This window comes from Heterodontus francisci, chromosome X, assembly GCF_036365525.1.
Source record: "Heterodontus francisci isolate sHetFra1 chromosome X, sHetFra1.hap1, whole genome shotgun sequence".
NCBI classification, from domain to species: domain Eukaryota; kingdom Metazoa; phylum Chordata; class Chondrichthyes; order Heterodontiformes; family Heterodontidae; genus Heterodontus; species Heterodontus francisci.
Window position 1 is genome coordinate 13,494,884 of NC_090421.1, and position 288,358 is coordinate 13,783,241.

General features: G+C 43.4%; 1 protein-coding gene across 11 annotated transcripts; it reads left to right on the plus strand.

Moving 5' to 3' along the window:
* The first annotated feature begins 12,087 nt into the window (after nt 1-12,087).
* Nucleotides 12,088-238,898, plus strand: LOC137358555 (R3H domain-containing protein 2). Of its 11 annotated transcripts, none has more exons than XM_068024522.1 (28): nt 12,088-12,354; nt 95,052-95,262; nt 109,029-109,238; nt 111,329-111,370; nt 119,743-119,832; nt 123,487-123,619; nt 130,722-130,800; nt 147,782-147,841; nt 149,574-149,714; nt 153,390-153,498; nt 155,187-155,282; nt 156,497-156,528; nt 156,713-156,766; nt 162,181-162,407; nt 166,175-166,329; nt 175,620-175,721; nt 187,506-187,736; nt 189,016-189,082; nt 189,223-189,329; nt 197,675-197,798; nt 199,631-199,788; nt 203,945-204,096; nt 208,097-208,197; nt 211,922-212,091; nt 217,707-217,842; nt 220,107-220,207; nt 226,571-226,655; nt 238,199-238,898. In XM_068024522.1, exons 3-28 carry the CDS (start codon nt 109,074-109,076, stop codon nt 238,537-238,539), a joined length of 3,258 nt encoding a protein of 1,085 aa, XP_067880623.1. In that variant the 5' UTR covers nt 12,088-12,354; nt 95,052-95,262; nt 109,029-109,073; the 3' UTR covers nt 238,540-238,898. The 11 variants fall into 11 exon arrangements, with proteins under 11 accessions (XP_067880623.1, XP_067880625.1, XP_067880627.1 ...); XM_068024524.1 differs by having other exon boundaries at nt 226,571-226,646; XM_068024523.1 differs by lacking the exon at nt 12,088-12,354 and adding an exon at nt 86,138-86,424.
* The last annotated feature ends 49,460 nt before the right edge of the window (nt 238,899-288,358 follow it).

Genomic DNA, 288,358 nt, shown 5'->3' on the forward strand with positions numbered 1-288,358 from the left:
TCAATGATGGTAGGAAATAGGAAGCCATCATGGCTGGGCGTCAACAGTTACCAGCATTGGAGGCAGCTATGACAATTGGTATGGTAACCAAGTCTCAGACGTCAACTAAGCCTTGTGGCAAACGTGGTCTGATTCACCCAATTGGCAGTTGTCCGGCGTACCAGGACCAGTGCAAAGCTTGTGGCATGCGAGGATATTGGGCAAGGCAGTGCAGAAGACCGAGTTCAGATACTGCACACAGGAATGTTGGCAGATCACATGCAGAGAGAACGTCTACAAGACAGGATGGCAAACGCAACAAAACTAATACCAACACACAACAAAAGCCCAAGCAGGTACATCAGGTCAGCAGAGAGACAGATTGTCAGGAGGACATGGATGCAGAGTGCACTTGTGCGAACAGTGAGCAAGCATTTCACATAGTGAATCTGGATCAGCATGTCAATGCTATCACGCAATCTGAGGCATTCACCACGATTGGGGTTATATGTCTGGAGACGAGTGGCAAGCATAAACTCGACACCAGAGTAAGTACAAATATTCGCCCATCTGTATACTGAAGGGCATGTACTTAAAGAAATGGGAATTTATGATACGGTCCATCATGGCTAGGCTGACTGCCTACAATGGTTCTCCAATCAAGTGCATTGGAACAAAAACCTTAGAGTGCAGCTATGGGAACTTTGAATGGCTACCACAAATCTTTTATATTGTAGACACAACTCGACCAGCTGTCGCAGAACTTCCAGTGTGCTGAGTTCTACAAATTGTCACAATGCACCGAAGATGGTAGAAAATATCCAGGTCGAGTGTATCAGGTCGGTCCATGTAAAGGACGACACAAAGGCTGGGAGTCTCGACATGAAGAGGCGATATAATCGGGAGTCTCTCCTCAGGCTTCAGTTCATTGCAGCAAGTACCCGGAGGCCTGAGGGATTGCCGGTGACTGGTAATGTCGCCAGCCATCAGTTTTCTAAGCTTTCCAAACAAGCGAAGATGAAGACATCGTCTGAAAGGCAAGCAGGACCAGAATTTTCTTGATTGTGAGTAGGACAGAAGTTCAGAGTCCTCAATCATGGGTTAAGAACTTGGTATCCTGCAGAGGTTACTAGGATATGTGACCAGCTCAGATCGTACAAGGTCCAGGCACACAATGGTGTGATTCTCAGATGAAACCGAAGTCATCTCAGAGAGCTTACGACAATACTACATGTGACAACCCTGTAGCAATGCGGACACGTTCAAAGACAAAGTCTGAAGATGAATGTACAGAGGTTACGAGCACAGAGGAAGAACATGCTAAGCAGAGTCCTGAGTCACCAGGGTCTCAGACGAGTCATCAAGATGAGTTCAGGTCTGGGAAGCAGTTTATGATAACAAGATCGGACCGAAAAAGCAAACCTCCTTTACATTTAGGAGCATGTTAAACTTACTCACTCATAAATAGCATTTTGTTTTAATCATGTATAGTTAGTTCGACAGTATAGTTAGTACAACATCATTGTATGTTGTACATATGTTTTTATCTTTGGAAAAAAAGGGTATGTTGTGGGATGTCCTTAAGAGTGGACCACCTTAAGAAGCTGTAAGTGAAGGTCACCGGAGGAAGCGATGTCGCATCACACATGACCAGGGAGTTGTGGGTGTAGCCCGACAGAGTGAGATGCGTTTCCATGTGGTTCGTGCAGTGACTGTATATATTGTTATGGACAGATGGGGAAATGGTGTGGGCGACTTCCACTTTTCACCTCCCAACTGACTGTAGACAGTATATCTAAAAAAAAATGCTGTTTAGCCCCTGAGCATTTTGTTTGCCAAATAAACAGACAGTGACAATTTTTCTCATAGGTTTAAAAAAGGAAGATTAAATTTTTATTTAAACAGTGTTACGACTGTGGTGTGAGGAGTGCACTGTCTTTCTTTAGCTCCACTTCTCCACAGGTCGCAACATATATTTAAATGTTTACTCAGTTACCGATACGACCAATTACATACTCTTATTTTTAGAATAAAATCCACCAACCAGATTTCTTTAATAAACAACATAATTATTAATCTATCATAAAACAGGACTTCGTCAATAAAGATACAAAGCTTTAACACACAGTTTGAAATATGACAGCAAATCTATATATTCTCTGCTAAATACCCAACACACACACACACACACACACACACACACACACACACACACACACACACACACACACACACACACACACACACACATCGGTTAAAGGAAAATTAGAGATGCTTTGGCCAAAGTACTTGCTAATTCTTGAAGAAAAAGGATAAGATATTTATGTTCCAGATGGCATACAGTCTGGCATCCATGCACGCGTAGACGGGTCACTGGGATCTTTTCAGAAGCAGTTTGTTCAGGGGATGTCGAGAGGAGGTCTTCCAGAAGCTTCTTTGGAGAGATCGTGCTTCAGTTTCTCTATTTCTTACACTTGATTCTCAGAGCTTCTCAAAGAGGTGGAGAAAAGATGAACTGGTCTTCTCTTTTAGCAGGCTAACCTACAACTGACATTCAAAACAGTCCACGCTCCAAACAGAAAGTCAAAACCTCCTGACCAAGACATGTGGCTTCTCTGTAAACATCTCCAATAGCCAGCAAGGCTTCTGATGTTCATTTAGTACTTCTTGACTCTTTCAATAATTGTTTTAAAAAAAATCCAGTGTCCTTTCAGTGACACTTAAAAAAAAAATACATTCATGGAATCTCTTCAGTCTTTCACATGAATCCATCTCTACAATCTTCAACCACGAAAATAGAAACACTTTCATAACAACAGAAAAACCTGAATGGTTTGCAAACTTCATCTATTCACGCATTCACACACAGATGCACACATAGGGATAGATAGACAGAAGGAAAAGGGTAAGATGCAATTAGTCCCAAGTGGTGTAAGAGAAACCTGTTAAATCTCCCTGGGAAGAAAGCCTTTTCAAAGGTGCAGGCCTGGATGTTTGCAGTCTTGCACTTGCTGAGGTGTTGTAGATTTCTAGTGGTTAAAATTCCAGTCCGGAGATGGTGATGGAAATTCGTGGTTTACTTTCGCAGATGGGGAGTTTAAAAAAAAGTCACCTTTTCAGTTCTCTGCTGGTGTTTTATTTGGCTGATCTCCTGTTCTCTCCCAAAGGTTACCTTTTAAGGTAAAAACCCTCAAGTTTGAGTCTCGGTCAGGTCAATCGTGAATGGTGGTAGACAATTAAACAATTAACGGGGGAGCAGGCACCACAAACATCCCAATCCTCAATGATGGAGGAGGCGAGCACATCAGTGCAAAAGATAAGGCTGAAGCATTTGCAATCCCTTCAGCCAGGAGTGGCGAGTGGATGATCCATATTGGCCCCTCCTGAGGTCCCCAGCATCACAGGGGCCGATCTTCAGACCATTCGATTCACTCCACGTGATAAGGCACTGGATACTGCAGAGGTTAAGGGCCCTGACAACATCCCGGCTGTAATGCCAAAGAGTTGTGCTCTAGAACTAGCTGCCCTCCTAGCCAAGCTGTTCCAGTACAGTTATAGCACTGGCACCTACTTGACAATGTGGAAAATTGTCCAGGTATGTCCTGTCCACAAAAAGCAGGACAAATCCAATCCGGCTAATTACTGCCCCATTAGTCTACTCTCAATCATCAGAAAAGTGATGAAAGGTGTCATTGACAGTACTATGAAGTGGCACTTACTCAGCAAAAACCTGCTCACCAGTGCTCAGTTTGGGTTCTCCCAGGGCCACTCAGCTTGACCTCATTCCAGTCTTTGTGCAAAAATGGATAAATGAGCTAAATTCCAGAGGCGAGGTGAGAGTGACTGCCCTTGACATCAAGGCAGCATTTGACCGAGTGTGACATCAAGGAGGCCTAGCAATGTTGAAGTCAATGGGAAGCGGGGGAAAACGCTCCACGGGTTGGAATCATACCTAGCACAAAGGACGATGATTCCTGTTGTTGGAGGCCAATCATCTCAGCCCCAGGACATCACTGCAGGAGTTCCCTCAGGGGAGTGTCCTAGGCCCAACCGTCTTCAGCTGATTCATTAATGACCTTCCCTTCATCGTAAGGTTAGAATGTGGATCTTCACTGGTGATTGCACAGTGTTCAGTTCTCTTCACAACTCCCCAGATACTGGAGCAGTCCGTGTCCATATGCAGCAAGACCTGGACAACATTCAGGCTTCAGCTGATAAATAGCAAGTAACATTCATGCCACACAAGTGCCAGGCAATGACCATCTCCAACAAGAGAGAATTCAACCATCTCCCCTTGATATTCAATGGTGTTACCATTGCTGAAGCCCCCAGCATCAACATCCTGAGGGTTACGATTGACCAGAAACTGAACTGGACCAGCTACATAAGTACTGTGGCTACAAGAGCAGGTCAGAGGCTGGGAATTCTGCAGTGAGTAACTCACCTCCTGACTCCACAAAGCCTGTCCACCATCTATAAGGCACAAGTCAGGTGTGTGATGGAATGCTCTCCACTTGCCTGGATGAGTGCAGCTCCAACAATACTCAAGAGGCTTGACACCATCCACGACAAAGCAGCCCACTTGAGTGGCACCCCATCCACCACCTGAAACATTCACTCGCTCCACCACCAGCACACCATGACAGCAGTGTGTACTATATACAAGATGCACTGCAGCAACTCACCAAGGCTCCTTTGACAGTACCTTCCAAATCCATGACCTCTACCACCTAGAAGAACAAGGGTAGCTGGCACATGGGAACACCACCACCTGCAAGTTCCCCTCCAAGTCACACACCATCCTGACTTGGAAATATATCGTCATTCCTTCACTGTCGCTGGGTCAAAATCCTGGAACTCCCTCCTTAACAGCATTGTAGGTGTTCCTACAGCACGTGGACTGCAGTGGTTCAAGAAGGTGGTTCACCACCACCTTCTCAAAGGCAATTAGGGATGGGCAATAAATGCTGGACTTGCCAGCATCGCCCACATCCCAGGAACAAATAGTAAAAAAAATCCACACCATTACTGAGATCGCCTACTTCCAAATCCATAACATTGCCTGATTCTGTCTTTGCCTCAGCTCATCTGCTGCTGAAACCCTCATCCATGCCCTTGTCACCTCTAGACTTGACTATTCCAACCCCTCCTGGTTGGCCTCCCCTGTTCTAACCTCTGTAAACTTGAGATTATCCAAAAATCTGCTGCCCGCATCCTAACTTACACCAAGTCCCATTCACCCATCACCTTGTGCTCACTAACCTACATTGGCTCCCGGTCAAGTAACACCTCGACTTTAAAATTCTGATCATTGTTTTCGGATCTTTCCTTGGCCTCACTCCCTCCCCATCTATGTAATCTCCTCCAGCCCCACAACCCTTTGAGATAGCTGTGCTCTTCTAATTCTGGCCTCTTGAACATCCCCGATTTTAATTGCTCCACCATTGGTGGCTGTGCCTTCAGCTGCCTGGGCCTAAGCTCTGAAATACCCTCCATAAACCTCTTCGCCTCTCTATCACTCTCCCCTCCTTTAAAACGCTCCTATAAAAGAAGTTGTGTGAAGATTAGGAGCAAATTGAACAGGCCTCTATGTTTGATAAACACAATGCTGCTCCTGCATTTACATATTTGACTCTTGCCCAACTTTGGAGCAGATGACATTGGTTCCAACTCCATTCATGGTGTTTGTCTGGCGGCCCTAAAGCCAAATGGTTTCGAGGCTGGTTGAAATGCCAATAGCAGATATGCACTGGCGAGTAGGGGGGGGGGGGAAATCTTTAAATGGAGATCCAGCAAGCTTTAAAATTCAAGGCTGTACAAAGAATGAGAGGAATTATTTAACATTGAGAGTACTTTCCCCGATAGTTTCCTTTTCCTTCAATATTGTAGTTTTCTATTACTGTAACAGATTTTTTCATTTTCAGGATATGGTTGTTGCTAGCAATGCCAGCATTTATTGCCCATCCCTCAGATACAATTGAGTGGCTTGCTAGGCAGTTAGGAATCAACCACATTAATGTTGGACTGGCGTCACATATAGGACAGATTGGGTAAGGACAACAGATTTCCTTCCCTAAAAGATGTTAATGAACCAGTTGAGCTTTTACAATTGACAGCTTCATGGTCACTTTTACTGGTATCAGCTTTTAATATCCAGAGTGTGTGCCTGTGTGTGTTCATGCGTTTGTCTGTGTGCATGTGTCTGTCTGACAGTGTGCGTGTGTGTGTGCACATGCATGCATGTGTCTGTGTCTGCATGTGTGTGTCTCTGCGTGCATGTCCCTGCCTGTCTGCGCATGTGCATGTGTCTGTGTGCGCATGTCTGTGTCTCTGCGTGCGTGTTTATGTGTGTCTGTGTGTGTGTGTGTGCACATTAAATCACTCAATTGCAGAAAAGCAGAACCAGCTAACCAGAGAGGATGATTCACTGTTGTGCAACTACTTCCTGTGTACAGAATTTTTAAGCTCTTTTTATAATATCACAGATTTAAATAGAAAGTATACAATTACTGTTGCTAATGTTGCTAAACAGACTTGCAAGGACTAAACATAAGCTCAGAAATTGCGAAGCTCTGCTGTCTGCAAGAGGTCTCTGTATACACTCCACAAGCATCAGGCGCAAAATCAGGGCTGCAATATTGTAGCCCTTTCTCTAATCTGTGCAGATGTCTAGAAAACTTGGTGCTTCACATTTTCTGCCTTAAACCTGAATCCTGAACTAAGAGATTCTGTATCAAGCAGAACTCAGCGAGGGCAGTACTACTGTAATGTTGAACTCTGCTATGTCATGTCAAGTTGAACCCAGCCACTGCTGTGCTGTGGTGACTCTGAAATCAAGTGATCGTTGCTACTTGTGATAATGACTTTGATAAACCAGATTACCTTTGCATGTGCAGAATTAGGAAAGTAAAGCATTGTTATTGATACAAATGTGAATTGCCATTCATTTTATGGTCTTTAGTAAGCCAATTGTTAAAGTGTTTTTCACCAAATTTACTCAGACTGTAGCAGAATAGTTTCTTAATGTTATCCAGGTTGATTTAATGTTGGGTAGCTTGAAGTGAACTAAATACAATATCATATATGAGTGTATGTATTACCGCAAACTACTCCTGGTTTATCCTGGAGAGCAAAGTCAACCCTCAGCTTCTTGTCTCCACTCTCGACTGTCTCCTCTTGACTGTCTCCTTACACACCTCACCCCTAGCCACTGCAGCTTCACTTCCAACAAGTAAGAAGACTTCTTTGTAATTAAGATTGAGGCCAACCGTTCTGCTGCTTCCCCCTTCCCCATGCCCACCTAACCAAACCCACACCCCGCCTGACTCCCCTGCCCTAACCCTGATCTTGCATCTTCCTTTATTTTCTCTCCTACCTTCCCTCATGCTCTCTCCAAGCTCACCATGTCTATGGGACCCACCTTCTGATCTCAACCCCATTCCCACAAAACTGCTGGCCGCCCAACTTCACTTTCTGACACCCATTGTAAATGGGTCCCTCTCCTCAGGTACTGTCGGTCTCCTTTTTAAAACTGCCGACATTACTCCCTTCACAAAAACCTATCCGCCGTCCTTGTGAACAACCCTCCCATCTCCAACCTTTCTTTCCTCTCTAAAGTCCCTGAACATGTTGTCACCTCCCAAATCCATGCCCAATCTTTCCCTCAACTTCATGTCTGAAACTCTCCAATCAGGTTTCCATGCCTGGCACAGCATTGACATGTCCCTAATCAAAGTCAGAAATGACATCCTCTGTGACTGTGGTGCACTGTCTCTCCTCACACTTCTTTAAAGGCATTTATGTAGTGCCTTTAACGTAATAAAATGTCCTAAGCTCCTTCACAGGAGTGTTAACAAACAAAATATCCCACCGAGCTGCATAAGGCAGTTATTAGTAATAAGTTATTAGTAGAGATGAGAGGAATGCCTCTCAAGGCAGCACTTGACTGAGTGTAGCATCTAATAAATTAAACCTAGTAAAACTGAAGTCACTGGAAATCAATGGGAAAACTCTCCACTGGTTGGAGTCATACCTAGCACAAAGGAAGATGGCTGTGGTTGTTGTAGGCAAATCATCTCAGCCCTTGGACATCGCTGGAAGAGTTCCTCAGGGCAATGTCCTAGGACCACCCATCTTTCGCTGCTTCATTAATTACCTCCTTTCCATTGTAAAGTTAACAGTGGGGATATTTGCTGACGATTGCACAGTATTCAGTACCATTCACAACTCCCCAGATACTGAAGCAGTCCGTGCCCTCATGCAGCAAGATCTGGACAACATTCAGACTTGGGCTGGTAAGTATCAAGTAACATTTGCGCCACACAAGTGCCAGACAATGACCATCTCCAACAAGGGAGAGTCTGACCACCTCATCTTGACATCAATGACATTACCATTGTTGAATCCCCCACCATTAACATCCTGGGGATCACCATTGACTAGAAACTTAATTGGACCAGCCATGTAAATACTGTGGCTACAAGAGCAGGTCAGAGGCTGGGAATTCTGCTGACTCCTCCTGACTCCCCAAAGCCTGTCCACCATCTACAAGGCACAAGTCAGGAGTGTGATGGAATAATCTCCACTTGCCTGGATGTGTGCAGCTCCAACAACACTCAGGAAGTTCGACACCATCCAAGACAAAGCAGCCCGCTTGATTGGCACCCTATCCACCACCTTCAACATTCACTCTCTTCACCACCGACGCACAATGGCAGCAGTGTGTACCATCTACAAGATGCGCTGCAGCAACTCGCCAAGGCCCCTTCGACAGAACTTTCCAAACCCGTGACCTTTACCACCAAGAAGAACAAGGTCAACACACGCATGGGAACACCACCACCTGCAAGTTCCCCTCCAAATCCCACACCATCCTGATTTGGGACTATATTGCCGTTCCTTCAATGTTGCTGGGTCAGAATCCTGGAACTCCCTTCCTAACAACACCAGATGAACTGCCGCGGTTTAAGAAGGTGGCTCACCACTACCTTCTCAAGAGCAATTGGGGATGGGCAATAAATGCTGGCCTTGCCAGCGATGCTCACATCCCATGAAGAAATTTTTAAAAATTAGGACAGATGAACCAAAAGCTTGGGCAACGAGGTATGTTTTAAGGAGTGTCATGAAGGGACAGAGAGGTAGAGAGGCAGAAGGAAGTTCAGAGCTTAGGACACGGGTCAACAACCTCTTTCTCATGTATATGTTGTCCCTTCACAACAGCATCTGAAGATATAGGCTGGAATTTTATGCCCCCCTGCTACCCACCCCAGGAGTGGGCTGGAAGTGGTGGGGGAGGGGGTGGGGTGAATAAGATTGCGTAGGAGGCCGGGGGGGGGGGGGGGGGGGGTGGGGGGGAGGGGTGCCGTTCCCATCGCCTACCCACCCCTGCTACCATTTTACAAGCAGAGGGGGAGGTTGAAAATGGCCCACTCACCCCAGGCCAATTGAGGCCCTTAAGTGGCCAGTTACATGCCATTTAAGGGTGTCCACCTGCTGCCGCTGGTATTTTACCAGTAACAGCCAGGAACTTCAGCACTTGAGGAGGCTGCCTGATAATACCAAGTAGCCACTTTGCGGATCCCGGGGGCGGGGGGAGCCCTCCTGATTGGGAACCCTGTGTCCCACAGAAAGCGACCCCCCCCCCCAGCAGCGCAAGCCACCCCAAATGGAGCACCTCCACCCGTCCTCCTGAACGACTCCCACCCCCCTTGGCAGGGCCCAACCGATTGTCCCCACTCATCTTTATGGAGGCAGATGTCTATTGTCCTCTTCTGGCTTGGTGCAGTCCCAGCAGTGGCCACCGCTCCCGGTGGCGCTGCTGGGACTGAGGAGCTATTGGTCTACTGATTGGGCGGCAGCTCTTGGAGCAGGGACTTCCTGCCTCAGAGGGCTGGAAGTCCCGCCCAAGGCCAATTAATGGCCTGGACCACGCAAATTGCAGTGTTGCTTTCGGCCTGGCAGAGGCGGGCACATTCCCGACTTTTAAGCTGGTGGGCGGGGCCTACGCCACCACATAAAATTCCGGCCATGGGGTCAGCTTCCGTGTGAATGCTGATAACACCCAGTTTAACCTCTCCAAAGCCTCTCCCGAACCATATTCTTCTTCTGTGTTATCAGACTCAGTCTTGGATGAACTGCTTTTCCTCCAATTAAATTTTGGGAAGATGGAAGCCATTGTCTTCGGACTCACCACAAAGTCCATCCCCTCCTCGGCTACTGTCTCAGGTTGAACCAAACTATTTGCAACTTTAGTGCCCAGCTTGACCTTGAGCTGAGCTTCCAAACCCATATGCTCGACATCGCTCAGACTGCCTATTTACACCACTGTAACATCGCTTTTCTCCACCCTTGCCTCAGTTCATCTGCTTCTGAAACCCACATCCATGCACTTGTCACTTCCAAACTCAACTAGTCCAATGCTTTTCTAACTGGCCTTCCACCCTCTGTAAACTTCGGCTCATCCAGAACTCTGCTGCCCGTATCCTATCCCGCATCAAGACCCACTCATCCATCACTCCTATCTTTATTGACCTACGTTGGCTGCTGGTCCTCCAAAGTTTGCAATTTAAAATTCTCATCCTCATGTTCAAATCGCTCCACAATCGCTGTAACTTCCTCCTACTTTAAATTTTCTGTTCCTCTGACTCTGGGCTCTTGTGTATCTCCTGCTCTCTTCATCCTACTATTGCAGCCATAACCTACAACTGCTGTCCGTATCCTAACTCACATCATGTCCCGTTCATCCAAAACCACTGTGCGCACTGACCTACATCGCCTTCTAGTCCAGCACACCAGAATTTTAAAATTCTTATCTTTGTGTTCAAGTCACTGTGGCTCCTCATCTCTGTAACCTCCAGCCCTACAACCCTCCAAGATCTCCATGTTCCTCCAATTCTGGCCTCTCATGCATCTGTGATTTTCTTTGCTCCACCATTGGCAGCTGTGTCTTCAGCTGCCTACAGCTGGAATCTCCTCCCTAAAGCTCTCCACCTCTGTCTCCTCCTTTAAGACTCTCTTCAAAATTTTTGACCATTGTTTTTGGTCACTCAATCCACTATCTCGTTCTTTGGCTCCATACCCATTTTTATCTGATTACACTTTTGTGGAGCTCCTTGGGACATGAAACATCTATATAAATGCACGTTGCTGTTTTATGCGCAGGGGATGTAAATTTCATTGCAGTCAATAGAATGAAATATCAGGCGCTGTGCATAATGGGTGACTGATCCTATACCACCCATTTTGTACCACTGCCTGAGATGAATTTTTAGTGCACAATGTCCAGGCCTTTGGATGTACAATTACTTTATGGGTGATGGAGGTGCTGGAGGTGCTTGTGTAGAAAGAAAGACTTGCATTTATATAGCGTCTTTCACGACCAGCAAACTTCTCAAAGTGCTTTACGGCCAATTAAGTACTTTTTGAAATAAAAACAAGAAATGCTGGAAATATTCAGCAGGTCTGGCAGCATCTGTGGAGAGAGAAGCAGAGTTAACATTTCGGGCCACAACGAAGTACTTTTTGAAGTGTATTAACTGTTGTAATGCAGGAAATGTGGCAGCCAATTTGCACACAGCAAACTCCCACAAACAGCAATGTGATAATAACCAGATAATCTGTTTTTGTGATGCTGATTGAGAGATAAATATGGGTGAGGACACCAGGGAGAACTCCCCTGCTCGTCTTCAAAATAGTGCCACGGAATCTTTTACATCCACCCGAGCTGGTACATGGGGCCTCGGTTTAACGTCTCATCAAGAAGACAGCACCTCTGACAGTGCAGCACTCCCTCAGTACTTCACTGAAGTGTCAGCCTTGATTTTTGTGCTCAAGCCCTGGGGTGGGACTTGAACCCAGAACCTTGTAACTCAGAGACAGGAGAACTACCCACTGAGTCACAGCTGACACAAAAATATGCCCCTCACAAGTCAGTGCTTTAAAAAAAAAAGGAGGGAAAAGAATCGAGTGGCGGAGAAGGAATCATGATGTCAAACACCTACTCTGTCTCTGGAAAGCATCCTCCAGAGCAGCGTTGGGCCCCAGGGTCGCTACGCACAAACCAGTGACGTCACAAGCACAGAGCACCTGTTGACGTCACTGAGTGGGCAGGCAGGCGTGACGCAGCACGCAGGCGCCGGAGCCGGCGAGATTATTTTCTTTCTTTTCTCTTTTTATTTCTTCGCAGTTTGGTTTCTTTCTCCCTTCCTTAGTTGTGTTCTCTCCCCTTCCCCCCCCTCCTCCTCCCTCTCCACCCCCTCCCTCTCTCACTCCTCGACAGGACAGCCTTTGGTTGCTTTTTTGGGGACTCGGTAACGGACGGTTTGTGTTGCGAGCGCCGAGTTTCTGAGGCGTCGGCCTGAAGCCGAGTGTGAGGCGGTAAGTGCGGGGCCAGTGTGTGCGAGGCCTTCACTGGCGGGCGGGGGTTGAGGGCAGGAGGCGGGGACAGTGCAACGGCGGATAGTGGTTGGGGATGGTGGTGGGAGGGGGTGAAGGGGCCCTGGGGAAGATGCTAAAGCCGCTGGAGGCATGTTCCTCGTTAACCAGTCAAGTGAAGTTTTAGTGCCGTGTAGATCCATGAGGTCTTGGAGGTCACATTTTTAAGGGTTTACATTATTCCACGTGGTCGTTTTATGCTAGAGACAGGAATAATCTGAGTGTATTTGAGAGACGCCCAACGAAGATCTCAGTATGTGATCTCCACTTTTCATTGATGTCTTTGAACACCAGCACTTTGCCAAGGTTCAGCTTGAGCTCTGGCTGGGGAGGGGGTGGACATTGAGGTGCTCAATGTAGTTAAGCCTGTTTGCCACACTTGCAGATGGCACATACATTTGTGCAGGTAACAAACTGGTCAACATCCTGGACCGACTTTGGATCACACTGTCCCAGAAGGCTGATGATTCCTGTCTAAAGCCTGGCCCCTCTCCTGTCTGTTGGGATATCAATTCCTTAGATGATATGAAGCCTGCGATCTAGCTTTTCCTTTCCTAGGAATGATAGAGATTGATTGGTTAACAACTCCATTATCATTGTATCCTGCCACGATGTTAGAAGGTAAACTCGATGTTTCTTGGTTGTTTTTCCATCTAGCAATTTCTACATGTCTATAAATGGATGCGTGTCCTTGCCCAAGCAACATGTGAAATGGCCAGTGATCGCTCTCTGGAGTTCCATAGTTCTTAAGAGCCAATGTATGCAAACAGGGCCTGAGGTATGGCTCTGGTCATTGAGAAAAGGTTGCATTTATATCCTCAGGGCTTTCAGAAGCTCTTGACAGCTAATGAAGTAGTTTTGAAGTATAGTCAACGCAATGTAGAAAAATGTAGCAACCAATTTGCATAGAGCAAGACCCCACAAACAGCAATGAGGTAAATGATCAAATACTCTGTTTTAGTGATGGATGAAGGTTAAATGTTGGTCAGAACACTGGATGAATAACATCATAAGGGATTGTCTTGGAGTGTCCATTCCAGGCACTTGAAAGAATGATAGGACCCATTTTTTGTCGATAATGTTTCAGTAGATTTAGATTTTGAGTACTTTGCATCGGTATTCACCGAGGAGAGGGACATGACGGATGGTGAGGTTAGGGACAGATGTTTGATTACTCTAGGTCAAGTCGGCATAAGGAGGGAGGAAGTGTTGGGTATTCTAAAAGGCATTAAGGTGGACAAGTCCCCAGGTCCGGATGGGATCTATCCCAGGTTACTGTGGGAAGCGAGAGAGGAAATAGTTGGGGCCTTAACAGATATCTTTGCAACATCCTTAAACACGGGTCCCAGAGGACTGGAGAATTGCTAATATTGTCCCCTTGCTTAAGAAGGGTAGCAGGGAAAATCCAGGTAATTGTAGACCGGTGAGCCTGACGTCAGTGGTAGGGAAGCTGCTGGAGAAGATACTGAGGGATAGGATCTATTCCCATCTGGAAGAAAATGGGCTTATCAGTGATAGGCAACATGGTTTTGTGCAGGGAAGGTCATGTCTTACCAACTTAATAGAATTCTTTGAGGAAGTGACAAAGTTGATTGATGAGGGAAGGGCTGTAGATGTCATATACATGGACTTCAGTAAGGCGTTTGATAAGGTTCCCCATGGTAGGCTGTTGGAGAAAGTGAAGGCGCATGGGGTCCAAGGTGTACTAGCTAGATGGATAAAGAACTGGCTGGGCAACAGGAGACAGAGAGTAGCAGTGGAAGGGAGTTTCTCAAAATGGAGACGTGTGACCAGTGGTGTTCCACAGGGATCCGTGCTGGGACCACTGTTGTTTGTGATATACATAAATGATTTGGAGGAAAGTATAGGTGGTCTGATTAGCAAGTTTGCAGACGACACTAAGATTGGTGGAGTAGCAGATACTGAAGGGGGCTGTCAGAGAATACAGCAGAATATAGATAGACTGGAGAGTTGGGCAGAGAAATGGCAGATGGAGTTCAATCAGGGCAAATGCGAGGTGATGCATTTTGGAAGATCCAATTCAAGAGTGAACTATACAGTAAATGGAAAAGTCCTGGGGAAAATTGATGTACAGAGAGATTTGGATGTTCAGGTCCATTGTTCCCTGAAGGTGGCAACGCAGGTCAATAGAGTGGTCAAGAAGGCATACGGCATGCTTTCCTTCATCGGACGGGGTATTGAGTACAAGAGTTGGCAGGTCACATTACAGTTGTATAGGACTTTGGTTCGGCCACATTTGGAATACTGCGTGCAGTTCTGGTCGCCACATTACCAAAAGGATGTGGATGCTTTGGAGAGGGTGCAGAGGAGGTTCACCAGGATGTTGCCTGGTATGGAGGGCGCTAGCTATGAAGAGAGGTTGAGTAGATTAGGATTATTTTCATTAGAAAGACAGAGGTTGAGGGGGGACCTGATTGAGGTGTACAAAATCATGAGAGGTATAGACAGGGTGGATTGCAAGAAGCTTTTTCCCAGAGTGGGGGATTCAATTACAAGGGGACACGAGTTCAAAGTGAAAGGGGAAAAGTTTAGGGGGGATATGCGTGGAAAGTTCTTTACGCAGAGGGTGGTGGGTGCATGGAACGCATTACTAGCGGAGGTGGTAGACGCGGGCACGATAGCGTCTTTTAAGATGTATCTAGACAGATACATGAATGGGCAGGAAGTAAAGAGATACAGACCCTTAGAAAATAGGCGACAGGTTTAGATAGAGGATTTGGATCGGCGTAGGCTTGGAGGGCCGAAGGGCCTGTTCCTGTGCTGTAATTTTCTTTGTTCTTTGATTTGGCATGCTAAATCGCCATCTCAAATGTGAGTGCCTCAAAGCAAAATGGCTTTGCTGCACTCAAAGGTACTGATTCCCTTGTGGTTTTAGTGGCTGAAAGCTTTAACCTTTCCACTGTTCTTCAGGACCACATTTGTGAAGGGGCAGTGGAGGCTTTGGTCTTTCACGTCCTGCTTCAGTGACAACAAATGGCCCATTCAGCTCAAGCTTGTGGCGTACAAGCCATATAACATATAAATAGTTCTTTAAGGTTCAGATCTCCTGACTGTGACCAAATGGGTTTCCTTTGATCATGTGTACTGGTTTCAAGGTCAAATGGTGAAGTGGATTTATGCAAGAGGAGAGATGGTTGCGGGGATGTTGGGCTACGGCCAACACTGACTGAGTATTTTGGAGAGACAGTAGGTCTCGTGGCAGGCATGCACCTTTGCCAAAGTCCCTTTCCTAAACTGCAGGATCAAGCATTTGTTGACAAGGTTCCTAATGCATGGCATTGGACTTGATGTTGAGGGCATCACGGCAGCTGGCATGTCTGCATAGGTCCTTCCACCATTCACAAGTCATTCATCAATTAGCTGATGAGAAATCTGAGGGTTAGGGTAAGAACTACTGAGAGGTGGGTTATGTCTGAATGTGCTTCTATGTCCAGGGCTTGAAGTCTCTCTTAATTGGTCAGCAGGACATGTAGTAGCTGCTGAAGTTTCCCACCTCTAATTTATGGAATCATAGAGTGATGGCATATGGTGTGCGCCCATGCTATGGCCAGGATATTTTTTTAATCATCTGTTCTTGAGATGTGGGAAATACTGGCAACACTGCATTTAATGCCCATCTCTAGTTGTGCTGAGAAGGTGGTGGACTTTCTTGAACTGCTGCATCTTTGTGATGGTGATGCCTGCCTGTTTCCTGGTGAGTTGTGTTACTCAGAAGGAGCTGTCTGCCCATCAAGGTCTGAAACCTACACATGCTGCCTCATGACAAACTTGTCGTATTTTGGGGATGGGTGGTTGGAGAAAGAGTTAATCTTGTCTTTCTGGGGTCAATTTGATTTCAAGATAGCACACTTAATGCTGGAAGATTTGAACATCGTCAGAACCCTCCGCTGGCTGGAGTCATACCTAGCGCAAAGAAAGATGGTTGTGGTTGTTGGAGGTCAATCATCTGAGCTGCAGGACATCACTGCAGGAGTTCCTCAGAGTAGTGTCCTGGGCCCAGCCATCTTCAGCTGCTTCATCAATGACCTTCCTTCAATCATAAGGTCAGAAGTGGGGATGTTCGCTGATGATTGCACAATGTTCAGCACCATTCGTGACTCCTCAGATACTGAAGCAGTCCGTGTAGAAATGCAGCAAGACCTGGACAATATCCAGGCTTGGGCTGATAAGTGGTTAGTAACATTCGCGCCACACAAGTGCCAGGCAATGACCATTTCCAACAAGAGAGAATCTAACCATCTCCCCTTGTTATTCAACGGCATTACCATTGCTGAATCCCCCACTATCAACATCCTAGGAGCTACCATTGACCAGAAACTGAAATGCAGTAGCCATGTAATACCATGGCTACAAGAGCAGGTCAGAGGCTAGGAATCCTGTGGCGAGTAACTCACCTCCTGACTCCCCAAAGCCTGTCCACCATCTACAAGGCACAAGTCAGGAGTGTGATGGAATACTCTCCTCTTGCCTGGATGGGTGCACCTCCAACAATACTCAAGAAGCTCCACACCATCCAGGACAAAGCAGCCCGCTTGATTGGCACCCCATCTACAAACATTCACTCCCTCCACCACCGCCGCACAGTGGCAGCAGTGTGTACCATCTACAAGATGCACTGTAGCAATGCACCAAGGCTCCTTAGACAGCACCTTCCAAACCCGCGACCTCTACTAACTAGAAGGACAAGGACAGCAAATGCATGGGATTCCTTCAGGAATCTGAGTGGAAGTTCCCAATTTTTCTTCTGCTAAATTGGTCCAATGTTTACATTTGATCTAGTCATCAGAACTTGATTTTTCTTATCAGTCTTTCATTTGATTGTTACTTTTTGCCTTATTTTACACCCATGCAGTTTCGGCTGACTAGTCTGTGAAATGACAATTACAATCTAGAATCGTAGCTTCATTTTCCTTTAGAATTAGACAAAACCATGTACAGTGCAACTGAAGGTGGGTGAGTGACTCACAAGTAATTTCAAATAGCTAGCAGTAAGAGTTCTGTGTGAAAGGAATTTAGGTTGCTTCCACCCACTTTCCAGTGGGCACGAGTCCTACAGCACTTCATTGCCCATCAAATTGGCAGTTCTTTCCAATTCACAAGGATCACTCGTGCGGGAAATGCCAAATTCACCTTACTGCAGTAGCGGTGCTCTTTTGACGCTGTGGTTAAAGCAAAAAGGATCAGAGTAAAATTAGCTTTACTCTGTACCTACCTTGTGCTTTACATGTCCTGGGAGTGTTTGGTGGGACAGTGTAGAGGGAGCGTTACTCTGTATCTAACCCTGTTTTTTTTTGGGACAGTGTAAAGGGAGCTTTACTTTGTATCTAACCCTGTTTTTTTTCTTTTTTTCTAGTGTAGAGGGAGCTTTACTCTGTATCTAACCCCGTGCTGTTACCTGCCTGGGAGTGTTTGATGGGGACAGTGTAGAGGGAGCTTTGCTCTCTATCTAACCTGTGCTGGGAGTGTTTGATGGGTGTGCAAAATGGAAAATGATTCATTTCCTACCACTGAAATCCTGTAATTTGAGTACAAAAATGTATCAAAAATGCAAGCATTTACAGGCATACAATCTTTGTGTATGTACTCAGCAGGTGGCGGGGAATGATCTTGGAGCTTGAGTGTTCTGTGATCCAGTGCTTCTACAAAATGTCATTGGGGGAAAAAAAACGCTATTGTTGTATCAAATTGGTGATGCTGTGCAATGCTGGCCCAAGTGTTTTTGGCTTAAAAAAAAAGACTTGCATTTATATAGCGCCTTTCATGACCAGCGAACTTCTCAAAGTGCTTTACAGTCAATGAAGTACTTTTTGAAGTGTGCTAACTGTTGTAATGTCGGAAATGCGGTAGCCAATTTGCACACAGTAAACTCCCACAAACAGCAATCTGATAATGACCAGATAATCTGTTATGATATTGATTGAAGGATAAATATTGGTCAGGACATCGGAGATAACTCCCTTTCTCCTCTTGGAAATCGTGCCATGGGATCTTTTACATTCACCTGAGCTAGCAGATGGGGCCTTGGTTTAACGTCTCATCCAAAAGACAGTACCTCTAACAGTGCAGCATTTCCTCAGTACTTGAGTGTCAGCCTTGATTTTTGTGCTCAAGCCCTGGAGTGGGACTTGAACCCAGAACCTTGTGACTTTGAGGCGCGAGTGCTACTCACTGAACCACAGCTGACACAAAATTAGTGATGTTGGAGAAATCAGGTCTGGCTGTGAGGGGATGGGCAGTACTTTGTTTGAGTCCTGGCTCCCAAGTTTGAATCCTAGATGAGAAGTCCTTCAAAGCATATGCCCCTGCCTTTTTTGTGCCTGGTTGGAAAAGCTGAGCTAACGACAAAGGATGGACTGTATGATTGATTTGTTCTGCTAATGAAGATGAAGTGCTCATTTCAAATCCTGCATTAAAGAAAGTCTCCTTCAGTAAAAGGGCACTGAATTCTGTCCAGTAAATGATATACCTAGAGTCCTGCAGTTTAACGTTATTTGAAGCCCTCAGTTAAGTTTCAGCCATGTGATCACTGTCAGGTATACGTCCTTATTATGTTTAGTTGAGATTGGTATCACGAGGCCCTACCAAATTATTGGTCAAATTTAACATATTTCACGGTCACAGTATTTTAAGAAACGTGAATTTCACGATTTTGCATTTTTAAATAGTAAATTTCATGGTGTCGCAAGAAACAATGATCTATTTAAAACAAAAATGACAAAGGAGGTTTCTGGCTTCAAATGGCATTTATTGTGTCCTCAAAAACTATTGTAAAAAAGCTGAATATTAACAGGTCACATTCTTTGCTCACTGAAGTCAATGGTTGAATGTGAGCATGGAGCAACCTGTAACTGTTTCTTCATTCCTGTCTCTGCTCTATGAACGCCTGCCCGTGTTTCGACAGAGCTGTTTCCGCGTCCACAGAGTTTGTTGGAATAGCCTTGCAAAGTGGGGAATTCTGCATTCCACAGAGTTCCAAAACTGCAGCATAGGCAAAATACAATCTGCTTTTGCAATGCTTTTATACGTAGGAATCTCCAGCTTACAGTTCTTGTTAAAGCCAAGAATCGCATCAAACAAGATCAGATCCGCCATCAACAGGTGCATTTGCGCAGGGGCAAAGATGCGCACAGCTTTCAGGAACACCCCAAAAGGTTGTTGAAACCTCGGTGCCGCTTTTTCTTCACTGCTTGACTCTTCCCCGTAGCAGTAATATTGTTTGAGCTTCGTTGCCATGCAAGAAAACACCCGTTGAGCACAGGCATTTAATTGTGTTATCAGAGTGTTGTTCGTTTGACTTCAGCCCAGAACCGTGCATCCATTACTTTATTGTAAGCTTTGTGCATTGTGACATGTTGAGATTCAAACCAAGTGATTAAATCCATCAGTCGTGCAGCATTCTCGGAAACAAACTGAACCTCTTCATGAAGCTGAGTATAATTTAGAAAAGTTACAGTGTCTGTTAATGCCTGTGTTTTTGGTGTCAGTGTGAGCTCTTCTGAGACTAAGTCTGAGTAGTATTTCAAGTGCGCTACATGGTACTGCTCAAAACCAAGAATTCTAATGTATTATTACTGACTCTGGAGGAAGGGCAATGTTTTGTTCCCTAATTTCAGCTGCATTTGCAATGTGTTGCCTGTATCAAAGCTTGCGGCTAGGGCATGTTTGAAGATTTTATGTATGTAGCTGACCAGCATGTTGACTTTACCAAACTCGCTTTTCCACAGGTCACTAACAAGAAATTATATGTGCATTACATGTAATATGGACAGCATTAGACATTACACTTTGGAGCACAGATTTGAAAGATTTTGACATGTACGTTGCATTGTTACTAATGAAAGCAGACTTTGGTGAAATTTGCACCATATTTTGAAATTGTTTTGATTATCACTTGGGAAACTGTGGTGTAATTAACAATTTCTAAGTGGACACAGTCTGCGAGCACTGTTGTTAGCTTTCCTTACTCTGAGTCTTTGGCCTCACCAGACACAAAATCAAACAAAACATGTGGCACATAGTTGTCTTGTTCATCGGCAGACTCGTCACAAATAATTGCAAAAGACTCTCCTGCATTATTCTGAGATTTCATCTCCTCACAATGTGTAGCAAAAACCTTTGGTAAGTAGTCCTGTTGTCGTTTATTTGCACTTGGCAAGCAACCACCATTTTGCACATTACGTTGAATGAATATCTGCAGCTTTGGGTGATCAAGTTTTTCCGATGGTACGTTGGCTCTTGCAAAAATCATCCACAATTTCCATTGTAACCAACTGATGATTTTCTGAGCTCTGTCAGCTTCTTATAAAGAGATGAAATGGTTGCTTGTTTTTTTTCTCTGCGCATTCGTTTTTCAGCAGTGCAGTGTCGGGTGCTCTCTTCCGCGACAGCTTTCGGTCTCTGTGTTGCTGAACCGTTGCCCGCCATATGTGATTGTACAAAACATTGCAGCTTGTACAAAACAGTATTCCGCCATCAGTATGTAGAGCTTGGTTGCAGTAATGATTGTGGCCTTTTTTGATTTGCTCATTCTGGCATTCTCACTTGTCTGCTAGTACTTGTGACTGCTCCTCTCAAAACTGCCCTCAGTCATCTACTAATCAGCGACTTGAGCTTTGTGTCAATCAGTAAAACGCTCAAAGTTTGCAACTACTGTGCAGTAAATGACGCTATGACTCTGATTCGCTCATCATGCATTGAAAGGTGGCTACAAGATTGGAAATGTAGAGAGACGTTATCTTTATTTGGAAAGATTTTGGATTGTGATCCTGCGAGTAGAGTGACGATCTTGTCAAAATTCATCTGTTTCCGACACTCTCTGAAGGAATTCCATTTCAGTGTGTCGGATACCTTTGCTGTATCAAGGGGAAGCATTAACAAATAGGAACATGGGTATTGTGAGGTGAAAAAGACCAAGGTCCATCTATTTCACTTTCTACTGTCCTGGTGGTCACATGATACAACAATAATGTAGTTCTTGACTAATCACAGCAATCAGTCTTTACAATAGTGTACAACACATCCAAACATGAGGTGAGGAAAACCCTCAATGCTGGAGACCTTTGGGAGCCATAGGTCCATAATCACCTGTTCCCCTCAAGTATGCTACCCTTGCCATATGTCATGTTTCAAATTACTCATCATACAAATGGAAAATATTCGTTTCATGGGATGTGGGCGTCGCTGGCAAGGCCAGCATTTATTGCCCATCCCTAATTGCCCTTGAGAAAGTGGTGGTGAGCTGCCTTCCACAGATGTAACCAGCTTAATTAGGTGAACTAATTTAGTGATGATTTGTACAAGGAACTTTCCAAGACCTTGGCTGGAGTTTTGGTGTCACAATTCAAGAGAAGTTGGTTCAGAAAAGGCATGCTGAATGTAGTCTTTGTCCTTTTTTATGGACAAGGCTGGCTCATGCCATGTGTCTGGATTGGATGCCATGTCTCTTGTGCTGCAAATTCCATTTAGACGGAACTGTGCCAATCTAACAGGCTGTTGTTTTACAAGTTGTTGGGAAAATCATCAAAATTGGGGGCCTGTAAGGAATTGCTACTCTTGACATCTTGTCTGTGCTGAAATTGGGGAAGCTAACCAAGATCTATTCTTATCCTTCATTCTTCACAGGGCAATGAGTCCAGGTAACTATGCATATAGTTCATAGAAACAGCTGACTCTGCCTTGTACAGAGCAGAATAAAACTGTTTAAAGATGCCATTGACTTCTACAGCCTTCTTCACAAATAAACCATCCTGATGATGTACCATCAAAATATCTCTACCAGTTTTCTGCTTGCACAAAGCATATGCAAGTAACTTGTCTAATTTATGACCATGTTTGCAATACCAAGCATTGATGAATTAGATGAGGTATGCAGTCTGGTGTTTAATTTGACTCTAATCTGCATGAGAGCTTCACTGACCTATGTAATGTTATGATTCTTATGAACTGTCTCAGATTAACCATTACGTGATGTCACCTCCAAGATTTGATGTCTCCCAAAATAAAATTGGGAATATGCTTGGGAGTGTAACTAGTTTCTAAGAAATCTTAGTAATCAGTGGAAATGAGCAAAAAGATTTGACCTCCTTTAAGAAATATATGCCAATAATTATTATTCTCTCAGATATAAGTAAACGAGGATTATAGGAACATGATCAAACAGCACAAATGATGCTGAGAACATAGCCACTGAAAGTGTTCGTGTACCAAACATGGTGAATTGGATCAGACTCTAATTTGCTTCCAGTGTGCATAATGGTTTACTTGACCATCTGATACAATTTGGGTCTTCTCCCAACACACTCTCCATGTTCACGGCAAATTGCAGGTTAGAGGCAAAGCCACAATGCCTATGAGCTAAAACTTACCACTTAAAGTATGCAGTGAACAGAAGTAGTGCTCCCCAAGAATAACAATTATCCCTGTACTGTTGGGTTTTGCATCAGAAGTCATAAGATGTCCACAGTTTGTGCTGATCCCTGCAATAAGTGGAAAAACACCACACTGTCAGACCATATAGCTCAGGCGTTATTTAACTGTCTTCTGATGGTTATTGTACAGAACACACTTGCCTCCACAGAGTTCTATCTCACTATCGTGATGTAGAAAATAGAGTTAAGCTGAGCAAGCTGAATAACCTAGATCTGCTCAGATAAAGCCCTCACCACCAATCTAGGCCAGCTTCTTTGAAGGACTCTCCCCACACCCCGTTGTGTTACAGGTGTTAATCCTGAGGTGTCAGCTGTTATAGATTGTGACTCTGACTCCTTTTTAAGACAAACTTGCATATCTTATAAATTCTTGAGCCTGACGCATTTGGCCAAACAATTTGGATTTGATGACTATCTGTTTACTGTCGATGATAAAGGAACGATTGGCCTCCTTTGAACATCATGGAGAATTCAGCATGTGTGTATTCTTTACACACGGGCACCAATACAAAGGAGATTGTTTGAGTTCGAGTAAAGAAGTTACATTTAAAATAAGTTTGCCTAACTGAAAGTCCATATGAAAAGATACAATGCAGAAATATATTATGATGCAGGATTGAGCCTGAGTTTGTTGCATCTTCCTTGCAGTTATATTTATGGAGTAGACTGGTGAGCCAGTTACTTAGGAAAAACAAATTTCTACTTGAGTAAATTCTATGAGGATTTGAATAAAAGGTAATACTTAGAGGCAGAGTGGAGCTTTTGTGAAATGGACATCAGTAGAAAATGATGTGTAGAGCTTGGATTGCATTACGATGGATGGGTGTCCAGGAAGGGTCTGATTGACCATGGCAATGAGCCCACGAGACATTTAGCTACTAGAGCGGCGCAGTGGTTAGCACCGCAGCCTCACAGCTCCAGTGACCCGGGTTCAATTCTGGGTACTGCCTGTGTGGAGTCTGCAAGTTCTCCCTGTGTCTGCGTGGGTTTCCTCCGGGTGCTCCGGTTTCCTCCCACAAGCCAAAAACTTGCAGGTTGATAGGTAAATTGGCCATTAGCAATTGCCCCTAGTATAGGTAGGTGGTAGGGAAATATAGGGACAGGTGGGGATGTGGTAGGAATATGGGATTAGTGTAGGATTAGTATAAATGGGTGGTTGATGGTCGGCACAGACTCGGTGGGCCGAAGGGCCTGTTTCGGTGCTGTATCTCTAAAACTAAAACTAAGAGCAGTCCACAGTCCCTTTCACAGTTTACCATTGTTTTGTATCAAAGATCAAATGTAGGCAGCAGTTCATGTCTTGGACTCAAGGGGGAGATGGGTGTACATCATCAAGCAAGATCCATGGCTTTTGGCATTCTGCTTTGCAACTACCCTTTGATGGTTGGTGTATTTTTGATGGATATGTGAGGGTTGCTGCAAGCTTTTATGGTGCATGGCAGAACTTGGAGACTATTTCAAGAATGTCTCTGAAGAGCAAGACCTCTTCCAGTACTGAAACAGTTCCTCAAATAAGAAATGTTGAACATGTTCACACTGCCTCAGATTATTCAGGTGGTACATCCAGGGAAGTGGCTAGTATTTATAGAACTAAAAGATAGCTACTTCCATTTGCTATACAGGAGTACTGTTGACATCATCCAGCTTAAAGCTATCAGTATTTTGACCTTTCTTTGATAACGAGGTGATTCCGGAAATGCTTAGAACTTGGGAGCGTCTGGAAGTCGACTTGTTTACTTTCTAACCACCTGTATTTTCTCTTTAAAGGCAGTGAGTGGTCTTGTCAGTCTGCAAGTCAATTGAACCCTCTTTGTCTCTGAATGCACAAGTTTGTGCATGTGTTTTTTTTCTATTTCACCTGGTCTCATGAAATCTGCTAAGGACACACACACAAGTAGTGAATGTTATCCTAGTGACTTTGTTAGCTTTGATAGGATGTCAGGAAACCAGTTTGCAATCAGCATGTTGCTGTCTACCCAATATTCGTATGTGCCTTTCCCTGGATAGGTTACAGGATGAACATCAGGAACAGGAACTCTGACTGATTTCTCTCCTTTTGACTCCCTATCCACCAAGCCAAGAACACAAGCCAATTGTAATGGTCTTACCCCATCTTGATTGAGATGCAATTACAGTTTCCCACACCATTCCTGTTCTTGAAACATTCTAACCGAACATATTTTGAAGAAAGGGAAGTTTGTATAACTGGGATACCACTAGATGACACCAGTGGTTTTATTTACACAGCACATGAAACCTCTAATGTTGTTGAAAGGGTACTGCATTCATTAGCATTCACTGTAAAATCAATAGCCTCAGAGGTTTTGCTATAAATCCTAGCTTGTGACTAATACAATTGCAGTTTTGACCATTCTTAAAGCTTTTCAATTGCTGCACAGTACTTGTGCTGTTCACATCCTATCTCTGTAACCTCCTGAAACCCTCTGAGATCTCTCTGCTCCTCCAATTCTGGCCTCTTGCGGATCCCCCATTTTCATTGCTGCACTGTTGCTGACGTGCATTCAGTTTCCCATGCCCTAAGCTCTGGAAATCCCTCCCTAAATCTCTGTCTCTCCACATTGCTCTCCTCCTTTATGATGCTCTTTAAAACCTACCTCTTTGACTAAGCTTTTTGTCACCTGTCCTAAAATTCCTTAGGTGGTTCGGTGTCAAATTTTATTTGATTGCACTCCTGTGAAGTACCTTGGGATGTTTTACTATGTTAAAGGTGCTATATAAATGCAAGTTGTTGCTGTTCCTTGCCATGATTGCAATGTTTGATTGTGGACGCATGCACATACATGTTTATGTCCATCTGGAGCCTGACCTCATTGTGGTAAGCTCACTCTCATGTCTGTCATTCTACTTGATCCAGGGGTCAAGTGGGAGGAGGATCTGAGTCTACGGTTGGATTCCCAAACACACTTTTTTTTGAAAAAAATAGTTTTAGAAATGTCTCCTCAGGTTGGTTGACGTTGCAGGAAAGTTGAATTAAGAAATAAGTTGAATTGAAATGAAGATTCTTTAAAAAAAAGATTGTAGAAGATGTTTAGTGCTTGACGCAGTAGTTCTCTTTGAAAGAATGTGCCCAATAATACACAAGCTACCAAATGGCTTGTGTAGTACCCAACAGTCCTGTGTACGATGTTAAAATGATAGGTCTTTGCTACCTAATTATTTTAATCCATACGCAGTTGAATTCTGATAAAGTCAACTGGTTTGTCAAGAAATATGATACTTGGATCTGGACTTGTATAAATTGCAATTAAAGACAGTGAGCCAGTCTTTGTACATTGCCAACAACTAATTTAACCGCTATCTAAAATATACAGAGAAAAGATAAAATGAGCCTCTATTTAGCAGGAAGATCACACAAGTTCCTGATTAGAGAAGAGTGACTTCTGTACATTGCTCTCCCCTTTTTAGTTTTAGTGCTGGGCTCAGCTGTCTGATGTGGACACCTAGTTGCTGTATCAGTGGAAATATGTGGATCAATTCTCATTTACTTTTCTGAAAGCAGCTCCCTTAATCTGGCTGCACATTCGTGGACCCACACTTTGATAGGAGGGAGAGTTTTAAAAAAAAAGTTTCATTGACTCTAAAGGGGGTGCAGAAGCAGAGGGACCTGGGTGTATATGTGCATAAGTCATTGAGGTGGTGGGACAGGTTGAGAGAGTGGTTAATAAAGCATACAGTATCCTGGGCTTTATTAATAGGGGCATAGAGTACAAGAGCAAGGAACTTATGTTGAACTTGTATAAGACACTAGTTCAGCCTCAGCTGGAGTATTGTGTCCAGTTCTGGGCACCGCACTTTAGGAAAGATGTGAGGGAATTGGAGAGTGTGCAGAAAAGATTCACGAGAATGGTTCCAGGGATAAGGAACTTCAGTTCTGAAGATAGATTGGAGAAGAGTCTCAGAGTCATAGGGAGGTACAGCACTGAAACAGGCCCTTCGGCCCACCAAGTCAGTGCCGACCACCAACCACCCATTTATACTAATCCTACATTAATCCCATATTTCCTACCACATCCCCACCATTCTCCTACCACCTACTTACAGTAGGGGCAATTTACAATGGCCAATTTACCCATCAACCTGCAAGTCTTTGGCTGTGGGAGGAAACCAGAGCACCCGACGGAAACCCACGTGGTCACAGGGAGAACTTGCAACTCCACGCAAGCAGTACCCAGAACCGAACCCAGGTCGCTGGAGCTGTGAGGCTGCGGTGCTAACCACTGCGCCGCCCCAGAAATGGGGACTGTTTTCCTTAGAGAAGAGAAGGTTGAGAGGAGATTTGATCGAGGTATTCAAAATCATGGGTCTGGACAGATAAATAGGGAGAAACTGTTCCCACTCGTGAAAGGATCGAGAATGAGAGGGCACAGATTTAAAGTAATTGGCGAATGAAGCAAAAGTGATTGAGGAAAAACTTTTTTGCACAGTGAGTGGTTAAGGTCTGGAATGCACTGTCTGAGAGTTTGGTGGAGGCAAGTTAAATTGAGGCGTTCAAAAGGGAATTAGACTGTCCTCTGGAAAGGAAGAATGTGCAGGGTTACGGGGAGAAGGCGGGGGAATGGCGCTAAGTGACTTGCTCAATCGGAGAGCTGGTGCAGACAAGATAAGCTGAATGGCCGCCTCCTGTGCTGTAATAAATCTGTGATTCTGTGTGACTGCACTCCTGTGATACTAATTGTTCTGCTATCTGCTTGGATTGGAAGTGCCTAGGATGCGATTTGGCACATTTTGGATTGAGTAATGTATGTTTATTTGAAATCAGCTGTTACCATTGGATACTCGAGGCTGATTTTGCATCAAATTATGTCTGTTTGAAAAGATTGTATTTCATAAACATGCAGTAAAAGCGCACTTTACTTTTTTATTGGAGTACTGATCTCCTGTTTTGACATGGTAATGTCCTTAGCCAGAATTTCATTATGTTTTAAGCATTAAGGCGGCATTACCAAACTGGGGAAATTTTTGGACAATCTTAGAACTTGAGTGACAGAGAACTTTCATTTATGTAGCACCTTTCATGACCAATTAAATGCTTTTGAAGTGTAGTTATTGTTGTAATGTAGGAAAAGTGGCAGTGCACAACAATGTCCCATGAACAACAGTGACCATATCGTCTGTCTTGAGTGATGTTGGTTGAAGGATAAATATTGAATAGGATACTGGGGAGAACTCCTCTTCTATAAAGATCTTCCATGTCCACCCAAGAGGGCAGCTGGGGCATTGGCTTAACATCTCGTCTGAAAGATGGCACCTCCAACGGTGCAGCACTCCTTCAGTACTGCACTGAAATGCCAGGCAGGATCACATGCTTATGTCTCTGGAGTGAGAATTTAACAGCACAGATTTAAGGTAATTGGTAAAAGAAGCAAAAGTGGCATGAGAAAAAATATTTTCACGCCGCGAGTGGTTAGAATCTGGAATGCACTGCCAGAGATGTGGTGGAGGCAGGTTCAATCGAGGCTTTCAAAGGGGAATTAGATAGTTATCTGAAAAGAGAATATGTAGGGCTATGGGGAGAAGGCAGGGGAGTGGCATTAGGTAAATTGCTCGCTGAGAGAGCAGGTGCAGGCACAATGGGCTGAGTGGCCTCCTGTGCTGTAACAATTCTGTGATTCTGGGTGCAATAATTGAGAGCGCACTGGAATCAGTCCCCACCCGGTTAACATTCCTGTATCATAAAGCGGTCTTTTTATACTTTCTTGGAATGTGGTAGTTTTTGGATGAATCAGCCAAACCTCTTTTGTTGGTGCACAGTCCGGTCTTTCAAGTGGATGTGATATATAGATTAGATGAGCTGTATGTTCACGTGGAGTCTCTTGTGTTTTTTTTGTCAGAACTGGAGTCAGAACTAGCACACTTGTTCTGTGAAGCTTCTTTGATGTAAAACCATTTCTTCAGGAGCAGTAAAGCAAACCCCATATGTTAAATCTTTGTACCTTTTGCAGAGCGTGGAATAACGGCTCGTATCTTGTGGCTTCCACACCATGCCTCGTTTGTTTTGACCCACCGTCAGTAATCAGAAATTACATTTTCATCTGACAGAATGTTGCATTCGTTAACATTTTAAATGTCTTAACCCTCCTCAGGATGAGTGTCTCAGAACAATAAACAGGGTGAGGCTAATCAACCTAGACCTGCACCATATTTGGAAAAGGAACTGTGCAATGTCACATGATGGGCCAGCCATGTTGGTCTCCTTTTAAAAACCTTTAAAAATACAGACTACAGCAAAAAGCAGCTAGCAGACCAGGCAGTACCATCGTGCCTTAAAAGAACTGGAGGCTGTAACATCTTAAAGTCTCTGACATGTTCCTTTTCAAGTCCACCAGCACAAAAAACTAACCTAGTCCTAAGTCTACAAGCAACTAACTTCATGACCTGCTGAATATCCACCTCTTGAGAGAATCCTGCAACAACTTCGATATAGAACTCCGGCTATCGAATCTGCCTAACTATGCTTTGGGAGTGAAAACGCCGGGCCTGCAACGCATGCCTTTTCCTCAAGACGAGCCAAATCACGTGACATATGAACTATTTCTTTGCTTGTAATTTGTTAAAGTGCAGTATCCTTTTTAATGGCTTTCTTTCTCAAGTGTGTGTGTGGTGAGTGAGTGACGGAACGTTAGACTTTCGGGTTGAACGTGTGAATAAAAATAATTCTCTCTATTTAAACTCACGAAAAGCATGTTGCAGGTCATTCAAATTGGCCATTCACTCGGGTTAAGAAACGCACACATCTTCCTTTTCAAAAACAGATTGAATACGAACAGCAAAAGGAAAAGAGCTTGGGTTTCAGTTCTCGCTCCATTCTGTCTGTAACGCTATCCATTAAATACTTTTGAAATGGAATGCTATGTGGACAAATATGGCAGCCAATTTGTGCACAGCAAGGTTACACAAACAGTAATGAGATAAATGAGCAGTTAATCTGATTTTGGTATTGTTGGTTGAGGGAGGAATGCTGACCAAGATACTGGGAGAACTCCCTGCTGTTCTTTGAATAGTGTCACGAGATGCTTTATGTCCACCTGAGCAGACAGATGGGTCTTCAGTTTCACATTTAAGAACATGAGATAGGAGCAGGAATAGGCCATTTAGCTCTTTGAACGTGCTCTGCCATTCAATAAGATCATGGCTGATCTACCTCAACTCCACCTTCCCATACTATCCCCATATCCCTTAGTATCCAAAAATCTATCGACTTCTGTCTTGAATATACTGAATGACTGAGCATCCACAGTTCTCTGGGGGAGAGAACTCCCAAGATTCAGAACCCTTTGAGTGAAGAAGTTTCTCCTCATCTCAGTCCTAAATGGCCAATCCCTTAGTCTGAGACTGTGACCTTGTGATCTAGACCCCCTAGCCAGGGGAAACATTTTCTCAGCGTCTACTCTGTCAAGCCCCTTAAGAATTTTATATGTTTCAATTAGATCACCTGTTGTCGTTCTAAGCTCTAGGGAATATAGGCCCAGTCTACTCAATCTCTCCTCACAGGATAATCCTCTCATCCCAGGAATTTGTTGCACTCCCTCTCAGACAAGCATATCCTCCCTTAGTTAAGGAGACCAAAACTGTACACAGCACTTCAGGGATGGTCAGTCCAAGACCCTGTATAATTGCAGGCAGACTTCTTACTGTTGTACTCTTCCTTCTTTTGCTGCACAGCATCCCGCAGTGTTGCACTGCAGTGTCAAGCCAGATAATGTGCTCATGTCCTGAAGTGGGATATTGCATGTTTTGTTTTTTGATGCAAAGAACCTAATTGAACTTTTGAGAAGACTTCAGTTTGGTCTGTCCGAAAGAGAGACTTGCATTTATATAGCACCTTTCGTGACCACTGGATGTCTCAGAATTCTTTGCAGCCAATGAGGAACTTTTGAAATGTACTCACTATTGTAATGTAGGAAACATGCAGCCAATTTGCAAACAGCAAGCTCCCACATACAGCAATGTGATAATGACCAGAATTTTTTTTTTGTGTGATGTGGATTGAGGGAAAAATATTGGCCAGGATATCTGGGAGAACTCCCCTGCTCATTTTTTTGAAATAGTGCCATAGGATCTCTTGCGTCCACCTGAGAGGGCAGATGTGGCCTTGGTTTAACGCCACATCCGAATGACTACCTTTGCAGTGCAGCACTCCCTCAGTATTCCGCTGGTACTGTCCAGTGTCAAGATTTGCTGTGGTCTCCAACTGTTGATGAGCTGAACTCACTTGTGCTTACTGATTGTTCTGTGTCTCAGAAATGAGTGTTTTTTTTTCAGGTCAGTTCTGCTTCTGAATAAGGTATGTTCTTGGATGCAGCACTGTTCATAACATAGTAAGATGTCAAAAATATCGCCAATTGTGCAGTTTTTAATTATTCCAAATTTTTGATGAAACAGCTACCCTATTGGGACTACTTCAACACAGTTTTTCTTCTGCAACAGAATTGGCAAGTGATCACCACTGACCTTGAAACTAGATAGATTAATGATTACATTATCGTCCACTTCTCTCTGACCTCCGATGCTAACTGATTTTCAAAGCTTTAACTGCTCAACAATAAAGTAGCTCTAATTTATCTGTCCTCTGCACATTTAAAAAAAAAAACCCTCAAGTTTCACTATCTTCCTCATTTATTCAGTCTACATAAAGATGTATAGGCCCTGGCTGTCTTGGGCAGGCATTTTTTTCCTACCTGTATTACACACTAGGCTTCATGCTGTGCTGCACAGTAGTTTCTTCCACTTTATTGACTACAATCATGACTTTCAAAATACAGAGAATGCAGCACTCCTAAAGGGATATGAATCATCTGGTGATCCAGCAGACCACCTCATCGAGTCTCTTGGTGCTGCATGCCACGCCAGATGGGAGGAAACGACAGCAGGGCTCAGTTTCACTCATTCCAGTCGGAAGTGCTGAAGCCTGATTTGCTGCCTTGGAGCAACTCAGAAATCGCCCATCGATCACCTCGAACCAAATTGCTAGTCATCTGCTCCATGTAGTGAGGATAATGTTAACGACCAGGTTAGAAATGTGTCCAGGGGTCTGTTACTATCTTCCCCTGGTCTTATTGTAACAGGGTTTAATTTTAAACAGTGTTTTGAGCTCCCCTTTTTGTGAATGCTTGTTCACAGTTTTCCAATTATAAGGCAACGAAATGAGCACAAACAGGCTTTCTGTGGTTTAAAGAAGAAAGACGAAATTTATTAAACCTTAAACTCTAATACGATTCACGCCTGCGGATATACGCTGCACCCTTGTTAGCATGCAGATAGGGACAGAAAAGAGCAGAAGAAAAGATAAGTAGAACAGTTTGAGGCAATATCGTGCTACTGTTTCTCAAGCTCGCTGTAGTCCTTGATTGAAGATATGGTCTTGCGTTTCGCTGGGGCCCAGTATTATTCTTAAACCTTGTTCACGTAGGAGATTTTTCTCTGAGTTTACATGTCTTCAATGGTTTCAGTTCCCTGAGAGATGAGCAGGCAGGCGAGGAGAGGTCTTCTCGAGCCAGGAGCTTTCTGATTACAAATTATTTGTTGGAAGTTCAAATCTCAACAGCCAGTTAGTCATGTGACTAAACTGGTCTGACCACTTCTCTCTATTGCGGAAACAACTGCTGGGTCCCCATTGTTTCAACATTGTCTGGTACTATGCAAATGTCCTTCCAGTCAGGGCTTGCAATTTTAGGTTTTAATGTTCACGCAGCACAATAATGTGTACCTCAGTCTTGGCTGGTGGGGGGTTTGCTTGACAATATGATTGGCAATGAAAACAAAACGCATCACCTGTAATGAACTGAAAAAATGCCAGCAACATACAGAACATGGCAGTCCTCATCCCTTCAAAATAACAGAACTGGAGGAAGCATTAAGGGGCCTGAAATGTGGCAGAGCAGCGGGGTATGACAACATTGCACCAGAATTCTTGAAACAGCTTAACCCCTGTGTTCGTGTCTGGCTGACTCAGTTCTACACAAGAATTGTCAGCTCAAACTCACTCCCGAAAGTGTGGCATATGGCCAAAATCACTGCCATTCCAAAACCCGGAAAAGATCTCACGCTGGCAGTCAGCTATCAAAAGATTTCACTACTCGCTGTGTGCTTTAAGATCTTTGAGCGTCTTATCCTGTAACACCTATCTTAAGTAGAGACCATCCTTAATGTCGACCAAACTGGTTTCTGTAAGGGGCGCAACACGTGATCAATTTCTAGCACTCACCGCCTACATCGAAAATGGCTCCCAAAAGAAGCTGAAAATGGGCACAGTGCTACTGGAGCTCACAGCTACCTATGATACAGTGTGGCACACTGGCCTGCTCCTAATGCTGTCCAGAGTGCTTCCAACCTGGGTCAGGACAGTTGTTGAAACGCTCCTTCGCACAGATGATTGAGTCCACTGTGGACAAGGGAGAAGTGCATGGAGAAGACTGGCCAACGGACTACCACAGGGCTTAGTGCTAGTCCCAATGCTGTTCAACATTTACGCAAATGACCTGCTAACAGCCATGTTTCGCAAGTTCATCTATGCTGATGACATCTGTTGTGCCACCCAAGCTTCATCCTTTTGCACCCTGGGCCAGATCCTTAAGGAAGTTGTTACAAAGTTGACAGACTACTGCAGCACGTAGTATCTCACAGTGAATCCCTCTAAAACCATATCCAATGTATTCTTCTTCTTTGGCCTCCTTGTCTCGAGAGACAATGGGTAAGCGCCTAAAGGTGGTCAGTGGTTTGTGAAGCGGCGCCTGGAGTGGCTATGAAAGCCAATTCTAGAGTGACAGACTTTTCCCCAGGCGCTGCAGATAAAATTGGTTGTCGGGTCTGTTACACAGTTGGTTCTGTCCTTGCACTTCTGTCTTTTTTCCTGCCAACTGCTAAGTCTCTTCGACTTGCCACCCTTTAGCCTTGCCTTTATGGCTGTCTGCCAGCTCTGGTGATCACTGGCAACTGACTCTCATGACATGTGGTCAGTGTCACAGGACTTCATGTCGCATTTGCAGACGTCTTTAAAGCGGAGACATGGACGGCCGGTGGGTCTGATACCAGTGACGAGCTCGCTGTACAATGTGTCCTTGGGGATCCTGCCATCTTCCATGCGGCTCACATGGCCAAGCCATCTCAAGCGCCGCTGACTCAGTAGGGTGTATGTGCTGGGGATGTTGGCCGCCTTGAGGACTTCTGCATTGGAGATACGGTCCTGCCACCTGATGCCAAGGATTCTTCGGAGGCAGCGAAGATGGAATGAGTTGAGACATCGCTCTTGGCTGACATACATTGTCCAGGCCTCGCTGCCGTACAGCAAGGTACTGAGAACACAGGCTTCAAACACTTGAAATTTTGTGTTCCGTGTCAGGGTGCCATTTTCCCACACCCTCTTGGCCAGTCTGGACATAGCAGCAGATGCCTTTCCCATGTGCTTACTGATTTTTGCATCGAGAGACAGGTTACTGGTGATAGTTGAGCCTAGGTAGGTGAACTCTTGAACCACTTCCAGAGCGTGGTCTCTGATATTGATGGATGGAGCATTTCTGACGTCCTGTCCCATGATCGTTTTCTTGAGGCTGATGGTTAGGTCAAATTCGTTGCAGGCAACTGCAGTCCTGTTGATGAGTCTCTGCAGACACTCTTCCGTGTGGGATGTTAATGCAGCATCGTCAGCAAAGAGGAGTTCCCTAATGAGGACCTTCCGTACTTTGGTCTTCGGTCTAAGACGGGCAAGGTTGAACAACCTGCCATCTGATGTTGTGTGGAGGAAAATTCCTTCTTCTGAAGACTTGAACGCATGTGAGAGCAGCAGTGCGAAGAAGATCCCAAACTGTGTAGGTGCGAGAACACAGCCCTGTTTCATGCCACTCAGGATAGGAAAGGGGTCTGATGAGGAACCGCTATGCTGAATTGTGCCTTTCATATTGCCATGGAATGAGGTGATGATACTTAGCTTTGGTGGACATCCGGTCTTTGCCAGTAGTCTGAAGAGACCACGTCTGCTGACTAGGTCAAAGGCTTTGGTGAGATCTATAAAAACAACGTAGAGGGGCATCTGTTGTTCTCGGCATTTCTCCTGTAGCTGGCGAAGGGAGAACAGCATGTCACTGGTGGATCTCTCTGCTCGGAAGCCGCACTGTGCCTCAGGGTAGACACGCTCAGCCAGCTTCTGGAGTCTGTTTAAAGCAACTCGAGCGAAGGCTTTCTCCACTATGCTGAGCAGGGAGATTCCACGGTAGTTGTTGCAGTCACCGTGGTCACCCTTGTTCTTATAAACGGGTGATGATATTGGCATCGCGCATGTCCTGTGGTACTGCTCCCTCATCCCAGCACAGGCAAAGCAGTTCATGGAGTGCTGAGAGTATAGCAGGCTTGGTACTCTTGATTATTTCAGGGGCTTTTCCACTGGCTTGAGAATCACTCCAAACAGTAGGGGTGCCTGCGCATCAACACGAACAGAATTTCTTATCCCCAGTTGTTACATAAGTTTCTAAATTCACTTGAAAAAGCCCTTCAAAACACTTCTGCAGGGGATTCAGAGATGAAGTGGGCCCACATCAGAGATGCCATCTATGACTCAGCAATGACCACCTTTGGTAAACACGAGAAGCAGAATGCAGTCTGGTTTCAATCTCACTTTGAAGAGCTGGAACCTGTCATAGCTGCTAAGCGCACTGCACTGTTGAACTACACGAAAGCCCCCAGCGAGTTAACATCCGTAGCACTTAAAGTAGCCAGTGGCGCTGCACAAAGAACAGCCAGGTGCTGTGCAAATGTCTACTGGCAACACCTATGCAGTCGTATTCAGCTGGCCTCCGACACTGGAAACATCAGAGGAATGTATGATGGCATTAAGAGAGGTTTTGGGCCAACCATCAGGAAGATCGCCCCCCCCCCCCCCCCCCGAGTCTAAATCAGGGGAAACGATCACTGACCAATGCAAGCAAATGGACCACTGGGTGGAGCATTACCTAGGACTGCACTCCAGGGAAAATGTTGTCACTGATACCACCCTCAATGCAGCCCGGTCTCTGCCAGTCATTGATGAGCTGGACAAACAGCCAATCAAAATCGGAACTTAGTGATCCAGTGTATTACACCTCCACAAAGCCAGTGCCAAAAAAGAAATGCTTATGTACATGGATGGTCAGAGACTAAAACATGATCCCAATCCAACATACTTGGGAGTGACTCTGGATAGGACTTTGTCCTTCCAGGAGCATCTGAACAAAACAGCAGCAAAGGTCAAAACCAGAAACAACCTATTAACCAAACTTGCTGGATCTATGTTGGGCGCTGCTGCCGCAACACTCTGGACCTCTGCACTTGCCCTATCATACTCAGCAGAGTACTGTGCACCTGTCTAGCATAGGTCATCACATACACATCTTGTTACTCAATTGAATGCAACAATGCACATCATAACTGGAACCCTGCGCTCAACACCCCTTCCCTGGCTTCCTGTCCTCGCAAACATCATTCCGCCACATATCCGCTGACTGACGAAAACCCACAAGCTGATTGAAACCATCCATGCTGCACCTCACTTACCACTCCATAATGACATGTTTAATCCACCTACTGCCCGCCTTCCATCTAGGCGCCCCATGTGTTGCAACCTTCCTGAGCAAGATCAACCACCAGGCATCCTTTGGTTCAAGGAATGGGAAACACGGGAAGTCACTAACAGTTCCTTGTGACAAACCCCATCTGGCGAATGGCAGGCTTTGAACTATCACGGCAAGTGATCCTTACTAAACAGGTTCAGGACAAGCCAGGGCCCCTGAGCAGCAAACCACCACCGCTGGGACCTTAGTACAAACCCCTTATGCATTTGTGGAGAGACGCAAACAATGCTGCACGTTCCCAAGGAGTGTTGCCTCTACAGACTAAGCGGCAGACTAATCACCTTAAAGTCAACAAATGAGGCTATTGCTTGGCTCCGGGGATTTGCATTTGCTAAATAAATAATGACTTTTAAACTAGTCATTGCAATGACATCAAAAAAAAACACACCTCTTCTATCAGTTGACTGAAACCTGCTGTTGGATGGATCTGCTCTGGCTCTAGCTGATGGCATCTGATTTTAAGATCAGCATTGAATGTCGTGGATGCTTTGTTGTGACTAACAGCTGCGCCACCTGTTTGTGTTGTCTTATGATGGTGCAAGAACAAAACCTGCTTCAATTCACTGAAATCACCTGCTTTCGGCATTTTCTTCCTATGAGAATCTCCCTTGATCCTCTACAGCAAGAGCTCTTGAGTTCTACTTTCTCTATGAAGAACACCTCTGGCTCTCAGTATATCTAAGGGATGCTCACAGGAATAATCTAGAACGGTAGCTCACACGGACTCACTTTATAGCTCAGAAATTACTATTGAGCATTCTGCCTCTTTTGACAATGGTACCAGTGCTGGCAGATATCACCAGCTTCTTATCAAATTCAGCTGTGACTGCTGACCATCCAGTACCATATGAGGCACCTATCCTGAAGAGATTTTGGATTCCTTAGGTGAGGAGGCAGAGTACTTGTAGCATTTTAGGTAACAGTATGAGGAGAAGGATTCTGTGCCCTTTTGTATACGCAGTGTCAGTCACCTTTCTTTTGATGACTGCACTTTCTTCATTACAGCGCAACCGGAGGTTTAAGTCTGAGAATGTCCACTGTCAATGGAGAAACCATTCTGGGTTTAATGGGCCAGAGCTTTTATCTTCTGTGTCCTGTGTGGTCCTTGAAAAGAGCTCTGTGTCCCAGGGGTTTTGAGGTCAACCATGAGGGTGTCTGTAATCTCAAAGAAGTCTGGAGAATGTGGAAGACCAGATCTGTGGTAATTAAAAGGGAGAACTGGAAATGCACAGCAGGTTGGTCAACATCTGGAGAGAGGAAAGATTGATTCAAGGTTTCAGGCAGCCGCCCTTAGAGACTAAAAACTGAAAGATAAACAAGCTTTTCAATTGAATCAGAAAAAAATATACTGCACTCAAACAAAAGTGAAATAATGACAACAGAACTCTGAAATAAAAACAGAAATGCTGGAAATACTCAGGTGAGGCAGCATCTGAAGAGAGAGAAACAGTTAACGTTTCGGGACTGAGTTTTTATTAAAACTGGAAGGTGCTAGAGATGAACGGTTTTTAAGCAAGTGGCGAGGCAGGGAAAAGGGAGGGATGAACAAAAGGGAGAGGTCTATCATAGGGTGCAGGCAGGAGTGATTAAATGATGGTGCAAGGCAAATGGAGGTGGTAATTAGAGACACTGCACTGGCAGTGTAAATGGTTAAAGCAGAATAGCAGAGGGGGAAGCGTGGCAAATCTGGCAAAGAGGCGAAGGCTCCCGTGACATAGGAACGTGGTGGAGAAAAACAGACGGAACCCGGGTGTGTGGACCCCCTCACCACCCATGTACCGATAGGGGAACCCCACTGATCCAGCCATGCACCGATAAGGGATTCTCTTTTTTCTTCCCCCACCCCCCCCGCCCACCACCATCCCTAGCCATGTGCTGATAGGGGATCCCCGCACCAGACCCGCTGTCCCAGCAGTGTACTGCTAGGGGATCTCAACACCACCTCCATTGCCCCAGCCATGTACCAATAGGGGATATCTAGCCCATGCAGCAACCCATGCCTCCTCCACTCCCAGTGGCTCTGGTGCAGCTATCTTCCAGCACCCGTTGTCTGAGAAAATGGGAGTGATGGTCAAGATCTAATGTTAAACTCAATGTTGAAGCTGGAAGGCTGTAAAGTGCCAAATAGAAATTTGAGGTGCTGTTCCTCGAGCTTGTGTTGAGCTTCATTGGAACAGGAGGTTAAGGACAGATGGGTCCAAGTGAGCATGGGATGTAGAATTAAAATGGCAAATGACTGGAAGCTGAGGTCACTCTTGTGTCATGTGAGCTGAAAGACTCGTTTGAAAGAACAGATGAATGTTAGATATTTTAATAAAAAGTCATCTCAAAGACACTAAAGAAACAAAAGAATGGGAAAATTTTGAAGACAGACAGTGAGAGGCCCTCTCAAAGCAAAGGTATAAAAATGGAGGAAGTCTGAAGGGGCATAAAATGGAAGCACTGGAAATACAATGGATGCAGCAGTCCGCTATGAGAAAAAAAGTAGAGCAACACCACGCACACAGATTCGCTCTCCCTGGCTAGACTGTGTTCTGATGAAGGGATGCCACTGAAAATGTCAACCTGCTCTACCCAGGACTCCAACGAGGTCACCCTATAATGAATAAAATTGCAACAGCACATGGCTTTGAAGCATGCAGTTCCTGGGAATGGGGTTTTGTTCAAGGGTCGTTAATTATGGAGAAAAACAAACATTCTTCCATTTTGGTCAGGGGAACTTTACCTGTCCTGATAATTCTTCCATCTCCAATTTTTTTTGTATCTTTCATAACTAACAAAGGGCAAGGTTGATATCACACGATGGGCTGCATGCTCAATTACTTTTCCCCTCTACATGTAAATGTATGTCGTCAAAAAAATCTTACATTTATATACCTTGTAATTATGTCCTCGAGGTACCAAAGCACTTTACAATCAGTTAATTTTTGAAATACAGTCACCGTTACATAGACAAATGCAGCAGCTAGTATACCTGTAGCAAGGTCTCATAAAAAGCCAAATGAATAAATACATGAGTATTTGATCTGTTTGGGTGGTGTATTTGAGGGAAGAATATTGACTGGGAGAATGCTCTGCTTTTTTTCCATTAGCACCATGGTTATCTTTTACTTCCACCTGAACTGGTAAATGGGGCCTTGGTTTGATGTCTCATCCAAAAGATAACGCCTTCCACAGTGCAACACTCGCTCCGCCAACATTATATGCTCGAGCCGGTAACGGGCCTCGAACCCAAATGCATCTGATTTGGGTGAGAGTGCTGCCACTGAGTAAAGCTGACACCATATAACAGATGATGGCTCGAGAACTTCTTTTAATGAACTGCAAATTACTTTTTCATAGAGTAACAATTTATGTCTCCGTCGTTAATCTTTCAGTGTGAAGGTCATTGTGCCTCACCAGTTAGCATCTACGCAAAGCTGAGACAAAAGTGAATGAATGAACCCATCCATCCAATTTAACAGTATGTGTATATGTAATGTTTTGTGCGTTTAATGAAATACATTGTGTGCTTTTTTAAGGCTTTATTCTAATCTGAGTGCAGATAACTGTTATCCATTTAGGCTTTGTGCTTATGCTATCCCTTGTATTCTTTCCCTAGAATAGGTTGTGATGTAATCACTCCCAGATATCCCACTTTATATGAAAGATACAAGGTATTTTATCCACATTCTTCCTCCTCCATCATTTTTTGAAATTCATTGTAATTTACAAACCTTGATGTCAGACATGCAAATTATTTTCTCATACCTTTGCATTTGCAGCATTAAACGCCAGTTGTGACATTCCACATTATATCTACTGTGGCAGCATCTGTGGAGAGAGAAGCAGAGTTAACATTGTTAACGTTAACTCTGCTTCTCTCTCCACAGATGCTGCCAGACCTGCTGAGTATTTCCAGCATTTCTTGTTTTTATTTCAGATTTCCAGCATCTGTAGTATTTTGCTTTTATTATATCTACTGTGCTTTGTTACTGATGATCCCTTCACAAGTATAGTCACCTCCTTTAAACCAGCATTGGTTGCTTTCTTACAAATGGAAATCTAGCAAAGATGTCTTTGATCCACATTTTCCCCCCACGTATAATGACAATGATAAACTGCAAACCTGATTTTAGCTTTGTAAACTCCTGGTTTTGCCACTTGCACTTACTTACCCAAGCCCAACTCTTGGATCATATACATGTCTGTAGTTCACCAAGTGATCCATTATTCTATATTTAAAACAATACTGTCTATATTTTCCTTTGTGCACAGATGTTGAAATAAGTGGCATTGCACCATAACACACTGTCTCAGTGGATGAGAAATCCAGATAGGGTCCCTTATTGTAAATGCCAAGGGCTAAGTTTTTGGTGGAGAATCTGATCTCTTTTAGAGGATGTTTTTTAGTACTACTTCATTAAAGCAAGTCCCATCTCATTCTGATTTGGTGAGTCCAACTGTAACATTTAAACAGTGGTGCAGTATCTCCTCTGGGCTGTACAAGGTGACCAAATTCGCAAAAATATTGACGGCCAAAGACAAACAATTCAAAAGCAATAGACCAAGAGTTGAATCTTGTTTAGCACCATGTAACCAATGTGATGAGGGATTGTGCTTGGATCTAGAATTTACAGATGCCAGATTCCAGCTAATTGACATATATTTCTACCGCAGCCCCTTTTATAGTAACTCTTGGTGTCTAATTTGCCAAATAAATGTTTTTATATGAGTAATTGATCTTTTAAAATGTGCCGCTGTCTCTGTGAAACTTTGTAGTCCATTAACTATATGGAATGTGCTGAGCATTAAATAATGTAGCAGTTTAGATTTGGAATTTAAATACACTTGGATTGCGAATAGTGTACAATAGTAGTGAATGAGAAGTGGTTTGGTACATTTGATTTCTGTACTTAGATCAGGTGTGTGATTATTAGCAACCAGCTGCATTACAGTTCAATATTACTACAGGCTTTCTCTCCAGTCCCCTGACTGCAGTCAGCGGAAGAAGTCAAAACTTGATAGAATAATTAATGGTGTTCGTAATATGCAAAGTATTGGACAGCTAGGGTAAATTATTGGTGTACCTGGGGGCAAGTATTGTGGTCTTGTGTTCAGACCCATAGACATGCCACTTGCGTACGTTACAGACACAAAAAACTCTTGCTGGTATATGTATTTGTAATTTAACCATAATTCAATGCTTCTGACAATTTGTAGTAACTCTAGAGGTTTATTCTTGTACTTTGCAGACAATGGGATGGTAGCTTATACTCGCAGATCAGCACTTCATTACTTTTTGAATCATGTTGAGCTGATTTTTTTTTTCAAAAATATACTTCATTCATAAAGATCTGTTGTAAAAAAAAAAATGCATTACAAAACTGTTCAAAACAGCACCAAGTTGACATTCCAAAAAGTGCAAAGGAAATCGGTTTTCTTCGATATAGGAGCCTCACAGCCCTTCCATTCCATTTTACATGCCATGTACATTTTACAGCAAACCCATATTTGGTGTATACAGCCCGAGGGGTTTTTCTATGTGACCAGCCCCTCAGTTCACTTTGGTGGGAGGACCTTACATAGTGGCCTTTCCCCATTGAGCCTTTTCAGTGGCTGCCCCAAGCTTTAGTGTGTCCCTTAGCACGTAGTCCTGGACCTTGGAATGTGCCAGTCTGCAACACTCAGTCGTGGACAACCCTTTGTGCTGGAAGACCAACAAGTTTCAGACAGACCAAAGAGCGTTTTTCACCGAATTGATGGTCCTCCAGCAGCAGGTGATGTTTGTCTCGGTGTGCGTCCCTGGGAACAGCCCGTAGAGCACAGTCTCCTGTGGTACAGAGCTGCTTGGGATGAACTTTGACTAAAACCACTGCCTCTCTTTCCACACCTGCTTTGCAAAGACACATTCCAGAAGGAGGTGGGCAACTGTCTCTTCCCCACTGCAGCCACCTCGTGGGCAGCGTGTGGAGGGGGCTAGACTCCGGGCGTGCAGGAAGGATCTGACGGGGAGGGCCCTTCTCACCACCAGCCAAGCTACGTCTTGGTGCTTGTTTGAAATTTCTGGTGATGAGGCATTCTGCCAAATGACTTTGGCAGTCTGCTCGGGGAACCATCCGACCGGATCCACCATTTCCTTTTCCCTTAGGGCCTTCACATTCCGTGCAGACCACTGCCTGATGGATTGGTGGTCAAAGGTATTTTCCTGCAGAAACTTTCCCACGAAGGATAGGTGGTATGGCACGGTCCAACTGGATGGAACATTCTGCGGCAATGTGACCAGACCCATCCTTCGCAACACTGGGGACAGAGAGAACCTCAGCACGTAGTGACACTTGGTGTTTGCGTACTGGGGCTCTACGCACAGCTTGATGCAGCCACACACCAAAGTGGTTATCAGGATGAGGGCGATGTTGGGTACATTTAACCCGCCCTTATCCAGAGGTTGGAACATCGTGTCCCTCCGGACACGGTCCATTTTTGGATCTCCAGATAAAGCGGAAAATGGCCCGGGTGACCGCCACGGCGCAGGAGTGGGGTATGGGTTAGACCTGCGCCACATACAGCAACAACGTGAGCGCCTCGCACCTGATGACCAGGTTCTTACCCATAATGGGGGAGAGATTGCTGCTTCCACATGCTCAGTTTATTGTGTACCCTGGCTACTCGCTCCTTCCAGGTTTTGGCGCACGCCCTGGCCCTTCCAAACCATATCCCCAGCACCTTCAGGTAGTCTGACCTGACGGTGAAGGGGACAAAGGATCGCTCGGCCCAGTTCCCAAAGAACATGGCCTCACTCTTGCCGTGGTTAACTTTGGCTCCCGAGGCCAGTTCGAACTGGTCGCAGATGCTCATCAGTCTGCGAACGGACAGCGGATCCAAGCAGAAGACAGTGACATCGTCCATGTACAGGGAAGCTTTTACCTGAGTGCCTCCGCTGTCTGGGATTGTCACCACTCTTATGCTCGCATCCTTCCTAATGGACTCGGCAAAAGGTTCGATACAGCAAACAAACAAGACTGGAGAGAGGACAGCCCTGTCTGACTCCAGATTGGATCGGGAAACTTTCTGATTCCCACCCATTGATTGAGACTGCGCTACTGAAGTTTGTGTAGAGCAGTTTGATCCAATTGCAGATCATGTTGAGTTGATGTCTTTTGGGAAGTTGTTCTCCCATTAAATCTCGTCATTTTAGAGCAGGGAAAAAAAGCGTATTGCATTTTCAGCACACACATTTAATTAAACATGACACCAAGTACTGGATTCCACGTGGACAGTCTTGGTGGTCAACTATTAAGTGGGTGTTTAAGATTAAGAATCCCATTGAAACACCCTGATCTGGAGATTTAAGATGGAATTGATCTGGATGTTGATATGCTCAGGATGTTTAATAAAGTGCCACCTCTTGTTCTTCCATCTGTAAGTAATTTTGCTGATGGTACTTCTATTGCGTTTGTGGACTGAAATTGCTTCTGTTAAGGAACTGCCAGCCTTGACTCAATGGTAACCTCTGAACCAAAAGGTTGTGGGTTCAAGTCCCATTCCAGAGACTTGAGCATATAATTCAGGATGACACTTCAGTGCAATACTGAAGTAGTGCTGAATTGTTGGAGATGCCGTATTTCAAATAAGACTTTAAGATGAGTACCTGCCTCCCCGCTCAGCTGAATGTAAAACATCATATGACATTTTTCGAAGAGCAGGAAGTTTCCTGGTGGTATGGCCATCATTTATCTCTCAACCTAAATTACCAAAACAGATTGGTCATTTATCTCATTGCTGTTTGTGAGGTCTTGCTGGACACATAGTGATTTGCTTTTGCTCACATTGCAGCAGTGACTATAGATGCAAGTTTGCTCTCTTTCTTCCCCAATGCTACATTTTATGGCTCACCAAAAGCCAAAGTTTGGTATTTGCCCCTTTCATTTGTTCCATATTTTGTCTCTTTTTCTTTCTTTCATTCCTCCCCCCCCCCCCCCCTAAAAAAAAAACCTTCATGTGAGTGTTAGTGTGCTAGCTGTAATGTGAGCAAAAGCAATCAGTTTGTGTCCAGCAAGACAAACAGCAATGACCAATTCATTTTGGTAATGCAGGTTGAGATATAAATGATGAGATACCAAGAAACTTCCTGCTCTTGGAATAATGTCATATGATGTTTTACATTCAGCTGAGCGGGGAGACGGGTCCTTGTTTTCAAGTCTTATTTGAAATACGGCACCTCCGAAAATTCAGCACTACTTCAGTATTGCACTGAAGTGTCATCCTGGATTATATGCCCAAGTCTCTGGAATGGGACTTGAACCCACAACCTTTTGGTTTAGAGGCTACCATTGAGCCAAGGCTGGCAGTTCCTTAACAGAAGCAATTTCAGTCCACAAACGCAATAGAAGTACCAACAGCAATTTCGGTGTTGTGGCCTCAACTATTTACAATTTATATCAATGACTTGGATGAAGGGACCAAATGTATGGTAGCTAAATGTGCTGATAACACCAAGAAAGGAAGTAAAGTAAGTTGTCAAGTGGGGATAAAGAGTCCGCAAAAAGCAGTATACAATTTAAATGGAGAGACATTGTAGAACTCTGTAATAAAGGGGTCTGGGTGCATGAATCACAAAAAGTTAGTATGCAGGTACAGCAAGTGATTAGGAAGGCAAATGGAATGTTGCTGTTTATTGCAAGGGGAATAGAGTATAAAAGTAGAGAAGTTTTACTGCAGCTGTACAGGACCTTGGTGAGACCACATCTAAAGTACTGTGTACAGTTTTGGTCTCCTTATTTGATAAAGGATTTCATTGCGTTAGAAGCAGTTCAGAGAAGGTTCACTCAACTATTTCTGGGCATGAAGGGCTTATCTTATGCAGAAAGGTTGAACAAGTTGGGCCTATGCCATTGGAGTTTAGAAGAATGAGAAGTGATCTTATTGAAACATATAAGATCTTGAGGGGACTTGATACAGTAGATACCAAGAGGATGTTTCCTCTTGTGGGGGAGACTAGAACTAGGGGACACAGCTTAAGAATAAGAGGTCTCCCTTTTAAGATGGAGATGAGAAATTTTTTTTCTCTCAGGGTTGTTAGTCTATGGAATTCTCTTCCCCAGAAAGCAGTGGAGACTGAGTTATTGAGTTTATTCAAGGCTGAGTTAGATAGATTTTTGATAGACAAGGGAGTCAAGGGTTATGCGGGGCAGACAGGAAAGTGGAGTTAAGACCACAACCAGATCAACCATGATCTTATCGAATGGCAGGGCCGGCACGAAGGACTGAATGGCCTGCTCCTGTTCCTAAGACCTATGTTCCTGTTCTCTACCTTATCTTTTCTAGGTATTGCTTATGGGTTGTTGTGAGGTCTGTAATGCAGTTGTGATGTTTACTGAGTTACCACGCCGAGTCTTGTAGTGGTGCATTGTGGGGAGAGGAACCCAGGGAGTAATACACAGCAAAGGACCTCGGAGCATTTCACAACAGGGAGTAGAACACTTGGGGAAGGGAGCTAGCAAGTGGAGCACAACAAAGAACTGGAGTATCAGAGAGCCCCACAGAGGGACTGGAGTTCAGGGGTCCAAATTTTGAAATTTATACTGTTGATCCAAGAGACATGTGAGGACTTGCCTGGCAAATAGAGCTGTGGACATAGGAAAAATTCTGAAGGGAATTTTTTCCCTTGGGTTTGATTTCTAATTAGAAGGCTGTATCTGGAAGGAAAAGTGTTGTATTCCTATTTCAACACTTGGGCTGTGTGCTTAAAAGAACCAGTGTTGAACATGGTAGATGATACCAGCTTTAAACTACAATATAAGAATGTTATCAGGTCATGCACAGGGAAACACTGCTGCATTCTGGGAGTTACATGGAAACATACAAAATAGCAGGAGTAGGCCATTCGGCCCTTTGAGCCTGCTCCGCCATTCGAGTCATACAGCACAGAAACAGGCCCTTCGGCCCATCGGGTCTGTGCCAGCCATCAAGCACCCAACTATTCTAATCCCGTTTTCCAGCACTTGGCAAGTAGCCTTATATGCTATGGTGTTTCAAGTGCTCATCGAAATACTTCTTAAATGTTGAGGTTTCCTGCCTCTACCACCCCTTCACGCAGTGCGTTCCAGATTCCAACCACCCTCTGGGTGAAATTTTTTTTCCTCAAATCCCCTCTAAACCTCCTGCCCCTTACCTTAAATCTTTGACCCCTCCACTAAGGGAAAATGTTTCTTCCTATCTAACCTATCAATGCCCCTCATAATCTTGTCGTCGTCTTCTTCTTTGGCCTCCTAGTCTCGAGAGACAATGGGTAAGCGCCTGGAAGTGGTCAGTGGTTTGTGAAGCAGTGCCTGGAGTGGCTATAAAGTCCAATTCTAGAGTGACAGACTCTTCCACAGGCACTGCAGATAAAATTGGTTGCCAGGGCTGTTACACAGTTGGCTCTCGCCTTGCGCTTCTGTCTTTTTTCCTGCCAACTGCGAAATCTTTTCGACTTGCCACACTTTAGCCCCGCCTTTATGGCTGTCTGCCAGCTCTGGCGATCACTGGCAACTGACTCCCACGACTTGTGATCAATGTCACAGGACTTCATGTCATGTTTGCAGACGTCTTTAAAGCGGAGACATTGACGGCCGGTGGGTCTGATGCCAGTGACGAGCTCGCTGTACAATGTGTCCTTGGGGATCCTGCCATCTTCCGTGCGGCTCACATGGCCAAACCATCTCAAGTGCCGCTGGCTCAGTAGGGTGTATACGCTGGTGATGATGGCCGCCTCGAGGACTTCTGTGTTGGAGATACGGCCCTGCTACCTGATGCCAAGGATTCTCCGGAGGCAGCGAAGATGGAATGAATTGAGACGTCGCTCTTGGCTGACATACATTGTCCAGGCCTCGCTGCCGCAGAGCAAGGTACTGAGGACACAGGCTTGATACACTCGGACTTTTGTGTTGCGTGTCAGTGCGCCATTTTCCCACACTCTCTTGGCCTCTGGACATAGCAGTGGAAGCCTTTCCCATGCGCTTGTTGATTTCTGCATCGAGAGACAGGTTACTGGCATGGTTGAACAACCTGCCCTCTGATCTTGTGTGGAGGAAAATTCCTTCTTCTGAAGACTTGAGCGCATGTGAGAGCAGCAGGGAGAAGAAGATCCCAAACAGTGTAGGTGCAGGGGAGGCGGTGGCGTAGTGGTATTGTCACTGGACTAGTAACCCAGAGACCCAGGGTGTTGCTCTGGGGACATGGGTTCAAATCCCACCGCAGCCGAAGGTGGAATTTGAATTTAATTAATAAATCTGAAATTAAAAGCTAGTCTAATGATGACCATGAAACCATTGTCGATTGTTGTAAAAACCCATCTGGTTCACTAATGTCCTTTAGGGAAGGAAATCTGCTGTCCTTACCTGGTCTGGCCTACATGTGACTCCAGACCCACAGCAATGTGGTTGATTCTTAAATGCCCTCTGAAATGGCCTAGCAAGCCACTCAATTGTATCTAACCACTACGAAGTCAATAAAAAGGAATGAAACCGGACGGACCACCCGGCATCGACCGAGGCACCGGAAACGGCAATGGCAAACCCAGCCCTGTTGACCCTGCAAAGTCCTCCTTACTAATATCTGGGGGCTTGTGCCAAAGTTGTGAGAGCTGTCCCACAGACTAGTTGAGCAACAGCCTGACATAGTCATACTCACGGAATCATACCTTACAGCCGATGTCCCAGACACCGCCATTACCATCCCGGGTATGTCCTGTCCCACCGGCAGGACAGACCCACCAGAGACGTTGGCACATTGGTATACAGTAGGGAGGGAGTTGCCCTGGGAGTCCTCAATATCGACTCTGCACCCGTCTCATGGCATCAGATCAAACATGGACAAGGAAACCTCCTGCTGATTACCACCTACCACCCTCCCTCAGCTGATGAGTCAGTACTCCACCATGTTGAACAGCACTTGGAGGAAGCACTGAGGGTGGTGAGGGCACAAAATGTATTCTGGGTGGGGGACTTCAATGTCCATCACCAAGAGTGGCTCGGTAGCACCACTACTGACCGAGTTGGCCGAGTGCTAAAGGACATATCTGCTAGACTGGGTATGCGGCAGGTGGTGAGGGAACCAACAAGAGGGGAAAACATACTTGACCTCGTCCTCACCAATCTGCCTGCCGCAGATGCATGTCCATGACAGTATTGGTAGGAGTGACCACCGCACAGTCCGTGTGGATCATGGCTGATCATCCAACTCAGTAGCCTGTTCCCGCTTTTGCCCCATACCCTTTGATCCCTTTAGACCCAAGAGCTATATCTAACTCCTTCTTGAAAACATACAATGTTTTGGCTTCAACTGCTTTCTGTGGTAGTGAATTCCACGGGCTCACCACTCTCTGGGTGAAGAAATTTCTCCTCATCTCAGTCCTGAAAGGTTTACCCCGTATCCTTAGCCTATGACCCCTGGTTCTGGATGCCCCCACCATCGGGAACATCCTTCCTGCATCTACCCTGTCAAGTCCTGTTAGCATTTAATAGGTTTCTATGAGATCCCCCCTCACTCTTCTGAACTCCAGCAAATATAATCCTAACCGACTCAATCTCTCCTCATATGTCAGTCCCACCATCCCAGGAATCAGTCTGGTAAACCTTTGCTGCACTCCCTCTATAGCAAGAACATCCTTCCTCAGATAAGGAGACCAAAACTGCACACAATATTCCAGGTGTGGCCTCACCAAGGCCCTGTATAATTGCAGCAAGACATCCCTGCTCCTGTACTCGAATCCTCTCGCTATGAAGGCCAGCATACCATTTGCCATTTTTACCACCTGTTGCACCTGCATGCTTAGCTTCAGCGACTGGTGTATGAGAACACCCAGGTCTCGCTGCATATTCCCCTCTCTCAGTTTATAGCCGTTCAGATAATCTGCCTTCCTGTTTTTGCTGCCAAAGTGGATAACCTCACATTTATCCACATTATACTGCATCTGCCATGCATTAGCCCACTCACTCAACTTGTCCAAATCACCCTGATGCCCCTCTGCATCCTCCTCACAACTCACCCTCCCACCTAGTTTTGTGTCATCTGCAAATTTGGAGATATTACATTTAGTTCCCTCATCTAAATCATTAATGTATATTGTGAATAGCTGGGGTCCGAGCACCGATCCCTGCGGTACCCCATAGTCACTGCCTGCCATTCGGAAAAAGACCCACTTATTCCTACTGTTTGTTTCCTGTCCGCCAACCAATTTTCTATCCATCGCAATACACTACCTCCAATCCTATGTGCTTTAATTTTACATGCTAATCTCTTATGTGGGACTTTGTCGAAAGCCTTCTGAAAGTCCAAATAAACCACATCCACTGGCTCCCCCTCATCAACTGTACTAGTTACATCCTCGAAGAATTCTAGTAGATTTGTCTCGCATGATTTCCCTTTCGTAAATCCATGCTGACTCTCAGATTCTACCACTGTGCTCTAAGTGCTCTGCTATAAAATCTTTGATGGACTCTAGAGTTTTCCCCACCACCAACGTCAGGCTGACTGGTCTCTGATTCCCTGCTTTCTCTCTACCTCCCTTTTTAAATAGTGGGGTTATTTTAGCTACCTTCCAATCTGTAGGAACTGTTCCAGAGTCTATAGGATCTTGGAAGATGACCACCAATGCATCCACTATTTCTAGGGCCACTTCCTTAAGTACTTTGGGATGCATACCATCAGACCCTGGGGATTTATCGGCCTTCAATCCCATCAATTTCCCCAACACCATTTCTCTACTAATACTAATTTCTTTCAGTTCCCCTCTCTCACTAAGCCCTGTGTTCCCCAACATTTCTGGTATGATATTTGTGCCCTCTTTGTGAAGACAGAACCAAAGTATGCATTTAGTTGGTCAGCCATTTCTGTATTCCCCATAATAAATTCCCCTGTTTCTGACTGTAAGGGACCTACATTTGTCTTTACCAATCTTTTTCTCTTCACATGCGTATAGAAACTTTTACAGTTAGTTTTTATTTTCCCCGCAAGCTTGCTCACGTACTCTATTTTCCCCTTCTTAATCAATCCCTTGGTCCTCCTTTGCTGAATTCTAAACTGTTCCCAATCCTCAGGTCTCTTGTTTTTCCGGGAAAATTTATATGCCTCTTCCTTGGATATAATGCTATCTCTAATTTCCCTTGTAAGCCATGGTTTGGCTACCCTTCCAGTTTTACTTTTGCGCCAGACAGGGATAAACAATTGTTGCAGTTCATCCATGCACTCTTTAAATGTTTGCCATTGCCTATCCACCTTCATCCCTTTAAGTAACGTTTCCCAATCCGTCATGGCCAACGCACGCTTCACACCTTCGTAGTTTCCTTTACTAAGATTCAGGACCCTTGTCTCAGAATCAGCTACGTCACTCTCCATCTTGATGAAGAATTCTATCATATTATGGTCGCTCGTCCCCAAGGGGTCTCGAATAACTAGATTGTCAATTATTCCACTCTCATTATACGATACCCAGTCTAGGATGGCCTGTTCTCTGTTTGGTTCCTCAACGTATTGGTCCACAAAACCATCCTGTATACATTCCAAGAATTCCTCCTCTACGGTGTTGTGACTAATTTGATTTGCCCAATCTATATGCGGATTAAAATCACCTATAATTACAGATGTTCCTTTATCGCATGCATCTCTAATTTCCTGTTTAATGCCATTCCCAACATCACCACTACAGTTTGGGGGTCTATATACAACCCCCACTAACGTTTTTTGCCCCTTGGTGTTTCTCAGCTCTACCCATACAGATTCCACATCGTCAGAGCTAATTATCTTTCCTCACTTTTGCATTAATTTCCTCTTTAACCAGCAATGCAACTCCACTGCCTTTTGCTTTTTGTCTGTCCTTCCTAAATACCGAATACCCCTGGATGTTCATTTCCTATCCTGGTCGGCTTGCAGCCATGTCTCCGTAATCCCGAGTATATCATACCCGTTTACATCTATTTGCGTGATTAATTCATCCACTTTATTGCGAATGCTCCGTGCAAGTGAGTTACTTGGTGAAGCTTCATTCAAGCAGGTACAATGTAATCTCAGGGAATGTAGCTGAACTCAAAGAGCTAGCCACGACTGAAGGGAAAATTCTTGGAAGGGTTTTCTGACATACAGTGATTGATTGACTATGTGAATCATTTTTTTTGTTTACCCCATCGCCAAAGAATTTAATTTTGAATGTATTTATCATGTCTGATATTTTTGCTGTATAAAGTGGGCTTTGAGGAGGACTGAAATAGTTGCACAAATCACTTGGAGATGATGTTTTCAGGCATTTGTTTTTTTGGGGGCAGTTTCTTTTACCTGACAGATGGCTTTGGTACAAAGTGAGCTTTTCCTACTTGTTTATATTTGAGTGAGTCAACATGGTTAACTTACAAATGGTCATTCTTCTAAACGCTAGGGAATTATAGGCCTAGTCTACTCAATCTGTCCTCCATAGGACAATCCCCTCATCCCAGGAATCGGTTTAGTGAACCTTCATTGCATTCCTTCCAAGGCAGGTATATCCTTCCTTAGGTAAGGAGATCAAAACTGTACACTACTCCAGGTGTGGTCTTACCAAGGCCCTATATAATTGTAGTAAGACTTCTTTACTCACCCTACACTCTAATGTCTTTGTAATAAAGGTTAACATACAATTTGCCTTTCTAATTGCTTGCTGTACCTGCATGTTAACTTTGTGATTCATGTACAAGGACACTCAGCTTCCTCTGTATTCCGACATTCTTCACATTTTTCCATTATGATACACGTTCCATTGTTCTCAAATATTTTAAGTTTATTTGTGAAATTTTAGCTTCTAATGTGTATGTCCCAATCTTTATTTTTCTCTCGGTAAAATTGATAAGAAGTGAAGGTTAATCAATGCATTTTATTTCCTAGTTTGCTGTCTGAAAATTGTTCAGCGTGATTGGCTGCCTTAGCCTGCTTGATGGTATCCCTGTTGCTGGACGCCTGGAGAGTCCCATGCCTTGGCGTCAGATTCAAATTAATGTCAGAAAAAATGAAATCCATGCCATAGAGATTGTTAGATCTTTGCCGCTGACTACGAAATCTGGGCCATAGTATGTGCTGCACAAGGAAAAACCTTTTTAATTGGTGGCATCTTTCCTATACTTCGTTGCTTATAAAGCAGTCAGCAGTTAGACATATTAATGAATCCACTGCAAACTGTTGTTTTTGAAATGCTAGAAATACTTTTGAAATGTAAAACGTTTGAAGCTCTGGTGATTTTATCCATTGTTTGTCATGTTTGGTATTTGTAATCAGGTAGATACAGCATAATTTGCCATTTCTGTGGCCTGTCCTTGCTGCAAGGGGTAGACTTGGCCTTATTGCATCCTTTATGATACAAATATTGTTGCTGCTATGCCAGTAACTGAAATGTGAGGTTATGGACAAAATGTAAGTTATGGAAGGGTGGTTCAACTATGCTAAACTGCAAAAAAAAAAACCTCATCTACGCAGGGACCTTTTAAAATCATTTTTTAAACCAATTTTTCACTAATACATCTCTGGATTTTATTTTGGACGGTTAATGAGTCTTCAAAAAAAAAAAGATTTTCTTCAGAATTTGAGGCTCCCCCCACCCCCCACATCACCCACTTCATGGAAATTTCCCATTGTTTTCTTGTCACAAGTGAAGCCAGAAGAATTACCCAAACTGCATCTGTGACGTCAGCATACATATTGCAAGGTGGTATGTGCTATGCTGAGGTCATAGATATCATGGTCATGCCTCTCCAGACCTGATTTTTGGCAGGAAAGGAAACAAAGGCTGTGCAGTTTGGCTTATTTCAAGGAAACCTGGATCATTTTTAGGTGCTGCTGTGAGGACTATATTGTTTGCTGCAGCAAGCATCAGTCTTTGATTCCTAGCCAGCTATGGAGCAAGGGCAGCAATGCACTGACAGTTACCACACTGATTGATGACCTCAGACTTCAGGAACAATCAAAGGCAGATTCCTATCACACGCCAAGGCATTATTAACTAAAAACGTGATCGCAACTGTTTCCCTGTGCATGATCTTCAACAATTTTTAATATCTCGCCATTGTAGTGGCAGCTAAGTGGCTGGAGCCATAACAATTAACATTAGGTTCTTCAGTTTGACTTTTAATTTAAAACAAAACTAGATATTAAGTGAGAGTTTGATGGTGATCCCCTTAAAGTAGTGTCCATAAGCACCTCTTTACCAGTTGGCAGTAAAAAAAAACAATTTTGAAGGTCATTGCATCTGTGTCACAGTTGTGCATCTCCGCAACTGTCTGAGGTTGGTGGATACACTTAATATCCGAGCATAAACGTGTAGAAGTGGAGAGGCTAGTAGTAAATTGTGTCAAGTCCATCGCAGCACCATCAGTACTTTTCACACAATTTAGTCAATAGGATCGCCAACTCTGGATGTATGCCTGATGGTTGCATCACACGACCTCTTGCTTCTAACTGCCCCATCTGGTCAAACAGTCATTTTTCTCATCTGTATATTTTTATGACTAGTAAACTATAGTGTTAACAGAAAATGAAAAAAAAAATTAAGTACCCCAATGGTATTTTTTATCCTGAGATGCTTGCAGTAGTGTCCAGAAGATTAATCTTTAATTCCTGGGGACTCGTCTGAAGGCTCCTAACCCTGAAGGATCAACTTTTGTACTGTTTTCTCACTGGTTGAACACCAGACACAGTTTACAACAAAGTTGCTTTGCTTTAACGCAAGCAGGCCTAAATCATTCTTTTGGATGGAATGGCAAAGGGATAATTTGACTTGAATTCTTATCATGAGTCAAATACCTAGATTTACATTCCAAACAGTAATTTATTTGTGTAAGTTTGCTCGGCAGAAATTTGATTTCAATTGATTCGGGATCTTTAAGGAGCAACATGTTGCGGAAGCAAACGAAAAGGCAGCTGCAAAGTTTATATCTAAAGTCAAAAAAAAACTTTACATTTTGTGCCCAAACGTTCTGCAGTGGGAGAAATTTTGCTCTGTAAACAGGAGTGTTTTTTAAAAATTTGATAAATTGAGGTGAAAGGCTCATGGTGTCGGGCACCAGCAAGCCTGGAAAAATTCAGAGAGAAGATGAGCTAAATAACGAAGCAGTCATCAATTCATGCCAAGCATTAGTTTTAACAAAAAGGCAAGAACGGCATTTAAAAAGCACCTTTCATGCCTTCATGCCTTGACATCACAATGCTTCATAGACTATCAGTTTCTTGTGAAGTGTAGGCACTGTTGTCGCCAAACTTGGCAGGCAGTTTACATACCGCAAGGTCCCACAAACCGAACTGAGATAAGTGACTGTCATTCCGTTTTGGTGATATTGTTTGAAGGAGAGTCCCCCTGCTCTTCAAATAGTGCCATGATCTCTCTTACATCCACCTGAACTGGCAGACAAGTCATGGATTTGATGTGGCACTATTCAGTGAAGAGCAGAGTGTTTTCTGGGTATCCTGGCTAACATTCTTTCCTCAGCCAACCCCACCAAAAAACTAATTAAGTGTTAATTCATTTCATTGCTGTTTGTGGGCCCTTGCTGAGTGTAACGTTGCTGTCACATTTGCCTACAGAGTAGTGAACAAATTTCAATGAAATTCAGTGCATGTTTCTAAGAGTAATGATCAGGTGCAATATAAATGCAAGTTCTTTCTCTTTATCTCGAGTTCCCATTGCTAGTATATAGAAAGCTGCCAAATGCAGCAGTCCTCACCCATTCACTAAACATCGCTGTCTACATTTAACTGCAGTGTATGACAATGCCTTTGGCAGATCAGTCTGACAGCTGGGGCCTCTTCTGCATGATTTTGTGTTGACTAGCTATGTCCCTACAGTGTATGAGAATGAAAAGGCAGGTAGGGTTGTCTTCGTTCTTGAGATGCTAGGCATCACGTGTATGTCTGTAGGCCCTGCAGGAATATATAGTTTTGAGGGTTTGGGGCAAGTTGTCAGTTTTCAGGCCAGACTGGTGTAAATGCGCTGGCCCCTGCCTCTATATAGCTTTGGACTGGATATCTTGTGCGACACTGCATATCTTCAATGCCGTTACGGGCATGTGCTTTCCCTGTGAAGGCAGGCTGCACCCCTGTGTCGTGGATGTTACCACTTATTTGAAAAATGAAAATCTCTTTAACTACCTATCAGATACGTAATCATTTGGGACCTGATTTTGATGATAATTGCGCCCTTCATATTGGATAGTGTTTGTTGGAATATTTTTCATTTGTGCTCTAGTTTAGATTGAATTTCGCAACGTGCCAGTATGTGGAGCAGAAGCAACGTGAAGCAGGATATCGTGAGTCATAGCGAGGGCATGTTTCATAAATAGTTCAAATAGCAAAATAAGAGGCATTTATAAAGACAAAATACAATTAGAAATGATAAAAGGGAGATCAGTGTGCAAATATCTATATAATCAATGGTACTAAGTGTTTTTTAAGCAACCTTTTTCTGCTCTTACCGATATTTGGGCATTTTGTTTTTGCGGTGAGGCAGCTTTAATTTGGATGGTGGAATCTTTATCTGTGTAATAGGTTGGCAACCAGACTCGCTAATAATAGGATTAGCTACACTATAACTAAACAAGATTAGGATTTGAAAATAATTTGTATATTAGGAGATTGCCAGGATTTGGAAGGGTATGTTGTATCTTTTATGGCTGTCATTCCATATTATTTCTATCCCAGACCATTATATTTCCTAGAGAAATTAAGGTTATTTGTGGGCTTTTCCTATTGACATAACTTTGCTCCCTTGTTAATTGCTTGGTCTCTCTCCCATACCATTCCCTGGAAGGACTGTCACAGCACCGTCTTTAGGGCTTCTGTTAGTATTGTCGAAGAGACTTAGTAGTTGGCAGGAAAAAAGACAGAGGCGCAAGGGGAGAGCCAACTGTGCAACAGCCCCGACAAACAAGTTTCTCTGCAGCACCTGTGGAAGAGCCTGTCACTCCAGAATTGGCCTTTATAGCCACTCCAGGCGCTGCTTCACAAACCACTGACCACCTCCAGGCGCGTATCCATTATCTCTCGAGATAAGGAGGCCCAAAAGAAGAAAGAAGTAGTATTGTTATTAGGCACTAGAAGGTGGACAAGAGTTGCTCAAGGTGACTCACCCTGTCACTTTGGCACTTGGATTCTTTTTTTATTTCCCCCTCTTTCCCTGTGAGTACAAAGCCTCCATTTGGATTTCCTTGTTGCATAAGTTCTGTTATTTCCCACTGGTTTTCAATCACCTGTACCCTGAAGCAGCAATGTTATAAATGGTGCCAATTTATTTTTTTAACGCAAGGCACTACTATCATGTAAAGAAACCTTAGACAGAGAATTCTGTTGACAGCTGTGTGTAGGTGGCTTCAGCTCATTCCAATGAGTCATCACTGCTGAATCTCATTTTAAGCGATTGTGTAGCGTTTGTTTTTTTTTCTTCTTTTAAAAAGTGCAGTATATTAAATACAAAGCATTCAGAATGACTTTACTGCTTTTACTCCTGGAACTGAATTCATAAGCTCTGTGATGTACTGAAGCTAATCGTTCACTGAATTCTGTTATCCAATTAGCTGAGATGATGGGTAGTAATTGGGGGTCGCTGGTCGACAATGATTGGCAAATTCCATTTTGATTACAATGGATTGCAAATTTTTTTCTGATGTTTTGGGATCACATTTCATGATTTTGTTCATTTTTCTGTGACAGCCACAAACTAGTAGTAGTACATGGTTAAAGAATTCCAGGGAATTCAAATAGGAAAGTTCAGTTGTTATGCACAAAGCTGCCTTGATCAGTCCTGTCATCTTTTGTGGTATGTTTAGTTTAGAGATACAGCACTGAAACAGGCCCTTCGGCCCACCGAGTCTGTGCCGACCATCAACCACCCATTTATACCATATTCCTACCACATCCCCACCTGTCCCTATATTTCCCTACCACCTACCTATACTAGGGGCAATTTATAATGGCCAATTTACCTATCAACCTGCAAGTCTTTGGCTTGTGTATAAATTGTGATGCAGAGCATTTTAGCTATATTAAGATTTGGATTTTCATCCTCATTAAATATTGTCAGGTGTGTTTCTTTAGTTGTTAAGGTAAATGCTGTGATAGTATTTGCCAGTTGCCAATATTGCACTCCATGCTGAGGTGGGTTGTTGTTCAGCTTTGACCCTGCGATTTCCCCATTGACACAGTTTTTGCTTCAATCATCATTGAGGTGGCAGGGGGTTGGGGGAAAATGGGAGGAACATGACGTGTAGTTTTCGTTTGCAGATTAGTTTCTGTAGGCTGTTTCAGCACATCTAAGCTAGCTTGGAAGTAGTATCGCAAAAGCCTGTTCACCGTCCACGTTGGAAATGTCCTTACATTGGAGAGAAGGATTGGGAAGGGGCAAAGTTTTTAATCTGTTAGATTGGACTGATGCAGTGCTGTTGCCCTATGTGAGGTTAGTTTGTGTTTTAGCAATTTTGGGATGTCGACCATAACGCGACATTGCAGTCTTAAGGTATTAGCATGAATAAATCTTTTATATATAGTGTATAAGAAAAAAATCATTGGTGACAGCACCTTTTCAAAAAAAAGCCTAAAAGCTTTTATAATGTTGATCTGTTAACTAATTGCCAAAGTGTTGATTGTAAAAGACTGAATACCCGCACTTGAAAGTAGGGCAGGTCTCCAAGTCTCTATAATGTGAAAAAACAGCTCCCCGAGGGGTAAACACTGGGCGCTTGTTCTGTTTGTACGATACCTGCAATCTGTCTGTATTTGACCAGGCTGATATCTTGAGAGGAAGAGATATGAGAAATGAGTTGCCTGTGCTGCTATAAAATCTGGATTGTTTATATTAAGTGGAAACTTGGTGTGAGAATTGTTCTTTTGCTGGGATTGGAAATGGAGTTTGTGAAGATTCTGTTGATATTCACAACTAACTTGAACATCTCTTTTGGTCAGTGAGTTCAACAGAATTCCTTGGTGGAGTTACTACGTGTTGGCTGTTCTAACCGTTTTGTATACCTGTTTGTGTATTAATTGCTGGTATGGGGTGTAAATCCCTGGGCAGCAAGTGACGTGGATGCCTTTGCATAGCTTGATGATATAGCTCTGATACTGAGCAATGCAAATACCTTTTGGGAATAATTTAGTTTAAACCTTATGCTAATCTGAGTTAACCTCAGAGCAGGCAACGAGGTTCTTGCTGATGCCTGGTACTAGCAGCATCTTTATTCATGATTCGATCTCAGGTTCTCTCTCCCTGACATTTCTAGTTGGTTCATTGGATGTGGGTGTCACTGGGAAGGCCAGGATTTATTGCCCACCCTAAAGTGCCCTTGATTAGGTGCTGGTGAGTCGCTTTCTCAAGCCGTTACAGTCCATGTGGTGTCTGTACATCCACAGTGCTGATAGGTAGGAAGTTCCAGGATTTTGACTTGGCGATGATGAAGGAACTGCGATATATTTCCAAGTCAGGATGGTGTGTGACTTGCAATGAAAGTTGTTGGTTTCCGTGCATCTGCTGCCCATGTTCTTCTAGGCAGTAGAGGTCTCGGGTTTGGGAGGTGCTGTCGAAGGAGCCTTGGCGTGTTGCTGCTGTGCCTCTTGTAGATCGTACATACTGCTGCCATGGTGTGCCAGTGGTGGATGGGGTGCCAGTCAAATGGGCTGCTTTGTCCTGGATGATATCGAGCTTTTTAAGTGTTGTTGGAGCTGCACTCACCCAGGCAAGTGAAGAATATTCCATCACACTTTTGACTTGTGCCTTGTAGATGGTGGACAGGCTTTGGAGAATGAGGAGGTGAATTACTTGCACAGAATTCTAAGCCTCTGACCTGCTTTTGTGTGCACAGTATTTACCTGGTTGGTCCAGTTAAGTTTCTCGTGATGACCAAGATGTTGTTGGTAGGGGATTCAGCATTGGTAATGTTGTTGAAGGTCAAGGGAAGTTAGTTAGATTTTCTCTTGTTGGAGATGGGCATTGTCTGGCACTTTTTTGGCATGAATATTATCAGCCCAAGCCTGAATGTTGTCCAGGTCTTGCTGCATGTGGGCATGGACTGCTTCGGTATTTGAGGAGTTGCAAATGGAACTGAACACTGCAATCATCAGCGAACATCCCCGTTTCTAACATTATGGAGAGAAGGTCATTGAAGCAGCTGAAGATGCTTGGGCCTAGGACACTATCATGAGGAGTTCCTGCAGTGATGTCCTGGTGCTGAGATGACTGGCCTCCAACAACTGCAACCATCTTCCTTTGAGCTGGGTATGATTCCAGCCAGTGGAGAATTTTCCCCAATTCCCATTGACTTCACTTTTGCTAGGGCTCTTGGATGCCACACTCGATAAAATGCTGCCTTGATGTCAAGGGCAGTAACTCGCAGCTCACCTTTGGAATTCAGCTCTTTTGTCCATGTTTGGACCAAAGACCATGAGGTCTGGAGCTGACTGGGCCTGGCGGAACCTAAACTGAGCATCGGTGAGCAGGTTAGTGCTGAGTAAGTACCCCTTGATAGCACTGGCGACGACACCTTCCGTCACTTGCTGCTGATTGAGAGTAGACTGATGGGGCAGTAATTGGTTGGATTGAATTTGTCCTCCTTTTTGTGGACAGGACATACCTTGGCAATTTTCCACACTGTCAGGTAGATGCCAGTGTTGTAGCTGTACTGGAACAGCTTGGCTAGGGCCGCTGTTAGTTCTGGAGCACAAGTCTTCAGCAACACAGCTGGGAAGTTGTCAGGGCCCATAGCCTTTGCTGAATCAGATTGGCAGAAGACTGGCTTCTGTGATAGTTGGAACCTCAGGAGGAGGCTGAGATGGATCATCCACTCAACACTTCTGGCTGATGATGGTTGCAAGCACTGATGTGCTGGGCTCCCCCATCATTGAGGATGGGGATGTTCATCGAACCTCTTCCTTCGGTTAGTTGTTTAATAGTCCACCACCATTCACGACTGGATATGGTAGGACTGCAGAGCTTTGATCTGACTCGTTGGTTCTGGGATCTCATAGCTCTGTCCGTAACATGCCTTCCATTGTTTAGCCTGCATGTAGTCCTGTGTTTTTGATTCACCAGGTTGGCACATTGTTTTCAGGTATGCATGGTGCTGCTCCTGACATGCTGCCCTACACTCTTCTCATTGAACCAGGTTTAGCCCCCTGGCTTGATGGTAGTGGTAGAGTGAGGGATATGCCAGGCCATGAGGTTACAGATTGTGGTTAGATACAATTCTGCTGCTGCTGATGACTTGCAGCCCCTCTTGGACGCCCACTTTTGAGCTGCTAGATCTGTTCGAAATCTATCCCATTTAGCATGGTAGTATGCCACACAACACGCTGGAGGGTGTCTTCAGTGTGAAGACAGGACTTTATCTCCACAAGGGCTGTGAGTTGGTCACTTCTACTAATACTGTCATGGATAGGTGCATCTGGGACAGGTAGATTGGTGAAGACAAGGTGAAGTAGGTTTTTCCCTCATGTTGGTGTTCTCTCCCTGTGCTGCAGGCCCAGTCTGGCAGCTATGTATTTCAGGACTCGGCCAGCTCTGTCAGTAGTGGTGCTACCAAGCCACTCTTGCTGATGGATATTGAAGTCTCCCACCAAGAGTACATTCTGTGCCCTTGCCACCCTTAGTGCTTCTTCCAAGTGGTGTTCAACGTGGAGGATCACTGATTCATCAGCTGAGGGGGGTAGGTGATGATCACGAGGTTTCCTTGCCTGTGTTTAACCTGATGCCATGAAACTTCATGGGTTCCGGAGTTGGTGAGGACTCCTTGGGCCACTCCCTCCGGACTGGCTACCACTATGTCACCACCTCTGGTGGGTCTATCCTGCCGATTGGACAGGACGTGCCCAGGGATGGTGATGGAGGAGTCTGGTACTTGCATCTATTATGCAGTCTTGTCGTTTTCAGGACTACTTTTTCAACCTTAGTGAGATACTTGCTATGTATGGCATTAACTGTCCAAGTTTGTAACCGAAGGAACTTTTGGACATTTTCAGATTTTTCAGTTGCCTCCAAATTCTAAAGGAATTCTGTCCTCTGCCATTGACAAAAGTCAATCTCCAGTTTTTAGCAGGCTGTTGTGTTCTCAGATCTGTTGAAGTTAGCAATAGATGCAGCACCCCCTTCCACCTTCAGTTTCCTGCCAAATTTGGTTGCACCATACCCAATTGTGCACTTGTAGTCTTCTAAAACCTCTCGAGTGATCAGGTTCAAAGGAATTTGGATTCTTCCTTTTTAGGGGAAGATTTTGCAAAATGCCCAGGTAAGAACTTAGGGGGCAGAAAGTTCTGCACTGTGGTACCTGCAGATTGAGAGCACATTTGAGCGGGGGTTTCCTGCATACGTTTGCAAGATGTTCTGAGACATTGTTGTCCAATATATTAGCCACCAGCGACATATGGCTAATTGGGAATCCAGAGGTGGCTAATAACTTTTTTTGATTCGTAAGTTTAAAAAAAAAAGTATCAAGTACTAGACATTCATCAGGCATGTGATCTCAATATTCAGATTTGCATGGTGTGTGCATGTGAACTTTAATCTTCATGTTTGCTAGAAAAATGGTAAGAAAAGCAGCGTATGTGGGTGTTATTTGATTGTCATGTGTATTTTCCTCCTTGGTTGCTGCTTATTGGTTATCTGCTAAAATGATGTGTAGCATTGGTCAAAACACTGGAGTTCAGCACAATGGACGCATCAGCATTGTTTCGAGTGGAAAGCTGTCAACTGGTTATCCGCTCCAGGCCAGCAGAAGAAAGCAACTCCGTCAATAACCAGCAACTCCAACAGGACTGGCTGGAAGGGTAGATGGTGGGGATGGGCCTGGTGTAAGTGCAGACAGGCAGGCCTGGAGGGAGAGCAAGTGGGTGGGGTGGGCAGGAGTGGGCCTGGAGGGAGAATGTGGGCTGACGGTTCAGTTTGGAGGCAGGGCAGGCACTGGAGCCAGAACGGCGTCTGATGGGAGAGTGGGTCTGCTGGGGGGGAGGGATCATCTGGTGAGTCTTGTGCAAGTCAGCATTTCCATCAATCACTCTGAAGTCTAAGTACTACTCGCAACTGCTGGACAAAAATCTGGAAGCTATGTTAAGACTGTTGTCTGATAAATTCATGCCACAATTCCAAACTTTGGTGAAAGAGAAAGACTGCAAAGTTTCACACTGAATGGTGGTAGATGTTTGTTGAGTAAATACACGTGAAGAACGTTTAGCTGTATCGTGTGTAAGATGTTTCTGACTAAAATTAATGCATTTGGTTAAAATGGTGTTGCCCTCGCCACACCCATGACGAGTTAGCGATTTCTATTGGAGAACACTGTCCTAAGATTAAGAAGCGCATTGATGATCTTAATCCTGTAACTGTCCTGTGGACTTGTTGACATTGCTATAACCATAGACATCTTTCCCTCTTACTATTTATAACTTTGGATTACAAATAAAACTTTTTGCAGTACCTTTTTTAACTGTAAGACATTATTTAGAAATCAGGAAGAATGCGTTTTGGAGTCTCCCAAATGGCTCAATAAGTTTATCTAATGAGTATCTGAGTCATACGGACTATCCAAATACCATATGGGTAAGATACCAGAGGGCAGACAACACATGGAATCAGTACCTTCACGTCAGGAGGAGGGAAAATTGACAGGGGATAAAAAAAGATTTTGGGGGAGAAAATTGGCCCCAGAAACATCCAAAGGGCGTTCTGGCAGTAACCTACCAAAATAATCCTGACTAGAAACCCTTAATCTTAATTTTAAGCAGAAGCGCATCCTCATTCCGTTCCAAGACCACACTCTGCTAACATGAGCTAAATGGCTGGAACTGAAACTTTGAACAAACCTGAGAGCTGTTCCTGAGGTGTAAGATCCCTACCAGCTGCAAAACTGGCTGAGAGTATATATTTCCCAGTCTGAGTGATGGTTTGTTGGGGTTGGATGTCTCTCCAGTCAGTTTGAAGTCATGACCCTGGCTGTTTCTGTAATGTTCTGTCTAACATATATGTCTATTATTTTCTGCTACAAAAAGTGGGGAAGTACTTTGAACCAAGGGTATTATCCTGAGACTTTCTTTCCTCTTTAACTGTTGAGACAATATCATACTGACCATGATATGCTCATTACCACCAGCCCTAACAAAGTGTGAACAGAATTGTTGTCATGGTTGATCCTATACAAATTAATGGTATTGTTATGGTCTTTTTACTGCAGTGTGAAACTATTTAACTTCTGATGAAAAGTATTTAATTTTGTTGTTCATGAATGTTGTCAAAATGTTGGGATATTTTAACAGATTGCTACCTAGTACTGTATACTAGAGCGCAGATAAGTGTAGGCATTTCTGAGTTAGAGTAACATGATCTTGACCGAATCGGATCATTAGAATCGAGTGTTGCATCAGTTTGCACCTTGAATAATTCATACTAAGTATTTAGTTGAATTAGGTTTTGCTTCATCGTTGCTCATTGAGATTTGCCTTGAGTTCTGACAGAACTGGTTCATTGCAAACTGCAGCCAGCCACCGTATGAATGTAGTTTAAGACGGTTGCCGCCTACGCTGTGAGCTTGCTCCGGGAAAATGAGAGATGGCTCCTATTTACGTTCATGGCTCCATTAATAATTAACAATATTGAACAACTGAACCTTGAAGGACCATGATTTTTTCTTAATTTTTTTGTATGTTTTTCTGTTGCTCAAAGCCTGATCTAAAAATTAATTTAAAAGATAGCCCAGAGGAATAGATTATATGATTTTTTTTTTGTGTTCAGAACTATTCCTATTTCTACTGAGAGACCAGTACCAAGTTAACCTTTTAGTGGCAAAAACCAGGTCATACGTTTGAGAGTTTGAAATTCAAAATATATTTTCTTCAGAAAAATGGTGGAGGTCCCTCCTTTAGTATGGTAGGAGTGATGTAGTGATAATTAGACACAATTTCAGTACCAGTATTGTGCACAGAAAGTTTGTGATCTCTGTAATACAAAGGTGGTGAGAGCAGAGGCTGGATCATTTCTGCCACAGCTCGGGAGGAAGTGTTGGGTAGACCACAGCGACGATGAAGGAACGGTGATATATTTTCAAGTCAGGCTGGTGTATAACTTGGAGGTGGTGCTGTTTCCAAGCACTTGCTGCCCTTCACCTTCTAGGCGGTAGAGATCGCATATTTGAAAGGTGCCGTCGAAAGAGTCTTGGCGAGTTGCAGTGCATCTTGTAGATGGTACATATGTGCACCGATGGTTAGCAGGTGATGGATGGGCTGCCAATCACGTGGGCTACTTTGGCCTGGATGGTGTTAAGCTTCTTGAGTGGTGTTGGAGCTGCACTCATCCCAGTCAGTGGGGAGTATTCCATCACCCTTCTGACTCGTTCCTTGGAGATGGTGGACAGGCTTTCGGGAGTCAGGTGGTGAGGCTACTCGCTGCAGAATTCCCAGCCTCTAACCTGCTCTTGTAGCCACAGTATTTATGTGGCTGCTCCAGTTAAGTTTCTGCTCAATAGTAGCCCCCAGGATGTTGTTGATGGGGATTCAGTAATGGTAATGCCATTGAACATCAAGGGGAGGTGGTTCAACTCTTGTTGGAGACAGTCATTGCCTGGCAGTTGTGTGGTGCGAATATTACTTCCTATTTATCAGCCCAAGCCTGAAAATTTCCTGGCCTCACAACTCCTCTCCAGACCTGTGAACATATTTCCTTGGTGTATTAGGGAGGGGCAATCCGGTCACTAAAGACTGAGGCAGACTCTGGTGGAGAAAAGTGTCCTTTATCAGTCATTGGGGAGGTAGAAAAAGCATAGTCACAGAGTTGGTCCTGGCTGGCCTTGATATTACATCATTTTCATTTGGTACACTTTTGGTTAACTGTCTGTGACACTGAAAGTGACATTACTGGAATGCTGGTTGAGATGTAATGCTTTTTTGGTTAGTATCTGAGAGTATCCGTGGCTCCACCTATATTCTAGACTGTCTAAAATGTATTGAAAATGTAACTTGTCGATCGGGCCTGTGTCATCCAATGTTGTCCCTGAGAGCAGTTCTTTTTATATAAATAGTATTTTTGTCTGAATGAAGGAATACATAGAATATAGGCTGGAATTTTACAATTACCCAGTGAGCGGGCTGGTGGTGGGGGGGCTGTTCCGGACCCCCTCTCGCCCCTGCTCCAATTTTACGCAGGGCGGCGGCGAGAAACAGCCCGCCTGCCCCAGATCATTCAAGGTGCTTAAATGGCCAATTAACTGCCACTTAAGGGTCTCCTGGGCATTTTACTCTTGGCGGCCGGACAGCAAAGGCCCCAAGAACCCCGCTTGGTAAAACCAGACGGCCGCCTTGTGGGTGGTGGGGGATGGGGTGGGGGGTGGCCCCTCCTGATCGGGTACCCTATGCCCCACGGAGGACTGCCCCCAATGCACAAAACCTTTCTATCCCCCAACGACCCCCCTTGCCTCGCCAGAGTTCTGCTGCTTGTCCCTGGCGAGGCCCTAAAAACTTACCTGAGTTCCAGGGCTGTCCTTCCTGTTGCCTCTGATGGCTGGGTGTAGTCCCAGCAGTGGCCGCTGCTCCTGGTGGCGCAGCTGCAACTAAGAGCTGCTGGCCCACTAATTGGCTGGCAGCTCTATTAGGCGGGACTTCCTGCCTTAAGGAGGTGGAACTCCCGGCTCAGACCAATTAAGGGCCTGGGGAGCGAAAAATCCCGGCCTGGCTCCCCAGGCCCGGCGGAGGCGGGCTCACCACTGACTTTTTGGCTGGCGGGTGGGGCCTCCCGTCCAACCTAAAATTCCGTCCATAGAGCACAGAAACTGGCCATTCGACCCAACCAGTCCATGTTGGCGTTTATGCTGCACTTGAGCCTCCTCCCATCCTTCCTCATCTAACTCTATCAGCATAACCCTCTAGTCCCTTCTCCTTCATGTGTTTATCTAGCTTCCCCTTAAATGCATCTATACTATTCGTCTCAGCCACTCCCTGTGGTAGCAAATTCCATATTTTCACCACTCTCAGATTGATGATCAGCAATGTGTGTTGAATTGGAAATGGTATATCAGAGGGCGTTTCACAATACCAAGGAGCGACTGTCGACCTCCAGATAAATTCCACAGTGAAGTATTTTACTCGTTTATTTTCTAGCCCCCAAAGTCTGATGATGCTGTCTGTGTGTAACATTGGGTTATGTTTTGATTTGAAGATTTTGTGTAATGTTAAAAGATGTCTAGGATTATGTTCAGCTTTTTTCTCTCCCTTTTCAAGGATGGTAGAAATTGTAGCATACGAAGATGTTTGCTTGCAGACTAATTCATGGATGTGATATGGGAGGAGCTCCCCCAGTTGATTTTCCTTTGCCCCGTTTTTGTTCTCCCACTGTTCCAGACTTAGCGTAACTTGTTCTTGAGGGGATGCCATTTTCCAGCCATTTGACACACTTTGGAATTTTCGCAATTTTGCAGTGGATAGTTAATAGAAAAAAAAATCTAATAGGAAGCTGTTTGCCTTCCACAGATGGAAAAGTCTGTGAACAGTGCTAACAGCAGCTGCTGTGTCAATTTGAATGAAACATTTTTTGCAAGTCTACAGAGAAAGGTCTGCATTGATTTTCAGCAAATCACCTCGTATGGGCTAAAATAAGCACAGAGGAGGAATAGCTGTGCACTGTGACGCTCTTACAAAAAGGAGTATCTGTGAAGTGTTCAAGTTTGGCTCGGCTCCCAGTGACCCCTCATTCAGCAGCTGGAGGAAGTCTGATTCTGAGCTCCTCCTAAGAACGATTGACTTGTCATAACAGCAATGGGGGCTTTCTCCGAGAGAAAGGTTTAGTTAGTTGGTGAACTGGATGCTTGGCATGTTACAATGCAAATGATTTGAGCCAGGAAGGCTCCCTTTGTTAGCACAATGTCCCTTCCAGCATAAGACAACAAATACTGCTGTGGTGAGTTGATTTAAATTTTTGAAGCTGTTTTAGTTGTTTGGTAGTGCAGCTGACACAACAGTATTGTTCCTGAAATTTCAGATGCAGTATGTTAAGGCTGTGTTAAATATAGTCCCTATTTTGTTTTTCTTCATTTGTCATCCACAGTAGATATTTTGATTAACATTTAAGAAGTGGCATGCCTAAAATTGCGCAAAATGAAAGGTATGGCAATGTATGTTGTAGGGGAGGGAGAAGTACCTTTATATTAAGGTATTGCACGTTACTATATTAATATATGTTTTAGGATTGTCTCTTCATTTCCCTTCCCCCTTCTCATTCATTTTTCCCCAGGTTTCCAAACTTGGTCTCTGGGCCCTTCACCTGGTCACTTCAGACAATATTTTATTCAGTGTATTCATTTTTAATGAAATGGCAGATATGAGTAAATAAGTGATCAATTTTGGTACAAAACGCTAACTGGTTTTTAGAGGTACTCTGAGTGTTCCTTCTGGGTTAAAATATGTTTATGGAAATTAGTGGGGAGAAATGTGCTTGTTGAAATACCATTAAAGTCTTGTTAAAGGGCAGTCGTCAGAAACTTGAAAAAAAAATGGAATATAATGACACTTTTTGACAAACAGCTGGTTTCAGGTGCAATAAGCCAACTGTCCAGTATCTCTCTCCTTCAGTGATACATGATCATCTGTCAGGGCATGATGGAAACTCGAAGGAAAAGCATGTACTGTAATTGCAGGAAAAAAGGTACCTTTTGTCATAGGCTTCTTACGAGATAATGGGAACTTCCCAGTACATTTGTGCAAAGGAGGTTAATTGTTTCTTGCTGTGTGCTTAGCAGTATCCTTTGAAAATAGGTGACTCTCCATTGGGAGACAGTCAAGTATGTACAATTTTTATTTTGCACCTCTATTATATGATACTTTTTGTGATATCTAGAATTGGAATTTTTCACATTTAAAATGGGTTTTTAATGCATTTTAGTATCCTGAATATTAAATAATCAACCGTTAAAACGTACATATCGATGTCTTTTTTTTTAAATGTGGTAAAACGTATTTACCATTGGGATCACTTGTAGGATGCCTGCGTGTTGCTTTATATTCTCAGACTTTGATTTTGCAAGTTATTTTATTTGCACTGTTCCATCACACATTAGAAATATTTGAGAATGCATCCAGCCCTATTGGTTTTCTTTTTAAATACAATATTGGGAGAGCACCAAGTAAACAGGTTGACTATAGCTGCAGTGTTGTGGGTCATCAGTCCTGTTTCTCAAACTTAAGTTTTCAATGTTTCTCACTTAAGTGAGTGCAAAGCCGGAGGGATAGGGTGGCCTTAATATACTGAGGTATAGTAAAAGTAGAATTTGCAATTCTTAATTGCACAAGCAGTCCAAAGTGTGGCTGAATCGGGCTTATTTTAAAATTGAAGAATAATTTGAGTGCCTTACAATGTTTAATCTTCCTGTTGTAGTATATCTCCTGACATCCCCTTTTCTGCAGCAGCTCAATAGTCCCAACAGCATTAATTGTGTCTGAAGAGTGTTCTGGGATTTCTCAAGTGCACTATATCCTAGTTCTGGAGGAACAGAAGCACTGTATGTTGGTAGGATACCATTTCTGTTTGACCTGGTACTTCCTTGTCGGAAGCACTGAGCCTTTCAGTAAATTGCCATTTTCTACATATTTGTTGAATCATTATATACAACCTTGGCACGTTCAACTTTGAACTGTAGGACTTTGGTCAGCTATATTTATTTTAACCTCTTAAGTGTGAGAGCTGCATTATTACATTGCATTGGAATCGTCATATTGTCCAGAGCTATCTGCTGCAAAATCACATGCACCTGCTGTTTTGAATAGGGTCTGTTAAAACTAATGAAAAAAGTGTAGTTAATCTTTGTGCACAAAAAGAAGCAAAGTAGTCCCTTTAATATGAGTGCAAGTGACTTGTTCTGCAGTCCTGAATTGTCTTAATATTGCGTAGAGTAAGGATTTCTAAGTAGGTCACAGGGCAGGGCAACTGAATGAACAAAATGAATGGAAGAATTATTTATGTGTAACAGGGATCTCAATGAACAAATATTATTGACGGAAATTCCAGCTATTGGCTTCAATTATGACCACCTATGCGGTACAGTGTTAAATGTTATTCCTGTTAGCCCTACAGCTATTCATGTGGGTATTTTACCTCTCTCACCAGTGGCATTTGAGGAATGTGTTCTGACACACACTGAATAATTAATTATTTCTTTCAAATTTCAACTTTTTTTTCACAAAAGTGCTTTTTGAAGTGCTTATTAAGTCCAGTGGAGATGGTGACATTTGATTTATTCTGATCTTGTAAAATATCACAACAGGGAAAATCCTTGCAACTGGTTAATTTTAACTGCCGATAGTGTTGCTGTGAATACTAGACTCTGATTGGCCAATGACAAGTGCCAATGAGCAGGAAGCTACCTTGTGGAGAATTGCAGTGAAACCCCTGTCTATATCCATTGTTATTTTTAGAAAGTGATGGCGTATTGTTTTCAGGGAAGCACCTCCTAACTGCGAGCTCTTGCATCTTAGAAATTTTAATATTCTCAATGAGCCTTTGCCCTGTAAGGATTTAAAGATTGCAACAGATTGCTGTGAAAAAATCACAAATGTATTCTTGCAATTTGAAGTTTATTCACCAAATATTATGAATGGAGGATTATTCTGTGGTGTAGTGTATTTCTAAAATGCCACATCATTTATTATAGCTACACAGATAGTGAATTTTGTACAAATTGTGTATGGAAAGAAGGTCTTAATTTTATAGGATGGTAAAAGGCGTAAACATTCAAATGGTTTGGTCGGCTTCTCGATCAGTTTTCTGATGTTGAAGTGATTGCTATTTTCTGGAGGTGGAGCATTGTTATGGAGGGCAGCTTTGAAACATTGCCTTGCCGACTCCCTTATTGTCCAACCACATCACGTCAGCAGCCTTTCTCCCATGAGTTGAAGCATCCCACGCTGCCCTGAGGGACTGCTGCTGATTCATTCTTTTACTTGCTTGCATTTTATTCTCCAGAAATTTTAATGAGCGGTAGAGCCAGGACTGAGTGAACAGAGAGAGTGCCAGATGACCACAAAGAATAGGAGGGGAAAAGGAGTAGAAAGTGATAGAGGATGAGCCATCAAAGATAAATGGTGTCATCTTTGCTGAGCTGTGTACCGCGATCTGGTTTTCCCAAAGATCCAAATCATACCCACACAACTCCCTGTTAAATGCTGCAAATAGATTATCAGTGTTTTAGTAAAATTGTTAGGTGCAGTTTTGAGACATTGAGTCATGTCACACCATGTGCATGTATTGGTATATGTATCAAACGTACAAACTTATGTGATAAAAATGTCTGTCATCTTGACACAGACAGATGCATGCAATCATAGACCCTTTAATGGACCTCCACATTCCTGCTGCAGTCTGTCAGGATGTGCCTATGACTTGTATGATCTTTGACTTCAGAGTTGCAGTTGCTGAATGTTTCATTTTTTCAAAAAATCAATTCAATGAAACTAGGATTTTTTTATTTGCCCATTTCTACCTGACTTTTTCCAAATCGCAAATAAAATGATTAATCAAGGTAAGCCAGTGTATTTGTTCAGAAGTAATAGTGAGTGTTTCCTACTACACATAAATCCAACTTCCCAGGGCCATGCTAATAAAGGTGTGTGACCAGCTTGGAGGCAGTCAATAGTGATGGCTTTACGATGTCTTAAAAGGGCACTCAATAATTGTGCACAGCACAGGGCTTATTTTGAACACAATATTTTTGTAGCTTTTTAATCACATCCGTGATATTTTTGAGAAGGAATGTAATGTTTTTTTTAATGGTTGGATCCTTACCAAATTGGAGTTGCTGTGTTATTTTGGGGGTTGGGGGGGTGGGGTGTGGATGGTGGGCGTGTAATGCTGTTCCTGACAGCCCTGGGCACCTCAGATCTCTTTATAGAAACCAGGAAAACTCGCATTTTATTTATTGCCTTATTATGTATCTCAGAAGAGGCAGATAGGGCTGTGGTTTATTTTGCTAATTATCACTTTCCATATTTGTTCTTGACAATTTTAATTGCAGCTCCTGAAATATTTCACAAGATTCACAATCAGTCATAACAGGAAACTTGCACGTGTAGTGTTCACATGCAAAACCCATGCCCTCTGAGCTCATTTTGTCCATGAAGCCCACCTCATGTTCCCTCAACCCAATTCTAACCAAGCTGCTGACCACCCAACTTCCCTCCTTGGCCCCTATGTTAGCTGATATTGTGGATGGTTCCCTTTCCTCAGGGACTGTTCCCCACCCTTCAAATCTGCTGTCATCAATTGTCTACTCAAAAAAAACACTCGACCCCTCTCTCCTTGCAAACTACTGTGCCATCTCCAACTTTCCTTTCCTCTCCAAAGTTCCTAAACGTGTTGTCACCGCCCAAATCTGTGCCAGTCTTTCCCGGTACTCCATGTTCGAATCCCTCAAATCGGGTTTCCGTCCATGCCACAGTACTGAAAGGGCTGTTATCAAAGTCACAAGTGACATCCTATATGAATGTGACAAAGGTAAGTCATCCCTCTTCTTTCTTCTTGACCTGTCTGCCACCTTTGACATGGTTGACCACATCATTCTCCAATGCCTCTCCAGTGTCATCCAGCTGAGTGGGACTGCACTCACCATTTTTATCTATCCAGCCATAGTCAGAGAGTCACCTGCAGTGGCTTTTTTTTCCCTGCTGCTGCACTATTACCTCTGGTGTCCCCCAAAGATCTATTCTTGGCCCCCTCCTATTTCTCATCTATGTGTTCCAATGACGACATCCAAAAACTCGACATCAGGTTCCACATGTATGCTGACAACACCCAGCTCGACCTCACCACCACCTCTCTTAATTCCTCCACTGTCGCTGATTCATTGTGCTGCTTGTCTGACATCCACTCCTGGATGAGAAGAAATATTGATCGTCGTTTGGTCGTCCAGAACTTGAGTATTGCTGAAAATAGAGACATGTTGTTGAAGCTTTTCGTCTTGCACTCATCAGGACAATCCGCAAGAATACCAATATAAGGGAAAATAACAACTTTATACTGTATGAAAAGAAAGTGCTGTTTGGACTCTGGTAGAGGCGTTGCCATGGAGAATGCACCAGTTTATGGTGACTGGCAGTTAACTGCCAGGCTTTGTTTGAAATTTAAACCAGGTAGCTTGACTCTGATCAAGGCATTGCCCTGAGGAATGAATCAGTGAATGGCTGTCACTTATTTTGTTTAGCTGAAACAGGCGCAATGTTTGTACATGTTCTTTCTGTCTGCAAAGAACAGGGCCCTGTGAATTAATAAATGTAGCTTCCAGTACGCGCAAATGTGCCACACTTCGAGCCCGACTGACTATCTTAAATTGGTTGTCAGCGTAATTCCTAGCACAATGAGGATTATTCAGTAAATGTCCAATCACGGGATCACATCTAATGTTGGACGCTGTGTTTTGAGTTTTGCAAGCACGGGCTGGTTGGGTACGGTCTGTACCTTGCCAGTTGCGAACAGCGGAAGGGACATGTTTGATGCGATCCGTCAGTCTTTGGGATGTACGACCTATATAACTAGCATCACACTGGCATTGAAATTCATTTATCACATTACTCATTTATGTGATAGGCAGGATGTCTTTTTGGCTTGACAGTAGCATCTGTTAGTGGTGAACACCACATGTTGCTACTGAATTGTAGCAGCGTGAAACAGCTAGCTTCACCTGTTGCTCATATTTGCTGAATAATCCTCCAGTGTGCTAGGAATTATGCTGATAACCAATTTAAGATTGCCAGTAGGGCGCATTTGCGCGTACTGGAAGCTACATTTATTAATACACAAGGCCTTGTTCTTTGCAGACAGAAAGAACATGTACAAACATTGCGCCTGTTTCAGCTAAACAAAATAAGTGACGACCATTCGCTGGTTCATTCCTCAAGGCAATGTCTCGACCAATCAGAGTCAAGCTACCTGGTTTAAATTTCAAACAATGCCTGGCAGTTAACTGTCTCAGTCACCATAAACTGGTGCGCTCTCCATGGCAACGCCTTTACCAATCAGAGTTCACTTGCCAACCAATCAGCACTCTCTTCTCATACAGCATAAAGTTGTTTTCCCTTACATTGGTATTCTTGCGGATTGTCCTGATAAGTACAAGGCGAAAAACTTCGGCAACAGGTCTCTATTTTCAGCAATGCTCAAATTAAATATTGGGAAGACTGAAGCCATTGTCTTTGGTCCCCGCCACAAAGCCTGTTCCCTAGCCACTGATTCCATCCCTCTCCCTGGCCACTGTCTGAGGCTGAAACAGACCGTTTGCAACCTGAAATCCTATTTGACCCCGAGATGAAAACTGATCACATATCCACTCCATCACAAATGCTGCCTCTTTGGTCCTCTGTAGCATTCCCCCCTCCACCCTTGCCTCAGCTCATCTACTGAAACCCTCATCCATGCCTTTGTTAGCTCGAGACTTGATTATTCCAGTGCTCTCCTGGCCAACCACCCACCTTCCATTAGCTTGAACTCATCCAAAGCACCTCTGCCCCTATCTTAACTTGCACCAACCCCCATTCACCTATCACTCCTCTGCTCGCTAGTGTTCATTGGCTCCTGGTCCTGCAACTATATTTCGATTTTAAAATTCTCAACCCTGTCGTCAAATCCCTCTGTGGCTCCGCCCCTCCTTATCTCTGGTAACCTCCTCCAGCCCTACAACCCTCCAAGATATCTCCACTCATCCAATTCTGGTCTGGTGGAGCAGGAATAGGCCATTTAGCCCATCGAGCCTGCTCTGCCATTCAATATGATCATGGCTGATTATCCACTTCAATGCCTTTTTCCCACACTATCCCCATATCCCTTTATGTCATTGGTATTTAGAAATCTGTCAATCTCTGCTTTAAACATACTCAATGACTGAGCTTTCACAGCCCTCTGGGGTAGAGAATTCCAAAGATTCACAAGCCTCTGAGTAAAGAAATTTCTCCTCATCTCTGTCCTAAGTGGCTTCCCCTTATTTTGAAATTGTGTTCCCTGGTTCTAGACTCTCCAACCAGGGGAAGCATGTTACGTGCTGTTACATGTTACCTTCCCTGTCCCTTCAAGTATTTTGTAGGTTTCAATTAGATCACTTCCAGTTCTTCGAAACTCTGGAGAATACAGGTCCAGTTTCCGCAATCTCTCTTCATAGGACAGTCCTGCCATCCTGGGAACAAGTCTGAACAAACAAAGAAAAGTACAGCACAGGAACAGGCCATTCGGCCCTCCAAGCCTGCGCCGATCTTGATGCCTGCCTAAACTAAAACCTTCTGCACTTCCGGGGTCCGTATCACTCTATTCCCATCCTATTCATGTCTTTGTCAAGATGCCTCTTAAACGTCGCTATCGTACCTGCTTCCACCACCTCCCCTGGCAACAAGTTCCAGGCACTCGCCACACTCTGTGTAAAGAACTTGACTCGCACATCTCATCTAAACTTTGCCCCTCTCACCTTAAACCTATGTCTCCTAGTAACTGACTCTTCCACCCTGGGAAAAAGCTTCTGACTATCCACTCTGTCCATGCCGCTTATAACTTTGTAAACCTCTATCATGTCGCCCCTCCACCTCCGTCGTTCCAGTGAAAACAATCCGAGTTTATCCAACCTCTCCTCATAGCTAATGCCCTCCAGACCAGGCAACATCCTGGTAAACCTCTTCTGTACCCTCTCCAAAGCCTCCACGTCCTGCTGATGTGGTGACCAGAATTGCACACAATATTCTAAGTGTGGCCTAACTAAAGTTCTGTACAGCTGCAGCATGACTTGCGTATTTTTATACTCTATGCCCCGACCGATGAAGGCAAGGATGCCATATGCCTTCTTGACTACCTTATCCACCTGCGTTGCCACTTTCAGTGACCTGTGGACCTGTACGCCCAGATCTCTCTGCCTGTCAATACTCCTAAGGGTTCTGCCATTTACTGTATACTTCCCACCTGCATTCGACCTTCCAAAATGCATTACCTCACATTTGTCCGGATTAAACTCCATCTGCCATTTCTCCGCCCAAGTCTCCAACCGATCTATATCCTGCTGTATCCTCTGACAATCCTCATCACTGTCCGCAACTCCACCAACCTTTGTGTCGTCCGCAAACTTACTAATCAGACCAGCTACATTTTCCTCCAAATCATTTATTTATATATATATATATATATATATATATATATACTACAAACAGCAAAGGTCCCAGCACTGATCCCTGCGGAACACCAATAGTCACATCCCTCCATTCAGAAAAACATCCATCCAGAAAAACATCCATCCACTGCTACCCTCTGTCTTCTATGGCCGAGCCAGTTCTGTATCCATCTTGCCAGCTCCCCTCTGATCCCATGTGACTTCACCTTTTGTACCAGTCTACCATGAAAATTGGTGAACCTTCGTTGCACTCCCTCTATGGCAATAATATCCTTCCTAAGGTAAGGGGGACCAAAACTGCACACAATACTCCAGGTGTGGGCTAACCAAGGTTCTGTACAATTAAAGCAAGACTTCGCTACTCCTGTGCTCCTCTTGTGATGAGGGCTAACACCATTAGCCTTCCGAATAGCTTGCTGCACCTGCATGTTAGCTTTCAGTGACTTATTGACAAGGACACCCAGGTCTCTTTGTACATCTACACTTTCTAATTTCTTACCATTTAAGAAATACTCTGCACATCTATTCTTCCTACCAAAGTGGATAACCTCACATTTTTCCATATTATATTCCATCTGCCACGTTCTTGCCCACTCACTAAGTCTGTCTAAATCTCCTTTGCGTCTTCCTCAGAACACACATTCCCACCTAGTTTTGTGTCATCCGCTAACTTGTAAATATTACATTTGGTCCCCACATCCAAATCATTGATACATATTGTGAACAGCTGGGGCCCAAGTACTGAACCTTGCGGTACCCCACTGGTCACAGCCTGCCAATGCGAGAATGACCCGTTTATTCCTACGCTCTGTTTTCTGCCTGTTAACCAATCCTTAATCCATGCCAGTATATTACCTCCTATCCCATGTGCTTTAATTTTGCTAACCAACCTCCTGTGGGGGGACTTTATCAAAAGCCTTCTGAAAATCCAAGTATACTGTGTCCACTCTTTATCAATTTTGTTCGTAACATCCTCAAAAAAACTCCAACAGGTTAGTCAAACATGATTTCCAATTCATAAATCCATGTTGACTATGCCCAATCAGATCATTATTATCCAGATGTCCATTTATCACATCCTTTAGAACAGATTCTAGCATTTTCCTTACTACTGATGCAAGTCTAACAGGTCTGTAGTTCCCTGTTTTCTCTTTTCCCTCCCTTCTTAAATAGTGGGGTGGCATTTGCAACCTTCCAATCTGCAGGAACTGTTCCAGAATCTATAGAACTATGGAAGATGATCACCAATGCATCCACTATCTCCAAAGCTGCCTCTTTCAATACTCTGGGATGTAGAACATCTGGTCCCAGGGACTTATTAACCTTCAGCCCCAATTTCTCCAATCTTCTTCTTTGGCCTCCTTGTCTCGAGAGACAGTGGGTGAGCACCTGGAGGTGGTCAGTGGTTTGTGAAACAGTGCCTGGAGTGGCTATAAAGGCCAATTCTAGAGTGACAGACTCTTCCACAGGGGCTGCAGATAAAATTGGTTGTCGGGGCTGTCACACAGTTGGCTCTCTCCTTGCGCTTCTGTCTTTTTTCCTGTCAACAGCTAAGTCTCTCCGACTCGCCACTCTTTAGCCCCACCTTTATGGCTGTCCGCCAGCTCAGGCGATCATTGGCAACTGACTCCCACGACTTGTGATCAATGTCACGGGACTTCGTGTCGCATTTGCAGACGTCTTTAAAGTGGAGACGTGGACGGCTGGTGGGTCTGATACCAGTGACGAGCTCGCTGTACAATGCGTCTTTGGGGATCCTGCCATCTTCCATGCGGCTCACATGGCCAAGCCATCTCAAACGCCGCTGGCTCAGTAGGGTGTATATGCTGGGGATGTTGGCCGCCTCGAGGACTTGTGCATTGGAGATACGGTCCTGCCACCTGATGCCAAGTATTCTCCGGAGGCAGCGAAGATGGAATGAATTGAGTCGTCGCTCTTGGCTGACATAAGTTGTCCAGGCCTCGCTGCCGTAGAGCTAGGTACTGAGGACACAGGCTTGATACACTCGGACTTTTGTGTTCTGTGTCAGTGCGCCATTTTCCCACACTCTCTTGGCCTCTGGACATAGCAACGGACGCCTTTCCCATGAGCTTGGTGATTTCTGCATTGAGAGACAGGTTACTGGTGATAGTTGAGCCTAGGTAGGTGAACTCTTGAACCACTTCCAGAGTGTGGTCGCCGATATTGATGGATGGAGCATTTCTGACGTCCTGTCCCATGATGTTCGTTTACTTGAGGCTGATGGTTAGGCCAAATTCATTGCAGGCAGCCGCCATCCTGTCGATGAGTCTCTGCAGACACTCTTCTGTGTGGGATGTTAATGCAGCATCGTCAGCAAAGAGGAGTTCCCTGATGAGGACCTTTTCGTCCTTTGGTCTTCGCTCTTAGATGGGCAAGGTTGAACAACCTGCCATCTGATGTTGTGTGGAGGAAAATTCCTTCTTCTGAAGACTTGAACGCATGTGAGAGCAGCAGTGAGAAGAAAATCCCAAACAGTGTAGGTGCGAGAACACAGCCCTGTTTCACACCACTCAAGATAGGAAAGGGGTCTGATGAGGAACTGCTATGCTGAATTGTGCCTTTCATATTGTCATGGAATGAGGTGATGATACTTAGCTTTGATGGGCATCCGATCTTTTCTAGTAGTCTGAAGAGACCACGTCTGCTGACGAGGTCAAAGGCTTTGGTGAGATCTATGAAAACAACGTAGAGGGGCATCTGTTGTTCTCGGCATTTCTCCTGTAGCTGGCGAAGGGAGAACAGCATGTCACTGGTGGATCTCTCTGCTCGAAAGCCGCACTCTGCTGGCTCCAATACAACCTTCTTACTCATACTAAATTCCTTATTCTCCCTAATCCCTTGGATCTCTAATTCTGGGAGATTTCTTGTATCTTCCTAAGTAAAGACAGGCGCAAAGTAATCATTTAGCTTCTCTGCTATTTCTGTATTCCCCATTATAAATTCTCACAACTCTCCCTGAAATGGGCCCACATTTGTCTTAGCCAAGCGTTTCCTTTTTAAGTACCTCTAAGAAACTTTTACTGTCTGTTTTTATGTTTTTGCTAGTTCACATTCTTATTTTATTCTTCCTTTCTTGGTCTTTTGCTGTATTCTGAAATCCTCCCAATCCTCAGCATTACTAGAACGTTTGCTACTTTAAAGATGCTACATAAATGCATGTTTCTATGATTTCTGATACCTTTGATTAAAAAAAGACAAATACCCCCTCTTTATAATGCTGTTTTTTAGTAACATGTCTGTTGGTACTTGTGGATGAAGAGAAATTTCCTAGGTGGAGCTATTGGCTAAACTATGCAGTGCCTTCAAAAATAATCCAAAGGGTCAAGTTGTGCTCCTTTAGAGCTTGCCACTTGCAACCAGGTGTTTCGCTGCTGTTGTGATTGAATAATTTTTGGATGTTACTTACAGCCTTGATTTTTCTCAGATTTTCATCCACTGATAACTGGGATTGTACATTTTTTGCATGGAAACTTTTTTTTGCATAGCTCCTTCACAACACTGCGATGGTTCAGGGGGCCCACCGTGAAAGAAAAAAAAGTCAGACTTGCAATCACATGAAAGAAGCTTGCATTTATATAGTGCCAAAGGTGTTGTGCAGCCAGTGAAGTACTTTTTGAAATGTAGTCTCTGTTGTCATGTCGGGAAAAGTGGTAGCAAATTTGTGCACAGCAGGGTCCCAGAAACAACAATGAAATAATGAGCAGATAATCTGTTTGTGATGTTGGTTTGAGTGATAAATATTGACCAAGACATGGAGGAGAACTCCCCTGTTCTTCCATGGGATCTTTTATGTCTACTTGAGAGGGCAGATTAGACTTTGGTTTAACATCTCATCCAAAAAAACGGTAGCTCTAGCAATGCAGCACTCACTCAGTACTGCACTGGTTTCAACTTAAATTATATGCTCAAGTCTCCGGTGTGGGATGTGACTCAGGCAAGAGTGCTCCCCACTGAGTCATGGCTGACACCTAAAAGATTTCCGTAAAATGTGCAGCACTTCTATATAGGTTGGGTCATCTGACTTTGTAGATCATCAAAGACTGTGCCAAAAAAGCACTCTGAAAACCCAAGTCGTTCACAAAGTCCTTGATGAAAATGAACCTGTGACCTATACGTTGACTGGCCTACATGTCACTCCAGTCCCACACTATATGACTGACTTTTTAATACTTTCGGAGCAAATAGGCATCTCCAATAAATAGTGGCTTGCCACTGTCACCCACTGTCTTCATAGCAGCATAAACCCATAGCCAAGATCCGAATACGGAGTTACCAAATCTGAAGTGTCTGTGTTGCTTGTATTGAGACCTACCTGAGGTAGTAGGTAACTGGGCGGTGCAGTAACATTGTGCCTACATAACACAAAGTAACAAAACACTTCAAAAAACCAGATTGTGTCACATTTTGTATCGAACAGCTGTTTATATATGGAGCTCCCAGCATGAAGCTCAGTTAGTAATCTGTGTACCAGTAGATGGGTGCTTTGGACAGGCCACATTGAGTGTACATGTGACAGTAGTTAGGCTTCCTCTGAAACACTGCAGCATACCTGTGCGCGATGGAGTACATATAAGCATAATGGCACTTGTGTCTCTGAGGAAGCTGGCATGATTGAGCGAGCAAGACTGAGTCGTACTGTTGAGTGGGCGTCAGTCATAAGGTCAAATTAGGTGTCAATTCATACATTGCCATCTGTTCTACCTGTATTTAGATTAACAGTAATTTATTCACTGAAGTAAATGGCCCGGAGTTGTTGGCAACTTGGCACTTCGGTCTGTTTGAGTGCAAGGACTGCTGTTGTTCTGCAACTTGCTGCTCAATTAATAGTAGTATTGGCCAAATCTGTAGCACATTTCTGTTAAATCCAAAACCAATCTAGGTGAACTGCCTCCAGCAAGTCCACCTTGTGTAGGTAAACTAATGCTGGAGAAATGCTGAGCTGGCACAGTGCCCCAGAACAGTTAATGAAGTTATAATATTTGTTTCCTAGTGCTGGACTGACCTCCTCCAGGCTGGTAGACTTGCAGTTGGTATATTTAAATGTGTGCCGCAGAAATGGTTTTTTCTCAAACCTAAAGCACATGGGTGCTGGAATAGTCAGTTATTACATTGCCTGTGTGAGTGAGCCCTGAGGATTTTTTTTTATTCGTTCGTGGGATGAGGGTGTCGTTGGCTAGACCTGCATTTATTGTCCATCCCTAACTGCCCTTGAGAAGGTGGTGATGAGTTGTCGTCTTGAACCGCTGCAGTCCTTGGGGGTGTAAGTACACCCACAGTGCTGTTAGGGAGGGAGTTCCAGGATTTTGACCCAGGAACAGTGATATAGTTCCAAGTCAGGATGGTGTGTGGCTTGGAGGGGAGCTTGCAGGTGGTGGTGTTCCCTTGCATCTGCTGCCCTTGTCCTTCCAATTGGTAGAGGTCGTGGGTTTGGAAGGTGCTGTTGAAGGAGTCTTGGTGAGTTGCTGCAGTGCATCTTGTATATGGTACACACTGCTGCCACTGTGCGTCAGCGGTGAAGGGAGTGAATGTTGAAGGTGTGCCAATCCAGCAGGCTGCTTTGTCTTGGATGGTGTCGAGCTTCTTGAGTGTTGTTGGAGCTGCACCCATCCAGGCAAGTGAAGAGTATTCCACCATGCTCCTGACTTGTGCCTTGTAGATGGTGGACAGGCATTGAGGAGACAGGAGGTGAGCCACAATGGTGACCCCCCCCCCGCCCCCCAGGATGTTGATAGTGGGGGATTCAGTGCCACTGAACGTCAAGGGGAGATGGTTAGATTCTCTCTTGTTTGAGATGGTCATTGCCTGGCACTTGTGTGGTGCAAATGTTACTTGCCACGTGTCAGCCCAAGCCTGAATGTTGTCGGGGTCTTGCTGCATTTAGATAAGGGCTGCTTCAGTATCTGAGGCGTCGCGAGTGGTGCTGAACACTCTGCAATCATCAGCGAACATCCCAACTTCTGACCATATGATGGAGGGAAGGTCATTGATGAAACAGCTAAAGGTGGTTGGGCCCAGGACACTACCCTGAGGAACTCCTGCAGTGATGTCCTAGGACTGAGATGATTGACCTCCAGCAACCACAACCATCTTCCTTTGTGCTAGGTATGACTCCAACCAGCGGAGAGTTTTTCCCCTGATTCCCATTGACTCCAATTTTGCTCGGGCTCCTTGATGCTACACACAGTCAAATGCTGCCTTAATATCAAGGGCAGTCACTCTCGCCTCACCTCTTGAGTTCAGCTCTTTTGTCCTGTAGGTAGAAAAACAACACTGGAGAATAGCTTCATCTGAGAATTATTTGGACTATTATGGAAAAGCCAAGTCAGTGAACTGCCAAATGACCGAGAATTAAATCAAGTCAAAAAATGAATTAATTAATGAGAATTCATGAAATAGGATATGAAATACAAACTTGTAATGCGGTAGTGATGTTGCACGGTACTTCTAATTTGTGATGAGTTAAGACGTGGTGCATGCTGTTGTTAGCCTTCTACTGACATGCTTCAGACTGAGGAAAAAAGGAAGGAATCTTGCAAACAAAACTGTATACTTAAACTAAATAATACCTGAGCAATAGTACACCAGTATAGATTTTATATGGTGAGTGGTTGGTCATTGCCCTGTTACTTAACCAGGCTGAAATTTGCAGTGATCTCTCCATTTTGAACAGTAACAGCATTCCCTTATTTTCAGAAGTAGAGACAAGTTGCTTTCCGATAGGGAGGGAGGGACTATTAGAGGATGAGTTGTACTGGGTAACTCTGATTCACTTCTGAGAGGTTGCATTTTATTGTGGGGCTGGGGGAGGTAGGGGTGGTGATGGGGAGGAAATTTTGCGTTCATCAAGGTGAGAGATATTAGTACTTGACTATTTCAATTTATCATCAAGTTTTTCCAACTGAGTATAACCAGCTGTTCTTTACAGTTAAGTGTTCTGCCATCAATAATTTGAAAGACCTTAACATCCTATTGCACTAGTCTAATATTGTTCCATTTCCAATACCAACAGTTTTATGGCCTCTCTAAATGAGATTGCCAATACTGTCAAATCAGAGGAGGTTTTGTGCGATTAGCCAAATTCCTATTAAAGACTGTGTGTAATCTGGGATGGATTCACACCCAGGTCCCAGAAGTAAAAGGCCAATGTACTTAATCCACTGGGCTATCCAGTTCTTTGTTTTAAGTAGAGTAAAGAAAATAGTCTTATAAGATGAAGGATAGAAAGGTAAATATTTTAATTGCTGCAAGTTGTAGGTCAGCTATTTGTCCCTAATAGAGTTGGAATTTTTCAGTAAATCTAACTAGTCTTTGTCAGGAAATGGTGCTACTATTTCCTTATTCCTCTATCGATTCCCATTATACAGTTGAAAAAGAAAAATGAAGCAATGTATCATTTGAAGCTTTTCAGTGTTAATTGTCAGGTTACTGACAATCTCTCTGTCATTTTTGAGCACTTTGTAAATTACAGTGTTTCCTAATCCCTTGATTTGTTGATTTTATTGTTAATGTTAAATCTGTTTTTCATTCACCCCTGTCCAGTTTGCTTTGGCCTATTGTGTTTATTTTGTTAACTATTTAAATAGTGATGTCATGTCACATTGTTATTGGATCTATTATTGAGCAAATAGGGCCAGAAGTGGAGAAAGAAGAAGAGCTGAGAGACTTGATTTGTTGATCAAGTAAAGTCCATCATATTTATGTCCACTGAAGTACTTTTTAATTTCCTCTTTTCTCCCCTCTCCTGAAGCTGCTGTGGTACAGTTCCCCAAGCACCTTGTCCAGGTGGCCCTTGTGTGAGCCGAGATGGTGAGTGTGACAACTGGGGACAGCACAGCTAAGCTTGATCCTGTTCTTATCTGAAATCCCTTATACACAGTTGCAGCAGGGAGCACCAGATATTGATTAGGACCAGGAATCCTGGCTTACTCCCTACAGTGAAAATTGGCAGTAAAATCAAGAATTACTACAGATGCTTGCATCTTGGACATTATCAGTAAGGTCTACCTGCTTAATTTCATGGCCACATCTGAGGTTTCACGTGAGCAGCTGATCGAATCATTTATCTGACCTGTTGACAATGAAAATGTCCACTGAGATTGACAGGTTGCTCGCATTGGGCACAACTGAAAAAATTTATCCTTACAGACTTTTTTCCATTCCAGACATTTCATAGTCCCCAAAAAGACACATGGGCCACGGTATTGCCCTGCCACTTCCCCATGACAGGTGGCGAAGGTTGGTGGGCAGGGGGGAAGATAACAATGAAAAAAGGTGACTGTGTCCCCAACCCATTTTCACAGCAGTGGTTATTATGTGTGTGTGTGTGTGTGTGTCATGGTGGCAGGACACTTCATTAATATATTTAATTCAGGTTCCTGCAGTGCAATTGGAGCCTGATTTAAATTTAACAGTTGTCGCACAGGTTTCTTGGAATTTGGGAAGCCCAGCAGTAAAAAAAGAGGTGGGATTTGCCATCTCAAGAAGGAAAGTGCCTTTTACAGCATGTCTAATGCACCAGGAGGAACAGGAGTGCCCCCACCCCCATGTGATCACCCAAAGTTTCCAGCTTCAATGATCACTATCCTGCAATCGGGGCTGACCCCCCCGGTAGCTCTTCTACCCTCTCATAACCCCAGTGCCTGCCCACCCCCTCGATTTGCTGGGAACAGCCCCCAAGGATCCCTGGCTGCAGCTTCCTGTCACAGGTTTTCCAGTCTATTAATTTGGCAGCCTGCCGAGTGTGAAACAAGAAAAAAAATTGAGGTTGTGTTGTTAAATTGGACAGAATCTCTATTTCTGGCCTGCCCAGCCTCGACACGTTCCCTGGCCATTTTTGCCTTCCCCACATCCTTCCCGTCTCCCCTTAAATATCTAGGCCATGGTCTCTGCCCAATGCTACAAATAGGTCTTGAACTGTTTACTCAGACAGGAACAGTTGAAGATCTTCACCCTGAGGTTATTCAGAGAATATATGCAATGGATTGACTTGTGGCTATAAGATATAAAAGATACCTCCTTCCACATTGTAAGGAATGCAATTGAAACTTTCTCAGGTTTGACTTGTACAGTACCTTGGTTACACTACACTTGCAGTATTGTGCACAGTTCCAGTCTCCATATTATTAAAAAGGATATGGAGGTACTGGGAAAAGTGCGAAGAAGATTTACAAGGCTGATACTGGAATTGAGAGGTCATACCTAGCAGGAAAGAATGAGCAGGCTGGCGCTCATTTCTCTAGAAAAGAGAAGGTTGTGGGCTGACCTGATGGAGGTCTTCAAAATTATGAAGGGGTTTAATAGGATAGGTGTTGGGGATATTTTTCCACTCATGGAGGAGCCCAAAACAAAGGGCCATAAAAAAAAGATGGTCACTAATAAATCCAGTGGCGAGTTCAGGAGAAACTTCTTTACCCAGAGAATGGTAAAAATGTGAAACTCACTACCGCAAGGGGTAATTGAGATGAATAGTATAGATGCATTTTAGGGGAAGCGAGAAACACATGAGGGAGAAAGGAATAGAAGTATATGTCAATTGGGTTAGATCGCATAGGGTGAGAGGAGGCTTGTGTGGAGCATAAACACTGGCATGGATCTGCTTGGCCAAATGGCCTGTTTCTGTGCTGTGGATTCTTTGTAATGAATCTTCCAGGGGCAAAGCTTTTGGTTGAGGATTTTGCCCTCAGCATCCAAGGAGCTCACAACGCACTTGTCCATAGTCGCGGCACATCTCGACTAAGTTACTATGTGTCTTTTATAATTCTAAACAGTTATTTGTTTCTCATGGTTCCTGGGATGAGAGGGTTGTCCTGTGATGAGAGGCTGAGTAAACTGTGCCTATATTCTCTGGATTTTAGAGGAATGAGAGGTGATCTCATTGAAACATACAAGATTCTGAAGGGGCTTGTTGGGGTAGACACTGAGGTTATTTTCCCTGGCTGGGGAATCTAGAACATGGGGCACAGTCTCAGAATAAGCGGTTGATCATTTAGGACTGAGATGGTGAGAAATTTCTCCACTCAGAGGGTTATGAATTTTTGGAATTGTCTACCCCAGAGGGTTGTGGATGCTCGGTCATTGAGTATATTCAAGACTGAGATAGACAGTTTGATAGGTTTTTGATCTTGCAGGGAATAGAGAGATATGGGTAGTGGGCAGGAAAGTGGAGTTGAGGTAGTGGATCAGCCATGATATTGAATGGTGGAGCAGGCTCGAGGGGCTGAAGGGTCTACTCCTATTTCTTATGTTCTTAAAATACTTGAAGTAAACTAATGATTAAAGAACAGCTAGCTAACTGGATAGTGTAGTGTATTCTGCACTGCTACCATTCGGAGGGTAAAGGTCCAATTTTTTTTTCACTGCTCTCCTGAGTTATCAGTTTGTTTTAAAGTTAATAGCTACCTGAAGGAAAAGCATAATGACCACCTCCCACGCCACCACCCCCCCCCCCCCCCCCGCAACATGCCGCCAAGCTGTGCTGTGCTTCCCAGATGGAAATGAAACTCGACTGAGCATCATGCCTCAAACTTCAGATTGATCATATGCAGTGGCATGACATATCAGCAACAATGTTATGTCAGTCTAGTAGCATTCTTACTTCAAACAGAAAGACCTAATTCTCAAAAGGGTGCGATTTTATTTAAGATAGCTTTGTTCTGTCTTCACTCTCCTTTCAGTTCTGTGTCTGGCATAAGAGCCCAGAAACTTGGCAAATGCAGTGATGTGCACTGTGGAATGTTGTAGTACAGAGATTGAAATCTTCAGAAAGCCACAGGCTTGCACATAGGACCCATGTCTAATAATTGAAAATCACATGTAAGTAATGGCTATTTTTATAAACGTTTTGTATTAATATGTATGCATTGAATATAGGGGATGCTATTGTACTGTAAAACACAATGTTTTTTTAATGCCAGATATGTTACAGAAGGAGCAAGTGGAAAGACAGAGCATTTGCTGATTCCTGGGGCTTAAACTCATTTTAAACTGTATTTGGTCTCTGGAGAAATGCTATTGTAGTTCCCAGGGCAAAGTACAGGAGAGACTTGTGAGCCAACATTGACACCTCTCTACCAAACATCTAGCTTGTCTTTAAGTGCTTCTCAGTGTATAACTAAAATTGTTTTGCTAGAGTTCACCATCAGGCCTTCTAATTCCCCCCTCTGCCCCCACCCCAAGTTTGGGTCAACAAATTCTGTGAACAAATGCTTTTTCCAAAAAGAGCACTGAATGTAATCCAACACTTCAGCTTTAATTAACAAAGAAATTTTGGCAAGAAAGTCAAAATCAAATCTTAATATAATGGTGTTGAAATGTATAATACTGAAAGGAGTGTAAGTGCAGCATTAGCTGCATTCTCGGTGCTGCCTCTCCCATACCTTCATTCAGCTTTTGCATATGGTGCAGATGACTGCAAGCACGCTGTACATCAGTGCTGCCTATTGGGATAGTGAGAAGATTAAATGCATCTTGTGCCAAGCAGGAAAAGAGTCTTGTGTTTTTGACTCCAGGATTGAAATATGTTAGTGTTGATATTTCTGGACATTATTGGGTTTAACCTCCACTTTGGAATTCATCTTAAGTTGCAGAGATTTATTTGGTTTGACTGAGTTTAACCCTGAAAGCAGAAGGCTTGCACGTGATTCACTGAATAATACTGCTGTTTTACCCTTGCTGACTGGAATCCATTTTGTAGTGTTAATAAATGTGGGAGCTGGCATTGGTGTGTGTCTCTCTGCCTTGGGTAAATACAGCTAGCATGGATTGGGGCATCTTGCCTTAAAAGTTACATAGAATACATCTGTCAGAAATGTATCAAAGGATGTTCCAGTTTTAGAATTAATTGGGTGCATCACTGGTAAACAAATGAAAGCCCTTCACCAATACAACCTGTCCTGCTCTCAAATATCACAATCTCTTGTTGTGGTGAAACACAGCATGTATGTACAGAATTTGACAATAAACCATGTAGTTACCAGATGAAGTAAATTCTTAGCCCTTACTCTGACGTTTTTTGCCTTGCGACTGTGACCCAGTTTTTCAACAACAGCAAAATCTTCCTTTCCTTGATCTGATTTCAACATGTGTCTTGCAGGTAGTTGCGTTGGTTGATGGGAACTCCACTGCAGTAATTCATGAATTTCAGCTCTTCATCCACCATCTACGTCAATTGTTACTGAAGCTGTGTGTGGGTGTGAATGAAATCCTCAGACTCTCATGGGAGGATCACATCTCAAACTGAAATAGCTTCTCTTAGCAATTTCAAAATGAAAGCTTTGTTCTTTCTAGTACAATTCTTCAAGGTAGCTTAGGCCAAAAACCCACACAGGACATATGAAGCACAAATGACTCAGTCTGAGCCTTTTCTTTTGATGGTCTTAATTAGAACTTTCGTTAAATTCTGAAATTAGAGGAGATGGGAGACACCAGGTGAAATTGCATATAGCGTGATCACAACCTGTATATTTTTTCTAAGATCTGTAGTATCTGTACTTTTTCTCCATAGGTTTAGTCCATAGGTGGAGAAATTCTGCTCCCTGCATCTAATGAACACTGTGCTCTTAAAGAAATCAAGGCTATACCTATCATGCTTTAACTTTCCAAGCAAGTCCCAAAGGGAGCTGTTTGCAAATTTTCTACTTTCTGCAGACCTGGTCTGGCATTTAACTCTTAACTGTCCTTTCTTTCCAAAATATACTGATGCCTTCTGTTTCTGTGTTTCTTAGATTTTGATCTCATTGACTAAAGATGGGATGTTAAGGGATAGCCCACAAACATCTCAGAGCAGCTCTATCCATTTCCCTGAAATTCAACATCGGAGCTGGGCAAAGAGAATCTGAAATGACGCATACTAAGTTATTCAATGTTTACAGTTTGGTGCTGAACTATTCAGTGTTGTGTATGTTGATTACTTTATACACCCAGTAATCTCAGCTGAATTAGACAGGTATGTCGTTACATGTCAATGGTGACTTCACTTGAAGCATCAATGCCGTACACCGTGGCAGTGGGGAATGTACAGATGTTTCCGAACTCTAATCAAAGCTCTTCTATTATCACATGCTTTCTAGCTTTTGACTGATAATAGTGTTGCCTAGCTATAGCTACAGGTGGTTACTGGCCCTGGCTGATCAGGGCCAGGGAGAAAATAAACAAAACAAATGAGAAGGCAATTGGTGATGAAAGTTGTTGAGGTACAGTATCACAGGAACATATTGGCCACCTGATGGTGGAAAAACTACATTTCAAAACAAAAGTCTGCAGATTCGGAGAGAGAACTGCAGCTTATACAGGGAGAGTTTTCAGAAAATGGAGAATAACAAATATCTTCCACTGTGTTGTCAAGGGGTTTATTTAGCACATTAGTACTAATGCATTGCAGTAAAAATAAATGCAAATCAAAAATTTGTGCTAATATGCTCGTGTGATATTCTCAATTCATCGCCTTGAGTTCCTCCCATGAGTACTTTATCATAGTGTTTATGTAGCTCAAAATGTACTCTACAGACATAATCCAAGTTTAGAAGGACAAAATCTTTAATTGTGATGCTGTTCGTAGTATGAAAATGTCATAGTCATACCTTTATGCTGCACTGAAGTCCTACCAGTAGTATTGCTTCTATAAATTAACGTGTTGTGACACTTTGTGCATGTCATAGAATGGTTACAGCACGCAAGGAGGCCATTCAGCCTGTCGTGTCTGTGCTGGCTGCCTGGAAGAGTTACTCAGCTAGTTCCACTTCCTTGCCCTTTCCCCATAGCCCTGCAGACTTTTCCTCTTTCACTTCAGTAAATATTGTATCTGTCGGAAGCATACCATGGTTTCTGTCTTATCTGCTAATTAATTTTAAAAAAAGTCTTCCATTTTTGTTGCAGATTGCTACTCAAGGTGGACGACTGCCTGATACTTTACTGATCTTGCTACCTATCCTGTGTACACAGCAGTGCAGTGAAGAATTGTTTGCTTGGTGCTCACAGGCCCCCTAGTCTGCGGGTTTCCATTTCCATTTCCACATATTGAATTAACATCAATGAAAGTTGTGTCCTGGTGTGGTCCAGAGACCTGAATTGTTTTGTATCTGTTTTTTCCAACTGAATTGTATTCAGGTCTTTTCATGTTATTACCAATGCACAGGACATTCCACGCTGTTTGTAACAAGGTTATTGTTGCAATGATTGACCATTCTCTAACTTGAAGGCAACAATTCATCCTGTTATTGTTCAATTGTTTGTGTGTTTAATGGTGTTTTAGGTAGATACAAGACAGGTCACATTTAACTCAAATGAAGGGGTGTGCCTTAAAAAAAATGACTTTTTTTGTATGCTAAAAGCCTTAAATGGAGGCTTTGAGTGCCAGCAGGTTGCAGAATGTTAAAGCCTTTTTTTTCTTACTGAGCAACTGTTGTCATCTTCATGGTTTCCATAGCAACCTTTCCCCTTTGGCAGCACAGTATCTGAGGAAATGTTGACGGATTCATTCATGAGATCACCTTCGCATTTTTTTTATTTCCTGGGATGTGGGCATCGCTGGCAAGGCCAGCATTTATTGCCCATCCCTAATTGCCCTTGAGAAGGTGGTGGTGAGCTGCCTTGAACAGCTGCAGCCCTCACTGTAGGTACACCCACAGTGCTGTTAGGGAGGGAGTTCCAGGATCTTGATCCAGCGACAGTGAATGAACAGTGATCTAGCTCCAAGTCCGGATGCTGAGAGATTTGGAGGGGAATTTTCAGGTGGTGGTGTTCCCATGCATCTGCAGCCCTCGTCCTTCTAGGTGATAGACGTCGCTGGTTTGTAAGGTGCTACCAAATGAGCTTTGGTGATTGGTGCAGTGCATCTGGTGTATGATGCACACTGCTGCCACTGTGCATCGGTGGTGGATGAGGTTCTTTATCCTGGATGGTGTCGAGCTTCTTGATTGTTGTTGGAGCTGCACCCATCCAGGCAAGTGGAGAGTATTCCATCACACTCCTGACTTGTGCCTGTAGATGGTGGACAGGCTTTGGGGAGTCAGGAGGTGAGATACTCGCCTCAGAATTCACAATCTCTAACCTGCTCTTATAGCCACAGTATTTATATGGCAGGTCCAGTTCAGTTTCTGGTCAATGGTAACTCCCAGGATGTTGATGGTGGGGGATTCAGCAATGGTAATGCCATTGAATGTCAGGGGGATATGGTTTAGATTCTCTCTTGTTGGAGATGGTCATTGCCTGGTGCACTTGCTGCCATGTATCAGTCCAAGCCTGAATGCTGTCCGGGTCTCGCTGCATATGGACATGGACTGCTTTGAGGAGTTACGAATGGTGCTGAACATTGTACAATCATCAGTGAACAACCCCACTTCTGACCTTATGATGGAGGGAAAGTCATTGATGAAACAGCTGAAGATGGTTGGCCCTGGGACACTACCCTGAGGAACTCCTGCAGCAATGTCCTGGGGCTGAGATGATTGGTCTCCAACAACTGCAACCATCTTCCTTTGTGCTAGGTATGACTGCAGCCAGTGGAGAGTTTTCCCCCTGTTTCCGAAAGACTTCAGTTTTGCCTAAGGCTCCTTGTTGCCACACTCGATCAAATATATTCTGAACAAATTTGCTATAAATCATATTTTATTCATTTGCAATACGTTTTCAAGATGTGTTATTTAGAGATTCATTTTTAACTATTGAGTTCGTTTAATGAAGCTTTTTGATTTATTCATATGGACTGTAATTGAATCTATATTTCATATACCTAGGATTTCATTTTGTTCCTGTTTTAATGCAGAGCAAAGTTCTCATGCATTGGGTTGGATAGTTCAACAGCAATTTAAGAAGCTTGAATGGTATCACAATATGGCAGAAAAGGGTTATAGTTTATTTATTTAGAGATGCAGCACTGAAACAGGCCCTTCGGCCCACCGAGTCTGTGCCGACCATCAACCACCCATTTATACTAATCCTACATTAATCCCATATTCCTACCACATCCCCACCTTCCCTCAATTCCCCTACCACCTACCTATACTAGGAGCAATTTATAATGGCCAATTTACCTATCAACCTGCAAGTCTTTGGCTGTGGGAGGAAACCGGAGCACCCGGCGGAAACCCACGCGGTCACAGGGAGAACTTGCAAACTCCGCACAGGCAGTACCCAGAATCGAACCTGGGTCGCTGGAGCTGTGAGGCTGCAGTGCTAACCACTGTGCAGTATGGCCCACATCTCAATATTGTACAAACCCAGGTTTTGAGATTCCTCTTGTTTAAATGGTCAGAAATTGAGGGGTTGCAGCTGCCGGGTATTATTATTATTCATCTTTTGAGAGGGCTGGGTGGTAATGTATAGATGGGATCCTATGTGAAAGGAGTTTGGATCACTTCAACTCAGTTCGCTGCAGGCTTGAGTCCACAGCACGAAACTGACCGTAACTCAACTTATTGGTTGTCTCAATCAATTTACAAAAATTACTGGTGTGGTCAATAAAAAATTCACAGTTCTTAAACTGTGGCTGAAGCACCTTGGGAAAGGTATAATGAGCTTCATGTGGCATCTGACCATGCTATAACAGACTTGGAAGTGCTTGATCTTGACACAGGATGGCAAGTAAAAAGCATGCCACTCCCCAGCCCCGATGCTGCTCATTTCAGTGTCACTGTCACCTTCCACTGTATTAAAGTGTGCTAACTAATATCAAAGCCAAAAGCTGTGCAGGTCATTGGACTTGCTCGGAATGGCAGACCTCAGTCCGTAAAGAGGCGAGAGCTTGTGTAGTTCATATTGCTCAGTTTTTTGTGTGGCAGTGCAGTCCATGATGAATTCATGCTTGTGTGTGATCTTGATTTTCTAGTTAGTGTACTGACTGTTGTCGTAGAGAGATAGCTAATGGGTGCAATAGCCAGTGAACAGACCTTTTTAAAAAGCTGGTGGATGATCAGTACAAGTTATCTCTGAAGTAGCAAAAAGGTATTAAATGGGAAAGAAAGGATCGTCCATAATTGTCATTTTCACATAATACTTTTATCCTTTTTTTCCTCTTGCAAAAGAAGTGATGCTAAAAATGATTTTGTATCTATCAAAAAGGCACATGAAGTACCACTAAAGTACTGTTTGTACTTTTCTGGCACTAATGATTATGCACCTTAACCAGCTCAGTAATTTCAAGATTTTTTTTATTGGACTTTCCTTTTCATCATCAAAATTAATGTGTCGTGAAAAATGTACTTAATGAAAAATGTGTTCATTAAGACTGAATTTTATCTTCATAAATTATTACAACCAGCTGATCTCCAGACCCACTGTCTAGATCTAGAACATGGTTGTGATGTTTAGTTGTTAACTTAGCCTGTTCCTTTAAGGCCACTGCTTAAGTATTCCTTGTGAGAACCCAAGTACAGTCCCTGTGTTTATAACAGGCACTATTAGTCTGCTAAAAGCATTGGACGAAGTATTGTCTTTTAGAGACACCGGGAGAGAACAGGGGGAACAGAGAAAGAAACCAACAGCTAACCAGATTTCAATTCCATCCATGGTTATTGATAAAATTTAACACGGAAAGGAATCACCAGATGGTTTGTAGGGGATCTAAACCAAATGTTCCATGTTCCCAAATTACTGATTGAAGAATTGGGAACTGATCAAATGCAGAAGGAACAGATTTTCTTAAATCTTTGCAGTAGTTACTGGTAACTGAGTCATAGGTAAGATTTGAGTTCAGAACAGGTGATTGCTTAGAGAGAGATATCATGGGCTCAAAACAGATACAGAATGATCTGTGGAGAGATTTAAATACAAATATCATAATGTGTGAAGAACTTATTGAATTGCTTGAAATAGCTGTTATATGTTGCACCGTTGTAATTGATTCCCCTGGTAATGGCAAATGGTTAGTGCTATTTGCCTGTTCCAGGCAACTGCCTGTGATAAACGTGGAGGATGTAATTGGTGGGAACTGTAATTGTAGGTACTTGTAAATTTTTAGGGGTTATTAAGTCAGTGAATTGCTTGTTTTAGGCTCCAGGTCATAATCTAGAATGCAGTTACTAGATATCTGGTCTAGTGCATATCTGTCGCATCTAGAATATAATGTGCACCAGACACAGAAACTTTCTAAACTTGACCAAGCCCCTTCATTGAGCTGGTATCAACAGACAAATGGCTCCTTAAAGATTTGCAGTGGAATCTGCCTTTATTCCTTGACTTCAAATTTAGGGAAAGCATTTTTATCCGACAGAACCTGACTTTCTAAATCCATAGCAAATACTAAACCACTTCACAGCTTAGGTTAATGATGTCAAACGCACAGAGCTAGTCTCCTTAAAGCTTTTGAATTTGAAAAATCCAAGCTGTTTGTGGCAGAGAAGAAACTAGTAATGCTAGAAAAATGTGGTGTAAAATGAGGGGGGTTGTTTTAATTTGCAATCAAATGCTTTTTCTGTTCTTGCAAGTTCCCCTTACTTCAGACTGTACTGATTTGTCCTGATCACGTTCTGTTTTAGAAGCTTTACATTACTTCAACTACAAAACATTATGGATCTAGACTGGATGCTGCTTATGCGCTCAGCTTCATTTTTTATATGGAGGAGATACCTCTGTGGAATATATTGTGTCCAAGGTTTTCTGTTGTGCTTTTAAGTGTTTGATTGTTTTGCCCTCTCTACATATAATGTACATTACCTTGCGTGTTGTCTGTCAGTACACACTTAACGTACCCAGTGCTCATTTAGGAAATGACATGAATTAATCCTAAAAATATGTCTGTTAACAAAGAAAGGTTTGCATTTCTATAGCACCTTTAACGACCACAGGACGTCTCAAAGCATTTTACAGCCAATGAAGTATTTTTGAAGTGTAGTTAGTGTTGTAATGTAGGAAACATGGCAGCCAATTTGTGCACAGCAAGCCCCCACAAACAGCAATGTGATGATGACCATATAAAATGATTTTGTGATGTTGATTGAGGAATAAGTATTGCCCAGGGCATCGGGGATAACTCCCATGCTCCTCTTCAAAATAGTGCCATGGGATCTTTTACATCCACCTGAGGGGGCAGACAGAGTCTCGGTTTAATGTCTCATCCGAAAGATGGCACCTTCAACAGTGCAGCACTCCCTCAGTACTGCACTGGGAGTGTCAGCCTAGGTTTTTGTGCTCAAATTCTGGAGTGAGGTTTGGACCCACAACCTTCTGACTCAGAGGTGAGTGCTACCAACTGAGCCTTGGCTGGCACTGTTGGTGGTGCGTCTTCTAAGGACTTTGGATATCTTGTGACTGAGTAGATTCTCACTGCTCCTCCTCCTATTCACCTGTACCTTCGGTTAAAGGCATCGTAGTCACTTTGTCCTGTGAAAATTTAATGCTGAAAGCAAAAGCTGTGAAAACGCTTATTGTTTATAGGACACTTGACAGATAGGGCCCATGAAAAATGAAATTTATATTATCTGATGGCTTGCCTTTTATCTCCACAGGGAGCTCAGGAGGGACAGCGGCATGCTTTGACCATAGACATACTTTACTCGATCCAGAGAACTCCACAACTATCAGCAACATGAGATGCACATTTGAAGGCACTGAACAGGTCCAGTTCCATTGAGGCACCTCTTCTTTGACCACAAAAGGAACATTTGCTTTTTATGTGATACGGGTTTAGCGCACAATTACTACAGGCTGCAGCTCCTGGTAAGAGTTTCAGGGTTTTGTGAACTGACTTGGTTTCCCTGGATCTTTTATGTGTCCCTTGCAGTTCCTATACAGCTAAAGCCCCACAGATATCTCCATTTGATTTGTCTAATATTCCTTTTAAGTGTTTCAGAATGTCACCATTTAAATTCTTGTTTTAATTTGGAGTCATTTCTCCACAAGAGAGTATGGGCCATTATCTACTTTCAAATTCCTAACTGAAAGTTTGACACATCCGTTTCAACTTGGTTATTTTGGAGTAATTTAAACGGCACATAGGAAGAAAAATAGGCAACGCACATACTCCATGAGTGTTGTGGAAATAGCTATGGATGAAGTTGAAAGAAATCTGGGAGGAGTCTTATACACCAACTGTCGGAACAATGTGGAGCGCCAAAGTCAATAGACTCCTGAATTGCATGACCAAAGCAGTAGAATACAAGTCATAGGAAGTTGTGACTAAACTACAGTGCTCCAGCCAAACCTGACCTGGAGTACTGTGTCCAGTTCCAGTCACTGAGGAACAAGGGAAACATTCAAGCTTTGGAGACAGTGCAAAAAAGCTTATAAGGCTTATAGCTAGCATCAGAGATATGAGGAAAAACTGAAGAACTTCGATTTTCAGTCTTGAGTGCCAACATCTGAGAAGTGAACTTATGTAAAATATGTAAAATAAAAGATGTAAAATAGTAAACAATTTAGAATATGTTCAAGTTAAATCTGAAAACGACTTTAAATTGCAGGAATAAGGTGACAGACCCCAGGTTCAAATTAGTAAACAGCATATATAGGACTGATGACAAGAATTTCTTACAAAATGATTAATACATGGAATGGGCTATTGGACAGAGTAGTGGAGCAGAAAATCCTGGAATCATTTAAGAATCAATTGGAAGCTGCAATGGGGGATATTGTGACCATACTGGGTGGATGAGCTAAGATGGATCATAGGGACTACCACATCTGTAATTATCTTGTGATCTCACGTGGAGTTTCTTACAGTGAGTCTGAGGTTATATTGTTGGAAGCGGGTGCACGTGGCTGTTCAAAGTTCTGGCATGCTCTGAATGACAAGTGTTGATGTCAATCCATCTTTTTTTTTAACATGGTGTGTTCTGTTCCCCCTTCCCTGCTCGAAGATGTGGTGGTGTTGATTAGACTCTGAGGATAGACGGCTTTAAGCTGTATACTGGGAATTTTGTCCACAGAGTGACATTGGTATGTTCTGAAATAAAAACAAGAAATGCTGGAAATACTCAGGTTTGGCAGCATCTGTGGAGAGAGAAGCAGAGTTAACGTTTCAGGCCAGTGACCACCTGAAACGTTAACTCTGCTTCTGTCTCCACAGATGCTGCCAGACCTGCTGAGTATTTCCAGCATTTCTTGTTTTTATTTCAGATATCCAGCATTCGCAGTATTTTGCTTTTATATTGGTATGTTCTGGTAGTTTTAGTCTGTTATCTGGTTGCAAATCTTCATTCAGACACTTCATTATAACAGTGATGTAAAAAACTCCATTCACCTTAAAGGGTGACACTTCTGGGAGAATAGAATCATTACTAAGGGTATTTCAAACTCAAAAGACACAACTCACCATGTAAGCGTGATGCTGAAATAAGATAAATCAAAGACATCCTGTGCAAAAATGGCTACCCTGATCAGATCATTTCTCGCTGTCTATCACGCAAACTTATGAATGGGCCTAAGGTCATGATTTTTGGCCCTGAAAAGTGCTCAGTCTACCTCAAATTATCCTGGAAGGGTAATGTATCCCAAAAAGTTGAGCAACAGGTGAAGCTAGCTGTTTCACGCTGCTACAATGCAGTAGCAACACGTGTGGTGTTTTCCACTAACAGGATGCTAATGTCAAGCCAAAAAGACTTTCTGCCTATCACACAAATGAGTAATGTGATATATGAATTTCAATGCCAGTGTGATGCTAGGTATATAGGCCGTATGCCCAAAGACTGGGGGAGCGTATCAAACAACATGTCCCTTCCGCTGTTCGCAACAGGCAAGGTACAGGCCATACCCAACCAGCCCGTGCTTGCAAAACTCAAAACACAGTGTCCAATATTAGATGTGATTCCGCGATTGCTATTTGCTAAATAATCCTCAGTGTGCTAAGAATTACGCTGACAACCAATTTAAGGTTCAGTTGGGCTCTCATTTGCGCGTACTATAAGCTACATATATTAATACATAGGGCCCTGTTCTTTGCACACAGAAAGAACATGTACAAACATTGCGCCTGTTCCAGCTGAACAAAATAAGTGACAGCCATTCGCTGGTTCATTCCTCAGGGCGATGCCTTGATCAATCAGAGTCAAGCTACCTCATTTAAATTTCAAACAAATCTTGGCCTACACCTACCTTGGACCGGAGCAGCGGCAGGCTCTCTGTCTCTGTTTGTTTCGGCATGCGCTGAGTTTCAAAAGAGGAAAAAACTTAGTGACATCACTGAAAATCTGTAACCTGATTGGTTGGGTAAGTAACAGCTGTTAATGCCTGTAAATAGCTTAAAAGAATGAGGGGAGAGAGAGTTTAAAAAAAAAAACTCAAAACCTCCCTTATAAGTGATGAGGTTACTATAAGCTGTGTTTTTTTAATTAATTACTAATTAGAATATTGCTGTTTGGACAGAGTGAGGCTGGGTTGTGTGTGAGGGATTTCACTGACTAGGGGAATGAAGTGCTCTTGGTCTCTTTTTTTTTTCTGCATTTTCAACCTCCACGGTACAGGAGAAGAAGCTAATTGGCAAGTAATTGGTAAGTTATTCCACTTATTACATGAACAATAGTTAGTTTGCAAAGCTAAGTAATGGCAGGGCAGCTTGGCCAAACGGAATGTGCCTCCTGTGGCATGTGAGAAGTCGTGGACGCACCATGAAACTTGAGCTCCGGGTTTTGGAACTCGAGTGGCGGCTGCAGTCACTGGCGCATTCGCGAGGCAGAGAACTAATTGGATAGCACGTTTCAGGAGGTAGTCACCATGGAGCTTGAGAGCACAGGTAGAGAGGGACTGGGTGGCTGCCAGACAGACAAGAAGTTCAAGGCAGGTAGTGCAGGAGTCCCCAGAGAGCATCCCACTTTCTAACCGGTATTCAGTTCTGAGTACCGATGGGAAGGAGGGTTCCTCTGCAGAGTGCAGCGAGAGTCATGACTAGAGCATCATGGGTGGCTCAGCTGTGCAGGGAGGGAGGAGAAAGGACGAGAGCAATAGAGATAAGGTATTCTATAGTTCGGGGAACAGACAGGCGTTTCTGTGGTCGCAGATGTGATTCGAGGATGGTTTGTTGCCTCCCTGGTGCAAGGGTCACGGATATCACCAAGTGGCTACAGCGCATTCTGGAGGGGGAGGATGCACAGCCAGAGGTCGTGGTCCACATTGGTACCAATGATATAGGAAGAAAGAGGGATGAGGTCCTGCAGGCTGAGTTTAGGGAGTTAGGAACAAGATTAGCAAGCAGGACCTCAAAGGTAGTAATCTCCTGGTTATTCCCAAGGCCACGTACTTGTGCGTATAGGAATAGGAAAATACACCAGATGAATGCATAGCTGGAGAGATAGTGGAGGAGGGAGGGCTTCACATTTCTGGGGCATTGGGACTGTTTCTGGGGAAGGTCGGACCTGGACGAGCCAGACAGTCTGTACCTGAACAGGATTGGGACAAATATTCTTGCAGGAAGGTTTGCTAGTGCTGTTGGGAATGGTTTAAACTAGCTTGGCAGGGGGATGGGAACCTGAGTGCAGTCTTAGATAGGACAGTTTCAGGGCAGGGAACAGGAGCCAGAAAATTAGCAAGTGACTCTAAAAGACAGAAGAAGCAGAGGTTAGAAAGTGTGCAGCACAGGAATTTGGCAGTGTTAAAGGATGCAGTGTTAAATGCAAGGAGTATAATAAATAAAGCCAATGAGCTGAGGGCGCAGATAGACACGTGGCATGATATTGTTGCTATAACGGGTACTTGGCTCAGAGAGGGGCAAGAATGGCAGCTCAACATCCCTGGATATTGAGTTTTCAGGCGGGATAGAGAGGGAGATAAAAAAAGGAGAGGGTGTAGCATTATTAGTTAAGGAATCAATAACAGCCTTGAGGAGGAATGATCTGCTAAATGAATCATCAAACGAGGCCATATGGGTGGAGCTCAAATAAAAAAGGGACAGCCATACTACTAGGAATGTACTGTCCTTTCCCTGTTGGCCTCCTTGTCTCGAGAGACAATGGGTAAGTGCCTAGAGGTGGTCAGTGGTTTGTGGAGCAGCACCTGGAGTGGCTATGAAGGCCAATTCTAGAGTGACAGAGGCTTCCACAGGCGCTGCAGGTGAAGTTGGTTGTCGGGGCTGTTACACAGTTGACTCTCTCCTTACGCTTCTGTCTCTTTTCCTGCCAACTGTTGAGTCTCTTCGACTTGCCTCACTTCAGCCCCGCCTTTATAGCTGTCCGCCAGCTCTGGCGATCGCTGGCAACTGGCTCCCACGACTTGTAGTCAATGTCGCAGGACTTCATGTCACGTTTGCAAATGTCTTTAAAGCGGAGACATGGATGGCCAGTGGGTCTGGTACCAGTGACGAGCTCGCTGTACAATGCATCCTTGGGGATCCTGCCATCTTCTGTGCGGCTCACGTGGCCAAGCCATCTCAAGCGCCGCTGGCTCAGTAGGGCATACATGCTGGGGATGTTGGGTGCCTCGAGGACTTGTGCATTGGAGATACGGTCCTACCACCTGATGCCAAGGATTCTCCAGAGGCAGCGAAGAGGGGATGCGTTGAGACGTTGCTCTTGGCTGACATACGTTGTCCAGGCCTCGCTGCTGTGGAGCAAGGTACTTACTGAGCTCACAGGCTTGAAGCACCCGGACTTTTGTGTTCTGTGTCAGTGCGCCAATTTCCCACACCCACTTGGCCAGTCTGGACATAGCAGCAGACGCCTTTCCCATGCGCTTGTTGATCTCTGCATCGAGATACAGGTTACTGGTGCTGGTTGAGCCTAGGTGCTGGTTGGCCCAAAAGCGCTCTCAATGCCATCATACATTCCTCTGATATTTCCGGTGTTGGAGGCCAGCTGAATACGACTGCATAGGTGTTGCCAGTAGTCATTTGCACAGCGCCTGGCTGTTCTTTGCACGGTGCTTCTGGCAGCTTTAAGTGCGAAGGATGTTAACTCCACTGAGGGCTTTCTTGTAGTTCAGCAATGCAGTGCCTTTGGCAGCTATGACTGGTTCCATCTCTTCAATCTACTAGGAATGTACTATAGACCTCCAAATAGAGAGGGAGGTAGAAGAACAAATATGTAGGCAAATATCTGAGTGCAAAAACTATCGGGCGGTAATCGTTGGGGATTTCAACTACCCCAATATCAACTGGGATACAAACAGTGTGAAGGGCACAGAGGGTACAAAATTCTTGAACTGCATTCGAGAACTTTTTTAGCCAGCACGTAACAAGCCCAATGAGAGGGTGCACAATTCTAGATTTTGTCTTCGGTAATGAAGCTGAGCAAGTGGAGGAAGTAACAGTGGGTGACCATTTTGGAAATAGTGACCATAATACAGTAAGTTGTCGCATAATCTTGGAAAAGGACAGATAAAACAGGAGTAAAAGTTCTAAACTCGGGGAAGGCGAATTTTAAGAAACTGAGAGGTGACCTGGCGAAAGTGGACTGGATAGAGCTACTTGAGGGAAAATTAGTGGCAAACCAGTGGGAGGCATTCAAAAGCAAGATGCGACAGGCACAATGTAGGCATGTCCCCACTAAGATAAAGGGTGGAATGGCCAACTCTCGAGTCCCCTGGTTATCTAGAAGCTTACAGGGTAAATTAAAGCAGTAAAAGCTCATGACGATCACAAAAATCTTAATACTTTAGAAAGCCTAGAGGAGTATAGAAAGTACAGGGGTGAAGTAAAAAAGGAAATTAGAAAAGTAAAGAGAGGACATGAAAAATCATTGGCAAGTAAAATGAAGGAAAACCCGAAGATGTTTTATCAATACATTAAGAGCAAGAGGATAACCAGGGAAAGGTTAGGGCCTATCAGGGATCTGCAAGGGAACTTATGCGTGGCTGTAGAAGATGTGGGCAGGGTTCTTAATGAGTTTTTTGTCTCTGTCTTCACAAAGGAGAGGGTTGATGTCGACATTGTAGTTAAAGAGGAAGAGTGTGAATTATTAGATAGGATAAGCATAATGAGAGAGGAAGTGCTAGAGGGTCTGACATCCTTGAAAGTGGATAAATCGCCAGGGCCGGGTGGATTTCATCCCAGGTTGTTATGGGAAGTCAGGGAGGAAATAGTGGATGTGCTGAAGATCATCTTCAAATCCTCACTCGATACAGGAGAGGTACCAGACGATTGGAGGTCTGCGAACATTGTACCATTGTTTAAAAAGGGTTCGAGAGATAGGCCAAATAATTATAGGCCGGTCAGTCTGACCTCGGTGTTGGGTACATTGTTAGAATCTATTCTGAGTGACAGGATAAACTGCCACTTACAAATGCATGGATTAATCAGGGATAGTCAGCATGGATTTGTTAAGGGAAGGTCATGTCTTACTAACTTAATTGAATTTTTTGAGGAAGTAACGGAGGATTTTGGGGCGGCGCAGTGGTTAGCACTGCAGCCTCACAGCTCCAGCGACCCGGGTTCAGTTCTGGGTACTGCCTGTGCGGAGTTTGCAAGTTCTCCCTGTGACTACGTGGGTTTCCGCCGGGTGCTCCGGTTTCCTCCCACAGCCAAAGACTTGCAGGTTAATTGGTAAATTGGCCATTGTAAATTGCCCCTAGTGTAGGTAGGTGGTAGGAGAATTGAGGGAAGGTGGGGATGTGGTATGGGATTAATGTAGGATTAGTATAAATGGGTGGTTGATGGTCGGCACAGACTCGGTGGGCCGAAGGGCCTGTTTCAGTGCTGTATGACTCTATGATTGATGAGGGTCGTGCAGTGGATGTGGTCTACATGGATTTTAGTAAGGCATTTGACAAGGTCCCACATGGCAGACTGGTCGGTAAAATGAAAGCCCATGGGATACAAGGCAATGTGGAAGATTGGATCCAGAATTGGCTCAGGGACAGGAAACAAAGGGTAATAGTCGACGGATGTTTTTGTGAATGGAAAGCTGTTACCAGTGGCTTTCCATAGGGCTCAATGTTGGGTCCTCTGCTGTTTGTGGTATATATTAATGATTTGGACTTAAATGTAAGAGGCATGATTGGGAAATTTGCTGATGACAAAAATTGGTCGTGCAGTTGATGGTGAAGAGGATAGCTGTAGATTCCAGAAAGATATCAATGGTTTGGTTGAGTAGGCGGAAAAGTGGCAAATGGAATTCAATCCACATAAGTGTGAGGTAATGCATTTGAGGAGGGCAAATAAAATGAGGGAGTACACAATAAATGGGAGGATATTGAGAGGGGTAGAAGAAGTGTGAGACCTTGGAGTGCATGTCCACAAGTCCCTGAAGGTGGCAGGGCAGGTAGATGGAGTGGTGACGAAGGCATAAGGAATGCTTTCCTTTATTGGCTGAGGTATAGAATTCAAAAGCAGGCATGTAATGCTGGAACTGTATAAAATGCTGTTTAGGCCACAGCTGAAGTATTGTGTACATTTCTGGTTACCGCATTACAGAAAGGACATAATTGCTCTGGAGAGAGTACAGAGAAGATTTACAAGAATGTTGCCAAGGCTCGAAAGTTGCAGCTATGAAGAAAGATTGGATTGGCTAGGGTTGTTTTCCTTAGAACAGAGGAGGCTGAGGGGTGACTTAATTGAGGTGTGCAAAATTATGAAGGGCCTAGATAGAGTAGACAGGAAGGACCTGTTTCCCCTAGCAGAGAGGTCAATTACCAGGGGGCACAGATTTACGGTGATTGGTAGAAGGATTAGAGGGGACATGAGGAAAAACTTTTTCACCCAGAGGGTGTTGGGTGTCTGGAATTCACTGCCAGGAATGGTGGTGGAGGCAGAAATCCTCAATTCTTTTAAAAGGTACCTGGACATGCACCTGAAGTGCTGCAAGGCTATGGACCAGGTGCTGGAAGGTGGGATTAGATTGGGCGGCTAGTTTCTATTTCTTTTTTTATTCTCGGCTGGCATGGACACGATGGGTTGAATGGCCTCTTTCTGTGCCATACTTTTTCTGTCATTCTGTGGCAGTGTCAAGTCTGGAGCATGGTGGTGATTTTTAACTGCTAACCTGGTGTGCTCCTTTCGGGTCATTGCTCAGGCACTTTGTGGGCAAAGTAGTTTAAGTACAGTCTGCTGCTCTTAATTCAAAGCAGTTTAAATCAAATTACCTTTTTTTTAGAAGTATATTTTCACTATGCTGTGTTATTTATGTTGCTTACTTCAAATTAATGGAAAATTATTTTTTTTTAAATTCAAGCAGTGTTGCAATGGTTAGCACCACAGCCTCACAGCTCCAGCGACCCGGGTTCAATTCTGGGAACTGCCTGTGCGGAGTTTGCAAGTTCTCCCTGTGACTGCGTGGGTTTTCGCCAGGTGCTCCGGTTTCCTCCCACAGCCAAAGACTTGCAGGTTGATAGGTAAATTGGCCAATGTAAATTGCCCCTAGTATAGGTAGGTGGTAGGGGAATTGTGGGGATGTGGTAGGGAATATGGTATTAATGTAGGATTAGTATAAATGGGTGGTTGATGGTCGGCACAACTCGGGCCGAAGGGCCTGTTTCAGTGCTGTATCTCTAAATTTAAAAAAATAAGAAATTACTTTAAATTAGTTTGCCCCTGTTGCTGAATTTTTGAAACCTTCAAAATTATTTCTATATTGTGTCACGCTCATGCATAGAAAAATTATGAACTATACAATGAACTTATAAAACAAACCTGAAATGGACACTTTTCCTGAAAAAGAAGATGGAGTTGTGAGGTCAGTTGACCTCATCCTATACTGTCGATACACATGGAAACTACAAGAACTGTGAGTCAATCTTCATGTCTGGACCAGCCTTGGAGAAGACATTAAAACGTAAATAGCCCATTCTGCTAATGGCTGTCGTCAACAAATTGGGTTAACAATGGCATGGCAGACATGGTGTCTCCAAATTCAAACTCAAATAAATGGATGTGAAAAAAAAAAAATCCAGTTTATCAAAATGGAATGAAGGTGGGTGCCATCCAGACACATTGTCTAACATGACCCCACTGTCAGACACCACTTACGAAGACAATGGTAAAGAGAAACCATGGTCATATGACAGAAACCAGGGGGTCTTATAAGGAGCTTATTAAAAGTATATACTGGGCAACAAAGACAGAGCCAGGGAAAGAGAGATATCATCTGCTCCAGCAGAAGAAGGAGAACCCTGCCTAGAATACCATCTTTAAACTATCTGTCGGCAGAGACTGGAAGTGGCTTTGAGACCCCCTATCTGAGAAATTGTAACAGGGTTTTCGACATTGAACTGTGACTGAGATACAACAAAATGAAGTCTGCAACAAAGCATTCGCCCTCCTGAAACTTTCGAAGTTTTGTCTTCCGTGAACCGGAAAAAGGAAAAACAGGCCTGCGCCATTTTTATAACGCCAGGTTTGCAGTGAACTCTTTTTTTAAAACCATCAGTCCTAAATGCATGTTATCTTTTAATCTCATATTTTCGTGTGTGTGTGTGTGTCTCTGTGCGTGTGAACACGCGTGAAGTTGCGAATATTTTCGGATGTTGTTTAATAAACATTTACCTTTCTTTAAACCTACAGGAAAACCTGTCATGTGTCTGTCTGTCTTGACCATTAAAACGCTCGGGTTAAAACGCATTTCTAATAGACACTCTGTCTTCGGTCAGTTGAGAGATGAAAAAGGGAAACCATCCCCGTCATTTCCCACCTCTCCGTAACAGTTGCACAGGTGTTCTTTCCATTGCTAATCTTTGGAATTTAACAACATCTTTCACAAAGATATCTCACCTTTATTAACAAAATTCTGAATTTTTTAATAACCTAGCATCTTGTGAACAGAAACAGTTAGGAAAATAAAACTAGACAATGCTCATGATATTATTGGGGAGACTAGCAAGGATGGGTTTGAAACTGATTGTACTGAATAATGAAGCATCCACAACCCTCCTGGGGTAGAGAATTCCAAAGATTCACAACCCTTTGAGTGAAAAAAAATTCTCCTCATCTCAGTCCTAAATGATTGACCCCTTATCCTAAGACTGTGGCCCCATGTTCTAGATTTCTTGGCCAGGCGAAACAATCACTCAGTGTTTACCCTGTCAAGCCCCTTCAAAATCTTGTATGTTTCGATCAGATCACCTCTCATTCTTCTAAATTCCAGAGAGTATAGGCTCAATTTACTCGGCCTGTCATAGGATCACCCTCTCATCCCAGGAACAAATCTAGTGAGCCTTCGCTGTACTGCCACCAAGACAAGGATATCCTTCCTTGGACATGGAGACAAATTGTGCACGGTACTTCAGGTGTGGTCTCACCAAAGCCCTGAATACAATTGTAGCAAGACTTCCTTATTCTTGTACTCCAGTCCCCTCGCAATAAAGGCCAACATGCCATTTGCCTTCCTAATTGCTTTCTGTGCCTATGTGTTCCTTGTACGAGTATACCCAAGTCTCTCAACATTAACATTTAAAAATTTCACTCCTTTTAAAGATTATTTTGCTTTTCTATTCTTACACCAAAGTGAATAACCTCACACTTCCCCACATTATTCTCCATCTGCCACCTTGTTGCCCACTCATTTAACCTGTCTATATCTCTTTGTGTCCTCCTCACAGCAGACATTCCCACCTCGTTTTGTATCATCAGCAAACTTGGATGCATTTCTCAGTCTCTAAGTCATTAATACAGATTGTAAATAGCTGAGGCCCCAACATTGATCCATGTGGCACTCCAGTAGTCACAGCCTGCCAACTTGAAAATGCCCCCTTCATCCCTACTCTCTGCTTCCTGTCCGTTAACCAATCCTCCATGCGTGCTAATGTGTTACCCCCCCCCCCCCCCCCCCCCAACTCCATGAGCCCTTATTTCGAGCACTAACCTTTTGTGTGGCACCTTATCAAATGCCTTTTGGAGATCTAAGTCTACTGGCTCCCCTTTATCTATTCTATTAGTAACACCCTCAAAGAACTCTAAATTTGTCAAACACGATTTCCCTTTTGTAAAACCATGTTGACTCTCGTCTGATCATACTATGATTTTCTAAGTGCATTTTTAAGACTTCCTTAATAATAGAGTCCAGCATTTTCCCGATGACTGATATCGGGCTAATTGGCCTGTAGTGCCCTGTTTTCTCTCTCCCTCCTTTCTTGGGTGGCGGTGTTACATTTGCTAACTTCTAATCTGCTGGGACTGTTCTAGAATCTAGGGAATTTTGGAAAATTGTAACCAGTGCATCCACAGCTCGCTTACCCGAGGATGTGGGCCATCAGGTCCTGGGGATTCATTGGCTTTTCATCCTTTAAGTTTGTCTAATACTTTTTCTCTGCTGATAATTCCTTCAAGTTGCTCACTCTTAACTCTTGGTTGCCCTTTATTTTTGGTTTTTATTTTCTGTCGTCTTCTGTGAAGATAGACACAAAATATTCAACCTCCCTGCAGTTTCCTTATTTCTCCATAATTTCTCCTGTCTCTGCCTCTAAGGGGTCAACATTTACTTCAACTGCTCTCCTTTTTTTTATATACTTGGAAAAGCTCTTCAATCTTGTTTTCATATTTCTGGCTAGTTTACTCTCACTATTATTTCACTATTTTATGAACTTTTGGTCACCCTTTGCTGGTTTCTAAAGCTCCCGCAATTCTCAGGCTTACTATTCTTCACAGCATTATAAGCCTGTTCCTTTAATCTAATGCTATCCTTAACTTCCCTAGTAAGCCAGGGATGGATCTTTCTCATTTGACTTTTTGTTTTTTAATGGAATGTATTTTTGTTGAACCTTTTGAATAATTTCTTTAAATTTTCCCACTGTTTATTTACCACTGTACCTTTTAGTCCATTTACCCATTCAACCTTAGCCTGTTCGCCCCCTCATCCCTATGTAATTGGCTTTTAAGTTTAAGATTTTTGTTTTGGATTTGAGTATGTTGCTTTCAAACTTAATTTGGAATATTATGCTTTGGTTTAGATCAAAGTATTTTAAAAATTGCAAAAAGTGCTGTCCTGCAAATCACTTATGAACAGCGGCCTCAACATCCCTGGGCTAGAGAGAGGAGGGGAAATGTCAGATTAGCAACTCCTACCTGGCTTGCACAGTTCCTGCACAATTACAGCTGATAACAAGGTGTGGACATAATCTGACGCACCACAGCAAGGAGCTGGGTAAAGCACCTGGAGAGCATTTACTGAATGGAGCCAATAAGATGTGCACTGTATCTGGAGTTGGAACATCAACAGGAGTGTGGGCTTCCCTCTGTGAAAATATTGTATTCAAATCTCTCCCCCCATACAGCTAAATGAAGTCAGGGACTAACTGATGATTGGGGTGAACCCAGCCCTCTGCTGCTATCCCAACAACTCACAGGAGGCCATCCACCACTCAGTCTATGCTTAACAAGTTCTTGACCTGCCCTCTCAAATGTGAGCTGTGGCTCAGTTGGTAGCACTCTTGCCTCTGAGTCTGATGGTTCTAGGTTCAAGTCCCACTCCAGAGCTTGAACACAAAAATCAAGACCAACACTTCAGTGCAGTACTGAAGGAGCGCTGCACTGTCAGAGGTGCCATCTTTTGGACTCGGGTGGACATAAAACATCCTATGGCACTATTTCGAAGAAGAGCAGCATCAATCAACATCACAAAAACAAATTATCTGGTCATTATCACATTGCTGTATCTAAGTTTGCTGTGTGCATACCGGCTGCTGAGTTTGCTGCGTTACATCAGTGACTACACTTCAAAAAATACTTGGCTGTAAAGCACTTTGAGACATCCGGTGGTCGTGAAAGGTGCTATATAAATGCAGTCGTCCTCATCGTCTTCTCTCAGTCTAAAGTTTCCAGGCAAGGAATGACCTTGGTGGTGCTAATGAGACTGGCACACAGAGATACTGAACAGTGTAAGTCCCTATATCTGTGCATGATGTGTAACATAGCATTGTGATCTGTGATGTACTCTGACCAGGTGAAATTGTAAATGAAGAAATAAATTACCTTTATCTGGTGCATTTCACTATCTCCGGATGTTTGAAAGTGCTTTACAGCCAGCGAAGTACCTTTGAAGTATAGTCACTGTTGTATTGTAGGATATACGGCAGCCAGTTTTCGCACAGCAAGCTCACATGAACAGTAATGTGATGATGAGCTGATGATCTGTTTTTGATGCTGGTTGAGGGATAAATATTGGTCAGGACACCAGGGATAACTTCCCTGCTCTTATTCAAATAGTGTCTTGGAATCTTTTATGCTCACCTGAGGGGGCCGACGGGGCCTTGGTTTAACATTTCATCCGCAAGCTGACACCTTTGGTGTGCTGAACTGCACTGAAGTGTCAGCTTAGATTCTGTATTCATGTCTCTGTAATGGGGCTTGAACCTATGATTTTCTGACTTGGTGACGAGAGTGGTACCACTGAACCAAGGCTGATGCATTGTATAGCTCAATTTTTAAAAAAAATGTGCAAATGTCAGCGATGAAATCTATGACTAGTTATCAATAAGTGATGGCTGTTGCTCACGTGTTTAACATAGTAAAAGGGAATGTGGATAACTGAACAAAAACACGTATTACTTGCATACTGTAAGAGTCAAAGTATTAGCTTAATTTTGTCACTTACGTCATTCCAGTAAGCTAACTTTTTTAGTATCTGTTTCAGGTTTCTGCCGTCTAGCACACCCTTAATTATTTTCACATTTTGGAGATGTCCAATAGTAATAACACTCAAGAAACTTTGGAAATCATGAAGGAATCTGAGAAGAAATTGGTGGAGGAATCTTTAATTAAAAATAAATCTGCGTACAGAACATCCAGTAAAGAGGAGGTGGAAAAAGACGGTGAAGACCCAAATGCACAGCTGGAATTCCAGGTGAGAGGCTCATGGCTAAAAGAAATAGCCATGGTATTTGTGCCTATCTTGCACCCTTAAGCCTGTTTTGATGCAGATGCTCTTTGTGGTTTTCAGCATATGTATTTTAATAGCCCTTGTGAACACTTGTGACTGGGTGTCCAGGTGGAGTTGGTGAAATATATGGAGTGCTTAACAATATTCTCATGTATTATCTCCAGATGGTGTAGTGAGTTAACACTCATCTCACCTCTAGGACCAGGGCTTGTAGTGATTTAGAAAGTCCTCTGTGTCTGCTTGCTGTGAGACTGCTTCATGAAATGAGTTGGATAGTCTTACAGACACTTCTGGCTATGGGCCCATAGTGTAAAAGATCAGTGTAAAATTGTCATTCTTATTTGGAGGGACTTCAAGGATGGCTGGTGTGATAAATAAGGAACATTTCACATTGTTGCAGTCACATTGTGGAGTGAGGATTACTCTGCACCTCGCCTGTGGTAAATGTGACCTTTGAGTGCTTGTTGCTGAGACTAAGTACAAAAAATGCAAATGTGTTTTATTCCACAGCACTGATTTCAATCCCCATATTTTTCTACTTTGCTACCTTGTCCATTTGAAGCTGGGTTTGGTGATTGAAGGGTAAATACCAGTGGGGTCGAGTTTCTGCTACTTTGCACCTTTTTTCAGCCAAATCAGTGCTAATGATCAAGGCATTTCAAGTGCAAATTACGTCCAGTGCAAATTAAGTTTCTGTGATCTTTTGCACTGGGGAAAAAAATTCATGCTGGAAACTGGCATTGCCCACAAAACTGGTCATGCCCCAAGATTGAATTGAATCACTGACCAGTTTTCGCTGATTGCACCCATTTGCAGTCCTTCGAGGAAGCTCTTAAAATTGCTTTTTTTTGGCGCAAGCACGTTAATCAATAACTTTTAAATATTAAAATATTTCCTAAGCAAGTGATTAGTGTACACCAATTAAACGAGTAAATGGTTCTGTATAGTTTTTTAAAAAGTCATTTTCAGTTGCTTAAAGTCAGGTTACTCACAGATAGTGGACTAGGCACTCAGATTAAATGTATATGTTTTTGCAGTAAACCCATTTTTAGCTACATTAATCAAACTGCACCAGGTTACTCCCTCTTCAATATATCAAATATCTTTTAAATGCAAGGGGGAAAAAATAATTAATTGCATTTGAAAACATTTAATTGAGTTGGCTTATGGTAGATTTTACATTCGTGATTGTGCAAATAACAGCAGAAACTTGACCCATAACTTCACTTTGGAAATCTAGCAAAATTTTGAGCGCAATTTCCCAAAGTGGAAACTCAACCCCAGTGTCTATTCTAGAACAGTAATAAACTAATCCTGAATTTGATGAGTTGTCACCTCGTACATTATTGAGTGTGTTTCGAAGTACGAGACAAACTTAGTCTTTGACATAATTCTGTCTCCTTCATTAAATGTTGCTCTTGCTCTGCATTACATTCTCCTGCAGAGAGAGTGACCAGGCCCCTGCTGAGGGCAGTCTATTAGCTATTTGCAAGTATATGCATGACTTGGTGACTCTGACCCACAGCTATTTATTGGGGCTGCTCATTCAAACCTTTTTACTTTTATACTTTAAAACATCTTGGTAAATGTAGCTTGGGAAAAGTTTTTGTGTAAAATTACTCTGAGGTGATATTGTAATTAGTGACAGTGATGCTTTATAATGTGACTGTAGTAGATTTTCTAATATGTCTGCAGGGCTGTGCAAAATGCCTGCAATCACTATCTAAAAAAACAGAATTTGAGAACCAGGGGAAATGAGACATGTTGGCAAATATATGATATGTCCTTTTATAGCATACAGGTTATGTGGCAATTAATATGAAATCGAGTTCTGCTTTAGGCAAAGGTGCAAAACTACTCTGTTTGCATGGCATTAACATTAATTAGTGAAGGATGAGAAGATGTGAAGGAAATGAGACTGGCTGCTAGGTTAGTCCACACTAGGGCAGAGGGCAGGAGCACAGTTTCCCCTCCTGAAATTGAGCTTGTACTGTCACTGAAACTACGAAAAGAAAGCTTCCAGACTTAGTGACATGGTCTCTGTTTCATTGCAGCGAAGAACACAAAACCACGGGCACTCGAGGAAGCGATCCAAGGTCAGAATGTGCTCATAATAAATGGAAAAGTTATTTTAATCTTGGCTTCATTGGGTTGAACACAGAACTTTGTGGGTCTTTCTGGAAATGATTGTTTTATCGATAGATTTTTTGGGGGATGGGGAGACATTTTGTAGAAAATTACACCGGGTTCTTCAGTACCGGCACGGACACGACAGGCTGAATGGCTTCCTTCTGTGCCATAATTTTTCTATGGTTCTACAATATCAGATGCTACGTGATGAAGTTCTGAATTACAACAACAACTTTTATTCATATAGTGCTTTGAACGTAGGTGCTTCACAGGAGCATTATGAAACGAAAATATGATATTCAGGCAGATGACCAAAAGCTTAGTTGAAAGAGGTATGTTTTAAGGAGTGTCTCAAAGGAGGAAAGTGAGGTAGGGAGGCAATTCCAGAGCGCGCGCACTCTCTGTCTCTCTCTCTCTCCCCCTCTCCCTCTCCCAGACGGTTGCAGAGAGCAGGAATGCTCAGCAGATGGTGGGTCCGATGGCAAGTTAGTTTCACAGTTGACAGGTGCTGACATCGGGAACAGCCGTTTCCCAACTTCAGACAGATTTGGGGTTTTCCGGCGGCCTTTTAAAAAAAAAATGGAAGCCGCTGGCTTTTAAACAAGATGGCAACAAGAAGCCAATGGAAAATTTCTCATCTCCAGTCACAGACCCCTGGCGACGATGAGGAATGACCCGATAGTTTACATCCGCGGGTCGGATCCTGGCCTGTGGACCACATGTTGGACAACCCTGGGCTGGACAGTTGGGATTTTGAAAATACAGTTGTAAGTGAATTGGGGGGGGATTGTTTTTTCCATGGACGGATACAGAATGAGGCAGGGTTGGGGTGTGGAAGAGGGATGTGGGTGGAGAGTGATACAAGGAAGTGATCAGAGATGGCCTTATCTGTGATGGATACAATGACACTAGCCATGTGAGATGGCAAGGTCAAGGTGATGGCTGTGAATATGGGTTGGGCATGGAGGGAGAGTTATACAGAGGATAAGAGGTCAGTGAACTCAGAGGAGAGAAAGCAAGATGAGTTGTGATGGAAGTTGAAATCTCTGGGGATGTGAAGCCATTCAGTACAGAGGCTCTGAGAAAAACAGTGAAGATATTTTGGTCAGAAATTTTTTTATTGTTCTTGAGAGGATGGTAGAGAACAATGATTTTGAAAGAAAGGTGAACAAGGTGAGATCCTCAAAGGAGGAGAAAGTGCCATAGGAGTAAGGGGTCAGATCAAGGTGTGATCTGGTGATAAGTGCCACACTGCCACCACGATGGTCTTGGCAGCAAGTAGTGGAAGATATAGCCAGGCAGGGAGGTTTCATTAAGAGGAAAGGCGTCAACACCCCTCAGCCAGGTTTCCATTAAGGCCATGATGTTGATGCAGTCATCCACAATAAGATCATGGATGGCAAGAGAAGTAAACAAACATATTGGAGGCAGATGTGTAGAGCGGCGGTGAGAGCTGATCCACTTTCAGAGTCTGCACTGTCAGCAGTGGGAGGGGTGAGTTGGAAAGGAAGGAGATTGGCAAGATTATTCCCCAGCAGCCACCCTGGGTGGGAATGTCCTGAGAGAGTAGGACGGGGCAGTTGGGTTTGCTGCTTGTAATGAGCCAGCACAGAGTGCCTCGAAGGGCCCTTCGGAGGATGCCGGAAGAGGCACAGAGTGTAGCTGTAAGCTTATCTAAGAGGGAGTCAAGCCTGGGACAATGGCAAGAGAGCAGGAAGGTCAAAGAGTACTGAAGGGTTGGGGTAGGGAATTGGGAGGGCAGAGTAGCTGAGAGTGGAGAAGTGAAAGGAGGCATAATGATAGAAGAGAGAGGTCCAGGAGGGGTGAAGAGAAAATAAGTTTTTTAAAAAAGGGAGTAAGATGTGGAAATGGAAGTGATGGGCTTAGGTCTGGAGCAGCAGCCAAAATGTACACATGAATGGTCGTGGAAAACCAAAGTTGCATAGGCTGGTTGCAGAGTAATTATTAGGGTGCGTATATCTTGTTAGTAAATGGTGAACAGAGACGAGGCAATCGGAGGGAGTCCAGATTTAGTCAGAGGTCCGTGGTGGGATAAAGTTGACATAAGTAGGGTGGGGTCAGCATGGAGCATCAATGAACTGTTGTCTAAATTCAGAGACAGGTGTGAGGGGTGAGTGAACTCCAAAAGCTATTTGAAAGGTGAAGTATTGGAAGTTGTACTGATAGAGGTATTGCCATCGGAATGAAGATCCAGGAGGTGTGCAGGATCGATTGCAGGACAGAAGGATGATGGCAGAGTTGGAAGACACCATTTACCGCGACTCCAATTTTTTTTTATCGAAGCTGTTACTGACCCTACTATTCTGTTAGCCTCAATTTTGTTAACCAGCCTTTTATGTGCTTAGGTGCTTTGTCAAATGCTTTCTTGAAATCCATATAGACAACATCCACCGCATTCCCTTCATCAACCTTCTCTGTTACTTCATCAACAAATTCAATTAGATTAATCAAGCACAATCTGCCTTTTACAAATTCATGCTGGCTCTCCTTAATGAACTCAAACCTCTCCAAGTGCCTGTTAATAATCAGGGGACAAAAAAATTGTTTCTAAAACCTTATCCACCACTGATGTTAAACTGACTGGCCTGTTGTTAATAGGACTGTCCTTACTCCCTTTCTTGAATAGGATGTCACATTTGCCACTCTCCAATCCTCTGGCACCTCCCCTGTATCTAGGGAAGATTGGAAGATTATGGCAAGCCTTTCTGCTATCTCTATCTCCACTTCCTTTAGCAATCTGGATGCAAGCCATCTGGACCAGGTGACTTATCCACTCTAAGCATAACCAGCCTTTCCAGTAAATCCTTCTTATCAATTTTCACCCCATTCATTACCTTTACCATCTCCACTTTTTAGATATTGTCAGCATCCACTTCCTTAGTAAACACTGATGCAAAGTGCTCATTCAAGTATTCTAGCCTTGTCCAGCATCTCTAAGCATATATCACATTCTTTGTCTCTAATAGGTCCCACCCCACCTCTTACTATCCGCTTACTATTTGCATGCTGGTAGAAGATTTTTGGGTTTCCTTTTATCTTGACTACCTTCTATTCTCGTATTCTCTCTTTGCCAGTCTTATTTGTTAATCTATTAATTGTGTATCAATTGTTTTATTATATGCAGGTGGGGGGTGTTAATTGGGGTCTGTCTTGAACACTTATAAGCAGGCACTCAGTGAGACTGGTGGAGGGGTTGAGTGAGGAGCTACATGTTTGTAATCTTTTTACTCTATACAATACGTGTGAAACTGAGTAAAGATAGGCTCCGGCATCATCCTTCCACAACAAGCTTTCTGGAGTTTAACATTTTCCTCTTCACTTCCCTTCTCAACTTATTGCATTTGGCCTGGTTCTTGCTTGAAGAACTCACCTGACGTGCATCATATGCCCTCTTTTTTTTTATCATGTTCTCTATCTCCCTCGTCATCCAAGGAGTTCTTGCTTTTGGTTCCCTCATGTTTCCCGCTTGTTGGATTGTATCTAGCCTGTACCTGAAACATCTCCTCAAAGATCACCCATTGTTCTGTTCCAGTTTTTCCTGTCAATCTTTGGTTCCATTTTCCCCTGGCTAGATCTCTTCTCATCCATTTGAAGTTCGCCCCCTTCCAATTGAGAAGTTCTACTTTAGATTGTTCCTTGCTCTTCTCCATTACTAATCTAAACATTATGATACAATGATCACTCTTATCCAATTGCTCCCCCACAGACACCTGGTCCACTTGGCCCACCTCATTCCCCAGCACCAGATCCAGCAATGCCGCCTCCTTAGTTGGACCAAGAACATACTGATCAAGGAAGTTCTCCTGAACACATTTCAGGAATTCCTCTCCTTCCTTGCCCTTTACTCTAGCATTGGAGGTAGTACTCGAAAAATTAATTGGATTGAAAGTTGATAAATCCCCTGGACTGGATGAGCTACATCCCAGAGTACTGAAGGAGGTGGCTATTGAGATAGTAGATGCATTGGTGGTTATCTTTCAAAATTCTATAGGTTCTAGAGGGTTCCTGCAGACTAGAAAGTAGCAAATGTAACCCGACTATTTAAGAAGGTAGCGTGAGAGAAAACACAGAACTACAGACCTGTTTGACGTCAGTAGTCGGGAACATGTTAGAATCTATTATAAAGGATGAGATAACTGGACACTTGGAAAATAATATAATTGAGCAGAGTCAACATGGATTTGTGAACGAGAAATCATGTTTGACAAACCTGTTGGAGTTTTTTTGAGGATGTTACTTGTAGCATAGATAAAGGAGAACCAGTGGATGTGGTGTATTTGGATTTTCAGAAAGCTTTTGATGAGGTCCCACTCAGGAGGTTAGTAAACAAAAGTTAGAGCACATAGAATTGGGGTTAATATACTGTAATGGATTGAGAATTGGTTAACAGACAGATAGCAGAGAGTAGGAATAAATGGGTCATTCTCAGGATGGCAGGCTGTTACGAGTTGGGTACCGCAAGGATCAGTACTTAGGCCACAGCTGTTCACAATCTATATCAATTATTTGGATATGGGGACCAATTGTAACATTTCCAAATTTGCTGATGACACAAAACTAGGAGGGAATGTAAGTTGTGAGGAGGATTCAAGGAGGTTTCAAGGGGATTTGGACAGGCTAAGTGAATGGACAAGAACATGGCAGATGGAATATAACGTGAATAAGTGTGAAGCGATCCACTTTGGTTAGACAAAACAGAAAGGCAGGGTATTTCTCAAATGGTGAGAGGTTGGGAAGTGTTGATGTCCAAAGAGACCTGGGTGTCCTTGTTCATGAGTCACTAAAAGCTAGCATGCAGGTACAGCAAGCAATTAGGAAGGCAAATGGTATGTTGGCCTTCATCGTAAGGCGATTTGAGTGCAGGAATAAAGAAGTCTTGCTGCAATTGTCTGGTGAGACACCTGGTCTGCCTTGGTGAGATTACACCTGGAGTATTGTGTACAGTTTTGGTCTCCTTATCTAAGGAAGGATATACTTGCCATAGTGGGAGTGCAACGGAGGTTCATCAGACTAATCCCTGGGATGGGGGGATTGTCTTATGAGGAGAGATTGAGGAAACTGGGCCTGTATTCTCCAGAGTTTTGAAGAATGAGAGGTGATCTCATTGAAACTTACAAAATTCTTACAGGGCTTGACAGGGTAGATGTGGATAGGATGTTTCCTCTGGCTGGTGAGTCTAGAACCAGGGGACACAGTATCAGAATAAGGAGCAGGCCATTTAAGACTGAGAGGAGGAGGAATTTCTTTACTCAGAGGGTGGTGAATCTGTGGAATTCTCTATCCCAGAGGGCTGTGGAAGCTCAATCATTGAGCATGTTCAAGACAGAAATTGATAGATTTCTGAATACTAACGACATCAAAGGATATGCAGATAGTAGGGAAAAATGGCATAGAGGTAGATGATCAGCCATGATCTGTTTGAATGGCAGAGCAGGCTTGATGGGCCAAATGGCCAACTCCTCCTATTTTCTAAGATCCTATGATCCCAATCGATATTTAGGTAAAGTCCCCCAATATCACTACGCTATAGTTCTTGCACATCTGTGATTTCCCTGCAGATCTGCTCCTCTCTCTCTCCTTCCCCCGTGTCTCATTTGTTAGCGTCCTATAGAATACGCCCAGTCACGTGATCATATCGTTTTTGCTTCTCAACTCTAATCAAAAAGATTCTGTCTCTGACCCCTCAAGGTCATCCTCCCTTTCCAACACTGCAATATCTTTCCTGATCAGTACTGCTACCCCACCTCCCTTTTTTCTTTCCCTATCTTTTCTGAATACTTCGTATCCTTGTCTATTAAGTGTCCAGTCCCCATCATTCTTCAGCCACGTTTCCATTATTGTCAGTAATCATATTCCCACAGGGCTATATGTGTTTGTAGCTCACCAACCTTATTCACCATACTTTGTGCATTTATATTAATGCATTGTGAACCTGTCTTTATATTCCTCATAGTCCTTCTTAGTCTGCTCTTATCTAATATGGTACTGCTTCCTTCTCTAGTAATATTTATCTCTCCTTTATGCACCTTATTCCTGTTAGCTGGTGCCCATCCCCTTGCCAATTTAGTTTAAACCCTCCCCAATCACACTAGTGAACCTCCCCGTGAGGACATTGGTCCCAATTCTGTTGAGGTGCAACCTGTCCCTTTTGAACAGGTGCGTCCTGCCCCATAGCTGTTCCCAATGTCCCAAGAATCTGAAGCCCTCCTGCACCATGCCTCAAGCCACAACTTGATCCTCCCTATCTTCCGATTTCTACTCTCGCTAGCGCGTGGCACTGGGAGTAATCCAGAGGTTATTACCTTCGAGGTCCCACTTTTTAACTTCCTCCCTACTCCTGAAAATCTGACTGTAGGACCTCAGTACCAGGTCCTGCGGCGTCGTTGGTACCTACGTGTACCACAACTTCTGGCTCACTCCCTCCTGCCAAGTATTCTGCACCCGCTCTGTGATGTCCTTTACCCTGGCACAAGGGAGACAACACCATGCGGGACTCACGATGACATTTACAGAAATGCCTGTCTGTCCCCCTGACTATGGAATGTCCTATAAGGACTGCATTTCTGCTCTTCGCTGTTTCCAGCTGCCCATTGGTGCCACAGTCTGGACTGCACTCTTTCAAGGTCCCGTCCCTGCCAGCAGTCTCCAGTGCTGAGTACCGGTTTGAGAACGGCACGCACCCTGAAGATTCCTGCACCTCCTGCCTCTCCCTTCTCTTCTGGATGGCCACTGATCTTCTGTCCTGAACTCTCACTGCCTGTGGGTAACCACTTCCGAGAACGTATGATCGAGGAAACACTCATCCTCTCTGATGCACTGCAGTGCCTCCAGCTGCCCCACAAGCTTGGAATTCCTGAGCTTGAGCTCAAGCAGCTGGAGACACTTCCAACACGCGTGGTTCTCAAGACACATGAAGTATCCTGAAGTTCCTCCGTGGTGCAGGAATTGCAAGCAACAGGTCTGAGCTGCCCATCCATGATGTAAAAAAATACCTCTATTCTCTCTTAGAATCTAGTTAATCCCTTGTGTAAGCTATTAATTTAAATTAATGGCTCTAGACTTGCTGTGCACTAATACCCTTGATACTAGTTCCCTTATTGTTATACTGGACCTGTTTCCAAATTTTATTAATTAGTTAAATTAGTTAAGCTATAAATTTTGTCCAATATTTTTATAGTTTCCCGGTCCTTGTTTAAATTATTGCCCTAGTTTTTTTAAAATCTAATACTGACCGACCAATCACCTACCTTCTGTCCTCTGATGTCATTCCTTGCTTTTTCAGAAATGCACCATCAGGTCCACACTGCCCCAACTCTCTCTCTATTCGCCACTGGTGCCTCTGATCAGTTCTGCGCTGTTCCCCCACTAGCGCTTTCTCTTTTATTCCCGCAGTTGCTATTGATGTCTCTGATCAGGTCCGCCGTCTTGAATGTCATCCCAGTTAGCTGTTGAGACACATTTTTAAGTGACCTGTTAACTTGATGGTTCAGATTAGATTAGATTAGAGATACAGCACTGAAACAGGCCCTTCGGCCCACCGAGTCTGTGCCGAACATCAACCACCCATTTATACTAATCCTACACTAATCCCATATTCCTACCAAACATCCCCACCTGTCCCTATATTTCCCTACCACCTACCTACACTAGTGACAATTTATAATGGCCAATTTACCTATCAACCTGCAAGTCTTTTGGCTTGTGGGAGGAAACCGGAGCACCCGGAGAAAACCCACGCAGACACAGGGAGAACTTGCAAACTCCACACAGGCAGTACCTGGAATCGAACCCGGGTCCCTGGAGCTGTGAGGTTCAGTGATTAAGTGCATTGCTTTGTGTGATACTAAAAACCGTGCTGAAAATCAAGGTCCCAGATTCAATTTGTAGTCTCTGCTGAATTGGCCAATTACGGCAAGGTTGTCGGAGGGTTAAAACTCATTTCAGCATCATTACACCAGCACCTGCAAGTTTCCCTCCAAATCACAGCCCCTTTTGACTTGGAAATATACCACTGTTCCTTCATCGTCACTGGGTCAAAATTTTGCAGCTCCCTCCCGAGCAGCACGGTGGGTGTACCCACACCACATGGACTGCAGCTGTTCAAGAAGGTGACTCAGCACCACCTTCTCAAAAGCAATTAGTGATGGGCAGTACATTCTCACCTTGCCATCGACGCTCACATCCCATGAATGAATTAAAATAAAATGCTACGAGCAGGGGACAAAAATCAGCAAGGGTTACCAAAACCAAGATGTGGCTCAGATTGGCCTGTGTTTTCTCAGTATCTTTTAAAGGATTTTTTTCTTATTCCTTTCAGTCCAATTCTAAGTTAAAGTTGGTGCGAAGCCTTGCTGTATGTGAAGAATCTTCTCACCCGTTCACATGTGATGGGCCTCAGGAAATCCAGGTAAAACTAAAGGAGAAATGCAGTTTGAAAGAGGCTGAATGTAAAAGGTAGGACACTCTTCCATGAATAGACTAAAAGTGTGTAAAATGGTATTTCTGCATTCAGGATCTTCCAAATGCTGCAGGAATTAATCCAAACATGGATACTTAACTCGGGGAAACTATGCACTACATACACTGATTTTCTGAGTTTTTATCATCAGAGACTTTGCATGTGGCATATTGCCTTTATTTACTATTGAAATCCCATGGAGCACCAATTTCCCTAGCTAAGTTTTCTACTCCTTTCAGGACATGGTGATGAATATTCTTCAAAATTCCTGCAAGAATTGTGAGAATTGTTAGCAGAACTACTTGTTACTGCAGTGTTCATCTCCCACTTCCTGGTCATTAAAGTTCACTTGGTTTGTCAAAAGTTTGCTGATGTCGACGGTGGTCATGCCAGCACCTTAACACTTTTTATTAAGCTCAAATGAGAGGGAGACAAAGTACAACTCTGTCATATTTGTAGTTATTGAAAGAACTATCTTAACCTAATGACACTATATTGCAGATCAATGTAGTGTTTGTTTCCTATTCTGCCAAAGGCTTTAAGCATTGCATTAAGTGTGCAAGGCTAATTAACACTGCTGAAGTCTTCGGTCGATACTTGCATTGCCTCACTGGACTGCTGACAATATGACAGTTGCCTTGGGATTTGGGTCTGTATTCGTCAGGGAGACTTGAATCAAATGCCATGTATTATGCACAATAGAATTAATTGGGGAGGGGAAAATCAAAGAATCACAAGAGGCAAAAGAAAGAGGGTCGTCACTGTTCAAAACACTGCTTTTCTCAAGACTTGCTGGTATCGCACACTGGAGCAAATGGATTCTGGTGCCTCCCAGTCAAGAGTTGTCAAGGGCAACTAATCGAACCACACTCAGTCATGAAATAAACCTGGTGATACCAATAGGTGCATCAAGCAAGGTGATTCTGGCCATTCACTTTGAGGCATGACTGATCTTCTGTTACCTCTCGGGTGTTGGCCAAAGAACCCAGAAAATTTTATCTGCCAATTGTACTGATTTTGCCACCCCCCCCCCCCCCCCCCCCCCCGGCCCAAGAGATCTGTGAATGGCCCTATTTAATGGATTGGACTTCTGGTTTCCACTGACACACTCAGCACTTGTGTGTAATATAGGAATTTTCCCAAAATGTCTCGAAGCAAGGTATACCGCTGAGAGAATGTTGGTGTTGTGACCCATCCTGTGGAACAGTGGAATGCCTGCTGTTCTCTGATTTTCACTATGGGCATTTGATGGTGAAAGTTTCAAGGAAGCTGACAGCAAATCAGCAAAAACAATCGGGTTTTCCAATTTCATGGTTGGCTGGATTAACCTTTGCCCCTCCATGATGTGTAACGGAAAAGCTGGCGACAGGTGCACACTTTGAACTGACTAAGCAGGCATGTATGTATTGGATTGTTTTGAGGAAGTAGTATCATTCATACTTAAATGCAGAAGGGTTGGAAAGTGCCATTTCTGAACTGCACCTGCCTTAAATGGGAGTTACTCTTTGAATCACATGAGGATTAATGATTACCACTTGGAATGATAAATACCAGATACTCATTTCAAAGTAAACTGGAGAATATGAATTATCAAAGGTAGTAATTGAAATGTGATTTGACGTTCAGGCTTTTTTTTCCCATTTATAGCTTCCTTAATATTCACCTTTATACGTAAATGTCTGTTTTTTCAAAAATATTCTTTATCCTGACCACAGTGCTTTGTCATATTGTACAACTGTGCAAGTATTCTGCCAGATATTCCCTAGTGTTTTTTTTATTTCCTGGGCTAGTATTAAGCATGCTTGATCTGGAAACTTTCTTGTCATCCTCGCTGGTGGAGAGATTTATTGCAGCTCACTGTTTGCTGCCTATGACCTAGTTTCTATTGTTCTGTCTTCACTATAGAGGATACAAAAAACATTCCAGTAATAGCTGTAAATCAGGAGATGGAAGGAAGAGAGGAATTACAATCAACAGGGAAGTGGTACTGACCAAACTGATGGAGCTGTGGGCTGACAAGTCCCTGGGTCCTAGGGTTTTAAACGAGGTAGCTAATGAGGTAGCAGATGCATTGGTGTTAATTTTTAAAAATTTGCTAGATTCTGGAAAGGTTCCATCAGACTGGAAAATAGCAAATATAACCCCTCTATTTAAGAATGGAGGAGGCAGAAAATGGGTAACTTTAGGCCAGTTAGCTTGACGTCTGTCGTGGGGAAGGTGTTAGAATCGATCATTAAGGAGGCTATAGCTGGGCACATAGAAAAACTGAAGGTAATTGGGAATAGTCAGCATGGCTTTGTGAAAGGGCGATCATGTTTAACCAATTTATTGGAGTTCTTTGAAGGAGTAACATGTGCCGTGGATAAGGGGGAGCCTGTTGAATTACTGTACTTGGATTTCCAGAAGGCATTTGACAAGGTGCCACATAAAAGGTTATTGTGTAAAGTAGGAGCTAGTGGTGTAGTGAGTAACATATTAGCGTGGATAGAAGATTGGCTGACTGGCAGAAAACAGGGTATGCAAAAATGGGTCCTTTTCTGATTGGCAGGATGTGATGAGTGGAGTCCTGCAGGGGTCTGTGCTGGGGCCTCAACTTTTTACAATTTATATCAATGACTTAGATGAGGGGAGCGATGGCATGGTAGCTAAATTTGCAGATGACACAAAGATAGGTAGGAAAGTATGTTGTGAAGAGGACATAAGGAGGTTGCAGACCGATATTGATAGGCTGAGTGAGTGGGCAAAAATCTGGCAGATGGAGTATAATGTGGGAAAGTGTGAAGTTGTTCACTTTGACAGGAAAGATAAAAAAGCACAGTATTACTTAAATGGAAAATGAGTGCAGAGGGATCTAGGTATTCTAGTGCATGAGTCACAAAAAGTTAGTATACATGTACAGCAAATAATAAAGAAGGCTAATGGAATGCTATCCTTTATTATGAGAGGAATTAAAAATAAAAGTAAGGATGTTTTGCTTCAGTTATACAGGGCATTGGTGAGACCACATCAAATACTGTGTGCAGTTTTGATCTTATTTAAGGAAGGATATGAAAGCGTTGGAGGCGGTTCAGAGGAGGCTTACGAGATTGATACCTGGACTGAGCGGGTTGTCTTATGAGGAAAGGTTGAACAGACTGGGCTTGTTTTAACTGGAGTTTGGAAGAGTGGAGGGAGACTTGATTGATGTGTATAAGATCCTGAATGGTCTTGGCAAGGTGGATGTGGAAAGGATGTTTCCTCTTGTGGGGGAGTCCAGAGCCAGGGGGCACTGTTTTAAAATTAGGGGTCACCCTTTTAGGACAGAGATAAAGAGAATTTTTTTCTCTGAGGGTTGTGCGACTTTAGAACTCTCTGCCTCAGAAGGTGGTAGAGGCAGGGTGTTTGAATAATTTTAGGGCGGAGGTGGATAGATTCTTAAGCAAGGGAATCAAAGGTTATCGGGGGTAGATGGGAGTGTGGAATTCGAGACGCAAACATATCAGCCATGATCTTATTGAATGGTGGAGCAGGCTCGAGGGGCCGTATGGCCTACTTCTGCTCCTAATTCGTATGTTCGTATGCTCTACATTTTGACTGTGACCTCTGCCTGTACTTACTTTGCAGGATGTCATCCAACTTCAGTTCACTTGCCCTTCTGATAAAGAAGAAGAAAGACCCTCAAAGGATGGCTCTGAGAAAGAAGACAAGGAAAAGAAAGAGAAACTGGAGAAAATACCGAGAAAAATGCTGTCAAGAGGTCAGAAGCTAGCTTCCTGCCTGATAAGATTGAAGATTTAATACAAAGTTTGATAAAACATTGACTAATTTAAGTAAAATTAATTTTTAAATAGCATCACACTGTTTAAAAGCAATCTTTATATAATCATAGAGTAGTTGCAACACAAAAGGAGGCTATTCGGCCCGATGTGTCTGTGCCAGCTCTCTGCAAGAGCAACTCAGCTACCCTTTCCCTGTAGCCCTGCAAAATTTTCTGTCTTCCGGTGCTTCTCCAATTCCCTTTTGAATGCCCTGATTGAATCTGCCTCCAATCCACACTGAGTGTGTATTCCAGATCCTAATCACTTGCTGTGTAAAAATAATTTTTTTTTTCCTCATATTGCCTTTTGTTTTTGTGCCAGTCACCTTAGATCGGTGTCCTTGGGTTCTCAACCCTGGGTTCTGGTGAAAGGTCACTGACCTGAAATGTTAACTTTGCTTCTCTCTCCACAGATGCTGCCAGACCTGCTGAGTATTTGCCAGCATTTTTTTGTTTTTATTTTTGGGTTTTCCTTGATTTTACCTACCAATATTTTTCATGTCCTCTCTTTGCTTTCCTAACTTCCTTTTTTACTTCACTCCTGCACTTTCTATATTTCTCGAGGCTTTCTAAAGTATTATGTTTTTTGTGACTATCGTAAACTTTTTTTCTGCTTTATCTTACCCTGTATGCTTCCAGATAACCGGGGACTCTAGATTTGGCAGTACCACCCTTTTTCTTTGTGGGGACATGTCTACACTGTGCCCATAGAATCTTGCTTTTAAATGCCTCCCACTGGTTTGCCACTGATTTTCCTTCATGTAGCTGTATCCAGTCCGCTTTCACCAGATCACCTCTCAGCTTCGTAAAATTTGCCTTCCCCCAATTTAGAACTTTTACTCCTGTTCTATCCTTGTCCTTTTTCCATAATAATGGTAAATCTAACTGTATTATGGTCACTATCTCCAAAATGGTCACCCACTGCTACTTCATCCACTTGCCCAGCTTCATTTCTAAGACAAAATCTAGAATTGCACCCTCTATCGTTGGGATTGTTGCGTGCCTTCACATCCTTCCTGAAGTGTGGTGCCCAGAATTGGACAAACCAGTCCAAACCAGTGTTTTATAAAGGTTTATCATAAATTCCTTGCTTTTGTACTCTCATCTTTGGCCTCCTTGTCTCGAGAGACAATGGGTAAGCGCCTGGAGGTGGTCAGTGGTGTGTGGAGCAGCACCTGGAGTGGCTATAAAGGCCAATTCCAGAGTGACGGGCTCTTCCACAGGTGCTGCAGAAAAATTTGTTTGTCGGGGCTGTTACACAGTTGGCTCTCTCCTTGCGCCTCTCTTTTTTCCTGCCAACTGCTAAGTCTCTTCGACTCGCCACACTTTAGCCCCGTCTTTATGGCTGCCCGCCAGCTCTGGTGAACGCCAACTCTACCTCTATTAATAAAGTCAGGATCCCAAATGCTTTATTGACCTCTTTCTCAACCAGCCCTGTCACCTCAATGATTTGCACACATATACCCCCCAGGTCCCTCTGCTGCTGCATCCCTTTTAGAATTGTATCCTTTTATTTTATATTGCCTCACCTCATTCTTCCTACATAAAGGTATCAATTCACACTTCTCCGCATTAAATTTCATCTGACACGTGTCCACCTATTCCTCCAGCCTGTTTATGTTCTCTTGACGTTTATCACTATCCTCCTCACAGTTCACCAATATTTCCAACTTTAGTGTCATTTGCAAAAAAAAACTCATTGTCTAAAATTGCAGTGTTGAAAATTAAAGGATATAATTTAAAATACATGTTTTGGTAACTCAGAAATCTCATTGTGACTTTTTGGCCTACTCCTATTTCCTGTGTTTCCTATGTTTAAATCGCCTGATTTCTCCATTCATGTAATCATGAAGTATTTTTGAAATAACCCTATCTTTAAAAGAAGAGTGAGGTATGAATAGCATAGAAACCATTTGAATCTATCTAATTACATATGCAAGGTGTTTGTGGACATGTGGAGCGTTTTCAAAGTCAGCCTAAATAAGGATGTAATTTGGCTTCACATCGTTTGTCCATTCTGTACTAGTCCAGCAGAACTGAATTAATCAAGAGTGCGGAAAATTCATAGAAATTAGGACACTGGGTGGTTAAGGATTGCTTCTGTTAAGTGGTAATAGAATGTTTCGAGAACTACTTATATCAGTAGTTCACTTTGCTCTGTTATCATAAAAGATAAATCAGAAATCCGGTTCTAAAAATGAAAATTGCTTGGGTATGGGAGGTCTCGTCAAATAAATATGCAATGATCAGATTCGTTTGTATTTCAGTTTTACAACTGCACCAAACAAGATATTGGCCTGGTGTTAACCTCCCTTGTCCCCTCCGAATGAAAGAGTGCTGGATATTTTTGTTGACTTTGTACTCATCGAGATGAGGATGCCTGTTTTGTGGAATGGAACCCTGTACTACTTTTGTCGCCTTGTGTTAGCATCAAGCATCTCCAGGTTTGATTAGGACAAGCCACATGCAGGGTAACACTTTCTCTATTTCAAAAATGTGTCCTGAACCGATATTGAGAGCACCTCCAACTGAGCCATTGTGGTATTTCCCATTTTCCATCCCCATCATCTTTATCAGCTTTCAGAAAGTATCAATAATTGCTGAAATGTAGGCAGTTTTTTTCAAAGCATTCATGTCTGCAGGGGACATGGCTGAGACTGTCATTTCACAAAGGATCCTTATAGATAGCAGAACAAGGCCTTCATCCCATCAGTCTCAGCTAGATTTGAGCTCATTTCACTGACGTGAAAGGACTGTGTGCTTTAATCCATTGTTTTGTCCAGTGTCCATCTTGAATTGGTGAAGAAGGGCTTCCCCATTGGTTCAGTGGGTAAATGCATGGAGTAGCGTGCTGCTGAGCCAAATGGATCAAAAAGGTCTTGGGTACAAATACTGGTCTGTGCTGTGTTAGCTGTGCTCAGCTCAGGTGATGGTGCTGGTGCTATTATGTGGCTAGTCACCCCAGGCAAGAGAGGGGAAAAACAGTGCAGTTTGCACTCCTGATTAGTTATGCCAACTCCACTAGAAAGTATTTGTGCATGGACATCAGATGAGCATAGGATAAGGCTTGGCTGTGATACTTCCATTGATTAAATTGCCCGCTAAGGCCCCGTGTCTATAGTCACATGTGAGAAACGCCAGTTGAGTGAGATGCTGCATGACTAACAGTTCCTGCAGAATGAGTGCCTTCTGGCGAGGAGAGGAGAAAAATGGGGTAAAGAAAACCCATTTAGTAAATGCAGTCCCCACCACTTAAAATGTCCATGTTTAAAACTGGCAGTTGCAAATATTGTCAAAATTGATGGCCATTACCATTTGCATTAGCGTCAATTTCAAAGCTGTCGGTCAGAGTATTAAGTGTTCCATTTATTTCAGGCAAAAACAGCTGTGCTTACTCACTAAATATCCTGCATGGGAGGAATCATTGATCACATAGGCTGGGTTTCTCGAGAAAAGCATTTTCTTTTTTGTCTCTGTGTACATTTCCTGTACTTGCAGAAAAGTGTTTGGATTATGAAACTTTCTCATATACTTCTTTAGCTGATATGACTTGAAAACAAATTCGGAAGGAAAGTTTTTTAAGTGCAGATCGGTTAAAAGCAGATTCCGTATGCACTGAGAATATAATTTATAAAACAAGAAGGTGATGACATTTAGCAATGGGAGCTGGGTGAGTGACATTATCCAAACACGAGTATTGGCTCCTGGTGTTATTGTTGCTATTTGATCTATCTTGCTTAACTAGCTGCTTCTGTAAGAATTATAGGCGATGACATATACACTCTGTCCAAACCAATGTCATCAAAACAGGGCACTTTAATCCAACGTAAAGATAAAGTTGGACTTTACATTCCTAAAACTGTTGTTATAAACTGCTATGTAATTGCCAAAAGTGCAATGAATGTAAACGATCGAAGTGCATTAAATATTTTGTGTATTTGCATAAAGTCCATCAAATTTTATAGGACAATTGGCTGCTGTATTATTTAGGCACTAAAAATATCATAATTTTAGAAAGGTTCTGTTAGTTGTTATACCAGCCATCGCGCATTGCAGGCAAATGGCACGCCAGCTTGAGTGGTGCGGACTGTACTTGGTTAGACTGAGATGATTGCTAGGGCTGTTTGCCTTATGTTTTAATGGCCTGAACCAGATTGAGTAAACGAGGTGAGGTCTGAGCAGAGCACTGTATAGTTCAACTTGCCTTTACTCTTTTGACCATGTAGTTCAATATTCTATTGGCTTTGTTGATCTCCTTTTCATCTCATCAAGACGTTTTCATGAAATCCAGTCAAGAAAAACCGATGGGACATTGCAGGCCCATGAAAAGTTTCCATACAATGCTAAAAGATACTAATAACCCAGAGACCCAATTAATTGTACAATTATATATAGTACAGTGGAGCCGCAACCTTGTGAATAGTTGAGTCTTACTGGATGGTACGGCAATGCCAAGAATGACAGCCAGTACAGCACAAATAACAAAATAAACATCATGTAGATTTACTTGACAACAAAAGGTGATGAAATAGAAATATCAAAAGAAGTTGTGCAATGAGGCAATTTTTAATGCAAGTTTTTGTCCTGTGACAATTCAGTTGATTAATTAGGAGTCAGGTAATTGGAGTTCTGCTAATGAAGGATTTTTTTATTTTATTTTTCATTTTAATGTACATTTTAGAAAAATGGTTGCTACAAAAATAATGTTCAAAATTTTGGCCATTTGCACTAAATTAATTGCATAATGAGTTTCTGAGTTTGAAATTATTTACACCCAAATTCCTATAATCATTAGCTCTGCTTGCACATATATTGTGAAACTGCCCTTTGGGGAAACCTTTATTATAAGAGTAAAAGTTTCGGAAAAATTGTCACGTGTGGATAATTAATCACTGTTCAGTCAGAATTTGTTCTTCTGTAAGACTTCAGCATCATCATGTTGATGTCAACTTGGAACCCTATCAGATCCTGAGCTGAGCTTTCAACAGCATACCCTCTCCATCACAAAAACTCCCTGTTTTCACCTCTAACATCACCCCTACCTCAGCCCTTCTTCTGAAACCCTCATCCACGTCGTTGTCACCTCCAGACTGGACTACTCAAATGCTCTCCTGGCTGGCCTCCCAATCTCCCCATCTCCGTAAACTTCAGCTTGTGCAAAAGGCTGTCTGTAATCTATCCTGCAATTAGCTCTCAGCTCCCCAAGTTCTCATCCTCTTGTTTAAATCTCTTCACGGCCTCGGCCCCTCCCTATGTTCTAACCTCCTCGAGCCCTGCAACTCCCCACCCCCAGAGCTCACTCTTCCTCCGACTCTAGGCTTTTCAGCAGCCCCCCACAGCCTTTGTTGCACCATTGGCAGCTGTGCCTTCAGCTGACTGAGCCCTGCTCTCTGGAATTCCGTCTCTGAACCTCTCTGCCTTTTCAGCTCCCTTTCCTGCTTTAAGAATCTCTTTAAACCCACCTCTTTAACCAAGCGTTTGAGCACCCTTCCTTATAATTCCTCCTTTTAGCTCGGTGTCCATTGTTTTTCATTACACCTCTGAAGCACCCTGGGAGGCTTTTCTACATTTAAGGTGCTATATAAATGCATGTTGATCTTTTACTTAAATACCTGATAGTTTATTCTTGTTCTCTTGCTTTCTCCCCCTTCTGTCCTTAAGGCAGTGACACTGATGAGGAGTAACCTAACTGATTTTCTTTTGTTTGCCCTCCTTAGCCCAGGAATGCTGTGTCAATTTAGTGTCACGTTGCTGTTTTTTTCCTGAGATTGGCAAATTCAGCATAAAATGTGTGAGCAAGCTGTTTTGCCATGGTGGACTTCACAGTTGACCCAAAAACTGCCCTCAACTAATGTTTACTTTCCAAAAGATCATGACCAGAAGCAGACTGACTTTTTTTTAAAAACCTACTTCTTCCCAGTTCAGGGACACTGGGGTAAAATGTCAATCTCCCAACTTGAGATCAGCAACCTCTGCACAGCTCCTGGATTTAACCTGGGATCTTCCTGCTCTGTGTGGCACTGTGGGACATCACAAAAATATTTACCTTTTGCATCATCAGAGGCACCTTGGATTTTATTCTTTGTATAAAATGACAGAATTGTATAGTGGGGCAAGATGTTGGAATGTTGGAGCAAATAACCAGCAGAATATTTAAACATTTCAGTTTATTCACTATAAACAGCCTTAACGAGCTTGCTGCTCCACAGAATGTTAAGTCATGATCACGATCCTGAATCTTTCCTCAGCTATGTGATATGGTTTATCTGCTGGTTCATAAAAGAAACTCACCTAATATTTTTCACTTAAGATGAGGCCTGACGTGATGCTCTACTGCTTTTATAAACTGCTGAAACTGCAGATTGACTCAGTTTTGCAGCAGGCTCTATTAAACTATGAGGAGGTATGGGAGAACATTCTGACAGTGACTTCAATTTACTCCTAATCCCTTGTCCTGCTCGACTCCTGAGCAAGCACAAAGCTCTGCATTTCCTTCTATAAGTCCCTCCATCCCCCTCTCCTTAAAACTTACTTTTTTAAGCAAACTTTTCTTGGTCTCTCCTAATATCTCTTTTGGATTGACTTCCACTTATTTCTGATTATGTCTACGTTAAGTGCCTTGGGATTTTTTTTAATGATAGAGACTATATAAATGCAATTTGTTGTGGATAGAGCAGCTGAGATGGGGAGTTTGCCTCTTGGGAAACTGGTCACAAATCCACATCCTGTTGCTTGGACTTCCTCAGGGTTCTGCTTCCAGTTGCGAGTGATATTTGAACTCTGTTACAGTGTTATCCATGGCTCTGTGCCAGAGCTGCAAATGCAGTGGTAGAGTTCTCGTTCTTGCCTCTCAACTGTCAGCTGGTGCAGAACAGCATTGATAGCAGTCATGGAGCAGTAATGTTGCTTTAAATGTCTACCTTCATAGCTAATGTATGATCGCATGTGGAAAAGGAACAGAATAATTTTTTAAAAAGTTAACATATATTCTCAAAGGCAATTCTACTTCTGTTAATACAACAAATTTGTGTTCCTTTAACAGATTCTAGCCAAGAATATACGGACTCCACCGGAATTGATCTGCACGAGTTTCTAGTAAATACACTGAAAAATAACCCCAGGTAAATACTTTGCATATTTTTGAGCTTTTTTCCCTCTTAAAACTGTTCATGTTGGATAATAAAATGCATTACAGAAATACATAATCTCATCCTAAGTTAAGGTGAACTTGTAAAATGTATATTATTAACAGGAACTATGAGGTATTTATATTGGCATTGATGCAGAGTACAGTTCAGTCCTGGAGATCTTGTGTCTGTAGTATAGCTGAAACAGCAGTACTGTACGGTTATACATATTGTATCCTATTCAAGGCTGTTTTGTTCTCATGGTAGGTACTGTTTTATGGACAGGCAATTGCTTTACAGATCACCCAGGTTGTTAGTCAAGTGTGTGTATGACCTTGCTCTTCTCTGGTGGATTCCGCTAGCCTCTAAGTCTGGCTTCCCGACTACGCTCAAAAGTACTTCATTGGCTGTAAAGTGCTTTTGAGATGTCTGGTGGTCGTGAAAGATGCTATATAAATGCACGTCTTTTTTTTCTTCTCCAGAATCTGGTGTAATTTTGGGATGGAGGTGAGGTTGTGTTTTTGTCTCATAATTAAGGTAGCATAGTATATGGCATTTATTCTTTCTGCTGTTGACCATGCTGATCAGAGGGTGTTTTTTTTTGTTGAGTGACAATATTCATAAATGGGGCATGTATATGCAAGTCTAGTAAGCTATGTGAATCTGAAGCAGTCTGTAAATCTATGCAGGGATTAAGTTACAGTCTCAAACTCACTGTTAGATAATTATTTTTATAGTCTATAGTTTATTGCAATTCAATTTTCATTCTCAAAACTTCACATGGCAGGCACACTGATCATCACATCACAGCAGTGAAACAATGATTCTCATGATGTAATGTACAATAATATACATATCACAAAGTGTTGCAGACAGTAGATTGCCAGCGATGCACAATACATCGCATCTTGCGACTCACCAGCAGCCTTCAGTCTTCATAGGATTGAGCATTAATACAGGACTTTTTTTTAATATTCTCAATGTCGGTGTCACTGCAAGGCCACAGAGTGTGCCCATCCTTAGTTGCTCTAAGAAGGTGGTGGTGGACCACCTTCTTGAACCTCTGCAAGCAGTTTGATGCAACTGAGCTAGGCAGTTAAGAGTCAACTACATTGGTGAGGGACTGAAGTCACATATAGGTCCAGACTGGGTAAGGACGACCGGTTTCCTTCCCAAAAGGGACATTACTGAATCAGTTAGATTTTCATGACAATTAGACAGCATTGTATTTTCAGATTTTTTTTAAAAATTGAATTCAAATTCTCAAACTACCATGGTGGGTTTTGAACTCATATTCTCTGGATTATTGGCCCAGGCCTCTAGATTATCATATTGTTTGCCTTTGCTCCGTGACCTTTTGGTCAGCTATGTGGCCTGGTCCAATCTACACCTTCTCCTTTGTTATCTCTTGCCCCACCCCCACCTCACTCGCTTATAATCTGTGACTTTTCTAATATTTGTCAGTTCCAAAGAAGGGTCACTGACCCGAAACATTAGCTCTGCTTCTCTTTCCACAGATGCTGCCAGACCTGCTGAGTAATTCCAGCATTTCTTGTTTTTACCTCTAGATTACTAGTTCAGTAATATAACCACTACATTACCCTACCCTTTTTAACTATGCTTTTAGCACTTCATTACCCTTTCACCTACATCACTCTGTCTATACTGTGCTTTGGCTGCAGAAATACAGTAAAGTTTGAGGAAAGTATTAATAAACTTGGCAGTATATAACAGCTAGTAGTGAGTTTACAAGGCTGCAATTTAACGGTGGGTTATTCACATTCAGAGAGAGCGAGCCTGTGGGAAAACAGTGCCAGAAATGAACAGGTAAAAACAGGGAGTCAGAGAGAGCACTGTGAGCAAATCATCTGAAAAATCAAGGAGAGATGTCATAGGAAAACAGGTTGTTAATTGGTTGTTCAGAGAGCCCGGAGGTGAGGAGTGTGCAGCTGAAGGAGTTCGGAGACAGAGCAGCAGAGCAAAGTGAGCGTGAGCATCAGGGAGCAAGGTTTAAAAAAAAAACTACAAGCATCATCAGCACAAGGGAGGGTGCTGACTAGTGAGTTTGTTTTATAAGTGTTTCATAAGTGTCTAGTTTATTTCTGCTAAGTTTAGTTATTTAATAAAGAGAGACAAGGCAGCAATTCTCAGTCCTGGGCGACCTCCAGGATGCTTCTCATGTCCTGGACAATGGCATGTGCAGGAAGTCTTGTCAGCTGCAGCAGCTGGAACTCAGGGTTTCGGAGCTTGAGCAGCAGCTGACGTCGCTGCGGCACATTCTCAAGAATGAGAGTTTCGTTGATAGCACGTTTCTAGATGTGGTTGCCCCACTGTTTAAGGGTGTGCAGGCCAAGAGGGAATGGATGACAACCAGGCAGTCAAGGAGGACCAAGCAGGTAGTGCAGGAGTCCTCTGAGTGCATCTCGCTCTCGAACCGGTATTCTGTTCTGAATACTGCTGAGAGTGGTGGTTCCTCTGGGGAGTGCAGCCAGAGCCTAGTCTGTGGCACCATGGCTGGCTCAGCTGTACAGGGGAGGCAGGTGGAAGATTGGGAAAGCAATAGCAATTGGGGATTCTATAGTTAGGGGAACAGACAGGCATTTTTGTGACCACAGATGTGAATCCAGGATGGTATGTTACCTTCCTGGTGCCAGGGTCAAGGATGTCACTGAGCGGCTGCAGAGAATTCTGAGGAGAGGGGGTAAATAGCCAGCGGTCATAGACCACATTGGGACCAATGTCATAGGTGGAAAGAGGAATGAGGTGCTGCAGGCAGATTTTAGGGAGCTAGGAAAGAAACTACCCAAAGTAATCTCCAGATTACTCCCTATGCCATGTGCTAGTAAGTATCGACTAGGAGGATAGAGCAGATGAATGCGTGGCTGGAGAGTTTGTGCATGAGGGAGGGCTTTAGATTCCTAGGACATTGGGACTAGTTCTTGGGGAGATGGGGCATGTACAGGCTGAACAGGTTGCACCTGAACAGAGCTGGGACCAATGTCTTTGCGGGGCGGTTTCTTCTTGCTATTGGGAAGGGTTTAAACTAATTTGGCAGGAGGATGGAAACCTGGAGAAAACATGAAAGAGACAGACAGCGCTAGAATAAGAAATATTAGGTGGCGTCAGAGTAAGGGGAAATGTAACAAGGCCTAAATTGGGTTTACTGTGCATGCATCTAAACCTAGAGTGTAGTGAGAAAGGTTGGTGAGCTGCAGGCACAGGTAGCCACATGGGAATATGATGTTGTGGCAAATAGCATAGAGCAGATGAATGTATGGCTGGAGAGTTGGTGCATAAGGGAGGGCTTGCAGAACAGTTCCCACAAACAACAATATGATGACGACCAGATAATCTGTTTTTTGTGATGTTGGTTGAGGTGCATACAGTGTATGTATGTGAATGCATGGAGCATGGTATATAAGGTTGGTGAGCTGCAGGCGCTGATAGCCATGTGGGAATATGCTGTTGTGGCAATAAAGGAGATCTGGCTCAAAAACGGGCAGGACTAAATATTCCTGGATGCAAGGTGTTCAGGAAAGATAGGGAAGAAAAGAAAGGAGGAGGGGTGGCAGTATTGACTAAAGAGAATATTACAGTGTTGGAGCACAAGGCTGTCCTAGAGGGGTCAAGGACAGAATCTATTTGGTTAGAGCTAAGAAACAATCGAGATACCATTACACTACTGGACGTGTATTCTATAGGCCACCAACTCGTGCAAAAGATATAGAGGAACAAATTTGGAAGAAAATTACAGAGAGGTACATAAACTATAGAGTAGTTACAATCGGGGATTTCAGGTATCCTAATATAGACTGGGATAGTAATAGTGTAAAGGGCAAAGATGGGAAAGTGTTTTTGAACCGTTTTCAGCAGTATTTTCTAGATTAGAATGCTTCTGGTCCAATGAGGAAGGAGGCATTGCTGGATCTGGTTCTGGAGAATGAGGTGGGTCAAGGGAACCAAGTGTCAGTAGGGGAACATTTAGGGGACAGTGATCACAGTCTCATAAGGTTTAAGTTACCTATGGAAAAGAACAAGGAGCAATCCAGAGTAAAAATAATTAACTGGGGGAGGGCTAATTTCAGTGGGGTGAGAATGTATCTGGCCCAGGTAAATTGGAATCAAAGATTGGCAGGCAAAACTGTGATGGAACAATGCACTGCTTTTAAAGAGGAGATGGTTTGGGTACAACTGAGGTACGTTCCCATGAAGGGGAAGGGTAGGACGAACAAAGCCAGACCTCACTGGATGACAAAAGAGATAGAGAGTAGGATGAAGCAGAAAGGCTGGCTGTACTTAAAGTTCAGAAGTCACCAGGACCAGATGGGATGCATCCGATAATACTGAGGGAAATGAGGGTGGAAAATGCGGAGGCACTGGCCACAACCTTCCGCTCCTCCTTAGATACAGGGGTGGTGCCAGACGACTGGAGAATTGCAAATGTTACACCCTTGTTCAAATAAGTGTTTAAGGATAAGTCCAGCAACTACAGGCCAGTCAGTTTAACCTGGGTGGTGGGAAAGCTTTTAGCAATGATAATCCCAGACAAAATTAAGTCACTTGGATAAATGTGGATTAATTAAAAGAAAGCCAGCAAGGATTTCATAAGGGCAAATCATGTTTAACTAACTTGATTGAAATTTTTGATGAGGTAACAGAGGATTGATGAAGATGATGTGGTTGATATGGTGTACCCAAAAGGCATTTGATAAAGTCCCACATAACAGGCCTGATGGCAAAGTTGAAGCCCATGGAATAAAAGGGACAAGGGCAGCATGGATACTAAGTTGACCCAGTTGACAGGAAACAGCAGTGGTGAATGGTTGGTTGTTTTTCGGACTAGTGGAAGGTATATAGTGGTGTTCCCCAGGGGTCAGTACTTGGACCACTGCTTTTCTTGATCTATATTAATGACTTGGACATGGGTATGCAGAGCACAATTTCAAAATTTACAGACAACACAAAACTTGGAAGTATTGTGAATTGTGAGGAGGATGGTGATGGACTTCAAGAGGACGGAGACAGGCTGGTGGGATGGGTGGACACGTGGCAGATGAAATTTAATGTCGAGAAGTGTGAAGTGATACATTTTTGTAGGAGGAATGAGGAGAGGCAATATAAAATAAAGGATACAATTCTAAAAGGGTGGAGGAGCAGAGGGACCTGGGAGGGGGGTATATGTGCGCAAATCATTGGTGGCAGTGCAGCGTGAGAAATTGGTGTTAATTGTTTATCAATTGTGTTTAATTATATGCAGGTGAAGGGCATTAATTGGGGTTTCACGAGCACATATAAAGAGAGACTTACAGAAATTGTGGTGTCGTTGCATTAGGGGATATATGCTTGTACTGTTTCACTCTGTAAATAAATGTTAGACTGAGTAAAGATTGGCTCCAGTACTGTCCTTCACCAACTGCCCTTTCTGGAATATAACATATAAGATCCTGGGCTTTATAAATAGAGGCATGGAGTACAAAAGCAAGAAGTTATGGTGAAACTTTACAAAACACTGGTTCGGCCTAAACTGCAGTATTGTGTCCAGTTCTGGGCACCACACTTTCAGAAGGATGTGAAGGTATTGGAGAGGGTACAGCAAATATTTATGAGAATGGTTCCAGAGATGAGAGATTTGAGATACGTGGATAGATTGGAGAAGCTGGGGTTGTTCTGCTTTGAAGAGAAGGGTTGAGAAGAGATTTGATAGAGGTGCTCAAAATCATGAGGGGTCTAGACAGAGTACATAGGGAGAAACTGTACCCATTGGTGGAAGGGTCAAGAACCAGAAGATACCGATTTAAAGTGACTGGCAAAAGAACCAGAGGCAACATGAGGAAAACTTTCTTATGCAGCGAGTTGTTAGGATCTGGAATGCAGCGCCTGAGAATGTGGTAGAGGCTGATTCAATTATGGCTTTCAAAAGCCAATTGGATAATCTGAAGAGAAAAGATGTTCAGGGCTATGGGGAAAAAGTGGAGGAGTGGGACTAGCTAAGTTGCACTTGTGGAGAGCTGACACAGACACGAATGGCCGCCTTCTGTGCTGTAACTATTCTATAACTGTCTGAACATATAGATTTTTTTTTAATTGGCCAATTTCTTATTACTGCAAGTTTTAACTGGAACTACTTTGTTTCGACAAGCACCATTGTAGGACCCAAGCTTTGAGGTGAATAGTACAAAACTGCCTGTGACAGGTGATGGGACACTGAGAGTTGAAGAGTGAGTAGTGTTTCGACCAGGGGAGAAAGGGGTCTAGGGGTTCTCTATCAGCCTTTGCCTAGTTGAACCGTAACAGGGTTTAATTTTAAAAACACGGTGTTTTAGCTCCCCCCTCAGTGAATCCTTGTTCACTGCTTTCCAATTGTAAGGCAAAAAATCAATCAGACAGGTTTTCTTACATTTAAACAAGAAAGGTGGAAGTTTATTAACCTTAAATTCTAATGCGGTTAACGACCCCAAGTACATGACGCGGCCACGCTAGCATGCATACGCGTTAAATAGACATGCAGATAGAGACAGAAAAAGTAGAAAGAATAAAGGGGAAATGTTTAAGGCAATAGCTGGGTTGTAATTACAGTCCTTTGAGTTTGAAGCGGAGTCTTTGGTTTCCAGTAAGTCTTGCTGTTCGTTAGGGCTCAGTGCACGCTTTAACTTGTTTCAATGTAGGAGTCTTCTCTCTTGAGCTTTAAGTGACTTCACTGGATCTGGAGGTTTGTGAGAAAGCGAGAGAGCGCCAGCCAGGAGAGAGGCTGTCTTGTTCTAGGTTCAGTTGCAATCTACCGTCTCTTCAAACTGTCCTGGGTGTAGTTCAAAAAGCCTGGCCCAGTGGGTTAGTCATGTGACCAGCTGGTTTAACCACTCCTGCGTTTGTGGATTCTCCATCTTAGCAGACATTGGAATGCAAGCTTTCTTACACCTGCAATGTCTGGTGATCAGAATCCATTTAGGTTAATTGGACCAGGGAGTAGTTGCTTTGTCTCTCCAAGCACTGTCTCTTAGTATGCAAATGTCCTCCAGCCAAATGTCTGGTGATCTCTTTAAGCAAGACGTCTCTTCACTCCAACAACAGTTTAAAAATTAATGTTCGTATGATGAAATTACTATGTCTAATTCTTAGTAGGTGGGGATCTTCATGACAGTAGTTACTGCTGTCGCAGTCAGCAAAGCATCCCATTTAGCTGCTATTTGTTAGCCAAAAATGGAGTGCAGAGCACAGAGTGTAAATGTAGCCTATTCTGAGGCAAATCATTTACATGACTTATTCATTCCTTTCCTGGACATGATTATAGATGTGATATGTTCAGTAGCTTGGAGTGATTCTATTTTTATTAGAGGTAACATAGCCCGTTAGCTTAAAGAGAAACTTCGCAGTGTCCTAAATCTCATCCAGTGCAAATTGGAAGTAAGGTAGGACATAAAATATGAACATAATAGGCAGAAATAAGTGCATCAGACTATCTGCATTGTATGCAGGTGCGATAACAAAATAAACAGAGCAGCAGCTTGTGGCAATTTGAATAATTCTGTCTTTATTTTCTATGGTTCTTTTTTCAATAAGAAATTGAAAATGGAAGCTGCCCTTCCTTACCAAGCTTAAAAATGATGACTGAGGGAAAACAACTGATAAAAGGAATCTCTTTGAAGGCCAGGGAATGAGTTTAGACTTGCCAATGTGGACAACTTGGTAGATAGTGATAGAGATTAGAGATGTAGAGTCATTATGGCACAGAAGGAGGCCATCTGGCCTATCGAGTCAATGCCAGATCTCTGTAGAGCAATCAGACCTATTCCCCTGCTCTATCCCCGTTGTCTGGTGTTTATTTTCCTGAAATGCACATCCAATTTCCTTTTGAAATCATTCATCATCTCTGCTTTCGCCATCCTCATAGGCAGCGAGTTTCAGGCCATTACCACTCTTGGTTTAAAAAAGGTTCTTCCTCACATCCCCTGCATCTGTTGCCCAAAACCTTAAATCTGTGGCCCCGAGTCCTTGTACCATCAGCTAATGGGAACAGCTTTTCTTTGCCTACCTTATCTAAAACTGTCATAATCTTGTACACCTCGATCTCTTTTGCTGCAAGGAGAACGACCCTAGCTTCTCCAACCTAACCTTGTAGCTAAAATCCCTGGAACCATTCTGGTAAATCTCCTCTGCACACTCACATCCTTCCGAAAGTGTGGTGTTGAGAACTGGGTACGATACTCTAGTTGTGGCCGAACCAGTTCTTTATAAGGGTTCAACATAACTTCCCTGCTTCTGTCCTCGTATCTCTAGCTATGAAGCCCAAGATCCCATATGCTTTGCTAATTACACTCTCAATATGTCCTGCCACCTTCCAAGATCTATGCACATGAATGCCCAGGTCCCTCATTCCATGTAAACTCTTTAGAACTGTGCCATTAAGTCTATATTGCCTTTCCCTATCCCCTCTGTCAAAATGCATCACATCACACTTCTTTGTATTAAATTCCATCTGCCACTTGTCTATCCGTTCTGCTAGCCTATGTCCTGTTGCAGTCGATTGGTATAATCCTCGCTGTTTGCCATACTTCCAAGTTTGGTGTCATTGGCAAATTTTGAAATTTTACTCTGTATTGCAAAATCTAAGTTAGTTATATATGTGGTCCTAGCACTAGAACACCACTGTACCATCCTCCAGTCTGAAAAACAACTTGCCTTTTTCTGTCCTTAAGCCAATTTTTTTATCGAAACTGACACTGACCCTCCTATTCTATGAGCCTTAATTTTGTTAACCAGCCTTTTCTTACAATCCATATAGACAAAATCCATTGCTTTCCCTTAGAGAGCGAGAGAGATACAGCACTGAAACAGGCCCACCGAGTCTGTGCCGACCAACAACCACCCATTTACCAATTCTGGTCGCCACACTACCAGAACGACGTGGAGGCTTTGGAGAGGGTACAGAGGAGGTTTACCAGGATGTTGCCTGGTCTGGAGGGCATTAGCTATGAGGAGAGGTTGGAAAAACTCAGATTGTTTTCACTGGAATGACGGAGGTGGAGGGGCGACATGATAGAGGTTTACAATGTTATGAGTGGCATGGACAGAGTGGATAGTCAGAAGCTTTTTCCCAGGGTGGAAGAGTCAGTTACTAGGGGACATAGGTTTATGGTGCGAGGGGCAAAGTTTAGAGGGGATGTGCGAGGCAAGTTTTTTTACACAGAGGGTGGTGAGTGCCTGGAACTTGCTGCCAGGGGAGGTGGTGGAAGCAGATACGATAGCGACGTTTAAGAGACATCTTGACAAATATATGAAAAGGAAGGGAATAGAGGGATATGGGCCCCGGAAGTGCAGAAGGTGTTAGTTTAGGCAGGCATCAAGATCGGCGCAGGCTTGGAGGGCCGAATGGCCTGTTCCTGTGCTGTACTGTTCTTTGTTCTTTATACTAATCCTACATTAATCCAATATTCCCTGCCACATCCCCACCATTCTCCCACCACCTACCTACACTCGGGGCAATTTACAATGGCCAATTTGATTTAGATTTAGAGATACAGCACTGAAACAGCCCCTTCAGCCCACCGGTTCTGCCGACCATCAACCACCCATTTATACTAATCCTACACTAATCCCATATTCCTACCACATCCCCACCTATCCCTATACTTCCCTACCACCTACCTATACTACATCTTTGGCCTCCTTATCTCGAGAGACAATGGGTAAGCGCCTGGAGGTGGTCAGCAGTGTGTGGAGCAGCGCCTGGAGTGGCTATAAACGGCAATACTAGAGTGACAGACTCTTCCACAGGTGCTGCAGAAAAAATTGGTTGCTGGGGCTGTCTTTTTTCCTGCCAACTGCTAAGTCTCTTCGACTCGCCACACTTTAGCCCCGCCTTTATGGCTGTCCGCCAGCTCTGGCGAACGCTGGCAACTGACTCCCACGACTTGTGATCAATGTCACAGGACTTCATGTCGAGTTTGCAGACGTCTTTAAAGCGGAGACATTGACGGCCGGTGGGTCTGATGACAGTGATGAGCTCACTGTACAATGTGTCTTTGGGGATCCTGCCATCTTCCATGCGGCTCACATGGCCAAGCCATCTCAAGCGCCGCTGACTCAGTAGTGTGTATAAGCTGGGGATGTTGGCCGCCTCGAGGACTTCTGTGTTGGAGATACGGTCCTGCCACCTGATGCCAAGTATTCTCCGGAGGCAGCGAAGATGGAATGAATTGAGACGTCGCTCTTGGCTGGCATACGTTGTCCAGGCCTCGCTGCCATAGAGCAAGGTACTGAGGACACAGGCTTGATACACTCGGACTTTTGTGTTCCGTGTCAGTGCGCCATTTTCCCACACTCTCTTGGCCAGTCTGGACATAGCAGTGGAAGCCTTTCCCATGCGTCTGTTTAATTCTGCATCTAGAGACAGGTTACTGGTGATAGTTGAGCCTAGGTAGGTGAACTCTTGAACCACTTCCAGAGTGTGGTCGCCAATATTGATGGATGGAGCATTTCTGACGTCCTGCCCCATGATGTTCGTTTTCTTGAGGCTGATGGTTAGGCCAAATTCATTGCAGGCAGCCGCAAACCTGTCGATGAGACTCGGCAGGCACTCTTCAGTGTGAGATGTTAAAGTAGCATCGTCAGCAAAGAGGAGTTCCCCGATGAGGACTTTCCGTACTTTGGACTTCGCTCTTAGACGGGAAAGGTTGAATAACCTGCCACCTGATCTTGTGTGGAGGAAAATTCCTTCTTCCGAGGACTTGAACGCATGTGAAAGCAGTAGGGAGAAGAAAATCCCAAAAAGTGTGGGTGCGAGAACACAGCCCTGTTTCACGCCACTCAGGATAGGAAAGGGGTCTGATGAGGAGCCACCATGTTGAATTGTGCCTTTCATATTGTCATGGAATGAGGTGATACTTAGTAGCTTTGGTGGGCATTCAATCTTTTCTAGTAGTCTGAAGAGACCACGTCTGCTGACGAGATCAAAGGCTTTGGTGAGATCAATGAAAGCAATGTAGAGGGGCATCTGTTGTTCGCGGCATTTCTCCTGTATCTGACGAAGGGAGAACAGCATGTCAACGGTCAATCTCTCTGCACGAAAGCCACATTGTGCCTCAGGGTAGACGAGCTCGGCCAGCTTCTGGAGCCTGTTTAGAGCGACTCGAGCAAAGACTTTCCCCACTATGCTGAGCAGGGAGATTCCACGGTAGTTGTTGCAGTCACCTCGGTCACCTTTGTTTTTATAGAGGGTGATGATATTGGCATCGCGCATGTCCTGAGGTACTGCTCCTTCGTCCCAGCACAGGCATAGCAGTTCAGGTAGTGCTGAGAGTATAGCAGGCTTGGCACTCTTGATTATTTCAGGGGTAATGCTGTCCTTCCCAGGGGCTTTTCCGCTGGCTAGAGAATCAATGGCATCACTGAGTTCCGATTTGGTTGGCTGTATGTCCAGCTCATCCATGACTGGTAGAGGCTGGGCTGCCTTGAGGGCAGTCTCAGTGACAACATTCTCCCTGGAGTACAGTTCTAGGTAGTGCTCAACCCAGCAGTCCATTTGTTTGCGTTGGTCAGTGATTATGTCCCCTGATTTAGATTTGAGGGGGGCGATCTTCTTGATGGTTGGCCCAAGAGCTCTCTTAATGCCATCATACATTCCTCTGATGTTTCCGGTGTCGGAGGCCAGCTGAATATGACTGCATAGGTGTTGCCAGTAGTCATTTGCGCAGCGCCTGGCTGTTCTTTGTGCAGTGCTTCTGGCTGCTTTAAGTGCTACGGATGTTAACTCGCTGGGGTCTTTCTTGTAGTTCAACAGTGCAACGCGCTTAGCGGCTATGACAGGTTCCAGCTCTTCATTATGAGATTGAAACCAGTCTGCATTTCTCCTTCCTATACTAGGGACAATTTATAATGGCAATTTACCTATCAACCTGCAAGTCTTTGGCTGTGGGAGGAAACCGGAGCACCCGGTGGAAACCCACGCAATCACAGGGAGAACTTGCAAACTCCGCACAGGCAGTACCCAGAACCGAACCCGGGTCGCTGGAGCTCTGAGGCTCCGATGCTAGCCACTGTGCCGCCCCTTCATCAACCTTCTCTGTTCACCAAAAAATTCAATTAGATTAGTCAAGCACGATCTGCATTTTACAAATCTCTGCTGGCTCTCAATTAATTCAAACCTTTTCAAGTGCCTGATAATTTTTTCCCGATTAGTTTCTAAAACTTTACCCAACACTAATGGTAAACTGACCAGCTTGTAGTTACTAGGAATGGCCTTTCACCCTTTCTTGAATAAGGGTGTCAGATTTGCCACTCTTCAGTCCTCTGGCACCTCCCCCTATATCTAGGGAAGGTTATGGCAAGCCCTTCCACTATCTCAACTCCCACTTCTTGAGCAACCTGGGCTGCCAGCCATTCGGACCAGGCGACTTATCCACTCTAAGCACAGCTGGCCTTTCCAGTACATCCTTCCTATCGATTTTCACTGTCATTACCTCTGCCATCTCTGCTTGTACTGATATTTTGTCAGCATCATCATCTTAGTAAACATTGATACAAAGTAGTTATTAAGTATTCGAGCCTTGCCCTGTGCTTCTAAGCATATATCACCCTCTTTGTCCCTAATAGGCCCCACCCCACCTCTTACTACTTTGTGTCACTCTCTCTTCCCCCTGCCACCACTGCTGCTGGTGTCTCTGATCAGGTCGGTCTTTCTGAATACTGACTTATTAGGGCAATCCATTATAACGCATGAAACGTCTGTCGGAGAAATGTATGAATGAAATGACAATTTGCAAATGTTGACAGTTCGCCTCCAAGTCCAAAATCAGTAGAGCTGCATTTATGTAAAACCCAATGGTTGTAGCAGGAAAGAAATGACAAAGCACAGCGCTGGTTTTCAGTTATGTCAAAAGCATCTAAGCTTTGAGCAGACTGAATCTTGTATCGTCCAAGCATAAAGTCTCCTCTCAAGCATCCACCAAGAGACAGACTTGACTCTTGCATCCAGAAGTTCTTCTGGTAATCAGACGTCTGTATAGAACACTTCTGAAAAGCTACATTTACCCCTTGTGGGTGGCTTCTACTTTAATTATTTTTAAAATATTGTGCTTGTTCAGTGTGTTACTGTGGATCAAAAATCCTTTTTCTGTATAGTTATCCACGGAAGCATGTGATTTTCACCTTTTGAAAATCCCAAGAAGATGTTCCCAGTGAGCAATATACCAAGATTAGGGGTTAATTATTAAACCTGGGCATGATAATCCATACATGGCGGGAACAATGATGCAAGTTTTGTTTCATAAAGCACTCTGTCTGCTTAAGGAAACTGGCATTTGGCCATGTACATGAAGAAAAAGGACAGTGCCTGAAATCCTGTTCCAGACCAACGCACAGCTGGGTTGTCTGTCTGGCCAAGACCCTGGAAAGTATGGCTGAGCCACTCCCCTTTCCTCTCAGTTGATTAGGGTGGGTGCCAGTTTTTTAAAAATTTGTTCATGTGATGTGGGCATCGCTGGCAAGGCCAGCGTTTGTTGGCCATCCGTAATTGCCCTCGAAGTTGGTGGTGAGCTGACACCTTGAACCGCTGCAGACCATGTGGTATAGGTACGCCCACAGTGCTGTTAGGGAGCAAGTTCCAGGATTTTGACCCAGCAATAGTGTGGGAACAGCAATATATTTCCAAGTCAGGATGGTGTGTGGCATGGAGGGGAACTTGCAGATGGTGGTGTTCCCATGTGTCTGCTGTCCTTGTCCTTCTAGGTGATAGATGTCGCGGGTATGTAAGGTGCTGTCGAAGGAGGCTAGGCGAGTTGCTGCAGTGTGTCTTGTAGATGGTACACACTGCTCCCACTGTGCGCCAGTGATGGTGGGAGTGAATGTTGAAGGTGGTAGATTGGGTGCCAATCAAGCGGGCTGCTTTGTCTTGGATGGTGTAAAGCTTCTTGTGTTGTTGGAGCTGCACTCATCCAGGCAAGTGCAGAGTATTCCATCACACTCCTGACTGGTGTCTTGTCGATGGTGGACTGGCTTTGGGGAGTCATCACAAATGGTACTGAACACTGTGCAGTCATCAGTGAACATCCCCACTTCTGACCTTATGATGCAGGGAAGGTCATTGATGAAGTAGCTGAAAATGCTTGGGCCTAGGACGCTACTCTGAGGAACATCTGCAGCGATGTCCTGGGCCTGAGATGATTGGTCTCCAACAACTGCAACCATCTTCCTCCGTGCTGGGCATGACTCCAACCATTGAAGAGATTTTCCCCTGATTCCGATCTTCAATTTTGCTAGGGCTCCTTGATGCCCCACACGATCAAATGCTGACTTAACTCTCACCTCCCTCTTGAATTCAGCTCTTTTGTCCATGTTTGGACAAAGGCTGTAATGAGGTCTGCAGCTGAGTGGCCCTGGCAGAATCCAGGGGCGGCACAGTGGTTAGCACTGCAGCCTCACAGCTCCAGCGACCTGGGTTCGGTTCTGGGTACTGCCTGTGCGGAGTTTGCAAGTTCTCCCTGTGACCATGTGGGTTTTCGCCGGGTGCTCCGGTTTCCTCCCACAGCCAAAGACTTGCAGGTTGATAGGTAAATTGGCCATTGTAAATTGCCCCTAGTGTAGGTAGGTGGTAGGAGAATGGTGGAGATGTGGTAGAGAATATGGGATTAATGTAGGATTAGTATAAATGGGTGGTTGTTGGTCGGCACAGACTCAGTGGGCCAAAGGGCCTGTTTCAGTGCTGTATCACTCTATGACTCTCTATAATCCAAACTGAGTATCAGTGAGCAGGTTGTTGCTGAGTACGTGCCGCTTGATAGCACTGTCAACGACACCTTCCATCACTTTGCTGATAATTGGGAATAGGCTGATGGGGTGGTAATTGATCAGATTCGATTTGTCCTGCTTTTTGTGGACAGATGTACCTTGGCAATTTTCCACATTGTCTGGTCGATGTCAGTGTTGTAACTGTACTGGAACAGCTTGGCTAGGGGCGCAGCTAGTTCTGGAGCACAAGTCTTCAGTACTGTTGACAAAATGTTGTCAGGGCCCATCGCCTTTCCTGTATCCAGTGCCTTCAGCCGCTGCTTGATATCACGTGGAGTGAATCAATTGGCTGAAGATTGGCATCTATGATGCTGGGGACCTCAGGAGGAGGCCAAGATTGATCATCTACTCGGCGCTTCTGGCTGAAGATGGTGGCAAATGCCTCAGTCTTGTCTTTTGCACTGACGTGCTGGGTTCCGCCATCATTCACAATGGGGATATTTGTGCAACCTCCTCCTCCGCTTAGTTGTTTAATTGTCCACCACCATTCACGACTGGAAGTGGCAGGATTGCAGAGCTTAGATCTGATCCGTTGGCTGTGGGATCACTTATCTCTGTCTGTAGCGTGCTGCTTGTGCTCTTTAGCATGCATCTAGTCTTGTGTTGTAGCTTCACCAGGTTGGCACTTCATTTTTAGGTATGCCTGGTGCTGCTCCTGGCATACTCTGCTGCACACCTCATTGAACCGGGGTCGATTGCCCGGCTTGATGGTAATTGTAGAATGAGGGATATGCTGGTGATGCACTGGAGCATGGACCCTGGAATTTCAGCCCCTGACTAACTTTATTTTTAAAAAATGGAATACTTGAGCAACAGCCTGAAGGCTACAAGGAACAGAAAACTGAATATAATTGATAACAGCTTGTGCCCTGTGTAGTTGCAACATTTATCAACATTTCATGACTACATCTTTTTGGAGCTGTTTTTGGTTTGACCCAATCCTTTGGGTCTTAGCCCTGCGTAAAATCATGTTCCTTCTCTACAGGAACCTTTTTGAATTCCAGTCTGACAGTGTTTTGTGTGTGCAGGTGTTGTATCATTTTTCAGAAACTTTGATTATTCTGGTTTTCAGTTTGCTGGTTTTACTTTATACAATCCATCCATACTATTTGGGGTAAGTTATTTTCATGCATTTGACTTCTTGGCTGACTTGTTTTATCTTATGATTCTGGGTTAGAGTTACTGCTTTGGGCACAATCGGCAATCCAGGTGAAAATTATGCTCAAAATTGCACTATTTTTCAGAAGTGTACATTTTTCCTTTGCTCATGTTTCTGCTCAAAATCGTTTGCATATCGGCAATTGTAAAATTTACCATGAACCAGCACAATTGGGCAGTGCTTTAGAACATTTTTTTTGTATTTAGAAATATTCTTGATGTATTTAAGTGTGTGAACCTGGTGCAGTTTGATTAATGTAGCTGAAAATGGGTTTATCCCAAAAAAATAAGCATTGAGTCTGTGCCGAGTTTGCCACCTGCGAGTATTCCAATTTTAAATAGCTTTTTGAAAAAAAAACTATACGGAACCATTTACTGGCTGCATTGGTGCCTAGTAGTCAGTTTCTTGGCATAGTATATATGTTGAACATTTAAAAGGTGCATATCAGTGTCTTGTGCCAAAAAAGCTTAATTTAAAGAGCCTCCTTGAAGGGCCGCTAACGGGCACAATTAGCAGACACTTGCCATGGTGATTAATTGGATCTGGGGGCGTGGTCAGTTCTGTAGGCAGGGCCAGCTTCCATTGTGAAGTTTTCAAGCTAGTGCTGAAGATTGCAGAAGATTTGCACTGGATGTACTTTGCACTTGAAATTCCTCGATGCTTTGCGCCAATTTGGCTGAGATTGGACGAATTGGGGGAAGAAAAGTGCAACGTAGCAGAAACTTTAGCTTCTGATCTTTAGCCGTAGAAACTGCATCTTACTCAAAAACAGACTAAAAGCTGCCAAAAAGTTCTGCCTGTTCCATGCTGGTCTCTGACTCCGACGGGGAGACAGACTGCTTGGGCTGAGCAGCAAATTATAGCAGCATCTGTCAGAATGATACACAAGACGTTTCCCCACAATTTATTTGCTTTGTATTTAACTCGCATACCTTCAAGTCTAGGAAATCATTCGAGTTACTTCAATCCCTATTTCTCAATTTTGCTGTAATAAATGTGTGTTACTCAGTGTAAATCCATTATTTTATCTTTCAGGGACAGGATGATGCTGCTAAAATTAGAACAAGAAATTCTGGACTTTATCAGTGATAATAAGTAAGTAAATTATTGATGTCTGTGTTGACAGAAATAGTGTTGTGTGTGATGACCAGTATGCCAATGAAGGCAAGCCTGAGCTTTTAATCCAGCCTTATTCAGATAATGCATGTTGGAGGGTACTTCATATGGGAATAACCTTTTTAAAGTTAGTTTTGATCATTTTTTCCTTCAGAGCTAAACTTTCTTTGAAAAATGCAGGTTTAAGTTTTCTGTTTCCTAATAATGGGGGTTATTTTGGTGAAAGGATGAAAACCGGTGCTAAATGGGTGCTGTGCTAATAAGACGCACTTGTTTGAAATCTGGTCTCAGCATGCAACTTTGGCCCTAATTGCTGATTACCATAACTTGAATGTGCCTGGAGGTGCTAGAACAACCATCTGCAGGTTTAGCAATCGAGCACTGATTAGACACAATTTTCATGGTGAGCTCCATGCGCCCACCTCCACCGAAGGTGTGGAATGTTCCAACTGACACAGTTTCAGACCCATTTCAGGATGCCTCAAGAACCGAGTGAGAGGATGCACAAGTTCTCAGACTCAGGACTGGAGATCCTGCTGGGTGAAGTCCAGAGGAGGAAGGATATCCTGTACCCACAGTGGGACAAGAGTCCACCTCGCCCTCCTGTCCCCCTCTCCTGCAGCAGTGGATGCTGTTCTGCCTGGCCTCATGTCCCCTTCCCACTCTCCTACAGACCAAGGGGAACCCCTAACAAGATGGCCATGACCAAGCACTCCCTTTCTCCTGGTGACCCCTATAAAAGTGTCCACTAAGGTAGAGCAACTTAGCACTTAGTGATTTTTGGTGATGATATCCTCAGAGAATTTACAGAATAAATGTTGCTGGAGTGTTCGAGTCTTCACAATATGTCCCAGAAAGTCTTCTGATGTGTTCTGAAAGTCCTCTTCAAACCTCCAGCAGCAAATGATCCAATCACAATGAGGTTTATGACTGCAAGATAAGGGGTTGAGCGTGCAGAAATTATTTTGTTTGGTCATTGATTTGAATTAGAGATTTTGATGGTTTGCATTTGTGAACTATTGGTTTCCATGCTAGTTCTGACATTTTCCTGGTTCAGAATTTTGAGCCAGTGATAGTGTCATAAGTTTCTGGTGTAAAGTTAAGACTTAAAGAGAGCAAAATAATGCAGACATTGATGGTCTAGAGTAGTATTTTCTCTTAATTAGCATTAAAGATATGACGTGGCAAATAAGTAAGCATCATATACTCTAACCAGCGGAATAAATAACAACAAGGAAAGAGAAAGGACTTGAATTTATCTAGCACCCTATCACATGCCAAAATGCTCTCGAGCGAATCAATTACTTCTCGAGTGTTGGCAGTCACTATTGTTTTGTAGACAACATGGCAGCCAATTTGTGCATAGCAACAACCTGCAAAAGTAAATGAGTTAACTTACCAGTTAATCTGTTTTGGTAGTGGGTGAGGGAGAAATGTTGGTTTAGACACTGGGAGAACTCCCTGCTCTTCTTGTAGTGGCATGGGATCTTTAACTTCCACTTCACAGGCAGATGGGGCGCTGTGTATATCCACAGAACTACACCTCCAACAATGCAGCATCCCTTCAGTTCTCCACTGGAGATATGAGCCTAGAAGAAACATTCAAAGTAATGAAATCGAGTTATTCCATCAAACTTAGTTCCCTCTCTTATTCAGATGTAGCAGATTTTATAAAAAAAGTTTTTTTTTTTAATGGCTTTGTTATTTTCAGTAATCAGTACAAGAAATTTCCTCAGATGACCTCCTACCACAGAATGCTCTTACACAGGGTGGCTGCATACTTTGGAATGGATCACAATGTTGACCAAACTGGAAAAGCTGTTATAATTAATAAGACGATAAATACAAGAATGTAAGTATAGTGTAATATTTAAGTATTGGATACCACTTTTGTATGCCATTTCTTAGTGAAATCCCCACAGGTGTGATTTGACTATGAATAGACCATTCCAAGTCCCTGTTGTTGACCTTGTAATACCAGTACAACCTTCACCACTTAAAGAATCCATGTTTAAAAAGGGTAATCGCTTTAGTCGGCCAAAAGCAATACCCATTATTGATTATCCATTTGCATTAATGTCAGTATCAAAGTTGCCAGTTAATCTGTTTTGGTAATGGGTGAGGGAGAAATGTTGGTTCAGACACTGGGAGAACTCGCTGCTCTTCCCGTAGTGCCATGGGATCTTTAACTTCCACTTCACAGGTAGATGGGGCTCTGTAAATCATCCACATAACTGCACCTCTAGCATTGCAGCAGCTGCATTGTTTTTTTTTATTCGTTCATGGGATGTGGGCGTCGCTGGCTAGGCCAGCATTTATTGCCCATCCCTAATTGTCCTTGAGAAGGTGGTGGTGAGCTGCCTTCTTGAACTGCTGCAGTCCATGTGGGGTAGGTACACCCACAGTGCTGTTAGGAAGGGAGTTCCAGGATATTGACCCAGCGACAGTGAAGGAACGGCGATATAGTTCCAAGTCAGGATGGTGTGTGGCTTGCAGGAGTACTTACAGGTGGTGGTGTTCCCATGCATCTGGCTGCCCTTGTCCTTCTAGGTGATAGAGGTCGCGGGTTTGGAAGGTGCTGTCTAAGGAGCCTTGGTGTTTTGCTGCAGTGCATCTTGTCGATGGTACACGCTGCTGCCACTGTGTGTCGGTGGTGGAAGGACTGAATGTTGAAGGTTGTGGATGGAGTGCCAGTCAAGCGCGCTGCTTTGTCCTGGATGGTGTCGTTGAGTGGTGTTGGAGCTGCACCCATCCAGGCAAGTGGAGAGTATTCCATCATGCTCCTGACCCGTCCCTTGTAGATGGTGGACAGGCATTGGGGAGACAGGAGGTGAGTTACTCATTCCAGAATTCCCAGCCTCTGACCTGCTCTTGTAGCCACAGGATTTATGTGGCTGATTCAGTTCAGTTTCTAGTCAATGGTGACCCTCAGGTGTTGTTCGTGGGGAAGTCAGCGATGGTAATGCCATTGAATGTCAAGGGGCGATGGTTAGATTCTCTCTTTTTTGAGATGGCCATTGCCTGGCACTTGTGGGGGACGAATGTTACTTGCTACTGATCAGCCTGAATGTTGTCCAGGTCTTGCTGCATATGGACACGGGCTGCTTCAGTATCTAAGGAGTTGCGAATGGTGCTGAATATTGTGCAATCATCAGCAAACATCCCCACTTTTGACCTTGTGATGGGGAAGAGGTCATTGATGGAGCAGCTGAATGTGGTTGGGACTAGGGCACTACCCTGAGGAACTCCTGCAGTGATGTCCTGGGATTGAGATGATTGATCTCCAACAACCGCAACCATTTCCTTTGTGCTTGGTATGACTCCAACCAGCGAAGAGTTTTTCCCCTGATTTCCATTGACTCCAGTTTTGCTAGGGCTCCTTGATGCTATACTTGGTCAACTGCTGCCTTGATGTCAAGGGAAGTCACTCTCACCTCACCTCTGGAGTTCAACTCTTTTGTCCATGATTGGACCAAGGCTGTGATGAGGTCAGGAGCTGAGTGGCCTTGGCGGAACTCAAACTGAGTGTCAGTGAGCAGGTCATTGCTGAACAAGTGCCGCTTAAGAGTACTGTCGACAACCCCTTCCATTACTGTGCTGATGATCGGGAGTAGACTGAGAGGGCAGTAATTGGCCAGGTTTGATTTGTCCTGCCTCTTGTGCACAGGACTTACCTGGGCAATTTTTCACATTGCCGGGTAGATGCCAGTTGTTGTAGCTGTACTGGAACAGCTTTGCTAAGGGTGCGGCTAGTTCTGGAGCACAAGTCTTCAGTACTATTGCTGGAGTGTTGTCAGGGCCCATAGCCTTTGCAGTATCCAGTGCCTTCAGCCGTTTCTTGAAGCCGTGGAGTGAATCGGATTGGCTGAAGACTGGCATCTGTGATGCTGGGGACCTCGAGATGTATTTTGGAGTGTTGCGCTTTGATCATCTTGCCCAATTCACATTCTCAAGTTTTATATTGTCAGTTGTTGGCATTGAAAAGGCCATGACATTTTTCTGCAAGGTTATTTTAAATTTCTATTCCTCCAACCTTCATTAGCTTGGCTGTGATGTGGAAAGAATTGCATTGTACAAATGGAGACTACATCTCTCTCTTTGGTTGTGTGGTTGATTTCCCTCCAAACCTTTACCTGTTTTCAAGTGTTAGAATTGAGGATGCTGTTCCCTCTATGGTAGGCAGCCATAGACAATTGAATTAGTTTTTTGGGTCAGTGGAATCTACACAGTGCAACGCAGTACGACTGCTTGTGGAATAGGACAAATGGAGACTTCTCTTAATAAAGGTTATACACTGATATTCCACCCCCTCCCCATCCCAATCCATATATGGTGCTGTTCCTCTCTTTCCTATTGAGAACGTTCTTTCATGAGAATTCTGCTAATTCCTAGTATATTTTTAAAATAGGTATTGATGGTGAAACTTACTTGACTAATGCACTTGTTTTAGAACAGCAACTTGCATTTGTATAACACCTTTAACATTAGTGTTTCACAAACAAAACTGGATACTTAAATGAGAAAATATTGGGAGGAGTGGATAAATGCTTGGTCAAAGAGGTGGGTTTTAAAGAGCCTCTTAAAAGAGAAGAGGGAGATGGACGGGCTTGGGGCATAGACAGCTGAAGGCAGTTCTGCCGATGGTGGGATGAAAGGTGCGGGACATGCGGTGCACAAAAGGCCAAACTTAGAGGAATGGAAAGTTCTGAGGGATGGTGAGGAGGTAAGAGAAGGTCACAAAGGGATTTAAACACAAGAATGAACATTTTAAATTGGAGACATTGGAGGAACTGATAACCAGTGTGGAGCAGCAAAGGCAGAGGTGATGGTTAAGTGGAACTGGATCTGGGATGGGAGATGGGAAGCAGAATTTTGAATGAGCTAAAGTTTACAGAGGGTACAGGATGGGAGACTGGCCAAGGGAGCAATAGAATAGTCAAATTTGGAAAAAATAAAAGCATGGATGAGGGCTTCAGAGGCAGATGGGCTGAACTAGGATGGAGACTGGCAATGTTATGGAGATGGATGTTGGTGGTCTTTGTGATGGAATATAGAAATAGGAGTAGGTCATTCGGACGCTTGAGCCTGTTATAGCTAATATGGGTTCGGTAACTCTGTTTGAGATCAAGTAAGGGGTCAGTGTTGCAAGCAGTCTGCTTCAGCCTGAGACAACGGCCTGGGAGGGGAATGGAATCAGCAACAAGGGTAGAGAATTTGTGGTAATAAAAACAAGAAATGCTGGAATCACTCAGCAGGTCTGGCAGCATCTGTGGAAAGAGAAGCAGAGTTAACGTTTCGGGTCAGTGACCCTTCTTCAGAAGTCACTGACCCGAAACGTTAACTCTGCTTCTCTTTCCACAGATGCTGCCAGACCTGCTGAGTGATTCCAGCATTTCTTGTTTTTATTTCAGATTTCCAGCATCTGCAGTATTTTGCTTTTATTAGAGAATTTGTGGCTTCAGTCTTCCCAGTGTTTAACTGAGAGATGATGGTTTATAATTTAAGGTTTTTCTTTCCCCCACCATAGACCAGAGCAGAGGTTTTCAGATCATATAAGAGATGAGAAGAGTATGGATTTTCAAAAGAGATTTATCTTGAAAAGAGATGACACGAGTCTAGACAAGGATGACAACCAGGTGAGTTCATGTATCGTGTGGAGTTAATTTACAGAAAAGAAAAAAAAAGCATGCACTGCTATCCGTGTGAGATGGCAGTACTTTTTGTGTCATCAATCTCTCTCTCTTTTGTGTTTTAGTCATAGTTATGGAGAGCTCCTGACCTTTCTGTTTAAGGGGACATATGTAGGAGGGAATAAATGAGGAAGAAGAGAGGTGCACGTTACCATGTCATGCACTAGAGTTATTTCAAGAATCCTCTTGAGCAGTACTGAAGCGAGATTTCAGCATTTATTTTGCAAAGAAACAATAGTATATCTGAAACAAAAACAGAATATGCTGTAAATGCAAAGAATCTGATGAAGGATCCCACTTGAAACATTGACCCAGCATGCTTTTTCAAACATGAACAGCCATTTTCAGCTTTTATTTTAAAATTTTTCACTCTCAAACTAAGATCCATTTTAGTAACGTGCTAAATGTATAGTACTATTGGCCTTAAGCTAACATTAGTAATTACATTAACCACCCTCCCCAGAAAATATCAAGTAGTTATGTCACTTTTGGACAAGTGGAGGATGGGAGGTTGGTAGTGAGGATATGGAGAAATTTCGTCCACAGATGACAAAAGCGTGGATAAGAGTTTTAGTGGCAAAATAAGTGAGGTGGGGTGGAGATGGGCAATATTGAGGTTTGGAATAATTGGTTTTGGTCTTGGTGTTGAGTAGATAGTGGGGTTTGGAGCTCACTTCAGGGTTAAACGTGAGGTTTTGCATGGTCTCTTTCAGTCTGAACAGTTGGCTGGACAAAGGGAATAGATTCAGTAATGAGGAGTAGAGTATATTGGGTTTGGTAGGGGTAGCTACTTAACAAGAGGAGGATTGATCCATCGTTTGATTGTGAGATGGTCAGTCTGACAGTACACAGTGGGTCCAGGGAAGTGATAGAGCTGGGTGTTATCAGCATGCATCTAGAAACTGGCCTTGTGTCTGCGGATGATGTCACTGAGGGGTACCACATAACTGGGAAGAGGAGGAAACCAAGGATAGGTTCTTGGAGAACTGCAGAGGTGACCATGTGAGAGTGAGAAGAAAAGCCATTGCTGGAGATGTACTGGCTATGCTTGCATAGATAGGAGTGAAATGATGTGAGGTCAGTACCAGAAGAGCTAGACAATGGAAGAGGGCTGATTGAGGAGAATGGTGTGTTGACCATATAGAATGCTGGGGAGAAGTCGAGGAAAGCTGAAGGGTAACTCATTGAAGACACAATCACAGAGGATGTCATCATGACTTTGGTCAGGGTGGTCTTAGTGCTGTGAATGGCATTGAAACAGGGAGTTTTGGGAGAAATCATTAGGCCGTTCTTTATAAATGCATTTATGGTTTTACTACACTAGAGCATGAGGAATCTTACCCAGATTATTCTAGGCTTATTGAGATGGCAATCGATGTCATGATCCTATTTTTGTTTTTTGAAAGTACCGAATTGAAGCTTTTGCACCATGCACAGAAGGCTTTACTACCCTTGGATTGATAGCCTCGGCCTGTACTATAGTTTCAATTTCTCAAAGATTATACATGTGACAGTTCTTCACCTTGTTGGACTGGCAGCTGAATGTTGGGAGGGCAGTTCTTTCACACAAGGCAATTTAAAAGCTTATCTACTGCTAGAAATTTCCTGGACTTGATTGTTTGGTCCTATTACAGATGAGAGTCCCTTTGCGAGATGACAGGAGGAGTAAATCGATAGAAGAAAGAGAGGAAGAGTATCAGCGGGTCAGAGATCGAATATTTGCTCGAGAGGTAAGCCATGCAATAGTTATTCATGAAATGGGTTTTTTTTTTGGAGGGCTGGAATTTTGCTGTAAAATAATAAATGATGAAAATAAATCACTAGATCAAATAATAGACTATAAAACCTATTTTTAAGAATCCATGTTCATTTAGAGTGATGAGGATTTAAATTGGATATTTTCTCAGAGTATTTGAGAAAGGGCTTCTTTATTTTTCATGGGATGTGGGTATCTCAGTTTTTACCATGTTGCCCATCCCAAATTGCCCTTGACAACTGAATGGCTTGCTCGGCCATTTCATAGGGCAGTTAAGAGTCAACCACATTGCTATGGGTCTGGAGTCACATGTAGGTCAGACCAGGTAAAGATGGCAGATTTCCTTCCCTAAAGGACATGAGTGAACCAGATGGGTTTTTACAATAATCAATGATAGTTTTGTGACACCATTCCTGAGACTAGCTTTCAATTCCAGATTTATATTAATTAATCGAATTTAAATTCTACTAGCTGCCATGGTGTGATTTAAACCCATGTCCCCAGGGCAATAGCCTGGACCTCTTGATTACTAGTTCAGTGACATGACCACCATCTCTTCTACCACTGTCAATTTGAATGTGTAGTAAGCAATCATTAAGATGATCTAGCAAAGTTCTTTTGGAACATTTAGCCAAGAAGAAAGACTTTCTTTTATATAGTAACTTGTTCACATCTCTATGAGACATCCAAAGTGCTTCACATCCAATGAATTATTTTGTCGTACAATTATATGGGCAGACAGGGAAGGCATTTTCCACACCTCGAGGAACTGCAAACCGCAATGAAATGAATGACTAGTTAATGGCCTTTTGGTGGTCTTCATTGAGGGAAGAATGTTGACGAGAACAACAGGTGAACTCCCTGCTGCTCTTCAAGGAATGACACAGGATGTTTAATTAACCCCAAACTGAGACGGTATCTCAGTTTTTACATCTCATCTGAAGACAGCACTGAAGTGTCAGTCTAGATCGTGTGCTTAAAAACCAAATAGTTTAGTGCTGTAGTTTCTTTGTCAAAAAAAGGCTATCTGCAATACTGCAGAATGTTTGAACTGAAATGACAGTATTCAGGCAATGGAGTGTCAAGATTGTTCGTAGAGGGTATTTGACCCACAAAAGAAAACCTCAAGGTTTCTAGGTTGATTCAATTCTTAAGATTTGTAAACTACTGTAATGTTTTCTCTTTCAGTCTTCATACAATGGCTGTCTGATGGAGAGCAGGTCAGTGTCATGTGCACAGCACTTATAAATGTAGTTGTTTCTGTAAATTCAAAGAATGTCCCAAAACTTTAGCAATATATTTATCTTTCATGTGCACAGTACTTATAAATGTGGTTGTTTCTTTTAATTCAAAGAATGTCCCAAAGCTTTAGAAATACATTTATCTTTCTAATGCAATCAACAGACTCTCCAAAGAAGGCAGTTCTTCTAGTTTGCAAAAAAGGAGGCAGCTGTTTAGGTATTCAATTATTTATTTGAAGCTCTAGCTTCTTAAAGAGCAGTGCTATGCCAGTGCACGGCTGTTTGTTGTTGGATGGCTTTGCAATGTGTTTGTCATAGTTCCGTCTACTCTTCTGTCACTGACAAGTTTTTGTACTTTGCTGGTCTATATCTGAGAGTACATGAGTTTGCACCGCCGAAACTAACTGCCTGCTCAAATTTTTTTTAAACTGGATAATCAATTTCCAGTTTCTCTTGACTTAAATCTCAATGCTACTTTTGTTTAGTGTTGATCAATTAGCTACAACATGAACACGGGACTTGTACCCTGGTGTTCTTATTGAGAGTTCCAGGTTAGGTATGAGGGGAATTGAGAGATCCCTTTATCCAGTCTCAATAAGTTACTGCAAACTAACGTAAACATTATGCCCAAAATGGAAAAAAACAGTGTTTAGGTTTGCACTATGCCTATCCTTGAGCAGAAATGTTTCCACATTTTTCTGTTGGTTTATGTTTCCTCCCTCTCTTGGTACCCTGTGCCACACAAGAGGTGGCAAATACGGACCTTACAGGAAGTCAAAATTATGTCAAGATCACTACAGTTGAGTGAAATTTTGCTTCAGTTACTTTGGCAACCTGTGACGGACTTTAGCCAGTCTGCAAGAAGGAGGCCATGATAGTAGTTTGTTGGAGTGTTTGCATGTAATTGAATAAATTGATGTGTTTGCTATCTCAGCTCAGTGTGAGTCTTTAAATACTCTTTGCTAGCTTTTACACTGTGGTCTTATTGTGCCTAGGTCAACACTGGAGAAAAGTATGGCTGTAATCCATGTTAATAGTTTGAGGCTCTATAAATGCCTTAAAGTTAACTTTCCCTCCTTGTACTTCTCAACCTGTCTGCAGCCTTTGACATGGTTGACCACACCATGGTCCAGTTTGTCTCCACCAATCTTATCTATCCAGTCATAGCCAGAGAATCACTTGCAGTGGTTTCTATTCCCACTCCTGTACTGATACTTCTGGTGTTCCCCAAGGATTCTTAGCCCCTTCCTATTTCTGATCTACATGCTACCCCCTCAGCAACATCATCTGAAAACACAATCAGTTTCCACATCTATGCTGACAACGCCCAGCTCTACCTCACCACCATCCCTCGACCTCTCCACTGTCTTTAAATTATCAGACTGCTTGTCCGACATCCAGTACTGGATGAGCAGAAATTTCCTCCAACTAAATATTGGACAGACCGGAGCCATTGTCTTCGGCCCAGTCACAAACTCCGTTCCCTCGCCACTAGCTCCATCCCTCTCCCTGGCAACTGTCTGAGACTACACCAGACTGTTGGCAACTTTGGTGTCACATTTACCCCCGAGATGAGTTTCTGACCACACATCTTCACCATCACTGAGATCACCTAATTCCACCTCTGCAACATCGTCTGACTTCACCCCGCCTCAAATCATCTGCTGAAACCCTCAACCATGCCTTTGTTACCTGTAGATGTGACTATTCCAGCGCTTTTCTGACTGGCCTCCCATGTTCTACCCTCCGTAAACTTGTGGTTATCCAAAACTCTGCCATGTCCTAACTTGCACCAAGTTCCGTTCACCCATCGCCCCTGTGATACTGCCGATGTTAGAAATCTGAAATAAAAACAGAAAGTGCTGGAAATACTCAATAGGTCTGGCAGCATCTATGGAGAGAGAAACTGAGTTAATGTTTCAGGTCGGTGACCTTTCATCAGAACTGAAACGTTAACTTTTTTTCTCACTCCACAGTTGCTGCCAAACCTGCTGAGTATTTCCAGCACTTGCTGTTTTTATTACCCATGTGTTGACTCCCAGTTAAGCAATGGCTCGATTTTAAAATGATAGAATTATAGAATGGTTACAGCACAGAAGGAGGCCATTCGGCCCATCGAGCCGGTGCCAGCTGTTTGCAAGAGCAACTTAGCTAGTCTCACTTCCCCCGTCCTTTCCCTGTAATTGCAATTTTTTTCCCTTCAGGTGCTTATCCAATTCCCTTTTGAAAGCTATGCTTGAACCTGTCTCCACAACACACTCAGGCAGTGCATTTCGGATCCTGACCACTGTGTCAAAATTTTCCTCATGTCGCCGTTGCTTCTTTTGCCAAGCAACTTGCATCAGTGCCCTTTGATTCTCGACCCTTCCGTCAATGGGAACAGTTTCTTTCTTTCTACTGTTTAGACCCCTCATGATTTTGAACATGTCTATTAAATCTCTTCTCAACCTTCTCTGAGGAGAACAATCCTAGCTTCTCCAATCTATCCATGTAACTGAAATTCCTCATCCCTGTAAATCTTGTAAATCTTTTCTGTACCCTCTCCAAAGAATCGGGGGAAATCTCTCCACTGGTTGGAGTCATACCTAGCACAAAGGAAGATGGTTATGGTTGTTGGAGGTCAACCATCTCAGTCCCAGGACATCACTGCAGGAGTTCCTCAAGGTAGTGTCCTAGGCCCAAGCATCTTCAGCTGCTTCATCAATGACCTTCCCTTCATCATAAGGTCAGAAGTGGGAATGTTTGCTGATGATTGCACAATGTTCAGCACCATTCGCAACTCCTCAGATACTGAAGCAGCCCTCATCCATATGCAGCAAGACCTGGACAATATCCAGGCTTGGGCTGATAAGTGGCAAGTAACATTCGTGCCACACAAGTGCCAGGCAATGATCATCTCAAACAAGACCGAATCTAGCCATCTCCTCTTGATGTTCAATGACATTACTATCGCTGAATCCCCCACAATCAGCATCCTGAAATGGACCAGTCACACAAATGCTGTGGCTACAAGAGCAGGTCAGAGGCTGAGAATTCTGCAGCAAGTAACTCGCCTCCTATCCCCCAATGCCTGTCTACCATCTACAAGGCACAAGTCAGGAGTGTGATGGAATACTCTCCACTTGCCTGGAAGAGTGCAGCTCCAACAACACTCGAGAAGCTTGACATCATCCAGGACAAAGCAGCCTGTTTGATTGGCACCCCATCCAACACCTTCAACATACTGTTACGACCAGATGAGAAAGCTGTCTAGGTGTCCCTTCCAGCCTTCACCTGGTCTTACTGTAACAGGATTTAATTTTAAACACACCGTGTTTTGAGCTCCCCCTTGGTGAATCCTTGTTCACTGCTTTCCAATTATAAGGTAAAGAAATGAGCACAAACAGGCTTTCTTAAATTTAAAGAAGAAAAGTGAAATTTATTAAAACTGAAACTAAAAGCTCGAATTCGGTTAATGCCTATGAATACACGCCGCGCCCCACGCTAGCATGCATACGTGATACACACATGCAAATAGAGACAGAAAAGAGCAGAAGAAAAATAAAGTGGAGAGGTTTGAGGCAATCTCTGAAGAGGGGATTTGTCACTGCGCTTCAAGCTTGGTGTAGATCTTGCTTTTCGTTGGGGCCCAGTATTCTTTTTAAACCTTGTTCATGTAGGAGACTTTTCTCTCTTGGAGTTCATATGTTTTCAATGGATTCCGAAGCTGGTGAGAGAGATGAGAGCAGACAGGAGAGAGACGTTCTCAATCCAGGAGCCAGGAGCTTTCTGCCAGCTCAAAACTCTGTGGCAAGTTCAAATTCAAAAAACTCAGGTTGCCCAGCAGGTTAGTCATGCGACTAATGGGTATGACTATGTCCCTTTGTGTATTCGCCCATCTTAGCAGTCAATATGGAATGCGAGCTCCTCCATCCTCAACGTCCGATAATCAAAAGTCTATTGTGGACTAAATTGGAGCAGGGAGTAGCCCCTTTGTCTTTTCCCAAGTACTGTCTGTTAATAATATGCAAAAATGTCCTTCCAGCCAGGGGCTTGGCAACCCCTTGGAATAGGCCTTCTTTTCTTCCCAGCAACAATTTTAAAATTTAATGTCCATGTGGAGAAATTATTATGCCTCATTCTTAGCAGGTGGGGGCCGGCATGACCATACACTCCCTTCACCGACGACGCACAGTAGCAGCATTGTGTCCCATTTACAAGTTGCACTGCAGCAACTCACCAAGGCTCCTTCGACAGCACCTTCCAAACCAGCGAGCTCTACCACCTGGAAGGACAAGGAAAGCAGATGCATGGGAACACCACCACCTACAAGTTCCCCTCCAAGTCACACAAAATCCTGAGTTGGAACTATATCGCTGTTCCTTCACTGTTGCTCAATCAAAATCCTGGAACTCCCTCCCTAACAGCACTGTGGGTGTACCTACATCCCAAGGACTGCAGCGGTTCAAGAAGGCAGTTCACCAGCACCTTCTCTCGGGCAATTAGGTATGGGCAATAAATGCTGGCATGGCCAGTGACGTCCACATCCCACAAATGAAAAAAAAATCCTTCCTAAAGTGCAGTGCTCAGAAATACTCCAGTTGAGGCCCAACCTTTGTTTTATAAATTCTCATCCTTGTTTTCAAATCTCTCCATGGTCTCGCCCCTCCCTATCTCGGTGATTTTTATGGCCGGCACAGATACGATGGGCTGAAGGGCCTGTTTCTGTGCTGTATAACTCTATGACTCTGACCCCTCCAGCCTCACAACCTTCTGAGATACCTGTGCTCCTTCAATTCTGGTCTCTTGCTTATCCTCGATTTTAATCACTCCATCAATGGCAGCTGTGCCTTCAGCTGTCAAGGCCCCAAGCCCTGGAATTCCCTCCCTCAACCCCTCTGCTTCTCTTCCCCCTCTCTCCTTTAACACGCTCCTTAAAACCTACCTCTTTGATTAAAGTTTTGGTCATCTACCCTAATATCTTGTGTGGCTTGGTGTCAAATTTTGTTTGATAACGCTCCTGTTGAAGCGCCTTGGGACGTTTTACTATGTTGAAGGTGCTATTTGAATACAACTTTTTATTGTGTATGTCTGTTAATGATTTCGCACTTTTGAGTTCTGTTGGCCCCTTTATCACTGATGTGAATGCTTGTTAATGATTAATTATGATAGGTTGATGTGAAAGTTAGACAGGATATTCATATACACACAGGATATGCTGTGTCGGACAGTGAGGTCCTAGATTTACACCACGTTGCCTGCATATGTCTCTCAAAGCCTCTCATTTCTTGGACACAAATACAACTGTGTAGCATTCCTGGAATAGATAGATGGATCTACTGAAGCACTTTGTGTTTGATGTGCCGATATTTTTGTTTCTGTTTGTTGCAGTTGTGAAAATGCTGGGCATGAAAACTAGTTGAACACCACCACCAGCCATATCATTGTGGCAAAGTTTGTGCAGTGTTCTGTTGTCCAATTTATTGATGTTTAAAGTGAACAAGAAACAATGGGCCTACAATAATCTGTAAAAGCAGGAAACTCTAGTATCTAGACAAAGGTGAAATTTCCTGGAACAATGCAGCAGTCAGAGCACTTTACTGTTGCAAAATATTTTCAGCAGGCCATTGATTCGTGTCTCCCTTGTTGCAGAGGAAACCGAGAGTGCCTAAGCAGAGCTTCTAGCAGCCGTCAAAGCAGCACTGAGAATGAGCTGAAGTCCTCTGAGCCTCGGCCGTGGAGTAGCACGGACTCTGACAGCTCAAATCGCAGTTTGAAGCCGCCCGTAACCAAAGCAAGCAGCTTCAGTGGAATTTCCATCCTGACCCGAGGGGACAGCATTGGCAGCAGTAAGAGTGTAAACAGGGTCTCCAAAACAGGTGCGTATTTTGCTGATGCATTTCAGAAAGTTGTTTTTCTGTACTTTTCTTGCATACATAATCAGTTGGTTTTAAGTCAGTCTTGTAAAGGTTTAAGGTACATGTTTTTCCTCCTCAATTTTTCTTTTTGAAGGTCATAGCATGCCATTCCTGACCAAGTAATATGTTTCTCAGGACTCATCCAATGTCTTTCTTGCACTGGCTGCTAACAAATTGCATTCGAGCAGGTGAAGTGGTGAGCCATCCCATTTTCTTTCCCTCCTTGTAGAGAAGTGCCTGGCATTCATATGATGCCTTCCCACTAACAACATGGCTAAGATTGAAAGCTAGCCACATAAGGAATTGCAGGAACGCACTGTCCTGCTATTCTCTGGCATGACATTGATATATTGCTGCAATGAGTTGCCCCACTGCCAGATTACACCATTTTGTGCTGTCACTCCTCTAGTGCTATACTCCTTCATCTGGATTGTGCCATGTTAAGTGAAGCTCATTTCATGCTTCTACGAGGCATTCATAATTACTAGTGACCTGATATTTCAGGACCGTTTTAATTACACAGCCGTTGGTAAGCAACTGAAATCCCAGCTCTGACTGAACTTTTTTTAAGTTGTCTGAGTGCTAAAAGGATGCAGTGCCTGTAAAGGACAATGTACCAATTACTGGCCCAATTGCCAGTGTCGGTGGAGCCATTCTGTTCTGGTCTGCAACTGTCATAATGTGAAATGTCTCCTCACGAGACAAAATTTAAAAACACATTTGTTTTGTAACCTTTATTTTGGGGCATTATTTGGATTGAAACAAATTTCCTGCCACAACTATTGATTCCTTTTAAATTGCAGTTTCTTGTGGGGTTTTCTAGCATTTGTCTCCATCTGTTTCAGTTGAACCCACAGCAAAAATGGTGCAAGTGTTTGTTCAGATGTTGAACTGAGGCTAAAATTGTGCAGTCTTGTTATCTAAATCCCCGGAAGTGATTTATAATATGTTTTACACAGAATTGATGCAGTGCAGAAGGAGGCTATGCGACCCATTGTGTGCGCACCGGCTCTCCAAAAGAGCAATTCGCTCAGTTCCATTCCCCGCCTTCTCCCCTGCACGTCCTTCCTTCTCGTATAACAGTCTAATTCCCTTTTGAATGCTTCAATTGAACCTGCCTCCACCACACTCTCAGGCAGTGCATTCCAGACCTCAACCACTCGCTGCATGAAAATGTTTTTTCTCATGTCACTTTTGCTTCTCTTACCAAATACTTTAAATAGAAACATAGAAAAATAGGAGCAGGAGTAGGCCATTCGGCCCTTCGACCCTGCACCGCCATTCAATACAATCATGGCTGATCATCCAAACGCAGTACCCTGTTCCCGCTTTCTCCTTCATGATTTTGAATACCTCTATCAAATTACCTCTCAGCCTTCTCCAAGGAAAACAGTCCTAACTTCTCCATTCTGTCTTCATAACTGAAGTTCCTCATCCCTGGAATCATTTTCGTGACTCTCTCCAATGCCCTCACATCTTTCCTGAAGTGCGGCGCCCAGAAGTGGACACAATACTCTAGCTGAAGCTGAACTATTGTCTTATACAAGTTCAACATAATTTCCTTGCTCTTGTACTCTATGCCCCTATTAATAAAGCCCAGTATACTGTGTGCTTTACTAACTGCCCTCTCAACCTGTCCTGCCACCTTCAATGACTTATACACATATACACCCAGGTCCCTCTGCTCCTGCACCCCCTTTAGAATTGTACCCTTTATTCTATATTGTCTCTCCATGTTCTTCCTACCAAAATGAATCACTTCACATTTCTCTGCATTGAACTTCATCTGCCACCTGTCTGCCCATTCCACCAACTTGTCTATGTCCTTTTGGAGTTCTACACTATCCTCCTCACAGTACACAATGCTTCCAAATTTCATATCATCTGCAAACTTTGAAATTGTGCCTTGTACACCAAGGTCTAGGTCATTAATATATAACAGGAAAAGTAAGGGTCCCAACACTGACCCCTGGGGAACTCCACGACAAACCTTCTTCCAGCCTGAAAAAAATCTATTAACCACTACTCTTTGTTTCCTGTCACTCAGCCAATTCCGTGTCCACGTTGCTGCCGTCCTTTATTCCATGAGCTATAACTCGCAGTGTGGAGAGGGTGCAGAGGAGATTCACTAGGATGTTGCCTGGGTTGGAGCATTTCAGCTATGAAGAGAGACTGAAAAGGCTGGGGTTGTTTTCCTTAGAGCAGAGAAGGCTGAGGGGAGATATGATTGAGGTATACAAAATTAAGAGGGGCATTGATAGGTTAGGTAGGAAGAAACTTTTTCCCTTAGCAGAGGGGTCAATAACCAGGGGGCATAGATTTAAGGTAAGGGGCAGGAAGTTTAGAGGGGATTTGAGCAAAAACATTTTCACCCAGAGGGTGGTTGGAATCTGGAACACACTGCCTGAAGGGGTGGTAGAGGCAGGAACCCTCACAATATTTAAGAAGTATTTAGATGAGCACTTGAAAGGCCATAGCATACAAGGCTATGGGCCAAGTGCTGGAAAATGGGATTAGAATATTTAGGTGCTTGATGGCTGGCACAGACACGATGGGCTGAAGGGCCTGTTTCTGTGCTGTATAACTCTATGGCTCTGTGACACTATAACTTTGCTTGCAAATCTGTATCAAACGTCTTTTCAAAGTCCATGTACACCACATCAACAGCATTGCCCTCATCAGCGCTCTCTGTTCCCTCCTCAAAAATCTCCAGCAAGTTAGTTGAACATGATTTTCCCTTAAAAAATCCATGCTGGCTTTCGTTAAGCCGCATTTGTCCATGTGACTATTAATTTTGCCCGGAATTATTGTTTCTAGAAGTTTCCCCACCACCGATGTTAATCTGACTGGCCTGTAGTTGCTGGGCTTATCTTTATACCTTTTTTGAACAAGGATGTAGTGTTTGCAATTTTCCAGTCCTTTGACACCACCCCGAGTCTAAGGAAGACTGAAAAATTAAGGCCAGTGCCTCCGCGATTTCCACTCTCACTTCCCTCAGTATCGTTGGATGCATCTCATCCAGTCCTGATGCTTTATCCACTTTAAGTACAGACAACCTATCTAATACGTCCTCTTTATCAATTTTGAACCCTTCTAGTGTCTGATTACCTCCTGTTTCACCATTGCCTGGGTTGCATCGTCTTCCTTGGTAAAGACAGATGCAAAGTATTCATTTAATACCTCAGCTATGCCCTCTGCCTCCATGTATAAATCCCCTTTATGGTCCCTAATCGGCCCCACTCTTCCTTTTACCACCCTTTTACTATTTATATGTCTATGGAAAACTTTGGGATTCCCTTTAATGTTAGCTGCCAGTCTCTCTCTGCTTCTCTTATTTGCTTTTTCACTTCGATATTCACATATCTTTATAAAAATGAACAGAAGGAATTGAGAAAAAGTTAAGATTCAATCCAAACCTTTTCACTGTGGGGGGGAGAAAAAGAGAAATTGAACTTTTACTCTTTCGTGGTTTATATATTTCTATAATATCGTGATGTTTTTTGAAGTATTCTGCTAGAATGTTACATTATCTGAATTATCCTTTCCTTTGTCTCTCACACTGCGAGTTAACATCCATTGTTATGGTACAAACTGAGCTTATGTGACCTGCAAGAATTAAGTAAGCAGATTTTGTTTGTTTTGGGGCTATACATAAATTTGTACGGCAGTCAAGTAAAGCTTGATAGATCATTTGTTCTATGTTGAAAGAATTGGGACTCTTGTTCTAGGCTTGCCACTCGGGGCTCCTGAATTAACGTCATCAAGTTATGTGCAAGCCTCTGCACAGCAGCCTGGGAGGACCGTCCTGTCTAATTCTGCACAACAGCAGCAACTGCCACCCACACCTCAGCAGCAACCAATGACCAATCACATGATGTCACAGGTGGGTCACCATTCAGTGTCCTTTCCCTTAACATAAAGTGCACTAGATTATTTGGCTGTGATGTTGCAGAAGGTGAGGGCAAAATTGATCGTGTCCCATTTAAAAATGAGTTAGGTGTGGATTGAGAACAAACACATTGTAAAGCACTTAGTACAGTGGAGCCTGCTTATTATCATATTTTGTCCAAATCCTTTTACTGTCTTTATGTAACCATAACACTCCAAGAACACTCCAAAATGAGTTTCCTTCTATAATGCAGGAAAATGCTCTATAGTTGTCAGAATTTTACCTTTTTTTCCCTTGTGCCAAAATGGAGTCTTTACTGTAAGTTGTTTTGAGCTGCTTGATTGCAGTCTACATTCTCTTGATTTTGAGGTGTTTCAGGCAGGAAACAAGAGATCTGCTTAAAAAAAAACCTCTTCACAGCAACTGCAGTTGGCTGTTTTTATAATCATGGGTGCATTTGACACAATAATGGCAGCTGATCATCTCAGTACACACATTTCCATTGTTTCATTTCGGAACCAAAATATCTTGCAGACTAATTATGAGGTAGCAGTGCAATTTCCAGTGAAGCAACTTACATAATATAAGCAAGCATTTTAGAACAAGCATTTGTATCGATTCACCCTATTACAAGAAATCCAAATTGGTGTTAAATTGGACCAATATTGGTATTTTCCCCTCGCCTGTTTTTTCCCCTCCTTTCCTGAAGGTGGTACCTCATGCTACAATGTGGTTTCTTAAGCAATAGCAGACCTTCAGTGCGTGTGAAGCTCGATCATGACTGTTGCCAGGCTATGTCACCATGGGTGGGGTGGGGTGGGAGGGACGGCGGCGGTGGTAAGGCAGTCAAGGTTAATGTTATCCTCACCCAATATTCCCAAGCATGCACTTTCCACTACAAGTCACTTGATGGTGATAGGTATGGCTGATCCTTTTTTTTGGTTCCCTCTCTAACCCAGGGTCTCAGACCAGTGTAGCACCAAGCTGAGATCAGTAACTCAGCACAGAGTCGGGCTCTAGCCTGAGGCCTACTGTCCAGTACCACACCAGGAGGTATCCTTATACCCTTCAGGATTTAGATTCCTGAGACATTAGGACCGGTTCTGGGGAAGGTGGGACCTATACAGGCCAGATGGATTGCGTGTCAGCAGAACTGGGACTAATGTCTTGGGTGGTTTGCCAGTGTTGTTCAGGAGGATTTAAACTAACTTGGCAGGGGAATGGGAGCCAAGATGTAGCATTAGGAAGGATAAACAAGGTGCACAAGGATTGGGAGAGACGGATGGCACTAGAGTAAGAAATAATAAGGTATTAGGTAGGGTCAGACTAAGAGGTAATGCAGTAGGTTATATATGAGGTTTGCAGCGTAGAACGTGATAAATAAGATTGGTGAGCTGCAGCTGCAAATAGCCATGTGAAAATATGTCAGGGTGATAACGGAGATTGGCTGAAAAGGGCAGGATTAGGTACTTAATATTCCTGGATGCAAGGTGGTCAGGAAAGATAGGGAAAGAAAGGAAAAGGGGTGGCAGTTTTGATTGAGGAGAATATTACAGTGCTGGAGAGAGAGGCTAGAGGGGTCAAGGACAGAATCTATTTGGTTAGAGTTAAGAAAACAATAGAGGTACCATTACACTACTGGGTGTATTCTATTGGTTACTAACTAGTGGGAATGATATAGAGAAGCAAATTTGCAGGGAGATTACGGAGGTTGCAAAAACTATAGGGTAGTGATAATGGGGGACTTCAGTTATCCTAATATAGACCAGGATAGTAATAGTGTAAAGAGCAGAGAGGGGGAAGAGTTTCTGAAATGTGTTCAGAAGAATTTTCTATCTCAGTATGTTTCTGGCCCAATGAAGAAGATGTCATTGCTGGGTCTGATTCTGGGAAATGAGGTGGATCAAGTGTCAGAAGGGAATGTTTAGGGGGCAATGATCATAGTATCATAGCTATGGAAAAGGACAAGGAACAATCTAAAGTAAAAATAATTAATTGGAGGAGGGCCAATTTCAGTGGGGTGAGAACAGATCTGTCCCAGGTAAATTGGAATGATAGATTAACAGGCAAAACTATAATGGAACACTGGACTGCATTTTAAGGAGGAGATGATTTGGATACATTCGAGGTACATTCCCACGCAGGGGAAAGGTAGGGCAACCAAAGCCAGAGCTCCCTCCACCTAAAATGTGGCAGATAGCTCAAACCCTCGATCAGTTCAAGCCAGGGTGCCCTGATGCTGGAGGTAGAAATTTTCATCCAAATTTCACAAAAGCTACAACCACCAACTTTAATGGGTTTCTCATGCCCACTTCCCTGTTAAGGCTGTGCCTGGGCTAACATAAAAAGTTATCAGAATTCATTCACCATGGAGTTGGCAGAACCCTTGTACAAGACCCCAGTTGCAGCTTTGGTGGTCATCTTCCTTTCTTGACATGGAAAATCCACCACCCAATGCAGTTATTCTGAATCTCCTGACTGTGACACCAAGCGTATGGATACATTGTTAACAAGTTTGCCTGGATAGATCTACCCTGGTCCAAATGGCAGGGCTGCACAGTTCACTACAGGCAGAATAAGGTGCTTTTGCAGTCAAATCACTGCTCCTCTTCAAAAAACTAAAACTGTGTTCCAACAGTTCATGCCTTGGATTTGGATGGGAGCGCAGATGCATAACTTTTGGCATTTTGCTTCACGGCTATTCTTTGTTGGGTAGATGGACAGGTGAGAAGTTGCAGCAAACCCTAATGGGAGACGGTGGCACAGTGGTAATGTCACTGAATTAGTAATCCAGAGACCCAGGCTAATGCCCTGGGGACAAGGATTCATATCCTACCATGGCAGTTGGTGGAATTTAAATTCAATTAATTTACAAAAATCTGAAATTGAAAGCTAGTCTCAGTAATGGTGCCATGAAACTATCATCGATTGTCAGAAAAAAAAACCATCTGGTTCACTAATGTCCTTTAGGGAAGGAAATCTGCCTACAAGTGACTGCAGACCATCAGCAATCTGGTTGACTCTTAACTGCCCTCTGAAATGGCCTAGCAAGTCACTCAGTTGTCAAGGGCAATTAGGGTTGGGCAACAAATACTGGCCTTGTCAGCGATGCCCACATCCCATGAAAGAAAAAAAAAGGCACAACTTGCGGACAATTTCAGGCATGGCTCTGAAAAACAGGACATTTTCCAAGAGTGTTTCCTGCTCAGCTGAAAGGCCAAAGCAGAGCCCAATACAACAAAACTCTCTAATAGTCCATCACTGCAGGGCAGTTTCCATGTCAAGAAAGTCTTGCTGTGGCTCTGGGCTTCTCCTAACCTTTCAACAATGACTTACTGAAATATGACTTGCCAGGGAGTTAGGTGGTTGGAAAAAGGAAGAAGTATCATTCTTCTTCATTTAAGCATTCTCTACGTACCTGCAAAGTAAAGCCAGACTTGATTAGTTCAAGAGAAGCCACAAGCCTAGCACATATGTGAAAATGCCATCATAGATAGGCAGTGCCAACACTGCACCAGTGTGGAAGTTTTTTTCCTGCTAAAATGGTTGTATTCTCTGCTCCCCTCGTCGTACCTCAAGCTATATATATAATTGGGGCAAAACTAACAGCCTCACCACAGGACTAGGTTCAGTTAAATGGTTTCTGTGGTCTTTCACTCTGATTATTAATGTAGAATCTTCCTCAGGCGGAGACTCCCCAACAAAGAGATTTTAGTCGCACCCAGGAAGGTGCCACTGAGATCTCTCCAGTACTAGATATCTTTGGGGTTACACACCCTGGGGACAGTCCAGAATTAATGTATAACCAAACATTTCTCAATCCTGTTTGTAAGTTTGATATGATTATAAGAAAGTTCCACTGTATTACACCTGGAGTATCACAGTGAAGGGAAATGGTTCCTAATGTAATTGTAAGGAATCTGTTGACTTCGGTGAAAAAGGGTAGCTAGGTTTATTGGACCTCTGGGAACTGAAGAAGTCATTCAAATCCAAATTGTAGAACCTGCTGTTCATGGGCATAGACAGCTGGAAATAATCAGATTTTAGTGGAAAATTCTTGCCTGTACTCTAATCAAGAAAATCACACGTGCATTTGGTTTATGGTGATTGAATAAGTCAATTTCCATTTTTATTATGGAAGATTCCTACATTTTTGCCACTGTTCTGGGGATTATGTTACATGCTTTCATCTGCTTTTCTGTGAAAACAGCAAATCAGTGTCCCTATTTATCAGTCATTTTACAAGGGCCTTTAAGGCACAATGCTAGAGTTCTCAAACCTGTGATCAGTGAGCTATGTAAAGAGGACTTCATCAGCATCAACAAAGAGGTGCTACTGCATTTGAATTTGCTCAACAAGTCGAGTGTTATGCTTTGCATAATATGGGCAGTCCTTTCAATGCCCTCTACTAGCTAGGACTGAATTTATGCATAACTTAAAAGTTCTGAAGCTCTTGCCTGTTTGGACAATTTACAAACAATCAGTGCAACATTGTAGTGTTGTAGTACTTGATTTCTGCTACAACAGTTTGCAGTATAGTTATACAAACATCTAGTAACAGAAATAAGATTTGCTGTCCATGTCTCTGAGTAATTCTGTCATCCTACAGGGGTTTAAAAAAAAAATAGAAAAAGCACTTGGGACATTGTCCTTTTAAAGTCCTTGTACCATGCAGAGCTGTCCTAATCAGGTGACCACTTATATCTCTTTGTGCCTTTGTTGTATTTCTCCTGACAGCGGGAGATTCCTTTGTTGCCTACCACTCTGGGGAAGAAAATTTCCCTTTCTTTTTATTTGCGGTTTAATTTTTCAAAACTCAAGCATTTCCACGTCAAAAGTTTTTGAATTTATGTACTCATGCTAAATGATGAAACACATATTTGCCACAGGCCGTACTTGCTGAACAGGTCCTCCAGCATCTAGTTGATATTGGCTCTAGAATTTAAGATATGTATCTATGTCAAATGTTGTGAATCCTTCCCAGTGACTAACACACACAGCACCTGTCTTTTCTGTCTTCCATCATTATAAAGTGTGAAGCTTGCTCCAAAATTAGCACAAGAGCTCACCACAATGGACTGATTTAATGAAAAGCAATACTGGGCTGGAAGAATATCCAAACTTGATTCCACCAAGCACAGAGAGATGTCAATTTCTGGTTCTGTGCACAAGCTCCAGGTCAGATAGAGAATTCAATGTAGACAGGTATCTCAGTTTTCCAGGAATGGCTTATTGGCCAAGTAGTATTCCTCACCTGTAATTGGGGGTAAAGGAAGTTTTAAGATGATGTATTTCTGGGGTGTGGTTGATGCTGGCAAGACTGCATTGATTATCCATCTCTAGTTTCCTCGAGAAGGTGGTGGTGAGCTGCTGCCTTGAGCTGCTGATGTCCATTTAGTGATGGTGCTCCCCAAATGGATTTTAGTAGGGAATTCCAGAATTTTGACCCAGCAGCAATGGAAGAAGGATGATATATGTCCAGGTCAGGATGGTGTGTGACTTGAAAGGAAACTTGGAGGTGATGATGGTCCCATGGCATTCCTGTTCTCACTTTTCTCGATGGCAGAGGTTGCAGGGGAGGGAGATGCTGTCAAAGTAACGTTGGTGAGTTGCTGCAGTGTGTTCTGCAGCTAATGCATACTGCAATCACAGTGATGCTGGTGGAGTGGATGGATATGGAGTCCATTGGCAGGGGCACCACTCAACACCATCCAGGGCAGAGCTTCTTGAATGTTGTTGTAACTCCACCCATTGGGGAGAGTGGTGAATATTTCATCACCACCTTGGCTTGAGTCTTGTCAACAGTGGAGAGGCTTTGATGGAAAGGGAGCCATTTGTCGTGGAGTACCCAGCCTCTGCCCTGCTCTCGTAGCCATGTTATTGATGTGGCTGGTCCAGTTCAGCTTCTGGTCAGTGGTTGACCCTAAGATATCGATGGTGCGGGACCCCGCAATGGTGGCGATGTTAGGATGATGCTTGGGCTTTCTCTTCTTCAAGATGGTTATTATCCAGCACTTCTATGGCATTAATGTTACCTGTCATTTATCAGCCCAAGGTTGGATGTTATCTAAGTCCCGTTGTAGGCTGGCATGGGTTACTTCATTATCAGATGTGTTTTGAACGGAATAGTCTGTGAACAGCCAGACTCCTGACATTATGACGCAGGGTAGGTCATTGATGAAGTAGCTGAAGATGTTTAGGCATAGGGGACTTTCCTTAGAAACTCCGACAGTGATGCACTCTGGGGCAGTGATGACTGACCTCCAGTAACCATAGCCATCTTCCTTTGTGTTAGGTATGCCTGCAGCCACTGGAGGGTTTTCCCTTTGACTCCTATTGGTGCCATACTCATTAAAATGCTACCTTAATGTGGAGGGCAGCTTCTCTCACTGCTTTTTGGCAGTCAGCTCGTGCACAAGTGTGGATCAGGTTTGTGATGAGGTCTGGAGCGATGTGGTTCTGGTGAAACACTAGTTGAGCATAGATGTTGCTTGTTGATGGTGGAGTTTGATCGGGCAGTAATTGGCTGGGTTAAATTTCTCCTTTTGTTGTGGATAGAATGTGGCAGGGCAATCATCCACATTGTTGTGTAGATGCCAGTGTCAGTGCTGCACTGGAACAGCTTGGCTAGGAATAGCCACCTCTCCTGCACAGGTCCTCAGCACTTGAGGTCTAGTTTGGTTCGGGCACCAATCTACATTGATACAACACTTGAGACTCAGCAGGGGAAAGCAATGCAGTCTTTTTATTGACCCCTTTGACACACACAGCCAATCTATAATAGAATCCTTACTCTATATGTGCCACTGAGTCTCCTTTACACTGCTTCTCCAGAAGAAATGGGCTCTGTTGCAGCTATAATAGGTGCCAATGCCACCTCCCCCTTGGCACTGGTTCCAGCACCAGCACGGATCAGAGAGACTTCAGTATTGTCGTATAAATTTGTACTTTCTGCTCTGACCCAGTCGTCTGAAGTCAATAGTTACGATTTTTGAAATTGATTGTCTATTTTCTCAGGAAGAGGGGGATATGGAGGAGAATTTCACCCATTTCAGGCTCCAGGCAAGGAGCTGTGGGTCACAGAATTTCTTTGCATCAAGGAAACATGCTGTAACAGCAAAGTATTGAATTGCCTACTAATTAGAAACCCAATTAACTGAGCTTGTTCATTCTGTTATAGATCAGGTATATGTGTCTGTAGATCAGGCCGTTACAGATTTTCAGTTGTCACTGCTAATGTAATACCTCTGTTCATAAGAGGTAAGCCAGGTAACTGTAGACCAGCCAGACGAGCATTGGTTGTGGCTAATTTGCTTGAAGCTACAATACAAAATAAAATCATTACTCACCTAGAAAAGCATGGGTTCAGGACAGTCAGCATGGATTTGAAAAAAGGCAAGTTGTGTTTGACAAATTTAATGGAGTCCTTGGAAGAAATCATGGTGAATAGTGATGAAGGCAAAGCAGTGGGGTTGTGTATAAGGATTTTTAAAGGGCATTTGATAAAGTGCCATGTGAAAGTCTTATTGATGAAATTAAAGCTCGTGGTGTTTTGGAGACTGTGGTAATGTAGATCAGATGTTAGTTGAAGAGAAAGCAGAGAGTACTGGTTAATGGATTTTTTTGAATGAGATGGATGTAAACAGTGTCCACCAGTGATCAGTGTTGGGACCATTTCTGTTCCTAGTATATATAAATGATCTGGACTTGGGTATAGGGGCACAATGTCAGCATTTGCAGATGGCACAAAATTAGGCATTGTGGTTAAAGGAAGGGGGCAATCAATGACCTCAGGAGGACATGAACAGGTCAGTACATTGGGCAGATAGACGTCAGGTGAAATTTAATACAGAGAAATGTGATATATTTTGAATGGAAGAGTAAGGAGAAGAAACATGCACTAAATGTTAAAACTTTTAAGGGGAGAAGAGGAGCGGAAACACTTAGGGCTTCAGCTACATAAATCGTTAAAAGTGGAGGACAAGTCAATAAATCTCAAGCGTTGAGTGTAGGTTGCTCTGAAGCATGTGTACTTCCAGACAGGAATCCAGGAATCGTGCAGGTAGCACCTACAGGTGGCATAAATTATTAGTACAGATTACTGCCAGTTGGCTTAACCTTTATAGCCGCAGTGTTTACTGAAGCAGAAGATCTACCTTTACCTGAATAACTGATACGAATAAGTCCATGTACATCAACCGAAGGGATGGTTAAGCAGACCTTGACCCTCTTGGAAATAATTAGGTATCTGTTGAATCAGAAGTCACCTAGTTACAGTGGCTTTGCGTTGTGTAACAGTCTTAAAAGGATAATGTCGCTCAATAATTTGAATTCTCTTTGCCGTTATGGGACGAAGAAGGGTCTGTTGATGTTTGTAAGTGGAAGTTGAAATTAATTGAAACAATGAGGAAGACTTTCCGTACTGTAGGTAATGTATATGTACATAACAGCTGACTTAACTCTTACAAGGTTTTAAAATTGAAATCTGTTGCATGCTGCTTCCCTATTTCAATTACCATTTTGATTTAAGGAACCTCTAGATTGCTTATATTTAAAATGCATGTGAAGTTATGACTTATACACCAGAGATTGCAGTGTCTGCTAGCAGTGGTGAACAGTACGGTCAGTCTCCGAGGAAATTCATACATTTAAGTTGGCCACATGTACAGTCTGCATCTCATCAAGAAGATGCATTCTGTAGAATACAGCAGATGGGTTATTATGCAGTTGCATTTTGCAAAAATGGTTGTATTAATGACTTTTATAATGAATTGTTCTTTTTGTACTTTGAATATCTTAGTCTTGCAAACCAACTTAGAGGGGTTACACATTGGAGCACTAGAGCATAGGGCTGTTCAGTGGAGGGGCACCAGTTTGATTCAGCCCCACTGCACTGAATTCCCAATCTCAGCCAAAGTGCTGTCTGAGTATCAGATGGAGGCCCTATAGGGAAGGGGAAAATCAGAATGGGAGGCATTACAGCTAGCAGCTGGTTGAAGAACACCATTGGCAGAGACCTGAGAGCAGATTGCCTGCTTATCCCCTTGAATGCAAGATGTGCATGCCCTAGAAAGATTAAGGGGGAGTGGGGAGGAAAAGAAAGAGCAATTTATGCCTTCATTAAAAAGGAAAAAACAAATGTTGGTTTGACAAATCTCAAAATCTGCAGCAGAATGTCTGTCTCACATTTTTGTGTGCTTATTGTGCAGTGATGATGATAATGGTGACATTAACCCTGTATTTCTTTTTTTCCAATACTTTCTCTGTGTTGTTGGCTTTCTTAGCCCTTGCCATCTCTGCAGCCCTCTGCACAGCCTATCCAGTATTCTGCGACCTCTTGCCCCCAAGTTCTCCTGCCAGTCTCGCCTCCCCAGCAATACACTACGGTACATGTTATTAGTTCTGTACGTTTAGTTCTGCCTGTGTATGTCAATAGTTTTGCATGCTTGTCTGTGCTACCCTCAAGTCTTTTACAGAAGTAGCATTAAGGTTGGATATCTAAAGAATATCATTGGATCACAAGGGAGTGCTTGAGGAATATATAACAGCTCCTGGCATCTGCTCGCAGTGACAAACAGAAGTGCGAGGGTGTAGGAATATTGGACCTTGCCCAGGGAATCATGATTTTAAAATTTCATGCTCTTTGTTTTTGATGGGAAAAGAGAAGTACCCATGCAAACTGCCTCTACAGCTGAATCAATTCCTGCCCTCAACACTGGGTGCGCAAGAGGCTTACACGTGAATGTTCAGATACTGTCTACCTGTACAAAATGTCTAACAGGATTTGTTTACCAATTGAGATACACTATTCGTGAGTGGCAGAAGGACCTTGTTGTGCTCCTTTCACCCCTTCTCCCTCCATCTGCCGTCTGCCTAAAAGCTATACCTCCATTACTAATCTGTCATTCAAGTCATTGACATTATAAACTTCACATAAATAAGATCATTGGAAATACAACAATCTCCACTATGGAAAAGAGTTTACCAGTAATTCTGACTTTATAATTCAGATAGCAGTGTCCCACTGGCACAGTGGATAAATGTACTTACCACTATTGTACTGAACCACATAGACAAGGAAGATCTCGGGTTCAATTCCTGCTCTGTGCTAAATTAGCTGATCTCAACCAGGGCAGCTGTGGAGGTGCTAGAAATAGCTTCAACATCCCGAAGCTTGGAAGAGAAAAAAAAATCAGCCAGGTTTCCTGCCCTGGATTTATTATCCAGTAACTCCTGTTGAAAAGTGTGTGGCTGTTCAGTGAAGATAGAATTGGATGTAACGGCTGCCCCACTCCCATTCACCGCTCCATCAATTGGCCTTCCAACATTCATTGTGTAGTCTTACACAAAGATAGCCACTTAGGTGAGGTCATGGATTGTAACTTAACATGAATCAACTTCCTCAAAAGCGGAGAGAGAAGGGGAGTTTTGTGCATTGAAGTCATTAACCCTGTATAGAGTTTTGCATGCCTGTCTTCTGTGGTGATTTTACACCAACTTTTCTCTTAACTGTAATGGACAGTATTTTTCAGTTCCTCAAAGTCATCAATCAAATTGTTACTTAAACGTATAAAAATGCATTTCAGAATAAAGTCGCATGCAAAACATAAAGCAGACTAAGTGATTCAAGCAAACAAAGTGGTTGTGGACATCTTTCAGAATCATGCCTCCGACATGAGGGCTTATCATTGTTGGGGAAATGCATAATTGTACTGTGGAACCCTGTGGATGCATTTAATACATAGCATGCACAAAATTCAAAACTAAAAGTTGAGAAATTATACTTTCCTGAGGGTTGACAGGTTGATCAGGAACAGGCAAATGCTGCTCAGAAGGAAAACATTATCTATACACCACATTATTGGCACATTGTACTTGTGCTCCAGAACTAGCTGCACCCCTAGCAAAGCTGTTCCAGTACAGCTACAACACTGGCATCTAGCTGGCAATGTGGAAAATTGCCCAGATATGTCCTGTGCACAAAAAGCAGGACAAAATCCAACCTGGCCAATTACTGTCCCATCAGTCTACTCCCGATCATCAGCAAAGTGATGGAAGGGTTGTCAATAGTGCTATCAAGCGGCATTTGCTCAGCAATAACCTGTTCAGTTTAGGTTCCGCCAGGGCCACTCAGCTCCTGATCTCATTACAGCCTTGGTCCAAATATGGACAAAAGAGCTGAACTCCAGAAGTGAGATGAGAGTGACTGCCCTTGACATCAAGACAGCATTTGACCAAGTATGACATCAAGGAACCCTAGCAAAACTGGAGTCAATGGGAATCGGGGAAAACTTTCTGCTGGTTGGAGTCATACCTAGCACAAAGGAAGATGGTTGTGGTTGTTGGAGGTCAATCATCTCAGTCCCAGGACATCACTGCAGGAGTTCCTCAGGGTAGTGTCCTGGGCCCAACCATCTTCAGCTGCTTCATCAATGACCTTCCTTCAATCATAAGGTCAGAAGTGGGGATGTTCAGGAGTGTGATGAAATACTCTCCAGTTTTCTGGATGAATGCAGCTCCAACAACACTATGGAAGCTCGACACCATCCAGGACAAAGTTGCGCGCTTGATTGGCACGCCATCCACCACCTTCAACATTCACTTCCTCCACCACAGGCGCACATTGGCAGCAGTGTGTACCATCTATAAGATGCACTGTAGCAGCTCACCAAGGCTCCTTAGACAGCATCTTCCAAACCCGCAACCTCTAGCACCTAGAAGCAGTAGAAGCATGGGAATGCCACCACTTGCAAGTTCCCTTCCAAGCCACACATCATCCTGACCTGGAACTATGTCGCCGTTCTTTCACTGTCGCTGGGTCAAAATCCTAGAACTCCCTTCCTAACAGCACTGTGGGTGTACATACTCCCCAGGGACTGCAGCAGTTTAAGAAGTCAGAACACCACCACCTTCTCAAGGGCAATTAGGGATGGACAATAAATGCTGGCCTAGTCAGTGACATCCACATCCCCTGAACGAATAAAAAAAAAAAATTCCAAATTAGCTATGTTTCAAACTGATTTGCTGTGCTAGTGCCCTGAATTCAGTAAATATCAATCAGGTGACCCACATAAAGTTGGCTGGTTGATGGCAGTACCGTTTGTTTAACATGGTCTCATTCAGTCACTGAAGTGCTTACCAGATTGTCGGATGAGTAAAAGTAAACCTGACGAACCACTTGCAGGAGTGAGATCATTCCGTATGTTTTTACTTTTGAAGACAAACCCAAATATAAAAGGTAGGTCATGTATTGTGAAACTGTTATTACAGGGAACTGGATGAGACGTTGGCCTTTCACCTTTACAACCTGGGTCAGGGTTCACATCCAGCCTAGACTGATGGGATAAAAGTATCCTCTGTTTGGCTGTAAGAGTCCTATGTGAAGTGAGTTTGGGCAGTCTCAATCCTGCCTACACAACTCAACTGTACCACATTTGGTACTAAATTGCAGCCTTACCTGAGCATGAGGACGATCATTGTGAAAAATGGAAAGTAGTGCAATAGGAGGCGCAGAGTAGAAAGAACTTTACTCTTTGTGTAGCTGTGCTATACCTCGTGGGCGTGGGAGTGACACCGGGAGCTGTGTATAGCATTAACATTCCTCTTCTCTATGTACAAAGAGGAAGAAACTAATGAATTTATCATGCCAGTGTGCAAAGTTTGCACTTTGATAGCCAGCATATTCTGATTATTTGTTTGACTCCAGATCATTTCTCAACGGCTAATATTAATTCCAAAAAGGGCACATGGAGAGTTCTTATAGCAGTGGAAAGCATCTTTGGGAGCTGGGTCTTCAAGCATAATGTAATTCTGCAGGAATGAGTTTTATATGAAATGGGTTTTGGCACTCTTTCCAATTTCCACAGCACAGATTGTCCCTGATTGGCACTCAACTTACTCCCAGAGACCATAGCATGCCTGGTCTGGGAATAGAATATATCACACTTGGGAGGTAAGGAGCACTGTTTTGAGGTTGGAGCTGAGGGATATTGTTGGAGCAAAGTTGAGGGAGGTTTCCTCTGCATCTAACGGTACTACAGTGAACATGGTCTACTCCCTGTTATTAATATCCCTCACCTCGGTAAACAAAGAAAAAGTTTATTTATATTAAGTGTGCAATACTGTGTATTCCAATGAGAATACTTAATAGTTTACAGAAAGGGAGGATCTAGCGTTGTAATTAGCCTCTGTGCAGAGCGTGCAGCTGCATCACTTATTGTTAACAGGCACTTCATAAAGAGTACAGCTCTAACTTAAATTTGATGCAATCACTCATCAACTTTGGCAGCACGAGTTGTGCTATTAGGTTCAACCCACTGATTCTGCACGTGTGAGGGGGTCATTCTAAGAACCATCCTGTGCCACTGATAGTTTTTGGAGTTGGAGTTCCACAATGGTGGGACTGGTTATTGACACAAGGGCTGCAATCTTTACGTAACTTACTGTACTAAAAGTTGAGCACAATTGTATCTCCAAGACGAGAGTCAGAAGCATGAATCAAAGTTCTCAACATTATAGTATATTTGACAAAAATGAACTCAGTGATATTTAAAACAGAATGAGTGAATAATATTGATGTCCATCAAGAAAACTAACTCCAAACCTGAAAATTGTGGTAAACACATTTTGGGGAGGCAGAGGTGGGGGGTGATCTTATGACTATAACGTAATTATGATTCAGTGGTTTCCTGTAGTTCCTTCTCTGCATTATGTACCCATTAGTAGAATTTTTACAGGCTGTGACACTCTTTATTTTCAGAAAATATAAGTAATTCTCTTGGGGGATATCTCAATCCCATCCTCAGCCAAAGGCCATACTTGTGCACTTCCAGCAGGGCACACTAGACTAGGAGCAGGAGTTATGGGCGATGTTTCTTCTTCCAATTCGAGGTTCAGAGGTGTATTATAGCGACTCTATCTCCACTCGGCTATGATCAACTAACTCGGCATAGACAAGGGAAAAACCTGGCACCTTCCTGCTGCTTACTAGATAAACTTGGTGAGCCATTGGGAGTGCTTCTTCACAGCTGTTGGCCAATTTATTAACACTGTTCTACAGCAAATGTTATCACACTAACCACTTGTTGCAGCAGATTTCACATAATCCAGATTGAGGGGAGCTGTATCCTGCTGAATTGTTACAGAATGTGAAGTGTTTCAAGTGTGGATCATTCCTTATCACATAGTTTATAGCTGCTTCATTTCACATGCCGCATGCACTAGTATAATCTAGCTTGCTAGGGTCTGGAGAAACCACATGCTGAGCATAGATTTGAAAATGTTGTAATGGCATTGCAGATAGGTGGCGCTGAAAGTGGTCTCCTATTCTTGCATCCTATAAAGACCCAGGACCTGCTTCATTGCACCAGTTCATTTCTGCCCAGTTAAAGGTTCTCTGTTTATTGATTCGGACAGTTAAAGATTGGGTAAGTCTCCAGTCTGTCAGTGGGGTTAGATTTGAATAGGCAGATGTTAGAGAAGCAAATCTTATGTTCTCATACTGGCCAGGATCTAAATGAGCACTTAATGGATTCAGATGACATTCCTCTGTCCAGTAGGAAATGGACAAGTCAACCGCTTAATTTTAATAACCTGCAATACAATAAAAAACCAACGTTATAACAAATATGTTGTGCATTGTTGCTGGTATTACCTACGAACATACAAATTAGGAGCAGGAGTAGGCCACTCGGCCCCTCAGGCCTGCTCCGCCATTCAACAAGATCTGATTATAACCTTAAGTCCACATTCCTGCCTACCCCCAATAACATAGACACAGAAAATAGGAGCAGGAATAGGCCATTCGGCCCTTCGAGCCTGCTCCGCCATTCATTATGATCATGGCTGATCATCCAACTCAGTAACCTGTTCCCGCTTTCGCCCCATTTCCTTTGATCCCTTTAGACCCAAGAGCTATATCTAACTCCTTGAAAACATACAATGTTTTGGCCTCAACTGCTTTCTGTGGTAGCGAATTCCACAGGCTCACCACTCCCTGGGTGAAGTAATTTATCCTCATCTCAGTCCTGAAAGGTTTACCCCGTATCCTTACACTATGACCCCTGGTTCTGGACTCCCCCACCATCGGGAACATCCTTCCTGCATCTACCCTGTTAAGTTCTGTTAGAATTTTATAGGTTTCTATGAGATCCCCCCTCACTCTTCTGAACTCCAGTAAAATATAATCCTCACCGACTCAATCTCTCCTCATACGTCAGTCCCACCATCCCAGGAATCAGTCTGGTAAACCTTCGCTGCACTCCCTCTATTGCAAGAACATCCTTCCTCAGATAAGGAGACCTAAACTGCACACAATATTCCAGGTGTGGCCTCACCAAGGCCCTGTATAATTGCAGCAAGACATCCCTGCTCCTGTACTCGAATCCTGTCGCTATGAAGGCCAACATACCATTTGCCTTTTTTACCGCCTGTTGCACCTGCATGCTTAGCTTCAGCGACTGGTGTGCGAGAACACCCAGGTCTCGTTGCATATTCCCCTTTCTCAGTTTATAGCCGTTCAGATAATCTGCCTTCCTGTTTTTTCTATCAAAGTGGATAACCTCACATTTATCCACATTATACTGCATCTGCCATGCATTAGCCCACTCACTCAACTTGTCCAAATCACTCTGAAGCCTCTCTGCATCCTCCTCGCAACTCACCCTCCCACCTAGTTTTGTGTCGTCTGCAAATTTGGAGATATTACATTTAGTTCCCTCATCTAAATCATTAATATATATTGTGAATAGCCGGGGTCCTAGCACTGATCCCTGCGGTACCCCACTCGTCACTGCCATTCTGAAAAAGACCCATTTATCCCTACTCTTTGTTTCCTGCCTGCCAACCAATTTTCTATCCATCGCAATACACTACCCCCAATCCCATGCGCTTTAATTTTACATGCTGATCTCTTATGTGGGACTTTGTCGAAAGCCTTCTGAAAGTCCAAATAAACCACATCCACTGGCTCCCCCTCATCAACTCTATTAGGTACTTCCTTGAAGAATTCGAGTAGATTTGTCAAGCATGATTTCCCCTTCGTAAATCCATACTGACTCTCAGATTCTACCACTGTTCTCCAAGTGCTTTGCTATAAAATCTTTGATGATTGACTCTAGAATTTTCCCCACTACTGACGTCAGGCTGACTGGTCTGTGATTCCCTGCTTTCTCTCTACCTCTGTTTTTAAATAGTGGGATTACATTAGCTACCCTCCAATCTGTAGGAACTGTTCCAGAGTCTATAGAATCTTGGAAGATGACCACCAATGCATCCACTATTTCTAGGGCCACTTCCTTAAGTACTCTGGGATGCAGACCATCAGGCCCTAGGGATTTATCGGCCTTCAGTCCCATCAATTTCCCCAACACCATTTCTCTACCAATACTGATTTCCTTCAGTTCTTCTCTCTCACTAAACCATGTGTTCCCCAACATTTCTGGTATGATAGTTGTGTCCTCATTTGTGCAGACAGAACCAAAGAATGCATTTAGTTGGTCAGCCATTTCTTTGTTCCCTATAATAAATTCCCGTTTCTGACTGTAAGTGACCTACATTTGTCTTCATTAATCTTTTTCTCTTCACATACGTATAGAAACTTTTACAGTCAGTTTTTATGTTCCCTGCAAGCTTGCTCTCGTACTATTTTCCCTTTCTTAATCAATCCCTTGGTCCTCCTTTGCTGAATTCTAAACTGCTGCCAATCCTCATGTCTCTTGTTTTTTCTGGCAAATTTATATGCCTCTTCCTTGGATCTAATGCTATCTCTAATTTCCCTTGTAAGCCATGGTTTGGCTACCTTTCCCGTTTTACTTTTGCGCCAAACAGGGATAAACAATTGTTGCAGTTCATCCATGTGCTCTTTGAATGTTTGCCATTGCCTTTCCACTGTCGTCCCTTTAAGTAACGTTTTCCAATCCATCATAGCCAACCCGCGCCTCATAGCTTCGTAGTTTCCTTTACTAAGATTCAGGACCCTAGTCTCAGAATCAACTATGTCACTCTCCATTTTGATGAAGAATTCTATCATAACCTTTCACCCCCTTTCTTATCTACCTCTGCCTTAAAAATATTCAAAGACTCTGCTTCCACCGCCTTTTGAGGAAGAGTTCCAAAGACACTCGACCCTCAGAGAAAAAAGATTCTCCTCATCGCTGTCTTAAATGGGTGACCTCTTGCTTTTAAACAGTGCCCCCTAGTTCTAGATTCTCCCACAAGAAGAAACATCCTTTCCACATCCACCCTGTCAAGATTAGTGAACCAATGACTGCACTATGTAATTCAAATAAGGCAAAGCAAACACAAACAGACAAGACTTCGGCACAAGTTAGAATTTTACATTCAGCACAATGCGTTCCAGTTAGGCTGTGGTTGTGTTGCACACCTTTCAGTACTGACCTATGCAATGCACTGCCTGCAGATGAAGCTTCTATAGTTAACGTCAACATGTCTGCACTATCACGAGAGCAAAATATTCCAAATGCTAGAAATCGGAATTAAAAATAGAAAATGCTGGAAATACATGACAGCATCTGTAGAGAGAAAGAAAGAGATTTAATATTTTTTTTTGAAAGGTCTTCGATCTGAGTTGTTAACTCTGTTTCATTCTCCTCTGATTCTGCCAGAGTATTTCCAACATTCTTTTTATGTCTGCACCATTTGCTGCCAAAGAAATTCATCTTATGTGGTTGATATTGATCTGGCTGTCGGTTATACACCCTGCCCGGGAATTTTGTTCCATTGATGTCAATAGAACTGACTCTAGAATGGGGCGTATAATGGACAGCTTTCAATACTTTGCCCTATGTGCTACCACCTAAGACATTTTTATCCCTTTATACACTGCAATGCACTGTCAAATTCACGATTACTGACACTTACACATAGTGCTCGTCACCTAAGTGCAATGCACAGCTTGCCAAAGTTGAGGCCAATTCATAAAGTGTACCTAAGGAATGGCTGCACTGTTTTCCACATTATCCGGAACAAATTAAGCAAGCACAGTCAGCCTAAGAAATGCAGCCGTGCCCAGTTGGATATCACTGAATATCAGCACTAATTGTTGGCATGATTTCAACATCATTTGAAACCAGACATTTGCCAGCTTCAGGTGCCACCAAGGAGACTCCGGAACCAAGTGGTACTGAAAGTGTTATGTGACTCGATAGCCGGAATTCACCACCACCACCAAATGAATATTGGCACAGTGGCATCATTGACAGTGACTAGCACTGATTTTCATGTAAACTGAGAACAAACTATAATGGATCCCTGATGGCCTAACATAATTGTGTTCCCTGCAGACTATCCCTGTTCAAGAGATTTCAGCTCCATGGCTTTTAAATTGCTTTTCGAAAGGGCCAGGCTAAGCTATCATATCTTCTTAGTGTAAAATAAAATGTAAATATCCTCCCACCAGAAGAGATTTAGGGAGTTTACCATGGCTATAATCAGTAATAGGGATAATCCCTTATACAACAGGACAAACCAGAGTTCCTCAGCCAGTGGAGACCCAAGGCGCCACCTTAGAGCTTATGGACATCTGAGAGCAGAGTTCCCCTGAGGGGGTGGTGGGGGGGGGGTGGAATGGTGGGAGCACAGGCAGAAAGAGGAGAGAAGGAAGATAGTGATGAGCTGCATGACGAAGCACTATTGGACCAAAGCTTTAAATACGCATTTAATACACATTTAATGCGCGGATTGTACAAAGCCTAAATGTACTAACTTCAAGGGTCCCTGGCTATGGAGTAGAGCCCTTTTTCCAAATCTCTCCAATCATGCCAGGCAGCTTTTCTACAGTTCCTTGTTGCCATATTGCTGTGAACCATGATTACGAGGTTTTAGGGAAACGTGCAAATTATTCGTGTGTAACCCTAGATTGGACTGCAGGCGCCAGCAAAGAGTCTCCATGGCTGTATTATGTCAGGATGTAACATCTGTACCTGGACAATTGGCTCAGCAAAGCCATGTGCCCAGTACGCTCATGAAGAGCAGGGATTCATAGTCAATTATTGGAAGTCCTAGACAAGATCTAAGGTTCTTGGCATTACTTCCAACTACCCAGTGGAAGGTTTTCTGCCATCATATCACTATAGTCAGAGAGCTGATATCCTCGTTGCAGGAAGGGCCATAAATCCCAATGAAAAATTATTTGAGTATTTGACCTAATGGCAGTAGCTATCTTTGTAATTCTAATGCCTGACAGATTGGTGCAGCTTAACAGTGGTCTCCATGCAGAGTTCACATTTCCGAATCAGTAAAAATCAACTGTGCTTTGCACCTTGTGTGGTGGTCACAGGAGAATACGACAAGACAGTGTCTTGTAACAGCCTTTCCCATATTTGGGAGGTATACTACTGCAGGTGTCAATCTGCTCAACCACCTCCTTGGCTCTAACTTGGGACGTTTTTCTATATTAAAGGTGCTATGTCAATGGAAGTTGTTGTCGTCTAACAACATTATTGTCAGTCCTATATATCAACAAGCAGAGGGCACTTGCATCCATTTCCTTGTTGGTTCCTCCTTGTTCTTTGAATGAATTAGTGGACTGATGCTAGTGCTACAAGTAGAAGGCGCATGCATCCTACTGCAACATCATTGTAACGTTTTCATGTGTGTTCTCAGCACATGATTTCCCCACAGGCTATCAAGCTGAGCTTTACTCCTATATTGTATGAAAGATGTAGATCATTTTGAGGAATGCAGATGAGTTTGTATGTTGGGTAACTTATTGTACAGGGCTCTCTGAGCGATATGAGGAGTGTTGTCCCCTTTTATATCAACACATAATGGGAGTTCTGCACAAAATATCTGCATCTTGGTTGCATAGCATACAAGTCACAGTTGCAAGGTCAACTGAGACACCAACACTTGCAACATTCATGTTTAAATAAGGACATTTTGGGAGGAAGAATAAGAGAACACCTGCACTAAATGGTAAAACGTTAAAAGGAATAGGAGATACTGCAAGGTTTATATGCAAAAATCTATAAAAGTGAAATAACAAGTTGATAAAGCTTTAAAAACACACATGCACATGTGTGATCCAAGGATTTATAAATGGAGTAATTACGAAAACAAAGCGGTACTGCTAAATTTATACAAATCATTGGTTTGATTAGGATGCAGTTAGATTATTGAGGGAGAATTTCTATATGGTTCTCGTGATCTCTTGTAGCTTCAGAAACTACTGGAGAGTCAGTGTAAACAGCTGTTTTTAGTCACTTACGCTGGTTCTCTGGAGTTTCTGTCAAAGTTACGGCAGGACATCGGGAGAACCCTTATGTAAATTCCAGGTGTTTTCTGTCTAGTTTTGGGTGCCCTACTATAGGACAGATATCAAGATCTTTGAGTAGGTGCAGATGAGATTTGCTATGATACCAGGGATGAAAGGCTTTAAGATATGTGGAGAGACCAAAGAAACTGTGGCTCTTTTCAGTTGAAATGCTAAGGTGAAGAGGAGATCGGATAGGACGTTCAAAATAACGAAGGGTTTTGATGAGATAAATTGAGAAAAAAACTATTTGGTGAGTCAGTTAACCAGAGGACATAAATGTAAGGTCATCACCAAAAGAACAAGGGGAGACGTTAGGACATTTTTTAATAGGTATTCTATGTTTGAACAACTCTAACTAGAAGCTGCATTGGAAGCAGAATCCACAAGAGCTTCTATAAGGGAAGTGAATAAATATTTGAAAATGAGAATGTAAAAAGGGTATGTGGATGGGGCAAAGGAATGGAGTCAAAGGAATGATAGCTCTTCTGGAGAGCCAGCACGGGCATGAAGGGCTGAATGGCCTCCTGTATGGTAAAATTCTCTGATTCTGTGGACTACACCTTCCCTTTCTTTGTCTTCAGTATTCAATTATTCTAGCGCTTAAAAAAACACTCCAAAAACTGAATTTGTGTTTGTTTAAACTGAATATATAAACGTGGGAACAGCAGGATATATAGCTTATCCCTCTTAGCATGACCTTTATTATTCATGTATCATTTGTCAATAACAATAAACTCTATCTCAGTGTCTCAATCATTGTGTATACTTTGTACAAAATTAAGGGGATCAGCATAAATTGGAAAATAGATTTCTGTGCAAGAGTTTACTTATTCAGATCTATTGTTTGAGTTGCGAAGATGAAATTTGGGTAATTCTATTTTTATACGCAAACTAGCCTGAAGATCTTGGCAACCAGTTTGGACAGATGAGCCTCAGCCGCCAAGGTTCCGCCGAAGCTCCCGAGACTACCTCTGCTGTATTTCAAGCTCCAGTGATATCCCAGCAGCCTGGCTACATCATAGCTTCGCCAGGGCAGTCTCTCTCTGCACCTCCTTACTCAACATCTGGACATCCCACAGCTCAGCAGGTGCTTCAGCCTCAGGGTTACATACAGCCTCCCCAGCAGGTATTTTTTCATATCACACATCTCTGGTGTTTGACATATGAGAGCAAATTATTGGGCACATACCTGAATTGATTTGCAATAATATATATTACAGTATAGTAAACGTCAAATAGAGCTTCCCGGTGGCTCTGAGTAAATGTATTGCCTAAGGTGGTACTGCAGCTGCACCGACCAAGAAGGTCTGAGGTCCATTCTTCAGTTGTTGATCTTGGCTGCAGTGATGTTGCTACAATTAGCCTCAAGTTACTCTGGACTGGAGAGACGAAAATCAGCCACAGTTCCTGCCCCTGATTTTGTTCTGTGCCTGCTGCTGGAAAATGCATGCATATGGATAATTGAATGAGAACAAAAATGGACTGGCTGTGATACTCTATCAGGCCAAATAATCACCCAAAGCTCATGGTCACTGCTGTTTCTCCTGGCCCAGAAGAAAAACTTTTTTAACTTAACTTTCTGGGCCTCTTCTGGCCCTTAATCCAGTTCCCAGCAGGCTTGGCCTGAGAAGAAAGCCACCACTGCTTTTCCTTGTTCAGGTTTAAGGTTAAAATGGCAGATCAGGCCCCAATTATGTCATCAAAGCCTGATCTACATATTTAAAGAGGACCCTGCTGGCTTTGGGCAGGTGACCATGCTGCCTGCAATTTAAAATTGCAGTTGGTCAGATTGGGGTGGGAAAACTTCATTTTCACCAGGGAGAGTTAAAATCGAGGCCTATGTTGTGGCAAAGCTATTTATTATATGCTGTCATCATTATGGTGCTTTCACTTGCCACCTCCATCAAACTCAACTTGTTCACAGTTTTTTTAAACTATCTTGATAGGTGACTGGGTGGTGCATTTTTTGGTTATAACATGGCTATTTACCTCTGGGATCTGGGTTTAAATCCAACCCAAGATGGTGGAATGAAAGTCTCCTGTGTCTGCTGCACATAAGGGTTCTATGCAGAGTGAGCTTTTAAATTGAGAAGCCAAGGTGAAGGGCCAAACCCATAGTGCAGCATAGCACCAATGTTGAAAGCAACAACTTGCATTTATATAGCGCCTTTAATGTTGTAAAATGTTTCAAGGCACTTCACAGCGGCGTTATATAAAACAAAAGTTTGACATCGAGCCACATAAGGAGATACTAAGATAGATAACCAAAAGAAATTTCCATGTTTCTAAACACCCTGTTGCACTCCCCAATGCTCTTAATTTTAAAGGTTACACTTGCATACAATGGATAGTGGCAAGAGACCCAGACATCAAACATCTCATTCCTTATGAGTAAACTGTTGTAGTTCTGTTTAGCAGGACAAGCTGGAAGGCATGGGTTTGTGGAGATTGGAGGAGGATACAGATCTTGTGGTATGTACCATGTATTGAGATATTTCTGATATCCACATACAGTGATTCTGTGCAAATGCATAATAGGACTGTGATGATCTTGTACTACCCAATGTAAATGTGTTAATATCCTCATAATGCACCATGTGTTCTCTTCACAGAGCAAGAAGAATCTACTCGCCCTACAGCTGAAACTGGAGAGCACCACTCACCGAGTAACAACCATCAACATCTCTACTTGAATCAGGCACCAGCACAAATGCGCACAGTACGCAGAAGTAGTTTGTTATATTAAGAAAACACAAGTCGAGTCACTAAGGGAAGGGTAATGAGGGGCAGCTGGTACAGGGCAAAGGCCCAGGACATTGCATGCCCCTCCCAAATTGCATAGAGATTCACACCTTAGTGGGCCTGCTTTTGCACAGAGACTGGTATACCACTCGAACCATATTTTATTAGTAGATCATCTGAGTAGTGTGCCTGAGTTCAACACCCAGATATGCGCTGCCATCTCCTGCCTGAATGATGTGCATATAACTTGTTCCATGACTACAGTTTATCAAGGAGCATGTGAGCTGCATCTGAATTGGAGGCCTCATCTACAGTATGCACAGTAGAAACATCTGTCATGAATGCTCACTCATCTCTCAGAACAGCCCCAAAATGCAGTCAGGCCTGTTTTGATAAGCTTGGAGTCTGGTTAAAAGCAGTCATGAGAGAGGGATTCATACACCCTATAAATGCCCACTGATCTATGCTCAGACAGATGGGCAGGCATCATAGGGAGAAGCCCTCCAGCAGTGCCGTGTGGAGGCTACTACAGGAGCAGATTATTTGTATTCATGTCAGCGGTAATTCTGAACCTTTCTGCAATCCTGCACAAGTGAAAGCATTGATTCTGCAGCTACTATAGCAGTAGAGGGGCCCTGGCAGTGATGCAGGCCAAGAAAAGTTAGTTGCAGATATGGTTGATGGGCCTTCTGTATCTCCTGCAGCTCAACAGTTGGTTATGCAGCCACCCACCAGTGCCACTCAACTGGGAGAACATTTATTAATATGGTACATGCACAACCTGCCTTCAGAATTTCACAACATACAAGGCAAAGGCATTAAATGAACACATTAAACAGTGTAACACCACATGATGGAATAAAGTTAATTCACTCTTAATATATTTTGTAGTCTGCAATTCTTCATTGTGCAGAAAAGGCATAGAATAGGACACAGCTTTAAGAAGGTACAAAAGCATCAGCAACCTGGGCACAGTGGAGGAACAGTGCACAAGGAGGCTGAGGCAAAAAAGTGACCGACAGGCAAAAAAAAAAAGCGAAAGTGGCTCAATCCTGAGATTACCTTGTGGGTGCCAGGAAGGCCCTTGTGTTAGTACAGTTCATGGCAACGGTGACTTTTGCTGTTGCTGATAATGCAGTGCAAATGACTGACTGTCCCTATGAACCAGGTAACACATCTCCTTCAGTGTTCATGGTGACCCTGAGGCTCCTTATGTACTGTTCCTTCATCATGCCCAGTTTGCTGACTGTCTTACCTGTGGGGATTTGTGTATCATTCTATATCCTTGGCTGCCCTCTTCTCCTCCACTGTGATATACCTGCCAATGGCTGCTACACCCACCACTCTCTGACAGAAAGTTTAGTGTTCTGTGTTGATATTTTCAAATTTTCCCTTAAACTGACTGGAATAAAGTGCCCACTTGACTGCAGCTGTAGAATGATGCACATTTTTGTTACTAATAACTTTTAAAAAGGTTGTAAGAAACACAAAAAAATACTTTTTTCTTACATCTTTCATTATTTGTTCCATTTTCAGAGCAGCAATAAAGTTTGGCATATAAGTCCTAAATTTGCAGAGTCTCGCAGGCAGCAGGGGCAGGTTGGAAACTCTTTGGAAAGATTTCCGACAGCACCTCTCAAACCCAGTAACCTCTACCACCTAGAAGAACAAGGGCAGCAGACGCATGGGAACACCAGCACCTGCAAGTTCCCCTCCAAGCCACACACCATCCTGACTTGGAAATATATCACTGTTCCTTAATCATTGCTTGGTCAAAATCCTGGAAGTCCTGCCATGATAGCACTGTGGGTGTACCTACGCCACATGGACTGCAGCTGTTCAAGAAAGCAGCCCACCATCACCACCTCAAGGGCAAGTAGGAATGGGCAGTAAATGTTGGTCTTGCCAATGATACCCATACACCCAGAATGATTTTTTTAAAGTCAGAAGCACAAATTCACATGACTGATTTACGGCTGCTTGATTTTCTGATGGGTGATTTAGAGGCAAAAACTGCATGCAAACTCATTTTAATAAAATCACCTCAATAGTGGTTCCACGCTGAACTTCATATATCTTTGGGCATGGCTCTTCCTCAGGTGCCAGCTCTGCTCATAACAAGTAGGCGCAGGGCTGTCCTGGCAGCTGGCCTGCTCACATAGGTCTCTTAAAGCAGAATAGAGCTTTTTTTGTTCCAGGTCAAGTTTTTAAAAAACAATTTATTCCCTTTTGCTGCATTTTGTTGGGCAGCCCTCTGTCATTCAGTTTGTTTCCCTTGCCGGTATTTTTCTTTATTTTTAGTTGCTGCTGTCATTTAAATCACACCATACAACGAGATTACCTTTGGGTAATCTAAACACACCAAAATTAAGACAAAAGAGAGGAGTGCATGAGGGCCAATTGATGCAACTGCTATGGCCCCTGAAGTGTTATCTGTGGTCCGGACTGTCACCTGTCATTAGCCCAGGACCAGCATTAGAAAACTCCATACATATCTGGCTGTGTCAGAGGAGATTTGTCGTCTTCACTTCTGCTTCCAAGACGGCTGCCATAGAATTGTGACATCGGCTGAATCAAAGATGGTACCTCCTTGCAGAGGTGAAGCTTTCATGCTGCCAGATCGTTGTAGGCCACCCCCAGGAGATATCAGGTGATCTGCAGTGGACACACGTACAAGCAAATGCCAAAATGTTATGTTTGTGACCTACAATACCTCCACAATCAGAGCAGAGAGCTTTCACTGGGTCGCAGGGTTCTCTTGAGTGCAGTACCATGCATATATCCACGTGAGCATGAGAATTCTTCATAACCCCCCTGGCCTTCATGAATTTGCATTCAATTCATGTTCAATGATGCTTGACCATAGAAACACTATCATGCACATCACTTACTGTTATATAGGCGGCAGCCATGTTGGCTTCATCACACAGCATTCCATGGCGCCTGCATTATATGACCATAAACAAACACTGGCTGGATGACTCTTAGCAGATCAGGCTATCCTTTGCATCTATGGCTGCTGATGCTGCTAAGAAATCCTCTAACAGCAGAGAAGTACCTCGACCTGGATGTCTCATCATTTGTTTATGGTTCTTTGCTGCCTTTAAGAGAATTGTGCTATGCCGTGTGTGTAAAAGAGCAATGGTTGTGCTCAGTGCTTCAAATGCTATTCCAGAGCAAGTGTACAATGGATGATGGGCCCCACAAGAAATGTGTGCAAAAGTGAGGAGTGCATTTACGTTCACCTTGCTGCGAGCAAACTTCATCCTTATTTGCGGCTAAATGCAAGGGGCCTGGATTAACTCGATCATCAACTTCCCTCCATGCAGCTAACACCTGCTTTTAATGTCCTAAACCTCAAATAGGACCCACTGCCTTTTGGTGCACAGCATCAAAGTGGAGCCATGCTGTTCACAGGGCACTGTTTTGTCATTGTAAATAATTAAACCATTTTTCGTCCACCACAACAACTTCCCCTTTCATGGGGATTGGCGGCCCTTTAAGAAACTTCTGCCCCACTGGATTTTGCACTCCTGCCCAAGAGTGGTGTAAGTCTAGCTCTGTAGGCAAGCTTTTCTTGTGCCTGTAGGCCATTCATATTGGGGAAAGGGACTCCTATTGCAAGCTACCAGCGCAAGTGCAATTTTGCCTGTCATGCGAAATCGGGTCTATAATCCGCTAGTATTTTGATCGACGACATTCCCCATCTTTATCTACTTATTTGGTAAACTTAGCCGAGTCCTGTATTTTTTAAGAATGGAAAAAAAAAGTCCATTGCCTTGTTCAGGAGTTGTCGTGATTGAGCTGTTGGACTTGGAAGGACAGGAAGTTGTGAGCACAGCAGGTGTGCAATCTGAAGCAAATTGTGAACATAGAGTGGAATTATCAGCAAGGATTGGCTAGGTTTGATGAGTGAAAGAGCTCGAGATGGTGGGGGCGGGGGGCTGGTGGTGGCATGTGATGATAATTAGTGCCAGAACCTGTTGAAGGCTTTGGAGATGTCTAATGTAATGACAGATGATTCGCCAAGATGTCCAAGAGACACAAAAAAAAAGTTCAAGAGAATTCTGGAGGTGCACAAGATCACCAGTGGGAATGGCTGTTTCAAAATCCTACTGTTGATTGTGAATTAGATGAAAACATTTAAGGTGACCAGTATGAAGTTTTCTTGATTTGTTTAGCAGCATTGCACCTTTGAAGTGAAACAAATAGTTTAATCCGTCATGTGAATTTGAATGTTTGCAATTGCACAAGGAGATCATGGGGCCAAAAGTTATTGCAATGCAAATTTAAAACTACACAGGGGCTCTTTGAAAAAATGATTGCTTGAATCATTCAAGACATTTTAGATGCAGGCCTTGTTTGGGAGTGAACAGGACAAGATCAAAATATGCTGAGTTTATTGTCCAGAAACAGAGCTATTGAAGTTACAGACTTTGAATATTCTTTGAAGTTTTTAGGAAGGACAATTGACCCATTGTGAACTTTTTCACCATGGACATATATTGTACTTTCCACATTTGGCAACTTTTGTGCTTCATATTACTGTTTAAAGTTCATAGAATCATTGAAATGTACAGAACGGAAGGAGGCCATTCGGCCCATCGTGTCCACGCAGGCTGACAAGGAGCAATCCAGCTGAATCGCACATTCCAGCTCTTGGTCCGTAGCCTTGTAGTTTACGGCACTTCAAGTGCATATCCAAGTATCTTTTAAATGTTATGAGGGTTTCTGCCTCTGCCACCCTTTCAGGCAATGAGTTCCAGATCCCCATCACCCTCTGGGTGAAAAAACCTCCCTTCTAATCCCTTCTAAACCTCTTACACTAAATCTATGACCCCTAGTTATGGAACCCTCAATCAAGGGGAATAGGGCCTTCCTATCCACTCTATTTAGATCCCTCATAATTTTATACACTTCAATTAGGTCTCCCCTCCACCTCCTCTGTTCCAATCTTTCCTCTGAACTAAAATTCTCCAGTTCAGACAACAGCCTTGTAAATCTCCTCTGTACCCTCTCTGGCGCAATCACATCTTTCCTATACTGTGGTGACCAGAACTGTACACAGCACTCCAGCTGTGGCCTAACTGGTGTTGTATACAGTTCCAGCATAACCTCCCTGCTCTTATATTCAGTTCCTCAGCTAATAAAGGCAAGTATTCCATACGCCTTCTTGACCACCTTATCTACCTGTCCAGCCACCTTCAGGGATTTGTGAACATGCACTCCAAGTTCCCTCGTTTTCTCTACACTTCTCAGTATCCTACCATTTATTGTGTAATCCCTTGTCTTGTTAGCCTTCCCCAAATGCATTACCTCACTTCTCTGGATTGAACTCCATTTGCCACTGTTCCACCCACCTGACTAGTCCATTGACATCTTCCTGCAGTCTACAGTTTTCTTCTTCATTATCAACCACACAGCCAATTTCTGTATCGTTTACAAACCTCTTAATCATACCCCCTACATTCAAGTCCAAATCATTGATCTATGATGCCAAAAGAAAGGGGCCTAGTACTGAGCCCTGCAGAACCCCGTTGGAAACGGTCCTTCAGCCACAAAAACACCCATCGACCATTACCCTTTGCTTCCTGCCTCTGAGCCAATTTTGGATCCAACTTGCCACTTAAGGCTTTTACTTTCATGACCAGTCTACCATGGGAGATCTCATCAAAAGCCTTGCTAAAATCCATTTCGACTATATCAAATGCACTGCCCTCATCGACCCTCCTTGTTAGCTCCTCAAAAAATTCAAGCATGTTCATCAGACACGACCCTCCCTTAACAAATCTATGCTAACTGTCTTTGATTATTCCATGCCTTTCTAAATGAAAATTTATCCTGTCCCTCTGAATTTCTTCCCAATAATTTTCCCACCACCGAGGTTAGGTTGGCTGGACTGTAATTACTCAGTCTATCCCTTTCTCCATTTTTAAACAATGGTACAATGTGAGCTGTCCTGCAGTTCTCTGGCACCACACCTATAGCCAGAGAGGATTGGAAAATGATGGTCAGAACCTCCGTTATTTCTTCCCTTGCTTCCCTGAGCCTAGGATACATTTCGTCTAGGCCTGGGGATTTATCCACTTTCAAAGATATTAAACCCCTTAATACTTCCTCTCTCACTGTTAATTTCATCTAATATTTCACACTCCTCCTCCCTGATTGCATTGTCTTTTGTGAAAACAGACACAAAGTATTCATTAAGAACCATGTCAATATCCTCCACACACAGGTTACCCTTATGGTCCCTAATAGGCCCTATTTTTTCTTTAGTTATCCTCTTGCTCATTATGTATTTATAAAAAAATCGTTGGGTTTTCCTTGACTTTACTTGCCAACATTTTTTCATGTCCTCTCTTTGCTTTCCTAATTTTCTTTTTCATTTTACCCCTACACTTTTTATGCTCCTCTAGGTTTTCTGCAGGTATTGAGCCCTCGGTATGTCATAAGCTTCCTTTTTTTCTTTATCCTCTCCTTTAAGCCCCTTGACATTCAGGGTGTTCTGGATTTGTTAGTTCCACCCTTTTCCTTTAAGGGAACATACTTACTCTGAACTTTCACTATCCTTCAGTAGCTTTAGTCTGTAAACCTCTGGTCTGTGTGCCAAATATCAACATTTCAGAGTTTGGCACTGTGAGACTTGCATTGGGAATAATTGTTACTACCTTGGATTGCAAGTCTGTGATTATGGAGTATGAGGAAGGTGCAGTTTCTAGATCGTGGTACAAGCTTAACCTATGGGAGTCACTGTTTGATACCTTAGGACTTCTTACTATGTTAAAAGTGCTACATATAAAGTGTAAGTTGTTAAGTGAGAAGAGAGTTCTGCAAAAACCTGGAGCAATGATGAATAATTTGCAAGGTTGTAACTTCTATAACTCCAGAAAGTACTAATGTTGGAACCAATAAGGTTGGTAGAAGGGTGTTGGGAATATATTTGGGATAGGGTGAACAAGAGCAAATATCCAAGGAAAGCTGGAGTGGGGATAAGGGAGAGTAAAGTAATGGCATGGGACAGAGGTACACTTGGAGACGCACATTTTGACCCAGGGAGCAGTCTTGTTGAACCAGATGGAAGGGATCAGATAAACCTAACAGGCATAATAGTTGATGATAATGGTTACGTAGTGTTGAAGAAAATCCAGATTGTGCCCAATTCTTGAACAAATTCTCCGGACTCAGACGTTGAGAACAAACACTTTATTGCATGATATCATGGGAGAGCACACCTTACCTAAAGGCGGTCCAGTGCTGCTCCCCCCAAGAGCTACAGATCGCCGTGGACTTATATAGTATAAAAGAAGCAGAGCTAACAGTTTCACAATTAGATAAGCACCCACAAGACTGCCTACGTAACAGTGCACCATGCAGGGTCCGAGGTCAGCAAAACATCAGTTTCAACAATAACAAGCTAGTTCCTTAATTTAATGCCCACTCCAGACACCATATCTGGCCGTAATGTCTGATTGTGGTTAGCTGCTCTGTCTACAATTTATGACCGTTGGTTGTGGTTAGATTAGCTACAAGCTGTGTCCTGCTTTTCTGCTTCTACAAAGTTAAGTAATAATTAGCAAAGCTCAGAAAATTCTCCAACACGTAGAATGATGGAGAGTTCTTTCCTAAGATCATTGCGATTATCGTTTGTCAAAAGTGAGTCAAAAAGATCAGCCTTCTCTTCAGCAGAGCAAGAAATTGTACCACTGGGACTTGAGAGTGGAAACCAAGACTTGCAGAACCTGAGAGGCATCTTTGGCAGTCTCAATCCCATTCCTGGTGGACATGGGCCCACAGCTGAAATTGCTCAATTCAACACCAATTGACACTAAATTGGCAATCACAGGTAGAACATAAACAGCTGTTGTACATAATGTAACAATGTGCTTTGGTGCAAATGTAAGTGCTCATTTGACATTTGGACCAAGGCATATTGTTGAGGCAGAGTAGAGGGAGCTTTATTTTGGGGTCTAAATGTTTTCTTCATGACTTGAAAGTGCTTGTCTGGCATGGTTAGGCCAGTCGTTTAAACTTCTAAATTGGAATTTCATTAGAACCTCTTGGTTAAAATACTGCCTCTTATCTCACTCTCAACTACCTATTGTCCTCTGTATAATAAAACAGACTTTGATAATCTTGTTCATCATGTACACAATCTCTCAGCTACTGTAATCTGGATATGTATACATCCTTGAGTGTCCTGAGTGTACCACATTTGTAAAAATGTGTTGCGATGCCTTGGCTTTATGGATGCAGGATAATAGCAAGTTGCCAGTTTTGGAATTGAGGTTAACTGAATTATTTTGTCCTTTTCTGTTTCTGCAGATCCCTGTCTCTTATTACCCCCCTGGGCAGTACCAAAGCTCCAACCAACAGTACCGGCCTCTTTCCCAGGTTCCTTACAACTCTCAGCGCAGTCAACAACTGCCTCAGCCAGCGCAACAAACAGGTTAGAGAAGTCGACTGCATTTCAGGCTTAAAGATGATTTAAGAGGGTGCAGCTGACATACGTATCAGACTAGCCCTTTTTTTATCACGTGGTAACAATTCTTACCTGGTCATGTTGACCTGTAGATGTCAACAATAGTCTTAGATCAAGTTAATCTTGAGATTTGTTGATGTATAAAAAAAAAATCTGAAGTTGCTCCTTAGTCTATGCATTCAGCTTTTAATTGGCTGCTTTTCAGTCAATAAAAATCAATTTTCTTCTCTTTTGGCATCCTGCACTCACTGCTGTAGAAAGGTCTTGCCTCAGTGCCATTTTGCAAGGAAAAGTCATGAGACAACATCTTTGTAAGATATCAGGGCATTGTGCATGTAACTTTTCCAGCATTGAAGACATGGTTTAAATGAACAATGTTTTAGTTTGTGTTGCCCAGTTAGTAAAATATTCCAAATTTATATTCTATCACACACAGGTTTTTTCATCTGATTGTCCTGTGCAAGTTGCTGGCATCTGACCAATTTGCTCTTCTCGAATATTTATGTAAAATGCATTAAGTTTGCTATTTTCAAACTGCACAAAATGTAGAAAGTGGTATCTTCACAGATGTGGATAGACATGATCGCTGCTTTGTTTTTCAATAAGAGAAACCTTATGTGTCAGCCTCCAACAGTTGTTTGCAGTTTTCTACTTGGGCTTGTTGGGACCACTGCCAGTGTCTTTAGTGAATTTTGGAGGAGTGGATCCAGAGAAACTAGAATTATAGCTTAGGCCAGTGCGTCTGGAAGACTGCTGGGCCAAAGTCAGCCAAAAGGAGACCTGGTTTCACGTCACACTATTACAATAATAAAGATTTTTGTGACAGGTTTTATTACTGCAATATCAATGTCTGTTTCAGTGTCTTAATGCGTGAACTCATAACCTAAAAAAGGGTTTCCATAGGGGAACAATAATTTTCCTGACATTCTAAGGGTTAATCTGTTTTATATCCGATTTGATTTGGTGATCTTCCAGACTTTTCAGGTTTGGCATGTTCCATAGGTTCACCAGTAATTTGGTAAAATGGCTGCTGTTTCTTCTAGAAGAGCAAAATTGATATCTGAACATGTAATGTTATTGCCTCTAATGGTCAAATTTGATATCACTGTACACATTGGAGAATGCAGCAGTTTGGTGCTTGTGCTACACTGCCTCATTCAGCTGCAGAAATCAGAACAGTTGTTAAAGACGTTGGGATAGACTTTTGACTTGCTGGCTGGGTGGATATTTCCGTTGTGGAAAATCAGGCAGTTCCTATAACAGGCATCTAATTCACTGTGCCAGTTTTATACCTGGGCAGCAAGTTGAAAACCTGCCCCTGCGTTTTCAATGCTGCAGAGCACATTTCTTGGAGGGATGCTCCTTGTCTGTTCTTGATCGTCCAATGATCCTCATAGAGTCTGCTATGATTTATTTTTTTAAAAGCTGTTTATTTTCTACTTAAACATAAAAAGTTTCACATACCAGTTGCCTCTGTTAGCAGATATCAAAGTGCTATTATTTATGTGTGAGGCATCATAGATGAGTATCATCTGTTACGGCCAGATTCTGTACTCGCCTGAAGTCCACGCATGTATTTTTTAAATTGCAGGGACTGAGGTAGGAAGGTAAGTGCACTATTTCTGACATTCCTCCTTACTGTAAAGGATGTATTTGGGGGCAAGTGTACATCATGCTTTGTAGTTAATATGACACTAATGTTTCTTCTTGAGGTTCTTGCCAGTCACGCATCTATCTTGTGGTTTATAGTAAGTGACCAATGGTCCAGCTCTTACTCAGATTATTATTCTGGAACATAGGTTTACAGGGCGTGATACCAAACCAGCAGCAGACCTATCAAGGGATGATGAGCGTACAGCAACCCCAAACATCAGGCTTGATGAATAATCAGCGAAGCAATCTGGGAAACCAAATGCAAGGGATGATGGTCCAATACTCATCTGTTCCATCATATCAGGTAATGAATTAGAAACCTAATTTTAAAATTACATTCATCACACTTTTCAGTGTTATATATAGAGTGAAATGTTCAGAACATTGGCTTTGCCATAAGGTACTGTTCTTTCACCACTGAGATCTAGGAAATAGATATATTATTGAAGCATATTTTATGAACAAAACATTTACCTGTGATTTTTTTTCATGTTAGTGACCCTTAAGTGTTTTTCCTTTCCTGAAAGCAAGAAAACGTGAGGAGGGTCACCAGCATCTTTTGTTGGTGAGGAGTTTAGTGCTTCTGATTGGTTCAGCATGACTAACAGGCAGACCATGTGTAAATGCGTTCTTGCACTTAGTGCGTTGATTAAACAGTGTCAGTGGGCACTCTGGTCCTCATTGTCTCTCACCCAGATGTACAATGTAAAGATGTGTGATTTTCTGTATGTCAGATCTATCTAAGAGCATCTACAATACCTGAGACTACTTTGTTGGACCTCATACAGTGCCAGAGTTGTAACAACTGTTCAAAAGCATCCACTTGCACTGCCTCACCTGAGACCTCTATTCGACTCAGGTGGCTTGTTGCCCACTGGTGCCCAATGTTACTGGTGTAGACCTCTTGTATCAATGAAAGCTAGAGGAGTAACCTTCAGTGTTGCTCAGTGCCAGGGATACTGTCCTGATTAGTACCACTGGTGACCAGATTTCTTCCAAGCACCACCTGAGTTTGGCTACCCATCTCTGCCCAAAAGAGCCCACGATTACTGCTTCTGTCTCCGCCAACCCCCCCGCCCCATTTGTTGTCTGACATCATTTAGTTGGGTTTCATGGGGACGCAGCAATTCTGAGCCCTGTTTATGGGAAATCACTGTCAGAAGGTGAGCCCCACAGTACTGGGGAGGGGATGGTAGAAACCCCAGCTGTGTCTTGCTTCAGGCCTCCTCCTCCTTCTCTAGCTGTTTCTGAAGCCCCTTTCTATCACTTTCTGCAACTCCTGGAGCACGTGTATGTGCTAGGGCTTTGACTTCCAGAGAAAGTCTTGGTATTACTTCACCTCCATTCAGTGTATTTCCACTCAGGCCGTGGGGCTCTGACTCCATTAACTTCTTGCTTCATGAACTTGCATATCTTGCTTCCCCATTCCTTTTACCAGGGAACTTCCTTAACCCTCAGTGAGTGTAGCCAGCTTGTACTATAGATAACTTGGGGGGGGGGGGGGGAATTTTATGCTCTCCCCCATGGCGGTTTTGGAGGTGGGGAGAGCATATTGTCCGGGGTGGGGGGGGAGGGGGCGACCCTGCCACCTTCCCACCTCCGCTAAAATTAAGTCTAGTGTGGGAAGATCTGTGAACGGCCTTCCAGCCCCACTGCCAATTGAGGCTCTTAAGTGGGCAATTAATGCCCAATTAAGGGCTTCATTCTGCTGCAGTTAGCCCAGTGGCGGGCAGGCCTGTTGCCGCATGGAGAGCACGGCAAGAAAAACCATGTGGGTTGCTTGCTGGCTCCGTTGTGGGGTGGGGGGGGGGGTCCCTCGTTCAAAGGCACTAAATGACCGAGCATTGGGAAGGGGGGGCCCATTGAGGACCACCCCCTGCCTTTGCTGCCGAGCCCCCTACACACCCCTCCCCTGCAACACGACTCCCGCCCTGACCTACCTGTGGCCTGGGTCCAGCGCCGCTCCTAGGCCTCGGGTGGGTGCTCCACCAGCAGCAGCCACCACCTCCAGGGTGGTGCTGCTCAGTTAAAGAGCTGCCGGCATCTGATTGGCCTGCAACTCTCAGAGAGTGGGACTTCCGTTGCCAGTGTCCTTGATCCCGTGGGAGGCCCCTCAATGTTCAGTTAAGCGCCTGATTGACACTTGATTTGGCAGGCTTCCCACAGAAGGGGCGACGCGGGGTTCTTACCAGCACTTTTGCCGGAGGTCGAGATCTCCGTCACCCGATAAAATCCTGGCCTTGGAGTCAGTGTCTGACCTGGAAATTGGTTGGGTAGTTGGGGGGGGAGAAGTTCTGAGAAAGAAAAGTCTAATTTTTCAGCAACTCCTATTGCATCGATCTTGATTCCTAGTTCTTGTTGTTCAATGTTGGAACTTGTCTTCATTGAAGGCCTCTGCCCCCTAGAGTGAAACCTTTTCTGTAAATCTCTTCGATCTTTATCTCTGACTCTGTTTCTCACTTTCTCCATTTTTTTGATTGTAAATGTCATTCTTTCTGTCCCCTTTCTAGTCTCTCTTCCACTTTCTGTGTGGCTGTAGTGTTTTGTCTGCCAAAGTCCTGTGTATAGGATGGACAGAGTTGTAAATGGGCTCAGACTAGGAACAGAGAGCTTCCTAACACTAAGGCTGTGGAGACTGGGAATGCAATTGAAGCACTTGGGCTAGAGTCTGGACTTGCTACTGGGAGGGAAAGATTTCGTGGGAGGCCTAGCTGGGAGGGAGCTACTTGGGTTAATGGGAATACTGCAGAATAGAGAATCCAAGCTGGTCAGGTAGTTGAGAGCTGTCATAAGAACATAAGAACTAGGAGCAGGAGTAGGCAATTCAGCCCCTCGAGCCTGCTCCGCCATTCAATACGATCACGGCTGATCTTATCTTGGCCTCAACTCCACTTTCCTGCCCGTTCTCCATAACCCTTCAACCCATTCCTAATTAAAAATCTGTTTATCTCCTCAAATTTACCCAATGTCCCAGCATCCACCGCACTCTGGGTAGTGAATTCCACAGATTCGCCACCCTTTGAGAAGTAATTTCTCCTCACCTCTGTTTTAAATCTGCTACCCCTTATCCTAAAACTATGACCTCTCGTTCTAGATTGCCCCACAAGAGGAAACATCCTCTCTATGTCTACTTTGTCAATCCCCTTAATCATCTTATATACGGTGGCGCAGTGGTTAGCACCGCAGCCTCACAGCTCCAGCGACCCGGTTTCAATTCTGGGTACTGCCTGTGTGGAGTTTGCAAGTTCTCCCTGTGTCTGCGTGGGTTTTCTCCGGGTGCTCCGGTTTCCTCCCACATGCCAAAAGACTTGCAGGTTGGTAGGTAAATTGGCCATTATAAATTGCCACTAGTATAGGTAGGTGGTAGGGGAATATAGGGACAGGTGAGGATGTGATAGGAATATGGGATTAGTGTAGGATTAGTATAAATGGGTGGTTGATGGTCGGCACAGACTCGGTGGGCCAAAGGGCCTGTTTCAGTGCTGTATCTCCAAACTAAACTAAACCTCAATTAGATCTCCTCTCATTCTTCTAAACCCGAGAGAGTAAAGGCCTAAACTGCTCAATCTCTCTTCATAAGACAAGCCCCTCATCTCTGGAATCAATCTAGTGAACCTCCTCTGAACTGCCTCCAATGCAACTACACCCTTTCTCAAGTAAGGGGACCAAAACTGTACGCAATACTCCAGGTGCAGTCTCACCAATGCCTTGTACAGTTGCAGCAACACTTCCCTACTTTTATACTCTATTCCTTTAGCAATAAATGCCAAAATTCAATTTGCCTTCCTTATCACCTGCTGTACCTGCAAACTAGTTTTCAGCGATTCATGAACGAGGACACCCAGATCCCTCTGCACCAAAGCACTCTGAAGTTTCTCTCCATTTAGATAATAATTTGCCTTTCTATTCTTCCGATCAAAATGGATAAACTCACACTTATCCACGTTAAAATCCACCTGCCAAATTTTGGCCCATTTATCTAATCTATCCATATCAAGCATTATACTGAAGGGCTGCAAAATCTAGGAATGAGAGGAGGCCAGGGACACTATAATGGGTGGCAGTAGGTTTGAGGGGGACACCTGTATCCCAAAGCCAAAGCAGAAATGGAGCTGGGAAGACATGTTAAGTGCCTGCCTTTTGGATTTTAAACAAAATCTGGGTTATGTCATTCCTATAGACCTTCAGATTACTGGAAAAGTGCTAGAGTTGTTGGCACTTGATTCCCATGGGTCAAAGGAAGAATAGGTTGTGTAGTTCCCACAGAGCAATCACATTACTATAAAACAGTATGATGGCTTAAGAGCATTGCAAGAAGCTGAATGGAGGAATTGGTTATATATTTCTCACTTATTAGTTGAATCAAACAGCTTCAAAACCTGGTTTTTAATCAATCGGATAGTCTACCAAGAAATAGTTTCTTTTTCTCTCCCTAAATTGATTTGTTATTGACTACACAGGTGCCAATGTCCAGTGATTCTCAAGTAGTTGTACAGCAGACTTACCAGCAGCCTGTCATGGTACCCAGTCAGTCTGTCCAGGGAACACTGCCTGGTGGAGGAGTGCCAGTATATTACAGTGTAATTCCACCATCTCAGCAAAATAGCACAAGGTAAGAGATTGCTATATAGTAGATGCACCTGGTTAGGAGCTCTTGTTTTAGGAAGCATGGTGCCACTCAAGACTGAGATGTAATTTCTGATCTATATAATCTACAATCACAATGACTTTGGAGAAGTAATTTAAATGTGACTGTTTCTTTTACAATACAGTGTAACTTATGTATTTAATAATGAATTAAAGCTGATCACAGTCTGAAGCAGTGCCTGGAAATAAAAGCTAAGCCTTCAGTTAGTGCAGGAGGAATGGTAAGAAGTATGAAAGTAGATTGCCTGCAACAAAATATGCAAGGGTCAGCTCATATACCATACAGAATGTACCGGCTCAACAAATATAACCTCTCCGTACCACATTAGCGCTGGAGGGGCTGCAGATAGAAGAATGCACATTCTGCTCAAGCCCTGGACTCAGCCATTTTGGATGGTTGTCCAGGAAATCTCAAGTATTGTGAGCAGCCTTGCAGTTCCAGAGGACTCAGCCCACTGTTTGTTGGTCCTACTCACCTGGAAGGCAAAAGACTTTTTTTTTCCCCCCCCTTCTTCCTCCCCCCCCAACCAAAACGAGCAGCCTAACACAGTTCTTGCTACTAGCAGCAAGAAAGTGCATCTCCCCTGGTCTGGCACAGTGCAGACCTCCCCACAACAAACACGCGGCTGAAGCTCGTGGGGCGTATCTCAATCCAAATGAGTGATTTTTGACCTTTGGCTGTAACTGGGTAATACCAAGTAATTTGGGACCCATTCTTGGAGGCTCGTTCGTTGCAGGCAACCTCAGCACAGTGATCCACCCACTGACAAGGACCGACAACAGACTTAACCATCTAAACTCCCATTGCTCCCAGTGTGTGCACAGCTATGTCAAGAAACCTGAACACATGTATTCCTCCTATAAGCACTGTGTAAATATGACATATATGTGAATGCAAACTCTTGATATGTATTTTTTTCTTGATATATTATACAGTCTTTGTGAAGACTTCTCCTTTTAAAATGTCAAACTGATTTTGGATCTTTGCCTACTGCTGTATTTTTCTTGAAATGTATCCGTGGGCACTTACAAAATGTTAGCCCATGATTAAGTAGGGTTGGCCAAGCTATGGAGAGCCCTCATCTGCCACACAGATTCAAATCTCAGCTTCAACTACGTAACTTGGGATATCACCGTTGGATCAAGTCCATCAATGATTAGCCAAATTGCATGTTGTTCTGAGGAGCAGAGGGGTAGGGTGATAGCGTGGTGAATTTGTAGTCCTGGCCTTTGCCAATTGAAGGAGGATAATGGGGAAGTGGGGAAAGCAGTAAAGAGTAATATAATGTTGGAAAAACATAAAAATGTATGTAAAGGTTTGCATCAAGTGTCTTGCACTTACTATCCTAGTGTTTTTTTTTGAGAATACTAGTAGATCTCCTATGATATCGGTCAAAGTGGTACCAGACCTGAACTGTGCTCTTTAATGCTTACTGCGGTTCCAATTCAGCCTGAACGCAATAGCAGTTCGCTCATCGCTGTAATGCAGCAAATTTACTGCAGCAATATATCATGACTGACGAGGTAAAAATATTGCACACGGTACTCATACTGGTATGGTAATATTTATCAACCATTTTATAAAACGTGCTTAGGGTGTTCTACTCTCTCAGACCTCTTATTTCCAGCTATTTGCACCCTAAAATATTTTTTCCTGCAACTCACATGGTGGAATTTGATTCTGCCATCTTAAAGACTACAATCATTGGCCCTCTCTACTTCCCTCATCTACATGCTGTCCCTTGGCAAAGTTATCCACAGACATGGGCTCAACTTCTATATGTAGCCTGATATCCCAGCACTACCTCCCCACCACCACTCTCAACTTTTCAACTGACTCGGTTCTCAGTGTCTGAAATACAGTTTTCAATGAGCTAAACTTTATTCCAGTTAAGCATTAGAAAGACTGAAGCCCCACTACAAGCTCCGTACGCTTGGCGTCAATTCCATCCCCCTCCCTGGCTACTGTCCCAGTCTGCAATCTTGGCATCCTATTCAACCCTGAACTTTCAACCTCTCCATCACAAAGACTGCCTACTTGCATCTCGCCCGTCTCCACTTTTCCTCAGTTCATCTGCTGTTGAAATCCTCATCCATGCTTTTGTCACTTCCGGAGTCAATTATTCCACTGTTCTCCTGGCCAGGCTTTCACCTTATACTTTCCGTAAATTTCAGCTCATTCAAAACTCTGCTGCCCGTGTCCTATCCTGCACCAAGTGCCACTTCACCCATCACCCTTGTCCCCACTGGCCAACATTGGCTTCCACTCTCCCAACCTCTCACATTTAAAATTCTCATCCTTGTGTTTAGTTTCCTTCATGGTCTCATCCCTTCTCGTCTCCATAACTTCCAGCAGTCACAACCCCCTAATGAACTTTCTGTTCCTTTGATTTTGGCCTCTTGTGCATTTCCCACCCCTACTCCCTTTGCTCCACCATTGGCAGACTTGCCTTCAGCCACCTAGGTTCCATGCTTGGAAGTTCCTTCCCTAAACCCATTTGCCTCTCCATCTCTCCTGCATTAAGGCATTCCTTGAAACCCCTTTGACCAAGATTTTGGTCATCCCTCCTAATATCTCTACCTTTAACTTGACACACATTTTGTTTGATTATGTTTCTGTAAAGCATTTTGGCATTTTGTTTAATGTTAAAAGCATTCTATAAATGCAAGCTATTCTTTATTTCCTCCTCAAAACTTTTACTTCATTTCCTCAGTTCTTTACGTGAGAAAATATTTTTGCCTGCCTTGCTTTCTATGGTGAATTTTTGGTTCTTGCTGAAGCTGCTGTTGGTGGAACACTGCATCAGGGAAGTTGCCCACACTCAAGTCTACAATGACTGGCACCTTGAATAGGTGTCATTTGCTATAGTCTGTGCCTAGCTGACTGACTTACGTCGCAATGTCCAAAATGAGTATCAAACTGCCTCAAGCATTCCCTTTCAGCTCTGGCGCAAACATTAGGCCCCATTAAGGAGACAAAAGGACACTGTCAACTCATTTAATAACTTGTCTAAAGCGCTGAACATTTTCTTTCCGCTGCTCCAGTTTGTTGTTATTGGCAAATGTTGCATCTTGTGTCATGTGAAATGGTTGTCCTGATGCTCTCTAGGCAATAAAGTTCCACAGGAAAAGAGTGAAAACTGCAACTCCCATCATGCAGCTCTTATCACGTATGTACACATGCATGTCATAGTTTTTTTCCCCCCAGTCTTTTTCTGCAACTGTTACGGCACACTCTCTGTACTGTAGTTCTGCAGGAATTGGTGAAAAACCAACTCCTGTAATGCATCTCTCTCGCTCACAGAATCTCTCCATAGTAGATGGCAATCCCAGCATCCAAGGTGCACTTTGTAATTCAAACCCCAGGCAGCAAGGTGGGCCTATACGATGGCATTTTTGTTGCACGCCTTTCTGTCAATTAAATATCTAATTTAATGGGTAAGTTTAGTGATTTTTTTAATCCTAAAATTGTATAATTTTTGTGTTATTCCATAGATGTTATTGCAAGCTTTATAAAGTGACCTAAGTGATGAAAAAGGCAGCCAAAAACAGTGTAAAGAAATTATTTGAGTGATTTATTTGGTTATTTTTGTGGCACATACTAGTTTGTAAAAAGTAGCATTGGAAAAAAACTGAGGAATTTGATTGCTGGGTTTTCTGCTGGATACTTTTTCCTTTTTGCTTCTTTTGATCACATTTATTCAATTATATTTTTGATAACTTAACAGATAAGTGGTTATTTGAGCCAGCTGTGTTTTTTCCCCCCTATGGATGTGTGACGCTTTGGAGGTGTGATGCCCTGAGGTGTGACACTTATAAGGTGTGACTCCTCGGAGGCCACACTTTGAGGTGTGACATTATGCACATGCGCTGGACACAAGACTTAATTATATAGATAGATTTGTGTGAGTTGATCTGTGTAATAGCTGCTTTGTATAAAACTAAACTGGCCAAAACTTTTTCAGCCAATCGGTTGGATTCCTTCAGCCACCTGGTCCAGAGCAGTACCAGATGCCTCAGTCTCCCTCTCCTTGTAACCCAGCGCAAATGCAGCAACAATATACAGGTTAGTGCAAATTTACTCTCGCACATGTTCAGATTAGCACACATCAACTTGGCAAAGCATCAGCAGCATTCAGTGCTCGCATTTTGACAGGGCAGCTGTAAAAACATCTATGTGCTTCTAATCTCTCCATTGCTGTTTATACTGAGCATAATTGGCAGGAAAATGGCATGATTTATACAAAGGGAGGTTTCTCTGATAGGATTATGATTGCCAAAACAAAAATTAGGAATAATTGCAAGCCAGGAACAAAAGCATTTGTGCCATCTGAATGATCCAAAATGGTTGATGTTAGAACAGTTTTCTGGCTGAGGTACCAGTTCAGATTGATCCAGTAGTTTGGGGCATTATTCTGCGAAGGAACGGCTTTTACCGGCTCTCATATGCTGTGGTTTTTATGTTCCATGGCTTCATAATGAGGGATGTTCTAAGCTATACTGTCTGTCATTGCCATGCACACAGACAGCTTAGCAGAAGGTAAAGATCTGGTGGCAACAAGTGAACAGAAATATGTTCTAAAAAACCTGATGCATTACAAATCCCTGGAGTAAAAGACCAAAGCCTCAATATTAACCCCCATCTGCTAACAATTGGTGGACTGGCCACTGAGCAGGAAACTGAACACAATAATGATGATGAGGTTCTGCTGTTAAGTTTGGTAGGACCTCCACATCCCTGGCCTTACTGGGTTCTTTAGCCTCCCCCATACCCTTTCTGCATCGCCGTAATTATCAGGCCCAAGTTACTGTTTGTGCAGTAGAGTGAGAAACAACTTGTGCATCAAAGATTTACTGTGCTGGAGAGAGAATTTCTCTTGCCAAAACTTTCTGCCAATCCAGAGTGCAGAGATCTAAACTGTTTGCATCCCGACTTCAAACCATGCCAATAAATGGTTTTCTGCTCAGCTAGCTACAATGACAATTAGTTGCTCCGACGGAGAGGGATATTTATATAGAAGCATAAAGCCAAAACAAATCTTCTAAAATCAGTTTTCTGAGGAAGTGCACCAAAGGTTTTACAGTGCTGTGGTTCGTTAATGGGGCTGAATTTGGGACCAAAGGGCAAAATTAATTGAGGACACAGTTCAGTTGACAGAAACAATAAAAAGCTCATAAACAAAATGGTACACTTTTGTGTGGAGCTGAGAGTTACAGTGCTAAATTGGGGGAAAAACTGTGTGTGTGCGTGTGTCTTTATGGTTAAGCAGGAATGCTTCAAATCCGACTCTGTCTTAAAAGGAGTGACCTGGACCCTCTCTGAAGTGGGCCTGTGGTATTGTGTACTGTTCCCTCCTTATCCAGATGGTTACAGCTTTGAAACGATAGGGCCTGCCTGTTACACAAATCTGACTTTCCACAGAAGTAGTGGTTGGATCAGAAAGGGGCTCTGTGGCAATTCTTGCTTTTCCGTCACAAAGCAACGGTAGTTCTGGTTGTAGAGACATTCACAAGTCAGACCATGCCCACCCTTTCTGCTCAATGTTACTGAAAGATGAAGCAGAGCCTTGTAGGGCAATAAAGTGGGAGAACTGGAGGAAATGGGGCGGCGAACGGAATATTCTCTGCCTTCATTGTAATGAATTCCTTTGTGCTTTTTTAAAAAAAGTGAATGTTCCTTAATGCAATATAAAATATAACCTCAAATAATGCAGAGGTTGCGATCCAGTAGCTTTATAACTGAGGTGCTGCAATAATTGGAACCTTCTTATTGATGAGCCAGAGCTCACTAATCTCTGGAAGTCTAGAGGAACAGAGCTGACACTGTGAGCTGTGAGCAATAGAGTTGAAGTCATCTGTTGACATTCTTGAGATGAGTGCTCTTAAAGTATTTCTGGCATCTAGGTTGCAAGTCTCTGTGGTACTATCATGTGAATGCATAAATCATTGGCATCAGCACCTGTAACCATTTAATTAGCTGCTGAGGGATGTGTGCCTTCAAAAAATTCAAAAGATGAGCAGAGATATATGGTCTCTAATACTCCTTATGGATCAATAGAGAAATATTTTGTGATATGGTTTGGAATGATTGCAGTCTTAAATTCTCTTGAAAATTTGGCTGGACTTTACCTGAAGACAGCACCAAATTAATACGAGGACAGATTTTGTTGAAAAAGTAATGTTGTGTGTTGTTCACACACCATTATTAATGCGCAAATCGGCCAGCAACTTGTAGCGAGAAAGAGATCCACCGTGAATTGCAAATCACCACAGATTTTGCGGAAATGGCATCTCGCGCTTAATCTCCCTGTGGTTTTATGAAGTTGCCCATTTAATGCGCCATGGAATGTTAAGTCTAGTAATTATCAGCATAAGTACCCTTTTAATGTGATAATTGTTAATGACTGTAAATCAACCCCTCTTGCCCAGAAGTTATAGGTATGGAGTCTCGCTCCTTCAGGTTGTGAATTTTGATTTAAAAATGTCAAATTTTAATTCTTCTTACTTTCTCTCTCTCTATCTCCTCTTTCTCTCTCTCTCTCTCACTTTATTTCTTTGTCTGTGCCTGATGTGACATTGTATTCCCCCTCCTTCTCAGTCCTCCTTCTGTTTATGTTTCAATCCTTTAATGTCATTCATTAAGCACTGTTTGTCGTGTTTTTCACCAAGGTCCCAGATGCCCTGTTGCCCTCACTGCGCCATCATCTGCTCGCACTTCCAGCAACTTTGTGGACAAAACATTTTAAAACCTAAACGTGCACAAAAAAGTTTACCTAACTGGGCATGCAGCGAGATGCCCCACTCCAACCAAACCTTGTCCGCTATCTTTATTTAATTTGCTACTTTTGAGTGCAAGAATCTGCAGTAGTCCGGTGAGAGATGGTCTATTGTTTGTCTCATTGCGTTAAGAGTGTCCTGAACTTGCCCTCCAGTTCAAAATTGAAACCAGAATACCTGGTTCAATTGAGCAGTTATTCTTATTTACCAAGGGTTCAAATGGTATCCTGAACTGCAGTAACTTCCAGAAATTACTTGACTTTTTTACTAACCTGACTAATATTACTGTACAACCTTGCATTCCCCTGGTTCCAACAGACTAAATATCTTGTTCCAATAGTCTTTGAGTTGCTTGTGCATTGTGTTTCACTTGGTCGCCTTCTGCACCTTTGCAACCAGTTCTTTGTACTCTAATCAGACCCTTGAAATCATTAGCCTAAAAAGCAGCACACTGAACAATTCCAAAAGTGCCCAGGTGTACCAGCACTATAAAAGGTGGTATCTTTTCACTGAGCTTGGGAAGCAGAATTTAACCAGTGTTAAGTCAAATCCCACGGGCCAGGTTTCATATTCAGCCTTATGCAGTGTTCAACTTTTTCAAAATTCAACTTTTAAAACAAATTATGATTGAAAGTTTGCAAAAATTTGAGAACAATTCTCCATTCATGGAAGTCGAATTTTGAAGTTTGTAATTTTATTCCCATTTACTTTAGTTGACCATATTATTGACTTGAGGGGTGAGGGCAAAGAATGTGACTAGGTTTCCAAAATGTATGTAAATATAACTTAGTCATGGATGCTAATAAAATGACTCATAATATCTGAAATGCGCTGTTACTGATCCCTTTTGGGTGGTGTTTTGCAACAGCAAGAACCTTCTGATCCTTTCTAAAGAGGTAAGTTTCAAATGAAGGTTGTCAAAGTGGAATTATGTACTACCTATTACTTTGAAGCTGCTTGTATAACTTTGCAGGGAGTTTGATTGATTTAGCTTTTTTTCTCCCCCACATCAGGTGTGGCAGCACCCAGTCATGGAGTTGTGGTTATGCAGCTGAGTGTACCCAATGGCCCTCAGCCCCCTCAACCTCCCTTGTTACCACAGTGGAACCAGTGTAAATACTATAGCATGGAGCAGCGAGGGCAGAAACCCACTGAGCTTTACAATCCTGACAACCCCTCACAGGTACCCTTTTAATTATCTGCTTGTGGTTCTTGCTGCTCCCGGTCAACTGAGGCATTTTCCTTGTGTTTGTATTGATTGCACTATTGATAACACGGTCTTGAATTAGTAAATTCATTTTAAAGTATTTCTAACTCTTGCAATGCAGCAGATGAGATTCCTCGATCAGGTACTGTTAGGTGCTAGAGGGGGACACTGATGAGTATATCCATTCAGCAGAAACCATCTGTGTTCAAATTCGATGCATCAGAGATTGTCCAATGCCAGCTAGTCTTTCCATCCTGGACTTTTGACTGGCTGAAAAGATGCCTTCAGTTAAATACGAATCCAGATTTTAGAAAGTTGCTTCAGCTTCTAAAAGGGATGGTGAAAATTGGGCTGAAGAAAGAGGGTAAGAAAGATTAGCAAAGCTAGGTCACATAGAAAAGTATTTTAATAGTTTTTGGTTCGTGTTACGGTAATAAAATTACTTAAGATAAAATCAGTTGGCTCAGGGTCACCAGGTTTGTTCTGGTTCTATGCTTCCTTATTTATTGATTAAAAAGAGTGTTACGACGAGGTGAGAAAGGTGTCCAGGGGTCCCTCTCAGACTTCACCTGGTCTTACTATAACATGGTTTAATTTTAAACACACTGTGTTTTTAGCTCCCCCTTGGTGAATCCTTGTTCACCGCTTTCCAATTATAAGGCAAAGAAACCAGCACAAACAGGTTTACTTGGATTTAAAGAAGAAAAGTTAAAATTTATTAAACTTGAACTTAAACTTTAATTCGGTTGACGCCTACGGATACATGACGCCCCACGCTAGCATGCATACGCGATACACACTTGCAAAGAGAGACAGAAAAGAGCAGAAGAAAAATAAAATGGAAATGTTTGAGGCAATATCTGAAGAGTTTTTGTTACGGTACTTCGAGCTCACTGTAGAGTCCTTGATTGTAGGAGGTTCTTGCTTTTCGTTGGGGCCCAGTATTATTCTTAAATCTTGTTCGCTGTAGGAGACTTTTCTCTCTTGGGGTTCATGTGTCTTCAGTGGATTCAGAGGCTTGTGAGAAAGAGATGGAAGCAGTTAGTCCCATGACCAGCTGGTCCAACCAGTCCTGGATTGTATCACCTTAGCAGTCTCTGGAATGGTCCTCTTACACACAATACCTGATGATCAAGGTCCATCATTGGTTGAATGTGTCAGGGAATGGTCCTTTGTCCTTCCAAGCACTGCCTGTTAATATGCAAATGTCTTTTCCAGCCACGGCTGATCTGTTTAACTCGCTCCAGCAACAGTTTAAAATCAATGTTCATGACAAAATAATGTCTCTCATTCTTGGCAGGTGGGGGCCTAGCATGACGAAAGTTAATACTTTTAGTATTAGTCCCGGGCGAGATTTCTGTTATAAAAATCAGGCGAATGTCTGTTCTGTCTGCAATTAACCATCTATTAGTGCTCATTCCCAGAACTTCTATGTTTGAAAGTCACGATGATTTCATTTAGCAGCTTGTTAATAACGGAGGAAAGCAGCCATTACCTGGTCTCTAGTTGGAAAGAGGAAAGTCGTAATGTTGTACCCCTTCTGAGAGGTCATAACAGTATGGAAGGAGGCCATTCAGCCCATTGTGACAGTGCTAGCTGTTTGAAAGAGTTGTGCAATTAGTCCCACTCCCCTGCTCTTTCCCCATAGCCCTGCAAATGTTTCCCTTTGGTATCATATGTCCAGTAAAGATATATATAATGTGTCTGCGCCATTGTTGGGAGGGTATGATCGCAGCAGGACAAGTTTACATACACAGTTTTCATTGTAAATGTGGACATAAGAATTTATAAAATGTAATTTTAGGGATAGAATGTATAAATTTAAAATGGAGACTAAATTATGTTTGCCCTGGTCCATTTGTTCACTGCCTTCTAACTCCACTTTACCTGATGTCCACACTTAGACTTGACTTCCCATATGCAATGCCATGTAAGTTTTTTTTTCAGAAAGTTAAGTGAATAAGTATTTTAAAATCACACCTCCTTCATTTTTTGATTAATACTGTCGGTCATTTTTCTCAACAGTCCAGACCAATATGGTAATCAAAAAAACTTGCCTGGCCCTTGACTTGACTGCAACAATATCCATACTTTTACCTACACTGTGTATACCAGATATGCCATGCCCTGACATTAGTTGTCTTTCGTCCCATTAAATCCAATTGGGTGTCGTTGTGAAGTAATGTTTTGCTCCGTTTATGTTCTGGGTCAGCAAAGCCCATTATTTTTAACTGGTGTTCTATAATCAACGTTTTAACTCATACGCTCAGTAAAATTAAGGTTCTGGCCAGCTTGACCTGTTGCATCACGGTGCTACAAGTATGCAAGTTTGCTTCTTTGGTATCTCAGCTGCTGTATTTGCAGTCTTGTCTGGGCTGTAATGGGAGACAAGACACTTCTCCACAGGAAGGGAGAGAATGGCAGGTGACCACCCGTGTATTGGCAGCAACCTAGGAAGAGGTCACCCTCATGCCCCCTCAGCCAGTGAATGGTGCATTAAGAAGGGGAAGGGGACCATTGGCCAGTCATTCAGCTTCAAGTTGAATTGTTTTGGTTTAATTATAGGGACAGGAGGAGGCCATTTAGACCCTCGGATATGTTTCACCATTTAGTGAGATCATGGCGATCTGCGACCTAGCTCCATATACTCACCTTTGCTCCAGATCCCTTAATACCTTTGGTTAAGAAAAATCTATCAATCTCAGTTTTAGAAACATAGAAAATAGGAGCAGGAGTAGGCCATTCGGCCCTTTGGGCCTTCTCCACCATTCAAAAAAGATCATGGCTAATCGTCTAATTCAGTACCCTGCTCCTGCTTTCTCCCCATATCCCTTGATCCCTTTGGCATTAAGAAATATATCAATCTCCTTCTTGAATATATTTAATGACTTGGCCTCCACTGCCTTCTGAGGTAGAGAATTCCACAGGTTCACCACCCTCTGAGTGAAGAAATTTCTCCTCATCTCTGTTTGAAATGGCATAACCCGTATCCTAAGACTGTGACCCTTGGTTCCGGATTCCCCAGCCATCGGCATCTAGCCTGTCTAGTCCTGTTAGAATTTTATAGGTTTCTATGAGATCCCCTCTCATTCTTCTAAACTCTGGTGAATATAGGCCTAGTCAACCCAATCTCTCCTCATACGTCAATCCTGCCATCCCAGGAATCAGCCTAGTAAATTTTCTTTGCACTCCCTCCATGGCAAGAACATCCTTCCTCAGATAAGGAGACCAAAACTGCACACAATGCTCCAGATGTGGTTTCACCAAGGCCCTGTATAACTGCAGTAAGACATCCTTGCTCCTGTACTCAAATCCTCTTGCAATGAAGGCCGACTGCATCAGCTGCCATTTGTGGAAGAGAGTTCCAAACTTCCACTTCAAATTGATCCCTCATTTCCTAAACACTCAGCACAAAGAAGTGCAACAAGGAAGACATTATCACATTGTTTCCCCAGCTACAACTGTGGTACTTTTTTTTTTTGCTAGTAAATCTCTTGCAGCATTTTTCACAATGAGTCTGGGTTGATGTATGGGAGATATATTGAAATGTTTATTTTTAAAAATTAATTTAATACATAAATGTGTCCCTAAACTATGCAAGTTACATTTCTGCATATAAACAGGCCCAGGATTCTGTGGATGGGCCTGTCGATAAATTAACTTTCAGCAATCAATTTATTTTAAAATCTCTCAAGACTGAATGGCAGGAATTTGACCATTTAACTCCTCTTTCAACTCAACTGCGAGTCAATTCTTATGAGAAATGGGGACTGTAAAGACTGCTGAAAATATTTTTGGTAGTTACCAGCAAAACCTTCTGCATTGGTTCGGCCTCTGCTACGTCACCCACTTTATTGGTGTTGCAGTCCTGTCAATAAAAATCTTCAAGCCAAGTTCCATCATTATGGACAAAAAAAAATAGATAAATGGATTTACTTGGAGAAATACATTTTTGAATATCCACTCCCCTGTGCTTGATGCTTCAAATGAAGTCACCATTTTCATTTTGTGAGCTTTTTTTAATGGAGGCTGGGAGCTTTGTTATCAGTGACGCAGTACATTCCACATTCTTCTGAGCCAGCTACATGATTTATTCAGTGGAGCATCTCTCAGGAACTGACAACTTATGAGACATCCTGTAATTAGAAAAACTAGGAGGTCATTGTACATCTATTATTTGGACTATCTATTTTAGTAACTGATTTTATGTTGAAATAGGATACCTCGGGTTAATTCAAGTACTTGGCTGTCTCTATGAGCTTTTGTTAGCTGTATCTCCTACAACAGCATAAAACCTGCTGGATTGTTTTGTTTGGGTGGCGCTATATTGGTAAATCACATCACCAATTCAGGCCACAGTGTTCCCCGCATCCCCGCTGCCCCACCCAACCCCCATTCAGTACACTGGACATGAGCAGGTGATTTACCAGCTACTCCAGCTTTTGTGCAATGATTCAATTTTAAATGTTAAATTCGTGCACTTTTCTGGGTTGAGCAGTCAAATTTAACACCTCTGATAGATTTTTTCAGGATTTGTGATGTGCTTGAAATGAAAAGTTTTGTTTTCCTGGTTCAGATCTGCATGTGTTGTGCAGTAGAAATCACACATGGAAACTGTAAAGTGCTAATGCTGCTAAAAGGGAAATTTTGTGGAGTGATATGGGAAAATGGTTTGCAAGAGACTAGTTCCATTGGCAGCAGTTCATTAGGCAATGTACTGCAGATTGCTGCCCATACGCCATTTTTCAGTGGATTCACTTCAGAACTAAAGGAGAACAGGCTTTGCAATATTTTATATAACACCAGTTGATCTCCGGTGATGTTACATAAATGTAGACTTCAAGTGAAGCAGGGGTTATTGGATCAAGGCACGCAGACGTAATTTAATTGCATTTTAAAGTTGGACACTGTGTCTTTTTGATTTGATATTTAAAGTTAAAATAGCTAAACTTAGGGCAATTTGGGAAACAATTAGAGTTGGTTGGAGTATAAGAGTTTCTCTGCAATGCAGGCTGAGAAGTTGGAAGATGTAATACAGACATGCGGCGCCACCACTTGCAGGAGTGCATAATTACAGTGTGAGAGTTTATTTAGGCAGTTTCCATAATAGACACGGACATGGAAGTTTATAATGGCAAAGCTTGATAACACGAAAGTGTGACAACAGAACGTGCACACGGATCTAAAACTTTTAATATATTGTAGATGGATTGATTGCTCCTTCCACCCCCTACACAATGAAAATAACCTGGATCGTCTCTATGGAATTCTCTGTAGGTTGCTACTTTGTAGCGACATTTAAGAGGCATCTGGACAGGTACTTGAATGAGCAAGGCATAGAGGGATATGGAATTAATGCAGGCAGGTAGGATTAGTATAGATAGGCATTATGATCGACATGGCCGAAGGGCCTGTTTCTATGCTGTACGACTCTATGACTTGCCAGTACTAATACTTAGCTGACACTAAAGTTCCTTCAATAAGTCTTGGTATTGTATCAATCTAGAGAAAAATAAATTAATATTGTAACAATTGTCAAGTAAACCTGTTTATTTGTCATTCCTGTTGACAGTTGATATTTATTTCCTCAGGTCAACGCACAATTAAACAGTCCTCTTAACTCTCCAACCCAGTCTCCAACACCGTCTCCAGTGACAAATGTCTGTCCTGGTCTAGCACCACTGCCACTTATTGCCCAGTTCTCCAGACCTGTGGGTCCAGCACAAGGTGAATACCTTTCCAAATAACATTTTTGAAATGCTTTGAAATTTTCCTATCTAGTGATCCTTATAATACGCCATGTTTGACTGTTAATTACAAAATGTATTAATTGGCCTCACTTCATAGAGGTAGTACAAGTTTGTAGGAATGGCACCCATTTAAAGTTGCTGTTGCTTGTTATGGTAAGCTGCAGTCTAAATGTTTGTGGTATTAATTGTGCACTCTTCTATTTTAGTATAGCCATAAACAAAGACTGCATTGTAGGGTCACAACTGACAAGCCAAGTGATGCCACAATACAACATTCCTGAAAATGGCAGCACAGCATGGCCATTTCAAAGTTACTTCCTTTCTCGTTTTTCACCCACTCCACACACCAGGTTTCTCATGAGCACAAGAGACCATAATTTGGAGCCCCAATCCTCTGTTTCCATTTTGTAAATTACTGAGCAATTGTAACAACACCAACCTAATTATATGTTAGTAAGGTATACCACTTCCAACTCTTCTCTAGTCTGAGCAACATGCATTTTCCCGAACTCTTCATTTCCTGTCCATCAACTGGCGGTCTATCCATGCTACTACTTTTCCTCTTGTACCAAATTGCTGAATTTATCTAAATAAGCCTTCTGAAAATCTACATCCCCTACATCTACTGCATTCCCTTTATCCATCCAAATGGTCACTTTTCAAAAGCACTCATTAAATTTTTCAAACATAACATGCCTTTAACAATCTATGGTGACAGTCCTTGATTAACCTGATAGCATTGCATTAATAGAACTAGTTCATTTCTCCCCATTTAAAAGATTGGGTTCTCTGTTACTAGCATTGCATTTCCCATTGTTCAATTGAATCAGTTTTTCAATCTTGTAGGCAATGTTCCCGCTAAGCTGCGCAACTGTACAACAGCCTGGAAGATAGAGCAAGAGCTGCGTGGTGTGATCAATATCTTGCATACGCAGCCGTGCAAAAAAATTTAAAGGGACTGCACACTGAAAGAAACTGGCTGTGCGCAACTACTAAATTTTTAATAGGAACATTGCTTGTAGGTCAGATTAGTTACTTCAAAGTTTGCATCCTTAACTATTTGATTTAAACTAATTGTTAAGTATCAGCATGGATTTACAGAAGAGAAGTTATGCCAGAGAAATTTAATGGAATTTTTTTGATAAAGTAACAATGGTTATAGATAAGGGGGTAATGTAGATGTGGTTTACTTGGATTTTTAATAAAGCCTTTGATAAGGTGTCCCAAAACCAATGTTTCCTGCAAAATTTTTTTCAAGTGAGCAGGCCCTTCGAATTTTTTTTGTGTCGCCGTGCACATGCAGTAATTTAAAGGGTCCGACTTGTGCATGCCTGCATGGAGACTTTCAGCAAGTGCGCAGTTTAGAGGGAGCATTGCTCAAAAATAACAGACACGATATTGGCAGCAGCATGCTGAGAAGGATTGAATTGTGGTTGGGCAATGAAAAATGGAGGTTCTGTGTGAATGCTAAGTATTCTGTTTCCTGGCTTGAGTTCCTAGTCTTAACCATGTCTTCCAAGAAGCGATGTCACGTAGAGAGGAAATTTCTACAGTCAGGATGAAAAGCTTAAGAGCAAATGAGATGCTGGCACACTGAATAGTGGCTAAGTTAAAAGATGTCTGGGAGTCCCCTTGTTCAGAAGGGGGTATAACGGATTGGAAATGTTAACATAGAAAACAAATGCATAGGTAGCATTGTTATATCAAACCAGATGTGTGCAAAATCAAGGTGTTTGCTTGACCACTTCACTTGTACTTTTGATGTTGCCCCTCTGTTCAGTTCCTGCTCACTATACTGTGTATACTTGCTGATTACTTGTGGTGCTGTACCTGCGAGGTAAGCAGTGAGTATATATAATCCGGGTGCTCCGGTTTCCTCCCACATGCCAAAGACTTGCACGTTGATAGGTAAATTGGCCATTATAAATTGCCCCTAGTATAGGTAGGTGGTAGGGAAATATAGGGACAGGTGGGAATGTGGTAGGAATATGGAATTAGTGCAGGATTGTGGGTGGTTGATGGTCGGCACAGACTCGGTGGGCCGAAGGGCCTGTTTCAGTGCTGTATCTCTAAATAAATAAATAAAACTTAACAGACTGTGGCTTTTGTATGTTTCTCTCCATCCAAGGACCATATCCATTGTGGCTCTGGGTTCGACTACCACTTAGTGCGACAGGCCCAGGTTGCAAACTGAAGTTGCTGTGTGTGCCTGCAAAATCAATGTCTGTCTTTCTCTATCAGGTGACACTCGTTATTCTTTACTTGGCCAGCCTTTGCAGTACAACCTTCCAGTATGTCCACCTCCAGTAATCCATGGACAATGCCAGTATTCAACTCATCAGGTATGGAATGAAAAAGCATAAGAGAAATACACTGTCCTCTTCAATACCTTAAGGCTGGTTTTGGTTTGATTCTGCTCATTCCACACGCTGGAGTATAGCATAACCTGATGGACTCTGTGGATATCACCTGCTCAAAGATGGGGTCTTGATATTGCAATTAGGGAGTGCCTCACATGATCACCTGCTCAAAGCTCTGTGGCATGTGCCAGTTTGACTTACCTGGCTAAAGTATTCTCTACTTTTCAGTGGCACATCTCATTAAACCCTCCAAGGAGGAAGCTATTGGATCAGCTATACTGAGCTATCCTGGGGTGGCAGTTCTCCTCAAAAAGTTCCCAGTTACACCCAAGATAGGTATCTGCAGATTCTTCCTGTGCACTGATTGGCGTTAAATATTTTCTGCACTACTACGCTTGCTACTTTGTTATTGCTACCTGTGTGGATGAGGACAAGAACTGCAGGATGGATGGGCAAACTGATCATAGCACCATGGTGCAGGAGCCCATTCAAGTGGGGGGAGTGAAAAGGAATGTGATAGTGATAGGGAACAGTATAGTCAAGGGGAATAGATACTGTTCTCTGTATCTGCGACTGGGCATGTAGAAGACTGTGTTGCCTGCCCAGTGCCAGGATTAAAGACATCTCTTCATGACTGGAAACCAACTTGGAGTGGGAGGGGAAGGATCCAGTTATCATGGTCAAAGTAGGAACCAGAGGCATAGCTAGAATTAGGAATGATGTTCTGCTGAGTGAATTTGAAGAGTTAGGGTCCAAATTAAAATGCAGAATCTCAATGTAATAATCTCTGGATTGTTACCTGAACCTTGTGCCAATTGGCATAGGGTCAGGCAGACTAGAGAATTAAGTGTGGCTCAGAGCGTGGTATGGGAGGAAAGGGTTTCGATTCATGGGGCACTGGCAGCAGTATTGGGGAAAGAGGGAGCTATTCTGTTGGGATGGGCTCTACTTAACCCAGGCTGTGGAAAGGGCTTTAAACTAAAAGGGGACAGGAGTGGGCAGGTGAAGGGAGATTTAGCAATCTAATGAAAAAAGTCGAAGCAATCGAGGAGTGTAGTGATTTGGATAAAAACAAGCAGAGTGGGACAGGAAAGGACAGAGAGTTTACCAGTAATAGTGCATCGGTGAATAAGGTCCATGTAAAGAATAGTGGTTAAAAAAAAACAAAAAGAAAGCTCTTTATTATCTGAATTCACAAAGAATTCATAATGCGATAGATGAATTAGCGGCACAAATAGAGATAAATGGGTTTGATATAATCGCCATTACAGACATATGGTCATGAGGTGACCAAGGTTGGGAAATAAATATTCCAAAGTACACTCTTTTCAAAATGTTGACAGAATGGAAAAGGAGGAGGAGGAGTAGCCCTGATAATAAAGGATGACATAGGGACAGTAGTAAGGAAGGATCGTGGTTCAGAAGATCAGGAAGTAGAATCAGTATGGATGGAGATTAGGAATAACAAGCATCAGAAAACATGGTGGAAGTAGTTTATAGGCTCCCGAACAGTAGTTATACCATTGGACAGAGCATTAAGCAAGAAATAATTGGAAATTGTAACATATGCAATCTAATAATTGTTGAGGAACTTGAGCTGGAATTTTACGGCCCCCAAACAAGCAAGCTGCTGGCGGGGGTAAAATTGAGAGAGAGGCATGGGATAGGGGGAGCGTTCCCAACCCCCTTCTGCCCCCGTTGCAATTTTACGCGGGGTTGTGGCGGCATTGGTTGCATTGCCACCACCCAATGCGAGAAACGACCCACCCGCCCCAGGCCAATCAAGGCCCTTAAGTGGCAAATTAACTGGCATTTAAGGGCCTTTGCCCGCCGCCGCGGGTATTTTACCCTCGGCGGTCGGATGGCAAAGGCCTCAAGAACCCCACCTGGTAAAACCAGGTGGCCTTCTTGCGGGCTGGGGGGGTGTGGGTTGGGGAGCCCTCCTGATCAGTCACCCTCCACGAAAGGGCCACGCCCGAAGCCCCAACCGCCCCCAACGCACAACACTCCCCCGCCCCTGCTTGCTTCGCCGGGGCTCGGCCAATTGTCCCTGGTGAGACCCTAAGGACTTAGCTGAGTTCCGGGGCTGTCCTTCCTGTTGCCTCCGATGGCTGGGTGTAGTCCCAGCAGTGGCCACCGCTCCTGCTGATTGGCTGGCAGCTCTATTAGGCGGGACTTCCTGCCTCAAAGAGGTGGGCGTTCCGCCTCAGACCAATTAAAGGTCTTGGGAGTGAAAAGTGCTGGCCTGGCTCCCAGGCCCGGCGGAGGCGGGCTCAACACCAACTTTTTGGCTAGTGGGCGGGACCTCCTGTCCAACGAAAAATTCCAGCCTTAGTCTTCATATAGACTGGATAAATCGAATGGGAAAAGGAAGTCTGGAAGATGCGTTTGTAGAATGCTTTCATGACAGCTTCCTAGAACAATACAATGTGGAGCCAACTAGGGACAAAGCTATTTTAGATCTAGTATTGTGCAGTGAGGCAGGTTTAAGTAGTAATCACATGGTAAAAGATCCTCTGGGGAAAAATTTATCATAATACAATTGAATTCTATATTAAGTTTGAAAGCGACATACTCCAGGTCAGAGGCTGGGAATTCTGCAATGAGTAACCCACCTACTGACTCCCCAGAGCCTGTCCACCATCTGTAAGGCACAAGACAGGAGTGTGATAGAATACTGTCCACTTGCCTGTATGAGTACAGCTCCAATAACATTCAAAAAAGCTTGACATCATCCAGGACAAAGCAGCCTGCTTGATTGGCGCCCCATCCACCACCTTAAATATTCACTCCCTCCACCACAGGCGCATAGTGGTAGCAATGTGTACCATATAGAAGATGCACTGCAGCAACTCACCAAGGCTCCTTCGACAGCACCTTCCAAACCCGCGACCTCTACGACCTAGAAGGACAAGGGCATCAAACAGATGGGGGCACCACCACCTACAAGTTCCTCTTCAAGCTACACACCATCCTGACTTGGAACTATGTCGCCATTAGTTCACTGCTGCTGGGTCAAACGCCTGGAACTCCCTTCCTAACAGCACTGTTGGTGTACCTACACCATACAGACTGCAGCAGTTCAAGAAGGCGGCTCACCACCACCCTCAAGGGCAGTTCGGGCTGGGCAAATTCCAGCGACACACTCATCCCATGAAAGAATTTTCTAAAACTCCAGTCCCAAACTAGAGTTTTAAACATAAACAAAGCCAATTGCATAGGTTTGAGGATAGAGCTGGCTAAAGTTGGTTGGGTAAATAGACTGAAAGGTATGGTGGTAAATAAGCAGTGGAAAACATTTAAAGAAATGATTCAAAATGTTTAACAAAAATAAATTCCATTTTTTTAAACAAGCAAAAACTCAGTGAGAGATTCATCCCTGGCTTACCAGGGAAGTTAAGGATAGCATTAGATTGAAAAGGCTAATAATGTTGGGAAAGTTGTAAACCTGAGGATTGGGAGAGTTTTAGAAACCAGCAAAGGGCGACCAAAAAGTTGGCTTATAAAAGGGAAAAATTAAAACATGAGAATAAACTAGTCAGGGATATAATAACTGATTGTAAGAGCTTTTATAAGTATATAAAAAGGAGAGTAGCTAAAGTAATTAGAGGCCATTAGAGGCAGAGACAGGAGAAATTATTATGGGAAATGAGGAAATGGCAGAGACATTGAACAAATATTTGTATCTATCTTCATAGGAGAAGACACAAAGTACATACCAAAGATAGAGGGTAACCAAGGGGCCAATAAGAGTGAGCAATGTAAAGTAATTAATATCCGCAGAGAAAAAGTTTTGAGAAACTTGGGGGACTAGAAACTGTAACCATTTTATAACCATTCTGTAAATCCCAGGACCTGATGACCTACATCTTGGGGTTCTGAAACGGGTAGCTGCAGAGATAGTGGATGCACTGGTTATGATTTTCCAAAATTCCCTCGATTCTAGAACGGTCCCAGTGGATTGGAAGTCAGCAAATATAACACTGCTATTGAAGAAAGGAGGGAGAGAGAAAACTGGGAACTACAGGCCAGTTAACCTGACATCCGTCATCAGGAAAATGTTGGAATCTATTCTTAAGGAAGTCTTAAAATTCACTTAAATTATAGTATGATCAGACAGCGTCAACATGGTTTTACGAAAAGGAAATAGTGTTTGACATTTATTAGAGTTTTTTGAGGATGTAATTAGTAGTGTAGATAAAGAGGAGCCTGTACATGTAGTGTACTTGGATTTCCAAAGGCATTCAAGAAGGTACCACACAAAAGGTTAGTATGCAAGATAAGGGCTCATAGAATTAGGGGTAACATAAGCATAGATGGAGGATTGATTAGCGGACAGGAAGCAAAGAGTAGGGATAAATGGGGCATTTTCAAGTTAGCAGGCTGTAACTAGTGGAGTGCTGCAAGGATCAGTGCTGGGGCCTCAACTATTTACAATCTATATTAATGACTTAGACAAAGAGATCAAGAGAAATATATCCAAGTTTGCTGATGATACAAGACTAGGTGGGAATGTAAGCTGTGAGGAGGATACAAAGGCTACAAAGAGATAGATACAGGTTAGGTTAGTGAGCAACAAGGTGGCAGATGGAGTATAATGTGGGGAAGTGTGAGGTTATTCACTTTGGTAGTAAGAATAGAACGGCAGAATATTTATTAAAAGGCATGAAACTTTTAAATGTTGATGATCAGAGAGACTTGGGTGTACTTGTACAAGGAACACAAAGTGATCATACAAGTACAGCAAGCAATTAGGAAGGCAAACGGCATGTTGGCTTTCATTGCAAGGGGATTGGAGCACAAGAATAAGGAAATCTTGCTACAATTGTAAAGGGTTTTGGTGATCCCACGCCTGGAGTACTGTGCACAGTACTGGTCTCCATATTTAAGGAAAGATATACATGCCTTGGAGGCAATACAGCGATTGGTTCCTGGAATGAGAGGGTTGTCCTATGATAGGCTGAGTAAATTGGGCCTATACTCTGGAGTTTAAAAGCAGGAGGTAATCTCATCGAAACATACAGGATTCTGTCGGGGTTTGACAGGGTAGGCACTGAGAGGTTGTTTCCCTTGGCTGGGGAATCTAGAATATGGGGGCACAACCTCAGGATAAAGGATTGATCATTCAGGACTGAGATGAGGAGAAATGTCTTCACTCAGTAGGTTGCAAATCTTTGGAATTCTCTACCCCAGCGGGTTGTGGATGCTCCAGCCATGAGTATATTCGAGGCTGGGATAGATAGATTTTTGGTCGCTCAGGAAATCGAGGGATATGGGAAAGGGGGCTGAGGCCAAAGATCAGCCATGATCATATTAAATGGTGGAGCAGGCTCGAGGGGCATATAGTCTACTCCTGCTCCTATTTCTTATGTTCTATGTGCACACCTTTAGGGATAGTCCAGATACTGTCCAACGTCAAATTTAAAATATCTTTCCACGAAGGATATTGACAAGGCTGCTAAAGATACTGTGGTGGGTTGAGCTGCACTGATATCCCATTCTTTACTGGTGCCTCCCTTTCAGGCATCCCAAAGAAGGAAAGAAAATGAGAAATATGTGAAATGAGTAAATACATTTTTTTTTAGTTAAAATTGTGCTTTTAGTGCTTATTTTAGTTCACAATATCTGAGCGGTATCTCTGGGAGGGTGGTTATTGTTTCAAAGGGGTCCCTTGGAATATATCAGTGTTTACAGATGAATCTCTCAATATTAGGAGGGCTTTCCCAACACTGCAATATTTGTGGGGTTGCAGGTGATCCTAAGGGTGTTGGTATTTGTGCAGGGAGTTCAACATTGTTCTTCATTTCTATTTGAAGAAACTCCATTCCCTAGTTCTTAGAAACCTCTCTATGTTTCATCTTTCTCTTTCTGCCATTGCCAATGAAAGCACTCCTCTAGTTTCCAATTAAACCTTTCTGAAATGCATCTTTTTTATAAACTAACTATTTTATAGTCCACTGCTTAATAAATGTATAATAACTTATTTGCATATTCTCTCTTTCCCTTATTTTCAAAGTTATTTCCTACACTAAGGCCCTCGTGTTCCATTTGCTGACTAAGAGGATGGGTAGCTAACCTGCATCTGAGCCTCTGCTGGCAGAGCTACGCAAGCTACCAGTATGGGGTCAGATTTATCTGAATGTTGAGCCCTCCTATTCTATTATACACCAACCATTATATCTTATTTTAAGTAAAATTCTGCACTATAAACAGACTTCATTTCCCACTGCTCTTTCCCCGTGTCCCTGCAATTTTTTCCTTCAAGTATTTAACCAATTACCTTTTGAAGGCTACTATTGAATCCTTCTGTGCTGTACTATTCTATGATTTTTTTTTTATTTAAAGGGTCCATGCAGTACAAAACACACTAAAAGAGGAAAGAAGCCAACCCTGAAATCTGCATCCACCGATCTTGGCACAGGTGATGTTGGTTAGTATCTGAATCATTGCAGAAATTTTGTAAATGGATGAATTTTCTGATCAAAGTTTTCTCTGCTGGGAATGAGACTTAGAAGCTGAATTGTTATTCACGTTGTACTGTCTACTGATTATTTGTAGCCCTTATTTGAATTATTCAATAACATAAGCAAAATGGTAGTTGAATTAAGAGGAGAATGTATTTGGTAATTAATGTGTTACTGTATTGTAAGTCAAAAGTGTGCAGAAACCAATAAACACAAAGTCATGGTGATTGGGCAAGATGCAAGTTTTAGTGTAGGTACATGAGAAAGTCAATGAAGAGAAAAGGCTTTTTAAAGCTCAACCCTATAGTACTGCAATTCACCAGACACACACACCAAGAAGGACTTTGACTGTGCTATCTTGCCTCAAATTATTCCAAGCATTTCAGTAAAGATTTAGTTTTTCATTTTTTAAAAGTTATGTCTGATTCTGCTGGCCTGACCTGCCTTGACATAATGTTCTGGGTTCACCTTATCCCATTTAATACTCAAGATACTTAGTTGAGGTCTCTTGTTAACCACCACCTCTCTAGACTGTAGAGTTTAAGCTTCTTTAATCTTACTCATATCCCATCCCTTTTACACTTGTGACTATTCTTGTTGCTCTTCCCTGCACGCTCTCTAATGTGACCCTTTTGAAGTGTGCTGTCCAGATTGTGCACAATACTCTGGCTCTGCCTCAGCATAACCTCTGGAGACTTGTACCCACTGTCTGGCTATGGACTCCAACATTCTGCTTGTTTTGAATTGTTTCTCTATATGTCTCAACATTGAAAGTGATGACTCCACTACCACTCCCAAGTCCCTCTAACTCAGTGCTGTCCAACATGTCAGCCACTAGCCACATGCGGCTAATTAAGAACCCAGATGTGGCTCATTACATTTCTGATTAGTACATCAAAAATGAGTAACAGGCAGTGTGGTTTGGCATGTGATCTCAACACTCATGTTCACATGATGGATGAATGTGAACTTCTAACTTTTCTGTGTATTTGTTAAAATAGTGAGATGGAAAGCAGTGTGCAAGTGCTTTTTTTTAATCATTGTGAGTGTTTTACTTCCTTGGTTAGTGAGTGGCGGTAGATGTTGATGTAGATATGCGCACGTGAAGTATATTTTTTGAGTGTATGAGAAGCATTTGACTAAAATTAGTACATGTGGCTAAAACAGTGCCATCGTAGCCACACATGTGGCACGTCACCAATCTTTATTGGACAACACTGCTCTAACTTTCTCTGGGTTAACTCCATTCTTCATTGTCTACCTGTGCAGCTCATTCTGTGTCTCAATGCACAATACTTCACATTTGTCATAATTAAATTTCATTTTGGAAATGTTCACCCAGTTGCATAACTGATCTAAATCATTCTCCAATTCACTACATCCTCTCCTCCCTACTACCCTCCCTATTTTAGTGTTTCTACATTCAGGTCATTTATATATGTAGATAAGTAACAGAAGTGTAAGCATTGTGACATTCCACTCAGCACCAGTATGACACTGTACTTCTCACAAGTCCTCTCTAGCTTAGATTTTTTAATCGGTATTATTTTGACATCAGCTATAGCCCACTTAAAATAATGGTTTGCTAATAACAGACATGTCTTGTAGGACATTGTTAAATTTTGCTGAAAATCCAAATAGAGTTTCATTTTTTATTTTGACTGTGAAGATGTTACAAAAGGTTTGTCAAGCTAAATCAATCCCATCTAAGTCCATCCTGACTCTCTTTTTTGTATTTCTCTGTGCTAAAGATTAGGCTGGTTTTCATTATGTTACCTATTGATAAGATAATGGACCTATTGCCTGGGTCAAGTTCAATCGTTTTTTTACATGAAGGTACTATGGTTTCTGCTACTAATCTTGGAGAGTGCCTCTGGTACCCAGTAATTCTTTTATGGCTATAGCAACCGCCCTATAAATTTTCCACCAGTCTCCTCCTTCTGCATCCTTGGATATACTGTTTGGCCCAGAGATTTCTCAATCCTCAGTCCCTTTTATCTATCAAATACTACCTTGCTTGGGCTTACTGGCTTGATAGTAAAATTGTTTTGTAACAAAATACTGTCACCAGATTGGTGCAATGAATAATTCACCCCAGCTATGCCCTTTGGATGCTCTGCACCTGCAACAATCTGGATGCAAAATCATGGTCTGCTTTTTTCACAATTGAATGAAATTTGTCCAGTATGCATTTGTTTCCATTGACGTACCAGTGATGTGTTTGTTATAGAGTCATAGAGAGATACAGCACTGAAACAGGCCCTTCGGCCCACCGAGTCTGTGCCGACCATCAACCACCCATTTATCCTAATCCTACATTAATCCCATATTCCCTAGCACATTCCCACCTTCCCTCAATTCTCCTACCACCTACCTACACTAGGGGCAACTTGCAATGGCCAATTTACCTATCAACCTGCAAGTCTTTGGCTGTGGGAGGAAACCGGAGCACCCGGCGGAAACCCACGCGGTCACAGGGAGAACTTGCAAACTCCGCACAGGCAGTACCCAGAACCGAACCCAGGTCGCTGTGAGGCTGCTAACCACTGCGCCGCCCCTATGTTCTTTGTTCTGTGCGCTGTGTTCTTTGTGGGATTCTGCGCACTGGAAATTTAAAGGGAACTCATGAAACATCGTCAGTCCATTTTGGTTGAATCAGCTTTATGTTTTATTGGCGTAGCAGGTTTGGAAGACGGTGTCTATTTTTTGGCAGAATAGTATGAATATTAGTTACAGGTCGTGATCTGAACAAACCCAGTTAAACCAGGGGCAGCACAGCAAGTGCAGTAACCTGCTCATTGATATTTTCTGTTGTTACGTGAAAGGATAAAGTTATTCATTGTTTTAATTATTCCCCAACCCCATTGCTACGTGACAATCTACAATTGAGAGTGTAAGGGAATGAGATCTATTTGTTAGAAATAGTTATCATTCGAAGTTCTGAATTTCAGATGGTCCTAAGCAAATAACACTGGTTATATTTTATTTTTAAAACCGTTGAATAAAGCTTATTTAGGACAACCACATAGGTATTGCCTTCCGTGACATCTTTCTGCCCAAGTACAGAGAAGAATCCAAAGACTCATCTGCATAATTGAGGGCGGTATGGAAGATTATCGAATCATAGAAATTTACAGTACAGGACGGGAGGAGACCATTCAGCCCATCATGTCTGCACTGGCTGACAAGTAGCCATCCAGTCTAATCCCACTTTCCAGCTCTTGGTCTGTACCCTTGTAGGCTACAGCACTTCAAATGCGTATCCAAGTACTTTTTAAGTGTTATGAGGGTTTCTACCTCCACCACCCTTTCAGGCTGTGAGTTCCAGATCCCCACCACCAAACATTTCCCCTCGAATTCCCTCTCAACCTCCTACCTCTTACTCTAAATCAGTGCCCCCTGGTTATGGAACCCTCAACCAAGGGGAATAGGGCCTTCCTATCCACTCTATCTAGACCCCTCATTCAAGTCTCCCATCAGCCTCCTCTATTCCGAAGAAAGCAACCCTTGCCCCTCCTTCAGGCCTATTAATCAGGCTGTTTTAGACCTGAGTCTGTCTTACAGACTTGCATCTATGCACAGGATGAGCAAAAGGCAGATTTTCTACCTAAAAACCTACAGGAGGAGTCCTGATACCTGTTTTCTCCACACTTGCTAGGGGTATATCCAACTGCAATACAGGGTTTACATATGCTTGCTCCACTGCCAGTCTGAGCCAGTGAAACAATTCCATTGCCCTAAGCCATTTACTTTTTTTTTCTGGAAGTTGTTCTCTAAAAGCTGCTCCCTTCCTAAGGGAAGAAGCACATAGGAAGATAGGAACAGGAGTAGGCCATTCAGCCCCTCGAGTCTGTCCCTCCATTCAATGAGATCATGGCTGATCCGCGGCCTAACTCCATATACCTGCCTTTGGCCCATATCCCTTAATATCTTTGCTGAACAAAAATCTATCTATCTCAGATTTTAAATTAACAACTGTTCTAGCTTCAACTGCTGTTTGTGGGAGAGAGTTCCAAACCTCTACCACCCTTTGTGTGAAGAAGTTTTTCCTAACATCTCTCCTGAACAGTCTGGTCCTAATTTTTAGACTATGTTTTAGAATCTCCAACCAGTGGAAATAGTTTATCTTTATCTAGCCTGTCTTTTCCTGTTAATATCTTGAAGACTTCGATCAGATCACCCCTTAACCTTCTAAATTCCAGCGAAAACAGGCCTGATTTGTGTAATCTCTCCTCGTAATTTAACCCCTGTAGTCCAGGTATCATTCTTGTAAACCTACATTGCACTCCCTCCAAGGCCAATATATCCTTCCTAAGGTGTGGTGCCCAGAACTGCTCACATTACTCCAAGTGGGATCTAACCAGGGTTTTGTACAGCTGCAGCATAACCTCTGTGTCTTTATGCTCCAATCCTCTAGATATAAAGGCTAGCATTCCATTAGCCTTTTTGATTATTTTCTGCACTTGCTCGTGACATTACTGTATACATGATGCGACATTGTTTATTTCAATATATCCCAGCTGGGGTTGCCAACTCTCCGAGATTTCCCTGGAATCTCCATAGAATTAAGATTAATCTCCTGGAGGAATCTAGGAGAAAAATCATTGGGCCATTTAAACAAATGTGTTTTCTTAGAACCAATAAACAAAAGTGTTCAATAAGTATTGGAGATCGGGGGAAAAGGCTGTTCGACTGGGCAAGGTGATTGGAGTGGGGAGGTAATGTGATGGAATCTCCAGGAATACGTCCAACCAGAGTTGGTAATCCTAAACCCAACACATCACGGTACAAGCTGTTTCAGTCAGCTCTACATTTTAATAATACAATGAGCTGTTGAACTGTAAATCAAGACATTCTAAGCACAATGAGATAAATTAAATGCACATTAATAAAGTTGAGGGTATTAATGCTGTCTTACAGGAGAGTAACGTTCACCAGTTTGCAAGCCTCTTCCAGTGTTGGTCTGTAACCAATGGTCTGGGTTACCTCACTCCATCCTTGCACTTCCTTCCTCTGAATGGAAAGTACTTTGGTGGTGGTGAGCAATGTACCCTCTAATTTCTTTTTTTGTAACGCACAAGCAATTTGTGCTAGTGCATGGCCTCTTTAAATTTTTTTTTTTGCCCGGCTGCACACGTGCAGTAATTTAAAGGGGCTGACTTGTACGCAGCCTGCGCAGGAATTTCGCGTTGCTGCACAACTGCACAGCTTAGAGGGAACATTGGTGAATGCTGTACACCAAGATATGGGGAATTTTAAGCAGAAACCTGTATTATGCTATTGCATAAAGCCACTGAATTGTTCCATGATTCGCAAGGAGCACTGTACTGATCTTGTATTATTTTTGAGTTGGCTAAATAATGACTCCTGGTTTGGAAAAGCTTTTATTGCCTTTGTTCACAAATGACTGTTTTAAATTTGTGTTTGTGTAAATGTTCTTAACGAAAAATGGTTGCACGGGATATTCCAGTTAAATTTATTTCTGCATGACAGTACCAACAGCCTGGTCAAAATTGGCAACCCTGCCTCAATGCAACAGATGTTGTCCAAGGACAAAATAATTGCATGCAGTGTAGTCATAAACTGCCAGTGCAAACTGTACAATCTTCATTCTACATTCTCCACACACCAAAGGAGGATAGTCTAGCTTCATAGGCTTTGTGGTCTGCTACTCCCATGTGATGTAAAGCTCCAATACCTACACTATTCCACCAGTTGATTTCTCCTCAGCTAAAGGTTTCATTGCTGCTCGTATTGGCAGTCTGTCTGCTGGACTTGGAATCTGTGAGCTTTCAGTGAATATTTTTTCTTTTGGACTATATGTAGGTTAGGAATGGATTCACAGTTAGTTCCTATGGGGCATTATTAATGAGGCTTATAACACAATGTGGAAAATGTCTGTACAGTGATGTTCTACAAGGTCATTCAACTCTTGTTACATCCCTTACATTCCGGAATACTTCCAGCATTTGCTCTCAATTGATTTTAAAACCCATTTGGGGTCATATTGCCGTCAATTCGGTCTTTCATGACCTGTATGTGTGTAGTTCACAGGGGGGACACACATTGGTGTCCTGTTTATACAACTCGCCACTTGCCTGGATGGGTGCAGCTGCAACAACATTCAAGAAACTTGACACCATCCAGGACAAAGCAGCCTGCTTGATTGGCTCCCCATCCACCACCTTAAACATCCACTCCCTCCTCCACCGACGCGCAGTGGCAGCAGTGCATACCATCTCCAAGATGCACTGCAGCAACTCACCAAGCCTCCTTCGACAGCATCTTCCAAACCCACGACCTCGACCACCTAGAAGAATAGGGCAGCAGACACATGAAAACACCTCCACCTGCAAGTTCCCCTCCAAGTCACACACCATCCTGACTTGGAACTATATCACCGTTCCTTCACTGTCACTGGGTCAAAATCCGAGAACTCCCTTCCTAACAGCACTGTGGGTGTACCTACCCCTCATGGACTGCAGCGGTTCAAGAAGGCAGCTCACCACCACCTTCTCAAGGGCAATAAATGCTGGTCTTGCCAGTGGTGCCCACATCCCAAGAACAATTTTTTTTAAGCTATTTGGAAATTGTGCCCATATTAGCATTTACTGGTTCACAGTTGAAACATTAATTTACTTCTTCATAAGTTACTGTATCAACTGTGTCTCCTCTAAGATAATTGCATTCAGGTTCTTGATAAGGAAAACTGTTGTTGGCTTCTGTTTTGGCTTAAAGAGTTAGTGGACTACAGGCTGTTATTGTAGATCCTGTATATTTGATTTTGCATTCTGATCTGCCAGTAATTAGGACATAATAAGAGTTCCAGCTAAAGGTTTTTCCATGTTTAATTGCATTATTTGGAAGTAGTGTTGTTTTCACTACGTAGGTGCTCATGAAGTCCCAAGTTACTATGCCTTTTGTACAAAGCTATTTTGGAGGGCTCAACAGTTGTGTGTTTCCAATGGTGCAAAGACACAAGGCAAATTGGTATTGTAAGAGTGGTTAGCTAAGTGCATTGTTGATATCGTATGCTGCTACAATCTTGTGGATGAAGCCCGGGCATAGGTTCAAGATCATTCCATCCTTTCCATGGCGTTATTCTTGGCATCTCTTTCATGTTCCAGTTGATGGTATTTATAAAACTGCCACATTAGTATTAACCCTCATATTTTCACTAAGTATTCCTGTTTACATCTTTCTTTAGTTTCTCTCCTATCTCCCCTCATATCCTCTCTGAGCGCATCTTGTCCATGAGGCCCACCTCCTGCTCCCTCGATACTATTACCACTCAACTGTTGACTACCCAACTTCCCCTCCTGCTCCCCATGTTAGCTGATATCATTAATAGTGCTCGCTCTCTTCGGGTGTTGTCCTGTTGTCCCGCTCTCCTTTAAATCTGCTGTCATCATCCCTCCTCAAAACCAATCCTTGACTCCTTTGTTCTTGCAAACTACTATCCCATCTCCAACCTCGCTTTCCTCTCTAAAGACCTTGAACATGTTGTCACCTCCCAAATCTGTGCCCCTCTTTCTGTGAACTCCATATTTGAATCCCTCTAATCGGATTTCTGCCTCTGCCACAGTACTGAAACAGCTCTCACCAAAGTCACTAATGACATCCTACGTGACTGTGACAAAGGTAAACTTTCCCTCCTTGTCCTTCTCGACCTGTCTATACCTTTTGACACAGTTGACCACACCATCCTGCTCCAACGCCTCTCCACTGTCATCCAGCTGGGTGGGACTGCTCTCACCTGGTTCCATTCTTATCTACCTAATAGCCGGAGAATCTCTTGCAGTGGCTTCTTTTCCTGCTCCCACACCGTTACCTCTGGTGCCCCCCAAGGATCTATCCTTGGGCCCTCCTATTTCTCATCTACATGCTGCCCCTCGATGACATCATCTGAAAGAACGCCGTTAGTTTTCACATGTACACTGACACCCAGCTCTACCTCACTATCACCTCTCTCGGCGACTCCACTGTTGCTAAATTATCAGACTGCTTATCCAACATTTGACCCCGAGATGAGCCTCCGACCTCATATTCGCGCCATCACTAAGACTGCCTATTTCCACCTCCGTAACTTCACCCTGTCTCAGCTCATCTGCTGCTGAAACCCTCATTCATGCCTTTGTTACCTCTAGACTTAAGTATTCCAATGCACTCCTGGCTGGTCTCCCAATTTCTACCCTCTTTAAATTTGAGGTTATCCAAAACTCTGCTGTCTGTGTCTGAACTCACACCAGGTCCCGTTCCCCTATCACCCCTGTGCTCGCTGACCTACATTGCCTCCCAGTCAAGCAACGTCTTGATTTTAAAATTCTCATCCTTGTTTTCAAATCCCTCCATGGCCTCGCCCCTCCCTATCTCTCTAATCTCCCCCAACCCCACAACCCTCCAAGATATCTGCACTCCTCTAATTCTGGTCTTTTGAGTATTCCTGATTTTAATCTCCACCATTAGTGGTTGTGCCTTCAGTTGCCTTGGCCCTAAGCTCTGGAATACCCTCCCAACACTTCTCCACCTCGCTTTCCTCCTTGAAGACACTCCTTAAAACCTACCTCTTTGACCAAGCTTTTGGTCACCTGACCTAATATCTCCTTATGTGGCTCGGTGTCTTACCTTGTTGTATAATTGCTCTTGTGAAGGGCCTTGGGACATTTTATTACATTAAAGGTGCTATATAAATATAAGTTGTTACAGTTGAGTGCTGCACACAACAATGGGCCACAATTCGCTGACAAAATAACGGCGCATTTAATGCACTTGCCATGTGTGATAACCCAGCAAGTTGTGATGAGTAAGTTGCAAATCGCCACAATTTGCAGCGCTCCACTGTAAGCTTTGAGAAAATGGCAGCTCACTGTTGACCTCCATGTGAATTGCAAGGTATTGCTGCATTTGTGTTAAAACAAATTAAACTCGCGCAGAAAGTTAAGGCTGGTAACAACCCTTCTAATGATCCTGCAATGCACTCAACCTCTTGGGTCCTGAAAGGAAACAGTTGAAACTGTGAAGTTTTCCTACAAGTAGTGAATCATTCCTAGAAGTTTATAAAATTTAAAATTTTAATTTTTAAAAATGTTTTCCTTTTCCTTAATGTCTTTATTTTGTCTCTCTCTCTCTCTCTCTCTCTCTCTCTCTCTCTCTCTCTCTCTCTCTCTCTCTCTCTCTCTCTCTCTCTCTCTCTCTCAGTCCAACCTTTCTTTCCCTCTCTATTTTTCTGCACCTAATTTCTCTTTCTGTACCTAATTTGACTCTAATTCACCCAATTCCTTCTCTGCCATTCCTCTGTTTCATTCTCTATCCTTAAATTTAATTGGTTAAGGAGTTTGATTGCTGTTCCTGTCATTTACCAAGGTGCCATATTCCCTGTTGACTTCGCCGTTATCAGCTCTTGCTTATAGTAATTTACCGCATAAAATGTTTGAGCTTGAAGGGCGAGGTACAAAATTATCAAAGGTGGCAAGGACGGCGCAGTTGTTAGCACCGCAGCCTCACAGCTCCAGGGACCTGGGTTCGGTTCTGGGTACTGTCTGTGCGGAGTTTGCAAGTTCTCCCTGTGACCGCATGGGTTTCCTCCAGGTGCTCCGGTTTCCTCCCACACGCCAAAGACTTGCGGGTTGATAGGTAAATTGGCCATTGTAAAAATTGCCCCTAGTGTAGGTAGGTGGTAGGAGAATTGAGGGAAGGTGGGGATGTGAGAGGGAAAATGGGATTAATATAGGATTAGTATAAATGGGTGGTTGATGGTCGGCGCGGACTCGTTGGGCCGAAGGGCCTGTTTCGGTGCTGTATCTCTTGATGACTCTAAGGTGGCGCACACCAGCACATTCCCGGCCAAAATCTTTGGCGGATTTGTCTTGGCAGCTGTTGTGACTCCTCTTCTAAATTGGCAATACTTTTGTACGTTCTTCTGGTGTGTGGAGGACACTCATTTTCTCTGTCGGATCTGGAGTGTGTGCATGTCTGTCTCATGTCTTTACATCAACTTCCGCACCGCTGGATTCAAAAGAATTGAAGTGCATATCTAGAATGAGGATTTGTACAGGTTTGCTCCCTAAAGTTGCATGGCTGTAGAAATCTGAAAGGGACAGTCAATGCCGACTAACTTTCCACTGTTTGGATGATTTATACACTTATTTTTTTTGGAGAGTGCACTATATCTAAAGAAATTACCACAGGAAAGGTCGGTAACCTAACGTTAGAATCTATTCTAATACAAGCTGTTCCCAATTGTGACAAAATCACTTTGGCTGATTTTAGCATTGGCTGATCCATGTTGCCTTGTGAATTGCATAGTGTGCTGCTGTTAGCTGACTTATTTTGGTGAAGAGGGAAGATTGGAAATATGCAGTGTCAGCAAGTTATTGTACCAATGTACCTGAAGGTGTATGTTTTGTTTTGTTTTGTTTTTCTGAGCCCATTCAGCCATAACCCCTTATGAGAATCTACCTTCTAATCCATTTAGTATGTTAGTATTTGCCTGCCAGCCATTATGTATTAAAAGAAACATTAACGTTGATATATAAATAAAAGATCCAGGAATTTAGAGCAGAAGTTGGCAGCAATATACACAAGCATGTGAATGTTTTCGACACTCATTCCAGCAGTGCACTGGAGCAACATCTGTCTGCCAGGGCCCTATACAGGTATGTGTTCTTTTTTCAGCTTTTTAGATAAATAGTTATGCTGTAGGTTATGTTGCAAGGTAGGTGTTGGACAGAAAGGACCATTGAGTTACAGTGGCTTCAGGCTGTCCCTCTAAAATTTGTGCACACAGAAATGGGGATCGACTTCCAACTGTTGATTTGTCAGGCAGAAGGGATATCAGGCAATAATATGCAATGGGGTTATCATAGTGCCCCTACCGAGGGGTTAGCTGGCAGACCACAATAGAGAGCTCAGCAAACAGATTGCATTAGAGTTGTCGATTTTGAAATTGTGTTATCAGCAGATAATGAAAGTGGTTGTTCGGAGCGCAGTATGCAAATTACCTGGATTAAAACAATGCTCATCTATTCAGACTGCTGGGTACAGTATTTTGTCCTTGCACAAAAGATTTACAGCCATTCTGGAGTTGTGTAACTTTCATCCAAAGGGAAATGTTCTTTTCAGCAATCTTGACTGCTGCATTTATTGTATAACGACTTGGAGCTTCTGCTGTTTAGCGATTCGTGGTACTTTTATTGCAAGAATAACTGTGTTCGCAGGTTCAACTTGTCATAACAATTTGGGTTCTGAAATTCTCATCAAATAAATAGGAGTGCATCTGTGAATGATTTTACACAGACCACAATTATGGTAGCCTCATCCTTGATCCTGCTTACTGTGAGTGGGATGAACTGTTTTAAAATTGAGATCAGCTACATTACAACAAAGCTGAGCTGGACTCGAAGTGATCAGTGTGTGAATCTAGCTTCAGTTTAACACACTGGTGAGTGGTGATTGACTGAAATTTATATATCTTGGAGCCACTTAGCATGTGTTTCTTTCTTTGTTTCAGTTGTTGGGCGAATCTTGGAGGTGACGGATCTTCCTGAAGGAATCACTCGCACTGAAGCAGACAAACTTTTCAGTCAACTTTCAATGTCTGGTGCCAAAATCCAGTGGCTCAAAGACTCTCAGCAACGCAGCAGTGGCTCTGGGGACTGTAACAGAGCGACAGAGAACTCAAAGAATGCTGGCGACCTAGCTGCACTTTATACTATTGTTGCCGTGTTCCCCTCGACCATGGCAGCTCAAAATGCAACTATCAGACTGAATAATTCAACAAACAGGTTTAAACTGCGAACAGCCAAGAGGAGCTATGATCTTCGCATTCTAGAAAGAGCCAGTTCCCAGTAGCCAATGGATATTTGACAAGCCCTTTTTCTTCTCTCCTTTGAATGACTGTATTGGCTTTGTTTTAAGTCAGCGTTGTTCCTGTAGTGCATTGTTTTGTCCAAATATCACTTTAGACATAATTAAGGAAAGTTAGTGATCAGTTGGAAAAAAAAGTTTGTTTTTCCCCTCTCCCCAAACTCCCATTTTACACACCCACACAACCCATGTGTATTTTTTCTGTTATAATTGTGCAAACGTATTAGAGGAAGCTTATTTAAGTGACTCAAACAGTTGACTGTGTATGGTCACGACAAATTTTATTTAACCTGTTTTTTTGATTTTAAATATAAAAGTTTGTCTGCCAGTCCAGACTCTCAATATCTTCTTTGTTTTAAGTTGTCTTTTATTTGCAAGGTGACACTGCTTAGGCCTTCCGGAGAGTGATCTAATGTGTTGGGACCAGTTTGCAAGGAATGGATGCAAGCAACATGCAACAATTTGGATTTATATAATGTCTTCAACATAAAAACACCCCAAGACATTCCATGGTGAACATAGACAGAGAAAAGGACATTTAGGGAGAGAAGTGACCAAAAGCTTGTTTGAAAAAGTGGGCTTTGAGAAGATAGCTATGGATGGCTGGGGCAGAGAGGTTTAGGCAAGGAGTTCCAGAATGTTGAGCCAAGGCAGCTGCAGGTTCTGCCACCAAGAAAGAGGGTAATACACAAAAGGCAGAGTCAGAGGAGCAGTGGGTGTGAGAAGGTAATTAAGGCTGGAGGGAATTGCAGGCTTAGGGTTCATAACCTAAGAAATAGGAGCAGGAGTCAACCATATGGCCCCTCGAGCCTGCTGCAATGATGGTTGATCATCTGCCTCAACTCTACTTTCCCACCCGTTCCCCATGTCCCTTGATTCCCTTAGAGACCAAAAATCTGCCTAGCTCAGCCTTAAATATATTCAACGATGGAGCACCCACAACCCTCTGGGGTACAGAATTCTAACGATTCACAATGCTTTGAGTGAAGAAATTTCTCCTCATCTCAGTCCTAAACAATAGGCTCCTTATCCTGAGACTGTGCCCCTGTATTCTAGATTCCCCAGTCAGGGGAAACAATCAATGTCTACCCTGTCAAGCCCTTTCAGAATCTTATAGGTTTCAATGAGATCACCTCTCATTCTTTTAAACTCTAGAGAGTGGGTAGAGCGAGGCTGTGAAAGAATTTTAAAGATGAGGTTAAATTAAGGCATTAGACAAACAAGGGGCCAATGTAGATCAGCGAGGACAAATATGATGGGCGAGTGGGATTTAGTATGGGGTAAGATATAGGTAGTTAGATTTTGGACAATTTGGAAGGTGGAGGATGGAAAGCAGGCAAGATAAGTAATAGAATGGAGTATAAAGGTGACCAAAGTGCGCATTTGAATTTCAGCAGTGGGATGGTTGAGGTTAGTGTGAAGGTAGACAATGTAGAGATGGAGTTGAGCAGTCCTGATAGGGGATAGGATGTGGGAGTTGAAGCTGAACACTGGTTTGAATATGATGTCAAAAGACCTATTTCAGTCTGAGCAATTGGCTGGGGAAGCTGAATGAAGTCAGCAGTAAGGGAGTGGAATTTGGGTCAGGGATGTAAATCATGGCTTTGTGACTATGTTCATTTAGTGAAAGTAGTGACTTATTCATGACAGTCTGATGGCACATAGAAGTGCTTATGGGGTTGAAAGAAGTAGTGAAGAGAAAGAGCTGGGGGTTGTAGCAACGTCTCGAAGCTGATCCCTGTTCCTGCAGATGATGTGACTAAGGGGCAGCTTGTAGATAAGGAAGGGACCGAGGATCAGTCTTTGATTTGTGGAGGCGATGACGCAGGGGCAGAAAGAGGAAACCATCACTGATGGTTACGTTTGGACAGGTGGGAATGGGAACACACAAGGGCTGACCCATGGAGCTGAACAGTAAACCAGTGCTGGAGGATGAGGAAGGATACTGCACCATGATCATGGTAACACAGGGTGATATTCACTTTGACCAAGACCATTTTAGTGCAGCAACTAGAAGGGGGGAAGTCAGATTGGAGATTCACAAATGTAACTTCATTTGCAGTATAAAGGCCAACACTGGTATTCTATTGGAGCGATGTATCATTTGTGTAGAAAATAGGCCATAATACATGGGATATATATGCCATTTATGTAACTATTATATCTAGATGAAAAATTGGTCCTCCATCACAAACACAATTTTCCCTGTTGAATGTTGGTGGCTATGCTGACAATATAACTTGTGCCTGGTGCATTTACAAACAAACTTTAGCATTGCATTGCCTGTTGAAATGTGAAAGTTGGTGTCTAAACACAGAGCCACCTCAGCGATCAGATTCCCATTCCTGTATGTGTTCTTATGCAACCGATTTGAGGAGACCTCCTGTACTTACCTGGAGTCACCTCCCGTATGACGATCACATCAAGCATTGGGTTTTCAGAGCAGCTTGAATAATGAGTGACGAAGCAAAGTTAACGTTTCAGGTCTGTGACCTTCCATCAGAAAGAGTTCTGATGAAAGGTCACAGATCTGAAATGTTAACTTTGCTTCTCCCTCCACAGACCTGCTGAGTATTTCCAGCACTTTTTGTTTTTTATTTCAGATTTCCAGCATCTGCAGCATTTTGCTTTTATATAACTATTTAGACAGGTCTCATTCAGCACAATCTTAACTCAGATTGGGATTTTGCTGTCATGGTAGAAAGTTGAGAAAGATCAAAGTGCCCTTGGTCCCTTCTCAGCTTAATCTGGAGGACTGTCAAAGTTGAAGCTGGAATCTACAGGTGCTAATACAAATCAACAATTGGGATAGATGCACCTTATATTGTCAAATCAATATCCTCTATTGAACTGGAAAGGCCATAATACTGCACTGAGAGCACTCATTGGCACATGATCTCATTAACTGCAGTAGGTGAAATAACACCATAGAAAACTGTGGTTTCGGCTTAAAGTACACCACGTTTATTGAGCATTAAACAGATAAATGAGCCGTGAAGAAAAAGAAAAGTGTATTTGTAGTAATTATTGCCCACTATTCTGAGTCAAAAATAACAACAGCGTTTCTTCTGTACCAACTTAATATAAAATTGACCCTTGAAGTGTACTACTTATATGGTTGTATCCCATCATGGAGTCCCTTATCTCTGCTGGCTTGGTGGAATACAGATCCAAAACCCTTTGGACATTTGAAAAATGTATTTTTCATAACTACATTTAGGTGGTCAGCAGGCTTCCAAAGAGTTCTGATATTCCATGAAGCCAAGGCATGTTTCTCTTTCTAAACTTACTGATAGGCTACCCTTTACACTAAGGGTAGCACATGAACCTTGGGTTAGGTGCCCCAGCTGTTAGTGTTTTTTTATGACCTCCCTCCCCACATGCGGTGGGCTGTGTGAACCCTAACTGGGCTGCACAGCCCTCCAGGGTGCTGCTGACCAAATTTGCGGCCTCAAACATTCAACACCGAGTGGCCAGCGCCCCAGACCGACCTCCATGCAGGTCTGCAGCTATGGCTGCCAACAATCTCAACCCTGTTACCTTTGCTCACCCACTGCCAAACAACTTCTATTTCCTCATCTCATCCAACAGAGGGATAAAACCTTTGCAGGAATGGGTTTGAGTGAAAGTGGTTCAGACTGAGTCATTTCTACTCATCCGTCAGTTCGTGCTCCAATGGCAAGCAAAGGCAAAATGGTTGGCGAGCATCAGTGGAGAAACTGCTAATCTTCACTTTTTGGTACAGCATAGGACACTAGCTGGGAGTGTACTTTTGCCTGTAACTCTAAATTTGAACAGGTTGAGCTGGAATGGTAACTTCACCCAAGCATGACTGACTACTTTAAAAAAAAACAGCAAATACCGGAAATACTCAGTAGGTCAGGCAGCATCTGTGGAGAGAGAAGCAGTTAACGTTTCAGGTCGATGACCATCATGACTGACTACTTATCGGCCTCTACCCTTTGACCTTCTGAGAACACAGCTACTGCTGGTACAGCTCTTCGAGCCATGGATGCACACAAGCTCCTTTGTCGCATCTAGATTGCGGCCAGGAAGAAAGATGGCGTTTATCAAGGCCTCAAGAAAAGATTGGCTTTTTTTTGCAAATACTTGTTAATCCATTTTTTGAGGAATTCGAAGACAGAGTCATGCTGGATCAAGGATAGGCAGTCTTATGGCTATTTACTTACATTTCACAATTCATGTCTATATTTTTGCTAATATTAGCCATCATAAGTTTTGACTGGCCCACTGTTTAACAATCAGTGACATGGCAGTAGACCCTGACACCACTAGATGGTGCCATCTGCACAAGGGTCTGTTGAAAACTAATTTTATATGACCTCTCCCTACCATTGTCGAGCAAACAGAAAATGATGGATACGGAAATTGCCCTTGATGCTGCTGGTGTCACGATGCAGAAGGAATATTGTTTTGTCTATGTTTTTCTTCTGGTTCTTCAAATCGTCAAAGAGAAGTCAGAATCTGTATTTCCAAAGAACATTTTATTTACAAAAGCCTTTGCTAGCTCAATCACTCCCCACTCTCTCAATGATTGGTGCTGCACATATATATATATAGATAGATAATTCCTCAGTTCGTACACCAGATGGTAGGGTTTTAGGGATCAAGACAAAACATTAAAGGTCCATGACCAGTGTTACAAGTCCATAGGGAAAGTTACTAGGGGGTTAGAGTGTATAGCTAGGGACACTTAAATGTAAGCCTAGAGATACAATACTTACCATTAAAGGTCTTGGTCAGTCATAGCTGGAATAGTCCAGATTTGATCTGTAAAGAAAGTCCAGACTATTGAAACCAAAGTGAAACCTAGTCTGAAGGCACTTAGTAATCAGGATAGGCTCAGAGAACTGGAGCTTTTTTCACCAGAGAAGTGGAGATATTCAGGGGATAAAATTGAGGTTTTTAAAATGATGAACAGAATAGGTTTCTGTTTGGGTGGATAGGTTATTTGAGTAGATAAGGAGAAGACTACTAGAGGGCATAAACAAAGTATAAAAAGATGGAGTTAGGTTAGCTGGCAGTAAGTACCAGTTTTCACATGGAGCCTCATCAGTGTGATGGGCTGACTTATAGGTTGGCTGGCTTTCCTAATCTGTATGGCTGTTAATTGCTGGTCCAAAGTCACTTAGTCATCTGGGGAGCCCACTTGGTGTCTGGCATGTCTGTACACATCAGAAAGTGTCTGTAAGAATGTGTACTCCAAAACACTGTAAAATGTGCCAAAGTGTCAAAAATCTAACATTTCAAGGGAGGAACATTTCCCACACCCACCTAGAGAGTCCTGACCATTCTTTATGTGTATAGCCAGTTCTAAACTTACCACTGAACCTGCCTGTTTTTGAAAAGACAGCTGGATAATGATCAAAGATAAGTAGTCCCCCAGGCCTTGAGTGCTGTAGTTCGGCCCCAGTAATATGCGTGCTAGTTGCATTGCTTTGCTGCTACGTATGTTGGTGGTGTTTGGGATGATTGCATCTCCTTTGGGCTCACCAATTTCACTCGGTAGCACCCTGGAGGTTTAAGACAGACTTCTATGTTACTTGAATCCGGTGTGTTACTTAAAGATGATACTTGCATAGATCCCCCAACTGCTTGGCTGTGATCATTTACCTTGCACTGCAGTCAAACTGATATGCAAGGTAATTGGCAAAAGAACCAAGGGGGAGATGAGAAGAATTTTTTTTACACAGCGAGTTGTTGTGATCTGGAATGCGCTGCCTGAAAGGGCGGTGGAAGCAGATTCAATAATAACTTTCAAAAGGGAATTGGAAAAATACTTGAAAGACAAAACTTTGCAGGGCTATGGGGAAAGAGCAGGGGAGTGGATCTCATTGAATAGCTGTTTTAAAGAGTTGGCACAGGCGTAATGGGCCAAATGGCCTCCATGTCAGCTGTGGCTCAGTTGGTAGCACACTTGCCTCTGAGTTAGAAGGGTGTGTGTTCAAGTCCCACTCCAGGACTTGAGCATGAAAATTAAGGCTGATACTCCCAGTGCAGTACTGAGGGAATGCTGTACTGTTGGAGGTGCCGTTTTTCAGATGAGACGCTAAACTAAGGCCCTGTCTGCCCTCTCAGATGGATGTAAAAGATCACTGTGCTATTTCGAAGAAGAGCAGGGGAGTTCTCCCCAGTGTCCTGGTCAATATTTATCCCTCAATCAACATCACAAAAACAGATGATCTAGTCATTATCACACTGCCGTTTGTGGGAGCTTGCTGTGCACAAATTGGCTGCTGCACTTCCTACAGTACAACAGTGAGCACATTTCAAAAGTGCTTCATTGGCTGTAAAGCACTTTAAGACATCCAGTGATCATGAAAATAAATGCAAGCCCTTTTTCATTTTTCCCTCCTGGGCTGTAAGATTCTATGAGACTTAAAAAGGCACATGACAGATCTCAGGATAATAAGGCAAAAGAGATCAAATGGAAAATTAACACTAAGGAGGGGAAGTAAAGGAAAAATACTAGAAAGATTAAGAAACTATGAAGAGACACTGGCAGAAAAGACAAAGGGAAATTGTAAAAGGTTTGTGAACAGATAAAACAATAGTTAAAGAAGGGATTACAAATGAAGATGGAAATGATTTTATGGAGGAAAATGGAACGGTGGAGATACTAAATGAGGACTTTGCCTTGATAATGGGTAAGTTTCTAGAGGACATAATATGGGACAAAATCCCAACTCACCTAGAAAGACATGAGTTAATTAAAGACAGCATGGATTTGTAAAAGGCAAGCAATTTTTTGAGTGTAGTGATAAGTGCAGTGGGGTTGTGTATATGGATTTTCAAAGGGCATTTGATTAAATGCCACGTGAAAGATTTGTTGATAAAATTAAGCCTTGCAGTATTAAAATTAACAATAGAGAGATGGCAGAAATATTAAATAATTATTTTGCTTCGGTATTTAGCAGGGAGATGGAACAGGTAGACATGACATTGAATGATGAGCTGAGTAATGAGATAAGTGTATTTAAAATAAAAAAGGGGATGTATTGAATAAACGCAGCAAACTAAAAGGATAAAACTCCTGGCCCGGATGGATTGCATCCACACATTTTAAAAGAATCTAGGAAAGATAGCAGAAGCATTACAACATATATTTAATAATTTGTTGGAAAAAAGTGCCAGAAGACTGGCAGATAGCTAACACAATTCCTATATTTAAGAAGGGGGATAGAACATGGCCAGTGAATTATAGACCAGTCAGCTTAACATCGGTGGTATGAAAAATAATGGAATCCCCGCTAAAGGACAGAGTAGAGGAACATCTAGAAACAAAAAGTTATAATAATGAATAGTCAGCATGGATTCCAAAAGGGAAAATCTTGCTTGACCAACCTGATTGAATTTTTTGAGGAGGTAACAGAGAGTAGACAATGGTAATGCAGTAGATGTAATTTATCAGGATTTTCAAAAGATCTTCGATAAGGTGCCTCATAATAGACTAATAAATAAGGTCAAAGAATTCAGAGTCAGGGCAGAATGAATTGCGAGCTGGCTTCAAGACAGAAAGCAGAGAGTGGGAGTAAAGGTTAGTTATTCAGAGTGGCAGTAGGTGGGTAGTGGTGTTCCACAAGGACCAGCGCTGGGACCACTGCTGTTCACAGTTTACACTAACGATTTGGACTTGAGAATCAAGAACACAATTTCTAAATTTGCTGATGACATGAAATTGTGGGGGAATAGTCAATACTGAGGAGGACTGCAACAGATTACAGGAGGACATTAATAAACTTGCAGAATGGGCAAATAATTGGCAAATAAAGTTCAACACAGATACAAGTGAGGTAGTACATTTTGGTAGGAAGAATAGGGAGGTCACTTATTACTTGGAGATTGCGAGTCTAGGTGGGGTAGAGGAACAGAGGGATCTTGGAGTACAAATACACCAATCACTAAAAGTTATGCCACAGGTTCGCAAGGCCATAAAAAAAGCAAAACAAACCAAGCACTAGGCCTTATTTCTAGAGGAATAGAATTGAAAAGTAGAGAAGTTATGCTGAACCTGTATCGAACCTCAGTTAGACCACAATTAGAGCACTGCATGCAGTTCTGGTCGCCATATTATAAAAAGGATGCAGAGACACCAGAGAGGGTGCAGAGAAGATATACAAGGATGATACCAGAAATGTGTGAGTATGCATATCAGGAAAGGATGAACAGTCATGCAAAGACCAGGTGTCACTATGTGCTGAGGTTCTATCTGTCCCCTGTGTTGTGAAGGATGGGTCTGGTCACATTGCCACGGAATGCTTCATTCAGTTGGACCGTGCCACACCACCTGTATCTTGTGGAAAAGTTTGTACAGAAAAACAACTTTGACCACAAGTCCATCAGGCAGTGGTCTGCACATAACGTCTGTGCTCTACGGGCTGTTCCCAGGGACGCACACAGAGATAAACATCACCTGCTGCTGAAGGACCATCAACTCGGTGAAAGATGCTCTTTGGTCTGCCCGAAACTTGCTGGTCTTCCAGCGCAAAGAGTTGTTCACGACCGAGTGTTGTAGCCTGGCACATTCCAAGGTCCAGGACTATGTGCTGGGGGACGCACTAAAGCTTGGGGCAGCCGCTGCAAAGGCTCAATGGGGAAAGGCCGCTGTGTAAGGTCCTCCCGCCATAGTGAACTGAGGGGCTGGAAACCGTATAAAACCCCTCGGGCTGTATACACCAGTAAATGACACGAAATGTAAAAGTACATTGTAAATATAACCTGAATTGGTAAGTGTAGTGAGGCACCTCATGTACTGTATTGGAAGAAACTGATCTGTATTGCACTTTATGTAATGTCAAATTTGAACTTTTATGTAATGTAATTTTACAAATTTTATGAATAAACTATATTTGGGGGGAAAAATGAACAGGCTGGGTCTCTTTCCTCTTAAAAAGAGATGGCTGAGGGGTGACCAAATAGAGGTCTTTAAAATTCTGAAAGGTTTTGATCGAGTGGATACAGACAGAATGATTCCACTTGTGGGGAAGAGCATGACTAGAGGCCATCGATATAAGACAGTCACCAAGAAATCCAATAGGGAATTCAGAAGAAACTTCTTTACTCAGAGAGTGGTGAGAATGTGGAACTTACTACCACAGGGAGTGGTTGAAATGAATAGTATAGATATATTTAAGGGGAGACTAGATAAGCATACGAGGGAGAAGGGATTAGAGGGTTATACTGATAGAGTTAGATGTGAAAGAAGGGAGGAAGCTCGAGTCGAGCATAAATGCCAGCATATACTGGTTGGGCTGAATGGCCTCTACTGTATATCCTATGTAATTCATTTGTGATCAGAAAGACGGCTGTCTGTTTGCATCTGTGTGTGTGTGTCTGTTTGTGTGTGTGTGTGTGTGTGTGTGTGTGTGTGTGTGTGTATGTATGTGTGTGTGTGTGTGTGTGTATGTATGTTTGTGTGTGTCTATCTCTGTGTTTGTTTGTGTGTGTGTGTGTTTATCTCTGTGTGTGTGTGTCTATCTCTGTGTTTGTGTGTGTGTGCGTGTCTATCTGTGTGTGTGTGTTTGTGTGTCTATCTCTGTGTTTGTGTGTGTGTGTGTGTTTGTGTGTCTATCTGTGTGTGTGTTTGTGTGTCTATCTCTGTGTGTGTTTGTGTGTGTGTGTGTCTATCTCTTTGTGTGTGTGTGTGTCTATCTGTGTGTGTGTGTTTGTGTGTCTATCTCTGTGTTTGTGTGTGTGTGTGTGTGTGTGTCTATCTGTGTGTGTGTGTTTGTGTGTCTATCTCTGTGTTTGTGTGTGTCTGTGTGTGTGTGTTTGTGTGTCTATCTCTGTGTGTGTGTGTTTGTGTGTCTATCTCTGTGTGTGTTTGTGTGTCTATCTCTGTGTGTGTTTGTGTGTGTCTGTGTGTCTATCTCTGTGTGTGTGTCTATCTCTGTTTTTGTGTGTGTGTGTGTGTGTCTATCTGTGTGTGTGTGTTTGTGTGTCTATCTCTGTGTTTGTGTGCGTCTGTGTGTGTTTGTGTGTCTATCTCTGTGTTTGTGTGTGTCTGTGTGTTTATCTGTGTTTGTGTTTGTGTGTCTATCTCTGTGTTTGTGTGTGCCTATCTCTGTGTGTGTGTCTATCTCTGTGTTTGTGTGTGTGTGTGTGTGTCTATCTGTGTGTGTGTGTTTGTGTGTCTATCTCTGTGTTTGTGTGTGTCTGTGTGTGTGTGTGTTTGTGTGTCTATCTCTGTGTGTGTGTTTGTGTGTCTATCTGTGTGTGTGTGTGTGTCTGTGTGTGTGTGTTTGTGTGTCTATCTCTGTGTGTGTTTGTGTGTCTATCTCTGTGTGTGTTTTTGTGTGTGTGTGTCTATCTCTTTGTGTGTGTGTGTGTGTGTCTATCTGTGTGTGTGTGTTTGTGTGTCTATCTCTGTGTTTGTGTGTATCTGTGTGTGTGTGTTTGTGTGTATCTGTGTGTGTGTGTTTGTGTGTCTATCTGTGTGTGTGTGTTTGTGTGTCTATCTGTGTGTGTGTGTGTTTGTGTGTCTATCTCTGTGTGTGTTTGTGTGTGTCTGTGTGTCTATCTGTGTGTGTGTGTGTTTGTGTGTCTATCTCTGTGTGTGTTTGTGTGTGTCTGTGTGTCTATCTCTGTGTGTGTGTCTATCTCTGTTTTTGTGTGTGTGTGTGTGTGTCTATCTGTGTGTGTGTGTTTGTGTGTCTATCTCTGTGTTTGTGTGTGTCTGTGTGTGTGTGTGTTTGTGTGTCTATCTCTGTGTTTGTGTGTGTGTGTGTGTGTCTATCTGTGTGTGTGTGTTTGTGTGTGTCTCTGTTTGTGTGTGTCTATCTCTGTGTGTGTGTCTATCTCTGTGTTTGTGTGTGTTTGTGTGTCTATCTCTGTGTGTGTGTCTATCTCTGTGTTTGTGTGTGTGTGTGTGTGTCTATCTGTGTGTGTGTGTTTGTGTTTGTGTGTCTATCTCTGTGTTTGTGTGTGTCTGTGTGTGTGTGTGTTTGTGTGTCTATCTCTGTGTGTGTGTTTGTGTGTCTATCTGTGTGTGTGTGTGTTTGTGTGTCTATCTCTGTGTTTGTGTGTGTGTGTGTGTGTCTATCTCTGTGTGTGTTTGTGTGTCTATCTCTTTGTGTGTTTGTGTGTCTATCTGTGTGTGTGTGTTTGTGTGTCTATCTCTGTGTTTGTGTGTGTCTGTGTGTGTGTGTTTGTGTGTCTATCTCTGTGTGTGTGTTTGTGTGTCTATCTCTGTGTGTGTGTGGTTGTGTGTCTATCTCTGTGTGTGTTTGTGTGTGTCTGTGTGTCTATCTCTGTGTGTGTGTGTTTGTGTGTCTATCTCTGTGTGTGTTTGTGTGTGTCTGTGTGTCTATCTCTGTGTGTGTGTCTATCTCTGTTTTTGTGTGTGTGTGTGTCTATCTGTGTGTGTGTGTTTGTGTATCTATCTCTGTGTTTGTGTGTGTCTGTGTGTGTTTGTGTGTCTATCTCTGTGTTTGTGTGTGTGTGTGTGTCTATCTGTGTGTGTGTGTTTGTGTTTGTGTGTCTACCTCTGTGTTTGTGTGTGTCTGTGTTTGTGTGTGTCTGTGTTTGTGTGTGTCTATCTCTGTGTGTGTGTCTATCTCTGTGTTTGTGTGTGTGTGTGTGTTTGTGTGTCTATCTCTGTGTGTGTGTGTCTATCTCTGTGTTTGTGTGTGTCTATCTCTGTGTTTGTGTGTGTGTGTGTGTCTATCTGTGTGTGTGTCTATCTGTGTGTGTGTGTTTGTGTTTGTGTGTCTATCTCTGTGTTTGTGTGTGTCTGTGTGTCTATCTCTGTGTGTGTGTTTGTGTGTCTATCTGTGTGTGTGTGTGTTTGTGTGTCTATCTCTGTGTTTGTGTGTGTCTGTGTGTGTGTGTGTGTGTTTGTGTGTCTATCTCTGTGTGTGTGTGTGTTTGTGTGTCTATCTCTGTGTTTGTGTGTGTGTGTGTGTTTGTGTGTCTATCTCTGTGTTTGTGTGTGTGTTTGTGTGTCTATCTCTGTGTTTGTGTTTGTGTGTCTATCTGTGTGTGTGTGTGTTTGTGTGTCTATCTCTGTGTTTGTGTGTGTCTGTGTGTGTGTGTGTGTTTGTGTGTCTATCTCTGTGTTTGTGTGTGTGTTTGTGTGTCTATCTCTGTGTTTGTGTGTGTGTGTGTGTTTGTGTGTCTATCTCTGTGTTTGTGTGTGTGTTTGTGTGTCTATCTCTGTGTTTGTGTTTGTGTGTCTATCTCTGTGTGTGTGTGTGTGTTTGTGTCTGTATATATCTGTGTGTTAATTATAATTAAACAGATAGATTTTGGCTATCATCTCGTCAGATGGATCAGATAATCATTACATCATTGGAACCCATTGATTAAACTGCTGCCTTTAAATGGCTCCTACTTACAGTAAAACCCAGCCCCTTGTACCTACCCAGTGTGTTCTGGAGGAGCGTTTCCCAAGGGAAGGGCCCCATTCATTAATGCCTGGCTGCTGGGAGCAGAGAGGCTGAGAGTGGCTCCAATTACCCCCAGTCAGCCCTGGCTCTGACTGTCAGCCTCCAGCCCACTCCAGCAGCGAGTGGAGCCCGGAAGAGTCACAGCTCAGATCGCTGCCACCGGGCACAGGACAGTGGGCTCTCAGAGTCAAGAGGGCAGACACAACCCGAACAACGGCAGCTGAAACAAAAAAACTCTCCGCATCTCTTTAAACAGCCCAAAAGAAGAGAAACTCATTAAGGTTGGTTACGTTGAGAAAAGGGGGAGCAAAAAACTGCTTACAGTCCCTGTGACTGATTTGAAATCCGACTGGTTTTCAAACTTGGGGAAAGTTTTAAACTTTGTGTAAACTGTCTTTTAGAATAAGGAGTAAAGTTCTATTCTAATCCGATTTTGTAAATTTTAAGATATACCAGTTGAATGAAAGTTCTCCCCCAGTCAGGAGGTATTTGCAGGTCTGTTAGGGATGGCCTGTCACTGTCAGTGTAATTCTAGCTGCTGATTGCAATGATCCACATTTAGCTTCACTCAGATCACTTTCCCCTCAGGCTCAGAATAACCGAGGAGCAGATTTCCAGCGAGCCCACTGGGCACAACTGAGAATCAGCATTATCCCAACAGTTCAAGGAATTACTCAAATCCTTCTCTCTCACTAATATGGGTTAATGAACAAGGGGCCTTTGAGTTGGGTGACTATTGGGGATTTAAACCATTATCCATATTAATGTTAAATTGGATTGACGCTCAGCCGGGTGTGCTTTGCCTCTGAGATTATTAAAACAATTTCCGCCTCACTGGCTCCTTCAGTTTTATTAAAGGTTTTTGTTGATGCTCTTTTTGTGAAGACGGGGCCCCTTTAAGAGCTTCCTTTTAAGAATGATGTAGATGGAGTCACCTGTTGTTTATGTTCACTGACAAATCGATGTAATGTTCAGTGAAACAATTTGATGCTGGGGACACAGACCACGTGAAACGTTGTCATTGAAAATATTACTCATTCCAGCTAATTTATAAAATCAGTGATGGCCTTTTGGTGTCATCAGACACAGAACAAACCATCCTGATGTCCCAGTGCAGCTTCCCCTCACTCCAGAGATTTGAAGGGTCAGAAAAACGGGGCCTCCCCCCCTTGCCCCTGCTTTCACCCCCTTCACCCTTTCACCATCCTTCACCTCCCCTTGTCTCCTTCAGCCCTCTTCACCACCCCACCCCATCACCATCCTCTCCAATCCTTCACCCCCTCTTCAACCCCCTTCACAGTCCCTCCAATCCTTCACCCCATCACCACTCCCTCCCCACCAGTGTCCATTAGGGCACAGGAGGTGCATCCCAGCACTCTCTACAGATGCCTCCAGCCATCTTGAAAATCCCCTTGGTGATGAGTGAAGTTAGAGACTGGGTTAATGTTAGGCCCAATTGCTTGTTCCGGAACCAGTGTTAACTTTCTGCCTGAGTGGGAATGTAAATGTAATGTTTTCATGACTCAAAGTTTAAGGCATTGACTTTGTGGCTCCTACTGTGAGTTTTTTTCGGAAGCCTAAGCGAAGGGCCAAGGTTGGGCAGTGTAGAACACTGTCAGAGGGAGGGAAGACGAAGGGTGATGAGGTTTTACACAGTTTTGAGGTCCAGGGAAAGATTGAGTTAGAGTAGGAGACAGTCTTGATTGCAACACAATGAGAAGATTGGAAAGAGGGAGAGCAAGTAGGTGGTATATTTCAGCAAACTTAAAAGGAGCAGGAGAGAAAGTTTGAGAGGCGATTTGAATTCCCAGTTATGTTTAAGTGCATTTTTACCATTTATGCTGAACTCACATTGAGTTGTGGAAAGCTGTTTCTGGTGTCTGATAGTTTTTATTAAACACAGTGAAACAGCTGCTACAATCGCGGCCCCCCCCCCCCTCCACTCACCTTCACCCCCACCCCCCACCACCCCCCCCCCCCCCACTTTCACAACTCTCACAGAGATTTCAAGATGCTACAATTATTTAGCGCATCATCAAAATGCCAGCTTCCTTTTCAAAAGTAGTTTTTCCATAAACAGGTGGTTGAATTTTCAATTGAGGGAGGAGTAAAGCTGTAGAGAAAGGCAAGAAGGAAACACCCACTTAAATCTTTGAAGAGGTTCTTGTAACCAAAATGGTGAAAACTTCTGTATCTCCTGGGCACTGTGCGGTCTGCACATCAAAATGTAGTTTTGGTTCGGAATGGAAGAACACAGTGTATTGATACAAGGTGTGCGATAATTCAAGGCTTTCTGCTTGGAAAAATCAAGTACGTCAACTGACATTCAGTACTAGGAATATGTGATGTCGTAGGAGCATCAGGGACTGAGATGATGGTTACAAGACCACACTTCAGCAATTTTCTATTCCTTTAAAGATATAGAATGCATTCTATGACCCAACCAGTTAGAACCCCACCAAAAAAGTCTCAACCAATCAAATTTAAACTGAATTATGTGGTTAACTTGTGATGGGGATCAAGGGGTATGAACCACACATTCCAGACCTCATTTAGGCTCTTTTTAAAAGGTATTTTTCTATCCCCAGCCCTGTGTCAGATACCTGTTCTGAGACCTCAGCTTTTCCCCATATATATTGATGAATTGGATGGAAAAAAATAAAGACTTGCATTTATATAGCACCTTTCATGACCACTGGACAGCTCAAAGCGCTTTACAGCCAATTAAGTACTTTTGAAGTGTAGATACTGTTGTAGGAAACGCAGCAGCCAATTTGCGCACAGCAAGCTCCCACAAACAGCAATGTGATAATGCCAGATAATCTGTTTTAGTGATGTTGGTTGAGGGATAAATATTGGTCAGGACGCCAGGGAGAACTCCCCTGCTCTTCTTCGAAATAGTGCCATGGGATCTTTTACATTCACCTGAGGGGGCAGACGGGGCTTCGGTTTAATGTCGTATGTAAGAGATACATGAAGGAATATACAGTGGTATATTCAAGTTTGCATTATGTTGGGAGGCACAGTAAGTTGTGTAGATGAGAGCAGGAAATTACCAAGGGACAGTGATAGATTAAGTGAGTGGGAAAAACTGTGACAGATGGAGTTCAATGTAGTGTTATGAAGGTGCTTCTATATTTTCGTACTAAGTTTTTTTTTGAGGACTCATATTTAAATTGTGGAGATGGATTCATTGGAAGGCTGAAGATTTTATAAATGCTGGACTTTGTTTTGTTGTTGACATTTCCCTGAAAGGACACTGAGATGTTGTTTGAAAACAACCTTTTGCTGGAAATCATGCACTTTAAGCTCAATAAACAACAGAAACCTTGGTGACCTGGGGAAGATGTTTACAGAGAAACCACATGTCACTGTCTATGGAGGTCAGGAGGTTGACTTTCAGTTTGTGGTTTCACTTCTGAGATATGGCTTTGGTTCAGTTGGGGTATGAACTGTTTTGAAGACAGTTGGTGTTTTGCCTGCCAAGGAAAAAGAAACCCGAGCTCACTTTGCCTGCATCTCTCTAAGAGACCCTGAGAAGGCCAGTGTGTCAGCTCCTCTTTCCTCCTGTTTTTGGGAAAACCCTATGATTCAAGTGTATGTTGGCTGAAACCCCTGAAGCCACATGCCCTGCAAAGCCCACCAGACGATTTCTCAACATCTCCAGAACGAATTGCTTCTGAACTGTGACCCGTTTCCGTTTACCTGAACACCAGACAACTGACTTTCACCATATCTTCTCTATTTCTTCAAGAATTGGCAAGTATTTGGCCAAAGTATGTTGGAATTTAAAAAGGGAACTTTCATATTTCAATCTGTGTTAATGCTTTGCTTTATTACTGAATAAGTCTTGTTTTATAATAAACTGATAATTTTGTTTATTAAAGAAACCAGATTGGTGTATTTTATTCTGGGATAAAGAGTAGAGTATATGTTGTGACTTGCGGAGAAGTGGGACTAGAAAAGACAGAGCACTCCTCCCACCTCAGTCATAACAGTGGGGAAAATGCTATTATCCACTTTAGATTTGAGAAGGACAAATTGGAATATTTTCTTAACGGTGAGATTGGGACCTGTGGAGGAGCAAAGGGATTTAGGTGTCTAGGGATACAAATCACTAAAAGATAGTGAGAAGGTTACATAGGATATACAGCACAGAAACGGGCCACTCGAGCCACCTCCTGCCTTTCTTCATCGAAACCTATCATCATAACACTCTATTCTCTTCTCCCTCGTATGTTTATCTAGTGTCCCCTTAAGTGCATCTATACTATTGACTTCAACCACTCCTTGTGGTAGTGAGTTCCACATTCTCACCACTCTCTGGATAAAGAAGTTTCTCTGAATTCCCGATTGGATTTCTTGGTGACTATCTTATATCGATGACCTCTGCTTATGCTTCTCCCACAAGTGAAAACATTCTCTCTGTATCCACTCTATCAAAACCTTCAGAATTTTAAAGACCTCTATTTTCTATGTTCAGACGTTCCTGATAGGTGTAACCTCACAATTCCAGTATCTTTATCGCACCCTCCCCAGTGCCTCTATATTATTTTTTCTGATATGGCAACTAGAACTGCATGCAGTGCTCCAGGTCTGGTATAACCAAGGTTCAATACAAGTTTAACATAACGTCTCTACTTTCAATTCTATCCCTCTAGAAATAAAATCCAGTGCTTGGTTTGCATTTTTCTGGCTCCTCTACCCCATTTAGATTCTTATCTTCTATGTTATGTGACCTCCTTAATTTTCTTGCCAAAATATACAACCTCAGATTTATCCATGTTGAAATTCATTTGCCAATTATATGCCCATTCTGCAAGTTTGTTAATAGTTTCTTGTAATTTGTTGCAGTCCTCTTCAGTTTTGACTATCCCCTGACTCTCTGTGCTCTGAGCTTATTCATTAATCTATTATGTGGCACCTTATTGAAGGCCTTTTGGAAATCTAGATATATTACATCCACTGCCTTACCCTTGTCTATTCTCTCTGTTTAGGTTCAAAAATTAATTAATAAGGCTAATGGTATGCTGGCCTTTATCTCAAGAGGGCTGGAAATAAAGGGAGAAAGTGATGTTTTAGTTGCACGGACCTAATCTGGAGTAACTGCATTCAGTTCTGGGCAGTTAGGAAGGATATATTGTCCTTAGAGAGGGTGCAGTGCTGATTCAACGGACTTACATAGTGTTACATAGTATTTGCTGCACAGAAACAGGCCATTTGGCCCAATAGATCCATGCTGGTTTTTATGCTCCACATGGGCCTCCTCTGCACCCTTCTTCGTCTATCCCTATCAACATGATCTTCTATTCCTTTCTCCCTTTTGTGTTTATCTAGCTTCCCCTTAAATCCATCTATACTATTCACCTCAACCACTCCCTGTGGTAGCAAGTTCCACATTCTCACCACTCTCTGGGTAAAGAGGTTTCTCCTGAATTCCCTATTGGATTTATTGATGACTATCATATTCACACACACTCACACGAATGATACCAGGGCTTACAAGGTTAAATTATGAGAGCATGTGCATAGACGACTTGTGTTCCCTTGAGTTTCGAAGGTTCAGGAGCGATCTAATTGAGCTATACAAAATGGTTAAGGGATTTGAAAGGGTAGATACAGAAAAACAATTTCCTCTGGTGGAGGAATCACGAATGAGGGGACATAACCTTAAAATTAGAGCTAGGCTGTTCAGGAGTGAAATCGGGAACAACATCTTCACACAAAGGGGTAGTGGAAATCTGGAATTCACTCCCCCCTCCCCTCCCCTCCCCCCCTGCCCAGCCCAAAAGGCTGGGGATGCTGGGGTTCAACTGAAATTTTCAAGACTGAGGTTGACGTATTTATATTGGGTTTAAGGATGTCAAGGAATGTGAAGCAAACGGAGTTGAGGTGCAGATCAGTCATGATATCTAATTGAATGGCAGAGGAGGCTTGAGGGGCTGAATGGCCTCCTCCTGTTACTATTGGTCCTATTCTTTCCCCCCTCTCCCCCCCCCCCCTGCCCCCACCCCCACCAGGGTACCCAGGACTCTGCTGATTCTCTCGAGCCAGGTCCAAGGTGAGGAACTCCTATTTTCTTTTTACCTTTGTGAGGAGGTTTTGAGCTCTCACTTGGTGCTCCTTCTTCACATTGATCACCTGGCTTCACTCAGAGAACTTTGCTATGTGGAGAATCACAAAGCTGAACCCGAATGCTCCGATAATGATGAACTTCACAGATTTTAAGCCTCTGAAATTCCTACCACTGCTCCCTGTCATCGATCGTTCCCAGAAAATAATCGCTCCCAGTAAACAGTCCCATTCCTGGTGGAGCTACAAAACAGGACTACATGCAAGCTAAACAGTGGAAGCAGCACGCAATAGACAGAGCTAAGCGAATCCACAACCAATGGGTCAAATCTAAGCTCTGCGGTCCTGCCACATCCAGTCATGAATGGTGGTGGACAATTAAAGAACTAACAGGAGGAGGTGGCTCCACAAACATCCCCATCCTCAATGATGGGGGAGCCCAGCACATCAGTGTAAAAGATAAGGCTGAAACATTTGCAACAATCTTCAGCCAGAAGTGCCGAGTTGATGATCCATCTCAGCCTCCTCCTGAGGTCCCCAGCATCACAGATGCCAGTCTTCAGCCAATTCAATTCACTCCACATGATATCAAGAAATGGCTGAAGGCACTGGATACTGCAAAATCTATGGGTCCTGACAACATCCCAGCTGTAGTATAGAAGACCTGTGCTCCAGAACTAGCCACGCCCCTCACCAAGCTGTTCCAGTACAGCTACAAGACTGGCATCTACCCGACACTGTGGAAAATTGCCCAGGTATATCCTGTCCACAAAAAGCAGGATAAAACCAATCTGGCCAATTACCACCCCATCAGTCTAGTCTCAACCATCAGCAAAGTAATGGAAGGTGTCGTCGACAGTGCTGTCAAGCGGCACTTATTCAGCAATACCTGCTCAGTGATGCTCAGTTTGGGTTCCGTCGGGGCCACTTGGCTCCAGACCTCATTACAGCCTTGGTCCAAACATGGACAAAAGAGCTGAATTCCAGAGGCGAGGTGAGAGTGACTGCCCTTGATATCAAGGCAGCATTTGACCGAGTATGGCATCAAGGAGCCCTAGTACAACTGGAGTCAATGGGGATCAAGGGGAAAACTCTCTGCTGGCTGTAGTCGTTTCTAGCGCAAAGGAAGATGGTTGTAGTTGTTGGAGGTCAATCATCTGAGCTCCTGGACATCACTGTAGGAGTTCCTCAGGGTAGTGTCCTAGGCCCAACCATCTTCAGCGGCTTCATCGATGACCTTCCTTCAATCATAAGGTCAGAAGTGGGGATGTTTGCTGATGATTGCACAATGTTCAGTTCTATCCACAAGTCCTCAGATAATGAAGCAGTCTGTGTTCACGTGCAACATTCAGGCTTGGGCTGATAAGTGGCAAGTAGCATTTGCGCCACACAAGTGCCAGGCAATGACCATCTCCAACAAGAGAGAATCTAACCATCTCCCCTTGACATTCAATGGCATCACCATCACTGAATCCCCCACTATCAACATCCTGGGGGTCACCATTGACCAGAAACTGAACTGGACCAGCCATATAAGTACTGTGACTACAAGAGCAGGTCAGAGGCTAAGAATTCTGTGGCGAGTAACTCACCTCCTGTCTCCCCAAAGCCTGTCCACCATCTACAAGGCACAAGTCAGGAGTGTGATGGAATACTCTCCACTTGCCTGAATGGGTGCAGCTCCAACAACACTCAGGAAGCTCGACACCGTCCAGGACAAAGCAGCCCGCTTGATTGTTCGTGGATGGTGTGCCATTCACTCCCTCCACCACTGACGCACAGTGGCAGCAGTGTGTACCATCTACAAGATGCACTGCAGAAACTCCCCAAGCCTCCTTCAACAGCACCTTCCAAACCCGCGACCACCGAGAAGAACAAGGGCAGTAGACGCATAGGAAAACCATCACCTGCAAGTTCCCCTCCTAGTCACACACCATCCTGACTTGGAACTATATCGCCGTTCCTTCACTGTCGCTGGGTCAAAATCCTGGAACTTCCTTCCTAACAGCACTGTGGGTGTACCTACCCCACATGGACTGCAGTGGTTCAAACTCACCACCACCTTCTCAAGGACAATTAGGGATGGGCAAAAATGCCAGCTCACATCACATGAATGAATTTTTAAAAGTGTACACGGTGTTACAATTGGAAAGATTTCATCGATAGACATTGACATGAAATTGCAATAATGTCGTTGCTAGATTCTGTGGATAGATTGTTTTGAAGATTCTCTCACATCATAGTGAACTTCGCCAAATTGATTTAATCTGGTGTAGGGTCTTCTAGATATTCCTTGCCTGTTAAATCTACGATTTGTATTTTTTTTCTTTCACTGATTCATGGAATGTTAGCATCATTGACAAGGTCAGTATTTATAAAGAGATAACCCTAGACAGTCCTGTTGGCGATATTAGCAGATGAATCCTGGAATGTATAGTCGTGTATTCCACTAAGTTCTAGAATTTTTCCACTATTCTCTATCATTCCTTACCTCCTCAGCTCTGTAAACATCTTACTCTGGTAGCCATTTTTACTAACAATAGAGAAAGTGAATAGAATTTTATGTTATCTGTAATAGGCCTGACAATGATTCAGGGGAACAATTCTCTCCATTGAACTTTCTGGGTTGTGTGCCATTTTTAACACCTCTTCAATGTACACTAGGATACATCTGGGACTGTGTGGTTCATTGTACACTCTTGTATGTACAAGCTGTAGACTGGGCGACATGGAGTTAAGGGATGATATTTGAGAACAGGACAAGCAGTCACTTGATGTAGTCTAATGTCAGTGTATGGCATACATTATCTACACAAATAACCCTGCCCTGCATTCATGTAACGATGCAAAACTAATTCAGGTCCATGTAAAGGCCTGTGATTAATCACTGAGCATCCCTTATTTATTGTAAGTGACCTTTACCAGGCTGCGTCCTCCTTGCTAAATTCAAGTGGGTTTAAAGTTTGTTGTGTTTGATCATTTGTGTTCTCTGTATTTCTATTACTGTGCCATTAGGGGTTATGCCAAAGCTTGTATTGCCTTTTTAAGAAAGATTTGCTTAAAAATGGAACTCATCAATATAGGCTTTCAGTAATCCTTTCCAACGTATTTGCCTATACATTTCATGAACCCATTTTCTCTTCATCTTTCCTTCCAGAATGACAGAGAAAGAGGCTCTGAATGAGTCTGGCTCCCCCCACCATGAGGAACAACCTGGATCTCCGGTAAGATTGACTTTTTCAGCTAATGCATTCAGCTAATACATCTCCCCTGCTGTTGTTAGTGGGAGGAGGGCTTGTTTGGCTTCAGAAATAGGTCAAAGTAACAGAAGCAGGGCTGTGGAGTTGGATTGGGATCTGACTGGTCTCTGCTAAGCACGTGCATGATATCACCTGGTTGGAATAGACCAATCCAAAAGAAAGGACTAAATCTACCCACATTCTCTCATTCATCCAATGGCAAGACAGATGCTCAATTGTGAGAGAAAGCAAAGCTGGACAAATTCATGTCAGATTTATCTGTTCCCCTTGGCTGAAAGGGTAACAATGTGACCTAGAATGCTGCCCTCTCTCCTGTAACTTACCCAGACTGATGGCATCAATATTCTCTCTCCCAGTTGGCTGTAAGGTTCCAATGTAGAATGAGATTGGGCAATTGTTGAGAGTAGGTCTGGAAGGCGAAATTACCTACAAACCAATTCTAAATGCGCCTTTTTTAGTCAGAACAATCACACGGGTGGCTGAAGTGGGAGATTGTGAACTTCACAACAACAACAGTTGAGTCTGAGTCGAAGACAGATTGGTGGGTGGGCGAGAACAGAAGGATTTTACTTTCGTTTTTAGTGCTGTTACAGTTCACCAGGGGACACTTGGTGTTCGCAATGGCTGGCAAAACTAAAATATTTCCATTTCGCAACATTGGTGTCCTCTGCTTTGATGGATACAAAAGTATTAATTAAAAGGGATTTTTATGTTTGTTAATGGAAAAATTAAAATCAAATCATAAATTCTCAGGCAATGGGATAAAACCGACCTACCCAGCTCCTTCCAATAGAGTAAATGTAATTGACACCATCAAGGACACTTCCCACTTGATTTCTTCCCATTGTCCCAACAGGATCAACCCCATGGCCTTTGAAAGGTTGACAATTGCCCATAACCGTTAGTCCCTTTCAGAGCCAGATAATTGTCCAGTTCCTTGTTGAAAGGATTTGGTTGACAGACTTAGTTAAGTTTTATCCTGTGTATTTATTACATCTTTGAGTGAACCTTCTTACTGGTCAATTCTTCCGATCAAGTTTGAGCTACAGTAAGGGGGTGGGAGGTGAGGCTGGGGGAGGGTTTTGGCACCTCTTGCATGATCTTACAGCCCAGAACCGGTGCGACAGAGTCAAATACGAGTTCAAAGTTCAGGCAATGGCATTCTACTTCAGGTGCTCGATAGGCACCAGCAACAAGCACAATCGTTTACTTATGTTAATAAGGGTCCATGTCTGAATCAGGGCCTTTTGTTAAATTGGGGCATGCGCGCTCGTGAAATGTCAATTCCAGCTGATCATAGTAGCAGCAATCAAGCAGCAGTCTTAGCGAGCATCCTCACCTCCATCACGGTACATCTCTGGTTAGTCATTTTAGGTGTTGAGGGTGCTTTTGGGCTAGGTTTTTGGCAGTTTTGGCTCCTGTTTCTCCATTTAGTACTGTTGCAGAGCGAGATTGTGGTGGGCAGGAACAGCTTCACAGCATTTAGTTGTTCGCAATGGCTGAACGTTGGAATGTTCCTCAACTTCTCATTGAGGCTCCCAAACAGGAGGAGCAGCAAGGAAGACTTTTTGTGGGTCTTCAGCCACAATGTGTGAGGAGGTTTCAACAGGGGGACAGTCACATACCTGTGCCATGTTGCAGCAAGGATTGGAGCCCGACATCAGGCCTGTGCTAGTGAAGGTCACCTTGGCTCTAAATGTTTATGCCTCTGGCTCCTTCTAAACTGCTTTTGGGAACATCAGTATCAGTCAGTTGGCTGTGAACACAGAGATCCAGCATGTCACTGATGCTCTGTTTCCAAGGTGTCATCCTTCCCCATGGAGGCTGACGGGAAGAAAGTGCACTGGAATTTGCCCGCATTGCTGATGTCCCACAGGTGTAAAGCAGACACTTCCTGTCAGGAAACCAGGCACAGAGCGCTGATTTTTTAAAAATTCATTCATGGGATGTGGGCGTTGCTGGCCAGGCCAGCATTTATTGTCCATCCCTAGCATGTAAGAGTAACCACATTGCTGGGGGTCTGGAGTCACATGTAGGCCAGACCAGGTAAGGACAGCAGATTTCCTTCCCTAAAGGACATTAGTGAACCAGATGGGTTTTTACAACAATCGACAATGGTTTCATGGCCATCATTAGACTAGACATTAGACATTTAATTCCAGATTTATTAATTGAATTCAAATTCCACCTTCTGCTGTGGTGGGATTTGAACCCATGTCCCCAGATCAATACCCTGGGTCTCTGGGTTACTAGTCCAGTGACAATACCACTACGCCACCGCCTCCCCAGTGGTATAATGAGAGCAATGCAGGGGATTGATTGAGAAGACCATTGGTACCCTGAATCCATTGTCTGCACAGCTTGGGAGGGGTCCTTTTAGTACAGCTCAGAGGGAGTGTCAAGATCTGTTGCTGTTTTGCTGCAGGCTCCACAAACTTGCCACCCAAAGGGGAGTAGCCTTGAAACTGTCACAGGAGGAAACAATGAGCAGGAAGGTGAAGAGAAAATGAGAAGCCAGACAGTACAGAGAAAGAGCCCGGCTCAGCAGGCCAGCAAGCTTCCAAGGCTGTAAGGAAGCAAATTATTGAGGAGAAATTCTCTTGAACAGTCCCTCTCCTTGCCCAGGACACTATCATGCTCTCCTTCCATCTGGCCCAGCCTAAACACCAACCCTATCAATGCTTCAAACAGTACAACTTCATGGGTGTCCCTGTTAAAACATCACTAAGATTATGAAGACCAAGAGCTACCAAAACAAAACACTGTTACTTCCAACTGAATCCATTCTTGATTTCACAAATGGATACAATGAGGATGTACAAATCACCCTTGTGCAAAGTCCTAGTGCCTGTCTTTTGTGCTGCTTTACCTATTCTAGTGTTCTGATGAAGTGCTTCCCCAACAGCTACAGTGTGGGATGTGGAAGGCTGCTGACCTTCTGCTGAGGGCACTTGAGATGGCCATGGTGGGCGAGTTGAAATGTTAGCGTTCAGTGGCATAGGAAAGCAGAGACAGATGGTTGGCTTCTGAAAGCATTGTATGTAAGCATGGCATTGAAGTGGGAAGGGAAGAAGGGAAAGATGGTTTTACAACCCTGCAAGACTTGTTCTTCAGCCTCATCAGACTCCCTCCTGACTCGCCCCCTGACCATGATGTCCATGCCCAACTCCTCAAGTGAGGACAATGCATGGATAAAGGGTGTCCCTCCCTCCTGTGGTCGCCAGCTCCCTCTTATTGGGTGTCACCCTGCCCTGTGCGAAAAAAGGAAGTGTAGAGTAATGAGATCTTCTGAGGATGAGCATGTGAGGCTGGAATAGTGTTGCTGGTGTGTGAAAGATGGCAGAGGTGTGAGGAGGGGAAGGAAGTAAGAGTGCGCAGAGTAGCAATGCAGAGGGCTGCTGAAGGAGGCAAAGTGTAGTGTGCTACAGTGATTCAGGGAGAGTGTTGGCAATCGGGGGAGGGAAGGATTGTGTGTGCTGAGGCAACAAGTAGTGCAATGCTAAGCAGATAGTACTGAGAGATGAGTTTGGAAGCTGATCTTAGCTGTCCTTGTGAGGTCATTACATTTTTTTGGCATTGCAGCTATGGATCTACCACCTCTGCCACTCATGCCAGGCAACTTGCCTGGATATCTTCCTGCCACCTGGTAGATAGAAGATGCCCCTTCTTCTTCACCATAACCTCCAATGCAGCTTCCGAAAACTTCAATTTCCTCACACCTCATTGCCGTACCTACCATTGTCCACAATCTTTACTCACAGCTGGGAAAAAGGGTAGTACTGAGGCGCAGTGGTTAGCACTGCAGCCTCACAGCTCCAGTGACCTGGGTTCAGTTCTGGGTACTGCCTGTGCGGAGTTTGCAAGTTCTCCCTGTAACTGCGTGGATTTCCGCCGGGTGCTCCGGTTTCCTCCCACAGCCAAAGACTTTCAGGTTGAGAGGTAAATTGGCCATTGTAAATTGCCCCTAGTGTAGGTAGGAGAATGGTAGGGAATATGGGATTAATGCAGGATTAGTAACAGCCTCTCTTCATATCCTAATGCTTCTATTCCCTGAATATTCCTTGTTGCCATTTCCTGAACTTTCTTCAATGCTTTGTCCTTTTAGTATGATTAACTCAGAGCACAATATTTCCGAGTAAGTTATAGATAATTGTCAGTTGCCTCACGATGTATCATAGAATTTCTGTGAACATTTTTTTGAGTCAGGTGAGTGTTTGACCCATGTAGAAATCTATCCCCATGTTGAAGAATTTCCAGATTAAGCTGCTGTGAATTGTAGACGTGTGGAGCCCCTGTTTGCCCAATATGGAGTGCACACTCTCTCCCTGCAGGGACACAACCCACTTCTGAAAGCCAGAGAGTATTGACACAGGTTTTGCTTGTTGAACTAGGACCACCCTACCTGTTCGAGCATTGGCTTTCTGGGTTACCTGGAGCCAAGTTGAAGAATCCTGGTCCCGCAGTGTTAGTATACTCCTCCAAATTGCAATAATGAGCCAGGCTGACTGGTCAGTATTGCAGGCCTGCCTTGTTTAACTATTGAGTTACCCAGTCTTCCACGGATGGTTCGCTTATTTCCGAATATCCAGGGCTACGTGCTTCATCTTGGAGCCACTTCAACTTCAAAGGGTGGGGGACTTCAATGTCCATCATCAAGAGTGGCTCGGTAGCACCACTATGACCGAGCTGGCCGAGTCCTGAAGGACATAGTTGCTAGACTGGGTCTGCGGCAGGTGGCGAGGGAACCAACAAGAGGGAAAAACATACTTGAACTCATCCTCACCAATCTGCCTGCTGCAGATGCATCTGTCCATGACAGTATTGGTAGGAGTGACCACTGCACTGTCGTTGTGGAGACAAAGTCCCGCCTTCACATTGAGGATACCCACCATCGTGTTGTGTGACACTACCACCGTGCTAAATGGGATAGATTTCAAACAGATCCAGCAATGCAAAACTGGGCATCCATGAGGCACTGTGGGCCATCAGCAGCAGCAGAATTGTATGAAACCACAATCTGTAACCTCATGGCCCAGCATATCCCCCACTCTACCATTACCATCAAGTCAGGAGACCAACCCTGGTTCAATGAAGAGTGCAGGAGGGCATGCCAGGAGCAGCACCAGGCATACCTCAAAATGAGGGGTCAACCTGGTGAAGCTACAACACAGGATTATCTGCGTGGCAAACAGCGGAAGCAGCATGCAATAGACAGAGCTAAGCGATCCCATAACCAACGGATCAGATCTAAGCTCTGCAGTCCTGCCACATCCAGCTGTAAATGGTGGTGGACAATTAAACAACTGACAGGAGGAGGAGGCTTCACAAATATCCCCATGCTCAATGATGGGGGAGCCCAGCACATCAGTGCAAAAGATAAGGCAGAAGCATTTGCAACAATCTTCAGCCAGAAGTGCCGAGTGGATGATCCATCTCGGCCTCCTCCTGAAGTCCCAGCATCACAGATGCCAGTGTTCAGCCAATCTGATTCACTCTATATGATATCAAGAACTGACTGAAGGCACTGGATACTGTAAAGGCTATGGGTCCTGACAATATTCCGGCAATAGTACTGAAGACCTGTGCTCCAGAACTTGCCGCGCCCCTAGCCAAGCTGTTCCAGTACAGCTACAACACTGGCATCTACCCGGCAATGTGGAAAATTGCCCAGGTATGTCCTGTACACAAAAAGGAGACAAATCCAACCCGGCCAATTATTGCCCTATCATAGAATCACAGAAAGTTTAGAATCATAGGAAGTTTAAAGCACAGAAAGAGGCCACTTGGCCCATCGTGTCTGTGCCGGCTGAAAAACGATCCACCTATTCTAATCCCACCTTCCAGCATTTGGTCTGTATCCCTGCAGTTTACGGCACTTGAGGTGCATATCCAGACTTCTTTTGAATGAGTTGAGGGTCTCTGCCTCAACTACCCTTTCAGGCAGTGAGTTCTAGACCCCCACCACCCTCTGGGTGAAAAAGTTTTTCCTCATCTCCCCTCTAAATTTTTCTATCAGTCTACTCCCGATCATCAGTAAAGTGATGGAAGGGGTTGGCGACAGTGCTATCAAGCAGCACTTGCTTAGCAATAACCTGCTCAGTGATGCTCAGTTTGGGTTCTGCCAGGGCCACTCAGCTCCTGACCTCATTACAGCCTTGGTTCAAACATGGAAAGAAGAGCTGAACTCAAGAGGTGAGGTTGGAGTGACAGCCCTTGACATCAAGGCAGCATTTGACCGAGTATGGCATTAAGGAGCCCGAGCAAAACTGGAGGTCAATTGGAATCGGGGGAAAACTCTCCGCTGGTTGGAGTCATACCTAGCGCAAAGGAAGATGGTTGTGGTTGTTGGAGAGCAATCATCTCAGTCCCAGGACATCACTGCAGGAGTTCCTCATGGTAGTGTCCTAGGCCCAATCATCTTCAGCTGCTTCATCAATGACATTCCCTCTATCATAAGGTCAGAAGTGGGGATGTTCGCTGATGATTGCACAATGTTCAGCACCATTTGCAACTCCTCAGATACTGAAGCAGTGTAGAAATGCAGCAAGACCTGGACAATATCCAGGCTTGGGCTGATAAGTGGCAAGTAACATTTGCGCCACACAAGTGCCAGGCAATGACCATCTCCAACAAGAAAGAATCTAACCATCTCCCCTTCACGTTCAATGGCATTACCATCGCTGAATCCCCCACAATCAACATCCTGGGGTTCTCCATTGACCAGAAACTGAACTGGACCAGCCACATAGATGCTGTGGCTGCAAGAGCAGGTCAAAGGCTAGGAATTCTGCAGCGAGTAACTCACCTCCTGACTCCCAATGCCTGTCCACTATCTGCAAGGCACAAGTCAGGAGTGTGATGGAATACTCTCCACTTGCCTGGATGGGTGCGGCTCCAACAACACTCGAGAAGCTCAACACCATCCAGGACAAAGCAGAATGCTTAATTGGCACCCCATCTACAAACATTCACTCCCTCCACCACCGCCACACAGTGACAGCACCTGCAAGTTCCCCGCCAAGTCACACACCATCCTGACTTGGAACTATATCGCTGTTCCTTCACTGTCGCTGGGTCAAAATCCTGGAACTCCCTTCCCAACAGCACTGTGGGTGTACCTACACCCCAAGGACTGCAGCGGTTCAAGAAGGCAGCTCACCACCACCTTCTCAAGGGCAATTAGGGATGGGCAACAAATGCTGGCCTGGCCAGTGATGCCCACATCGCCTGAACAAGTGTAAAAAAAATTGATAGCATGTTGCTGCCTCCTCACAGGGAGGGTAGAGGATTAGGTTACCTGTCCACACAATGGCTGCAACAGGTATGGGGGCTGCAGCTGCAATGCCTGTGGGTCTGCAGCACGACAGAGAGATGGAGCAGAGGCTGGGAAGAGGGGAAACTTTGCACGGAGGAGATGGAGGCATCCGGGACACCTTCACTGCAGACAGGCTGCCTGTGGGCACTGTTCATACCTGGTTCCCTTCGGACAGCATCCCTTCACCACCAGTACTCCACGATAGCCAGCTTCCCATTCATCTGTGACAACCTCGCACAGTGTCCTCTTAGCCAAAATCCTGCATTTGTAAACAGCAAGAAAAACCTGGACCATAACAAGAAGAGGGTGTGCGTTTGTGAGTGGGTGTCGGGGAGGGCAGGTATGTGGTCAGCTGAGGACAGGATTGGATGATTGTGATGCACACCATGATGAATAGTCCTGCTGGTTCATGGTTTAACAGTGGCACTTGCGCAGGTTTTTCGAAGATGGTTGTCAAAGAAAATGGGAGGGAACAAGTAGCAACAGGAAGATGCTGAAACCGGCAACACAGGGAAACAAGAAAAAATAAATAATCTGCATTTAAATAGTGCCTTTCACAACATCAGAATGTCCCAAAGCACTTCATCTCAACAATAATAACAACCACAAAGTGTATTTATATAGAACCTTTAACATAATAAAACATCACAAGGTGCTTCACAGGAGCATTATAAAGTAAAATATGACACTGACCCACATAAAGAGATATTAGGTCAGGTGACCAAAAGCTTGGTCAAAGAGGTAGATTTTAAGGAGTATCTTAAAGCAGGGAAGCGAGGTGCAGAGGCGGAGGGGTGTAAGGAAGGAATTCCAGAGCTTGGGGCCTAGGCAACTGAAGGCGCGGCCTCCAACAGTGGAGTGATTAAAATTGAGGATGCTCAAGAGGCCAGAATTACAGGAGCTGAGAGATCTCGGAGGGTTGTGGGGCTGGAAGAGAGTCTAGAAATCGGGAGGGGCAAGGCCATGGAGGGATTTGATAACAAGAATTCACGGCCAATTAAGTACTTTAAGTGTAGTTACTGTTGTAATGCAGGAAACGAGGCAGCCAATTTGTGCACAGCAAGCTCCCACAAACAGCAATGTGATAATGACCAGATAATCTGTTTTTGTGATGTTGGTTGAGGGATAAATATTGACCAGGACGCCAGGGAAAACTCCCCTGTTCTTCTTCAAAATAGCACCATTGAATCCTTTATGTCCATCTGAGGGGGGAGAAGGTTTAATGTCTCATCTGAAAGCCAGCACCTGCAACAGTGCAGCACATGCTCAGTACTGCACTGGAGAGTCAGCCTTGACTTTGTGCTCTAGCCTCTGGAGTGGGACTTGAACCCACGGCCTTTTGACACAGTGGTGAGAGTGCGGCCCACTGAGCCATGGCATGACAATATGACATGAAGTAAAGGTGCAAATGGTGTTACATTGAATAACATAATGTTGAACTGTCCCTGTCCATCACACAACAAAGTAAATAATCCCTTTGTTGGCTATTTTTGGCCTTGCAATTTGGTTGCAATGTACTTTGAAGTGAGCAGGTGCCAACATCCCATGCTTCAGAAATTCCTTCCTATTAACAGGATCGGGGGGGGGGAGGGGGACGCAATCTATTGTGGCTCACCAGTAAGGAACTATAGACTTGAATTGTTTTAGCTACGAAATGTTAATCACTTGGTGTCTCCATCGAGCGCTTACATCATACCCTGGGTTAGTCCATTCTCTGATGTTTGGAACGGTTTTGGTCCATCTCCTGTCATTCCACAGCTGTATTGATCCTGCAGCAAAACAGGTGGCAAACTCTGAGCTGTTGTGTCAACACAGGCACTGACACTGCAAGACTATCAGACAGTGAGTCTGCAGGGGCCGAGAAACAAGATGAAAAGTGCGTTTCAGGTAAGACCTGAAAGGCTATGGAAATAAATGGGGTGCGTGGGAGTGGGACTAATTGGGCAGTTCTTTTGAACGAGCTGGTACAGACACGATGGGACGAATGGTCTCCATTTGTGCTGTGAGTTTCTATGACGTTTCATAACAGGCACGTTAATTAGAGCGGGCTTTGTACATTAAGATGTGACATCCAACTGTTTTTCAAGGTTTCTCCCCTCACGCCTGTATTTTTCCGACGATCCTTAATTAATTCTCTTCCCTGTAACCCCTCATTTGAAGATCTTTTATCCCCCCCTTCCCCCACCATTTCATTTCCAGGAGAGACTTATCTTGTGCTGCATTTCCATCCCGACAGGACCAGTGCAATCGATATCCCATCACTTGGTGACATTTGCAACTGCACTGGATACCTCTTCATCCCTCATGGTCATCCAAACCTCTTACGTATTTATAACTCATCTTTGTCTGTTGACCATTTCCCAAAATTTCTGGACAGAATCCTGCAGTTTAATTACTGTCATGGGTGATTGCATTGGTTTACGAGCGTGAGGCAGGCTGAATATTATCTTGATTCTGGATAATGTTCATTGTAACACGGATGACTGCTCCGTACGTTTCTGCCAACACGTGGTGAACCCAAACATCTCATAAAAAAAGAAATGTAAACAAGGTGATGTCGAGTGTTACAACTGAGAGTCTATACTGAGGGTGGAGTGTGTGAGAGAGAGAGTGTTATAACTGAGAGTCTATACTGAGGATGGAGTGTGTGACAGAGAGAGTGTTATAACTGAGAGTCTATACTGAGGGTGGGGTGTGTGACAGAGAGAATGTTATAACTGAGAGTCTATACTGAGGGTGGGGTGTGTGACAGAGAGAGTGTTATAACTGAGAGTCTATACTGAGGGTGGGGTGTGTGAGAGAGAGAGTGTTATAACTGAGAGTCTATACTGAGGGTGGAGTGTGTGACTGAGAGTGTGTCATAACTGAGAGTCTATACTGAGGATGGAGTGTGTGACAGAGAGAGTGTTATAAATAAGAGTCTATACTGAGGGTGGGGTGTGTGAGAGAGAGAGTGTTAAAACTGAGAGTCTATACTGAGGGTGGAGTGTGTGACTGAGAGTGTGTCATAACTGAGAGTCTGTACTGAGGGTGGGGTGTGTGAGAGAGAGTGTTATAACTGAGAGTCTATACTGAGGGTGGGGTGTGTGAGAGAGAGTGTTATAACTGAAAGTCTATACTGGGGATGGGGTGTGTGACAGAGAGAGTGTTATAACTGAGAGTCTATACTGAGGGTGGGGTGTGTGAGAGAGAGTGTTATAACTGAAAGTCTATACTGGGGATGGGGTGTGTGACAGAGAGAGTGTTATAACTGAGAGTCTATACTGAGGGTGGGGTGTGTGAGAGAGAGTGTTATAACTGAAAGTCTATACTGGGGATGGGGTGTGTGACAGAGAGAGTGTTATAACTGAGAGTCTATACTGAGGGTGGGGTGTGTGAGAGAGAGTGTTATAACTGAAAGTCTATACTGGGGATGGGGTGTGTGACAGAGAGAGTGTTATAACTGAGAGTCTATACTGAGGGTGGGGTGTGTGAGAGAGAGTGTTATAACTGAAAGTCTATACTGGGGATGGGGTGTGTGACAGAGAGAGTGTTATAACTGAGAGTCTATACTGAGGATGGAGTGTGTGAGAGAGAGTGTTATAACTGAGAGTCTGTACTGAGGGTGGGGTGTGTGAGAGAGAGAGTGTTATAACTGAGAGTCTGTACTGAGGGTGGGGTGTGTGAGAGAGAGTGTTATAACTGAAAGTCTATACTGGGGATGGGGTGTGTGACAGAGAGAGTGTTATAACTGAGAGTCTATACTGAGGATGGAGTGTGTGAGAGAGAGTGTTATAACTGAGAGTCTATACTGAGGGTGGGGTGTGTGAGAGAGAGTGTTATAACTGAAAGTCTATACTGGGGATGGGGTGTGTGACAGAGAGAGTGTTATAACTGAAAGTCTATACTGGGGATGGGGTGTGTGACAGAGAGAGTGTTATAACTGAAAGTCTATACTGGGGATGGGGTGTGTGACAGAGAGAGTGTTATAACTGAGAGTCTATACAGAGGATGGGGTGTGTGACAGAGAGAGTGTTATAACTGAGAGTCTATACTGAGGGTGGGGTGTGTGAGAGAGAGTGTTATAACTGAGAGTCTATACTGAGGGTGGAGTGTGTGACTGAGAGTGTGTTATAACTGAGAGTCTATACTGAGGATGGAGTGTGTGACAGAGAGAGTGTTATAACTGAGAGTCTATACTGAGGATGGGGTGTGTGACAGAGAGAGTGCTATAACTGAGAGTCTATACTGAGGATGGAGTGTGTGACAGAGAGAGTGTTATAACTGAAAGTTTATACTGGGGATGGAGTGTGTGAGAGAGAGAGTGTTATAACTGAAAGTTTATACTGGGGATGGGGTGTGTGAGAGAGAGTGTTATAACTGAAAGTCTATACTGGGGATGGAGTGTGTGTGAGAGAGAGTGTTATAACTGAAAGTTTATACTGGGGATGGGGTGTGTGAGAGAGAGTGTTATAACTGAAAGTCTATACTGAGGATGGGGTGTGTGACAGAGAGAGTGTTATAACTGTGAGTCTATACTGAGGGTGGGGTGTGTGAGAGAGAGAGTGTTATAACTGAAAGTTTATACTGGGGATGGGGTGTGTGAGAGAGAGTGTTATAACTGAAAGTCTATACTGGGGATGGGGTGTGTGAGAGAGAGTGTTATAACTGAGAGTCTATACTGAGGATGGGGTGTGTGACAGAGAGAGTGTTATAACTGAGAGTCTATACTGAGGGTGGGGTGTGTGAGAGAGAGTGTTATAACTGAGAGTCTATACTGAGGATGGGGTGTGTGACAGAGAGAGTGTTATAACTGAAAGTCTATACTGGGGATGGGGTGTGTGAGAGAGAGTGTTATAACTGAGAGTCTATACTGAGGATGGGGTGTGTGACAGAGAGAGTGTTATAACTGACAGTCTATACTGAGGGTGGGGTGTGTGACAGAGAGAGTGTTATAACTGAGAGTCTATACTGAGGGTGGGGTGTGTGAGAGAGAGTGTTATAACTGAAAGTCTATACTGGGGATGGGGTGTGTGAGAGAGAGTGTAATAACTGAAAGTCTATACTGGGGATGGGGTGTGTGAGAGAGAGTGTTATAACTGAGTGTCTATACTGAGGGTGGGGTGTGTGAGAGAGAGTGTTATAACTGAAAGTCTATACTGGGGATGGAGTGTGTGACAGAGAGAGTGTTATAACTGAGAGTCTATACTGAGGGTGGGGTGTGTGAGAGAGAGTGTTATAACTGAAAGTCTATACTGGGGATGGGGTGTGTGACAGAGAGAGTGTTATAACTGAGAGTCTATACTGAGGGTGGGGTGTGTGAGAGAGAGTGTTATAACTGAAAGTCTATACTGAGGATGGAGTGTGTGACAGAGAGAGTGTTATAACTGAGAGTCTATATTGAGGGTGTGTGTGTGACAGAGAGAGTTTTATAACTGATAGTCTATACTGAGGGTGGGGTGTGTGAGAGAGAGAGTGTTATAACTGAGAGTCCATCCTGAGGGTAGGGTGTGTGACAGAGAGAGTGTTATAACTGAGAGTCTATTCTGAGGATGGAGTGTGTGACAGAGAGAGTGTTATAACTGAGAGTCCATACTGAGGATGGGGTGTGTGACAGAGAGAGTGTTATAACTGAGAGTCTATACTGAGGATGGGGTGTGTGACAGAGAGAGTGTTATAACTGAGAGTCCATACTGAGGATGGGGTGTGTGACAGAGAGAGTGTTATAACTGAGAGTCCATACTGAGGATGGGGTGTGTGACAGAGAGAGTGTTATAACTGAGAGTCTATTCTGAGGATGGAGTGTGTGACAGAGAGAGTGTTAAAACTGAGAGTCTATATTGAGGGTGTGTGTGTGACAGAGAGAGTGTTATAACTTAGAGTCCATACTGAGGATGGGGTGTGTGACAGAGAGAGTGTTATAACTGAGAGTCTATTCTGAGGATGGAGTGTGTGACAGAGAGAGTGTTAAAACTGAGAGTCTATATTGAGGGTGTGTGTGTGACAGAGAGAGTGTTATAACTTAGAGTCTATACTGAGGATGGGGTGTGTGACAGAGAGAGTGTTAAAACTGAGAGTCTATATTGAGGGTGTGTGTGTGACAGAGAGAGTGTTATAACTTAGAGTCTATACTGAGGATGGGGTGTGTGACAGAGAGAGTGTTATAACTGAGAGTCTATACTGAGGATGGGGTGTGTAACAGAGAGAGTGTTATAACTGAGAGTCTATACTGAGGGTGGGGTGTGTAACAGAGAGAGAGTGTTATAACTGAGAGCCTATATTGAGGGTGTGTGTGTGACAGAGAGAGTGTTATAACTGAGAGTCTATATTGAGGATGGGGTGTGTGACAGAGAGAGTGTTATAACTGAGAGTGTACACTGAGGGTGGAGTGTGTGACAGAGAGAGTGTTATAACTGAGTGTCTATACTGAGGGTGGAGTGTGTGACAGAGAGAGTGTTATAACTGAGTGTCTATACTGAGGATGGGGTGTGTGACAGAGAGAGTGTTATAACTGAGAGTCCATCCTGAGGGTAGGGTGTGTAACAGAGAGAATGTTATAACTGAGAGTCTATACTGAGGGTGGGGTGTGTAACAGAGAGAGTGTTATAACTGTGAGTCTATATTGAGGGTGGGGTGTGTGACAGAGAGAGTGTTATAACTGAGAGTCTATACTGAGGATGGGGTGTGTGACAGAGAGAGTGTTATAACTGAGAGTCCATACTGAGGATGGGGTGTGTGACAGAGAGAGTGTTATAACTGAGAGTCTATACTGAGGATGGGGTGTGTGAGAGAGAGAGTGTTATAACTGAGAGTCTATACTGAGGATGGGGTGTGTGACAGAGAGAGTGTTACAACTGAGAGTCTATACTGAGGGTGGAGTGTGTGACAGAGAGAGTGTTATAACTGAGAGTCCATCCTGAGGGTAGGGTGTGTAACAGAGAGAGTGTTATAACTGAGAGTCTATACTGAGGGTGGAGTGTGTGACAGAGAGAGTGTTATAACTGAGAGTCTATACTGAGGGTGGGGTGTGTGACAGAGAGAGTGTTATAACTGAGAGTCTATACTGAGGGTGGGGTGTGTGAGAGAGAGAGTGTTATAACTGAGAGTCTATACTGAGGGTGGAGTGTGTGACTGAGAGTGTGTCATAACTGAGAGTCTATACTGAGGATGGAGTGTGTGACAGAGAGAGTGTTATAACTGAGAGTCTGTACTGAGGGTGGGGTGTGTGAGAGAGAGTGTTATAACTGAGAGTCTATACAGAGGATGGGGTGTGTGACAGAGAGAGTGTTATAACTGAGAGTCTATACTGAGGGTGGGGTGTGTGAGAGAGAGTGTTATAACTGAGAGTCTATACTGAGGGTGGAGTGTGTGACTGAGAGTGTGTTATAACTGAGAGTCTATACTGAGGATGGAGTGTGTGACAGAGAGAGTGTTATAACTGAGAGGCTATACTGAGGATGGGGTGTGTGACAGAGAGAGTGTGATAACTGAAAGTCTATACTGGGGATGAGGTGTGTGAGAGAGAGTGTTATAACTGAGAGTCTATACTGAGGATGGGGTGTGTGACAGAGAGAGTGCTATAACTGAGAGTCTATACTGAGGATGGAGTGTGTGACAGAGAGAGTGTTATAACTGTGAGTCTATACTGAGGGTGGGGTGTGTGAGAGAGAGAGTGTTATAACTGAAAGTTTATACTGGGGATGGGGTGTGTGAGAGAGAGTGTTATAACTGAAAGTCTATACTGGGGATGGGGTGTGTGACAGAGAGAGTGTTATAACTGAAAGTCTATACTGGGGATGGGGTGTGTGAGAGAGAGTGTTATAACTGAGAGTCTATACTGAGGGTGGGATGTGTAACAGAGACAGTGTTATAACTGAGAGTCTATACTGAGGATGGGGTGTGTGACAGAGAGAGTGTTATAACTGAGAGTCTATACTGAGGGTGGGGTGTGTGAGAGAGAGTGTTATAACTGAGAGTCTATACTGAGGATGGGGTGTGTGACAGAGAGAGTGTTATAACTGAAAGTCTATACTGGGGATGGGGTGTGTGAGAGAGAGTGTTATAACTGAGAGTCTATACTGAGGATGAGGTGTGTGACAGAGAGAGTGTTATAACTGAGAGTCTATACTGAGGGTGGGGTGTGTGACAGAGAGAGTGTTATAACTGAGAGTCTATACTGAGGGTGGGGTGTGTGACAGAGAGAGTGTTATAACTGAGAGTCTATACTGAGGATGGAGTGTGTGAGAGAGAGTGTAATAACTGAAAGTCTATACTGGGGATGGGGTGTGTGAGAGAGAGTGTTATAACTGAGTGTCTATACTGAGGGTGGGGTGTGTGAGAGAGAGTGTTATAACTGAAAGTCTATACTGGGGATGGAGTGTGTGACAGAGAGAGTGTTATAACTGAGAGTCTATACTGAGGGTGGGGTGTGTGAGAGAGAGTGTTATAACTGAAAGTCTATACTGGGGATGGGGTGTGTGACAGAGAGAGTGTTATAACTGAGAGTCTATACTGAGGATGGGGTGTGTGAGAGAGAGTGTTATAACTGAAAGTCTATACTGAGGATGGGGTGTGTGACAGAGAGAGTGTTATAACTGAGAGTCCATACTGAGGATGGGGTGTGTGACAGAGAGAGTGTTATAACTGAGAGTCTATACTGAGGGTGTGTGTGTGACAGAGAGAGTGTTATAACTTAGAGTCTATACTGAGGATGGGGTGTGTGACAGAGAGAGTGTTATAACTGAGAGTCTATACTGAGGATGGGGTGTGTAACAGAGAGAGTGTTATAACTGAGAGTCTATACTGAGGGTGGGGTGTGTAACAGAGAGAGAGTGTTATAACTGAGAGCCTATATTGAGGGTGTGTGTGTGACAGAGAGAGTGTTATAACTGAGAGTCTATATTGAGGATGGGGTGTGTGACAGAGAGAGTGTTATAACTGAGAGTGTACACTGAGGGTGGAGTGTGTGACAGAGAGAGTGTTATAACTGAGAGTCCATCCTGAGGGTAGGGTGTGTAACAGAGAGAATGTTATAACTGAGAGTCTATACTGAGGGTGGGGTGTGTAACAGAGAGAGTGTTATAACTGTGAGTCTATATTGAGGGTGGGGTGTGTGACAGAGAGAGTGTTATAACTGAGAGTCTATACTGAGGATGGGGTGTGTGACAGAGAGAGTGTTATAACTGAGAGTCCATACTGAGGATGGGGTGTGTGACAGAGAGAGTGTTATAACTGAGAGTCTATACTGAGGATGGGGTGTGTGAGAGAGAGAGTGTTATAACTGAGAGTCTATACTGAGGATGGGGTGTGTGAGAGAGAGTGTTATAACTGAGAGTCTATACTGGGGATGGGGTGTGTGACAGAGAGAGTGTTATAACTGAGAGTCTATACTGAGGGTGGAGTGTGTGACAGAGAGAGTGTTATAACTGAGAGTCTATACTGAGGGTGGAGTGTGTGACAGAGAGAGTGTTATAACTGAGAGTCTATACTGAGGGTGGAGTGTGTGACAGAGAGAGTGTTATAACTGAGAGTCTATACTGAGGGTGGGGTGTGTGACAGAGAGAGTGTTATAACTGAGAGTCTATACTGAGGGTGGGGTGTGTGAGAGAGAGAGTGTTATAACTGAGAGTCTATACTGAGGGTGGAGTGTGTGACTGAGAGTGTGTCATAACTGAGAGTCTATACTGAGGATGGAGTGTGTGACAGAGAGAGTGTTATAACTGAGAGTCTGTACTGAGGGTGGGGTGTGTGAGAGAGAGTGTTAGAACTGAAAGTCTATACTGGGGATGGGGTGTGTGACTGAGAGTGTGTTATAACTGAGAGTCGATACTGAGGATGGAGTGTGTGAGAGAGAGTGTTATAACTGAGAGTCTATACTGAGGGTGGGGTGTGTGAGAGAGTGTTATAACTGAAAGTCTATACTGGGGATGGGGTGTGTGACAGAGAGAGTGTTATAACTGAGAGTCTGTACTGAGGGTGGGGTGTGTGAGAGAGAGTGTTATAACTGAAAGTCTATACTGGGGATGGGGTGTGTGACAGAGAGAGTGTTATAACTGAGAGTCTATACTGAGGATGGAGTGTGTGAGAGAGAGTGTTATAACTGAGAGTCTATACTGAGGGTGGGGTGTGTGAGAGAGAGTGTTATAACTGAAAGTCTATACTGAATGAGAACGGGCAGAGACTGCTTGAGTTGTGTACCTATCATAACCTCTGCATCACCAACTCGTTCTTTCACACTAAACCCTGTCACCAGGTTTCATGGAGGCACCCAAGATCACGTCGTTGGCACCAGCTAGACCTCATTGTCACAAGGCGAGCCGCCTTAAACAGTGTTCAAATCACACGCAGCTTCCACAGTGCGGACTGCGACACCGACCACTCCCTGGTGTGCAGCAAGGTTAGACTCAGACCAAAGAAGTTGCATCATTCCAAGCAGAAGGGCCACCCGCGCATCAACACGAGCAGAATTTCTCACCCACAGCTGTTAGAAAAATTTCTAAATTCACTTGTAACAGCCCTTCAAAACACTCCCACAGGGGATGCTGAGACCAAGTGGGCCCACATCAGAGACGCCATCTATGAGTCAGCTTTGACCACCTACGGCAAAAGTGCGAAGAGAAATGCAGACTGGTTTCAATCTCATAATGAAGAGCTGGAACCTGTCATAGCCGCTAAGCGCATTGCACTTTTGAACTACAAGAAAGCCCCCAGCGATTTAACATCCGCAGCACTTAAAGCAGCCAGAAGTACTGCACAAAGAACAGCTAGGCGTTGCGCAAACGACTACTGGCAACACCTATGCAGTCATATTCAGCTGGCCTCAGACACCGGAAACATCAGAGGAATGTATGATGGCATGAAGAGAGCTCTTGGACCAACCATCAAGAAGATCACCCCCCTCAAATCTAAATCGGGGGACATAATCACTGACCAACGCAAACAGATGGACCGCTGGGTTGAGCACTACCTAGAACTGTACTCCAGGGAGAATGCTGTCACTGAGACTGCCCTCAATGCAGCCCAGCCTCTACCAGTCATGGATGAGCTGGACATACAGCCAACCAAATCGGAACTCAGTGATGCCATTGATTCCCTAGCCAGCGGAAAAGCCCCTGGGAAGGACAGCATTACCCCTGAAATAATCAAGAGTGCCAAGCCTGCTATACTCTCAGCACTACATGAACTGCTATGCCTGTGCTGGGACGAGGGAGCAGTACCCCAGGACATGCGCGATGCCAACATCATCACCCTCTATAAAAACAAAGGTGACCGCGGTGACTGCAACAACTACCGTGGAATCTCCCTGCTCAGCATAGTGGGGAAAGTCTTTGCTCGAGTCGCTCTGAACAGGCTCCAGAAGCTGGCCGAGCGCGTCTACCCTGAGGCACAGTGTGGCTTTCGTGCAGAGAGATCGACTATTGACATGCTGTTCTCCCTTCGTCAGATACAGGAGAAATGCCGTGAACAACAGATGCCCCTCTACATTGCTTTCATTGATCTCACCAAAGCCTTTGACCTCGTCAGCAGACGTGGTCTCTTCAGACTACTAGAAAAGATCGGATGTCCACCAAAGCTACTAAGTATCATCACCTCATTCCATGACAATATGAAAGGCACAATTCAACATGGTGGCTCCTCATCAGAGCCCTTTCCTATCCTGAGTGGTGTGAAACAGGGCTGTGTTCTCGCACCCACACTTTTTGGGATTTTCTTCTCCCTGCTGCTTTCACATGCGTTCAAATCCTCTGAAGAAGGAATTTTCCTCCACACAAGATCAGGGGGCAGGTTGTTCAACCTTGCCCGTCTAAGAGCGAAGTCCAAAGTACGGAAAGTCCTCATCAGAGAACTCCTCTTTGCTGACGATGCTGCTTTAACATCTCACACTGAAGAATGCCTGCAGAGTCTCATCGACAGGTTTGCGTCTGCCTGCAATGAATTTGGCCTAACCATCAGCCTCAAGAAAACGAACATCATGGGGCAGGATGTCAGAAATGCTCCATCCATCAATATTGGCGACCACGCTCTGGAAGTGGTTCAAGAGTTCACCTACCTAGGCTCAACTATCACCAGTAACCTGTCTCTAGATGCAGAAATCAACAAGCGCATGGGTAAGGCTTCCACTGCTATGTTCAGACTGGCCAAGAGAGTGTGGGAAAATGGCGCACTGACACGGAACACAAAAGTCCGAGTGTATCAGGCCTGTGTCCTCAGTACCTTGCTCTACGGCAGCGAGGCCTGGACAACGTATGCCAGCCAAGAGCGACGTCTCAATTCATTCCATCTTCGCTGCCTTCGGAGAATACTTGGCATCAGGTGGCAGGACTATATCTCCAACACAGAAGTCCTTGAAGCGGCCAACATCCCCAGCTTATACACACTACTGAGTCAGCGGCGCTTGAGATGGCTTGGCCATGTGAGCCGCATGGAAGATGGCAGGATCCCCAAAGACACATTGTACAGCGAGCTCGCCACTGGTATCAGACCCACCGGCCGTCCATGTCTCCGTTATAAAGACGTCTGCAAACGCGACATGAAATCGTGTGACATTGATCACAAGTCGTGGGAGTCAGTTGCCAGCATTCGCCAGAGCTGGCGGGCAGCCATAAAGACAGGGCTAAATTGTGGCGAGTCGAAGAGACTTAGTAGTTGGCAGGAAAAAAGACAGAGGCGCAAGGGGAGAGCCAACTGTGCAACAGCCCCAACAAACAAATTTCTCTGCAGCACCTGTGGAAGAGCCTGTCACTCCAGAATTGGCCTTTATAGCCACTCCAGGCGCTGCTTCACAAACCACTGACCACCTCCAGGCGCGTATCCATTGTCTCTCGAGATAAGGAGGCCCAAAAGAATATTGAGGGTGTGTGTGTGACAGAGAGAGTGTTATAACTTAGAGTCTATACTGAGGATGGGGTGTGTGACAGAGAGAGTGTTATAACTGAGAGTCTATACTGAGGGTAGGGTGTGTAACAGAGAGAGTGTTATAACTGAGAGTCTATACTGAGGATGGGGTGTGTAACAGAGAGAGTGTTATAACTGAGAGTCTATACTGAGGGTGGGGTGTGTAACAGAGAGAGAGTGTTATAACTGAGAGTCTATATTGAGGGTGTGTGTGTGACAGAGAGAGTGTTATAACTGAGAGTCTATATTGAGGATGGGGTGTGTGACAGAGAGAGTGTTATAACTGAGAGTCCATCCTGAGGGTAGGGTGTGTAACAGAGAGAATGTTATAACTGAGAGTCTATACTGAGGGTGGGGTGTGTAACAGAGAGAGTGTTATAACTGTGAGTCTATATTGAGGGTGGGGTGTGTGACAGAGAGAGTGTTATAACTGAGAGTCTATACTGAGGATGGAGTGTGTGACAGAGAGAGTGTTATAACTGAGAGTCTATACTGAGGATGGGGTGTGTGACAGAGAGAGTGTTATAACTGAGAGTCTATACTGAGGATGGGGTGTGTGAGAGAGAGAGTGTTATAACTGAGAGTCTATACTGAGGATGGAGTGTGTGACTGAGAGTGTGTTATAACTGAGAGTCTATACTGAGGATGGAGTGTGTGACAGAGAGAGTGTTATAACTGAGAGTCTGTACTGAGGATGGAGTGTGTGACTGAGAGTGTGTTATAACTGAGAGTCTATACTGAGGATGGGGTGTGTGACAGAGAGAGTGTTATAACTGAGAGTCTATATTGAGGGTGTGTGTGTGACAGGGAGAGTGTTATAACTGATAGTCTATACTGAGGGTGGGGTGTGTGAGAGAGAGAGTGCTATAACTGAGAGTCCATCCTGAGGGTAGGGTGTGTAACAGAGAGAATGTTATAACTTAGAGTCTATACTGAGGATGGGGTGTGTGACACAGAGAGTGTTATAACTGAGAGTCTATACTGAGGGTGGAGTGTGTGACAGAGAGAGTGTTACAACTGAGAGTCCATCCTCAGGGTAGGGTGTGTAACAGAGAGAGTGTTATAACTGAGAGTCTATACTGAGGGTGGAGTGTGTGACAGAGAGAGTGTTATAACTGAGAGTCTATACTGAGGGTGGGGTGTGTAACAGAGAGAGTGTTATAACTGAGAGTCTATACTGAGGGTGGAGTGTGTGAGAGAGAGTGTTAAAACTGAGAGTCTATACTGAGGGTGGGGTGTGTGACAGAGAGAGTGTTCTAACTGAGAGTCTATACTGAGGGTGGAGTGTGTGAGAGAGAGTGTTAAAACTGAGAGTCTATACTGAGGGTGGGGTGTGTGACAGAGAGAGTGTTATAACTGAGAGTCTATACTGAGGGTGGGGTGTGTGAGAGAGAGAGTGTTATAACTGAGAGTCTATACTGAGGGTCGAGTGTGTGAGAGAGAGAGTGTTATAACTGAGTGTCTATACTGAGGGTGGGGTGTGTGACAGAGAGAGTGTTCAAACTGAGAGTCTATACTGAGGGTGGGGTGTGTGAGAGAGAGAGTGTTCTAACTGAGAGTCTATATTGAGGGTGGGGTGTGTGAGAGAGAGAGTGTTATAACTGAGAGTCCATATTGAGGGTGGGGTGTGTGACAGAGAGAGTGTTATAACTGAGAGTCTATACTGAGGGTGGAGTGTGTGAGAGAGAGTGTTAAAACTGAGAGTCTATACTGAGGGTGGGGTGTGTGACAGAGAGAGTGTTATAACTGAGAGTCCATCCTGAGGGTCGGGTGTGTAACAGAGAGAGTGTTATAACTAAGAGTCTATACTGAGGGTGGTGTGTGTGAGAGAGAGAGTGTTATAACTGAGAGTCTGTACTGAGGGTCGAGTGTGTGAGAGAGAGTGTTAAAACTGAGAGTCTATACTGAGGGTGGGGTGTGTGACAGAGTGAGTGTTCAAACTGAGAGTCTATACTGAGGGTGGGGTGTGTGAGAGAGAGAGTGTTCTAACTGAGAGTCTATATTGAGGGTGGGGTGTGTGAGAGAGAGAGTGTTATAACTGAGAGTCTATATTGAGGGTGGGGTGTGTGACAGAGAGAGTGTTATAACTGAGAGTCTATACTGAGGATGGAGTGTGTGACAGAGAGAGTGTTATAACTGAGAGTCTATACTGAGGGTGGGGTGTGTGACAGAGAGAGTGTTATAACTGAGAGTCTATACTGAGGGTGGGGTGTGTGAGAGAGAGTGTTATAACTGAGAGTCTATACTGAGGTTGGGGTGTGTGACAGAGAGAGAGAGTGTTATTACTGAGAGTCTATACTGAGGGTGGGGTGTGTAACAGAGAGAGTGTTATAACTGAGAGTCTGTACTGAGGGTGGGGTGTGTAACAGAGAGAGAGAGTGTTCTAACTGAGAGTCTATACTGAGGGTGGGGTGTGTAACAGAGAGAGAGAATGTTATAACTGAGAGTCTATACTGAGGGTGGGGTGTGTAACAGAGAGAGTGTTATAACTGAGAGTCTGTACTGAGGGTGGGGTGTGTAACAGAGAGAGAGAGTGTTATAACTGAGAGTCTATACTGAGGGTGGAGTGTGTAACAGTGAGAGAGTGTGTTATAACTGAGAGTCTATACTGAGGGTGGAGTGTGTAACAGAGAGAGAGAATGTTATAACTGAGAGTCTATACTGAGGGTGGGGTGTGTAACAGAGAGAGTGTTATAACTGAGAGTCTGTACTGAGGGTGGGGTGTGTAACAGAGCGAGAGAGTGTTATAACTGAGAGTCTATACAGAGGGTGGTGTGTATAACAGAGAGAGTGTTATAACTGAGAGTCTATACTGAGGATGGAGTGTGTGACAGAGAGAGTGTTAAAACTGAGAGTCTATATTGAGGGTGTGTGTGTGACAGAGAGAGTGTTATAACTTAGAGTCTATACTGAGGATGGGGTGTGTGACAGAGAGAGTGTTATAACTGAGAGTCTATACTGAGGGTAGGGTGTGTAACAGAGAGAGTGTTATAACTGAGAGTCTATACTGAGGATGGGGTGTGTAACAGAGAGAGTGTTATAACTGAGAGTCGATACTGAGGGTGGGGTGTGTAACAGAGAGAGAGTGTTCTAACCGAGAGTCTATATTGAGGGTGTGTGTGTGACAGAGAGAGTGTTATAACTGAGAGTCTATATTGAGGATGGGGTGTGTGACAGAGAGAGTGTTATAACTGAGAGTCCATCCTGAGGGTAGGGTGTGTAACAGAGAGAATGTTATAACTGAGAGTCTATACTGAGGGTGGGGTGTGTAACAGAGAGAGTGTTATAACTGTGAGTCTATATTGAGGGTGGGGTGTGTGACAGAGAGAGTGTTATAACTGAGAGTCTATACTGAGGATGGAGTGTGTGACAGAGAGAGTGTTATAACTGAGAGTCTATACTGAGGATGGGGTGTGTGACAGAGAGAGTGTTATAACTGAGAGTCTATACTGAGGATGGGGTGTGTGAGAGAGAGAGTGTTATAACTGAGAGTCTATACTGAGGATGGAGTGTGTGACTGAGAGTGTGTTATAACTGAGAGTCTATACTGAGGATGGAGTGTGTGACAGAGAGAGTGTTATAACTGAGAGTCTGTACTGAGGATGGAGTGTGTGACTGAGAGTGTGTTATAACTGAGAGTCTATACTGAGGATGGGGTGTGTGACAGAGAGAGTGTTATAACTGAGAGTCTATATTGAGGGTGTGTGTGTGACAGGGAGAGTGTTATAACTGATAGTCTATACTGAGGGTGGGGTGTGTGAGAGAGAGAGTGCTATAACTGAGAGTCCATCCTGAGGGTAGGGTGTGTAACAGAGAGAATGTTATAACTTAGAGTCTATACTGAGGATGGGGTGTGTGACACAGAGAGTGTTATAACTGAGAGTCTATACTGAGGGTGGAGTGTGTGACAGAGAGAGTGTTACAACTGAGAGTCCATCCTCAGGGTAGGGTGTGTAACAGAGAGAGTGTTATAACTGAGAGTCTATACTGAGGGTGGAGTGTGTGACAGAGAGAGTGTTATAACTGAGAGTCTATACTGAGGGTGGGGTGTGTAACAGAGAGAGTGTTATAACTGAGAGTCTATACTGAGGGTGGAGTGTGTGAGAGAGAGGGTTAAAACTGAGAGTCTATACTGAGGGTGGGGTGTGTGACAGAGAGAGTGTTATAACTGAGAGTCTATACTGAGGGTGGAGTGTGTGAGAGAGAGTGTTAAAACTGAGAGTCTATACTGAGGGTGGGGTGTGTGACAGAGAGAGTGTTATAACTGAGAGTCCATCCTGAGGGTCGGGTGTGTAACAGAGAGAGTGTTATAACTGAGAGTCTATACTGAGGGTGGGGTGTGTGAGAGAGAGAGTGTTATAACTGAGAGTCTATACTGAGGGTCGAGTGTGTGAGAGAGAGAGTGTTATAACTGAGTGTCTATACTGAGGGTGGGGTGTGTGACAGAGAGAGTGTTCAAACTGAGAGTCTATACTGAGGGTGGGGTGTGTGAGAGAGAGAGTGTTCTAACTGAGAGTCTATATTGAGGGTGGGGTGTGTGAGAGAGAGAGTGTTAGAACTGAGAGTCTATATTGAGGGTGGGGTGTGTGACAGAGAGAGTGTTATAACTGAGAGTCTATACTGAGGGTGGAGTGTGTGAGAGAGAGTGTTAAAACTGAGAGTCTATACTGAGGGTGGGGTGTGTGACAGAGAGAGTGTTATAACTGAGAGTCCATCCTGAGGGTCGGGTGTGTAACAGAGAGAGTGTTATAACTGAGAGTCTATACTGAGGGTGGGGTGTGTGAGAGAGAGAGTGTTATAACTGAGAGTCTATACTGAGGGTCGAGTGTGTGAGAGAGAGTGTTAAAACTGAGAGTCTATACTGAGGGTGGGGTGTGTGACAGAGTGAGTGTTCAAACTGAGAGTCTATACTGAGGGTGGGGTGTGTGAGAGAGAGAGTGTTCTAACTGAGAGTCTATATTGAGGGTGGGGTGTGTGAGAGAGAGAGTGTTATAACTGAGAGTCTATATTGAGGGTGGGGTGTGTGACAGAGAGAGTGTTATAACTGAGAGTCTATACTGAGGATGGAGTGTGTGACAGAGAGAGTGTTATAACTGAGAGTCTATACTGAGGGTGGGGTGTGTGACAGAGGGAGTGTTATAACTGAGAGTCTATACTGAGGGTGGGGTGTGTGAGAGAGAGTGTTATAACTGAGAGTCTATACTGAGGTTGGGGTGTGTGACAGAGAGAGAGAGTGTTATAACTGAGAGTCTATACTGAGGGTGGGGTGTGTAACAGAGAGAGTGTTATAACTGAGAGTCTGTACTGAGGGTGGGGTGTGTAACAGAGAGAGAGAGTGTTCTAACTGAGAGTCTATACTGAGGGTGGGGTGTGTAACAGAGAGAGAGAATGTTATAACTGAGAGTCTATACTGAGGGTGGGGTGTGTAACAGAGAGAGTGTTATAACTGAGAGTCTGTACTGAGGGTGGGGTGTGTAACAGAGAGAGAGAGTGTTATAACTGAGAGTCTATACTGAGGGTGGAGTGTGTAACAGTGAGAGAGTGTGTTATAACTGAGAGTCTATACTGAGGGTGGAGTGTGTAACAGAGAGAGAGAATGTTATAACTGAGAGTCTATACTGAGGGTGGGGTGTGTAACAGAGAGAGTGTTATAACTGAGAGTCTGTACTGAGGGTGGGGTGTGTAACAGAGCGAGAGAGTGTTATAACTGAGAGTCTATACAGAGGGTGGTGTGTATAACAGAGAGAGTGTTATAACTGAGAGTCTATACTGAGGATGGAGTGTGTGACAGAGAGAGTGTTAAAACTGAGAGTCTATATTGAGGGTGTGTGTGTGACAGAGAGAGTGTTATAACTTAGAGTCTATACTGAGGATGGGGTGTGTGACAGAGAGAGTGTTATAACTGAGAGTCTATACTGAGGGTAGGGTGTGTAACAGAGAGAGTGTTATAACTGAGAGTCTATACTGAGGATGGGGTGTGTAACAGAGAGAGTGTTATAACTGAGAGTCTATACTGAGGGTGGGGTGTGTAACAGAGAGAGAGTGTTCTAACTGAGAGTCTATATTGAGGATGGGGTGTGTGACAGAGAGAGTGTTATAACTGAGAGTCCATCCTGAGGGTAGGGTGTGTAACAGAGAGAATGTTATAACTGAGAGTCTATACTGAGGGTGGGGTGTGTAACAGAGAGAGTGTTATAACTGTGAGTCTATATTGAGGGTGGGGTGTGTGACAGAGAGAGTGTTATAACTGAGAGTCTATACTGAGGATGGAGTGTGTGACAGAGAGAGTGTTATAACTGAGAGTCTATACTGAGGATGGGGTGTGTGACAGAGAGAGTGTTATAACTGAGAGTCTATACTGAGGATGGGGTGTGTGAGAGAGAGAGTGTTATAACTGAGAGTCTATACTGAGGATGGAGTGTGTGACTGAGAGTGTGTTATAACTGAGAGTCTATACTGAGGATGGAGTGTGTGACAGAGAGAGTGTTATAACTGAGAGTCTGTACTGAGGATGGAGTGTGTGACTGAGAGTGTGTTATAACTGAGAGTCTATACTGAGGATGGGGTGTGTGACAGAGAGAGTGTTATAACTGAGAGTCTATATTGAGGGTGTGTGTGTGACAGGGAGAGTGTTATAACTGATAGTCTATACTGAGGGTGGGGTGTGTGAGAGAGAGAGTGCTATAACTGAGAGTCCATCCTGAGGGTAGGGTGTGTAACAGAGAGAATGTTATAACTTAGAGTCTATACTGAGGATGGGGTGTGTGACACAGAGAGTGTTATAACTGAGAGTCTATACTGAGGGTGGAGTGTGTGACAGAGAGAGTGTTACAACTGAGAGTCCATCCTCAGGGTAGGGTGTGTAACAGAGAGAGTGTTATAACTGAGAGTCTATACTGAGGGTGGAGTGTGTGACAGAGAGAGTGTTATAACTGAGAGTCTATACTGAGGGTGGGGTGTGTAACAGAGAGAGTGTTATAACTGAGAGTCTATACTGAGGGTGGAGTGTGTGAGAGAGAGTGTTAAAACTGAGAGTCTATACTGAGGGTGGGGTGTGTGACAGAGAGAGTGTTCTAACTGAGAGTCTATACTGAGGGTGGAGTGTGTGAGAGAGAGTGTTAAAACTGAGAGTCTATACTGAGGGTGGGGTGTGTGACAGAGAGAGTGTTATAACTGAGAGTCCATCCTGAGGGTCGGGTGTGTAACAGAGAGAGTGTTATAACTGAGAGTCTATACTGAGGGTGGGGTGTGTGAGAGAGAGAGTGTTATAACTGAGAGTCTATACTGAGGGTCGAGTGTGTGAGAGAGAGAGTGTTATAACTGAGTGTCTATACTGAGGGTGGGGTGTGTGACAGAGAGAGTGTTCAAACTGAGAGTCTATACTGAGGGTGGGGTGTGTGAGAGAGAGAGTGTTCTAACTGAGAGTCTATATTGAGGGTGGGGTGTGTGAGAGAGAGAGTGTTAGAACTGAGAGTCTATATTGAGGGTGGGGTGTGTGACAGAGAGAGTGTTATAACTGAGAGTCTATACTGAGGGTGGAGTGTGTGAGAGAGAGTGTTAAAACTGAGAGTCTATACTGAGGGTGGGGTGTGTGACAGAGAGAGTGTTATAACTGAGAGTCCATCCTGAGGGTCGGGTGTGTAACAGAGAGAGTGTTATAACTGAGAGTCTATACTGAGGGTGGGGTGTGTGAGAGAGAGAGTGTTATAACTGAGAATCTATACTGAGGGTCGAGTGTGTGAGAGAGAGTGTTAAAACTGAGAGTCTATACTGAGGGTGGGGTGTGTGACAGAGTGAGTGTTCAAACTGAGAGTCTATACTGAGGGTGGGGTGTGTGAGAGAGAGAGTGTTCGAACTGAGAGTCTATATTGAGGGTG

What these genes read in the sequence shown, in the direction of transcription:
- LOC137358555 (XM_068024522.1), top strand. Translation starts at nt 109,074, where the DNA reads ATGTCCAATAGTAATAACACTCAAGAAACTTTGGAAATCATGAAGGAA. An exon ending in AAAAGGAGGCAGCTGTTTAG is followed by an intron (nt 156,767 to 162,180) that starts GTATTCAATTAT and finishes CCCTTGTTGCAG; the next exon opens with AGGAAACCGAGAGTGCCTAA. An exon ending in ACCTGTGGGTCCAGCACAAG is followed by an intron (nt 217,843 to 220,106) that starts GTGAATACCTTT and finishes TTTCTCTATCAG; the next exon opens with GTGACACTCGTTATTCTTTA.